At 52.0% G+C, this 276,821-nt stretch overlaps 9 protein-coding genes and 1 non-coding gene across 18 annotated transcripts in view; 9 read left to right on the top strand and 1 right to left on the bottom strand.

The window, feature by feature from the left end:
• The first annotated feature begins 45,360 nt into the window (after positions 1 to 45,360).
• On the top strand, positions 45,361 to 56,145 carry STEAP1 (STEAP family member 1). The gene is made up of 5 exons (XM_068156918.1): positions 45,361 to 45,493; positions 49,311 to 49,415; positions 50,335 to 50,832; positions 51,382 to 51,546; positions 51,970 to 56,145. Exons 2-5 carry the CDS (start codon positions 49,323 to 49,325, stop codon positions 52,225 to 52,227), a joined length of 1,014 nt encoding a protein of 337 aa, XP_068013019.1. The 5' UTR covers positions 45,361 to 45,493; positions 49,311 to 49,322; the 3' UTR covers positions 52,228 to 56,145.
• Positions 56,146 to 57,117: 972 nt separating this feature from the next.
• STEAP2 (STEAP2 metalloreductase) lies at positions 57,118 to 67,378 on the top strand. 2 transcript variants are annotated; one of them, XM_068156916.1, is made up of 6 exons: positions 57,118 to 57,202; positions 57,530 to 57,649; positions 58,492 to 59,016; positions 62,254 to 62,781; positions 63,601 to 63,765; positions 64,566 to 67,378. In XM_068156916.1, exons 3-6 carry the CDS (start codon positions 58,525 to 58,527, stop codon positions 64,848 to 64,850), a joined length of 1,470 nt encoding a protein of 489 aa, XP_068013017.1. In that variant the 5' UTR covers positions 57,118 to 57,202; positions 57,530 to 57,649; positions 58,492 to 58,524; the 3' UTR covers positions 64,851 to 67,378. The 2 variants fall into 2 exon arrangements, with proteins under 2 accessions (XP_068013017.1, XP_068013018.1); XM_068156917.1 differs by lacking the exon at positions 57,530 to 57,649 and having other exon boundaries at positions 57,151 to 57,202.
• Positions 67,379 to 70,168: 2,790 nt separating this feature from the next.
• CFAP69 (cilia and flagella associated protein 69) lies at positions 70,169 to 91,576 on the top strand. 3 transcript variants are annotated; one of them, XM_068156816.1, is made up of 23 exons: positions 70,169 to 70,422; positions 71,338 to 71,400; positions 72,510 to 72,575; positions 73,027 to 73,136; positions 75,025 to 75,101; positions 75,688 to 75,786; positions 76,278 to 76,427; positions 76,545 to 76,719; positions 77,286 to 77,409; positions 78,293 to 78,341; positions 78,447 to 78,568; positions 79,204 to 79,420; positions 79,525 to 79,689; positions 80,193 to 80,311; positions 80,550 to 80,668; positions 84,709 to 84,790; positions 85,762 to 85,954; positions 86,542 to 86,679; positions 86,986 to 87,062; positions 88,116 to 88,310; positions 88,847 to 88,933; positions 89,775 to 89,876; positions 91,263 to 91,576. In XM_068156816.1, exons 1-23 carry the CDS (start codon positions 70,306 to 70,308, stop codon positions 91,404 to 91,406), a joined length of 2,790 nt encoding a protein of 929 aa, XP_068012917.1. In that variant the 5' UTR covers positions 70,169 to 70,305; the 3' UTR covers positions 91,407 to 91,576. The 3 variants fall into 3 exon arrangements, with proteins under 3 accessions (XP_068012917.1, XP_068012918.1, XP_068012919.1); XM_068156817.1 differs by lacking the exons at positions 70,169 to 70,422; positions 72,510 to 72,575; positions 73,027 to 73,136 and having other exon boundaries at positions 71,363 to 71,400; XM_068156818.1 differs by lacking the exons at positions 70,169 to 70,422; positions 71,338 to 71,400; positions 73,027 to 73,136 and having other exon boundaries at positions 72,530 to 72,548.
• A 1,160-nt stretch (positions 91,577 to 92,736) lies between these two features.
• FAM237B (family with sequence similarity 237 member B) lies at positions 92,737 to 96,028 on the bottom strand. Its single transcript, XM_068156815.1, has 3 exons — positions 95,910 to 96,028; positions 93,992 to 94,388; positions 92,737 to 92,972 (listed from the first exon to the last, which is right to left on the bottom strand). The coding sequence occupies exons 2-3, from the start codon at positions 94,371 to 94,373 to the stop codon at positions 92,947 to 92,949; spliced, it is 408 nt and encodes a 135-aa protein (XP_068012916.1). The 5' UTR covers positions 94,374 to 94,388; positions 95,910 to 96,028; the 3' UTR covers positions 92,737 to 92,946.
• A 2,960-nt stretch (positions 96,029 to 98,988) lies between these two features.
• On the top strand, positions 98,989 to 110,226 carry GTPBP10 (GTP binding protein 10). The gene is made up of 10 exons (XM_068156913.1): positions 98,989 to 99,200; positions 100,365 to 100,558; positions 100,632 to 100,723; positions 101,532 to 101,676; positions 103,878 to 103,951; positions 104,967 to 105,019; positions 106,050 to 106,157; positions 106,826 to 106,903; positions 108,241 to 108,364; positions 109,026 to 110,226. The coding sequence occupies exons 1-10, from the start codon at positions 99,168 to 99,170 to the stop codon at positions 109,241 to 109,243; spliced, it is 1,119 nt and encodes a 372-aa protein (XP_068013014.1). The 5' UTR covers positions 98,989 to 99,167; the 3' UTR covers positions 109,244 to 110,226.
• A 1,037-nt stretch (positions 110,227 to 111,263) lies between these two features.
• Positions 111,264 to 115,698, top strand: CLDN12 (claudin 12). Its single transcript, XM_068156914.1, has 2 exons — positions 111,264 to 111,363; positions 112,075 to 115,698. The coding sequence occupies exon 2, from the start codon at positions 112,097 to 112,099 to the stop codon at positions 112,832 to 112,834; it is 738 nt and encodes a 245-aa protein (XP_068013015.1). The 5' UTR covers positions 111,264 to 111,363; positions 112,075 to 112,096; the 3' UTR covers positions 112,835 to 115,698.
• Positions 115,699 to 117,315: 1,617 nt separating this feature from the next.
• LOC137450417 (pituitary tumor-transforming gene 1 protein-interacting protein-like) lies at positions 117,316 to 128,511 on the top strand. Its single transcript, XM_068156915.1, has 7 exons — positions 117,316 to 117,454; positions 118,004 to 118,056; positions 119,518 to 119,626; positions 120,882 to 120,990; positions 123,153 to 123,221; positions 123,429 to 123,475; positions 126,422 to 128,511. Exons 1-7 carry the CDS (start codon positions 117,358 to 117,360, stop codon positions 126,469 to 126,471), a joined length of 534 nt encoding a protein of 177 aa, XP_068013016.1. The 5' UTR covers positions 117,316 to 117,357; the 3' UTR covers positions 126,472 to 128,511.
• An 11,117-nt stretch (positions 128,512 to 139,628) lies between these two features.
• CDK14 (cyclin dependent kinase 14) lies at positions 139,629 to 255,999 on the top strand. 6 transcript variants are annotated; one of them, XM_068156909.1, is made up of 16 exons: positions 139,996 to 140,019; positions 145,553 to 145,584; positions 162,849 to 163,031; positions 177,334 to 177,579; positions 182,033 to 182,127; positions 183,387 to 183,466; positions 186,823 to 186,917; positions 189,007 to 189,069; positions 192,824 to 192,947; positions 199,185 to 199,305; positions 204,324 to 204,417; positions 207,177 to 207,240; positions 212,010 to 212,058; positions 223,348 to 223,487; positions 227,915 to 228,053; positions 255,143 to 255,999. In XM_068156909.1, the coding sequence occupies exons 3-15, from the start codon at positions 162,954 to 162,956 to the stop codon at positions 228,028 to 228,030; spliced, it is 1,365 nt and encodes a 454-aa protein (XP_068013010.1). In that variant the 5' UTR covers positions 139,996 to 140,019; positions 145,553 to 145,584; positions 162,849 to 162,953; the 3' UTR covers positions 228,031 to 228,053; positions 255,143 to 255,999. The 6 variants fall into 6 exon arrangements, with proteins under 6 accessions (XP_068013009.1, XP_068013008.1, XP_068013007.1 ...); XM_068156908.1 differs by lacking the exon at positions 162,849 to 163,031 and having other exon boundaries at positions 139,629 to 140,019; positions 177,334 to 177,552; XM_068156907.1 differs by lacking the exons at positions 162,849 to 163,031; positions 255,143 to 255,999 and adding an exon at positions 249,412 to 250,439 and having other exon boundaries at positions 139,630 to 140,019.
• LOC137450491 (small nucleolar RNA SNORA17) lies at positions 191,713 to 191,825 on the top strand. The gene has a single exon (XR_010989591.1). It is a non-coding gene; the product is annotated as a small nucleolar RNA SNORA17 (small nucleolar RNA).
• A 19,796-nt stretch (positions 256,000 to 275,795) lies between the features above and the next one.
• Positions 275,796 to 276,821, top strand: part of FZD1 (frizzled class receptor 1) — a 3,846-nt gene continuing 2,820 nt past the window's right edge. The window contains exon 1 of the mRNA XM_068156905.1: positions 275,796 to 276,821. This exon is cut by the window's right edge and continues 2,820 nt beyond it. Coding sequence (XP_068013006.1) covers positions 276,129 to 276,821 — 693 coding nt within the window. The 5' untranslated portion in view covers positions 275,796 to 276,128.

Below are 276,821 nucleotides of genomic sequence, written 5' to 3'. Positions count from 1 at the left end.
ACATGCACAGACCCTCCTCCTACAGAGCTCTTTGCAAACCGGGCCAGCCTGGATCCATGGGCCAAGCCCAACTCCATGTGATTCAGCAAGGGCAGGTGCTGAAAACAGCTATCTGATCAGCTAGGTGGGCTGCTGCTCTCCTATTGTAACTACTAGGAAAGCTGTGAAATGCAGCCAGCTCCTGCAGAGGGCTGGCTTCTAGTGCCAGTGCCACCATGCAAAGACCATGGCGAGCAGCAAGCTCTACCTGTCACAAAGTGGGAGATGCATGCAGTCTGCATGGGGTCGTCAGCCAATGGACCAAGCCCAATTCTGTGAGATTCAATAAGGCCAAGGGCTGGTCCTGCACTTGGCTCACAACAACCCCATGAAGGCTCCAGGCTGGGGGCAGAGGGGCTGGCCAGTGCCCAGCAGAGAAAGACCTGGGGGTGCTGGGTGACAGCAGCTGGAGATGAGCCAGGGTGTGCCCAGGTGGCCAAGAAGGCCACCAGCATCCTGGCCTGGATTGGCAATGGTGTGGCCAGCAGGAGCAGGGCAGGGATTTCCCCCCTGGACCCAACACTGGGGATGTCACACCTGGAATATTTGGTTGAGTTTTGGGCCCCTCACTCCTAGGAAGGACATTGAGGGGCTGGAGCAGATCCAGAGAAGGGGAGCAAAGGTGAGGATAGGTCTGGAGAACAGGGCTGGTGAGGAGCAGCAGTGTGGAGAAGAGGAGGCTGAGGGGAGACCTCATTGCTCCCTGAGAGGAGGCTGGAGCCAGGTGGGGTTTGGGCTCTTCTCCCTAGGAACAAGTGACAGGAGAAAAGGAAATGGCCTCAAGTTGTCTCCAAGTTGCTGACAATATCTGACTTTCAAAGGATAAGGAATGACAGGGAGTAGTGAATCTGAGTTGCTCTTTAAGACACAGACACCCAACAGCACCTTAGTCTGGGAAGTGGCCAAAGTTCAGGCAGCAGCATCCTGCCTTTAAGTCCGCTTTCAGAGGAAGCTTGAGCCATCGATCTGTGGGTCAACAGTACTGATGGCTTTTACAACACCTAGACAAAAACAAGATGCCAACAGGAGCTGCTGGGATCTCATCTGTCTTGTTTTACAAGCACAAAAGAAAATGAAGAAAGGAAAGCAAGGGCACATAGAGAATTCCAAAGACTTCTCTTGTTAAAGCAGAGGGAGACATCAATGTCATCTCTCTCCTTTTTTCACTGCTGTGATTTTCCAGCTGTTTCCCCTGGCTGAACTCAGGTATCAATCTGTAACTCAAGCTCTGAAGGTTGACTGAAGGGTGCTCTGAACCCCTTCAGGCTCTGGCCATCAATAGATCTTTGCTCAGGCTGCTCAAATTGATATTAAGACCGAAGCTGGGGGAGGAAGGCACTCAGTGTGTAGGGTCACCTCAACAGATTTATTGGGTGGGGGGAGAAATAATTCCTATTTTATGGCATTTCAGTCATAGAATCTTGGAATGGTTTCAGTAGTTGGAAGACACCTCTGAGATCATCCAGTCCAACCATCAACCCAACACCACCATGGCCACATGTTTCTGGAACATCTCCATTGATGGGGACTCCACCACCTTCCCAGGCAGCCTGTTCCAAAGCCTTGGGGTTTTTTTTCCCCCAAATCTGAATGGAAAAGTTTCAATTTAGAGATCTGTGGGAGATGCAAATTCCCTCAGTCCTTCCTCCTAGAATCATTTCAGAAAAGGATCAGAGCACTTTCATTCCAAGCTGTCAGAATGTTGTGAAGTGAGATATAGGTGATGCTTAAGAGTTTAGAATGGAAAAGAGAAACAGAAAGAGACTGAAACATCAGCAAAACAAAACACTTGAAGGCTGTTTTCACTGAGAATTGTTAAAATGAAAAAGCTTCTTTCTGCAGAGATATTGCTCTTGGGAGAAAATTCTTCCTACTGAGGAGTTTTTGATCTAATTCTACCTGGAGGTGAGGAGGAAGTTCTTCACCGTGAGAGTGGTGAAGCCCTGGAATGGGTTGTCCAGGGAGGTGGTTGGGGCCCCGTCCCTGGAGGTGCTTAAGTCCAGGCTGGATGAGGCTCTGGCCAGCCTGATCTAGTGTGGGGTGTCCCTGCCCATAGCAGGGGGGTTGGAACTAGATGATCCTTGTGGTCCCTTCCAATCCCGACTGATACTATGATACAAGTCCTGCAGTGAACCCAATCTACCATTGGTCAGAGCTGGAAACTAAGAAGAGAACACAGAATGCCAGAATGGTTTGGTTTGGAAGGGACCTGAAATATCACCCAGTTCCAACCCCCTGCCATGGGCAGGGACACCTCCCACCAGCCCAGCTTGCCCAAGGCCTCATCCAATCTGGCCTTGAACACCTCCTCCCTTGAACACAACCTCCCTGAGTTGTGGGAATTCTCATCCCCTGGGCAATCCTGGTTCTGTAACACATTCCATGCACACAGCATTTCTGACCTGGGCATCTCAAAATGTTTAGCACAGAATCATAGAAGGATGGAGGTTGGGAGAGACCTTGGGAGATCAGCCAGTCCAACCCCCCTGCCAGAGCGGGATCACCCAGGGCAGGTCACACAGGAGGACATCTAGATGGGGCTTGAAAGTCTCCAGAGAAGGAGACTCCACAACCTCTCTGGGCAGCCTGCTCCAGGCCTCCAGCACCCTCACACCAAAGAAGTTTCTCCTCCTGTTGAGGTGGAGCTTCCTGGGTTTCTTTGTGTCCATTGCCCCTTGTCCTATCACAGGACACCACTGAACAGAGCCTGGCCCCTTCTGCTTGCCCCTCACCCCTCAGATATTTACAGACATTGATCAGATCCCCTCTGATCCCCTCCTTAAGTTCAAGTGAAACCTCTTCTCACCTATCAGGTGATGGAATGAGAGGAAATGGCCTGAAATTGTGCCAGGGGAGGGTTAGGTTGGCCATAAGAAACAATTTCTGTCCTGCAAGAGTGGTCAGGGATTGGAACAGGCTGCCCAGGGAGGTGGTGGAGTCCCCATCCCTAGAGGTGTTCAAGAAATGTGTGGCCATGGCACTTGGGCCCATGGTTTAGTGGCCATGGTGGTGTTGGGCTGCTGGTTGGACTGAATGACCCTAGAGGGCTTTTCCAAACAAAGCTACTCCATGATTATTACTGCTATTATGGTAGTTTATTTCAATTATTAGTGTTTGTGTCTCAGTCCATGAGGCATCTTCAGTGTCAGTTGTTAGGCTTTGATGCCTTCCACCAGAAATAAAAGTAGTTCCTGCATGGATCCATTGGTGCTGGCTGGAGCCTGGGAACCAATCTCTCCAAAAAAAGAGCTGCTTGAAACCAAGACTGAAGAGATCTTTCCCTTGAATTTGGAGTGGTGCTCAGCCTCTCTTGGATAGTGTAGTTGGAGTGAGGCACTAGGAAGAAGTGGGAGGAGGAATGGTTGGTGAGAAAGGAGGCAGGCAGGATGGCAATAGCCCCTTGCAGGGCAGAGGCTGCATCAGCAGGGCCTTTACAGATTTCCCCAAGGAAGAAGCTAACAAATGGCTTGGGCAGGAGTGGGCCACTGAAAGGCAGATCAAAGGGTGATGGATCACAGCCAGTGGGGTTGGTTCTGTGATGGATTCAGGCTTTACATCACCCTGGTTTACTCTACAAAGCTGACTTTTCTATTTTGTTTTCCTTTTTTTCTCTCTGTAAAGAAGCTGAAGATTTGAGATTCTCTGCTCAGCATTTCCCCAGTCCTGACAGTGTGGAAGGTTAGAACATCCCAAAAAAACAGCCAACTTCAATTCAAGGAAAGATGAAGGTTGCAGCACCAGTCAAAGAAGCCAAAGTGAGGAGAATTCCAAATGCTGCTTCTTTGTCCTTCCTGAACTGATTCTCCCCAAAGCACAGGGAGGGAATGGATTCCATGGCACACTCACACACCCCACAGGCCCTGTGCCTCACACTACACTGAGCAAAACCCTGCTCAGCAAGGAGCAGGTGCTGAAGCACCTGGAGAAAACAACACAGAATGGGAATGGCTTGGAAGTGGCACAGAGCCCTCAAGTGCCATGGCCACAGTTTTTGAGCACCTCCAGGGAAGGTGACTCCACCACCGCCCTGGGCAGCCTGTTCCAATCTCTGACCACTCTTGCAGCACAGAAATTTTTCATCATCTCCAACCTAATCTCCCCCTGGTGCAAGTTAAGGCCATTTCCTCTCCTATCGCTTTTTCCTAGGGAGAAGATCCCAACCCCCACCCGGCTCCAGCCTCCTTTCAGGGAGCTGTAGAGAGCAATCAGGTTTCCCCTCACCCTCCTCTTCTCCAGGCTGAACACCCCCAGGTCTCTCAGCTGCTCCTCACCAGCCCTGTTCTCCAGACCCTTCTCTGGATCTGCTCCAACCCCTCAATGTCCTTCCTAGTGAGGGGCCCAAAACTCAACCAAATATTCCAGGTGTGACATCCCCAGTGTTGGGTTCGGGGAGAAAATCCCTGCCCTGCTCCTGCTGGCCACACCATTGCTGACCCAGGCCAGGATGCTGGTGACCTTCTTGGCCACCTGGGCATACCCTGGCTCATCTCCAGCTGCTGTCACCCAGCACCCCCAGGTCTTTCTCTGCTGGGCACTTTCCAGCCACTCTGCCCCCAGCCTGGAGCCTTCATAGGGTTGTTGTGAACCAAGTGCAGGACCAGCCCTTGGCCTTATTGAATCTCACCCCATTGGCCTCAGCCCATGGATGCAGCCTGGCCAGGTCCCTCTGCAGAGGCTTCCTGCCCTCCATCAGACCAACACTGCCTGCAGCTTGGTGCCATCTGTACACTGACTGAGGGTGCTTTCCCTCAGAAGGCATCGCTGGAGCAGAGTACAGAGCTCTCTGCCTGGCATATTCAGTGACTGGTCTCTCAATTTATTGGCATTCCCAGCCATAAAGCTCAGCCTGAACTTCCTAATGGCACATTTTATGTGACAAGGGTGACAATTACAATCTATGGTTACCGCAGATACCCTTTGGTCCGGGGACAGAAGCTGGGATTAATTACAACCCCTTGCCATTTGTCTGACTTAACTTGGCAGGCAACTGAGCTCTGAACCATCTTCAGCTGGACTTCTACAGTCCCCATTTTTTAATCTTCTGGAACAAAGGTCATTAGAAGAGAGAAAAATGAGAGGCTGGCTTTGTTCTGACTCGTTTCAAGACCTGCCAAACCTCTGCCACATGTCAGTGGCACAGGCAGTGCCACTGGAGTCACATTAATAGAATCACAGAATGGGTTGGGTTGGAAGGGACCTTTGAGATGATCCAGTTCCACCCCCATGCCATGGCCAGGGTCACCTCCTACTGGACCAGGTTGCTCAAGGCCTCATCCAACTTGACCTTGAACACCTCCAGAGAAGGACAAAATTCTTTTACAGTATGGGTGGTTTAGAAAGAAATTCTTCAGAGTGAGGGTAATGAGACTCTGGCACAGGCTGCCCAGGGAGGCTGTGGCTGCCTCCTCCCTGGGGTATTGAAGGCCAGGCTGGATGAGGCCTTGAGCAGCTGAGTCTAGTTGAGATGTGTCCCTGCCCATGGTGGAGAGCTTGGAGGAGATGAGCTCTGAGGACCCTTCCAACCTGAGCCATTCTGTGACTATGCAACTTGTTCTTGGCTGTGCATGCTGTGACTGCAAGCCTGGCCCCTGTGCAGGGCTGGCTGGATCAGCTTCATCCTTCTTGTTGGCAAAATGCTGACAGATTTGTCTGCGCCTTGCCAGGAGGATGTAGCCTGAAAAAGGTCCCTCAACAGTCATCTCCAAAAGCTGTTTGAAGTTCCTTGTGAATGTAGGGTGCTGGTAGGAGGATACGTGGGTGGAGTGTCACTGAGCCCAGGAAAAGTCTAGCCAGAGTCTTTGGACTCTGCTGCTGCTGCAAATAAAGACATGTTTAGACCTTCAGGCTGCTCTTTAGGCTCATTAATGAGAAATCTGGTTACATGTTTTGCTGTTGGGCAGGGACACCTCCCACCAGCCCAGCTTGCTCAAGGCCTCATCCAACCTGGCCTTCAACACCTCTAGGGAGGGGGCATCCACAACCTCCCTGGGCAACCTGTTCCAGTGTCTCCCCACCCTCACTGTCAAGAACTTCTTCCTCATCTCCAGCCTCAATCTCCCCTCTTCCAGCTCAAAGCCATTGCCCCTCATTCTGTCACTACAAGCCTTTGTCAAAGGTCCCTCTCCAGCTCTACCCTAGCCCTCTTCAGGTACTGGAAGGCTGCTCTAAGGTCTCCCTGGAGCCTTCTCTTCTCCAGACCAAACAACCCCAACTCTCCCAGCCACAGACCCTCTAAACAGTCCCTCCCCAGCCCTCCTGTAGGTCCCCTCCAGTTACTCAGAGCTATAAAATGAGCCCCACCCTCTGTGCCTCCCCACCCTTAGAAATGATTTAATTAAGTGGCTGCTAAACTGGAATATTTGATCATTTGCATTCTCTTCAGATAAGAATTCTCCTGTCTGGGCTGAGCTGTCTCAGCCACAGATGCCTTAGCACAGATTAGAACCCCAATAAACAGGGCTGGGAGAGCAGCAAAGTCCCTTTGTGAATGGGGTCTCAGAGCCTGCTGCACAGCCCACAGGAGGCCTTGGCTCCACAGCCAGAGCCTCTTCCCATGTTCTTGCATCAGGTGTGGGTCCACAATGAATGCAGCACAGGCTGCCCAGGGAGGTGACAGAGTCCCCATCCCATCCCTCGTGTTCAGATGAACTGATGTTTCAGTCTGTGCTCCTTGCCCCTTGTCCTGTCCCTGGGCACCACTGAACAAAGCCTGCTCCCATCCTCCTGCCACCCACCCTTGAAGTATTGATCAGCATTGATGAGATCCCCCCTCAGGCTGCTCTTCTCCAGGCTAAACAGCCCCAGGGCTCCCAGCCTGTCCCCATCACAGAGATACTCCAGGTCCCTCAGCAGCTTTGCTCATTTCCAAGTGCAGCAAAACCCTGCCAGACTCTTGTCTGAGCTGAAGATGGTTTGATGCTGGTGATACTCCCCCAGTCTCAGCCTTTCCTCATCACTGTGGTGGAGGCAGAAGGAGAAGCATGCTGCTGAAGCAGCTGCTCCTTCTCCCCCATGAATGAACGCTCCATCCTGCCTGATGGATTTCTCTTCTCCCCCAAGTGCAATAAATATTGATGTCAGCCCTGCTGCCAAGCAGCACCCTCAGCAACATACAGTGACTAAATTAAGACACCTTCCTTGGCAGCAATGGAAACTAATAATGCAGCTGCCACCTGCAAGCCTTGGAGAACATTTCCCTCCCAATTACCATAAGAGGTTCAGCTGCAGCTCTAAGAATGATAGAACACAAGTGCAAGCTGTGGGACCAGAGGTGAATGAGACAGCCCTCCATCTCAGATGGAGAACAGGGCTGGTGAGGAGCAGCTGAGGGACCTGGGGGTGTTTAGTGTGGTGAAGAGGAGGCTGAGGGGAGACCTCATTGCTCTCTACAGCTCCCTGAGAGGAAGCTGGCGCCAGGTGGGGGTTGGTCTCTTTTCCCTAGGATCAGATGGTAGATGAGAGGTAATGGCCTGAAATTGTGTCAGGGGAGGGTTAGTTAGGTTGGACAAGAGAAGAAACTTTTTGACAGAAAAGGTTCTCAAAGCCTCCTGCTGGGGAGGGCATCTCCTGCCTCTCCACATCCTGCAGCAAGCACAGCCTGAGCTAAGTGGAACTTTGGCTTTCCCTCCCAGTTTCCTAATATGCAACCTGGAGCCAAGGGAGAGAGGTTTGATTTCCTTCAGAAAAAAAAAAGGATAATTCAAGAGTTTCCTCTTCCTAACACAGACCCAATGTGATTGCTCCATAAATCCTGCTACTCTAATTCCTGCTTAAAGCCAATGGGATTCACAGGGAATTGAAGCAAACCCAGCGAGCCTTGGTGCCTGTCTCAATTGGCTGCACTAGGACTGAAATTGCCTTTTAAAGCATTATGGACCTGGGCTGGGTGGTTGTTGGGGGTTTGTTGTTGTTGGTTAATTGGTTTTGTTTGGTTTGGTTTGTTAGTTTTGTTTTGTTTTGGAGACTTTGATTTCAGCTCCCCTCACAAAGATCTGTTTGCAGTGACTGCTGAATGCTCTGAGAACACAGAAACATCAGGAAGGGAAGCCCAGGGGTGTGCACCACTCCCACTCCACTGCTTTGACACTGATCCTGGACACCTGAACTGTCGTCCTGCTTTGAGTTACAGCACAGCCTGCAGAAAAGAAAGCTCTGGGGAGACCCAGTGGCCTTCCAGTACCCAGAGGGTCTACAGGAGAGCTGGGGAGGGACTTCTGACAAGGTCTGGGACTGACAGAATGAGGGGCAATAGTTTTGACCTGGAAGAGGGGAGACTGAGAGTGGGGATGAGGAAGAAATTCTTGACAGGGAGGGTGGGGAGACACTGGAACAGCTTGCCCAGTTCTAGGTATCTGATTCATCGCAGCTCAACTTCCAGGTCAAGTCTCTTTCCAGTGGTGTCCTGTGACAGGACAAGGAGCAATGGACACAAACTGGAACCCAGAAAGCTCCACCTCAACAGGAGGAGAAAATTCTTGTGTTTGAGGGTGCTGGAGCCCTGGAGCAGGCTGCCCACAGAGGTTGTGGAGTCTTCTTCTCAGGAGACTTTCAAGCCCCATCTGGATGTGTTCCTGTGTGACGTGCCCTGTGTGATCCTGCTCTGGCAGGGAGGTTGGACTGGATGATCTCTGGAGGTCCCTTCCAACCCCACCATCCTGTGATCCCCACACTGCCCCATGCAAGAGCAATCACCATTGGGAATTGCTTTTCCCCCTAATGGAGTTCTGCCAGTGGATGCCAGCTCTCACCTCTGTGTCCTCGCTGTCACTGCTGGTTCACAAAGGGTTAGAAGACTGCCAGCGTTTCAGAACCTGTGAGCAGCTCTGTGTCACTCTCTCAATGGGACAACAGCAAATCCCTAGCTCCCATTTTTTTATGTGACTTTGGGAATGTTATGGATTCTCCTTTTATGGATTCTCCTTACCACCGGTCAAAACTGCTTCAAGGAGCTGTCCCTGTACTTGGATCAAACTACAGCCTCCTGCAGGAGGAATTGATTTTTCTGGGAAGAAAATCTTCTTTCCCCAGAATGCCTTCGTGCTCCCTTTCCAGACTGTCATTACAAATATTTCACACTCCACACATCCCCTGCTAAGGATGATAGATTCTGTAATTACAGAGAAAATCAGTAAAATGGGAGGGGGGGGGAGGCAGGGAGGGAGAATCTCCAAAATGAAGTTCTTAGTCAAACAACTGTTTTAAAAGATGGTATTGGACAGTTTTGCTGTTCTTACAACTCAGAGCAGAATCACAGAGTAGTGGCAGTTAGAAGACACCTCCAGAGATCATCCAGTCCAACCCCCCTGCCAGAGCAGGGTCACCCAGGGCAGGTCACACAGGAACACCTCCAGATGAAAGTCTCCAGAGAAGGAGATTCCACCACCTCTCTGAGCAGCCTGCTCCAGGCCTCCAGCACCCTCACACCAAAGAAGTTTCTCTTCATGTTGAGGTGGAGCTTCCTGGGTTTCAGTTTGCATCCACTGCCCCTTGTCCTATCACAGGGAGCCTGGCCCCTTCTGCTTGTCCCCTATCCCTCAGATATTTACAGAAACTGACTAGATCCCCTCTGGGACCACTCCTCTCCAGGCTCAACAGCCCCAGGGCTCTCAGCCTTTCCTCCTCACAGAGATGTTCCAGTCCCTTCAGCACTCTCATAGCCTCCCTGTGACACTCCCCAGTCTGACCAAATGGTCATCTTTCGTCCCCCTTTTGCTGCCTCTGGTGTGACAGATGGCGCAAGCATGCTGGCAGCTAGCTGTTGGATCAACGGAAGGGACAAGAGGGCTGAGCTTCCAGGCTGGTGATGACTGAGATGCAACATACCCTGCCACCAATGGACAGCTTAGCAACGATGGCAGGAGCCTCAAAGGGAAAGTATTCAAGATTCAGTGTGCTTTTCCAGGGCTGTCTCAGCAAAACTGTTCCTGCACCTGCAGCTTTGGGGGAAAGGGGAAAAAATACTACACACTTCTGAAAACACCTCTGGGCCAGGAAGCTGGTGGAGGGTCTGGAGAACAGGGCTGGTGAGGAGCAGCTGAGGGACCAGAATCAGGTGATAGAAGGAGAGGAAATGGCCTGAAATTGTGCCAGGGGAAGGTTTGGTTGGAGAAAAGGAAAAATTTCTTGGCTATGAAAGTGGTCAGGGATTGGAACAGGCTGCCCAGGGAGGTGGTGGAGTCACCATCCCTGGAGGTGTTTCCAAGAGGCAGAGATGTGGTGCTGAAGGCCATGCTTTAGCCCCAGCCTTGGCAGAGTTAAGAGAATGGTTGGGCTGGGTGAGCTTAAAGGGCTTTGCCAACCCAAACCATGCCATGATTCAATAATTAACGAGGCATTTTGCAGTTAAAAAGAGCAAACGAAATGGCAGAGACTAGGACTGGGGGAAGGGAAGGAACAAGAGCCATCAGCAGCAACAGCCAAGCCATGAAAGAGCTGTGGCATGTTCTCATCCAGGCTGTGTGCAAGCTCCTGAGCCCTGCTGCTAAAGCTCTCTTTGGTGACAATGCAAAGGCAGCCAACAATGCCTGGCAGCAGCTAGAATCCATAACCAGACCTGGAGCAACAATTCCAGTTTTTCAGGAGACTGTAGCTCTCTGAACAGTGCTCTTCCATGCCTGAGGATGATGAGTGAAAGGCAACAAGAATGAACTGACATCTTCATTTTAAAAATGCTGCAGATGGCAAAAGCTATCAAAGAGGTTTTCCATGGAGAAGCTCCATCACTTCATTCCAAAATGAAATGGATCATTTCCCCAGACCTGAGCATGTGCACACAGACATAAGGAGAGCCAAAATCCGTCCTAAGAAGGGGATTTGAGCTGGAACTTCATCTCCCTGCTTTGGGAGCTGCAAGCCCTGGCATCCTTGATGAGACAGCTGGCATGGTGTGCTGTGGCTGTGGATGCTCCAGTCTCAGAGCCTGCAGACCAGAGAGGTTTCTCTTTGTGTTTCCAGGGAGATCTTTTTGCAGGGGACATGCTGACTAAGAGCTGGAATATTCCCACTAAAGGAATTCTTTCACATGCCTGACAGCTTCAGCTTTAGCCTTCCCTCCACAGCTCCTCTGGACAACCTGTCCCAGTGCCTCACCACCCTCATGGGCAAGAATTGTTTCCTCATCATTCATCTCAATCCAACTTCTTCCAGTCTGAAGCCATGACCCCTCATCCAGACCTTTGTCAAAAGTCCCTCCCCAGCTCTCCTGGAGCCCCTTCAGGTACTGGAAGGCTGCTCTAAGGTTTCCCTGCAGGCTTCTCTTTTCCAGGCTGAACAACCCTAACTCTCTCAGCCTGTCCCCATAGCAGAGGTGTCTCAGTCCTCAGATTCCCTTGGTGGCCTTCCCTGACCCCACTCTGTCAGGTCCATGTCCTTCTTGTGTTTGGGGACTCCAGCTGGGCACAGCAGTCCATGTGTGGTCTCAGCAGAGTAGAGAGGAGCAGAAGGGCAGAATCCCCTCCCTGCCCCTGCTGCCCACACTGCTGGGGATCAGCCCAGCACAGGGTTGGTTTCTGGGCTGCCAGCTAATGTTGTTGGCTCGTGGTGAGCTACTTCTTTATGTTGAGCTTCTTCATTTATGGCCATGCTGGTCTGATGGCCAGGGTGGTCTTAGGTTGACGGACTCCATGATCTTGGAGGTCTTTTCCAATCCAAACATTTCTGTGATTAACATGCCAGTGTTATTATAAATACTCAGCTGCCTGATGGTTTTCACACCTCAAGGAACATGCAATGAAGTCTTGCAGACAGAAATGAGAAGACAACTCTCTAAAGCCAAATGATTCTACAGCCAAAGACAGCTGTGGTCCTGCACTCTCCTCTCCACACACATCCATCCTGCTCCTCTTGATAGTTAACCATGACCTGCTGCCTCTGTGCATAAAGATTAAAACCTGAATTAAAACATTTCCCAGGGACTTCAATTACCCTCTATGGATTTTCTGCCACAGGACTTGACCCACTCCCCAGCAAGAAAATCCTTACAGTGAAAATAATAATAATACCACTAATTTCAAGGTGGGCCAGAGCTGCCCTGTTTGGTCCCCGAGACCATCCAGGAACATAATGACTCCATTCATTTTGCCCTCAGATTAATGGAGCAAGCTCATGCCTGATAAGAAGCACTTTAATTCCCTCTGATGTTTCCATCCTGCATTCCTTTGTGGCAGAGCTCATTTGCAATAATGCAGAAGTAATTGTGGGAAGCAGAAAGGGAATCCTGTAGCCTGCAGGATGTTATTAACCTGCAGAAGTGCTGAGGCACATGTAAAAATCAAATGTGCTGGCACCAGCATCCTCCTGAGCTGTCTGAAGAAGAAAACTGGGGAGTAAAACTGTATCTCACTGCTGTGCAAGTTAAGGCACCTCGTGGTAGGGACACCTCCCTCGGGCCTGGGAAGCCCAGAACTGGACCCAGTACTCCAGGTGTGGTCTCATGAGGGTAGAGTATAGGGGCAGGAGAACCTCCTTCAGCCACACTCTTCTGAATGTCCCCCAGCACACTACTGACAGTCTTGGCCACAAGGGTCCATTGGTAGGTCATGGAGAACTTCTTGTGCCCCAGCACTCCTCCCCATGTGACCCTACACTCACCCTGGGTGAAGTTCAGGAGGCTTCCCTCTGCCCAGCTCCACAAGCCTGCCAAGGTCCTGCTGAACTGCAGCACAGCCTGCAGGGTGTTCTCTGTCCTTGCAGCTCTGCCTTTGGTGCTGCTGGAAAGTCCTGATGCTGCCTACTTCAATCCCAGAGCAGATATTCCCAACATCACACCAACAACCATCGAGCAAGGTTGGCCCTCGAGTGCTCTCCTCAGTGAGGTGACACACAGAATACAATCAGCTGCATCTGATCAGGCAGGTGTCTGCTGTGGACTTCGCTGGCAGCCGGCACCTCTAGATCCAAAAAGACTTTGATCTGGGTTATCAGAGGACCATGGTAATGAGGGCACTCACTGAGCTCTACCTTGTTACTTCAGGTACATTTCACTCCCCAGAACCTTGAAGCAATTAAGCACAAGTTCAGCACTCCTACGTAATTAGCTAATTGCTGTCTCGGGGTCTCACGTTCAACTCTTCATTTCATGTTACTTCACCAGCTCTACTCCTACACATTGCAAGGTCTGTTTATTCTCCATCCTAAGACACAAATGGTTGGATTCATAGACTCGAGCACCTCTGCTACCGGGACAGGCTGAGACAGCTGGGGCTGTTGAGCTTGGAGAAGAGAAGCCTCCAGGGAGAACTTAGAGCAGCCCTCCAGCACCTGAAGGAGCTACAGGAGAGTTGTGGAGGGACTTTTGACAAGGGCTTGCACTGACAGGATGAGGGGTGATGGGTTTGAGCTGGAAGAGGGGAGATTGAAACTGGAGATGAGGAAGAAATTCTTGACAGTGAGGTTGGGGAGACTCTGGCACAGGTTGCCCAGGGAGGCTGTGGATGCCCCCTTCCTGCAGGTGTTCAAGGCCAGGTCGGATGAGGCCTTGAGCAAGCTGGGCTGGTGGGAGGTGTCCCTGTCCATGGCAGGGGGTTGAGACTGGGTGATCTTTGAGGTCCCTTCCAATCATTCTGTGATTCTAGCATTAAAAACAAGTTTAGGTTGCACTCCAGGCAGGGGATCAATAACCCCTGAATGTGCAGAGAAGACATCTCACTAAGGTGGATTTCTGTGCAGCCAGCCTCTCAGTTCCTTCCCTCTCCAGTCAGCCTTGTGATAAGGTGGCAGAGCCATAAATTATAGATAGGATTAAATGTGCTGTATATTATCAAAGAGATGTTTTATTGTTCAGGGTGACTGCTGCAAAACAAATCTCAGCTTCATAAAGCTCACTTTGAAATTGATTTACTGACCTCATTTCCAAAGTTGCATGAAAAAAAAAGCCCTATCTGCTTATCATCTGCACAGAGTAGCTCTAAGAACAGCATCTGCATGGGGGGCACAGCCAATAGTAAAGCCCAATAAAAGGAGAGGACTGGAAAAATTACAAAGCACTACAGGAAATGAGCTTAACCCTTCCACTCCCCAGTTCACAGTCAAAACCTTGCAGTGAAGTCATCAGCCCAGCAAATTATTCCAAGCAGAGGACTGCAGAAGCTCCTTGCTTCTTGCTCAGAGAAGGGCTGTGAACAGTTGGAGTGCTGGGTGAAGCTTTGGGGACTTGAGTCTAGGGAGGACATTGAGGAGCTGCAGTAAGTCCAGAGAAGGGCAAGGAACCTGGGGAAGGGTCTGGAGAACAGGGCTAGTCAGAAGCAACTGAGGGACCTGGGGATGTTTAGCCTGGAGAAGAGGAGGCTGAACAGAGACCTCATTGCCCTCTACAGCTCCCTGAGAGGAGGCTGGAGCCAGGTAGGGGTTGGGGTCTTTTTCCTTGGGAAAAAGTGACAGGAGAAGAGGAAATGACCCCAAGTTGCAGTAGGGGAGATTTAGGTTGGATATGAGAGCCTTCAAAATGAAAGAGGGTAGTTTCAGATTAGATGGAAAGAAGTTTTGCCCATGAAGATGGTGAGGCACTGGAACGGGTTGCCCGGAGAGATTGTGAAGGTTCCAAACCTGGTAGTGTTCAAGGCTAGGTTGGCTGAGGCCTTGAGCAAGCTGGTCTGGGTCCCTGACAAGGCAGGGAGTTCAAACTAGATGATCTTTAAGGTCCCTTCCAACCCAAACCATTCTATGATGCTGCAGCACAGGCCCATTCCCAAACCCTCACCCTAACCATGGTTTAGTTGATTAGGTGGTGTTGGATGACGGGTTGGATGTGATGATCTCAAAGGTCTCTTCCAACCTGGTCTATCCTATTCTGTTCTATCCTATTCTATTCTATTCTATTCTATTCTATTCTATTCTATTCTATTCTATACCATTCCATTCCATTCCATTCCATTCCATTCCATTCCATTCCATTCCATTCCATTCCATTCCATTCCATTCCATTATATTCCATTCTAACCAGGACTTTCACCTCCTGCTCAGTTTCTGCTCTCCTGGCAGGCAGGAGCAAGCAGTTTCTGCTGCAGGTAGAGGTACCTCTAAGCACTGGGAGAAATGGTTTTGAAAGCCTCCCTCACAGAAAAGCCAGACTAGCACTGGCCACAACAGTGGGCAAAGAGCAGGTCAGAAAATAAAGGTAGCATGATGTGAGTCTGGCTGGAAGCAGCTGGGAATGGCCTTCAGCCCATGTCTGGAAAACAGCTTCAGCTGAATGCAGTGGAGAACAGCAGCTATTTCTGAGCCCCTGACTCACTCTGCTTTGACATTCCATTTGATGGCAACTTTTATGCTGATTTTGAAATGGCATTTCTCATTCCACAGCTGCCTTTGGAAGGGAAGGTTAACAAACACCACAGATGACATCTCCAAAGATGCAGCTCTTGGAGATGTTTGCACTAATCAAACTTCAACCTCCCTTCATTATTTTTTTATCCTGCTACCAAAACAAGAAGTCTATTACATGATCAGCTTTAAATTAAAGGTTTAGCAAGCCAAAGGCTGTGGAGGTCTTTGAATGGTCACCTCAGAAGATTGCTGCAAAAGCATAGCTTTTGGCTACTAAAAATAATAGTAGTAACAATAATAAAAACATAATCATTAAAGGAACCCTGCCCTTCATTAATCATAAGAGAGTCCTGTCCTTCATCCTTCTTTTCATCTTTCCCAGGGAGGTGGTGGAGTCACCATCCCTGGATGTGTTCAAGAGGGATTGGACGTGGCACTTGGTGCCATGGTCTAGTCATGAGGTCTTGGGTGATAGGTTGGCCTTGATGATCTTTGAGGTCTCTTCCAACCTTGGTGATAGTGTGATACTGTGATCTTTCCCTTCCCTCCAGTCCCAGTAACTTTTCTCCTTTTTCCCAGATTCATTTCACAGAGTCACAGAATTGTTTGGGTTGGATAAGTCCTCTAAGATCATCCAGTCCAACCATCAACCCAACACCACCGTGGCCATCAAACCATGTCCCAAGTGCCATGGGAACACCTCCAGGGACGGGGACTCCACCACATCCCTGAGGTTGTCCAACCCAAACCATTCCATGGTTACAGGAGAGGTCATTACTGCTGTCTCCAGAAGGAAAAAAGAAAGAGACAGGAAACAAGCAAGACTTGGCTGGGCTGAGGAGTTGATTCTCTTAAATTAGTTCATGCAGCTGATGACTTTTGAGGCCTACTGAAACCCATGTGTTGCATCCATCTGAGAACAAAACTCACCCACCCAATATTCCTCGGGGAGCCAGAGGACAGTGACTTGGTGGCAAAACCACTGACCTCTTCTCCTCCACTTCAAGAAAAAACAGGTGTCTGACCCAAGAAGAAGCCATTTTCTCCCTCTGTGGAACAGTCACCAGAGCACAATGTAATGGCATGGCCTTCTGGAAGAGGAACCAACACACAACGTCATCCTGAAAGGGCCTTTCTGAAGGAAAAGTTCAGTTGGTTCAAGGTGGCCAAGAACATGAAAAATGGGTTTACTTGAAAAATAGAAACAATAACTCATTTTCCCCCAGCAAAAAATATGATTTTCATCTCCCCCACCCACCCACCCACCACCCTGTCTCAGTCAGGAGCAGAAAAGCAAACATGTTTTTTGTAGGTCTACGTAAATCTAAGTATTTCAGTTGTCAAACTGAACCGAGCTACTGTTTCCCAGCTCCGGTGTACAAACCACATTCATCCACAGAATAAAGTCCCCAGGTGCTGCTCTGGCAGAGCTGTTTTCCTCCTGATGCAAGGGGAAGAAAACAAAATCATTCAGAATCCTTCCAGGTAATTGAATATTTAGAATCACAGAATTATTTAAGTTGGAGAAGACCTTTAAGCTCATCAAGGCCAACCTTAAACCTACTTCAGCAGAGGCATGTCTGAGAAAATATCCATTTATCTGTGAAGATAAATACATGCTTGGGCATGGAATTGGAATGCTCAGTCTACTAGACAAATACTGCTTTGTTGGAGCTTCATTTCACAGAACCCCAGAATGGCTCAGGTCTGAAGGGACCTCCTAGGTCATCTCCTCCAACCTCCCCACCACGGGCAGGGACACCTCTCAACTAGACTTAGCTGCTCAAGGCCTCATCCAGCCTGGCCTTCAACACCCCCAGGGAGGAGGCATGCCCTCTGCTGCAGTCAATCAAGTATTGCCAACAACAGGGTATCTGGAGGCTCACAGGACATAGTACAGGATCAGTAGAGATCCTAGGCTATTAGTACTAATAATGAGGTTATTAGTTTGTATTTCATGTGACAAACAGTGTGCTGTGATTTATTTCTTCCTTTGCTTACAGGAAATATTGCTCTGCACTCCAAGCACACTGTCAACACAAAACCCACTCAGCATCCACCACCAAATGCAGCATTTGACAAGCAGAAGACAGATCTGCTTTAGTGGGGATTTCAATTACATATTTCATGGAGAAACCCACCTTCAGCAGCTTCATTTTCCCAGTCCTTCTTATAAATCAGCCCCTTGATGGAAATAACTCAGAAGGTACCTGGCACAGCATGGACACAAATCTTCTCAGCTGTTAGAAACCAGGATGGTTCACAGCTGAGGATCACAGAATGGTTTGGGTTGGCAAAGCCTTTTCAGCTCACCCAGCCCAATCATTCTCTATCTCTGCCATGGCTGGAGCTACACCATGGCCCTCAGCACCACACCTCTGCCTCTGGGAAACACCCCCAGGGAGGGGGCATCCACAACCTGTCTCAGTGTATCCCCATTCTCACTGTCAAGAATTCCTTCCTCATCTGCAGTTTAGATCTTGAAGACCATAAGATCCAACCATTCTCTTGCTCTACCAAGTAGCTCCTGAATCACACCTGAGTTAGGTGACTGAAACAGTTCAACTGAGACAATTTAAAGCTTATCAGATTATGCTGTGTGGAATTCTGTCCCACCTCAGTGCTCCGCTTGTTGCTTCCTCTCAGCAGAATCAGAGAGCTGGAGAAGCCATGCCAGTCACTCAACTGGTGTGAGTGCCAGCAGCTCAGTCAGTGCATGAAGAGATAACAGGAAACAGACAGCATAAGGTGGTTTGGGTTGGAGAAGCCCTTTCAGATCATCCAGTCCAACCACTCTCTAACTCCACCAAGGCTGGGGCTAACCCATGGCATCAGCACCATATCTCTGCCTCTGGGAAACACCTCCAGGGAAGGGCATCCAGCCATCTTCCTGGGCAGCCTGTGCCAGGCTGTGAGAACCCTTTCAGCCAAGAAGTTTCTTCTCGCAGCCAATCTAAACCTCCCCTTGTGCAATTTGAGGCCTTTTCCTCTCATCTTGTCACTTGTTCCTAGGAAGAAAAGCCCAACCCTCACCTGGCTCCAGCCTCCTTTCAGGGAGCTGGAGAGCAATGAGGTCTCCCCTCAGCCTCCTCTTCTCTACACTAAACACCCCAAGGTCCCTCAGCTGCTCCTCACCAGCCCTGTTCTCCAGACCCTTCCCCAGCTTCCTTGCCCTTCTCAGATGATGTCCTTGTGAAGGTCAGTTAAATATGTGAGCAACCCACCTAAGCAAGGAGCCTGCCAGCAGGCATGTTAAAAATCGGTCACCTAAATAATATCAATTTCCTACTCCTGCTGTCTCCTGGCTATGGTTCATGCACTGCTGTTGAGAGCAGATGACATCAGCTATGAGACTCATCTCTGCTAAGCTGCCTTCTACCCTTCAGCAACGTGGCTTCTGCAACCTGCCTTCATCCATGGCACCATGGAATAGTGGGGGTTGGAAGGAACCTTTGGAAATCAAGTCAAACCACCCCTGTAGAAGCAGGTTTCCCTAGATCAGGTCACACAGGAACACATCCAGATGGGGTGTGAAAGTCTCCAGAGAAGGAGCCTCCACAACCTCTCTGGGCTGCCTGCTCCAGGGCTCCAGCACCCTCACACCAAACAAGTTTCTTCTTAAGTCCAAGTGAAACCTCCTGGGTTCTAATTCACTTGAAGCAACCTCCTGCGAATATTGAATCCTCAGCAGGCCACAACAGGAGGTTATTCCTAAGACAGACCAAACTTCATACAGGCAATACTCTGAGATATACAGCATTCCCATTCCCCTGCAAGGAGTAGGAAGCTGAGTAGCAAAAATGTGTTAAAGCTGCAGTAAGGGATTTGAGTCAGGTGGGTGTGATCTACAGTTCAATTGATCTTCATAAATTCAAATGCTTAAACCTTTTGAATTTAATTCTGTTGCTTCCCTGCCTTCCATGCATCACTTAATTGCTTTGTGGAGAAAAATAATCAATGAGAAAAAAATAATTAGATGTGGTGACTAATAAAACTGTAATGCCATAAAGATTGATTAACGCTGGGGAGACATGCCAGCCTGAAAGCAACAGATCTGGAGAACGAGGCTTCAGTGGGATGGAAACTGCCACTGCCCTCAGGGTCTGGGTTAGCAGGGTCTCAAATACCCACAGCTTCAGCTGAAGCCAGTGAGATACACAACTGTTCAACCCTCCAGAGATGTGGCACAAACAATCATGAGCACTGCAAAAGCCCTCCAAGGTTATCCAGTCCCACCAGCAACCCAACACCACCATGGCCATCAAACCATGACCTCCAGGGATGGGGACTCCACCACCTCCCTGGGCAGCCTGTTCCAATCCCTGACCACTCCTGCAGCAACAGAATTTTTCCTCATCTCCAGTTGAACCCTCCCCTGGGGAAACTTGAGGACATCTCCTCTCCTCCTGTCACTTGTTCCTACAGAGAAGAGACTAACCCCTACCTCACCCCAGCCTCCTCTCAGGGAGCTGTGGAGAGCAATAAGAGTCTCCCCTCAGCCTCCTATTCTTCACTTGTTCCTAGGGAGAAGAGACCCTACACACTGTCCTTGGCTAAGGCTGAAAATAGTCTTTTTGCAGTGAGGAGAGACAATGCCAGGCTGCCCTCACCAAGGAAAGGGCTGGCACTGAGACTGGTGCAGGAGGAAAGCTCCACAGAAAAGATTTAGCAGGACCACAAGTGAAAGGAGTCCAAGAAAAGGCTCTCTAAGAATGAGGCAAAAGCCATCACTGAGGGAGAGAGAGAGAATGTCTCAGGCTTTAGGAGCTTTTTGCTGCCAAGGGCCAGGTGAATGCCCTCTGCCCTCTCCTTCCTCCCAGAGAGTCACCTAAGGAAAGGCTGCCATGAAAAGGTTACACAGAGCCATGGTGATGTCTCTCTGCTGTTATATTTAGCTTTCTTGAAGTACCTTCAGATATAGAAAATACTTAGTACAATAAAATGAGTCCTGATGGACCACAGTTGAGAGGCTGAAAGCCTTGCCAAGGGCAGAAGGAAAATGAGCTTCCTCTTTTTGTGATCTGTTAGCCTGTGGGACAACTGGGGTCAGTTTTGGGGCCCTTCCTCCAAGAAGCACATTGAGGGGCTGGAGCAGGTCCAGAGAAGGGCAATGAAGCTGGGGATGAGTCTGGAGAACAGGGCTGGTGAGGAGCAGCTGAGGAAACAATTCCTTCTCTGCCTCTGCTGGCCACAGAGATAAAAAAAGGCATTAAACCAAATACCAAGAAGAAACCAACTTCTAATTCCTTCCCTTTCCCAAACCCTTACGAATTTTTTTACAACAAATCCAATTTCAGGAGTATTAAACAGCTCCCTGGCACTTACAGGCAGCCTTTGTTTGGCCTTTCATATCCCAATTGCTTTCATTCACAGTTTAATTTGCTAGGAGAAGAGTCCTGACAGAGCTTTAGTGAAGCAAAAAGCCACTCCTGCCCTAACTCATGGCATTACTGCAGCCCAGTGTAAACACAAAGCACCTCCAGAATGCTTGGGGCGCGGGGGGTGGGGAGACGGGGGACAAAAGTTTCATTAGCAAGATAATCCACTGCAGGATGCTCAAGCTTGAGGTAGCTTTTCACTGCACCACGGCTCAAAAGAGGACTTGATTTTAAGCCCTGGAGCAGACCGCATTTTTGCAGGGTGTTTCCTTTCTTGCTTCATTTAGGAAGCCATTCAAACACTCATCTGCCAGCTGTGCTGGCTTCGGCTGGGCAGAACGGGTGGCTTGTATCCTCCTGACATGATTTCTGCAGGTGGAACAAAAATGGGTCTTCACAGGGACTACAGAGGAGAGGGAAATAGCCACAGGATGAGAGTGAGTGGATTTAGGCTTGAAGGGGGCAGATGGAGACTGGAGATTAGGGAGACAGTCTTTCTAGTGAGGGTGGTGATAGAAGGGGCAATGGTTTGAAACTGGCACAGGGAAGGTTTAGATTGGACATTAGGAGAAAACTCTGCATAATGAGGGTGGGGAGACACTGGAACAGGTTGCCCAGGGAGGTTGTGGATGTGACTTGCAGTGCTGGAGGTATTCCAGGCCAATTTGGACAAGGCCTTGAGCAAGCTGGGTTGGTGAGAGTTGTCCCTGCACCTGGATGAGCTTATAGTTTCATAGTTTCATAGTTTCATTCAGGGTTGGAAGAGACCACAAGGATCATCTAGTTCCAACCCCCCTGCCATGGGCAGGGACACCCCACACTAGATCAGGCTGGCCAGAGCCTCATCCAGCCTGCTCTTAAACACCCCCAGGGACGGGGCCTCGATCACCTCCCTGGACAACCCATTCCAGGGTTTCACCACTCTCATGGTGAAGAACTTCCTCCTCACATCTAGCCTGAATCTCCCCACCTCCAGCTTCATTCCATTCCCCCTAGTCCTATCACTACCAGAGATCCTGAGAAGTCCTTCCCCAGCCTTCCTGTAGGCCCCTTTCAGATACTGGAAGGTGACAATTAGGTCACCTCGGAGCCTTCTCTTCTCCAGACTGAACAGCCCCAACTCCCTCAGTCTGTCCTCATAGGAGAGGTGCTCCAGCCCTCTGATCATCCTTGTGGCCCTTCTCTGGACACGTTCCAGCACCTCCACATCCCTCTTGTAATAGGGGCTCCAGAACTGGACACAGTACTCCAGCTTGAAGGTCCCTTCCAACTCAGGCCATTCTAGGATTCTGTGAAGTCTTTGGCTAGGTCTGTTCTCCATCCTCAACCTCCAAGGTCGTTTCAAGAACTCCTGATAGCAGCTGAAGAACCTGACGGGCTATGCCTGATGTCTCAAGCTACATTTTATGCTGACACACTGTTGCCAAGTGCAAAGTGTTCAATTCACCAGGATTCTGCCTGTTCCCTCTGTTCCCTCTGCCAGAGATGACAGCAGCAGGCATCCCAGCCAAGCACAAATGTAGTATTTTTCTTTCCATACAAATTTCAGCAACACTGCTGCACACAGTTCTGAGCCTGGCTCAAAACAGAAATCCCCTATCTACAGGATACCAAAACCCCTCCAACCAGTTCAGCTCCATCTGTATTAGCAAGCAATTGAACCCCAGGGCCTGGGGTGTTGATGGACAGCAGCTGAAGATGAGCCATGGTGTGCCCAGGTGCCAAAGAAGGCCACCAGTATCCTGACCTGGATCAGCAGTGGTGTGGCCAGCAGGAGCAGGGCAGGGATTGTCCTCCTGCACTCAGCACTGGGGAGGCCACACCTGGAGTGCTGGGCTCAGTTTTGGGGTCCTCACTCCAGGAAGGACATTGAAGGGCTGGAGCTGGACCAGAAAAGGGCAAGGAAGCTGGGAAAGGGTCTGGAGTACAGGGATGGTGAGGAGCAGCTGTGGGACCTGGGGGTGTTTAGTGTGGAGAAAAGGAGGCTGAGGGGAGACCTCATTGCTCTCTACAGCTTCCTGAGAGGAGGCTGGAGCCAGGTAGGGGTTAGGCTCTTTTCCCTAGGAACAAGTGACAGAAGGAGAGATGTTCTCAAGATACCCTAGGGGAGGTTTAGGTTGGAGATGAGGAAAAATGTCTGTGCTGCCAGAGTGGTCAGAGATTGGCACAGGCTGCCCAGGGAAATGGTGGAGTCCCCATCCCCGGAGGTGTTCCAGAAATGTGTGGTCATGGCACTTAGGGACATGGTTCCCAGGCTATGGTGGTGTTGGGTTCCTGGTTGGACTGGATGATCTTAGAGGGCTTTTTCAACCCAAACAACTCTGTGATTCTATGGATTGGTTCTCTGAAGTGATATAGCTGGCGGGGACCAGACCTCCTCCCTGCTCATGTTCCATGGTTCTTTTTCCATCAGCTTGTGTTGTGCTCTCACAGATTGGATGCCAACTTGCCACTGCAGAGCTCCTGGAGTGCATCTTCCAGTTAAGTTCCACACAAAGGAAATCCAGATCAGGTGCTCTGAGTGTGCTGCACCATGCTAGGCAGAGCTAGGCAGAGCACAGTATGAGAGGACAATTAAGACGTTCACTGAATTCAGTGATGTTCCACAGCTACTAATCCCTCCTTCAAAGCTAAAAGTTCCTGGAGTTCTTCTCTATATGTAGTTCAGAGGTCTGGTCCTCAGCCTAACAGGCTACACTGAATCCCACTTGTCTTCTTACCACATGAGGGTGGCACCTCAGGACACTGCCTTTCTTCCTATCACCTGATAATAGGAAGAAGAGACCAACCCCCACCTGGCTCCAGCCTTCTTCAGAATGGGTGAGTGGACTTCAGAAGTGGTATGATACAATTTACTGTTCCTAGATGAGAGCTGAACCACACAGACAACATCATGAGACACGTTCTTTGGAGAGGCTGAAGTCCTTCTCTCCCCACCACCACTCCCCGTGAAGCTCAGTCCCATGATAGTGCATCTCTGTGTCCCTCACCACTGACTTCTGGCAGCTGACAGAAGGAATCTGCAGCAGGTGGAGTCTCTGTGCATAATTTGACCTTGGCCATTTTGCTGAGCCATCAGTGACTCTGTCAGAAGCTCTGCAATGAGGCCACGTCTCTGACTGTAGCTCTCTTCACATAGATCATCTAAAGGCCATCAGGTAGAGGTATTTATTTCGGCTCTTTCACACAGGGGCAGACCAGAGTCAGTGACCTGGGGACGAAGGACTCCATATGTCAATATCATGCTTCCTAGGAGATGCTGTAGCTCAAGCTGCTGAAATACCTAGACACAATGTCTGCAGAGAGCCACTGAAGGCGCTTCATTGGAACAGCAGTGACACAGCTCTGGCTTAGACACACAGGTCACCTCTGCTCATAAAGCCACAACTGTGATCTCAGAATCATAGAATCATTAAGGTTGGGAAACACCTTAAGCCTGGAGGTGTTTAAGAAAAGACTGGATAAGGCATTTAGTGCCATGGTCTACTTCATTAGTTAGGGTTGGGTGAATGGTTGGACTTGATGATATTGGAAGTCTCTTCCAACTTGTTTGATTCTGTGATCTTCTGTGACACTGCAGCCAGGCTCCCGCAGTCCATCTCCCTCTGACACTGCAGCCAGGCTCCCGCAGTCCATCTCCCTCTCACACTGCAGCCAGGCTCCCGCAGTCCATCTCCCTCTGACACTGCAGCCAGGCTCCCGCAGTCCATCTCCCTCTCACACTGCAGCCAGGCTCCCGCAGTCCATCTCCCTCTGACTCTGCAGCCTGGCTCCCGCAGTCCATCTCCCTCTGACTCTGCAGCCTGGGTCCCGCAGTCCATCTCCCTCTGACACTGCAGCCAGGCTCCCACAGTCCATCTCCCTCTGGCACTGCAGCCAGGCTCCCGCAGTCCATCTCCCTCTCACACTGCAGCCTGGCTCCCGCAGTCCATCTCCCTCTCACACTGCAGCCAGGCTCCCGCAGTCCATCTCCCTCTCACACTGCAGCCAGGCTCCCGCAGTCCATCTCCCTCTCACACTGCAGCCAGGCTCCCACAGTCCATCACCCTCTCACACTGCAGCCAGGCTCCCACAGTCCATCTCCCTCTGGCACTGCAGCCAGGCTCCCGCAGTCCATCTCCCTCTCACACTGCAGCCTGGCTCCCGCAGTCCATCTCCCTCTCACACTGCAGCCAGGCTCCCGCAGTCCATCTCCCTCTGACACTGCAGCCAGGTTCCCACAGTCCATCTCCCTCTCACACTGCAGCCTGGCTCCCGCAGTCCATCTCCCTCTCACACTCCCTCAGCCTTTCGACCTCCTCTTCCAGCTCACCCACCAGGCCGAGCAGCTCCTTTCCCCGCCCAGGGCAGCACAGGGCTGTCTCTGCGGCCGCCAGCACACTCGCTGCAGCCAGGCCCCGCAGCCCTACCTGTTTGCGTGGGGCCGAGCGCCGACAGCTCCTGCCCGGCTGCAGCCATCGCCGCTGCTGCCGCGTGCCTGACCACGCGCAGTGCCGCCTGCCTGACCCCGCGCAGTGCCGCGTGCCTGGCCCCGCGCAGTGCCGCGGCTCTCCCGCGCGGCTCTCCCGCGCGGCTCTCCCGCGCGGCTCTCCCGCGCGGCTCTCCCGCGCGGCTCTCCCGCGCGGCTCTCCCGCGCGGCTCTCCCGCGCGGCTCTCCCGCGCGGCTCTCCCGCGCGGCTCTCCCGCGCGGCTCTCCCGCGCGGCTCTCCCGCGCGGCTCCCCCTCCGCCTCGCGCGGTGCGCGGGCCCGCAGCCGCACGCGGCCTCAGGCGGCTGCGGAGCCCGCGGGGGCTGCGGCTGCGCCTCCCTGTCCGGGACAGCCGCGGGCAGGTCGGGTTCCGGAGGCTGCTCTCTTCTCCCAGGGAAATGCAAACACTTCTGGTGCTACCTTGTGCCTTCACACCAGGGGGAGGTCCACCCCAAGGCCTTCTCAAAAGCAGGCGTGTGCAGAAGAGCAACTTTTCTCCCCTGACTTTAAAAGAATAAAAGCCTGGGCTGGCGTGAGTTGTCGTTTTTCCTTTTAGAGGAGACCACTCCAGCTCTGGGACCGGAGATGGTTGGAAACCCTCCTTGCTTGACTCCAGAGGACTGTCAAACACAACAGGTCGGGAGTGCAAGCTGGCTGATGGGCTTCAGTCCATGGCCATGGCCCTGAATTTTCTACCGCGACTCCAGGGGCAATGTCACTGTCACACGGAGCAATCCCAGACAGTCTGCAGGATCCGAGACACAGAATGGTGGGGGTTCAAGGGACCCCTGGAGATCACTGAGACCAACCCCCCTGCCAGAACAGGGTCACCCAGGGCAGGTCACACAGGAACACATCCAGACAGGTTTGAAAGTCTCATGACAAAGAGACTCCACAACCTCCCTGGGCAGCCTGCCCCAGGGCTCCAGCACCCTCACACCAAAGAAGCTTCTCCTTAAGCCCAAGTGAAACCTCCTGGGTTCCTTCTAATCACCAGTACAACATTTTCCCAAATGCTTTCCTTATTGCATTTTTTTGTTGTTGGATTATCTCTTCAGATAACATTTTCCTGTATTTTCCACTAGGATCCTGATGTTACCACAAAAAACTTGGAGTTGCTAGGACTGGAGACATGAAATAGAATCATAGACTCAAAGATTCACGGAATGGTTTGGGTTGGAAGGGACCTTCAAGATCATCCAGGACCAATCCCCCTGCCATGGGCAGGGACACCTCCCACCAGCCCAACTTGCTCAAGGCCCCATCCAGCCTGGCCCTGAACACCTCCAGGGAGGGGGCACCCACAACCTCCCTGGGCAGCCTGTTCCAGTGTCTCCCCACCCTTGCTATCGAGAACGTAACCTTGTAGCCTCAGTTGAGTTAGAAGGCTCTCCAGGGCTTTCTTTTGCTACACAATTCCAGTTCTCAAGAGCTATCCCAGCTCACTTCAGTGTTTGTATCTGTTGTCTCAAACAATGGATGACTTCTGACGTGCTCAGATATGTCCCCAGCAGCAGCATTTCCCAGCTTATCAACTCACTCCCACCTCAGGGCAGCATCTGCTACTGTACCTGTAGGTGCAGAAGTTGCACACAGATTTTCTCCACTCCAAGAAGTTTCCATCATATGCATCTCAAATGTCTCTAGATAACAACAGTACTGTCACCACCACTGACATCACCAGCTTGTGACAGGTGATTCCTTTGAAGAACTCCTCTTCAGACAGGCACACAGAATCCTCACCATTTGTCAGAGACATGAAGCACATGGCAGAGCAGCTGCTGCAGCCTGGATGCCAGAGCAGGGCTTGTCTTTCTGTTTGTATTTATGGTGAAAACACAGCAAAGAAGAATAGGAGGCATTTGCTCACTTCCTGAGAAGATAACTGAGGGGGTTCCACGGAAGTAAAGAAATTATTGAACAAGACAGATCTTAGCTGTACAACTCCCTGGGGCCAGGACCAGGTTGGTCTCTTCTCCTTAAGAACAAGTGATAGGAGGAGAGGAAATGGCCTCCACCAGGGGAGGTTTAGGTTGGAGATGAAAAATTTCTTTGCTGCCAGAGTGGTCAGGGATTGGCACAGGCTGCCCAGAGAGGTGGTAGAGTCCCCCTCCCTGGAGGTGTTCCAGAAACGTGTGACCATGGCACTTGGGGCTCTGGTTTAGTGGCCATGGGGGTGCTAGGTTGATGGTTGGACTCAATGTTTTTAAAGGCCTGGAGATGTTCCAGTCCCCAAATTACCTCTGTCCATTTCCAAGTGCAATAAAGCACTCACAGACTCTTCTGTGAGCTGAACATACTTTGATGTTGGTGATAGTCACCCACCAAACCCTACAGAGAACACTGACAAAAATCCCCAATGGATAACAGCACGGAGCCTTCCAAGAATGGCCTGGGCTGGGTCCAGCTGTCTCCTGTGATTATGGCAACTCTTCTCAAATTTCATGTAATAAACTTAATTTTGAACCAATATGACACAAGCTGATCTAATTTCCTCTTGGCAAAGGAGAAGAAAGATGAGGCAGTATTGACAAAGCCAGCATGTAGAGATAGGTGAGTCCGGAGCAGCACATCAATCTCATCCTGTCAGAACAGAGTCATCTGCATGGTGGGCACAACTGCATCCAATGAATAAAAGATTGCTTTTGAACACCATGAAAAATGAGGCCAAAGTGGAGAAGGCAGGAATTTTGCATAACTAAATGAATGTACTTCCGTAAATGCTCCTCAGGGACTCTGTTACACAGTGGGGGGGGAAAAAAGTACTGCTAGAGGATTTATTATGAAAAGAATCAAATTAGGGTGGTTTTTTTGATATGCAGGAGGAGAAGCGGAAGCAAACAGCATGCAGGAGCTGTTCAGGTCCTGTTCCCACCAGAACATAAGAAATTCAGTCAATGTCTAGGAGAAGATAGATGCTCAGCAGTTGTAAATCAACACAGCTTCCATTGGCATCAGAGCAAGGCATTGATTGTCTCTACCTGAGCACCTGCCCCCCAGCTCTCTGTTCGGAGCAGGAAGTTCTGCAATGTTCAGAAATGTTTAAGAGTGATGTTCACCTTGGACCTCACTACCCCTCTGGACTGCAAGAATGGCCACACACTGGAATAGGCTGCCCAGGGAGGTGGTAGAGTCACCATCCCTGGAGGTGTTCAAGAAATGTGTGGCCATAGCACCTGAGGACCATGGTGGTCCTAGGTCAATGGTTGGACTGGATGATCTTAGAGGGCTTTTCCAACCCAAAAAATTCTGTGATTCTATCACTCTGCTTCTACAAACTGGACATGTTGGAACTGTTGGAGTAGGTCCAGAGGAGGCCAAGAAGATGATCAGAGGGCTGGAGTACCTCTACTGTGGGGACAGGCTGAGAGAGTTGGGGCTGTTCAGCTTGCAGAAGAGAAGGCTCCAGGGAGAACTTGGAGCAGCCTTCCAGTACCTGAAGGAGCTATAGGAGAGCTGGGGAGGGACTTTTGAAAAGGGCTGGGAGTGACAGGCAAGGGGCAATGGCTTTGAGCTGGAAGAGGGGAGATTGAGAGTGGAGATGAGAAAGAAATTCTTGACAGTGAGGGTGGGAGACTCTGGAACAGGGAGGTTGTGGATGCCTCCTCCCTGGAGATATTCAAGGCCAGGTTGGATGAGGCCTTGGGCAAGCTGGGCTGCTGGGAGGTGTCCCTGCCTGTGGCAGGGAGCTGGAACTGGATGATCTTTGAAGTCCTTTCCAACTCAACCCATTCTATGACTCTGTGATGTCAAGCAGATACTCAGCAGCTCCTCTTTCCTGAGAAGATTGCTCACAGTGACAGCAACACTCCAGACAAAGCAGTTCAAAATCAAAAGGTGAGGCTGCTCTGATGGAAGAGCTGAAGGAGTCACATAAAAGCATGTGTCCAAAATGAGACAAAAGGCCTCTACAGCAGCCAGCACAAAGGTGCAAACTGAAGCTTCATTGCTGCAGAGTGATTGATGCCCTCCTTTAAGAGAAGCTGGGAAAGCTCAGACTGCAGAAGAAAGGCAGCTCCACTTCTATATCCCCAGTGAGCTTTTAGCCTAAGCTCCCTGCACTCCCCATTGGCCCAAGCTTTTGACTTCAGTGCTTCTCTTCCCCAGCTCTCCCAGCCTGTCCCCATAGGGGAGGTTCTCCAGCCCTCTGATCACCTTGGTGGCCTCCTCTGGACCCTCTCCAACAGTTCCATGTCCTGCTTGTGTCAGAGTCACCTGGACTGGAGGCAGTGCTGCAGCTGGGGTCTCAGCAGAGCAGAGGTTGGAATCACCTCCCTGTCCTGCTGCTCTCGCTGCTTGGATGCAGCCCAGCACAGGGTTCCAGAGGAAGCTGCAACCCATCGCTCACCACTGTATGGTGGGACAGCCCCTGCCTGCTGCAGGTGTGTTTCTCTCCCAGAGGAAGGATGCCTCTTCCATCACCCTGGCAGGATATTTATTTGTTTCGAGACAGCAATGATATTTTAAAATAAGGGAAGAATCGATTCTGCCTCTAATAAAAAAGTATTAAGGAAGAACAGACTCAATGGAACAATCATTAACAATCTTCCCTGTACGTCTGTCTTCCTCTCTAATACAGCAGAATTCCTTCCACACCAAGGTCACTCCAATCTCACTGATCTCTACATCTCCATGAGAGGAAATCTGAGCCAGGTGGGTGTTGGTCTCTTCTCCCTAGGATCAGGTGACAGAAGGAGAGGGAATGTCCTGAAACTGTGCCAGGGGAGGGTTATGTTGGAGATGAGGAACAATTTCTTTGCCACAAGAGTGGTCAGGGATTGGAATAGGCTTTCCAGAGAGGTGGTGGAGTCCCTGTCCCAGGAGGTGTTCCAGAAACATGTGGCCATGGCACCTGGGGACATGATTCGGTGGTCATGGTGGTGTTGGGTTGATGGTTGGACTCAACGACCTTAGAGGCCTTTTCCAACCCAAACAATTCTGTGATTCTGTTAATTACAGAAGAATTGCATCACAGAATGGTTTTGGATGAAAAAGCCCTTCAAGATCACCCAGTCCAACCATTCTCTAACTCTGCCAAGGCTGGGGCTAAACCAGGTCCCTCAGTACCACATGTCTGCCTCTTTTAAACTCCTCCAGGGCTGGTTACTCCATCACTTTCACAGACAGCCTATGCTGGGCTTTGAGAATCCTTTCAGTCAAGAATATTCTTCTCATGTTCAACCTAAATGTCCCCTGGTGAAACTTGAGGCCATTTCCTCTCATCATTTGACACCAAGAGACCAACTCCCACCCAGCCCCAGCCTCCTTTCAGGGAGCTGTAGAGAGCCAGAAGGTCTGTCCTCAGACTCCTCTTCTTCAGACTAACCAACCCCAGGTCTCTCAGCTGCTCCTCACCAGCCCTGTTCTCCAGACCCTTACAAGACTAAAACACTTTGCAGGGTAACTCCTCTGGGTGCAGTCCTGGTGTCCCAGCAGCCCAGGTGCCAGCAGTGAGCATCCTGAGCTCTCCTGGTTCTTTGCCACAAGCGAGGGCAGACAAATGCAGCTCTCCGTTCTGTTTTCTCCTTGCCTGTTGTGTTTTTTATCTGCAGAGCCTCTCACCGCAGGCTTGCCCCGAGCAGCAAGCCCGGAGCTGGCTGTTCATTCCCTCTGAAGTGACAAATGACCGATTCATCACAGGGCTGCTTGGAGAACCAGCAATCAATAGAGGCACTGGCGGATGGCTGAAATGGGCCATTCTGGCTCTTATCAGCGATAACACAACCGCGCTGCTATCACAGCCTGAGCTGGCCACCTCCTCTGTGGCAGAGGACACTGGCCTTCATCAGCGTCAGCAAACAAATCAATTGGTCACTTAAGGAGGCGTCTGCAGAGTGCTCATCCTGTCTCTTGATCCAAACGGATTGCAACCATTTTTCTGTTAAGTTCCCCATAAAAAGGATTTGCTGGAGATGTGCAACTGGGATAAAACCACAGAAGCCATTTACTGAAATAGCCCAGAAATGGTTTCATGCTGCAGTGATGGCAACAAAACCCAGATTTAAACACTTCCTCCTGACAACAAAGGAAAAACTTCCCCTCCAAAGCCAGGCAGAAAGGGAATATTTTCCTTTTTTAAGATTTCCCACTTGTCTAAAGGTGAAAAAAAAGATTTACCTGAGGGGCTGGAGATCTGCAAATGACAGCAGAACTATTGAAGCTGGTTTGAAAAGTGAAGTGATAGCAAATACCTTAAAATAAAAATATCCTCAACTTAGCAAACCTGACACAGGAGAAAGATGAAAATAGAGAGAAAAATATTGAAGCAATCATAGAATCATGGAGTGGTTGGGATTGGAAAAGCCCTTCAAGACCACACAGCCCAACCATTCTCTAACTCTGCCAAGGCTGGGGCTAAGCCATGGCCCTCAGCACCACCTTTCTGCCTCTGGGAAACACCTCCAGGGATGGGCATTCAGCCACCTCCCCAGGCAGCCTGTGCCAGGCTGTGAGAACCCTTTCAGTCAAGAAGTTTCTTCTCATGTCCAACTTAAACCTCCCCTGTTGTGACTTGAGGCCATTTCCTCTCATTCCAATATCTGATCCTAGACAGAGGAGAGCCAAACCCCCACCTGGCTCCAGCGTCCTCTCAGGGAGCTGTAGAGATCAACAAGGTCTCCCCTCAGCCTTCTCTTCTCCAGAGTAAACACCCCCAGGTGCCTCAGCTGCTCCTCACCAGCCCTGTTCTCCAGATCCTTCCCCAGCTTTCTTGCCCTTCTCTGGACCATATCCAGCCCCTCAGTGTCCTACTTGGGACCCAAAACTGAGCACAGGGCTCAAAGTGTGGCCTCCACAATGCTGAGTGCCCGGGTACAATCCCTGCCGTGCTCCTGCTGGTCACACCATTGCTGATCCAGGCCAGGATGCTATATCAAGAGCCAAAATCCAGTATCTGAATGCCTCTACAAGAAAGATGGGGAAGGATTTGTGACAAGGGCTTGCAGTGACAGGACAAGAATCAGTGGCTTTGAGCTGGAAGAGGGGAGATTGAGACTGGAGATGAGGAAGAAATTCTTGAAAGTGAGGGTGGGGAGACACTGGAACAGGTTGCCCAGGGAGGTTGTGGATGCCCCCTCCCTGGAGGTGTTCAAGGCCATGTTGGATGAGGCCTTGAGTGACCTGGGCTAGTGCAAAGTGTCCCTGCCTATGGAACTAGATGGTCTTTGATGTCCCTTCCAACCCAAGCCATTCTGTGGTTCTCTGAAGTCTCCAGCACAATGAAATAAGCAGAGCATGTCTCCAAACCGAGGCCAGGTGAGGGCAAACATTTCCAGTGCCCATTTCTTTAGGAGAACATAAAGAGACCTGGATCAATAAATCACTGCAGAGATTATTGTGCAGAAACTAAGGGTCAGCACAGGTCATTCCCAGTAAAGTAGGCAGAGTTTGTTAATTTAATCCATGAGATTTGGCAAGGGAACCAAACAGGAATTTAATCAGGAGCAGAAGGTGGAAAACAGCTCTGACAATGGAATCCTCATTGTGCCAGACAGCAAACAGCATGAGGGAAGGGAGAAAAACAAAGGGCAGAACAAAAGAGTCCCTTTTCATCTTGTTCATCAGTTTTTTCAATCAGCTAATAAATGATTGGAAAAAGTTGTCTCTGGCAAACAAAACTATCACAGACATGAGCAGCAGGTCAATAGTTCATCAGTTTATGATGACATTCAAGTTTTCTTCACTTGTTCCTTCACTCAAGCTCCTCAGAGGGCAGGTTGAGACTGGAGATGAGGAAAAGTGAGGGTGGGGAGACACTGGAACAGGTTGCCCAGGGAGTTCCTGGATGCCCCCTCCCTGGAGGTGTTCAAGGCCAGGCTGGATGTGGCCTTGAGCAAGTTGGGCTGGTGGGAGGTGTCCCTGCCCATATCAGGGGGTTGGGGCTGGATGATCTTGAAGGTCCCTTCCAACCCAAACCATTCTGTGAATCTCTGCATTCTCTCATTCAAAGCTGCCTTCTTGCTGTAACAATAAACCCCAAGAGGCTCATTTACTCTTTTAGTTGTTCTCCAGTTCACTGAAAGATAAAAATCTCAAAGACTTTCACCTGCATTTTCCTGTAGTTTGGAAGAATTGCCCAGGGTGGGAAGCTGATATCTGAGGCTCTTCAGCATGGTATCTGATGGTGCTTTCTTTGGAGTTCAGATTATTTATTTTGGATATTAGGAAAATATTTGCAGTTAAAATTGAGGGATGCTTTTTAGAATGCATTTGCTGTTTACCATCCAGTTTAGAATGTAGGGCTGCTAAGGGACCTGGGGTTGTTGAGTCTGGAGAAGCAGCAGCTGAGGGGAGACCTCATTACCCTCTACAGCTCCTGAAAAGAGGCTGGAGCCAAGTAGGGCTCCCTAGGAGCAAGTGATAGGAGGAGAAGAAATGGCCTCAAGTTGCACCAGGGGAGGTTTAGGCTGGAGATGAGGAAAGATTTCTTTGATGGAAGAGTGGTCAGGGATTGGAAGAGGTTGCCCAGGGAAGTGGTGGTGTCCCCATCCCTAGAGGTGTTCCAGAAATGTGTGCCCATGGCACCTAGGGCCATGGTGTAGTGGCCGTGGTGGTGTTGGACTGAGGGTTCAACTCGTTCTCAAAGGTCCCATAACAATGTACCCACATCTAAATGTTTTTCTTCCCCACAGATTTATTTTCTACTCATCTTGTAAGAGGATAAACCCTGCCCTTAATCAGCAGCAATACAGGTAAGCTGATGCAGTGCAACAGTTCCTGTCTGCCACTGGAATCAGCCCTAATCCTGCTGCTTGGCAAAGGGAATTCACAGAAAGGGAATTTCCACTCTAAATTAAAACCCATCCTTTGCAGAAGTCCCTCAACTGATCCTGAAGACCCAGAGATGTTCTGGTAATCTGCACAGAGTTCAGGTGCACAGGACTGAAATTAAAGAGGTCTCCAAAGAGAAGTTGTGGTGGGTTGAAGTTTCCCCCCAACATCAACCTAAAACCACTACAGAAGTCCTTTTTCTCCTCATGATGTGAATGGGCAATGCCATTGTCTTGGACAGCGAGTAAACTCTGGCTGCAGAAACTGGACCTGCCTTTAATCACATATCAGTGGATTTTAGAAGGTCAGAAGTCTTCTAAAAGTGGTGGTGGAATCATGGAATGGGTTGGGAGGGACCTTGAGTTTATCTCCTCCAACTTCCCCACCAAGGGCAGGGACACCTCTCAGCTAGACTCAGCTGCTCAAGGCCTCATCCAACTTGGCCTTCAACACCTCCAGGGAGGAGGCAGCCACAACTTCCCTGGGCAGCCTGCTCCAAGATCTCACCACTCTCCTACTGAAGAACTTCTTCCTCAGACCCAGTCTAACCCTGCTCTGCCTCAGCTTCAAACCATTCCCCCTTGTCCTGTCTCTAGACTCCCTCTGCAGCCTTTCTGTGGGATCCCTTTAGGTATGCTTCAATTTGTCCATGAACTGACATGAGAATGGAACTGGATGGTCTGTAAGATCCCTTCCAACCCAACCCATTCTGAATCTCTTTCCACAGTGTTGTGTTCCACTCCTGCTGGGGCTGCGCTGTCATTAACATCCCTGCTGGAGTGTTCCTTGCTATCCTGTCCACTGCCTGTCAACAAACCCAGTTATTATTTAGTAAACATTTGTAACCTTCCTCTGCTTCTATGTTTGTTGGTTTTGGAGTTTTTAAGCAAACCAAACAAGCTGTGTCAACACGAGGGAAAAAAGTCAGATGAGAAGAGAGGAAAACATTCTCTCTGTGTCTGGCTGCCTGTTCATCAAACAAAGCAGTCCCTCTGCAGTGCTCAGTAGGACACAGCTGTTCACATTCAACAGCTTCATCAGTGACCTGGATGAGGGGCTGGATGGGCCCTCACCCAGTTTGCTGAGGGTACCCAACTGGGAGCAGTGGCTGAGACACCATCAGGCTGTGCTGCCATCCAGGGAGACCTGGCCAGGCTGGAGAGCTGGGCAAAGGGGAACCTCTTGAGGTGGGGTGTCAAGGGTGGAGGGCAAGCAGAGGGGGCCAGGCTCTTTTCAGTGGTGTCCTGTGATAGGACAAGGGGCAAGGGAACCCATACTGGAACCCAGGAGATTCCGTCTCAACAGGAGGAGAAACTTCTTTGGTGTGAGAGTGCTGGAGGCCTGGAGCAGGCTGCCCAGAGAGGTTGTGGAGTCTCCTTCTCTGGAGACTTTCAAGCTCCATCTGGATGTGTTCCTGTGTGACCTGTCCTGGGTGACCCTGTCCTGGAAGGGGGGTTGGATTGGATGATTTCCACAGGTCCCTTCAATCCCCCACCTTTAAGTGACTCTGTGACACACACTAATCCAAATAACTACACAAAGCAGTTAAAGTCAGAAGGAAAGTAAGCCTGGAGAGGTCCTTAAAGCTCATCTAGTTCCCTCAGCTGCTCCCCAGACCTGTCCTCCAGCTTCCAACCAGGCTGGCAAATAGTAAATGCATTTAAAACCCCATACCTGACTTTGAACAGCAAAACTGTTTCTCCTTAGGTGCTCAAGAAACAACAATCAGCCATGACCTCCTGGTGACAAAGCTAGGACTCACAAATCACTCCATCTGCTGGGTGATTCCCTCCAATCCTGGATGACTTCTCTCATATTCTGTATTCCTGTCCCTTTTTAATGCAAATGAAACATTCAGACCTTGATCAGGGTCCTTTCAAAGCAAATGAAATATTCAGGGACTGCTTTTGATATTGAAAGCACTTCCTGGAAGCCTGACTCCCTCTCTCCTTTCTCCATTTCCACTTGTAGAAGACCTTTCTAGTGCCATTCTGACAGATGCTTTCTTCCACAGAAGGCACCAGGCAAAGGTTTTAACGCTTTCTTGACTTTGCCAGCCTTGCTATGTACGCCTCAGAACCAGCATAAATTACACAGCAGTTTGGTTCAGATGGCGATTCCTGGGGTGTTGCAGCTGTTCTGTGGAGTCCAATCAGGGCACATTAGAATTAATGACCACAGAATGATTGAACTGTTGTTGTTGGCAAAGCCCTTTAAGCTCACCCAGCCCAACCATTCTCTAACTCTGCCAAGGTTGGGGCTAAACCATGGCCCTCAGCATTAGGTCTCTGCCTTTTCAAAATGCCTCCAGGGATGGGCATTCAGCCACCGCCCTGGGCAGCCTGTGCCAGGCTTTGAGAACCCTTTTGGGCAAGAAGTTTCTTCTAATCTCCAATTTAAACCTCCTCTGGTGCAACTTGAGACCACTTCCTCTCCCTGGAGCCTTCTCTTCCTCAGGCTGAACAGCCTGTCCCCATAGCTTTGCCCATTTTCATGTCCATCTTTCAATAGGCTGCCTTTGGTTCTTGCCCCAGAGGCATGCCCAGCATTCCCTCCAGCCTACCTACCCAAAGGAAGGATCAGTTCCCCCTCCAAGGTCCCATCTGTGGTGGGTTTACTGCTAGATCTTGGCTATTAAGCCTTTTGCATGGGCTAATTGTGTTGCCTCTTCCATAACCCTCCATGTGCAGAGCCAGAAGCAGGAAGCCTGCCTCACCTCCTCAGCTGGCAGAGCACGTTCTCAGCCATGCCACTTCCCAAAGCACAGACAGCAAACCAATCACGCAGACAGATTCCTTCTCTGAGGAACACCTCCTACTCTGCCTGCATCCCAAGTACCTTCCAGACAGGCAACCTCTGGGGGCTTTTTCCTGCTCTTTTCTGGTTTTCTGTGCACAACAAGCCAGGAGGAGATTGCCAGAAACGGGACAAGCAGATGTGGCACTTTAGGGCATGGTGCAGTGGCTTATGGAGGGCTTGGGGAGGTGTTCAGTCTTCATAAGAGGAGGCTGAGGGGAAACCTCATTGCCCTCTACAAGGAGGTTGGAGCCAGGTGGAGTTTGGTCTCTTCTCCCTAGGAACAAGGGATAGGAGGAGAGGAGATGGCCTCCCCCTTGTACCAGAGGAGGTTTAGGTAGGAGATGAGAAGAAACTTCTTGACTGTAAGGGTTCTCACAGCCTGGCACAGGCTGCCCAGGGAGGTGGCTGAATGCCCATCCCTGTGTTTCCAAGAAATGTGTGGCCATGGCACTTGGGGTCATGGTGGTGTTGGGTGAATGGTTGGACTGGATGATCTCACTGATTCTGCGGCTGTATGAACATTGCCCTACCAATGAGCACATCTCTGGAGATACACTGAACCTTGTGAGACAGAAGCTACCCTTCAGCACAGGCTCAGCAAACACGTTGAGAACCTCTTTGCATTGGGACCATTCTGTGATTTCTAGGACTCTACAAAAACCTCTTCTTCAGGTGCCAAATTCACTGCAGAAATCCCAGATCTTCAGAGCTGCTGCATGCCAAACCACCCCACAACGCAGGGAGTTCTCTATTTCTTTGTAGTTTTCACTACACCTTTCCTAGTGCAGCCATTAATTTCAAATTGATTTCCTTATCCAAAAATGTGCTCTAATTGCACAAAAGGCTCCCCAGGGACAGGAACCATTAGTGGCATTCAGCCTGCTTTAGCCTCAAACCAGCAGATGTCAACAGGCTTGCAGTTTCCAGACACACAAATCAATGACATCATCTTCAAAGTAAAGAGACCTGAGGATCACAGAATGGTTTGGTTGGCAAAGCCCCTCAAGATCACCCAGCCCAACCATTCTCTAACTCTGCAAAGGCTGGGGGTAACCAATGGCCCTCAACACCATATCTCTGCCTCTTAGAAATACCTCCAGGCCCAGGGATTCAGCCACCTCCCTGGCAGCCTGTTCCTTCACAGCCATGCAGCCAGACATTCTGTAAAAGGAGGCTGGATTTGTTGAGGTCTGTTCCTGAGCAAGCCACCCGAGCTGCTGCTTAGAAATCACAGAATGGGTTGGGTTGGCAAAGCCCTTTCAGATTACCCAGTCCAACTCTTCTCTACTTCCACCAAGGCGGGGGCCAAGCCATGTTCCTCAGCAGCACATCCCTGCCACTTTAAGCATCTCCAGCTTGGTTGACATTAGTCTAAGAGCCATCAAGAGCTTGGGGTTTATTTTGAGCCCTGTGCCTTTGATCAGAACACATCACTTCCCACTTAGAACTTGTCTGCTGCTTTCATTTTGTTCCTTGCCATCACCTCCCGTGGTGTAAGAAGCAAAAGGTTTTCAATGAGAAGAAAGGTGAAGGCTGCTTTATGCTCTCCCCATGAAGCCTCATACCAAGGGTATGAGAAGCAGTGGAAGAAATTGGACAAAAGTGCTCAGGAAATGTTTAAAGCCCCATTAGATGTTAATAAAATTGTGATGTTTGGGAAATGAAATAGAAAGGCTGCTGTGGGCAAGGAGGGCTCCAGCTAAGATAAGCTCTGCATAAAAGCACCTTCTTAGCATTAAATGTTTGCAGTTGGCTGCTCTAAATCATCCTTTCTTTACCCCCACTCCATGCTGTTTTCTTGGTTACAACATTAGTGGCTGCTGCTAGTTTTAGCTTTGTCCTGTGATAATGGATAAAAGCTGCTGGGAAACCACTGGGAACGTGCTGGGAGCTGAAGGTGCATCTCTGCTGCTCCTAGGGCTGCCCACACTTGCTGCATGGGTCTGTTTGATGGTGTAACAAGCATGGCTACAGGTGACCATAGAATCATGGTATCATTAAGATTGGAAAAGCCCTCTAAGATCATCCAGTCCGACCTCCTACCCAACACCTCCATGGCAACTAAACCATGGCCCCAAGTGCCATGGCCACATGTTTCTTGTACCCCTCTGGGGCTGGTGACTCCAACAGCTCCCTGGGCAGCCTGTGCCAGTGCCCCACCACTTTCAGTAAAGAAATTCTTCCTAATATCTCCTCTAAACCTGCCTGTCAGAGCGTGAGGCCATTGAGGCAAAGCTTTTGAGTTGTTCCCTCGTGGTTCAGAGGAGATTTGGAAGGAGCATGAAAAGCTCCCATGTCCCACTAACCTGTGCTTCCTTCAGGCTCCTTTGGGATGTTCAGAATTGCTGCCAGGGAACAGGACTGGCCCTGGGAAGAGGGCAGAGTAGAGCATCCCTGCAGCCAGACCATTCCTGCTCTGTCAGCATTCACTGGATACCTTGAGAGACAAATAAAGAGCATGAGGTGAGGAGTGGGACCCGAAGAGAGATGTGGCTTGGACACAAAGGAAGAAGCTAAGTCATCAGTTCTTGGTGTAACCAGAGTTAGAGACAAAATACACAATCCACAGATTATCCATATGCAGTTTATTGTCTGGGGTAGAGTCACAGAGCCAAGGATTATATAATGGAATCATGGAGTCATAGAGTCATGGAATCATAGAATTATAGAATTATGGAATCATAGAACTGTCAAGGTTGGAAGAGACCTTTTAGATCATCACATCCTGGATGAGATACTTTTGACAAAGGCATGGGGTGACAGGACAGAATCACAGAACATCTTTGGTTGGAAGACATCTTCAAGATCATCTAGTCCAACCTTTGACCCAGCACTGCAAGACCACCATGGCTTCAGACAGGAAGAAGTTCAACATGAGGAAGCAATTCTTGCCCATGAGTGTGGGGAGGAACTGGAACAGGTTGCCCAGAGAAGCTGTGGAGGCTCCAAGCCTGGCAGTGTTGAAAGGCCAGGTTGATGGGGGTCTTGAGCAAGCTGGGCTGGTGGGAGGTGTCCCTATCTATGGCAGGGGGTTAGAACTGGGTGATCTTGAAGGTCCCTTCCAAACCACCCCAGTCTGGGATTCTATGATTTAGTTAGGACAAGTTAACAACTATTTGCAATTGCTATCAAAACTGCCCAGACACTGCAAACTGACCTCATTTGAGGAATTTATAGCTGGGGGTCCTCAAAAGAAGGAGAAACCCAAAGCACAGAATCCCTGCAGCATCTTCATTCAATATAATCACAACTTTTGTACATCCAGAGAGACACGTGGCTCCACACATTCAGTATATCTCCTGCCAGTGTCCTTCCCTGCTTGACTTGAGTCATGGTGAGAAAAAAACATGAATTCTTCAATAAATTGACTGAAAGCTGAGGAAAAGAGGAACAGCATCTCCAATGCCCAGTGTGGGATTAAAGGATTGCTCCCAGCAGAGTCAAGATTGATTTTCTCATCCTCAATGTCAAGCTAATTTGTTTCAAATTTTAATGGGATTGACCTACACCAAATACCCACCAGCCAGGAAAACCTTCTAAGAATGTAGCATCTCCAAGCCCTGCACTAGGGGGACCCAATTCCAGCTTGAAGTTTTTGGTATAAACTAGGAAATGTCTTCTGAGGTGGTTCCAGCTTTGGGGGGGTTGAACTGGGACCTGATTAACAGAATATGAGCTGGATGAGGGAACTGACTGCATCCTGAGTAAGCTTGCAGATGGCACCAAGCTGCAGGCAGTGTTGGTCTGCTGGAGGGCAGGAAGGCTCTGCAGAGGGACCTGGCCAGGCTGCATCCATGGACTGAGGGGATGAGATTCAGCAAGGCCAAGGGTTGGGTCCTGCACTTAGAATAGAATAAACCAGGTTGGAAGAGACCTTCAAGATCATCGCGTCCAACCTATCATCCAACACCACCCAACCAACTAACCCATGCAACCAAGCACCCTGTCAAGTCTCCTCCTGAACACCTCCAGCAATGGCGACTCCACCACCTCCCCGGGCAGCCCATTCCAAGGGCCAATCACTCTCTCTGTGTAGAACTTCCTCCTGACCTCCAGCCTGAACCTCTCCTGGTGCAGCCTGAGACTGTGTCCTCTTGTTCTGGTGCTGGGTCACAACAACTCCATGAAGGCTCTAGCCAGGGGGCAGAGCGGCTGGCAAGTGCCCAGCAGAGAAAGACCTGGGGGTGCTGGGTGACAGCAGCTGAGGATGAGCCAGGGTGTGCACAGGTGGCAAAGAAGGCCACCAGCATCCTGGCCTGGGTCAGCAATGGTGTGCAACTAGCAGGAGCAGGGCAGGGATTGTCCTCCTGCACTCAGCAGTGGGGAGGCCACACCTGGAGTGCTGGATTCAGTTTTGGGTCCCTCACTCCAAGAAGGGCATTGAGGGAGTGGGGCAGGTCCAGAGAAGGGCAAGGAGGCTGGGGAAGGGTCTGGAGAACAGGGCTGGTGAGGAGCAGCTGAGGGACTTGGGGGTGTTTAGTCTGGAGGAGGCTGAGGTGCGGCCTCATTGATCTTTACAGCTCCCTGAAAGGAGGCTGGAGCCATCCCTGGAGGTGTTCAAGAAAGGTGGCCATGGCACTTGGGGATATGGTTTGATGGGCATGGTGATGTTGGGCTGATGGTTGGACTCAGTGATCTTAGAGGGCTTTTCCCCTCCAGGCAGTTCCATGACTCTGTGCCTCTCAAGCCTCAGGTGCATTCAGCCTTCCATGCAAACCTTCCACGATTCTAGTGCTGCTTTTTCCTGTGCCTTCACTGCCACCCTTTGGTCAAACTCCTTCCTTGCTGCTTGTCTCTTTTTTATTTGGGGTTTTTATTGGGTTTTATTAGTTTTGTTTGTTTTCTTTCCTTTCAAAGCAAGACCCAAAGAGCAAAACAAAGCCCCAGACCACAAACTCAGAAGCACGCCCAGAGTCCCAGAACGTGCAAGGTGGTACAAATGCAATTCAAATGCTGGCACAGGCTGCCCAGGGAGGTTGTGGATGCCCCCTCCCTGGAAGTGTTCAAGGCCAGGCTGGATGGGGCCTTGAGCAAGCTGGGCTGGTGGGAGGTGTCCCTGCCCATGGCATTGGGTTGGGACTTGATGATCTTGAAGGTCCCTTCCAAGCCAACCCATTCTGTGGTTTTCCAGAGCTGAACAATGCTCTGGTAAGCCTGTCTTATCCTGGCTGTGTTTTAGTCCTTCATGCTAAACAGAGCATGTGTGTGATGTTGACAAATATGTGAGGACATGGCAGGAGTCATCTTCTGGAGACAAAACACTCTTGCATTATTGGCAGCCTGACAGCCCTTTCTTCTGAAGAGTATTTTCACTGGGAGGAGTCTGTGGTCAGGGCAGTTCATTTGCAGCTGCAGCTGCTCTAGAGAGCTTTGGGAACAGCTTGCCAAATGGTTGGAGAAGTGGTGCAGCCTTCCAGTAACTCCCAGGCCTGCATATCATCATACCAGCCCTTACTTGTGCTAAGTGTAACTACTGTGGTCTGGAAGGTGACACTAGGGTGCCCTTGGGTGACTCAGAAATGATGCGGCACAGGGGAAGTGGTGTGGAAGGGTGGAAACCATTCCCTGTAATTTAAACAAGGTCAGAAGGGTTTGGTTCAGCTTTTGAAACAATGGTTGGGTTTCCAGGATGGTGCTGGAGGGGGTCAGCAAGTAGTTACTGAGGTCCTGAGGGACTTGAGAGGCTGAGAGCCCTGGGATTGTTGAGCCTGGAGAGAAGCAGCCTGAGAGGGGATCTGATCGATGCCTGTAAATAACTCAGAGGTAGGGGACAAGAAGGGGCCAGGCTCTTTTCAGAGGTGTCCTGTGACAGGACCAGAGGCAATGGACACACACAGGAACTCAGGAAGTTCCACCCCTCAGCATGAGGAGAAACTTCTCTTCTGTGAGGGTTCTGGAGGCCTGGAGCAGGCTGCCCAGAAAGGTTGTGGAGCTCCTTCTCTGGAGACTTTCAAGCCCCATCTGGATGTGTTCCTGTGTGACCTACCCTGGGTGATCTCCAGAGGTCCCTTCCAACTCCTACCATTCTATGATTCTATGGATCACAGCAGATGCTCCCTGAGGAGAAGCATGGAGAAACTGGGCTTGTTTGATCTGGTGAGGAGCAGACTAAGGGGTGGTGCAGTAGCAACCCTCTAACACTTGTAGGGGGGTCATGGAAGGTGAGGAAGCTCAGCTCCTGCTGGTATTGCCAGAGAACATAGGAGGAGTCAGGGATCACAAACTGCCATTTGTAGGTTCTTTTTGGGTATTAGAAAAAAAACTCTTTCCTGTGAGGACAGTGCAAACCAGAGGGTGTGTGGAATCCAGGAAAAGGCATGGAATAACAGGATCAGGGGAGGTGGTTGAATCCCCATCCCTGGAGGTGTTTCCAACAGGCAGAGATGTGCCTCTGAGGGCCATGGCTTAGCCCCAGCCTTGACAGAGATAGAGAATGGTTGAGCTGGATGATGAGGCTGAACAACCCCAACTCTCTCAGCCTGTCCCCACAGCAGAGGTGCTCCAGCCCTTGGATCATCTTTGTGGCCTCCTCTGGACCCCCTCCATCAGGTCCATGTACTTCTTGCATCCCTTGCAGGAAAGTAACTGAGCAAAGCAGAAATGCACTGGTAAAGGCAGTTCAAAATAAACCCAAGAAGTTAAGGTTCTGTTCCAACAAAAGAGAGAGAATTCTTCTTTTCTTCCCTCTAAGGCAAGCTCTTTTCTGCCAGATGCAGTGTTCAGCTGGAGTCCACATCCACTGCACATCTACTGAGAAGAAGAAAAAAACCTAACATATTCCCAGGGTAGAAAGAGATGGAACATGGCATCATTTCTAGGAAGACATCCTGATGAAGACACAATGAGCTCTGAATGAACACAAACAGCTGTGGGACAGACTGGCCACGACTGCTGCAATGTCAGCAAGTCAGGAAATGTTGAAATACCCAGTAAAGAATTCAAGATACCCACTGAAAGAAGTCAAAATACCCACTGAAAGGAGAGCTTCCCAAGGTAATGACAGCTAACACAATTGTGACCCAGATTTCAGGAGACAGCTGCCTTTTCAGAAATGCCACCACAGAAAGATGTTAGATGATGGCAAAAAAAAAAAAATAGTAATTGTAAAGTGAGAGCAGCTCAGGTGAGAAGCAAGATTTAATACAGCGTTGGGTCGTGCTGGGAGAGGGACAGGTTTGGAAGAAGCAGCAGGGAACGGAGAATAAACTGGAAGGCAAGGAGAAGGTTTTACCTTCATCAGCAATCTGGACAAGACCCATAGCACCCTCAGTCAGTTTGCAGATGGCACCAAGCTGCAGGCAGTGTTGGTCTGCTGGAGGGCAGGAAGGCTCTGCAGAGGGACCTGGCCAGGCTGCATCCGTGGACTGAGTCCAGTGGGATGAGAGTCAACAAGGCCAAGGGCTGGGTCCTGCACATGGCTCACAACAACCCCATGAAGGCTCCAGCCTGGGGGCAGAGGGGCTGGCAAGTGCCCAGCAGAGAAAGACCTGGGGGTGCTGGGTGACAGCAGCTGAGGATGAGCCAGGGTGTGCACAGGTGGCAAAGAAGGCCACCAGCATCCTGGCCTGGATCAGCAATGATGTGGCCAGCAGGAGCAGGGCAGGGATTGTCCTCCTGCACTCAGCAGTGGGGAGGCCACACCTGGAGTGCTGGATTCAGTTTTGGGTCCCTTACTCCAAGAAGGACCTTGAAAGGCTAGGCCAGGACCAGAGAAGGGCAAGGAAGCTGGGGAAGGGGCTGGAGAACAGGGCTGGTGAGGAGCAGCTGAGGGACCTGGGGGTGTTTCCTAACATCTGGAGAAGAGGAAGCTGAGGTGAGACCTCATTGCTCTCTACAGCTCCCTGGGAGGAGGCTGGAGCCAGTTGGGGGTTGGGACCTTCTTCCTACTACCAGGTGATAGGAGGAGAGGAAATGGCCTGAAATTGTACGAGGGGAGGTTTAGTTTGGACATGAGAAGAAACTTCTTGACTGAACAGGTTCTCACAGCCTGGCACAGGCTGCCTGGGGAGGTGGCTGAATGCCCATCCCTGGAGGTGTTTCAAAGAGGCAGAGATGTGGTGCTGAGGGCCATGGCTTAGCCCCAGCCTTGGCAGAGTTAGGGAATGGTTGTGCTGGGTGGTGGCTCTGCCATCAAAAGCCATTCTGTGATTCTACAGCACCTACATCCCGTAGTCCATAGGTGCGATGTGAACACATACACCACGAGCAGCACCAGAGCTGCATGTCGCTGGTGGGGTCAGGACACCCCTGCAGTGCACCCCGCTGCGCTCCCTGGCAGAGGCTGGGGCAGGGGCGCTGCTGGCGGCCGAGGGGAGCCGGGGGGGCCTCGCAGCTCGGCGCCTGCTGCTCCTCCTGCTCCTCCTGCTCCGTGGCAGGGCGGGGAGGCCGCAGGTGGCAGCCGCCCTTTGTCCGGCCGAGGCTCCAGCGGCCCCACGGCCGGGAGCTGCGTGGGGCGGCCGGGCGGGCGATGCTGGACGGAGACCCCGAGGCCACGGCCCGTGCGGTGCCCGGGACGGGGAAGGGGACCCCGGTTCAGCCGCTGCCGCCGCGGAGGGGCGCGGGATGGGCGCGGAAGGCGGAGCCGCGAGGGGAGGTGGAGGCTGCGGGTAGAAACCCTGCGCCGCTCCCCTCCTCTGAGGCCGGCTGAGCCCTGCGGGAAACCGAGCCCGCCTTCTTCCAGAGGGTAGGGCACCGGCTGCGCCCCACTGACGGAGCCGGGCCGGGCCCCGCCGCCTCCCGGCCTCCAGTGGCAGCGCGGGCAGCGCGGACGGCGGCCCGAGGTAGGTGACCCCCCGGGCTGCGGCCGGCGTGGGGCGTGGGGCGCGGGGCTCCGGCTGCCCCGCGGCCGCTGTCGGGAGCGAAGCGCACCGGCGCGCAGCGGGCTCGGCGTCCCAGCGCCTCGCGGCTGAGGGGCGTCAGGCTGGCGCCCACCCGGCCCCGCTGCGCTCCGCCTGGGGCTCTGGGGCTGCCCCGGGCGGACTTTGACCGAGCAGAAAAGCCCTGTCCTGCTCCCACCCCTGCCTCCTCTCGCTCGCAGCTCGCCTGGGGAAGTTCCGCACTGGTGTCCCCAGAGCTTTCAGCGCCCTGCAGCAGGCGCTTTAAAACCAGGCGGCTGTGGCGGAGACTTCAGGCTGTTACTGTCCGATGTGGCTCGGGGACCTGGGGGTGTTTAGTCTGGAGAAAAGGAGGTTGAGAGGAGACCTCATTGCTCTCTACAGCTCACTGCAAGGAGGCTGGAGCCACGTGGGGATTGGTTTCTCCCTAGGAACAAGTGACAGGAGGAGAGGAAATGGCCTCAAGCTGCACCAGGGGACGTTTAGGTTGGACATGAGAAGAAACTTCTTAACTGAAAGGGTTCTCACAGCCTGGCACAGGCTGCCCAGGGAGGTGGCTGAATTCCCATCCCTGGAGGTGTTCCAGAAACGTGTGGCCATGGCACTTGGGACCATGGATTAGTGGCCATGGTGGTGGTGCATTGATGGTTGGAGTCGATCTTAGAAGGCTTTTCCAACCCAGATAGTTCTGTGATTCTATGAAAGGGACTTAGTCACTGTCCTGTGCCTCTCCCGTCACCTCATCATTATTATCACAGCCTGTTTGTTTTGTCCATTGTTCTTTTGTGGTGGAGCCAGATCTGGAGCCCTTCACTCCAGAAGAGCTCCTGTTGACCTTGGAGGATGTTTTCATGGGAAAGTATCAGCCTGCACAGTGCAGATCGATCCCTGTGGGTTCAGCGCTGCACTGGGCGTGTTTGCTGCCTACAAAACACAGCAGCGTTGGAAACTTGGCTTTCTGCAGCTGGACCTCTTCCATTTTTGTCCCCAGCTGCCTCCCAGAGCACATGGGGTGTGAACTGAGGTCGAATGTTACTACAACTCTTTTCTTTAGTAACACTTGTGGCTTAGATAAAATTAAAGCCAGGTTCGGATGACACCTTGAGCAGCCTGGTCCAGTGGGAGGTGTCCCTGACAATGTCAGGGGGTTGGAACTGGATGATCTTTCAGGTCATTCCAACCCAGCCCATTCTGTGATTCTCTGGGAATGGGATGTGCGGCAAGAACTGTTTATGATCGACACTAACCTTGAGCTAGGAGCTACTCCTGGACTCTTCATTTCAGTTTTCTAACTCAAGAGTGATGGCACTGTGAGAATCAGGTGCATCAAGGCTTTCCACAAAGAATGTCCCAGTCTAATACATGCTTCTAGCTCCCAGGGCAGTGTGGTAGTCAGAAGAAGCAAGTGGCTGGGATCACTGGAGGTGTTTAAGAAGAGACTGGATGGGACACTTGGTGCCATGGTTTAGTTGATTAGATGGTGTTGGGTGATAGGTTGGACTTGATGATCTCAAAGGTCTTTTCCAACCTGGTTCATTCTATTCTGGTCTGGTCTGGTCTAGTCTAGTCTAGTCTATCACTGTGTGAGCTGCTGCAGATTGGTGATGCTCGTAGTTGAAAGTTCAGCAGAGACCAGCAGAGGAAAAAGAATGACAAAGTAGCAAAGATCCAAGCCACAGGCTGCTCTGAACAATTGTGAGAAATCAGTCTGGAATTCACATCATTTCTTTTCCACATCTAGCTGTGAAAATGCCTCTCCTGCTGTGTGTGACAGGGTGATGCCCATGGGAAGAATCCTTCCTGCAGGGTCTGAGAGTCATGGAATTCTTTTGGTTGGAAAAGCCTTCTAAGATCAACTCCAACCATCAATGCAACACCACCATGGCCACTAAACCATGGCCCCAAGTGCCACGGCCACACATTTCTTGGATACCTCCAGGGATGGGGACTGCACCACCTCCCTGGGCAGCCTGTGCCAGGCTTTGAGAACCCTTTCAGTCAAGAAGTTTCTTCTCATCTCCAACCTAAACCTCTGCGGGTACAACTTGAGGCCATCTCCTCTCCTCCTATCCCTTGTTCCTGGGCAGAAGAGGCCAACCCCCACTTGGCTCCTGCCTCCTTTCAGGGAGCTGTAGAGAGCAATGAGCCAACATGGATTTAGGAAGGGCAGGTCCTGCCTCTCCAACCTGATCTCCTTCTATGATCAGGCGACCCATCTGGTGGACGTGGGGAGGCCTGTGGATATGGTCTACCTGGACTTCAGCAAGGCCTTTGACACCGTTCCCCACAGCAGGCTGCTGGCTAAGCTGTCAGCTTGTGGCTTGGACAGCAGCACTCTGTGCTGGGTTAGGAACTGGCTGGAGGGCTGAGCCCAGAGAGTGGTGGTGAATGGTGCCACATCCAGCTGGCACCCAGTCACCAGTGGCATCCCCCAGGGATCAGTGCTGGGCCCCAGCCTCTTTAACATCTTCATTGATGATCTGGATGAGGGGGTTGAGTCAGTCATCAGCAAATTTGCAGATGACACCAAGTTAGGGGCAGATGTTAGTCAGTTAGAGGGTAGAAAGGCTCTGCAGAGGGACCTCAACTGACTGGACAGATGGGCAGAGTCCAATGGGATGGCATTCAACAAGTCCAAGTGCCGAGTGCTGCACTTTGGCCACGGCAACCCCATGCAGAGCTACAGGCTGGGGTCAGAGTGGCTGGAGAGCTGCCAAACAGAGAGGGACCTGGGGGTGCTGATTGACAGCTGCCTAAACATGAGCCAGCAGTGTGCCCAGGTGGCCAAGAAGGCCAATGGCATCCTGGCCTGCGTTAGGAATAGTGTGGCCAGCAGGAGCAGGGAAGTCATTGTGCCCCTGTACTCTGCATTGGTTAGGCCACACCTTGAGTACTGTGTCCAGTTCTGGGCCCCTCAGTTTAAGAAGGACATCGAGACACTTGAACGTGTCCAGAGAAGGGCAACAAGGCTGGGGAGAGGCCTTGAACACAAGCCCTATGAGGAGAGGCTGAGGGAGCTGGGACTGCTTAGCCTGGAGAAGAGGAGGCTCAGGGGTGACCTCATTGCCCTCTACAACTACCTGAAAGGTGGTTGTAGCCAGGAAGGGGTTGGTCTCTTCTCCCAGGCAACCACCACCAGAACAAGGGGACACAGTCTCAAGCTGCGCCAGGGAAGGTTTATACTCAAGGTGAGGAGAAAGTTCTTCCCTGAGGGAGTCGTTCGTCATTGGAATGTGCTGCCCAGGGAGGTGGTGGAGTCACTGTCCCTGGAGGCGTTCAAGAGGGGATTGGACGTGGCACTTGGTGCCATGGTTTAGTCATGAGGTCTGAGGTGTCAGGTTGGACTCAATGATCTTTGAGGTCTCTTCCAACCTTAGTGATACTGTGATACTGTGATACGGTGATGAGGTCTCCTCTCAACCTCCTTTTCTCCAGACTAAACACCCCCAGGTCCCTGAGCCACAAACTTTATTGGTGCAATTTACAACCTTCACCTGAATGAATGAATTCCTTCTAGGGGTGACATGAGCACTGAGCTTAATTATTTGTCATAAGTGCTGCTGTTGTGTTGATTCATCTCCTCTTTTGGTCTCAAAAAGCCCCAGCTGAGCTTTCCTCCAAGGACAGGTTTCCCTTTCCCTAGGTTACCGTAACTCCAGCAAATGGCAGAGGAGAGGGGAGAAAACATTTTGAGGGAGAACAGGGTTCAAACCGCCAGAAGGGCATTTCCAAACTTGTTTCCCATCCTGTGTTCGTTTTGCAGGCAGTTTGCACAATGGAGGAGAGGGAAGGTGAGAGTCCTGGCATTGATCAGAATGCAGGCCAGAGCATCACGCCAAGCAGAAACACAGGAAACCTCAGCAGCTGGGTAATGTCCCTGGGAAAAAGCAGCTCTTGTGTCCCACACAACTGGATCCTGTCCAGAATCACTGGGTTCCTATCACACTGGTGTGTCACCAGTTCTGCTAAAGGCTTGTCACAATATTGACATGGAGAGATAAAAAGATCAAGAGCATCTCATTGAGTTCAGCCACAGCCCATACTCAAAACCACAGAGCCTGGGCCAGCTGAAACTGCAGCAGCTGAGGCACTGGGTGCATTTGACCAGAGGAGCAAAGCTCTGGAGCAATCTCTTGGGATTTATATTAGAAAATTTATTTTTTGAGAAGTCTTCACATCAAGGGAGGGGATTCTGCCCCTCTGCTCTGCTGAGACCCCATCTGCAGTGCTGGGGCCAGCTCTGGGACCCTCAACAGCTGGTGCTGTAAGAGGCTGTGCAATGTTTCATTTCAGGGCATCCATCTTCCCTTGTGGGCAAAACATCCTGGAACTCAAATCTGTGTCACCACAGATGATGAATGATGAGTGAGGAATCTGCTGAAAGTGCCTGCTCAGCTCCTGGCTGTGCTGTTTGAATCACAGAGTCAGTAAGGTTGGAAGAGACCTTGAAGGTCATCCAGTCCAACCATCAACTCACCACCACCATGGCCACTAAACCATGGCCCCAAGTGCTAGTGGCACATGTTTCTGGAACACCTGCAGTGCTGGGGACTCCACCACCTCCCTGGACAGCCTGTGCCAATCCCTGACCACTGTTGCAGTGGAGGAATTGTTCCTGATCTCCAACTCAACCCTCCCCTGGCACACTCAAGCCCATTCCCAAGCTCCAGTGTGTATCTTTTGTGTCTGCTTTGGATGCAGTCTGGTGTAGATGCCAGCATGGCAACTAAACAGTGTCCATTGTTTAATCCTGAACTGACCTGCTGTATCCTCTCTGTCCCTTGCAGGCTGTGGACATCCAAGCCATCAGTCCACCAGAAGCAGTCCATCAAGCACAGCCTTTTGGTGAGTTTGAACTGTCTCCAGAGCAGAAGTGGCAGCAGGCTCTGTTCCCCAGGTGGCACTTGCCTCTGAAGATAGCTGCTGTGCTGTCAGCAGTCACCTTTGTGTACACTGCCCTCAGAGATGTCCTGTATCCTTTTCTGAGCAGGAAGGAAAATGCCTGCTATAAAATTCCAATCCTTGTGGTCAACAAAGTGCTGCCTGTGGTTTCCATCACCCTTTTGGCACTGGTGTATTTGCCAGGACTGCTGGCTGCTGCCTTCCAGCTGTACTTTGGCACCAAGTACAAGAGGTTCCCACAGTGGCTGGAGAGATGGATGTTCTCAAGGAAGCAGTTTGGACTTCTCAGTTTCCTCCTGGCTGCCATGCATGCCTGCTACAGCCTGTGCTACCCCATGAGGAGGTCTTACAGATACAAGCTGCTGAACTGGGCCTTCCAGCAGGTACTGTGGGTGCACATCTGCCAACCTTTCTCTCTTCTGAAACCCCCACTTTGGGCACTCACAGATTGCATCAGCCTTGAAGGGGTCCTGGAAGGGCGTCTTGTCCAATCTCCCTGCAGTCAGCCAGGACACCTCCAACTAGAGCAGGTTGCTAAGGGCCACATCAAGTTTGACCTTGAATGGCTCCTGGGACAGGACCTCAACCCCTTGACACAGGAAGGGCATGGACCTGATGGAGTAGATCCAGAGGAGCATCATGAAAATGATTAGGGGACTGGAGCAGCTCTGCTATGGGGACAGGCTGAGGGGACTGGGCTTGTTTAGCCCAGAGAAGAGAAGGGTCCAGGCAGACCTTAGAGCAGAGGTGTTTCCCAGAGGCAGAGATGTGGTGCTGAGGGCCATGGCTTAGCCCCAGTCTTGGCAGAGTTAGAGAAAGGTTAAAGGGCTTTGCCAACCCAAACCATTCCATGACTCAGGTGACCTCAGCTGTATTTCACACAGCAGCTCCATGTCCAAGCTTCCATTCCAAATCTTGTGTTGTTTTGGCAGGTGAAACAGAAGAAGGAAAATGCCTGGATTGAAGATGACGTTTGGAGGATGGAGATCTATGTGTCTGTGGGAATTCTGGGCCTTGCTTTGCTAGCCGTGCTGGCAATCACATCAATCCCATCTGTTAGTCACTCCCTGACCTGGAGAGAGTTCCACTGTATCCAGGTAGCTATCGGTGTCACGACTGATGTCACGAGGCCTTTGTAGGGTTATGTGTCAGCAGCTAAGGCCAGCAGGGCTTGGGAACATCAGGCACAGAGGAATTAGTGAGTCCAGTCTAGCAGCTTCTTCCATATTCTGTTAATTGCTTTGCAAGAAATGTTCATTTCTTGTTTTGTCAGGAGAAAAGGCTGTCAGGTTCAGCTGGCATGTGGCCATGGCACTTGGGGCCATGGTTAGTGGCCATGGTGGTGTTGGGTGGTTGGTTGGACTGGATGATCTCAGAGGGCTTTTCCAACCCAAACAATTCTATGACTCTATGACCCTGTTGAGGCCCTTCCTGATTTCCATATTTACTCAACAGAGTCCCCCTTGTGCCAAGCTGGATCCCAGTCCCTAGCTCATTGTGCTTTATTTCTCTCTTTCCAGGGCAAGATGGGATACTTAGCTCTGCTGCTGTGCACCCTGCATGCCCTGGTGTTTGCTTGGAACAAGTGGGTTGATGTTAACCAGTTCATCTTGTACACACCACCCTCCTTCATGGTAGCAGTGTTCCTTCCTCTGGTCGTCCTGCTGGGCAAATGCACACTGCTCTTGCCATGCTTTAGGAAGAGGATCAAACAGATCAGGTGCGGCTGGGAAGCTGACACACCCTCCAATCAAACCAGCATCACCTCCAGACTGTAGGTCTCACAAGGACGTTCCTGTCTGTAGATGTCCACCTGCTCAGGCTATGAGATGTTCACTCACAAGCTCCATTTTCCTGTGTTCTGTAGATGTTTCTTGCTCTCTTCTCATTTCTCCTGCAGGAGGATGGGGTTCTTGATGCTGTTTGGACCTTGGCTACACCAAAACATGAAAAAAAGAAAAGGTTCTACCCTTTATTGAGTGTGCTGGGCTTTGGTTGCTTCTTCCTTCTGACTCACTGGAGTCAGAAGTTTCCTGGAGAAGAGGAGGCTCAGGGGAGACTTTATTGCTGTCTACAACTACCTGAAGGGAGGTTGTAGCCAGGTGGGGGTTGGTCTCTTCTCCCAGGCAACCAGCACCAGAACAAGAGGACACAGTCTCAAGCTGCACCAGGGGAGGTTTAGGTTGGATGTCAGGAAGAAGTTCTTCACAGAAAGAGTTAATAGTCATTGGAATGTGCTGCCCAGGGAGGTGGTGGAGTCACCATCACTGGAAGTGTTTAAGAGGAGACTGGATGAGACACTTGGTGCCATGGTTTAGTTGATTAGATGGTGTTGGGTGATAGGTTGAACTTGATGATCTCAGAGGTCTTTTCCAACCTGGTTAATTCTATTCTATTCCTATTCTATTCTATTCTATTCTATTCTATTCTATTCTATTCTATTCTATTCTATTCTATTCTATTCTATTCTATTCTATTCTATTCTATTCTATTCTATTCTATCCTATAGTCTATCCTATACTTCTTCTCAAACCCAGAGGCTCCATTGACTCAGTCCTGATTCTTTCCTAATCAAAGGCGGCCATAAATTCTTGCTCTGAACAACCACAGAAAGGAAAGAAACAATTCCAGCACAGCCCCCAGAAATGCTGTATGCTTCCCACAGCCACATCTGTTCCTGGCTGAACTCTCAGTGTTCTGGTGGACAACAATCAGAGTAGTTCTCATCCCTGCTGCCTGCATCCCATCGGTCACCCTGAGGACTCGGCACCTTGGCACATGAGCCAGACACAAATTGTATTCCCATCAAGGCTTGAGCTGAGACAACTGGGCAAGGAGAACTGCAAGGAGACCCCTCCCTGGAGGTGTTCAAGGCCAGACTGGATAAGGCCTTGAGCAACCTGCTCTAGTGGAAGTGTCCCTGCCCATGGTAGGTTGGAACTGGTTGATCTTTTGAGGTTTCTTCCAAGCCAACCCATTTTGTAACTGTCTGAACTGAGAAGGTAAAGCTCTGCTGAGGCTTGGGCACAGACTGGGAAAAGAGATTCCTGTCCATCTTTGCAGGGCTAGGTGTGTCTCTGTTTGCTTAATGCTTTAAAGCATTTCCCATTCCTTATTCCATGACCACATTCTTTTGTTTGCTGCTGCTGGCCAGTTTCCACGCTTCTGAACCAAACCTGCAGAGCTTTGACTCACACAAGCTGTTGCAGTGGCATAACTGGTGCCAGCTAAATGGCTGTAACTCTTGGGCCAGCACCACTGTGGGACTGGAAGACAAACATTAGAAGTTGATGTTTGACTCTTGACATGGATTTGGTGACATTTTGGTGTAAGATGGCCTCTGAATCCATGTGACTTACACAAAAGCTCAACCCAAGTACTTCAAGCATTTACCGTCAGCAGTGCCTGCCCTGGCTGCTCATCTGCTCTCTCAGATCCCCAAGTGTTCCCAGCTCTGAAGTTAATCCAAGCAGGGAATTGGATCTACTTGAAATGCAGGGAAAAGAGTGATTCAGACAGATCCAGGCACTGCTCTGACTCACCTGGCAGTCATGCCCAGTGCCAGCAGGCAGAATGGGAAGAGGAATGGCACAAAGGGGCATCCTTACTTAGAGCAGCTGAAACTGCATGTTTCCAAGTGCTCCTGAAATTCACAGCTGAAGTTACTGCAGGAGCAAGAATGTTTTCTTGCTTCACTGATGTGTTGTATTCTTAGTTTGCCATGAATCACAAGGCAAAAATGGGTTCTAGGAGTTGTCACTGAAAAATATGCAGAGCCAAGGGACCACAACTTCTGCAGCCATGTGGGGGTTGGTCTCTTCTCCCAGGCAACCAGCACCAGAACAAGAGGACACAGTCTCAAGCCGCACCAGGGGAGGGTTAGGTTGGATGCTAGGAAGAAGTTCTTCACAGAAAGAGTTAATGCCCATTGGAATGGGCTGCCCAGGGAGGTGGTGGAGTCACCATCACTGGAGGTGTTTAAGACTGGATGAGGCACTTGGTGCCATGGTTTAGTTGATTAGATGGTGTTGGGTTGGACTTGATGATCTTGACATTTTTTTCTAACATGGTTTATTCTATTCTGACACTTCTTGGAAGGAATCACAGAATGGGTTGGGTGGGAAGGGACTTTTGAGATCATCCAGTTTCAGCCCCCTGCCATGGGCAGGGACACCTCCCACCAGCCCAGCTTGCTCAAAGCCTCATCCAGCCTGGCCTTCAACACTTTCACAGAGGGGACATCTGCAGCCTCCCTGAGCAACCTGTTCCAGCGTCTCCCCACCCTCACAATCAAGAATTTCATCCTCAAAGCCATTGCCCCTTGTTCTGTCACTACAAGCCTTTGTAAAAAGGGCTCAGATCTCCCCTTCTTTTCTGCTACATCCTGTCAAGGGTTAATGCCATGGTTTCTAGAACTATCCATTGATAACAGAATCCAACTGACTGGAAAAGCCCTTTAAGCTCATCCAGTCCAACCATTCTCTATCTCTGCCAAGACTGGGGCTAAACCATGGCCCTCAGCACCACTGTCTGCCTCTTTAAACACCTCCAGGGATGGAGATTCAATCACCTCCCTGGAGAAGGTTAGATATGGATCCATGAAATGCGGTGTTAACCAAACTAGGACAAATTTCTATATGACTTTCTTAAAGTGGCATGAAGGGATCATTAAAAAGAACAAAACAACAAGATGAAAGGGTTTGGAACAAAGCTGCTGAAGGGTCTGCAGAACAGGGCTGGTGAGGAGCAGCTGAGGGACCTGGGGGTGTTTAGCCTGGAAAAGCAGAAGCAAGGGGAGACCTCATTGTTCTCTACAGCTCCCTGAAGGAGGTACAAGGTATCTCCTTCCCAAGAGGAATTGCAGTCCAAGGGTGATTCATTCAAAACCCAGCACCCTCACAAAAATAAGAGACCCAAACCAAGGAAAAGCCCAAAGTGACCAAAAGTGCAGGGATTCAGGCTTACAGCTGTATTTCTAAGGCAACCCAAGCACAGAATGGGTGAGAATGGTTTCATCTTTTATGATCCAGCATTGTTTAATTTCATTCACCAGAAAGAGGCTCCAGCTGTGTGAAGGGCTACATGGAGGTGTACAGGCTCAGTCAAAGGCCACAATCTGTTATAAAAGCAGAGTCTTTTCTCTCAGCAGGTGTTTCTCCTTCAGCCCAGTCCAGGGCAGCAATGTTATTTCTTCCTTTAAGGGATAGAATATAACAAAGGAATTTCCAGTTGGCCAATGGAAACAGATATTCTGGTTCTTCCTCTTGGCAAGGGGGAAGCAAAGCCCTGGGGATTTCCCTGTGGAAAAGGAGTGCAAACAAACACATAAAAATTTGCTTCCTATCAGGGCAACAAACCCAAATACAATAGTTTCTGACGTGGCTGATTTCATAACTTAGAAGAAAAATAGAGAATTTCCCAGCAAGGAACATTCAGCCCAGCTAATCTTTTTTTCCGATGGCAGCCTTCAATTACTCTAAAAATACAACTTGGACCTCTTGCTCCTTATTTATAGGGGTTAAATGGATCTGAGAGATGTGGCAAAGTGAAACCCAGGATTTTGGTTTGGGTTTTTTTTATAGAAACAAATTGTGGGTTTGCTCTTCATTCCTGATTTGTTTTTAAATTAATCAGTGTTTACTGGATGAGTTTGTAATAAAGATAAAACTCACTAACTAAGCAAATAATACACATAAATGAAGTCTCTTCCTGTCCTGCCCTCGTTGGATTTCATCAGTTGGAGATCATAGAACCGTGGAACTGTTTTGGTTGGAAAAGCCCTTTAAGATCATGGACCCAATGCCACCATGACCATGTCCCCAAGTGCCATGGCCAGACCTTTTTTGAACACCTCCAGGGATGGGGACTCCACCACCTCCCTGGATAGCCTGTTCCAATCCCTGACCACTCTTGCAGCAAAGAGTTGTTTCCTCATCTCCAACCTAAACCTCTTCCCTTCCTTCCCTCTTTGATTTCATCGCTTTGTCACTAACTGTCCAATATAACTATGGCCTGGGTCAGCAATGGTGTGGCCAGCAGGAGCAGGGCAGGGATTGTCCTCCGGCACTCAACAGTGGGGAGGCCACATCCGGTGTCCCGAGTTCAGTTTTGGGTCCTTCACTCCAAGAAGGACACTGAGGGGCTGGAGGAAGTCCAGAGAAGGGCAAGGAAGCTGGGGAAGGGTCTGGAGAACAGGGCTGGTGAGGAGCAGCTGAGGGAGCTGGCAGTGTTCAGTCTGGAGAAGAGGAAGCAGAGCAGAGACCTCATTGCTCTCTACAGCTCTCTGAAAGGAGACTGGAGCCAGGTGGGGGTTGGTTTCTCCCTGGTAACAAGTAAGAGGAGAAGAAGAAATGGCCTCACGTTGCAGCAGGGGACTTTTAGGGTAGACATAAGAAGAAACTTCTTGACTGAAAGGGTTCTCACAGCCTGGCACAGGCTGCCTGGGGGGGTGGCTGAATGCCCATCCCTGAAGCTGTTTCCCAGAGACAGAGTTGTGGTCCTGAGGGCCATGGGTTAGCCCTAGTCTTGTCAGAGTCAGAGAATGTGCGATCTTTAAGGACTTCCCCACCCAGAACCACTTCCACGTCTCCGCAGGCCGCCGACCCCCGGCGCAGACCGGCTGGCAGGGGCGGGTCGCAGCGGCAGCCGAGGCGCCGCCTTCCCGCCCTCCCTCCCCTCCGTCCCTGCCGCCACTGCGAGCCGGGCTCTGTGCGGAGGAGCGGTGGTCGTGGTGCTCCTGGCAGCCGGGACGAGGTGAGCCGCGGCGGGGCCGGGAGAGGCCCCATCCCTGCTGGGCTGCTCCTCTGCCGGCCGCGCTCGGCTTTCCCCCGCCGCCCATCGCTGCAGGGCCGGCCTCCGGCACGGCTGCCCCTCTCCGGGGCTGGCCTGGCGGTGCCGGGAGCAGCGGGGCTGGGGGCGGCCCGGCCGCGGTCACCGCGAGGGGCGCGGAGGTGCCTGGCGCAGCTTCAGCCCCGGAGCGGCCGGGCCTCGGCCGCGCTGCGCTGCGCTGCCCCGGCGGGACGCGGAGGCGGGCGGGCCCTGGGGGCTGCCGTGCTATCGGGGGCGGTGTTGTCGTTGCAGCTGGAGATGCCGGCCAGGAGCTGGGCCCCGCCGATCTGCCCTGCGCTGCGGACCCGCATCGGCTGCCCGCTCCGGGGGCACCGGCCCGCTGCTGCCGCCCGGCCGCGCCGCCCGCACCCCGTGAGTTCCCCCCGCGCCTCGGCACTCATTCGGCCTGCCCGGCTCCCCTTCCAGCTCCCTTCTCCTCTAGCACTTATTTTGCCACCAGCCGCTTTTCCCATCCGTGTCGTCTCCTGGCGGGCAGCTCCGTAGTGTTTTCTTAGCTTATCTCAGGGCAAATGTCCCGCTTGTGTCACTTCGGCTGGCTTTTATAGCCACGAAGCAGATACCTGGTTAAAGGAGCTTGGCTTTGGTGCAGGCTGTGCCTGAACAACTCACCTGAGCTGCTTCTTAGAGGATCACAGAACGGTTTTGATTGGAGAAGCCCTTTAAGCTCATCCAGTCTAACCATTCTGTAGCTCTACCGCAGCTGGGGCTAAGCCATGGCGCTCAGCACCACATCTCTGCCTCTTGGAAACACCTCCAGGGATGGACATTCGGCTACCTCCCTGGGCAGCCTGTGCCAGGCTTTGAGAATCCTTTCAGTCAAGAAGCTTCTTCTCATGTCCAACCTAAACCTCCCCTGGTGCAACTTGAGGCCATTTCCTCTCCTCCTGTCACTTGTTCCCAGGAAGAAACCAACCCCCACCTGGCTCCAGCCTCCTGTTTAGAGAGCTGCAGAGAGCCAGGTGGTCTCCCCTCCATTACTTCTGTAACTGTTAGGGAAGTGCTGGCAGTGTTTGGTGTTTCTCCTTGCAGCAGTGTCACACAAGACTGAGCAGCAGATACTTTAATAAGAAAAAATTACAGCGTGAGACTTGGACCCACAGATTTCTCTCCCAGAAGTGTTGATGGATTCTGAAGTCTTGTGCAATTGTATGCTGCTGCATTTTGCCGTGTGTTTTTCTTTTCTTTTTCCCTAGGAGAAGTCATTGTGAGTTTGGTCTCCTCAAAGCATGGAATCCATCTCCATGATCCGAAGCCCCAAGCACCTCAACGAGACTTTCCTCCCAAACGTTGCCAATGGCATCAAGGACGGCAGTAAGGCCCCAATAGGCATCATTGGAAGTGGAGACTTTGCCAAGTCATTGACTATTAGGCTGATCAGATGTGGCTTCCACGTGGTGGTGGGAAGCAGGAACCCCAAGCTTGCTGCTGAGTTCTTTCCCCACGTGGTGGATGTGACTCACCATGAAGATGCAGTAGCTAAAGCTAACATCATTTTTGTAGCCATACACAGAGAACATTATGCCTCCCTGTGGGACCTCAAACATTTGCTTGCTGGTAAAATCCTAATTGATGTCAGCAATAACACCAGGGTTGACCAATACCCAGACTCCAACGCAGAGTATCTGGCATCGCTTTTCCCAGATTCCCAGATTGTCAAAGGATTCAACGTGGTTTCAGCTTGGTCACTACAGCTGGGGCCAAAGGATGCCAGCAGACAGGTAAATATTACAATTCTATTAATTTGCTGTGTTGGGAAGGTGTAGATGACAGGAACTGACTGTCAGCAGCCACAGCTCATGGGATTCATTGTGCCTCCTCCTGCCTTTAAGTGATAAGATTTAGCAGTCAGTGAAAGTGTCAGAGTCCAGTTGATCCCCCTGGGGAAGGTTGTCCACATTGTCCCCTGGGATGCCAGTTCATAGAATCATAGAATCCAAGAATGTGTTTGGGCTAGAAGTGACCTTAAAGATCATCCAGTCCCAACCCCCTGCCATGGGCAGGGACTCCTTCCACCAGCCCAGCTTGCTCAAGGCCTCATCCAACCTGGCCTTCAACACCTCCAGGGAGGGGGCATCCCCAACCTCCCTGGGCAACCTGTTCCAGTGTCCCCACACCCTCACTGTCAAGAATTTCTTTCCCATCTCCCCTCTCCCAGCTCAAAGGCAATGTCCCTTGTCCTGTCACTGCAAGCCCTTGTCAGAAGTCCCTCCCCAGCTCTACTGGAAGGCCACCAGAAACTATCTCCGGAGCCTTCTCTTCTCCAAGCTGAACAGCCTCAGCTCTCTCAGACTGTCCCCATAGGGGAGGTTCTCCAGCCCTCTAATCACTGTGGTGGCCTCCTCTGGGTGTTCTCTCACAGTTCCATGTCCTTCTGGTGTTGGAGGCTCCAGAGCTGCCCCAGCACCCCAGGTGGGTCTCAGCAGAGCAGAGGGGCAGAATCCTCTCCCTGCCCCTGTTGACCACACTGCTTTGGATGCAGCCCAGCACAGGGTTGGTTTCTGGGCTGCCAGCTCACATTGCTGGCTCATGGGGAGCTGCTCCTCACCCAGCACCCCCTAGTCCTCCTCAGCTCTGCTCTCCAGCCATTCTCCACCCAGCCTGGGTTTGTGCTTGGCATTGCCTTGAGCCAGGTGCAGGACCTTGCACTTGGTCTTGTTGAACTTCATGAGGTTGCCTGGGGCCCACCTCTCCAGCCTGTCCAAGTCCCTCTGGATGGATCCCTTCCCTTATCTTGAAGACAGCAGAAGAAATGTGGACAGTGGCTCCACTAGAGATCTGACCTTTAGATGACAGCAGGCAGAAGAGCTGATTCTTAATGTCTCCTGTAGGAGACAGCTATTTTTGGTCCTCATGCTCCAGATGAGGACAGAGGCAGGTTTTCCCAGGATGTTTTAGCTGCAGGCTTGTTTTCCATGAGGTCACCTGCAGAAAGAGATGCACAGAAAGCTGAGGGCCTGATCCCAGATGGTTTAAAAGTTAATTGTTTTCAAGATAACAGCAGAGGGAGAGAAATTCTCCAGCTTTTAGAGAGCCCCAAAATGAGAACTGCTTGGAAAGCAGAAGGAGGCACACATGTCTGAGTGCTCACCCGCTTCATCCAGCACTGCCTGGGAACATCATGTTCAAATCCCTTCGCACTGTGCTCCCCAGGTCCATCCTGCAGACAAAAGGCAGCTGGATGTTTGTCACACTATTCTGAAGTGCTGCCAAGGATTTCAGCCCTTCAGAGCCCAGGACATCCTGGATCTGTGACCTCTGGGAAATGGATGAAAAATCACAGAATGGTTTAGATTGGCATAGCCCTTAAAGATCACACAGCCCAACAATTCTCTGACTCTGCCAAGGCTGGGGCTGACCCATGGTCCCAAGCACCACATCTCTCCCTCTTGGAAACACCTCCAGGATGGGGATTCAGCCACCTCCCTGGGCAGCCTGTGCCAGGCTTAGAGAACCTGTTCAGTCAAGAAGTTTCTTCCCATCTCCAACCTAAACCTCCCCTAGTACAAGTCGTGGCTATTTCTCCTCCTCCTGTCACTTGTTCCTAGGGAGAAGAGGCCAACCCCCACCTGGCTCCAGCCTCCTCTCCGGGAGCTGTAGAGAGCAATGAGGTCTCACCTCAGCTTCCTCTTCTCCAGACTGAACACCACCAGTTCTCTCAGCTGCTCCTCACCAGCCCTCTTCTCCAGACCCTTCCCCAGCTTCCTTGCCCTTCTCTGGACCTGCTCCAGCCCCTCAATGTCCTTCTTGGAGTGAAGGACCCAAAACTGACCCAGCACTCCAGGTGTGGCCTCCCCACTGCTGAGTGCAAGACAACAATCCCTGCCCTGCTCCTGCTAGTTGCACACCATTGCTGACCCAGGCCAGGATGCTGGTGGCCTTCTTGGCCACCTGGGCACACCCTGGCTCATCTCCAGCTGCTGTCACCCAGCACCCCCAGGTCTTTCTCTGCTGGACACTTTCCAGCCCCTCTGCCCCCAGGCTGGAGCCTTCATGGGGTTGTTGTGAGCCATGTGCAGGACGCAGCCCTTGGCCTTGTTGACTCTCATCCCATTGGTCTCAGCCCATGGATGCAGCCTGGCCAGGTCCCTCTGCAGAGCCTTCCTGCCCTCCAGCAGACCAGCAGTGCCTGCAGCTTGGTGTCATCTGCAAACTGACTGAGGGAGCCTCAATCCCCTCCCCCAGCTCATTGATAAAGATTAAAGAGAATAAAACAGCTGCTGTGACTCCTGGACACCACACTCAGTTTCCCAGCACTTTAGTAGTCTAATGGTAGTGCAGCTGCCACAGCATTAGCATGGGTTTTAAAATCACCTTAATTTGTGCTGTTTTTATGCCCTTGCAGAACATCCCTGAGCCATCAGCAGTGTGCTGCTGTCAGAGCAGATCATGTTTGCTCTGGTGCAGACAATGAGCAGCACTGGGCACTCTAGCCCCCTGTCAGGTTTGAAGGAAGCAGAAAGTGCTTTGCAGCAGTGAATTCTGTATAATAAAGTGGCCATTGAGTCACAGACTGGTTTGGGCTAGAAGGGACTTCAGGGTCATCCAGTTCCAACACCCTGCTATGGGCAGAGGCACCTCCCACTGGACCAGGTTGATCATGCCCTCATCCTACCTGGCCTGTCCAGGTCACACTGGATGGCAGCACAGCCTGAGAGGTTGTCAGCCACCCCTCCCCATTTGGCACCATCAGCAAACTGGCTGAAGGTCCACTCTGTCCTCTGGGTCCTCTGCTGCCAAACCAGTATGCCTGTCTTCCCTTGGGCTGCACCTGGGTGTGCTTCCATCCTCACCTGGGTGATATGAGCTGGGATTAGAGTCTACACTTCTCACAGCATAGCTGTTTGTTTAACCTGGACACAGGCTTAAAGTTTCAGGTGGGTTTTGGTGTGTTGGGTTTATTTTTAGCCTTGGATCTCTTCCTCTGAGCACAGACAAGCTCCTTGGTTTCCCCACAGGTCTATGTCTGCAGTAACCACGTCCAGGCTCGCCAGCAGGTCATCGAGCTTGCCCGGCAGCTCGGCTTCTTCCCTATCGACCTGGGGCCATTGTCATCCTCCAGGGAGATTGAAAACGTTCCTCTGCGACTCTTCACACTGTGGAAGGGGCCTGTGCTGATTGCAATTAGCCTGGCAACCTTCTTCTTCATCTATTCCTTCGTCAGAGACGTGATCCACCCCTACCTGAGGAATCAGCAGAGCGACTTCTACAAGATCCCCATTGAGATCGTCAACAAGACGCTGCCTGTCGTGGCCATCACCTTGCTGTCCCTGGTGTACCTGGCAGGGCTCCTCGCAGCTGCTTACCAGCTGCACTCTGGCACCAAGTACAGGAGGTTCCCCCCGTGGCTGGACAGCTGGCTGCAGTGCCGCAAGCAGCTGGGGCTGCTCAGCTTTTTCTTCGCAGCAGTGCACGTGGTGTACAGCCTCTGCCTGCCCATGCGGCGCTCCGAGCGCTACCTGCTCCTCAACATGGCCTACCAGCAGGTGAGCTGCAGCTCTGCAGGGGCACAGGGCCTGCAGTACTCAAACACCTGGGGTGCTGGGTGACAGCAGCTGAAGATGAGCCAGGGTGTGCCCAGGTGGCCAAGAAGGCCACCAGCATCCTGGCCTGGATCAGCAGTGGTGTGGCCAGCAGGAGCAGGGCAGGGATTGTCCTCCTGCACTCAGCACTGGGGAGGCCACACCTTGAGTTCTGGGCTCAGTTTTGGGCCCTCACTCCAGAGGATCAGGTCCAGAGAAGGGCAAGGAAGCTGGGGAAGGGTCTGGAGAACAGGGCTGGTGAGGAGCAGCTGAGGGACCTGGGGGTGTTTAGTGTGGAGAAGAGGAGGCTGAGGGGAGACTTCATTGCTCCCTACAGCTCCCTGGGAGGAGGCTGGAGCCAGGTGAGGGTTGGGCTCTTCTCCCTAGGAGCAAGTGATAGGAGATGAAATGGCCTCAAGTTGCCCCAGGGGAGGTTTAAGTTGGAGATGAGAAGAAACTTCCTGACTGAAAGGGTTCTCACAGCCTGGCACAGGCTGCCTGGGGAAGTGTCTGAATGCCCATCCCTGGAGGTGTTTCCCAGAGACAGAGTTGTGCTGAGGGCCATGGCTTAGTCCCAGCCTTGGTGGAGTTAGAGAATGGTTGTGCTGTGTGATCTTGAAGGGCTTTGCCAATCCAAACCATTCTGTGAGTCTATGAAGCCTAACATTTCTGACCCTTTTCTATACCTCTCCCCTGGCTGTACATTTTACTTCTCAAATTAACTTCTGTTGGTGTTTTCAGTTTTCTTGTAGACCAAAGTCCTTGCTCCCTCTGTTTCCCCAGGTTCATGCAAACGTTGAGAACTCCTGGAACGAGGAGGAGGTGTGGCGCATCGAGATGTACATCTCCTTTGGGATCATGAGCCTGGGGCTGCTCTCCCTGCTGGCTGTCACCTCCATCCCTTCAGTCAGCACTGCCTTGAACTGGAGGGAGTTCAGCTTCATTCAGGTGTGTTGCTGTTTAAAGAAGGGAGCTTTGTTCTGGTCCTTGACCATGATGATGAGCAGAAGCACTTTGTGACATGATAGAGACTGTTTGCTCCTGTCTTTGCTAAGTTAATAACAAGATAGCCTCACTCAGCAGCTCCATTATCATGAGGAAACAAAATCCTGGAATGGGTTGGCTTGGGTTGGAAGGGACCTTCAAGATCATCCAGTTCCAACCTCCTACCATGGGCAGGAACACTTCCCACCAGCCCAGCTTGCTCAAGGCCCCATCCAACCTGGCCTTCAACACCCCCAGGGAGGGGGCATCCACAGTCTCCCTGGGCAACCTCTTCCAGTGTCTCCCCACCCTCACCTCATCTCCAGTCTCAATATAGTGTTAGAAATTTGCATTTTACACTCCTTGGTCTTAAATGAAAATCTTCAGAGGGCTGCAGCACTTCTGCTATGGGGCTTGGAGAGCTGGAGTTGTTCAACCTGGAGAAGAGAAGGCTTCAGGGAGACCTTAGAGCAGCCTGCCAGTACCTGAAGGGGGCTGCAGGAGAGCTGGGGAGGGACTTTTGACAAAGGCCTGGAGTGACAGGATGAGGGGTGGTGGCTTTGAGTGGGAAGAAGCTGGACTGAGACGAGCCATGGGAGAGCAATTCTTGCCCATAAGGTCCCATAAGGGATGTTGAAGGTCCCTTCCAACTCAAACCAGTGTGGGATTCTGTGTCTAATAGAAATGTTAGAGTGATGGGTTAGAGATGCTGGCTGAAGGACCAAGCCTTATTGTCTCTTCTCTTCTCCCTGTTTTTCCCCAAGTCCACCCTGGGATACGTGGCTCTGCTGATCAGTACTTTCCACGTCCTGATTTACGGCTGGAAAAGAGCTTTTGAAGAAGACTATTACAGATTTTATACTCCTCCCAATTTTGTCCTTGCCCTTGTTCTGCCTTCCATGGTAGTGCTAGGGAAGATTGTCCTGCTGCTGCCCTGTGTCAGCAGGAAGCTGAGGAGAATTCGACGAGGATGGGAGAAAGGCCATGTCCTAGAAGAAGTGAGTGGGTCTTTGCCACATCCCTCCCCAGAGAGGATAACTGTCATGTGATGGGAGGCTCACACTGCTTAGCAGGTGTTTGTTGGTGAGGTTTTTTTGGCCATAAACTTATATTTTTAGGAGTTTAGTTAAAGTCAAGTCACTGTGAGTCCATATAGCAAAGCTCTTAACCAAACTATGAGAAACTTCACTGCAAAACTAGTTTTGTTTGGAGTGACAGAGTGCAGATGGTGAGGGAATCAGATTTTTTTAATGCTCCTTTGCACAGTTCTGTCCCAAAAGTCTTTGATCATAACCCTGCTGTCCAAACAGTTCTTTGTTATAGAACAAACATGTCTGAGTGCTGATTCTTAGTGCCCCGTTCTCTGGGGCATTTGAGCCATGGCTAGGCCAAACCCTTGGCAGAGTTAGAGAATGGTTGGTCTGGGTGATCTGAAAGGGCTTTTCCAACCCAAAGCCATTCTTGGCACCTCCCTGGGGGTGTTCAAGGCCTGGCTGAATGAGGCCTTGAGCAGCTTGGTGTAGTGGAAAGTGTCCCTGCCAATGGCAGGTGGTTGGAACTGGATATCTTGAAAGTCCCTTCCAACCCAACCCATTCTGTGATTTGTGAAAGCCACCCTTGCAGGCTGATGAGTTGAGAACCCAGACTAATGGAGTTCATAATTTAGGAAATAATCAGGCTGGGAAACAAATTAATTTGTAATGATGAATTCCATCATTCCAGGGATGCAGTGCAATGGGTGTTGGTTCACAGCCAGCTGAAGATGAGCCAGGGTGTGCTCAAGTGGCCAGGAAGGCCACCAGCATCCTGGCCTGGATCAGCAGTGGTGTGGCCAGCAGGAGCAGGGCAGGGATTGTCCTCCTGCACTCTAAGCACTCGGGAGGCCACACCTTGGGCACCAGGTTGGGGTTTGGGTCCCTTATTAGAAGAAGGACATTGAGGGGCTGGAGCAGGTCCAGAGAAGGGCAAGGAAGCTGGGGAAGGGTCTGGAGAGCCTCTGCTCTGTTGGGCAGCATCTCCAGACTCATCTTCTGCATGGCTCCAGACCAGAGCTGCAGTTATTAAACGTTCACTCCTCAGCACCTGTCCTCAGTCCTTCCTCTCTTTTTCTGCCAATCCAAGCTTCTATTTTTCTAGGAAGGGTTTTTCTAGAAAGGTTTTACTTTTACACCAAGAATGGCTGGAAGATGCCTGAAGTTCTTGGAAAATTAAACTTTTATTCTTCTACTTCCAAAGGAATTTCTCTCCACAGCCTGACATCTGCATTTCCTGTGGGACTCAGGTTCACCATGAGCTAGCACTGCTCTGGCAGGTTCTGCTCTCCAGCACAGTGAGCCAGACTCAGCTCATGCCTTCAGGCTGACTTAGTTTGCAGTGAGTCGGGATCTGTTTGCTCCTCAGCTTCTTTGCTTGTATGAAATTCTATTTTTATCCTCTCTATTTGCACTGGTTGGATCTCTGACCTCCTTAGCTGAGCCTTCACTTCTCATCAAAACAGTGGGGCCACTGTTGGCCTCCTCTCCCAAGTAATTAACGAGAAAATGGCCTCAGGTTGCACCAGGGGAGGTTTAGGCTGGGCATGAGAAGAAACTTCTTGACTGAAAGGGTTCTCACAGCCTGGCACAGGCTGCCCAGGGAGGTGGCTGAATGCCCATCCCTGGAGGTGTTTCCAAGAGGCAGAGATGTGGTGCTGAGAGCCTTGGTTTAACCCCAGCCTTGACAGAGTTAGAGAATGGTTGGGCTGGGTGATCTGAAAGGGCTTCTCCAGCCAAACCATTCTGTGATTCCATGATTCTGTAGTTCTATACTATGCATATGTTTAGTCAGAGAAGGGATCCTAATTCATCTGGTCAGACTCATTGATTTCTGTAGACCTTCCATTAGGACTTGTCCTCAAGAAATGACCTGAAGCTGGCAGTAGAGTTTTGGTTGCCTAAATATAGCCAACTCTAACCCTTTCAACCTTGTGGTCACTGTAGGAGAATGAAAACCTATTTTGAGGTATAAGCTGCATTAAAACTATTTCTGTGTGGCTCTCTCTGAGTTGCTCACTGCTGACCAATGGAATAAAGTTCAATTCTCTCCATGACTGCTCAGTATAAAGCTTGACATGCACCCCAGACTGTACCTGTCCTGGTAGGATGTGGAGCCCTGTGTGTGCTTAGCAACAGGCTGCTTGTTTGCTGTGGCTGCTAAGGTGTTTATTCTCTACAAGATGTCCAGTGCAGTTCTCCTGCAGCTTCCAGAGGTGTCTGTAATTGTGCTGCAGTTCTGTTCACTGTGCCAACCTTGTACCAGTGAATTTAGCACCTGTGGTCTGGAGCTCTATAGAGGTTGGTCACTTTGTCATTGTTTTACAAGCTCTTTGCACATCTAGCTCGGGGCAATGGCTCCTGTGAGCTGATGCCATCCTTAACCTTCTGTGCCAGCAGTGTCCATGGTGTGATGTGCCAAGAACATCTCTGGTTGGATGTGGCATTAATTGCCTATAAAACAATGTGTCTGTGTCTGTCTGTCCTTAGCTGTAGACACTGCCAGCTGGGACTGTGGGAAATCAGCAGTTAATAAAACTAATCATCTGGGGAACAGCTTGTCCAGAGAAGTTGTGGAGGCTCCAAGTCTGGGGCAGAGCAACTCCAGAGGGGATCTGATCAATGCTCAACAAGAGCTAAAGGGTGGGGGGCAAGAGGATGGGGCTGGGCTCTTGTCAGTGCTGCCCAGTGACAGGACAAGGGGCAATGGGCACAAACTGGAACCCAGGAGGTGTCACTTGAACTTAAGGAGAAACTTGTTTGGTGTGAGGGTGCTGGAGCCCTGGAGCAGGCTGCCCAGGGGGGTGGTGGAGTTTCCTCATTGTGATCCTGGGCAACCTGCACTAAGTGAGCCTGCTTTAGCAGAGGGGTAGGCCTGGAGGAACTCCAGAGGCCCCTTCCAACCCCACCATGCTGGGGTTCTGGGATTCATTAACATTTTCTGGGGCAGTTGGATTCTTTGCAAAGGTTGGCCAGCAGGTATTGCCCCCAGGCAGTTCTGTCCCATACCCTTCAGTCAGGTCCTGACCATGAGATGAGAACTCAGAGATTACTCAGGGACTTTCAGCACTTTTTCAGTCCACTATTTATGCAACAAACACCAAGTGTGGCTAAATGCAGACTGCTGGGCACACCTCTGTTTGCCCAGCGGAGAGACTCTTCCTGTTTGGTTGTGTCTGTGGAAAGCATTGCTGTTTACAGGGGAAAAACACAGCAGGCACTTGGCCAGCCAACCTCTGGAGTACAGGGCTTCTCCAAAAAGGCTTCTGCCAGTGGAAGAGGAAAGAGGAGAACATGAGAGGTGAAATCTGGCATGTCAGTGAAGCTGACAGGATTCATGTTGCTTTCACATGACACCCCCCACCCCCCCCCCCCCACACACACATTCACAAAGGGAATTTAGGTATTTTTCAGATAAAAAGGACAAGGACATGGAACTGTTAGAGCAGGCCCAGGGGAGGACTAGTGTGGAGTAGTGCAACTAGCAGGAACAGGGCAGGAATTGTCCCCATGCACTCAGCACTGGTGAGGCCACATCTTGAGTCCTGGGCTCAGTTTTGGGCCCTCCAATGACGTTGAGGGGCTGGAGCAGGTCCAGATAAGGGCAAGGAAGCTGGGGAAGGGTCTGGAGAACAGGGCTGGTGAGGAGCAGCTGAGGGACCTGGGGGTGTTTAGTGTGGAGAAAAGGAGGCTGAGAGGAGACCTCATTGCTCTCTACAGCTCCCTGAGAGGAGGTTGGAGCCAGGTGGGGGTTGGTGTCTTCTCCCTAGGAATGAGAGACAGGAGGATAGGAAATGGCCAGGGGAGGTTTAGGTTGGACATAGCCTTGGTAGAGTTAGAGAATGGTTGGGCTGGATGAGCTAGGGCTTTGCCAACCCAAACCATTCCGTAACTCCATGGTAAGGAAGGGACTCCAGCCTGGCTGCCTCAAATGTTACTACCAAAGGAAGAGGCAGATGTGATACAAATCCCCTGTAAAGCCTGTTTGGGGCAGAAAGCTGTTCGGTAAATATTTTCAGAGCTGGCTGCAGGTCTCTGAGGATGGACCTTTGCCATTTACCAAGAGCAGCAAAATCCTTGCAGTCAACCCTGTACAGTGCAGCTTTCATCCCAGCTTTTAAAGGCTTGGTTATGAAAAAGGTGCAGGGGGAGCTTTGCAGTCTGCTCTTTGGAACAGCAGCCAGCACAGGGCACATGACTGTAGCTTATCATTTATAGACAAGTTGCTCAGTTTTGGTGAGGTCCCTGTGCCTTTGTCATTTGAAACACAATGACAGAACTGAGATCCCCTGGAGCTGCAGTAAAAGAGGTCTGGCATCAAGGTACCCTCAGAACGTTTGTCAATGACACCAAGGTGAGTGGTGTGGTCAGCAGGCTGCAGGGATGTCATCCAGATGGACCTCATGAAGTTCAACAGGACCGAGGGCAAGGGGCTGCACCTGGCTCAAGGCAAGGCCAAACACAATCCCAGGCTGTGTGGAGAATGGCTGGAGAGCAGAGGTGAGGAGAAGGACTTGGGGGTGCTGGGTGAGGAGCAGCTCCCTGTGAGCCAGCAATGTGAGCTGGCAGCCCAGAAACCAACCCTGTGCTGGGCTGCATCCAAAGCAGTGTGGGCAGCAGGGGCAGGGAGGGGATTCTGCCCCTCTGCTCTGCTCTGCTGAGACCCCACCTGGGGTGCTGGGGCCAGCTCTGGAGCCCCCAGCACAAGAAGGACATTGAACTGAGAGAGGGGTCCGGAGGAGGCCACCAAGATGTCCCGAGGGCTGGAGCCAGGATGCTGTGGGGACTTCTCGGCCGCCTGGCTCGCATGGTGCACCCTGATTCTGCGTGTGGAATTTGCCACTCGCCGAAGTTTCGGCTCCGTTAGTGCCTGCCCGCGGCGGAGGGCACAGCGCGGGGCCGTGCCGGCTGCGGCGGGGCCACCAGGAGCCCGTGGCGCTGCGGGCAGCGCGGAGCCGGGGCGGGCAGGGCGGAGCCGGGGCGGGCAGGGCGGAGCCGGGGCGGGCAGCGCGGAGCCGGGGCGGGCAGGGCGGAGCCGGGGCGGGCAGCGCGGAGCCGGGGCGGGCAGGGCGGAGCCGAGGCGGTCAGGGCGGAGCCGGGGCGGGCAGCGCGGAGCCGGGGCGGGCAGGGCGGAGCCGAGGCGGTCAGGGCGGAGCCGGGGCGGGCAGCGCGGAGCCGGGGCGGGCAGGGCGGAGCCGAGGCGGGCAGCGCGGAGCCGGGGCGGGCAGGGCGGAGCCGGGGCGGGCAGGGCGGAGCCGGGGCGGGCAGCGCGGAGCCGGGGCGGGCAGGGCGGAGCCGAGGCGGGCAGCGCGGAGCCGGGGCGGGCAGGGCGGAGCCGAGGCGGGCAGCGCGGAGCCGGGGCGGGCAGGGGGAGCGGCCCCGGCGGCGGGAGGCGGCTCCGCCCCGCTCCCCTGGCAACGGAGCCGATCCGGGCAGCGCTGTCGCTGCGCTGCTGCTGCGGGCCGCCTGCGCCATGTCCTCCCTGGCCGTGGCCAAGGCCCCCGCCCCACGGGCAGCCTCTCGCTCCCCGGCCGCCGGCCTCTCGCATAGGAAGGCCGAGGACAGCAGCGCGGAGCTCGCAGCCGCCCAGGTGAGATCCCCGCGGCCAGGAGGGCACCACCGGGTCGGAAGGTGCTGCCCGTGGCCCAGCCCTGGCCCTGCCACCTCGGTCTGAGCCCAGCATGGTGGGGTTGGAAGGGACCTCTGGAGATCATCCAGCTCAAGCCCCGGCCAAAGCAGGGTCGCCAAGAGTAAATCCCACGGCAGTATGTCCACTCGGGTCTCGAAAGTCTCATGGCGAGGAGAATCCACAACCCCTCTGGGCAGCCTGCTCCAGGGCTTCAGCACCCTCACACCAAACAAGTTTCTCCTGAAGCTCAAGTGACACCTCCTGGGTTCCAGTCTGTGCCCTCTGCACTTTGTCCTGTCACTGGGCACCACTGGCAGGAGCCCAGCCCCATCCTCTTGCCCCTCACCCTTTAGCTCTTGCTGAGCCTTAATCAGATCCCCTCTGGGATTGCTCTGCTTCAGGCTCCTCAGCATCTTTGTGGCTCCACTGTATCCTCTCAAGCAGTTCCCTGTCCCTCTTGAACAGGGGTGCCCAGAACTGAACTTGGTACTCCAGATGTGGCCTTGCCAGAGCAGAGTAGGTAGAGGGGGAGGAGAACCTCCCTTGACCTGCTGGCCACACTCTCCTCAATCCCCACAATCTCTGAGTTGTGCTCCACACTCAGCCTAAATTTACCCATCCCTAGGTAGATTTAAAATCATAGAATCACATAACTGTTTTGGGTAGAAAAGCCCTCTCAGATCCAGTCCAACCATCCAACCATCCAGTCCAACCATCAGCCCAACACCACCATGGCCACTGCACTACGTCCCCAGGTGCCATGGCCACACGTTTTTTCTGTGCTGGATGAAAGCAATACTCACTACTTCAAGGTTTAAGCACTTTCAGAGCACAGTCTGAAGCACCCCTCCCCAGCTCAAGGTGTGGCTTTTGCAGGACACACAGGCAAGGCCGGTGGATCTGAGTCGTCTCATCAAACTGCTGGAAGGGCCAGACTCAGTAAGTAGGGCTGATGCCTCCTTACCTCCTTGTGCTATCACCTCTCTGTTTATAACCCAGGTTTTCCCCAAGACAGTTAAAAGAAGACAAAAGGCTGGGCTTTCAGAAACCAGGCCTGCAATAATTCTAGCTTCTTTGGGAGGTTTAGTGCTGACACCTCCAGAAACAAATCCAGGCATAGTTACTGGAGGTATGTCAGGAATTTGTGTCACTGCCCAAGTTAACTGCTAACAGGTCTGCAGGGAGGGGGTTTTAGGAGAAGGAGAAATACACAAAGTTCAGAGTTGAGCAAATACAACTGCCTAGAAACACAGGAGAGTGTAAGCTCAGGCATGGAGTGATAGGGCTTGGAAGGCACATGCAGAGATCATCCAGTCCACCCCCCCTGCCAAGGCAGGGTCGCCTAGAGAAGGTCACACAGGAACACATCCACCTTTCTGGGCAGCCTGGATGCAAGGTGCAGCAGAGGAGGTTCCACGTGAACATAAGGAAAAACTTTATTGCTGTGAGGGTGCCAGAACCCTGGAGCAGGCTGCCCAGAGAGGTGGTGGAGTCTCCATCTCTGGAGACATTTCAAACCCACCTGGATTCCTGTGTTCCTGTGTGACCTTCTCTAGGTGACCCTGCCTTGGCAGCAGGGGTTGGACTGTATAATCTCTGGAAGTCTCTTCCAGCCCCTGCCATGCTGTGGCTTTGTGTGAGCTCTGCAGAGCACTGATGCTCCCTGGCATGCCCTCACTTTGCTGTTGGCAGTCTGGAAGGTGCAGCCCATTCTATAGAGCTCCATTTGTGTGCATCTGAGGCCATGTGTGGGGTTGGTTGGGTTTTCTTAGCTGACTTTTACTCCCACACATTTGAAGGAGACAGAGCCTATGCACTTGGACACAAAGCAGGGGTTTTAAAAGCCTGTGCAGTTGCAAGAGCAGACTCCACACTGAGAAATGAGATTTAATCAAGAGCTAATCCTGCTGCAAAGCACCTTCAGAGTTCTGTTGTGTCTTGTGATTTTTGTAATGAGGTTTTCACTTCCATGGAGACTTTAAAGAGGATAAACAGAATCATCTCATGTTCCTGCAATTAAAACCTGCTTTTTTGTTCTTTCACTGTAGATAGACTTGGGAAAAGAGCAGATGAAAGCTCTGAAGAAGGTAGTCAAGCATTTTGGAGCTGGGCTTGTATCCTTTCTGCCACTGCAGGGTTGTTGAAGGCATGGTGGTTTGTGGCTCAGAACTTTCTGGTTGCTCGGTAGAGAAGGGTGTTGGGCTTCTACACGATGTTCTCATCACTGGCCTTCTTGTGCACACACAGCCAAGGCTGGGAGCTTAGCAAGCGTCTTGGATGCTAGCTTTATTTGCTACAAGACATAGCAGAGGGATCTGTGAGTTCAGCTGATAAGCAGCCTGTATGAGATCTGCAAGGTTTACTCCTCTAAATGGAAGGCTGCCCCAAAGCCCCTGAGCTTTGCCCCTACTCTGCCCTGAGCTTTTTTCCCACAGCTAGCTGGGAAAGCATTGCTCTTGTCCTGGCTCGGTTGTGTCTTTGCAGCGTGCTGAATGCAGCTCTCAGCTCTTCCTTCTGATTCATAGCTGTGCAATCAATCTGGTTTCCTTCACTGGAAAGTAAAAGCCACTCAAGGATCTGGCCCAAGTCATGGACATTCTGAACCTGTGTGCAGAGAAAGTGAATGAGCAAGCAGCTTTCACTGAGCCTTTGGTTCAGCTTATCAAATTATGTGGGTAAGTTCCTCAGCTCTTCTAGAGGTTCAAACCCTGCTTACCAGCACAGAACCCTAGAACTGTTTGGGTTGGAAAAGGCCTCAAAGAACATCGAGTCCAGCCCTCAGCGCAGCACCCATGGCTGACATGTTGATGTTTCCTCAGGCAGCTGGCAAACCTGTCCAAGCATCTGTCTGCAAGGCAGCTGTTAAATCACCTTCCCTCTTCACGAGCTCTCTTTCCCTGAGGCCAGTTTCTGCTGGCAGGAAGGAGGAGCCCTCTGCAGCAGTTCAGTGTCTGTGGAGCTTCCTATTGCCTCAGTGAAAGCTGTGTGAGAATTGTCCTCAGCTTGCTTGGAGGCAGCATTCCCAAAGGTGTCTTCTTGCCTGCAGAAGTTGTGCTGGGACTGCTTGCCTCAAAAGATTGAGCAGCCAGGTCCTGCTGAGGTTGTGTTTTACTGTTCCAAACAAGCTCTCTGAGTAAGCTTAATAACCTGAGGTGACACCAGGGCACTTTCATACTTGAAGGTAAGCTTGAGGAAATGAGAAACCATCTTACAGAAGGTAAAGAACCACAACAGCTGGAGGGTTTGGGGTTTATAATTGCTTTAAAAACACATTGCATGAACTTTTGGGTGTTTTCATTGTTGTACTGTACTTGAAATTAAGTGCAGATACAAGTTGGGTCTTATCCACAGCTGTCAGCAGCCTTATCCTCAGTGACCGAATGAAGTGACCAGTGGAATGTTTGTTACTACAGCTACTGGTACATTTAATTACAGCTGGAGAGAATAAAGGAGAGAATCAAAGAGTCACAGGAGAGTTTTGGTTAGAAAAGCCTTTTAAGATCACCAGGTCCAACCATTCTCTAGCTCTACCAAGGATAACAGACAGAATACAAGTGGCAGGGTAAACCAGATAATCCAGCAGGTTGTTACACAGCTTCCTCTCAGCTGCTGGATGCAAGAGAGACAGAGCTGAGCTGTTGAGTATGAGAGAGAGACAGAAGTTCTCAGCTCTTGGGTGTAGAAACTAGTCTGTCTCTCTTGGTTGCAGCAGCAATTTCCTGCTCTCGTTTACTGCCACGCAGTGGGAGCAGGAGCAAATGCATCCCCGAGTTCCGTTGTGCTGGTGCAAGAGCCGGGACAAAGCTAAGAGAGGGCGTTTAAAGTCCATAGAACGTTGTGAGGAGGACTTCTCCCTCCCAGCAGCTCAGCAGTCATGGTGGTTTCTGCAGGAAATGTCTGTTGGAATATTGCAGCCCTCGGGTTGGCTTTAATTTGTGTGCTCTGGAAATCTCCCCCATACCTTGTCCACTACTTCACATGGCAAAGAGCTGCCTTGTTCTGTGCTGAAGCAGCTTGGTGCAGCAAGGATTTGCTCAGCTCCAGTCCCAGGTACAGCTGTGATACAGATTCCTGGCCTAAAGCAGCAGAGAAGCCGACTCAGGATTGCTTAGACCTCACAGGCCCTAAGTACAAGGAAAAAGATGGACAGCAGGCTGGGAGCCTGCACAGATTCTCTGTCAGCCTGTCCCAGTGCCTCACCACCCTCATGGGCAAGAATTGCTTCTTCATGGCTCATCTCAATGCAGCTTCTTCCAGTCTGAAGCCATCACCCCTTGTCCTGTCACTCCAGGCCTTTGTCAGAATTGCCCAAGCATAGCTGCCAGGTGGTGGCCCTGGGATGAGCACTGCAAATGATGTGTTTGTCTTGGGAAAAGTGTCTTGAGGCACCAGGGAAGAAGAGCAAAGCCACTGAGCTTTCCTGGTGACGTGACTACAGAATCACAGTCACAGAACAGTGGGGGTTGCAGGGACCTCTGGAGGTCCTGCAGTCCAGCTCTCATGCAGAGTGTCCACCTGCAGTGTTTGAAGCATTGCTGTGATGATTTTAAATCTCATTTGCAGGTTGCCCTTCCTAAAGAGGAAATTCTCTGATGAGATGAGCTACTCTGAGACAGCTTCCAAATGCATTGCCCAGCTGGGTGAGTGCAAACCTGTGTGCCACTGTGCGATGCTAAAATGAACAGGAGCGTCGGCACCAGCTCCCGTTCTTGCTGCCTCCTTAGCAAATGGCAGTCATTCCTTCCATTATCCATCTGCTCCTCTCTGCTTTTTAGTGTTAGAAACCATTCTTTGCTGTGCAGCTGACCTGGCAGAAGCAGCTGTCTGCCAGTGTCAGAAGCCATGGGGGATAACTTTATCCCTACAGCTAAGAGCTGAGCCTGTCTCCAGCTTGCTTAGTTTCATTTTGCTCTGAGAAGTTGATGTATTTCTCTGAACACTGCAGGTGGGGTAAGGACAGCACTCATCCTTCCTGCTCTTTCACAGTAGCTGGGAGAAGCTTGAGTAGGGCAGATTGAGACTGGAGATGAGGAAGAAATTCTTGACAGTGAGGGTGGGGAGACACTGGAACAGGTTGCCCAGGGAGGCTGTGGATGTCCCCTCCCTGGAGGTGTTCAAGGCCAGGTCGGATGAGGCCTTGAGCAAGCTGGGCTGGTGGGAGGTGTCTCTGCCTATGGCAAGGGGCTGGAGCTTTGTCAATGCCATTTTCTTTTCTGTCTCTGACAGGTTATTTGATGAGGGTGCCAAGCTCTCAAGTGAGAATAGAAATCTGTAAGTGTATTGTTAGCTTTTATGACATGGAGCCACAAAGGAAGCTACAATCAGGTACAACACAACTCTGTTCCACTATCACAGGGAATCAAGTGGTTTGTGATCCCAGCTCCTTTGGAATGGGTTTTAATTAGCTAGGGGATAATTGTTCTTTATAACTGTTCAGAGGATCATAGAATCAGAGAGTCAGAATGTTCACAGAGTCCTAGATTGCATTGGGTTGGAAGGGACCCTCCAAGGTCACCTCTGCAGTCAGCAGAGACACCTCCAACTAGATCAGGCTGCCCAGGGACACATCAAGTCTGCCCTTGAATGTCTCTGGGGATAGGGCCTCCCCTCCCCTCCCCTCCAGTCTCTTGGCTATGCTGCAGGGACTCTCAATGCTGAGCTCTCAAAAAAGCAGGGTTTTGTTGATTTCTTTCAGTGGCTTTTAGTTGAAATTTGGTTTCAGTTGGATTCAGGACTAAGGAGGCAGTGAGCTCTCCAAGCTGAATCTGTGAGTTGTGAATGTTTGCTATGTTCTCACTGAAGCTGTTTCTGTTCAGGTTACCAGCCAACAAGTCCAAACTACAAAATTCAGATGGCTGAGCTTGGAGGATTAGCAGAAACTCTGGTTTTGTCACTAGCACTGGTAGAAAATCAGCTTCTGGAGAAGCTGTGGGTACTTAAAGCTCTGCAGCACCTCTCCAGATCTGGTTAGTACAAACTCTTGTTCCAACAACCTCATTATCTTGCAGTGTTTGTACTCTGAACAGGCCTAAACCAATTAGAGCCCTGCAGGGCATGAATTACTCAGGTTTTCCTCCTTTCAGGAGTAAATTGCAGCCTGATGCTGAAGGCCCAAGCAGCCAGCAGGCTGTGTTTGTATCTGGGTGATGCTGACCCCTCAGGACAGCTGCTGTTCCGCTCCTCAGACATCCTCTGGAGTCTCTTAGAGAACGCCTCCAAAGAAGTTGTTCATCAGCTCAGCAGCTTGGAATGTGTCCAGTAAGTACAGAGAAGCATTTTCTACATGGATATTGTCGTCTGGAGACAGCCCTAGCATTGGTTTGATGCAGCATTTTGTCTGAAATTCAGACAGAGCCAGGGGAGGGAGGCCTCTCATTCAGTTCTCAGTGTGAACATCTCTGTGCAGAACAGAAGCACTGCTGGATCAGGGCAGAGCCAAGCATCATTCAGACTCCTCAGGCATCTGTTTCTGTTTCAGTGAGTCAGATACCGCTGTGGGATGTGGCTGGGAAGTGCCCAGAAGAGAAAGACCTAGGGCTGCTGGATGACAGCAGCTGGAGATGAGCCAGGGTGTGCCCAGGTGGCCAAGAAGGCCATCAGCATCCTGGCCTGGATCAGCAGTGGTGTGGCCAGCAGGAGCAGGGCAGGGATTGTCCTCCTGCACTCAGCACTGGATTTGTGCATCTCATTTTCATCATGAAGTTTTTTCTCCCCATTTAAACCCTAAGGATTTGAAAAGCATGAAGCTAAATGAGGATTTGCATACCTAAAAGTGTCTTTAACTAGAGCATGGATAGGTGAAATGCATTGCATTCTCTTCTCAGTGTCCTGAAGGAAGTGTTCATAGAGCTCCTCCTGCGCGGGTTCCGACGGTCTGACCGACAGCTACGGAACGACCTCTTGGTGCTGGCCTCCTTCCTGGCTGCAAACCCTGCAGCACCCATGCTGGTAAGTGCTTGTGCCTCCATACCACACACCAAGAGCCCTGAGGGCTGATGCATGCTCTACTCTGTTCGTCACTCACAGGGCAGGGATTGTCCCCTGGGACTCAGCACTGGGGAGGCCATGCCTTGAGTGCTGGTTTCAGTTGTGGGCCAAGAGAGACAGTGAGGGGCTGGAGCAGGTCCAGAAAAGGGCAAGGAAGCTGGGGAGGGGTCTGGAGAACAGGGCTGGTGAGGAGCAGCTGAGGGACCTGGGGGTGTTTAGTGTGGAGAAGAGAAGGCTGAGGGGAGACCTCATTGCTCTCTACAGTCCCCTGAGAGGAGGCTGGAGCCAGCTGGGGATTTGTGTCATTTTCCAAAGGCCTGCAGGGACAGGATGAGGGGCAATGGTTTGAAATGAGAGCAGAGCAGATTTAGATAGGATATGAGGAACAGGTTTTGCACCCTGAAGGTGCTGGACCACTGCAACAGGTTGCCCAGGGAGGTGGTTGAGATCCATCCCTGGAGATCTTCAAGGTCAGACTGGACAAGGCTCTGAGGAAGCTGCTCTAGTGGAGGATGTCCCTGCTGACTGCAGGAGGGTTGGACTGGATGACCTTTGGAGGTCACTTCCTACCCAAACCATTCCAGGATTCTATGATTCCAGCAGTGAATTCCTGTTCTTGTGATTTCTCCAGGCAGGTTCAGACTTACATTGCATGAGACAAAGGTTTCACTGCTCAGTGTCCAAAAGCTTGATCTCTTCTTTGATAAAATTCTCTTTACTCTGCCATGGGTACATCAAACTCTGTTTGGGAGGGGAAAAAAAGCAAACCTAAAATGAAATCCTGTGCCTTAATCTCACTGGAATTCAGTTTAATTAATGTATGGTTTTTTTCAATGTCTGGTAGGAAAGTGGATTTGCAGAGCTGTTAGTAGTGCTTGCAACATTTACTGAAGGTAAGAGAGTTCCTGCTTTGAAGGTAGGAGAATTCCTACCCCATAATTACACCACTTTGCTTTAATTCAGAATGGTTGGTGACTTATCTGTCATTTCCTTCCTAGTTAAAATTCCAAATCCCTTGCTGAAAGGTCTTAAATTGACCAACTCTCCTGAGGACTTTGAGATGAAGAGGTTACTGTTCAATGTCATAGGAGTCTTATCGAGGAACCCTTGTGCTGCACAGGTGAGTTGGAACAGAACAGAAGATAGGATAAGGTCCAAAGGACCACATGAGTGTTGTGATAATCTGCTGAACACCTGGCACAGTGCAGGGGACTGAAATCAGAGATTCATAGAACCACAGGATGGTTTGGATTGGAAAAGACCCCAAAGGTCATCTAGTTCCAACCTCCCACCATGGGCAGGGACACCTCCCACCAGCCCAGCTTACTCAAGGCCTCATCCAGCCTGGCCTTGAACACCTCCAGGGAGGGACGTCCACAACCTCCCTGGGCAATCTGTTCCAGTGCCTCACCAAATCAGCTGTTCTCCTCCAAACCTAGAGTTCCTGCAGAGCTTGAGACCAAGTCCTGCTGCTTGGAAGCAGCTACAGTCTGTGTTTTACAAGTTAGAAGCAAGGACCATGGCAGGCAAATCAGCAATGTAGTGCTGAAATACACCTGGAGAACACCAAAAGCTCAACACACCACACTCTGTGGGTACTGCAGAATGCAATCAGAGTTCATCTGCACTTGCAGAGCTGACAACATCCTTCCTCATAACAAATCATCTTCCTGGTGCAGGACAGCTGAAGATGAGTCACTGCTGTAGATTTCCTGGTGAAACCTGCAGGCTGCCTCTCTTGCTCTTTCCCTGCAGCTTCTCAGTGACAATGATGTGATGCCAGCCTTGCTTTCTTATGTCAAACCAAACCAGAAGCCTGGATTTTATGACTGGTCTGCTGCCCAGTATGAAGAACTACAGCTTCATGCAATGGCTGTTTTAGCTTCTGTGGCTCCCTTGTTGGTAGAGAAATACCTGTCCTGCCAGGCAAACACTCTGCTCCTGCTCTTCCTGGAGTGGTGTGTGAGCCAAGGTCAGTAGATGCTCATGGCTTCATTGATTCAGTGCACCTAGAATGCTTTGGGAAGAGAACCCCCTGTCAAAACGTCAGAAGTCCTCCTTGTGATTGCTCCACAGATGCTTTCTCTGGCCAAGGGAACAGCTTCCATGCGACAGGAGGCCGTGGCAGCAAGCTGGCCCAGATGCGCTACAGCCTGCGTGTGCTGCGCTCTGTGGTGTCCCTCTACGATGGGGCTGTCAGCCTCAGCCTGTGTGACCAGGGAGCAATCAGCCAGCTGCTGGGTAAGGCACAGCTTGCACTGCTCTGCTCCAGGGAGTGCAGTTCTGGGTGCTGTGCTTTGAGTGTGCAGCTCCTTCTACTGCTGAGACACTGAAGACCCTCAGTGAACCCAAGATGCCTTTGATTTGGGGTTGGATTTTGTTCAGCACAGAGAACTGAATGAACGAAGCAAAGCAGACAGCTGTGGAAGTGAAATCTGTCCCTTCTCCCTTCATGGCATAGAGTCATGGAGTCATTCTGGTTGGCAAAGCTCTTCAAGCTCATCCAGCCCAACCATTCTCTAACTCTACTAACGCTGGGGCTAAGCCATGGCCCTCAGCACCACATCTCTGCCTCCTGGAAACACCTCCCGGGATGGGCATTCAGCCACCTCTCTGGGCAGCCTGTGCCAGGCTGTCAGAACCCTTTCAGTCAAGAATTTTGTTCTCATCTCCAACCTCCCCCCACCTGGTGCAACCTGAGGCCTTTGAGGACATTCACTTCTGTAAAATCTGTTCATTTCCAGACATCCTAAAGTATGCTGCAGACAAATCTAAGGAGCAGGAAGATGCTATCCTGCTGGAGATCCAAGCTGATCTGTTGTTTCTTCTGTCTGCTCTCTGTGAAAGTGACCTCCACAGAAAGGTATTTGTCTTGTGACCTCCCACTGTGCATGCAGCCTCCAAACATGGTGTACTTTCACTGAGAGGATGCTGATTCATTATCCCAAACTTCTCTGTGATCACCAAGAGTGTCCCCTGCTGTTACAAGTGGGCCACTTTTACTGCAATACAAATATTTGATGTTTTGCTTTGCACTCTTAGCTGTAGCCCTCAGTAAACGTTATTGTAGAGTCATGCTGCTTTGATGAACATTTCCACAGGAACTCTTCAGCCATGAAGGAGTGGATCTCCTCATCTCATTCCTGCAGATGGATCCTAAGAAGATACCCAGCGGACTGGGCCACAACCGCCTCCTCTTCACTGCGCTCGACTGCTTGTGGTCAGTGAGGTGCTCTAGAGTCATTCAGAAGTGTTTGTGAACTGCTTGTGCTGGGCTAGAAATGTTTTAGAGGCTGCTGTCTGCAAATAGCAGCAGAGAAGAGGATACCAGCAGCTGATCTGTTTTAAAGCAGAGTTTGTAAATGCATTGAAAGCCAGATTTTGTTTGTCTGGAGAAAAGGATCCCTCCAGCTCTTGTGTCTGACCATGAGTGAGGAGGTGACGGAAGGAAGCAATAGAGTAGACTAGACTAGAATAGAATAGAATGAACCAGGTTGGAAAAGACCTTTGAGATCATCAAATCCAACCTATCACCCAACACCATCTAATCAACTAAACCATGGCACCAAGTGCCTCATCCAGTCTCCTCTTAAACACTTCCAGTGATGGTGACTCCACCACCTCCCTGGGCAGCACATTCCAATGACCAATAACGCTTCTGTGAAGAACTTCTTCCTAACATCCAACCTAAACCTCCCCTGGCACAGCTTGAGACTGTGTCCTCTTGTTCTGGTGCTGGTTGCCTGGGAGAAGAGACCAACCCCCACCTGGCTACAGCCTCCCTTCAGGTAGCTGTAGAGCGCAATAAGGTCTCCCCTGAGCCTCCTCTTCTCCAGGCTAAGCAACCCCAGCTCCCTCAGCCTCTCCTCCTAGGGCTTGTGCTCCAAACCTCTCCCCAGCTTTATTGCCCTTCTCTGGACATGTTCCAGCATCTCAACATCTTTCCTAAATTGAGGGGCCCAGAACTGGACACAGGACTCAAGGTATGGCCTGACCAGTGCTGAATTATCTCCTTTGTCCTGCTGGCCACACTATTCCTGATCCAGGCCAGGATGCCATTGGCCTTCTTGGCCACCTGGGCACACTGCTGGCTCATGTTCAGCCTACTATCAACCATTACCCCCAGGTCCCTCTCTGCCTGGCTGCTCTCCAGCCACTCTGACCCCAGCCTATAGCACTGCATGGGGTTGTTGTGGCCCTGCACTTAGCCTTCTTAGAGCTGAGTCAGGTGGCTCAGTTGGTAGCGCATCAGACCCTTTATGGGAAGGTTATGAGTTCAAGCCTGCAGCGGGCAGTAGTGTCCTCCCTACTCTAGTCATGAGGTCTGTGGTGACAGGTTGGACTCGATGATCTTTGAGGTCCCTTCCAACCTTAGGAATACTGAATAGATATGCCTGTGCTTTTTTAACACTGGAAGAGGTTCTCCAGGGAGGTGGTGGAGGCCCCATCTCTGGAGACATTCAAGGTCAGGCTTGATGGGGCTGAGACAGCTGATCTAGTTGGAGATGTCCCTGTTTCCTGCAGGGGGGTTGGACTAGATGACCTCTAGAGGTCCCTTCCAGCCAGCGCATTCTATGATTCTGAGTGTGGTCATCCATTGCTGTTTCTCATCCCATTGGCCTCTGCCCACCCATCCAACCTGTCAAGGTTGCTCTGCAGAGCCCCTCCAACAGATCGACACCTGCTCCTAACTTGGTGTCATCTACAAATTTACTGATGATGGGCTCAGTCCCCTTATCCAGATCATCAATAAAGACATTGAACAGGATGGGGCCCAGCACTGATCCCTGGGGCACACCGCTAGTGCCTGGCTGCCAGCTGGATGTGGCACCATTCACCACCACTCTCTGGGCTCGGCCCTCCAGCCAGTTCCTAACCCAGCACAGAGTGCTGCTGTCCAAGCCACAAGCTGACAGCTTGGCCAGGAGTTTGCTGTGGGGCATGGTGTCAAAGGCCTTGCTGAGGTCCAGGTAGACCACATCCACAGCCTTCCCCACATCCACCAGGCAGTCACCTGACCATAGCAGGAGATCAGGTCAGTGAGGCAGGACCTGCCCTTCCTGAATCCATGCTGGCTGGGCCTGATCCCTTGGCCATCCTGTAAGTGCTGTGTGATTGCACTCAAGATGACCTGTTCCATGATCTTGCCTGGCACTGAGGTCAGGCTGACAGGCCTGGAATTCCCTGGCTCATCCAACCGGCCCTTCTTGTGGATGGGCACCACGTTGGCCGGCTTCCAGTCCTCTGGGACCTCGCCAGTGAGCCAGGACTGGTGATAAATGATGGGAATGTGGCTTGGCCAGCTCATCTGACAGCTCTCTCAGCACCCTAGGATGGATCCCATCTGGTCCCATGGACTTGTGGGGATCCAAGTGTCTCAGCAGGTCCATTACTGCTTCCTCCTGGATTACAGGGGGACTATACTGCTCCCTGCCTCCATCTGCCAGTTCAGGAGGCCACTTGTCCTTCCTGAAGACAACCTGTTCCACTATTGAAGATTGAAGCAAAGAAGGTGTTAAGCACCTCTGCCTTTTCCTCATCTTTAGTTACAATATTCCCCTCCATGTCCACCAAGGAGTGGAGGTTGTCCTTGCCTCTCCTCTTGCCATTAATGTATTTGTAGAAGGATTTTTGTTGTCCTTCACAGCAGAGGCCAGTCTAAGCTCCAAATGCCTCTCTAATTTTTTTTCCTGCATGACCTAGCAACATCCTTAATCTCTTCCTAGGATATCTCCCTTTTTTTTCCAAAGGTGATATGCCCTCTTTTTCCCCCTTAATTCCTTTAGAAGCTCCTTGCCCATCCAGTCAGGCTGTCTCCCTTGTCAGCTCATCTCCCAGCACATGGGCACAGCCTGTTCCTGTGCCTTCAAGAGTTCTTTCTTGAAGTAGGTTCAGCCTTCCTGAACTCCTTTGTTTTTAAGGGCTGTTTCCCAGGGAACTTTCTGAGTTAGTTCCTTAAATAAGCTGAAGTCTGCCCTTTGGAAGTCCAGAGTGGAGGTTTTGTTGATGCCCCTCCTGGTTTCACCATATATTGAAAACTCAATTATCTCATGGTCACTGGAGCCCAGACAGCCTCCAACCACCACATCTCCCACCAGCCCTTCTCTGTTTGTAAACAGCAGGTCGAGCAGGGCTGCACCCCTGGTAGACTCACCTAACAGCTGGGATAAGAAGCTGTCCTACACACACTCTAGGAACCTTCTAGCCTGCCTCTTCTCTGCAGTGTTAAAGTCCCAGCAGATGTCTGGCAGGTTAAAGTCACCCACAAGAACAAGGGCAAGTATCTTGAGGCAGCCTCCAGATGCTTAAAGAATTATGAATCAACCTCTTCTTCCTGGTTGGGTGGTCTATAACAGACTCCAGCCAGGGTGTCAGCCTTGTTGGCCTTCCCCCTAATTCTTACCCATAGGGACTCAACCTGATCATCCTTAATCTCTACTTCCATGACATCCAGAGCCTCCCTGATGTACAGGGCCACCCCTCCACCCCTTCTCCCTTGCCTGTCTCTCCTGAAGAGCCTGTAGCCATTGATGACAGCGCTCCAGTTGTGCAAATCATCCTGCCATGTTTCTGTGATGGCAGCTCCATCATAACTTTCCTCTTGTACCAAGGCTCCCAGCTCCTCTTGTTTGTTGCCCATGCTTTGTGCATTAGTGTACATGCACTTCAGCTGGGCTGCTGGTTTCACCCCTGACTCCAGCTTACCACCCTCAGGCTCCATCGGTTCATCTCTGGCTGTGTTTAACCCCCTCCCCCTTCAAGCCTGGTTTAAAGCCCTTTCAACAAGGCCTGCCAGCTCGTGTGCCAGGATCTTCCTCCCCCTCTGAGACAGATGTACCCCATGATTTCCTGTTCCTCTCAGCATTCCTACCTGCAGCTAAGGGGATTGATGAAAAAATTGCCTGTGCCCTCAACTACTTTTCCCAGTGCCTTGAAGTCCCTTTTGCTTGTTTTTAGACTTCTGCTATCAACTTCATCACTTCCCACCTGCATAACAAGCAAGGGATAGTAATCAGAGGGCTGTACTACATTAGGCAGTCTTCTGGTAACATCTCTGCCCCAGGCAGGCAGCAGACTACTAATTAAGGAGCCTTTAGGTCCACAGTGTAAATGAGAGGCACTGAAGCAGGATTTTCCTGCTGCCTGGAGGTATGCAGCACACCAAATAACATTTCTGTAGTGAATGGAATAAAGGAGGTGCTTGTGGAGTGCCCTGAAGCATCAGGTTGTGTCTACACAGTGCAATGGTTTCTGTTGAAGGTCTTGTGTGCTTGGCTGCTCCATTGCAGAGGATTCTTTCCTACAGAGACAAGGCATTGGCCTGCTCCTGGACTTGCTGGCAGTGAGTACTCTGATTGCTCTTGTTCTGGGTGAAACAGGGATAAAACCATCAGAAAAGGCAGTGTGCCTGGGCCAGCATCTCCTCAGTCTGCTCCAGTACCAACAAAAAGAGCTGTGTGTGCACAGCAGGGAGCCACACACCAGGGAGCCACACAGCAGGGACAGAGCAGGTTCTCCACGGGGCAGGGATTCTCCAGGGAGCAGGTTCTACACAGGGCAGGTTCTCCATGGGGCAGGGCTTCTCCATGGGGCAGGGCTTCTCCATGGGGCAGGTTCTCCGTGGAGCAAGTTCTCCATGGGGCAGGATTTCTCCATGGGGCAGGTTCTCCATGGGGCAGGTTCTCCACAGAGCAGGTTCTCCATGGGGCAGGATTTCTCCATGGGGCAGGTTCTCCATGGGGCAGGTTCTCCACAGAGCAGGTTCTCCATGGGGCAGGTTCTCCATGGGGCAGGGCTTCTCCATGGAGCTCTGTTTTAAAGGAAATATTAGAGGGAGCTGGAAATTTATCTCAATCATCTTGTGAAAAGCAGCACTCAGAGTGTGCTCTTGTTGTGGGTGACATGGGGGCTGTTTTGTCTGGAGAAAGGCAGCCTGGGGGGTGGATCTCATCAGTGCTGATCAATACTTCAAGGGTGGTTGGCAGGAGGATGGGAGCAGGCTTTGTTCAGTGGTGTCCAGGGACAGGACAAGGAGCAAGGGGCACAGACTGGAACATTAGAAGCTCATCTGAACATGAGGAGGAACTTCTGTGGTTTAAGGGTGCTGGAGCCCTGGGGCAAGCTGCTCAGTGAGGTGGTGGAGTCTCCATCTCTGGAGCCATTCCAGACCCAGGTGTGACCTTGTCTAGGTGTTCTTGGATGATCTCCAGAGGGCCCTTCCAGCCCTTTCTATGTCACTGAAAAGCCTGCAGTAACTTGATTGCATACTACCCACTTTCTCCTGTCTGTTGGTTTTCTTTTCCCCTTCACCAGTTAAAGCAGAAGAACCTCTGCAATATCATCCTTGGCATCTTGGTTGAGTTTTGTGACAACCCCAAAACTACTTCACACATCAGCATGTGGCAAGGGGAGAAAGAGCAAACAGCAGTCAGCCTTCTCCTAGAGCTCTGGAGGCAGGAGGAGCTGGAGCTGGGGGTCAGCAGGGATCAATGGGGAAGGATTGTTGGTAAGTTTTGTGATGCCTGTGAGGTTGGGAGCAGCTCCTGGATAAAGGACAGCAAAGGCAGGGTTTGCTTTGTCCCCTCTGAATCCTGCTGACAATAAATGACAGTGTCTACAGAGTGAGGATGGAGTTCAAACCCCAAACACCACCTAGCAGTTTTGTTTAGAGTCTGACCACTCTGTGGCATTTTCTGCACCAGCTGGGAATGGACCAGGTGATGTACAGCAGCATGAGCAGAATCTTGAGGAGCTTTTCCAGTGCTGGACAGCTCAGCCACTCCAGTTCTTGCACAGTACTCTGCTGGCTTGTAAGGAGATGTGAGGAGGGTGCTCTCTTCTCAAATCATGAGTCCTGCTAATTAACATCTCCTGCTTTCAGAGTCCTAGCCAAGCTATCAAAACTATGTGCATGGTGTCCATAAATTAATGTGGAGCTGGAGAAGGCATCCCAGAGCAGAATGAGTCCATAGCAGCCTGCTGAAGATCCTCCCTCTGCATTACCCAGGCAGCGTTTCCCCTGAGTTAACAGCTCTGGGGGCACACAAACCTCTTAACTCTTTTGCTCTGCTTTCTGTCTTTTGAAATGATTAGACATGAAGCAACCCATGGCTGGCAGCTTCCAGAAACAGCAAGAGGTCATTCCCCTGCCTGCCAACTGTCCCAGCTTTGCCATCATGGAAATGTCAGAAAACACTCGGGCCAAGCTCTACTGCTTGTTCTGCAAGCTAGGTAGGACAAGAGAGTGGCCTCTCTGTCATGGCAGTCACCTTGGTCACTAGCTGTCAACACAGTCACTAGGAAAGGCCAAAGGAACCATGGAGATGCATTACAGAATCCTAGAATGGGTTGGGTTGGAAGGGACCAGTTCAAGCCCAACCAATTCTGTGGCTCTATGAGAGGAGTCTGCCTGGGCTGAGTGTGGTGAAGGTGTTGCACGTGGTTGTGTGCCAGAGAAGGTGGTGCCTGTCTTTCATGATGTTGTATTAAGACTCCTTTATGCTGCTGTCAGTGCTGCCCTAATCCATGTTCTTTCAGGTTTTGAAGACTTGCCTGTCTTACCTGCTGAAGATAGTGTCACCCTTGCCATCATACAGCACTACCTGGACTTCAAAGTGAGTGCTGGGGAAGAAAATCTGCCTGCTGCAGCTGCTCTGCAAAGCCAGGGAGCTGGGGCTGAGGAGACAAAAAACAACCAACCCTTTAAGAGCACAGGGCACCTCTAGTTTCACAGGGAAAAAGAACCAGTAGTTAGAATTCTACAATGATTTGAGTTGGAAGGGACCTTTAAGGTCATCTGGTTCCAACCACTCTGCCATGGTGGGAGCAGCTGAGGGACCTGTGGCTGTCTAGTCTGGAGAAGAGGAAGCTGAGGGGAGACCTCATTGCTCTCTACAGCTCCCTGGGAGGAGGCTGGAGCCAGGTGGGGGTTGGGCTCTTCTCCCTAGGAACAAGGGACAGGACAAGAGGAAATGGCCTCAAGTTGCACCAGGGGAGGTTTAGGTTGGAGATGAGAAGAAACTTCTTGACTGAAAGGGTTCTCACAGCCTGGCACAGGCTGCCCAGGGAGGTGGCTGAATGCCCATCCCTGGAGGTGTTTCCCAGAGGCAGAGATGTGGTGCTGAGGGTCAGGGGTTAGCCCCAGCCTTGGCAGAGTTAGAGAATGGTTGGGCTGGATGAGCTTAAAGGGCTTTTCCAACCCAGATCATTCCATGAGTCCATGTGCCCTCAGAAAACAAGAGCAGGCTAACAAGCCTTGCAGGACCCATCCTGCTCCAAAGATTAGCTTATGCCAATTTTCTGCTTAGAATCAAAGCTTGTGAGAACCTGAAGCGTTCAGGAACCACCCAGACTCAACCCTCAGTTGATGTTTGTGATGTCTGTGTCCCATGCTGCACTTTTTTCTGATGAAGGGCACAGTTTGGGAGTTGTAAGCAGCAGCCAGCAGACACAACACTGCCCTCTTCTAACGTGCAGCTCTGAAGCCATCTGAGTTCCGCAGTTACCAGCACCCTGTTACTCATCTGTGGAGCCAAGCTCGGTCCTGAGGAGTCTTAGGAAGGGTTATCATGAAAGAGTTTGGCATGTTTGCTCCATCATGGTTTGAATGTCTGGAGCTGAAAAAATAAGGCAAATAGCAAAAGCTGTGGTTTGTGTTTCACACTCAGGTTGCAGAAGTTTGGAGTGAACTGTGTGAAGAACTGAAAGAAGAATTCAAACTTGTTAGGTTGGATAAGGAAGCCTTGACCGTTATCTCAGAGAGATCAGAAGCCATTGGGAGAATGGTTGCTGCTGTGCAGGCTGAAGTGCTTGAGAACCAACAGCGCCAAGAGATCCAAGAAGAGGAACGAACATATGCAAGAGTGAGACAAGGGGGTGCCAGAGCTCATGGAGGCTTTTCTTTGTGTGTTAATTTAGCACAGAATCACAGAGTTGTTTGGGTTGGAAAAGCCCTCTGAGATCATCCAGTCCAACCACCAACCCAACACCACCATGGCCACTAGACTATGTCCCCAGGTGCCACGGCCACAGGGCTGTAAGGCTGAGAATGTCCTGGCTGTGCACTGCTTGAGGGTATTCTGATGTCCCAGTAGTGAAATAGAAAGTTCAGTGTCCCTTTGCCAGCTCTCAGAGAGCAGCATGGAGCAGTGGAGCAGCCAGCAGCAGGGATGCATCAGCAGTGCTGTGAGGAGAAGTGACTCCTATGGGCCTGTGAAGTTAGCCTTAGCATCATGGAACTGTAGAATCATTTTGGTTGGAGCAGTCCTTCAGGAGCATGGAGTCCAACCATTCTCTACCTCTGCTCTGATCACACCATTCAAACAGCAGGAGCACAGAGCTCAGGGAAGCTCACGAGAGGAGGACAGCACCACAACTTGCACATCTCCTTCCCTTACAGATCAAGGCCACTCACAAGCAGAGAGAGATGGTGACCAAGTCCTGGGAGAGCTTCTTGGCTCGCACATCAAACTATGAGGCACTGAAGGTAGGAGGCCACAGATGGAGCACTGCACTTTTGGCAGCTGCAAAGCTCCAGACGTGACTCCTGTTGAATCAGGGGATACTCAGTAGCAAGTAGAGTGAATTCCATGTTGACACTGGTGCAGCAGAATGATGTGGCCATCCAGAGGAGGCCACCTGATCTGCGGGCTGGAGCACCTCTGCCGTGGAGACAGGCAGAGAGAGTTGGGGCTGTTTGGCCTGGAGAAGGCTGCAGGAAGACCTTAAAGCAGCATTCTAGCATTTGAAGGAGGCTACAGGAGAGCTGGGGAGGGACAAAGGCCTGGAGTGATAGGACAAGGGGTGATGGCTTGAAACTGGAAGGAACTGGATTGAGACGAGCCATGAGGAAGCAATTCTTACTCATGAGGTTGGTGAGACACTGGGACAGGTTGCCCAGAGAAGTTGTGGAGGTTCCAAGCCTGGCAGTGTTCAAGGCCAGGCTGGATGAGGCCTTGACCAAGCTGGTCAAGCCACTAAACTATGTCCCCAGGTGCCATGGCCACATGTTTCTTGAACACCTCCAGGGGTGGGTATTCCACCACCTCCCTGGGCAGCCTGTGCCAATCCCTGACCACTCTTGCAGCAAAGAAATTTTTCCTCATCTCCAACCTAACCCTCCCCTGGCACAATTTCAGGTCATTTCCCCTCATTCTGTCACTTCATCCTAGGGAGAAGAAACCAACACCCACCTGGCTCCCTTCAGAGCCAGAGTCCAGTCACAGCCCAGCAGAGCTGTCAACTCACTACAGATAGTCTCTAACAAGGTAACTGACACAATTCAGTTGGATTAAAATAGTTTTTCCCTTTTATCTGACCCTTTTCAGAAAACAAAAAGGCTTCAGGAAAAGTCAGTAGAGGCTCCCAGACAGAAATCCAAGCCTCAGACAGAAGCAGCCAATTCTGCTGGGAAGAGCCTGGGCACCACAGTAAGTAACCCCCAGTGATGGTTGGGGGTTGGGTTTCATCCTCTGTAGGTAGGTTTGGGGCTCACTCTGGCTGATGGTGTACTGCTGCTCTCTCTGCCTTTAGCAGGTAACAACCAACCAACCTGTGTCCCCTGCAGAGTATCACTTCCCCTTCCAACAGAGAATCACAGAATGGGTTGGGTTGGCAGAGCCCTCTGAGCTCACCCAGCCCAACCATTCTCTAACTCTACCAAGGCTGGGGCTAAGCCATAGCCCTCAGCACCACATCTCTGCCTCTTGGAAACACCTCCAGGGATGGGCATTCAGCCACCTCCCTGGGCAGCCTGTGCCAGGCTGTCAGAACCCTTTCAGTCAAGAAGTTTCTTCTCTTGTCCAACCTAAACCTCCCCTGGTGCAGCTTGAGGCCATTTCCTCTCCTCCTGCCACTTGTTCCTAGGGAGAAGAGACCAAGCTCCACTTGGCTCCAGGCTCCAGCTCCTTAGGGAGCTGTAGAGAGCAATGAGGTCTCCCCTCAGCCTCCTCTTCTCCACACTAAACACCCCCAGGTCCCTCAGCTGCTCCTCACCAGCCCTGTTCTTCAGACCCTTCCCCAGCTTTCCACACCTGTAGACAAAAGCAAGAAAGAGCGGAGCCCTTTTTTGCCCAATGGTGTTTAGAAGGCAAACACCTCAGCAGCAGCAGGTCACATCTCATGGGCACACTGCCAGGAGCAGTGACAAAGGACAGCTGGGATGGCAGTTGTGCCCGTGGAGCCAACTTCCTACCTCCTCCCTGCCAAAGATAACATTCAGCTCTGATGGCTGTTGCAAACCAGCCGAGGTCAGGCATCAAAGAGGTGAGCTGCAAGCCCTGGAGGAGCTGCAGGGGTGGGTTGGTAGGTCATGGTTAGCAGCCAGAGAGGTCACTCAGGGAGCTTTATTCAAGGAGCTGAAGCTATTTAGTGCTCAGAGCAGTTATGGGACCACACAGTGTCCCTGCCAGCCTTGGGGCTGTCCTGGAGCAGCAGGGACAGGCAGGTGCATTCTGAGAGGAGCAGGCTCTGGTCCCTCCCTTTTTCTTTGAAGCCTTAATGAGGAGTGGAATTCTGAGCACAGGGCCTGTGGCTGAGCACACAAACCCAGTCCACCTTGCCATAAAGGCCTGATTTCTCTTTCCTCTGGTGGTGAGATCAGACATGGGACCAGGAGAGCAGAGCACTGCTGAAGAACCCTCCCTGTCCTTCCTTTTGCATGGTTGGGAATAGTTTGTGACTGGAGTATAGAGTTGGAGTGGAGCTGGGAAGCTTGGCCTGCATCTCCAGCAGCTGGCTCACCCTCCTGGTGGAGCTCTCAGCTGGCTCTCAGTGCCAGCACCAGTCCCAAGCAGTGCATCTGTTGTGTTTTTCAGCCTGGAGCTGGTCGCTTGGTAGCTGCTGGAAGCACACCAGGGTTGACTGGAGGGGCACTGCCTGCTGGAGACCTTGCTCTTGGGAAGCCCTCTGCTGCTGAAGGAGCCTTAAAAAAGATCAAAAGAGTCAAAAGGTTGGGCTGAGTCAGGAGAGGGGCAGCAGCTGTGGAGTAGTGTCCAGAGAGAGCCTCTGCTGTGGTGGTGAACCTTAGACAGGATGAGAGCTGTCTGCTCTGCCTTGATGAGGTTCACACCGCACTCTGAGCTCGTGTGAAGATGGGGGTGACATCAATAAAGTGCCCACAGAGGATGGCACTGGCTGCCCTGAGTCTGATCATTCTGTGTGGTAGTGTCACCTTACCCTGATCCACCTTCAGCAGGCCCAGGCTAGGTCTCCATCTGTGGCTGACACCTTCCACACATGACAGTGTCAGCATCTCTTCCTTGGCTTGTGGCTTGGGTGTGTGGGCACTGCACTGGCTGCAGAATTCGCTGATGGCTGGGCCCAAAGGGTGGTGGAGAGTGGCATTAACCCCAGTTGGTGGCTGGGCATCAGTGGTGTTCCCAGGGCTCAGTGCTGTGGCAGTTCTCTTTAGTGCCCTGAGGCTCCTTCAGCCAGTTTGCAGCTGACACCAAGCTGGAGGCCCCCAACCCAGTCTGTGTTTTGTATGAGACAGGCATTCTGGGGGGTGGATTTCCAGCTGGTTGTGAAGGTTTCTGCCCTGCTTCTGTCCAAGGGCTGTGCCCTACAGCAATTAAGCCCAGGTTAATACTTGTAAAAGCCTGGAACAGAGCAGGGACCGCACCAGTTGAGAGCACTCAGCCACCCTCAGTGCTGCCAGCAGCTCTGGGGCTCTATGCTCAGGAGAAGTGGATTAGCTGGGTGCTGAATCATGCTGGGAGCAGTAAGCAAGCCAGTCTCTGCTCTTTCAAACCCCTTGATTCATGGATTTATAGAATAGAATGGGTTGGAAGGACCTCAAAGATCATTCAGTTCCAACCCCCTGCCATGGGCAGGGACACCTCCCACCAGCCCAGCTTGCTCAAGGCCTCATCCAACCTGGCCTTGAACACCTCCAGGGAGGGGGCATCCCCAACCTCCCTGGGCAACCTGTTCCAGTGTCTCCCCACCCTCACTGTCAAGAATTTCTTCCTCATCTCCAGTTTCAATCTCCCCTCTTCAGCTCAAAGCCATTGCCCTCACGCTAGCACTGCAGGTCTTTGTCCCCAGCTGTCTTGTAGGCCCCATGCTGGGCACTGTGGTCAAGCCAGTCTCTTGCTCTCTCAAACCCCTTGGTGCATGGGGGTCCTCTCTGTCTGCTAGGGCAGGGCTATAGCACCCTATGCCCCTACAGGAATGTGGAAGGCAGGAGCAGTCTGGAAGTGTCCAGCCCTGCCCTGCATGCAGGAGTCTGTGGGTTTGCAGGTGACATTGCCAGACAACAACATGACCACTGCTCAGACCTTGCTGGTAGAAAAATATTTTAATTAATCCATGCCTTGCCCAAGCAGTGCTAAAACACCAGGTGAGGAGGTGACCAGGGCTTCATCTGCAGAGAAGAAAGGCTGGAGCACACCAGTGGCTTTGGCTTTGCCTGAGCCTCTGCAGCATGTGCTGTACTTTTGTGCTGCTGCAGCTGGCTGCTGCCTTGCTGAGCTATCTTCCTTTTCTCTCCCCTTGGGCCTAAAACGGGTTGGTGAAAGCAGAGCCTGCAAGATGAGGAGAGAGAGGTGGTTATTTCCCAAGCAGCATGGTTAGGAATACTAGGGGTAAATGACAATCATGGAGTGGTTTGGGTTGGAAAAGGCCTTTAAGCTCATCCAGTTTAACCATTCTCTGACTCTGCCAAGGCTGGGGCTAAAGCCATGGCCCTCAGCACCACATCTCTGCCTCTTGGAAACACCTCCAGGGATGGGCATTCAGCCACCTCCCTGGGCAGCCTGTGCCAGGCTGTGAGAACCCTTTCAGTCAAGAAGTTTCTTCCCATTTCCAACCTAAACCTCCCCTGGGGCAACCCGAGGCCATTTCCTCTCCTCCTGTCACTTGTTCCTAGGGAGAAGAGAGAAAGCCCTGCCTGGCTCCAGCCTCCTCTCAGGGAGTTGTGGAGAGCCAGAAGGTCTCTCTGTGTTCATTCTGGAAACCTGAACCATCTCACTGGGGCCTCAGAAAGGGTCAGTTTCTGAGGAGGAAGAGAGCCAGCAGGTCTAGGAGGTCAGGTTAATGAGATGTAAAGCACATCTGCTCCATGATCTCAGTTTGGACTCATCCCAGACCACGCTGGCCAGAATTTGTCACTGTTGGATGACTCATGGTGGCCACCAGGCCACTATGATGTGTCAGGAATCTGAATGGGAAGAGCAGAAGCCAAGCAGCCATGAATTTGAGCTTTCCCTGTCCCAGAGAGATGGAGTTGAGACTGAAGTTCAATTTGGTGTCCCTCAGATGCTCACAGTGATAAGCAGAGGGTGTAGCACCCATGTCCACACACACACAGCCACCCCTGGCAGCTTTTACCCTTTCTTCAATAAAGCTGCAGTACCCCAACTGCTTTTGACTCCTACAGCAGGGAAGCTGCTCCCACTGCAAGAGGCAAACCCTTCTGACCTCAAGTGGAGACAGAAGCCTGGTAGTTCCTAGACCGAGCTGTCTGAACAAGCAAGGAGGAGGATGGAGCAGAGGTTCAGGGCAATGTGAGGACCTAGCAGACTACAGCAGCTGCTGTGGTTACCTTCCAGACTTCTGTGTGAGTATGGGGAAGAATATCTGGGAGCCATTAATTGTCTTCTGCCCATTCCATGGGACCTTGAGAGCACACAGTCTACGTACATGTCCCAGAAGTTCTGGGCTAAGTCATTGAAGAGTTCGTTGTGCTTGGGCTTGGGGGATTCCTTCAGGAACATCATGAAGTCCCAGAGATCCACCACTGTGTCTGCCACCTTGAGTTTCTTCATCTCCACCAGCCCCTGTGATGACACCTCCCAGCACTGATGGTCAATCTGCCCCAGGCTGGCTGGGATTTCTTTTGGGTAGTCTAGGTTGGCACAGACCCCAGTCAGCAACAGCACACAGCCCAGCTGGAGACACCACCTCCATTTCCATATGATCTCCATGCTCCAGGAGGATACCTGCAAGGAAGCATGTCAGATGAGAGTGGTTCTGCCAGCAGCTCTGAAGGACACCCCAAGTAAACCAGGAGGGTGAGCACAGGTGGGTCTGCAGCTGTGGCAAGAGTAGAAGAAGGTATCTCCTTTCCTCTCTTCACTCTGGAGCAGATGACCTCTAAGGTGCCTTCCAACCCAAGCCATTGTATGATGATTATGGCTTAGAACAGCTAAGCTTTGGCCACAATTCTTTCTAGTACACATGCAGAGCACTGAAACTGTCTGGACAGCTGGAGATGGAAAGAGCAGGTAGAGAATGCTTGGACTTGATGATCTGAAAGCTCTTTTCCAACCAAAATGGTTTCATGATGTTGTGATTCCATGGAAGAGCAGTAATGCTGGGGGCATGATGAGGACCTCAGCATCAAGTGCCATGGAAAATGAAACATGAAGTGGAAAGCCAGCCAAAAAAGGACAAGAGAGCACAGGAAGCATCCTGAAGATAAAGATGGCAGTCAGGACTCCCAGGCAGTGCCCCTCGTTTTGGTGCCCCCTGCCAAGCACTCCCATGCTGAACCCCAGATTCCAACCCCTGTGCCAGCTGGGCATGGGAAATGCAGCTGCAAAACACTGTCAGTGTGTGTGATGCAGGGTAATGCTTTGGCAGCTGTGCAGAGTTCACCAGGACCCTGGCCAGAACTGCAGCAGTGCTCCCCCACCCAGAGGATCTTCAGAATCGCAGAATGGGTTGGGCTGGAAGAGACCTCCAAGATTATCCAGTTCCAATCCCTCTGTCCCTAGAGGCACCTTCCACTTTAGGCACTAGCAGTATGAAAGGTTAGCCTAGGATGTCTTCAGAGTGTTACCACACTGATGTCCACTCTGCAGTTCCAAGAGAGCCCAGAGCTAACCAACACATAGTGACCTGTGCAGAAGAAGAGAGTTGAGGTGACATCATGGAGTTCACAGCTGTCCCAAGCTGGGTGAGGAAACAAGCCCTGTGAGCAGAGAGTTCTGGGTTGCTTTGGGGTTCATCAGCACCAGCTGGGGTCCCTGAACTCCTGTGTTCCTTAAGCTCACCTTCAGGACTCCAGGGACCAGCACAGATACTCCCCAGGCTGGCCCCTGGGCAGGCAGCAGGAGCAGCCTGCCTCAGCAGCCTGCCTGCAGTGAAGTTCTGGGCTCCAGCAGACAAGCAGGGAGGGAAATGCTCCTCTCCTCTCTGCCGCTTCACTGGGCACCAGCGTTCACAGCACTTAGCTACAAAGGAGAGCAGCAGCCAGGAAGCCAACAGTTGGAGCTGTTTGGACTTCACAGAGCCACAGCAGCGTTTCAGTTGGAAAAGACTTTCAAGATCAGGAGTCCAACCACTCTCCAGCTTGCATGTTTTACTCCAGCTGAAAACTAAAGTTTAAAGGTCCATTTGAAGAGCAGAGCAGAGACCACAACAATCCTCCCAGAGACTTTGACCTCCTGCCATTCAGTACAAGACAGATGACTTTCACCAAAGAATAACTAAAGAGCCACAGGAGAAGTTCTACTTACAGTGTTTCTGTGAGGAGATGGGAAAGCAGGAGCCTTGAAACAACAGTGGTCAGCCACGTGGAGAGAAAGCAATCCCTGAGAGGGCTGCAAGCTCCTGGCAGCTGCTGGATGCACAGGGATGACTCTGCCACTGGCACAGCAGCAGCAGCAAGGAGTCAGGTCAGTGGGAAAGGCAGGAGGGAGCTGTGGCAGCCCCACCTCTTTCTGCAGCATCAGCTGAGCCTGGGCTAGGGTCTCACCTGGAGACTGAGCTTGAGGGGGGGGGGGTGATTGGAGAGGGAAGGAGAGAGGCAGGGTGATGTGAGAGGGAGGAAAATACAGTGGAGAGAAAAGCCTTTGCTAGTCAGTAACAGGAAGGCTCTCAAGCCATAAACCTGGGTTAATATCTGCAGTCCTGCCTGCACACTGGAGCAGAGAGTCACAGCATCCATAGGACCATAGAATCACAGAATGACAGGATTGCTCCGTTTGGAAAGACCTCTAAGATCACTAAGCCCAGCCAGGACTGGACCCAGCACAGAGAACATTTCAGAGCACTGGGAGCTGGAGGTACAGCCCCTGACTGGCAGGCACAGCAGGCTCCACTTGTGTGGAAGCTCCACAGTTTCTCCCTGTTTTTCCAAAACCTCCATAATGTGCCAGAGAAGAATTCAATGCTGTTTTATTGGTGATGGAATCACATGGAATGGTTTGAGTTGGCAGAGCCCTCTGAGCTCACCCAGCCCAACCCTTCTCTAACTCTGCCAAGGCTGGAGCTAAGCCCTGGCCCTCAGCATCACATCTCTGCCTCTGGGAAACCCCTCCAGGGATGGGCATTCAGCCACCTCCCTGGGCAGCCTGTGCCAGGCTGTCAGAACCCTTTTCCTGCCCTGTTCCCTTTGTGCTGGACAGTTTGAATTCAGTGCTGCTGAAGATGTGACTCCTCACATCTTATCTTTTCTGTATGAGATGGTCAGAGTCAGGGCTGGGCTGGCCACTAGATGAGTGCTAGAGGAACCCCTCTGCTTCCCAAAGGGAAGAGAAAGGGAAGAAGAGAGAGAGAGACTGATGGGGTGGGAAAGAAACTGAGCTGTCTGCTTCTCCCTGCAGGTGCCACCTCTGACTTCCTGCCCACCAAGGTGGCACACAAGATGTGGTAGTGCCCTTGGTCTTCAGCCCAGCCGTTGGCAGGAACTCTGCCCATCAGCTTCTCCCTGCTGGCAGCAGCACCTGGCTGTGCAAACCTGCCCTGAGCTGCAGAAGGTGCCTTGCTGAGCAGAGCCTGAGTTGGGCAGTGCCAGCAGTGGGTAGAACCAGCTCTGCTCCAGCTCAGAGCAGGACAAATGCTCATGCCATGGGCTTCTCTCAAGTCACAGCAGCACAGCCTGCCTTGGGTATAGGTGAGGAGGTCTGAGCCCTGCCTGCTCTGCAGATCAGACTGAGAAGCTCTTCCTGGAGTATGAACCATCAGTCTGGACAAAATGTTCTGTTTGTCCTCTGAATCAGCAGGGAAACACAGAACAAGCAAGGCCCTCCTGAGTGCCAGGACAGAGCTCCCTGCCACCGCAGAAGGCTCTGCTCTCCCAGCCCCTCGTGCATTGCTCAGGCCCCACGTTCCAGGCAGGTGTGTTCTGTGCTCCCACCACTTCCAGGGAAGAGCTGTTTGGGAGCTGGATTCTGTAATGCCCAGAGGCATTCTTCTAATTCCCTGATGCAGTCCTTAATGAGTGGTGCAGCTCTGCTGTTCCTCTGGCAAATGAAAAGGGCTCCCTCCCTGTTGTTTACTCTGCTGATGTATTTATAGACAGCACAGCTGGCTGCCTGGGGCTGTTCCGAGGTAAACAAGCTGAGCCACCCCAAAAGATGTTTGTGCCAAGGCTCTTGAGCTGCCTGCTGATGCACAAAGCCCCCTTGGCCCCTCTGTACTCAGGCCTGAGCTCAGCTTCAGAGCAGTTAATTAGACAATTAATTAGTCACTGTATCACTGGATCCCAGACTGCCTTGGGTTGGAAAGGACCACAAAGATCATCCAGGTCCAACCCCCTGCCATGGACAGGGACACCTTCCAGCAGCCCAGCTTCCTCAAGGCTTCATCCAATTTGGCCTTGAACATTGCCAAGCTTGGAGCCTCCACAGCTTCTCTGGGCAACTTCTTACAGTGCCTCACCACCCTCCTGGGCAAGAATTGCTTCCTTATGGCTCATCTCAATCCAGCTTCTTCTAGTGTGAAGCCATTGCCCCTCATCCTGTCACTTCAGGACTTTGTCAACAGTCCTTCCCCAGCTCTCCTGGAGCCCCTTCAGGTACTGGAAGGGTGCTCTAAAGTCACCCTGGAGCCTTCTCTTCTCCATGCTGAACAGCCCCAACTCTCTCAGACTGTCCCCATAGGAGAGGTTCTCCAGCCCTTGGGTCACCTTGGTGGCCACCTCTGGCCCTGCTCTAACAGCTCATTGTCCTTCTTGTGTTGGGGGCTCCAGAGCTGGCCCCAGCATTGCAGGTGGGGTCTGAGCAGAGGGAGAGGACCCAAATGAGATGTCACCAGGGCCTTAACCAGTGATACAAATACCTCCCTACTTTGAATGATATCTTGTGAGGTAGTGTGTGCTTCTAATGCTGTCATTACCAGATGTCACCTGTATGCTGCTGCTGATTTTATTACAAAGCACCAACTGAGATCATCCTAAACCAAACCCTTTAAGCTGGCATTTTCCCTTTCAGCCTTATTCATGGCTTTAAAGGGTCTTGCTGCATGGGAAAGCCAGCAACAGATGCTGCATGTGCCCAGCACACAGAGCAAGCTGATGGAGACTGCTGCCAGAGTGGTCAGGGATTGGCACAGGCTGCCCAGACAGATGGTGCAGTCCCCATCCCTGGAGGTGTTCCGGAAGCGTGTGGCCATGGCACCCGGGGACATGGTGTGGTGGCCAGGGTTAGACTGGATGATCTTAGAGGGCTTTTCCACCCGAAACAACTCTACGGTTCTATGAGCTCTCAAGAGCAACTCCGGCAGGCCGCAGCGGGGCGAGGCCTGGAGCCGTCGCCAGCTCCGGGGCGGCCGGGCCGCGCTTGCGCGCTGTGGCCACACGGGGGCGCCCCGCCCCGCCCCGCCTGGCATGGCATGGCGGCCCCCGGCAGCGCCGCGCTTCGGCTACCGCTTCCGTGCCCTGCGCCTTCGCTCCGACGGTAGCCAGCGCCTGGGGACCGAACCACCCCGGCGCCTTCCTCCCCGGACACCCTCTGAGGCCCGGGCGCTGCGCTCCAGGGCCCGCGGCCGGCGGCATGGTGCGGTGCGGCGGGGCCGTGCTGCGGAAGGTCAGTACCTGGCCCGGGCGGGCATGGGCCCCGTGTGCCTGCGGCCCCACGCGGCAAGGGCTGGCGCGGGCGGGGTGGGAAGGGCTGGCACGGGCGGGGCTGCGTGCCGCCGCGCCGGGCACCCCCGCGCCGCCCGGGCACCCCCGCGCCACCCGGGCACTGTCGCCGGGAGCCGGCCTCGCAGCAGGGCTGGGCGCGCAGGGCCGGGGACACGGTGCCGGGCAGCGTGCGGTGAGGCGCCGCGGCAGACGGACGCGTGGATCCCGGGGTGCTGGAGCCCGGGGCATGGGCAGGGCCCTGCCCACTCATCTGCCTGGGATTGGGCTGTGAGATAGAACCACGGAATGGTTGGGTTGGAAAAGCACTTTAAGCTCACCCAGCCCAACCCTTCTCTAACCCTGCCATGGCTGGGGCTAAGCCATGTCCCTCAGCACCACATCTCTGCCTCTGGGAAACCCCTCCAGGGATGGGCATTCAGCCACCTCCCTGGGCAGCCTGTGCCAGGCTTTCAGTCAAGAACTTTTTTCTGATGTCTCCCATATAAACCTGCCCTGGGGTAACCTGAGGCCATTTCCTCTCCTCCTGGCCCTTGTTCTTAGGGAGAAGAGGCTAACCACCTGGCCTCCAGTCTGTAGCCCTAGGTCCCTCAGCTGCTGCTTCCCAGCCCTTTTCTCCAGACCCTTCCCCATCTTCCTTGCCCTTCTCTGGACCTGCTCCAGCCCCTCAGTATCCTTCTTGGAGTGAGGGCCCAAAACTGAACCCAGCACTCCAGGTGTGGCCTCCCCACTGCTGAGTGCAGGAGGATAATCCCTGCCCTGCTCCTGCTGGCCACACCATTGCTGATCCAGGCCAGGATGCTGGTGGCCTTCTTGGCCCCCTGGGCACAGCATGGCTCATCTCCAGCTGCTGTGACCAAGCACCCCAGGTCTTTCTCTGCTGGGCAGTTTCCAGCCACATTTTCCCCAGCCTGGAGCCTTGGAGGGGGTGTCCCTGCTGGGGCATACACATCAAACATTTGCCCTACTGAGTATCTCAGGAGTGCCGGGTGTCTGCGTCTGAAGGTTGGTTACTGCCCTGGAGCAAACAGGTCTGCCCAAGCCTTGTTTAGGCAGGCTGTGTGTAAGGCTCCGGAGCGCAGTTACGACAGGAGAGTTGTTGTGTCAGTACGGCAGCTTCGTGGACAGCCTGCGGCTCTACGTCCGAGGAGGAACAGGGGGCATGGGCTACCCTCGCCTGGGGGGAGAAGGAGGCAGAGGTGGTGATGTCTGGCTCATCGCTCAGGAGAGAGCTACCCTGAGGAGCATAAGGGACAGATACCCTCACAAGAGGTTTGTGGCTGGCACAGGAGCCAACAGCAGGTAAGGGTCTTGCTCCTCTCTCCATCCCGTCCACCGACACTCTTGTTACTGAGCCTGGTTCAATTTCTCCCAGTGTCAGAGCGCTGAAAGGTGAAAAAGGAAAGGACTGTGAGGTTCACGTGCCCCTGGGAGTCTCACTGCTCTCTGATGATGGCAAGCAGATTGGTAAGGACTTTTGGATTGTTTGATCTATCTAGTTGATGCTGCTGGGTTTCTTGATGGCATCTGGCAAGCTTCTAACACCATTGGGATATTTTAATGTTAGATGTCTCACAAAGTGTGTGTTGTGTCCCTTTGTTTGGACAAAGAGTTGACAGAAAGCGAGGTGGAGAAATAGCTGGAAAAGGAAGGAGTTCTTCTAGAAATGGGCAGTGGTGATCTTGTGACAGTGTGCAGCAGAGGGAAAACAAAACTGCCCTTGCACAGGAGTGGTCAGGATGGCAGCTAGGCTGCTCCTCCATGGAATCATCAATGGCCTCAGATAAATTAGGTGTCCGTATGCTCAGGGAAGCATGCCTGGAATGCTGCCTGGTTATGACAGCTCAACAGGTAAAATCCCTTCTGAGCAGCAGCATCTCAGGTCATCTGCAGTAGTTGCTGCTTTCTACTGGTTCTCAGTGTCCAAAGGTGTCCTTGCGCTCTAACCCTAAGGGGGATGCTGTGGCCTGCATCTTGAACAAAATCATCTGGCCCATATGTCCAGCAGAGCTGCGGTGTTAGAGAGTTCAGAACAACCACCCTGGCCATACCCTGGCTGTCTGTACCCAGCACTCCTCTTGCAGTGACTGACCAAGTGACAGAGGGCTGTGGTTGCTCTCATTTGTCTCCAGAGGAGAAGAGCTGTGACCTGAGGGCACAGGTTTTGCAAGAGAGCTTGCAGGAGATTCTCTCTTCATTTGAGACAGGTTTCAGTGGGAAACCCCAGCTGAGCTGTGCAGGGAACTCCCTTTTATCACTGCTTGTTTGTTTTCAGGAGAGCTTAATGCAGCAGGGGAGAGATTCTTGGCAGCTCGTGGAGGTCTTGGAGGCTCTCTGGCCACAAACTTTGTGCCCTGCAAAGGGCAGAGGAGAATTGTTTGTCTGGATTTGAAGCTCATAGCAGATGTTGGCCTGGTCGGGTGAGTACTGCAGTGTCAGCTGACACTGGAAAGCAAAGCAGCAGGCTTCACATGGGGTTTCAAAGCAATGTGGGTTTGGAGGGTGAGCATTGCACTGCCACCAACCTCCTGTCTTGCACATCAGCTGGAGTGTAACATTGTGAAAGCTGGGAAGTGCTGGGTATGGTGTTGTGAGGCAGCTTGTGATGCATCAGCAGAACGTCCCAGCACAAGGACATGGAACTGCTAGAGCAGGGCCAGAGGAGGCTACCAAGATGATCTGAGGGCTGGAGCAGCTCTGCTATGGGGACAGGCTGAGAGAGTAGGGATTCTTCAGCCTGGAGAAGAAAAGGCTGCAGGGACACCTCAGAACAGCCTTCCAGCATTTGAAGGTTACTCCAAGAGAGCTATAAACATTAATGCCCTCTGGGGCTGCTCTTCTTCAGGCTCAGCAGCCCCAGGTGTCTTGGCCTTTCCTTCTCACACATGTTCCAGGCCCTTCAGCAGCTTCATAGCCTCTGTTGGACTCTCTCCAATGGTTCCCTGTCCCACTTGAACTGGGGAGCCCAGAACTGAACCCAGCACTCAAGGTGAGGCCTCACCAGGGCAGAGTAGAGGGGGAGGAGAACCTCTCTTGACCTGCTGGCCACACTCTTCTCAGTGCACTCCAGGATACCATTGGCCTTCTTGGCCATGAGGACACATTGCTGTCCTGTGGAGAGCTTAATGTCCACCAGGACTCCAAGGTCCTTCTCCAGTGGTTTTCTTTATACCAGATTTGTCTCAAGTTGCATAATGGCAGGGGGTTGGAACCAGATGATCCTCAGTGTCCCTTCCAACCCAAACCATCATCTGAGTCTGATCCATGGATGTTCAGGTGGCCATCAGAAGTTACAGGACAGAGAATTTTGGTCTTCATGTGGGGTGTTTATGTGGCACTGCTGCTGCTTTCATCTTGAGCCTGGCTGCTACTTTAGCTGATGGCTGCCTCTGGAGTGGACACAAAGTCTCAGTAGCAGCGAGGATCAATCATTCATTAAGGAGCATGCTATTTTCTTGTGGAGAGCATCAAACAGCCTCTGATAGCTTGTGCTGGACTTTGATCTCTTTGTGTCCTCAGTAGATCTGCAAGTGGTTTGCTGTCAGAGCAGGTGACAAAGCCCCCAGAGCTGAGAGAGGCCCATCAGGGCTGGGTACAGGCTGTGATGTGCAGGTTGAATTTAAATTTCAAAGCCCAGCTTGTACCTCAGCAGAAAAAAAGCACCCACTTGAGGAGATGACCAGAGTAACCTTCCAGAGTGTCTTCAAGGCCAGAATGCATTAAAGCTGCCCTGAAGAGCTCTGTTGTTGTCACAGGAGTCCTTGTGGCTCATCCTTGTTTAAGATACCCCCAAATATACTCCCTTTGTAAGCCCCTTAATGCGGTGCTGGGTTTGTTTTTCATTAGCTGGTAGAAGTTGTCCCCATTAACAGGTCATGATTCACTGGGAAGGGGGAGCCTGTGGCTTTCTGGGTGCCATGTCCCTTTGTGTCTGTCACCAACAGTCAGCTGCACAGCTTGCTTTGATCCCTGCTGCACGGCAGCGATCTGCTGGTGTCACAAAAACCACTTGTGAATTGGGCTGGAACACAAGGCTGCTGGGAGTAAGGGCTGGGATTGTAGAACCATAGAGTGGGTTGGGTTGGAAGGGACTTGAAAGCTCATCCAGTTCCAACCCTCTGCCATAGGCAGGGACACCTCCCCCTAGACCAGGCTGCTCAAGACCCCATCCATCCTGGCCTTGAGCATCTCGCTGCTCTGCTGAGTCCCCACGTGGAGTCCTGTGTCCAGCTGTGGAGTCCTTAACACCAGAATGACATGGAACTGTTGGAGCAGGTCCAAAGGAGGCCACCAAGATGATCAGAGGGCTGGAGCAGCTCTGCTGTGGGGACACAGTGGGAGAGTTGGGGCTGTTCAGCCTGGAGAAGGTTCCAGGAAGACCTTAGAGCAGCCTGCTAGGGCTTGAAGGGGGCTACAGTAGAGCTGGGGAGGGACTTGTGACAAGGGCTTGCAGTGACAGGATGAGGGGAGATGGCTCCAAACTGGAAGAAGCTGAATTGAGATGAGCCACAAGGAAGCAAAACCAAAGTCAAATCACCAAACAGAATCCATTCTAGCTGCAAGCAGGAGCAGAGCAATCGCCTCTGTCTGTTCCCTTTGTGAATCCTGCCTTTCTTCCTAGGTTTCCCAATGCAGGAAAGTCATCCCTGCTGAGCACGATGTCTCATGCCAAGCCTCAGGTCGCCAGCTACCCATGTAAGTGCATCCTGGCTCTGGGAGCAGCTCCACTTCCCAGGAGCAAGGAGGCTGTCTCTGGCCTGCTGTGTGATGAGCAGGGGATCACCATGTAGCCAGCCACAACTCACACAGATTGTTAAGCACAAGATGTGGTTCAGTGTCCACTTCCTTCAGTCCCTCAGCTGTTGGGTACAGGCCCACAGGGTACTTCAGACTGCTGCTGCAGGCTCTGCTTCACCCTTCTCTTGGCCCCAGCCCCTTGTGTTGCAGCTGGGACTCTCTGCAGTGTGGTGTCCTCAGTCTGTTGCCTACACCCCAGCCAGTGCTTTGCAGAGAGCTCCCTGTGCTTTGGAAACAGCTCCCACCCTGCAGCAGAGAGACTGGGGTGGAACTGTCCATTGAAAATCACCAGGCTGGGCCACTTTCTGTCAGGAAATGAGGATCAGCCAACCTGCTCCTGCTTTGAGTGCAGAGCATGGGGACAGGTACTGAGAGCTGTTGGCCTTTGTGCACCTCTCCTGGTCCTCTACAGCCTTTTTCCATACTCTGGATAATCCTTTTACTGTCTGAAACTTCTCTAGCTCCTCTGTTCACCCAGCTTCCTGGCCTGGATCAGCAGTGGTGTGGCCAGCAGGAGCATGGCAGGGATTGTCCCCCTGGACTCAGTACTCAGCAAGCTGTGGTGAGGCCACACCTTGAGTGCTGGGTTCAGGTTTGGGGCCCTCACTCCAAGAAGACATTGAGGTCTTTTCCAACCAAAACTATTCCATGATTCTGTACGCTTTTCTTGGGCTGATGGGAAGAGAAGTGCACAGAGTGCCATGATTTGGTGAACCCTTGGTTCTTTGAGTAGCCTCATTTTGTTCTCTCATTTTGCTTTTCTGTATTCCTTTTCCATTAATTCTTAGAATCCCATTGCCCTGTTTCTCCCCTGCACATTTGTTTCACTGAAGCTGAAGTGAGAGAGCCTGTCCTGCAGCAGGAGCACTGATTGCAGTGTGGCTAACAGTGTGCTTTTCCTTCCCTTGCACAGTTACAACAGTGCAGCCTGAGCTGGGCAAGCTGATGTATGCAGACTACAAGCAGGTGGGTGTGGAAGTTCCTGCTGGCTGGCTGTGCAGGTCTGGTGCAAGGGCTTTTTGTGCTGCTTCATAGAATTCCAGAAAGAAAAAAGGACTTTGTGGGTTTTTTTCCACACTGTACCTGCTGCAGACATAGCAAATAAGGTTGCATGGAGCCAAGGAAAGCTGTGGAGAAAGAGTTGTGTTCATGAAGTCACCAGAGGAGAACTTCTAGCCAAGCGCAGCAGTGTGGCATTGAGCTGTCTTCAAAGCACCTCAAGAAATGGGTTCTCATCTGCTCTTGTCTCCCCCCTCTGGTTCTAGTCATAGAATCACAGAATCATTTTGGTGGGAAAGACCTCTAAGATCATCAAGTCCAACCATGAGCCCAGCACTGCTAAGTCACCACTAAATCCTGTCCCTCAGCACCACATCTACACAAATCTTGAAACCCTTCCAGGAATGGGGACTCCACCAGTGTCCTGGGCAGCCTGGGCCAGGCCTAGACAGCCCTTTTGGGGAAAGGAATGTTCCTCATGTCCAGCTTGAACCTCCCATGGTGCAAGTTGAGAACTCCTGTCAGTTGTTCAAGAGGGACAGGGAACAACTGGAGAGAATACAGTGGAGGCTGCAAAGGTGCTGAGAGCCCTGGGGCTGTTGAACCTGGAGAAGAGAAGCCCCAGAGGGGATCTGATCAATGCACAGCAAGAGCTAAAGGGTAGGGGGCAGGAGGATGGGGCTGGGCTCTTGTCAGTGGTGCCCAGTGACAGGACAAGGGGCAGTGGGCACAGACTGGAACCCAGGAGGTTCCATCTGAACTTCTTTGGTGTGAGGGCGCTGGAGGCCTGGAGCAGGCTGCCCAGAGAGCTTGTGGAGCTTCCTTGTCTGGAGAGCTTGCAAATGCCCCTGGCCCTTGTGGTCCTGTGCAAGCTGCTGTGGGTGCCCTGCTTTAGCAGGGGGGTGGACTGGATGCTCTCCAGAGCTCCCTTCCAGCCCCAGCATGCTGGGATTGTGTGGCTGGTTTCTCATCCCTGTTTCCTGTTGGTTTGTCCCAGATTCTGGTGGCTGATCTGCCAGGCCTGATCGAAGGCGCGCACGCAAACAAAGGGATGGGCCACAAGTTCCTGAAGCATGTTGAGAGAACCAAGCAGCTGCTCTTGGTGGTAAGTGCAGCAGAGGTGGGGCATGCTGGAAGCAGAGGCAGTGCAGGACATGCAGGCAGGGTTTGTAAATTGGGTGTCTGTAGTAACTAGAGCTGTAACCCTGTGACCGGCATGGCATGCTCCAACAGCTGGTGTCAAATTCAACCCTTAAACAGAGTTTGTCATCAGCCTCTCATTAGTTTAGAGCAGGGAAGCAGTTAAAGCAGGAGCTGGTGGGGTTTTCATGCTTCTGTTCTGTGAGAACCCCTTAAGAAAGATGTTTGAATATCAGAGCTTTGAGAAACAAGCAGTTTGTGCTGCCAGGGTCTCTGGTGTTCCTCTGGTGTGTAGCTGTCCTCTGTCTCTTGCCCAGGAGTGAGGGACATGTACATTGGTGTTCTACTGCAAAGCAGCTGATGGACAATACCTTCACAGATTGGTTTGGTTGGAGTTGCAAGAGATCTTCAAGATCACCCAGTTCCAACCCCCTGCCATGGGCAGGGACACCTCCCACCAGCCCAGCTTGTTCAAGGCCTCATCCAACCTGGCCTTGAACACCTCCAGGGAGGGGACATCCACAGCCTCCCTGGGCAGCCTGTTCCAGTGTCTCCCCACCCTCACTGTCAAAGAGTTTCTTTCACAGATGCTATGCCACTGCCACAAAGCTTCCTTCTGTGTCACCTTTTCAGGTTGATGTCTCTGGATTTCAGCTGTCTATCAGTACTCCCTTCAGGACAGCCTTTGAAGCTGTTCTGCTGCTGACAAAGGTAACTTCTCATCCTCACAGCTGAGAGGTGGAGTTGTGTGGAGCCAAGGAGGAGGCTCAGTAAGAACTCTTACAAGTTGGTGTGTTACAATCTAAGAATGCTTGACAAGCTTAGGGTTCACAGATTCATCAAATAGTTTGGGTTGGGAGGGACCTTGAAGATCATGTAGTTCCAAACCCCTGCCATGGGCAGGGACACTTCCCACTAGAGCAGATTTTATGGGTCAGAATTGAGCAGCATTTTTACCCTGAAATATGTGTGTTTGAGTCAAAAAAGCAGTGGCTCAACATCATCCTGGAGCAGCTGAGTGACTCTCAGGCATGAAGCAGTCAGACAACTGAGGAGAAGTAAAACTGAAGCAGCACTGATCATGATGTCATAGAATCATAGAATTGTTTGGGTTGAAAAAGCCCTCTGAGGTCATCCAGTCCAAGCAGCAACCTAACACCACCATAGCCACTAAACCATGGCCCCAAGTGCCATGGCCACACGGTTCTGGAACACCTCCAGGCATCATGATTTCACCACCTCCCTGGGCAGCCTGTGCCAATCCCTGACCACTCTTATGGAAAAGACAGTTTTCCTGGTTTTCCAACCTAACCCTCCCCTGGTGCAACCTGAGGCCATTTCCTCTTGTTCTGTCTCCTGTTCATAGGGAGGAGAGCCCAACCCCCACCTGGCTCCAGCCTCCCTTCAGGGAACTGTGGAGAGCAATGAGGTCTTCCCTAAGCTTCCTTTTCTCCACACTAAACACCCCTGGGTTCCTCAGCTGCTCCTCACCCCGTGTTCTGCAGACCCTTCCCCAGCTTTCTTGCCCTTCTCTGGACCTTCTACAGCCACTCAAAGTTGTTCTTGGAGTGAGGGACCCAAAACTGAACCCAGCACTCCAGGTGTGGCCTCCCCAGTTCTGACTGCAGCAGGACAACCCCTGCTGGCCACTCCATTGCTGATCTAGGCCAGGGTGCTGGTGGCCTTCATGGCCACCTGGGCACACCCTGGCTCATCTCCAGCTGCTCTCACCCAGGTCTTTCTCTGCTGGGCACTTTCCAGGCCCTCTGCCCCCAGCTTGGAACCTTCAAGGTGTTGTTGTGAGCAAAGTGCAGGACCCAGCCCTTGGGCTTGACTCTCATCCCACTGGCCTCAGCCCATGGATGCAGCCTGGCCAGGTCCCTCTGCAGAGCCTTCCTGCTCTCCATCAGACCAACACTGCCTGCAGCTTGGTGTCATCTGCAAACTGACTGAGGGAGCCTCAATCCCCTCCCCCAGGTGGTTAATGAAGACCCTGAAGAGAAGTTGTTAACCCTCAGGTCCTTAAGGCACATTTTGTTCTCTTTCAGGAGCTGGAGCTGTACAAGGAGGAGCTTCTAAGGAAGCCTGCACTTCTCGCCATTAATAAAATGGATTTGCCTGGTGCCAGGGAGAATCTGAGTGAACTTCTGAAGCAGCTGCAGCACCCTCACGGTGAGTCAGCTTCTCACAGGCACCTCTGGCAGCAGGGAGCTCTGGAGATGCTTAAATCTGAAGGTGGTTGTTAAATGTTTTATTTGAACCTGCGCTTCCTGCATTTAGAGCTCGGGGGGGTACGTTTGCAGTGCTGGCATCACTTGTGGGAAGTATTTTAATAGGCATAGCCCAGAAGATCCTGCCCAGCTGTGATCTGGGAGAGCCAATTGCCAGTCAGCTAACAGGAACTCCATGAAGTTCTCCTCGTGGACGCTGATGTGTACAGTGTGTCATGGCTCTTTGCCAAAGCACAGCCCTAGGCTTCAGTTTTGCTCTTACATTGGAGGGAATTTCTTCTTACCTGAAGAGTGAAGAGCCAGGGGGGCTTGAATCCACCCCCCATATTCTACAGCTTGGGACTTTTTGGTACCCATTTCAGAGGAAGGGCACAGAATCTGTTCCTGAGAGCCTGAGCCTGGTGTCAGTGCTGTGTTAGTACTTCTCTTCTTAGACTGTAGCTGTTTTCAAGATGAGTTATGAACAAGTTCTCCTCTGTTAGCTGCAGGTTTACATTCATTGCTGTCACTTCTGAACCTTTCTGGGTGGATTTGTTGGGCTCTGCAGTGACCCAGCACTGAGTGCTTGTGCTGACTCTTTGGTACACTTGGTTTTTTCTCAGACTTCTCACACCTACTGGAGGAAGAAATGATTCCTGCAAAACCTCTGGAATTCAAGAATATAATTCCTATATCCACCTACACTGGAGAAGGCATTGAGGAGCTAAAAGCCTGTATCAGGAGTTCCATAGACGAGGAAGCAGAGAAAGAGAATGAGGAATATCGGAAGAAGCAGCTGCAGCTCCTCCAGTCCTCAGCAGGGCAGGGGGACAGAAGGTAGCAGTGCTGCTGGCTGGACCCACCACAGCTTCCTGATCTCAGTATGGACAGAGAGCTACAGGCTGGGGCAGCTTGGAGGGGCCTTCAAGATAGCCAGTGCCAGCCCCCTGCCACCATCAGGAGCACCTCCCCCTGGGCCAGCTTGTTGAAGGTCCTGTTCAGCCTAGCCTTGAACACCTCCAGGGAAGGGGCATGCACAACTTCCCTGGACATGAACCCTTTGCTGTGCAGCCCTGCCATTTAATTTTTGCTCCCTCTACCACCAGTGCCTGTCTCTGCTAAGCTCTGTTGTGTTGATGTCTCTCAGCACTTGGGTCCAGTACAGTGGGGAAAAGAGCAGATGTTTCTCTTTGATGTTGGCAACTAACTCAGCAGTTGAAAGACCAGAACATGCCCAGCACAAAGCGCTGCTCATGACTGGTACCTCCTGGAATGTTTTGGTGGGTTTTTTTTTCCCAGGTGAGGTGAATGGAAGGAAAATGTCCTTCACAGGTAGGGAAGGGGCAAGTTCAACCACTGCATCTTCTGCCACGGGCATCAGAAGCACAGCAGAGACAGCAGCTCCTTTTGGGGGAACAGGCTGGCTGTTTTCCACATTTCTGGGAACAGTTCATGTTCCAGCTCTTGTGTTTTAAGGAAGCAGATCGACACTTTTCCTTGCTAAATTAGGAGTCTTTTGTACAGGACATTTCTGTTCCAAAGCTATTAAACTGATTTCAAAGCAAAAGGATACTGAATACATCAAAGGCTTCTCAGTTTGGGCTGGTTTTGTGTTATAAGTGTGCTTCTCAAACCTTGCCTCTCCAGATGCTTTAAAAGCAGCCACTGGAAAAAAAAGGTCTGCAAGGTCCTCATCATCCAATTCTTCTGTCATTAGTGTTGGATCTTGTTCTGAATTTCCTCATTCCTCTTCTTTTTTTTCTCATTCTGATTTTCCTCCAAGTTTCCTGCCTTTGGGGCTTAAGTGTTTTCATCAAAGCTAAGTTTGGGCCATCAGCACTTTTTGATGCTCCGTTTATTTCATAGTTGAAAAATAATTGTTTGGGGTTTTTTGGTCAGACTTCAGGAACACTAATCTTAATCTGATATGGGATGGGGGGGGGGAAGTTTGAAACGAGACAGCATGTCTTCATTTCAGCTGTGTGAAGTTATATGAGCTTCAGTGATGAATGGAAAAATGACCGAACCACAGAGTGATGGGGTTGGAAGGGACCTCTGGAGATCCTCCAGCCCAACATCCCTGCCAAGACAGGGTCACCTAGAGCAGGTCACACAGGAACATGTCCAGGTGGGTTTTGAAAGTCTCCAGAGATGGAGACTCTACCTTTCTGGGCAGCCTCCTCCATGTTCTGCCACCCTTAAATTCAATAAGCTCCTCCTCGAGTTCAGATGGAACTTCTGATGATCAGGTTTGTGCCCAAAATGAGTAACGCTGAACAGGCTTCAGAGATGTAACTTGCAGGAGTGAGCTGCCCTCTGTGCTTGGGAATTGTTGGACGATTGGCAAAGTTGCTTCGCAATGATAAGAAAAGCCTTAGAGCCCTGGGCTTGGGAGGGGACAAATGGCCTGTGGATGACTGGAATGGCCTTGGATGCTCTTGCTAGTTACGCTGTGAATACCCGGGAACAGCAGCATCGCATTGTCCAGAGGAAAGGCGTTAACTGCAGGGGTGGGGAGCGGGAGGCGGTGTCACACCTGAGGAGCACCGAAGGCTCTCAAAGGTAACGGAAAGCATCGGGACAGGGGAGTGGTGGATTTCTGCCTTCCCGTGAGACGTGGGGAGGGGCAAGGTCACTCCCTGGCTTTGGTACTGTTTGGTACATAAGACGCAGCTCAGGTCCTGGAAGGTGCCTTAGCTTCGGGACGCTATCGCCCTGGGAGCATGCAAACTGCTCGGGCTCTTCCGTGCGGGCAGCGGCTGCGGCCCGGCCCCGCCCCGCCGTGGAGCCCCGCCCCGCCGGGGCCGCTGGGAGTTGTGGTGCGGGCTGGGGGCCGCACTGCGGCGGCGCGGAACGTTCGGGCCAGGACCCCGCGGGGCTGCCGCGGCCTCCCGGGAGAGCGGCGTCAGGCGGAGCGGCCACGGCCGTGCTGCTGTCCGAGCCCCCGCGACCTGACGGAAGGTGAGCAGCGGGCCGGGCCGGGGACGCGGCTCCGGGACTGGGCTCCGGTTCTGCTGCAGAGGCGCACGGCGGGAGGGGGCCCTGAGGCCGCCGGTGGTGGCTGCGCTAGGCCGCGGTAGGTGGTGGGTGGGTCGGTGGTTTCTGCGGCCCTTCCCCCAGGCCTGGGACTGCGAGGGGTCTGTGCGCTTTGGCCGGGGGAACGAGCCCGGCCGGCGGGTATCGGCGTCGGGAGCGGCACGGCTGGCGGCTTCCCAGCGCCCTGGGGAGGCGGCGGTGCTGGCCTCGGCCTGGGCTGGCTGTGGCAGCGCGGGCGGGACGGCAATGAGCCGTGCTGCAGGGCTCCCTGCAGCCTCCGGCGGCATCGGACAGGCCTGTCACTGCTGGCCGCGCTCTGCAGCGCCCGAGAGGAGGTGCAGGTAGCGGTTTGGGCTCTTCTCTCTAGGAACGAGAGGAAAGGAAATGGCCTCGAGATGTCCCCGGGCAGGTTTAGACTGGAGATGAGCGGAAACTTCTTGACGGAAAAGGTTCTCAGAGCCTGGCCGAGGCTGCGCGGGGCGGTGTCTGAATGCCCATCCCTGGAGGTGTTTCCAGGAGGCAGAGATGCGGTGCTGAGGGCCACGGCTTAGCCCCAGCCTTGGCAGAGGCAGAGCGCGGTCGGGCTGGCTCTGTGAGCTTTCCCCTCTTATTTTTTTCGACGCTTTCTAATTGCAGGCAGCAGCTGCAGGGGGCCGGGATGGGCTGCCGGGAGGTTCACGCAGCCACGGTGCTGGCCTTCCTGAGCGGCACGGCGTCGGTGGCCGGGCTGCTGGCGGCGGTGCTGCTGCCCAACTGGCGGCAGATGCGGCTGTGCACCTTCAACCGGAACGAGCGGAACCTGACGGTGTTCACGGGGCTGTGGATCAAGTGCGCGCGCTTCGACGGCAGCCGCGACTGCGTCATCTACGACCCGCAGTGGTACAGAGCCGTGGACCAGCTGGACCTGCGCGTCCTGCAGTTCGCCCTGCCCCTCAGCATGGCCACCGCCGCCGCCGCCCTGCTGCTCTGCCTGGTGGGCATGTGCCACACGGCCTTCGTGTCCAGCGTGCCCGACGTCAAGCTGGCCAGGTGCCTGGTCAACAGCGCGGGCTGTCACCTGGTGGCCGGCCTGCTCTTCCTGCTGGCCTGCGCCATCTGCCTCACCCCCTCCGTCTGGGTCATCTTCTACAACAGCTACCTGAACAGGAAGTACGAGCCCATCTTCAGCTTTGACATCTCCGTCTTCATAGCCATCGCCAGTGCTGGAGGGCTCTTCTTCACCTCGGTGCTGCTCTTCCTCTGGTACTGTGCCTGCAAGAGCCTCCCCTCTCCCTTCTGGCAGCCCCTCTACTCACACCCCCCGGGCATGCACAGCTACGCCCCCCAGCCCTACTCTGCCCGCTCCCGCCTGTCCCCAATGGAGATTGACATCCCGGTGGTCTCACACGCCTCCTAAGGGACAGCAGGGCTTTGGCAGCCAAGTTGTGCTCGTTCGAGGGGTGACAGCTGCAGCCTGGATTCTCTCTGCTGCCTTGTGCTCAGCCTAACCATTTGGAAGGTTCCAGTTCCCCCAGGTGCACAGCACTGGAGACCTGAGTTTACTAACAGCAGCATCACAGCGTGGTGGGGTTGGATGGGGCCTCTGGAGACCATTGAGTCCAGCCCCCCTGCCAAGGCAGGGTCACCCAGAGAAGGTCACACAGGAATACATCCAGGTGGGTTTGGAACATCTCCAGAGATGGAGACTCCACCACCTCTCTGGGCAGCCTGCTCCGGGGCTCCAGCACCCTTACATTACAGAAGTTCCTCCTTGTGTTTAGATGGAACTTCTGTCCCTTTTCGTGCCTGTTACCTGTTGTCCTGTCATTGGGTGCTGCTGAACAAAGCCTGGTCCGTTGCTGTTCTCTGTTACTCCCTGACTCACCTTTGCTGTGTTTAAGCTCACCCCAGAGGAAGCCGTTACAGATGCTGGGGCAGCTGCTCATTCTGCTCCTTGGACCCCAGCAGGAGCTCTGCTGTTTGAGAAGCTGTCAGGCACTGATTCCTTGGCAGGAGCTGTGTGGGGGACCTCTGCACCCACGTGTGATCCAGGTGTGGGCCGTGGAAGTGGGTGCAGGGGGCTGACCAAGCTCCTGCCTCACTTTGGGCTGTGGTGTCTGGGAAGGGCATCTGGCAGAGCAGCTCTGTAGCACTCCTCTTTGTTCTCTGCACAAAGCCACCTGCTGAGCCACTTCTGTACCAGAGCTGGTGTCAAATCGCCCTTGGACTTGCCAGCAGAAGAAACAAAAGTGATGTAACTAGTAATGTTCTCCTGGAGCAGCTCTGGTGAATACCTGGAGCTGGACACTTCTGTGACATTTGTTTCTAGTCTGGGTTTTAATAAGTTAGCAAACTCACTACCGCTGTTCCGTGACTGAAAATCCACTTCTGCTTCAAAAGCCTCCTTAGAAATTGGACTGGTTTGTTTGGAGACCATCTTAAAGGTGGATTCTCAAGCAGGCTTGAGGGTGCCCCTCAGCTGTGCAGAGAGATGGCACTACCAACTGGATCAGTAAAACTATGGAGAATGGTGAAGGCTGGGACAGATTCTTCTGGAATGCCACACAGGCTCCACAGCATCTCTCCAGGGGCTGTAGCCCTTCAGGAGAGGTTTTTAATTCCAGAGTTAGTTTATTTTTCAAATGTACATAGGAATAGCAGTGATCTTGTGGATTCTTCAGAGCTGGTCTTTATGGCTGTTTATGTTTGTGGAGTTGCTGATTAAGGCTTAACCTGGTCAGTCACCTTCTGCAACACCTTTCAGGTTGAGTTTCACAATCCTGTTGCTTCCACCTCACAACTGGAGAACATTTCCCCTCCTTATTTTCTCTTAAGATGAGGCTTTGAATAACTTGTGAGCTTCACCTTTTACCATAGAATCACAGACTGGTTTGGCTTGGAAGAGACCTTAACAATCATCTGTAGGCAGGGACACCTCCTGCTAGACCAGCTTGCTGAAGGCTTCATCCAACCTGGCTTGATGACGGTAGACAAGTTGTCACTTTGGTTCACTCAGATCATGGCTTGTACAGAATCAGGACACTACCATGACACAGCAGCCAGTTTCTTTCTTCAGAATTCAGCTTTGCTGTGTAATCACTCTGTTTTCACCCCAGCCTCAGACACTTGCTGTTTCAGTTGCCTTTGTCAGCTCAAAGCCAAGGGGCTGCTGGTTCATGATGTTATAGAGTCATAGAATTGTTTGGGTTGGAAAAGCTGCCTGAGATCATCAAGTTAACCATCAACCCAACACCACCATGGCTCCAAGTGCCATGGTCACCTGTTTGTGGAACACCTTCAGGGATGCACCTCCCTGGGCAGCCTGCTCTCCATCCCAAACCTCCTGTGGTACAGTCGTGTCAGCTTGCTTTCCCACCACCCAGTGTCTTGTCTTCCTGGTGCCTTGCTGAGGCTGTGAGTTGGCCAGTGCACAGTTGTAGGCAGTGTCTGGTGTGCCTTATGAGCCTGAACCTACAAAGCATTTTGGACTTTTTGGAGGGATGCTGGACACATCTTTCAGTGACTGCAAAAAGAGCTGAACCTTCAGCATCTCCAGGGCATGAGAGGCAGCCTGGCAAGCTGATGTTCTCTACTAGAGTGGTTTGTTCTGGACATTGAAAGTGGAGATGTCTCCAACAGGTCTTGGAGGTTTATGCACTCCTCTTTCAGTCAGTATTTGCTGCTGCCCAAGCTGATGACTTCTTGCTTTGAGAATTGTGTCTTTCCAAAAGTCTGGGATGGATCTGAGTCAGGAGAAGTGGAGATCCCCAAGTTAGTGGATACCAGCAGAGAGTTAAGGTCATCTTTGTCCAAAGGACTGTTGGATCATGCTGCCTCTGTGGCTGAGTGTCATCCAGCAGTGCTGGCAAGGAGAGTTTCTACTGGGTCTGAAGTGAGGAGGACTGGAAGTGCTGCTCTCTGCTTCTCCACAGAAAGAAGTGACCAATCTGTGACACTTGAGCCAAGGTTCCCATTGTGCTGAGGCTCCTCCTGCTGAGGTCCTCATCATGCCCAGCAGCAGAGCTGGGGTGGGACAGGACTCCCTGGATCTGAGCAGAAGAACCTGGCTGGGAAAAGCCACTGTGCAGCAGTTAGCTGTTCCTTCCTGAGCACGTTTGGTGCAGGGAGTTGAATTTGTGGCTGCTGCAGTCCGAGGCTGGGTGCTGTGGGGTCACAGGGATCTGTTTTATTTGCAAGCAATTGCTGTGCAGCTTCTCCAGTGGTGGTGGTGGTTTTCTGTGCAGCAGAAGGTGGACATTTCTAATAAAACATTCTCCTGCAGAGAGTTTATTCTGATGAATGCTGTGGGCAGCTGCTAGAACATGAACAACTTTGGTGATCACCAGAGGGTTTCAGCTGCCTTAAAGCACTGTGCAGGCCCTGTTCTAACTCCCGGGGTTTGTACGAGTCCTGCTTAAAACAATCCTGGGCTGGACAGCTGCCAAAGGCAGGTTTTCTTCTCAGGAAGATTCTTCTGAAGTAATTTATGTAGCTGCCTTCTGAGTCAAACCCAAAGGCTGCAGGGCTGGTTTGTGCCGCAGCATTCACACCCAAGCAGCTCTGAGGCAGGTTTCATCCCATGAAGCTGGTTTTATCTGATGTACCTACCAAGGCCTTGCTGAGTTCTTTCCCTGTTTCAAACCACAGAGTCTCTGTGATGTCTCTGACTCTCCCTGTGAGCAGTGAATCCAGTCCAAACAGCTCTCTTCTGCCCCGTGCTGAAGAGCCCCTACAGGAGCCCTAAGCAGATCACTGCTGAAAGCCTGGCGGAATGGCAGCTCTCAGGTGACTTCTCAAGTGAGACACAGGTGTAAGCTGCTGCTATCAGCAGTATCCAAGGCTCTCATAACTCCTTGGCTAATTAAGGTGTCTGTGTGGACTGGAGCTGGCAGCCTGTAATGAATGGTGAACTGGGTAACCCCACAGCAGCTGACAGAAGAGCTTCTGGAAGCCCCACCAGCACCTCAGGACTTGCTAAGCTTCACTGCCAGAAACCTGAGGTGGTGTGGCTGCCTGTGTGCTACTAAGCTTTGCAGCTCTGGCTTGGCTGTGAGGATGAGTCTGAGTCTGCAGTCCTGGGGGTCAACAGCATCTGGCCAGAGTTGCAGATGACAAGTCAGATCTGAAAGTGCACTACACAATCCCAAGAAAGGAGTGAAAGGTCATAGACCCCTAGACAGACCAACACCTGCCTTGATCCAACCTCCTTGCCTGTGGTCTGTTTAGCAAGGTGGACATACAGCCCTCTTCTGAGGCTGTTCTTGCTGTTTCTCAAGGCCTATGGTCTTCTGGTGAACAGGTCCAGAGCAGGGGAAGGAAGCTGGGAAAGGGTCTGGAGAACAGGGCTGGTGAGGACCAGCTGAGACACCTGGGGGTGTTTAGTGTGGAGAAGAGGAGGCTGAGGGGAGACCTCATTGCTCTCTACAGCTCCCTGAAAGCAGGCTGGAGCCAGGTGAGGCTTGGACTCTTCTCCCTGGGAACAAGTGATAAGTGGAGAGGAAATGGCCTGAAATTGTACCAGGGGAGGTTTTAGGTTGGACATGAGAAGAAGAAACTTCTTGACCAAAAGGGTTCTCACAGCCTGGCACAGGCTGCCCAGGGAGGTGGCTGAGTGCCCATCCCTGGAGGTGTTTCCCAGAGGCAGAGATGTGGAGCTGAGGGCCATGGTTTAGCCCCAGCCGTGGCGGAGCTAGAGAAGGGTTGGGCTGTGTGATCTCAGAGTGCTTTGCTAGACAAAACGTCTCCATGATGCATTCCTTCCCTTGACCGAGGGAGGTGGGGAGCGCCCTTCGGACTCCGGCGGGGCGGGGCCTTTATCGCCCCAGCCGCGCCCTCGCCCCGCCCTCCCTCTCCGGGAGCTGCCGGCGCCTGCGCCGCCTCCCCGTGGCGCCTGCGCGGGGTCGGGTGCGGGTGGGAGCGCGGCCGCGGTTCGGAGCGGTGATGGCGCCGTGGGGGCAGCTGTGGCCGCTGTGGCTGCAGGGCTTGGCGCTCGTATGCGGCCAGCTCACCACCACGGCTCCGCCAGCACCGGCGCGGGGTAAGCGGGGGCGCGGAGGGGCTCGCCCGTGGCTGCGGGACGCGGCGGTGCTGGCCGCGCTGCTCCTCGCTGGGGGGCCGCGCTGCGGGGCCCGCGTCGGGAGGCACGGGCGGTGCTCCGCGCTGCCCCCGGGGCATGGAGAGCTGCTGGAGCTCGGGGGCCGCTCGGTGCTCGTCCCCGCCTCGGTGCCGGCTGGTTCCGTGTGATGGGAGCGCGGCGGCCCGGGTGGCTTCCGGCTCGGCCGCCCGCCCAGCGCACCGTGCGGCGGGACGGGCAGCCTGCCCGGGGGGCTGGCCACTCGGGCAAGGGTGATGGTAACAAGGCTGTTCTCTAGTTGAGAGGTGTCCCTGCCCGTGGTGGGGAGGTTTGAGCAGATGATCTCTGAGGTCCCTTCCACCCTGAGCCATGCTATGAAGCACTGAGCTTTCCTGGCTTCAAGCAGAACGGTTGCTTGTGTCTAGAAGCAGAAAGAAAAACCGAAATACTGAGTGCTTGGTGTAAGTGAGGAGAAGCCATCATCCTCTGTGTTTTCTGTTTGTTTTCTTCCAGCCTGCTCAGACCTCTCCCGGAGTTCCTGTGATGAATGTCTGCAGAACGTTTCAGTAAGATACTGAGCACCCCCTTTGGTCTGAGAGTTTGGTGACTGTTGGTGATTTGGGTTCCAGCTCAGGTGAAGGCAGGTCCTTGGAGTTGGCTTGGCTGTTTGGGGTGGGCTTGGCGTTGTTCTTAATGTTGAGTACAGTCAAGCTACCCTGCCAAAGAGAATGTTTGCATTCTTACTGAGGTGGTAGCTGTGCTGCTTGCTCTTTGCCAGGCTGGGTGCCAGTGTGCTTTCACTTGTCAGGGTTGCTTCATGATTTGGTCACTCAGGATGTTTCTCTGCTGTGTCCAGGGGGGTGGACAGTGCAGAATCCAAGGCTCAGGTGTCAGCCTGTGCTCAGTGCTTTCACAGCATACCTCAGAGGGTTGGTGCTCTGCTGGTTTGGACTCTTCCTCACTATCCAGGTAGCACTTAGTCAAGTTACCTTCCTGTACCAGGAATGTATAAAGTGAGTTTCTGTGGCTTGAAATGCCAGATGCTTGCCTGCTGCTGAGAAGCATGGGAGGTGAAGGTATCACAGTACATTAGAGGTTGGAAGGGACCTCAAGAGTTCATTGAGCCCAACCTCCCTGCCAAAGCAGGATCACTTAGGGTAGTCTGCAAAGGAATGCATCCAGGTGGGTTGTGGGACTCCACAACCTCTCTGAGTAGCCTGTTCCAGTGCTCTGTCACCCTCACTGTAAAGAAATTTGTCCTCATGAGGTGAAACCTATGTTCAAGCTTGAACCTGTTCCTTGTCTTATTCGTGCACACCAGACAAACTCAGGATGTCTTTATCTGGAGATGGCCCTGGGGTGGGCTGCAGCAGGGCTTTGCTCATGTCATAGAATCACAAGTTTGGTTGTGATTGGATAAGACAAGCCTCAGACAGCCCAGCTTTCTTACTTCTCAAAGACCCCTACTGACATTTTGTGTAACTTCTCTAACTCTGAGGCTCATAAAACACCACTTTGCAGTGAAGGTAGGACTTGATACAGTCTCACTTTTAGCCTGCAGAGGAGAAGGCTGCAGGAAGACCTTAGAGCAGCCTGCCAGGATTGTGGGAGAGGGACTTGATAAAGGCATGGAGGGCTGATGGCTTCTAACTGAAAGAAGGTGGATGCAGATGAGCCCTGAGGAAGCCATTCTTGCTCATGAGGGTGGGGAGGCACTGGGACAGGTTGCCCAGAGAAGCTGTTGAGGCTCCAAGCCTGGCTGTGTTCAAGGTCAGGTTAGCTGAAGCCTTGCGCAAGCTGGGCTGGGTGTCCCTGCCCATGGCAGGGGGGTGGAACTAGATGATCTTTAAGCTCCCTTCCACCCCCCACCATGCTGTGATTCTGTGATTTTTGGGCTGACCTTTGTAGGTTTTACCCCACAAAGCACTTCCAGCAGACCTGCACTTGAGCAGCCTGTGGAGGGGAGTGCTGAGCTGCAGCCCGTTTGTGAAGATGAATAACTTGGGGTCTCTCATTTCTTTGCACAGTGCCTGTGGTGTGACACCAACAAGACATGTGTGGATTACCCTGTGAGGCATGTCCTGCCCCCAGCCTCGCTCTGCTCACTCCCCAAGGCTCGGTGGGGAGTCTGCTGGTGTAGGTACTCCTTTGGTTCTGGCTCTAGAAGGCTGTTCATCAGTATGATTGAAGTGAGGCTGCTCCTCTCTGGACCTGTTTCCTGATCAGTTATTTGGCAGGGTGGGTGGAGAAGGTGGTGGTTATGACTTGGCACCATGATCTTTAGCTTGTGAGCTCAGCAGCAGTCCGTAAGGGTTCTTTGTGAGCTGATCTCTACAGCATTTCCTGTGCAGCAGCGTTCTGTTGCTGCTGAAGCCTACGCTGGGAGCCGGTGGTGTTGGAATGTTCCCAGCAGTTCTTTGTGTCTAGTAAGGATTTACCTGCTGCTTAGCCCATGCTTCTGAGAGCAGAGGAACAAGGTCATTGCCTGCTGCCAAAAGGGGACATTCTAACCTTTGGCAGTTCTTAAAATGTTGGGTGAGCCCAGGGTTCAGTTCAAGAACATTCCAGGGGCAACAGTGAACCAACACCACGGGAACTATTACAGAGCTGCTGGAGCGAGTCCAGAGGAGGCCACCAAGGTGATCAGAGGGCTGGAGCACCTCCCCTATGGGGACAGGGTGAGAGGGTTGGGGTTGTTCGGCCTGGAGAAGGCAAGGCTCCAGGGGACCTTAGAGCAGCCTTCCAGGATTGGAAGGGGGCCTTGGGGAAGGCCAGAGCGGGACTTTTGGCAGAGGCAAGAGAACAGTTTGCATTGGAAGGGACCTGCAAGATCCTTGGTGTAGATCCTTGCCTCCCACTAGCCCAGGTTGCTCAAGGCCCCACCCAACCTGCCCTTTGAACAATGCTAAGCTTGGAGCCTCCACAGCTTCTCTGGGCAACCTGGCCCAGTGCCACCCCACCCTCCTGGGCAAGAGTTGCTTCCTAGTATCTACTGTAAATCTCCCCTTTTCCAGTTTCAAACTGTTGCTCCTCATGACACTCCCTGATCAGAGCCCTTCCCCTTTGCTGTAGGCCCCCTTTAAGCCCTGGAAGGACTCCCCAGAGCCTCTGTGCCGTGAGAAATGTTCCAGGGTTCACTGGAACGGTTTGATGCAGTGCAAAGATTAAGTTTCCTTCATGCCTGTTCAGAGCAGCTTCTGCACAGCAGCCAAGCCTCCATGGGGTGTGCTGGGTTTTGGCTGGGGTGGTTGCACAGGATGGGTTTTGAGTGGATTTTGTGCATAAAAGGATTAAAAACCTTGGGATTTGTTTGGGGAAAGAGGGGAAGAGTTCTCAGCCAGACAAATGCTGATGCTGAAGTCTGCCCAGTTAACATATTTCTGTTTTGCAGTGAACGTTGAGGCTTTGATCATTGCCATAGCTGTAGTAGCTGGGCTGCTTCTGGTGTCCACAGCAGCCTTCTGCTGTTACTGCTGCTACTGCAGGAGATGTGCCAAGAGGTAAATCATTGCATTTAGTTCCTTTGCCAACCTTGGGTGCTGCTCTTCCCTAATACTGACAGTTTTTACTCTTCAGTACACTTAAGAATCCTTTAATTCAGAAGCAGTTTTGGTCACTTTGCTTTGGGAGAGACAACCACAACCAAAGAGGAGTTCAGTAAGAGGCAGTGAGACGCTGGCCGTGATGCTGGAGGGGCAGTGGTGTTCTGAGGGGTAGCATCACAAATGCAGGAGCACAAGAGCTTCAAGCACACATTTTGCAATTCCTCACAGACTGTGCATGAAGCGGCCACATCCTCGCTTCTCGTGGCCACAGAACAAAGAATTTCTTTGAAGGCAAGCTCGTGGTGCAGCAGAAAGGGCCCAGGTGGGGAACAAGGAACTGAGCAGCAGTGTCCTGCAGCACTTGGTGTCCATGCCCCAGCCTTGGCCCTAGGCCCTGCCAGCAGCCAGCCAGTATCTCATTGATGGGTTGTCTTTGCCAGTTCCACAAAATAACCTCAATGCAAGGTGATGGTTTTTGCTCCGGGATACTTGAAGTGACTTATTTCCAAGTGCAGTAATGCTGCAGATCCAGAATGTTCTTTACATCTTGGAGGACCTGTAACCTTTCTCCACTGTCTTCTCTAACTGGCTGATATCTTTCAAGGGATGGAAATGGTTGAGTAGCTAAACAAGGTGAATGGTGCTGCAGTGTGAAGTCATCACTGCTCAGTCCCTTCTGGAGCACCCAGGAGGCCTTGTTGATCGGTGCTGCTTCCTTCTGCCTGGAGCTCTGATGTTCAGCCAGTCTGGTTCCCTTTCTCCACACTAAACACCCCCAGGTCCCTCAGCTGCCCCTCACCAGCCCTGTTCTCCAGACCCTTCCCCAGCTTCCTTGCCCTTCTCTGGACCTGCCCAGCATCTCAAGGTTCTTCTTTGAGTGAGGGCCCTGAAACTGAACCCAGCACTCAAGGTGTGGCCTTCCCAGTGCTGAGTGCAGGAGAACAATCCCTGCCCTGCTCCTGCTGGCCACACCATTGCTGATCCAGGCCAGGATGCTGTTGGCCTTCTTGGCCCCCAGGGCACACCCTGGCTCATCTCCAGCTGCTATCACCCAGCACCCCCAGGTCTTTCTCTGGAGAAGAGGCTATAGAGTCTCTCTACAGCTCCCTGAAAGGAGGCTGCAGCCAGGTAGGGGTTGGGCTCTTCTCCCTAGGAAGAAGTGATGGGGAGAGGAAATGGCCTCAAGCTGCCCCAGGGGAGGTTTAGGTTGGAGATGAGAAGAAACTTGTAGACTGAAAGGGTTCTCACAGCCTGGCACAGGCTGCCCAGGGAGGTGGCTGAGTGCCCATCCCTGGAGGTGTTTCCCAGAGGCAGAGATGTGATGCTGAGGGCCATGGTTTAGCCCCAGCCTTGTCAGAGTTAGAGAATGGTTGAGCTTAAATTATAAGCTTAAAGGGCTTTGGCAACCAAACCATTCTGAGCAGATGGCAAACCAGTTTGGATGTCCAGTTGTGTCTGGGCTGTGTCAAGCCATCCTCCATGCTGTCATCAGCCACTGGATGTCAGCCTTGCTTAATTTCTCTGTGCTTGTGGTGGTGCTACAGCTCTTCACTGCTGCTAGTGGCTGTCTTTGTGTTGGCACTATTCACATCAGGCGTCTTCCACAGCTTCCCTGGCCAACCTCTCCCACTGCCTCACCACCCTCATGGGCAGGAATTGCATCCTTTTGGCTTGTCTCAGCCCAGCTCCTGCCATTCTGAAGCCATCACCCCTCATCCTCTCCCTGCATCGTATACAAGTGCTGCTGCTCTTTCTCCTGGGCAGGACACTGAGCTCAGGTCAGACTCAGCATCCAGCAGAGCTGTCTCAGATGTACTGTCTGGGCTCAGAGTCACACAGCTACTGCTCTCAGGTGGATCCTTGTCATTCCAGGACAGGGAAGGGGGGCAGCTGCCATGGCATTTCCTGCTGGTTGCTATCCTGTGGGCATCCTGAGATCAGACAGGGCTGGTTGGTGGGAAGATAAATTGTTCAGCCACCAAGGACTTACAAAGCATCAGTCTGCATCCAGGGGGCAACAGCCCCTTCTTCCTGAAACCCAGTGGGTGCCCAAGCAGGGTTTGTCTGGCAGGGGATTGCTTTCTCCCCTAATGCTTTGCTTCTCCCTTGTTCTGCAGCAGCCCAGAGGATGATGAGGAGCGGCTCGTTCGGAAGAGAGAGGAGCGCAGGCTGCAGGCTCTTCAGAGGTGAGTCCTGGCAGCTGGAGATGGAGCTTCTGGAGCTGTGGGGAGTCCTGGCCTCCAAAGAGCACCCAGGAAGACCTTATCCCGCTGAGAAATGTGACTTTTGTCATCCTAACCCCACACTAAGGGAAATGCTGCGGTCTGGGAGCCGGGGCTTAGGGCTGGGAAGGAGCGGAGTGTTCTCCTCATGCCTCTCCTTCTGTCCTGCAGGAAGCACGAGAGGAAGGCGAAGCACGATGAAATACGGAAGAAGTACGGTACGTGGCGCCTGTGGTGGTGCTCAGGGTCCAAACCCAGGCCCTTTGCCTGGCTTAGGAAAATGCACAGCAGGCCCTGGCAGCTGTGAGAAAGGGAAGTGATGGAGCCCCTTGCTGCTGGTGCTTGAGCACCTGAGCTCGGGGAGTTACTGAATCACTTGGGCTGGAAAAGACACCTCTAAGCTCAGCCAGTCCAATCCTTCCCAAACCCTGCCAAGGCTGGGGCTAAGCCATGGCCCTCAGCACCACATCTCTGCCTCTGGGAAACACCTCCAGGGATGGGCATTCAGCCACCTCCCTGGGCAGCCTGTGCCAGGCTGTGTGAACCCACCTGGTTGGATTGAATGATCTTAAAGGTCTTCTCCAAGCAAAGCTGCTCTGTGATTCACTAAGACAAAGCCTTGCTGTACCCCTAGACCTCCTCTCTTCACTCCCTGCCTAGTCCGTGTGCCTGCACACTGGCCGATTCCTCAGCTGCTGCTATGACCTGTAGAGCCCTCTGCAGAGAGCCCTCTGAGTTGTGAGCAGCAGGACTGAGTGGCAGGCTGACAGTGGCTTTGTTAACCTGACTCTGGAGATGAAGATGAGCAGGCCTGAATTTTCCATGCTGGGTTGGCTTTCAGGGAATGGCTTTTCCCATCTCACCCAGAGCTTTCCTCACCCCATTGAGATGGTAATGCCACGTTTATCATGCATGGCAGGTGTCACTCTAGCCACAGCCCTTGGGTAGCTGGCAGCAGAGGGGAGCTATAGCAAGCAGGCACACACACTTGGAAAGGTTCCTTTGTGGCAGCATGTGACAGTTTTGTCCCCTGCTCACACACATGAATGCCACATGATTGCACAAATTATATGTTGGCTGTGAGGACACGGGAAAGCAGAGCTCTGCAGTTGTGTGCTCTACAAAGGAGGAAGGGTTTAATTGCTGCTGCATTTGCTGCTATTGTATCCTCAGAGCAGCAGCAGTGAGGAGCTGCTTTGTGATTTGTTTCTTTCAGTGGAGGATTCCTGCTCGTTTCTCAAACATCCCTGCCTGGCGTGGTTTTGAGCTCTCACACCACTGCAGCTCTGCAGAGCTTTGATCAGCTAATGCAGAAATTGTAATCCTACCTCCTGTCTTCCATGAGACATTCAGTTCTGCATTCATGCCTTTGCCACAGGAAATGTTTCAATGTTTCTTACCTTCAGGACAGAGACTTTGGCTTCACCTCCTTTCATGTGCTGCATGCAAAGCAGGGAAGCCTTTTGTTGCTACTTGTCTAACAGTTGTTAATCTGAGGGTTAAAAAGGCAGAGGAGAGGAGGAATAAGGGGTTAAAAAGGCAGAGGAGAGGAGGAATAAGGGGTTAAAGGGCAGAGGAGAGGAGGAACAAGGGGTTAAAAAGGCAGAGGGGAGGAGGAACAAGGGGTTAAAAAGGCAGAGAGGAGGAGGAACAAGGGGTTAAAGGGCAGAGGAGAGTAGGAACAAGGGGTTAAAAGGGCAGAGGAGAGGAGGAACAAGGGGTTAAAAGGGCAGAGGGGAGGAGGAACAAGGGGTAAAAGGGCAGAGGGGAGGAAGAACAAGGGGTTAAAGGGCAGAGGAGAGGAGGAACAAGGGGTTAAAAGGGCAGAGGAGAGGAGGAACAAGGGGTTAAAAGGCAGAGGGGAGGAGGAACAAGGGGTTAAAAGGCAGAGGGGAGGAGGAACAAGGGGTTAAAAGGCAGAGGGGAGGAGGAACAAGGGGTTAAAAGGCAGAGGGGAGGAGGAACAAGGGGTTAAAAGGCAGAGGGGAGGAGGAACAAGGGGTTAAAAAGGCAGAGGAGTAATAAAGGTTGTTTTGCCTTTTTTGTTTCCACCATGTACAGTCTCCTGCAAATATCCCACTTGTTAATTCTATTTAGGGGCTGGTGTGTGGTGAGAGCCAGATCTCCATGAGAAGCTGCACAGTTAGCATAGGGGAGAAAAAATAGATAGTCCTGGGCTGCACACAAAGCAGTGTGGGCAACAGGGGCAGGGAGGGGATTCTGCCCCTCTCCTCTGCTGAGAGCACACCTGGGGTGCTGGGGCCAGCTCTGGAGTCCCCAGCACAAGAAGGACATGGAACTGTAAGAGCAGGGTCAGAGGAGGCCAGCAAGGTGATCAGAGGGCTGGAGAACCTCCCCTATGGGGACAGTCTGAGAGAGCTGAGGCTGTTCACCTTGGAGAAGAGTAGGCTGCAGGGAGACCTTAGAGCAGCCTGCCAGTACCTGAAGGGGCCCCAGGAGAGCTGGGGAGGGACTTTGGAAAAAGGCTGGGAGTGACAGGATGAGGGGTGATAGCTTCAGACTGGAAGCAGCTGGATTGAGATGAGCCATGAGGAAGCAATTCTTGCCCAGGAGGGTGGTGAGGCACTGGGACAGGTTGCCCAGGGGAGCTGTGGAGGCTCCAAGCCTGGCAGTGTTCAAGGCCAGGTTGAATGAAGCCTTGATCAGCCTGGGCTAGTGAAAGGAGCAGGGGATTGGAACTGGGTAGTCTTGAAGGTCCCTTCCAAAGCAGTCTGTGATTCTGTGACAAGAGGCATTGCATGATTTAGCAACTTGAGGTGTGGTCTCAGCAGAGGAGGGGGGCAGAATCCCCTCCCTGCCCCTGCTGCCCACAGTGCTTTGGATGCAGCCCAGCACAGGGTTGGTTTCTGGGCTGCCAGCTCAGGTTGCTGGCTCATGGCGAGCTGCTCCTCACCCAGCAGCCAGGAGTCCTCCTCAGCTCTGCTCTCCAGCCATTCTCCACCCAGCCTGGGTTTGTGCTTGGCATTGCCCTGCCCCAGGTGCAGCCCCTTGCAGGAGTGCTCAGGAACACTCCCACTTTACCCTTTCAGCTCCTCTGGAGAGTTGGGTAATGGAGCAGCTATTGGTGTATGGAGTCCCCAGTGCAGTGAGCACAGCAGCAGCTGCAGGCTGTTGTGTAACAGAGGTTTGGTTTCATTTTGCAGGTCTGCTGCAGGACTCTGACAACCCCTACAGCAGATTTGAGAACGAGTAGAGCTGAGCACCTTCTACCAGAGCTGTCCCTTCAGAATGCAGCAGGATGGTTTGTGTCCTCGTGCCCCTTGGGCTCTTTTCTCCACAAAGCTGTGGGGCTTTCCCTGAATTGTAAGACCAGGAGTGGAAAAAGCCTCCATGCAATCCATATTTCCATCTTATTCTACCTATCTACAGCTAGGTTTTGTATCAGTGCTTTGCTTGTTGAGACCTTCGCTGATTTTCACGGTGACAATGAAGTGTGGAATACTCTTTCCTCCTCTAAAAGCTATTTTATTACTTAATGTAGAGGTTAATGCTCAAAAACATGTTTGTGAATTCAGTCTTAACTGCTGCTGAAGTGGTTCCCACCTTCCTCACTAGGGAAAACAATGTTCTTTCCTCCTGCATTTTTTCCCTGTAACAATTAGAGGCGGGAGGGCAGCACAGCAGCAATAGCTCATGTTGGCATGGATGAGGAAATTCAGCAGCCACCCTCTCAGCTGACAATGGACTGGAGATTTATCCCTCTCTCAGAGCAGATCTTCACCAGAGTCATGCTTGAGGACTGACAGAGATGTCTTTGACTAATCTGAACTGTGAATAGTTGGATGCATCACTGATGGAAAAAGTGACTGATTTCAGTTAACACTGGGAGAAAGTCACCCTTGAACTGAGCAGAATCCTGTGTGCCTCACCTTCAGAAGGAGCAAGAGGGCCTGGCAACACTTCCTGCTCCAAGCTTTGTCTAGAATCAACCAAAACACTGCTGAGATTCTGCACATTGCCAGGGCTGACCCTGGCCAGCAGCTCAGCACCACCCAGAGCTGATCCTCCACCTCCAGTGGGTAGAGGGAGGGAAGGGGAACAGCAGAAGTGAGAAGATTCTTGGGCTGAGATCCCCTCTCTCTGGGAACAGACCTCTGCCCACCCTGCCTGATGAATGGACTGGAATATTAGGTCACTTTGGTCACTGCCAGCTGTTCCAACTCTGTCACCTCCCAGCTTCTTGCCCTGCTCCTGGCCTAGGGGAACAGCTCCGTGCTGTGCAAGCACTCCTCAGCACAAGCCTAAAGCACTCTGAGCACTGCTGCAGCCCCAGCCCAAAGCACAGCACCATGCAGGCTGCTCTGAAGAGAAGTGCCTGTACCCTAGTCTGCCCAGGGCAGGACAGAAGCAGTGTTTGTATGGCCTGTGGCTGCTCTGCCAAGCTCCCCAGAACATGCCTGGGGTCCTGTCTCTTCACAGAGCTGTTCTATGGAGCTTACCAGGATGAGGCAGCGAGCAGAGAGCTCCCCTTCCCCACTGCCCCAGTCTAGTGCAACTTCCCATATCACAGAATCCCAGCATGGTGGGGCTGGAGAGGAGCTCTGGAGATCATCCAGTCTGCCCCACCCTGCTAAAGCAGGGCACCCACAGCAGCTTGCACAGGATCACAATGCTCAGGGGCTTTGGAAGCTCTCCAGAGAAGCTCTCTGGGCAGTCTGCTCCAGGGCTCCAGCACCCCCCCCACCAGATTTCAGATGGAGCCTCCTGGGTTCCAGTCTGTGCCCATTGCCCCTTGTCCTGTCACTGGGCACCACTGACAAGAGCCCAGCCCCATCCTCTTGCCTCCAACCCTTTAGCTCTTACTGAGCATCGATCAGATCCCCTGTGGGGCTGCTCTTCTCCAGGCTCAACAGCCCCAGGGCTCTCAGCACTTGCTCTTCACAGATATGCTTCAGACCCCTTGGCATACTGCTGGCCCTCCTTTAGACTCTCCAGTGGTTCCCAGTCCTTGAACAGGGCAGCCCAGAACTGGACCCAAGACTCTAGGTGTGGGCTCGGCAGGTCAGGCTAGTGGGGGAGAAGAACCTCCCTCAGCTTGCAGGCCTCACTCTTCTTGATACACCCCAGGAGAACATTGGCCTTGGCCATGAGGGTGCAGTGCTGGCTGATGGTGAACTTGTGTTTCTCTGCCTCTCCAGAGCTGCAATAGGCTCCTGTGCTGTCAGCCATGAAATGTGCAGTGTTGAAGATGTACTTCTGACCAGCATTCCCACAATAAACTCCTGTAACCATGGCTTTGCTTCTGCTCCCTGCTGTGGCTCCGTGGGCTTTGAAACTGGCTTGCTGTAGGAGGGGTCAGGCTTGAGCTTGGGAGCACAGAAAGGATGCATCCTGGCTTCTGCTCTTCCCACAGAAGGAAAACCCTCAGCAGCCTGTTGCTGTGGGAGGAGGGCAGTAAGGTGAGTTTTGTCACTGCAGTGCCACAGAATGTGCCCAGGCCTTGCTGTCACTTCATCACTGCTCCTGGGACAGCGCACTGCCATTCTTTCACTGCTCCTAGCTCTGTAAGTAGAACCTCAGAAAGGTTTGGGTTGGAAGAGACCTCTGAGATCAAGTCCAACCCTCAACCCAACACCACCTTGGCCACTAAACCATGGCCCCAAGTGCTGTGGCCCCAAGTTTCTGGAACACCTCCAGGGATGGGGACTCTGCCACCTCCCTGGGCAGCCTGTGCCTGTGCCTGATCACTCCTGCAGCAAAGAAGTTTTTCCTCATCTCCAACCTAAGCCTTTACAGTTTCTGAGCAATTCCCATCAAGCTGTTCCCTAGGTTGTGGCTCTGTTCCAGTCAGTGAAATGCTTTGTTCATGACACAGTTGTATTTAATGCAGCAGTGGGCCAGTTTTTCCCTCCCCCCCCCCCCTTTTTTTTTGTTTCTGAAGCCATATTTAGCATTTTATGAGCAGGCTCTGTGGTGAATTTCCTGTTTCTTCATCACTGGGACCAGAGAAGGGCAAAGAAACTGGGGAAGAGTCTGGAGAACAAGGCTGGTGAGGAGCAGCTGAGGGACCTGGGAGTGTGTAGTTTGGAGAGGAGGAGGCTGAGGGGAGACCTCATTGCTCTCTACAGCTCCCTGAGAGGAGGCTGCAGCCAGGTGGGGGTTGGGCTCTTCTTAGGAACAGAGGAAGGGAAACAGCTGCAACTTGCACCAGGGGAGGTTTAGGTTGGAGATGAGAAGAAACTTCTTGACTGAAAGGGTTCTCACAGCCTGGCACAGGCTGCCCAGGGAGGTGGCTGACTGCCCATCCCTGGAGATGTTCCCCAGAGGCAGAGATGTGGTGCTTAGCCACAGCCTTGGCAGAGTCAGGGAAGGGTTGGGCTGGATGAGCTCAAAAGGCTTTTTCAGCTGAAATGTTTCTTTTTGTTTTCACCCTGTCAGTGGGATGGAAAATGTCCCCATTTCTATATTTTAGTTGCAGGCTTCTCCCCTTCCCTGTCTGCCTTCTCTTTTTACAGCAATGCTGGGGTTGGTTTACCCATAGCAAGGCTGCTGCTTGTGTTTCAGTGTAGACCAGTGTGGACCTGGTGCTCAGGGACGTGGTGTAGTGGTGACCTTGCAGTTGTGGGTTGGACTGGATGATCTTGAAGGTCTCTTCCAAAGAGACTCTGTGGCTTCACAGCCAGAAGGAGCTGCAGGGAGTGAGAGAAGCAGCAGTGAAGGGGTCAGCAAAGGTGGTGTAGTTTGCACATCGTTGAGGTTTGTCACTGAAGAGAAGAGCACAGAAGGTGCAGCTACCTTGCGTGGCCATACCCAGCATTCCCAGGTAGATCCCACGCTGTGGCACTGACCAGGTTCATTGTTTACAGGAGGAGTGTCTGATAATCCTCAACTCTCCTGACCTATCCCACACAGCTTCCAAAGAAACTTGGGAGGTGTCCTAAGGGAGCTTCCCCAGGGCAGGAAGGGAAGCCTAGAGCCAGAGAAAGCTGCCAGTGGGTTTGAACAGCCTGACAGGTGCCTGAGCCCTCATCCTGGAGCATCAGGATGCCTTGGGAATCACATGGAGAGACCCTTGCTGACCCAACAGCTGCTGCCAAAGGAGAACAAGGAACAGAGGGCAGAGCTCTGAGCTGTCACTTCCAGTCAGGTGCTTGTGTGGCAGATGAATGGGTGCTGGAGGGAGCAAAGTCACTTTGAGTCCTGTGGAGGCTGAGTGTTTGTGTATGAAGAGGATGAAGCTAGATGCAGGATGAAGATAAAGTCATTTGCAGCCATTCCAGGCAGGGGTGGCTTTTTCCTCTTCTTTTTGCCCTTTTGTTTTTCACTCTGCCCTTCAGGCTGAGCTGTGGAGCAGCAGCACAGCAAAAGGATTAGGGAAGCTTTAATGACCCCAGGCTGGGGTGGATTTGCACGGTGCTGTTTTTGTCACAGCTCCTGAGCTAACTGCATCTCTGACCTGCAGCTCCAGGGCAACCTTGCTTCTACCCTGCTGTTCACCTGCCTTGTAATAGAATCAGGCTCTTGCTGTTCTTCAACCTGCCCCAGTTGCTTATTGCCCCTGCATCACTTCTGGGGGCAGCTTTGGGGCCCTCACTACAGGGAAGAAATTGAGGAGCTGGAGCAGGTTCAGAAAAGGGCAAGGAAGCTGGGGAAGGGTCTGGAGAACAGAGCAGGTGAGGAGCAGCTGAGGGGCCCGGGGGTGTTTACTCTGTAGAGGAGTAGGCTAAGGGGAGACCTCATTGCTTTCTACAGCTCCCTGGAAGGAGGCTAGAGTCAGGGGGGAGTTAGGCTCTTAGGCTCTTCTCCCTAGGATCAGGTGATAGAAGGAGAGGAAATGGCCTCTGGTTGCACCAGGGGAAGTTTAGGTTGGAGAAGAGGAAAATTTTCTTTGCTGCAAGAGTGGTCAGGGATTGGCACAGGCTGCCCAGGGAGGTGGTGGAGTCCCCATCCCTGCAGGTGTTCCAGAAGCATGTGGCCATGGCACTTGGGGCCATGGTGGTGTTGGGTGGCTGGTTGGACTGGATGATCTGTTTTGTGAAGAGCTCCAGGGATGGTGACTGCAGCATTTTGAAGGAGAGCCAGATGCTGGTTATCCTGAGCTGCCCAAGCTGGTGACAGAACTGGCAGTAAGATGGTTGGATGCCCTAGCACAGGGTGCAAGCAGGAGATGGTACAAAGCCCTCTGGCTACAGACATCTGGAGTCTCCCTTTCTGAGTGGATGGATTTTGACCAGCTGCACCTTGTTGCTGTGGGCTGCAGGACACTGCACCAGCTGTGTCTGATTCTTAGCTCCATTTAAGGCTTGGAGTGACAGGAGGAGGGGTGAGGGCTTCAAACTGGAAGCAGATGGATCGAGATGAGCCATGAGGGAGCAATCCTTGCCCATGAGGGTGGTGAGGCACTGGGACAGGTTGCCCAGAGAAGCTGTGGAGACTCCAAGACAGGAGCTGTTCAAGGCCAGGGTGGCTGGGGCCTTGAGCAAGCTGGGCTGGTAGGAGGGTTTGGAACTGGGTGATCTTGAAGGTCCCTTCCAACCTAACCCATTCCATGGTTCCCGTTGCATACTTGCAGTGGTTGCTGTCTTTCTGTAAGTGTCAGGGAACCCCTGATCACCCAGTTTGGAGGTGCAAGGAGGTTGTAAAAATCCCCACTGCAGCAGCAAAGGAGCTCTGCAAACCAAGCTTTTGGTAGAAGGGAGCAGACCCGACAGCAGCAGAGGGTACTGCTCCGTGAGGCTTATTCCATGCAGATAGTGTGGTGCTTCCCAGATGGAACTTCAAAGGGCTGTGCCCCCTTGATTAATGTAATGACTTGTGTGGAGAAATTATTAGCACATAATGAGTGAATTAAAAATGCTATCTCTAGAGGAGGTAATCAGCCTGCTGCTCGAGGGGGGTGGAAAGGAAGACACAGAACTGCACGAATTTAGGCCATCACTTCTTGTCACGTGCAGATGGCATAAACCAGAGAGGTGCTGTGTTTGGCAAGGCTTTCAAGATCTCCCAGCCTAACCATTCTCTAGCTCTGCCAAGGCTGGGGCTAACCCATGGCCCTCAGCAGCACATCTCTGCCTCTTGGAAACATCTCCAGGGATGGGCATTCAGCCAAGCCCTTGCAGATCCCTTGTTGAAGAGCATTTACAGGCCAAGTGCAGGCAGAGTGAGACTGCAATCTCCTCACTTTTCTTTGGAAGGAAACAGCAACTCATGCACTGCTGGATTTGGCACCCTGAAGGCTGTGTTCCTCCCCTCGGAGAACAGAGCAAGAGTTTAGAAACTGTTGGACTCTGTGATCTAATGGTGCTGAGCTGCTGGCCTGGGTCAGCCCCGTGAAGGCTCCGGGGTGAGGGCAGAGTGGCTGGAAAGTGCCCAGCAGAGAAAGACCTGGGGGTGCTGGGTGACAGCAGCTGAGGATGAGCCAGGGTGTGAACAGGTGGCCAAGAAGGCCACCAGCATCCTGGCCTGGGTCAGCAATGGTGTGGCCAGCAGGAGCAGGGCAGGGATTGTCCTCCTGCACTCAGCACAGGAGGCTGCACCTCATATACTGGGTTACTTGCAGAAGACCACAGAATTCCAGACTGGTTTGGGTTGGAAGGGACCTTCAAGATCATCCAGTTTTGACCCCCTGCTGTGGGCAGGACACCTTGCATTGGAGCAGGTCTATGACACCAGCTGTGGTTGTTTACTTCATCTGAGAACTGCTCAGCTGGACAGAAGACTGGATGCAGCCTGAGCTGTTTGTGGTTACTGGGAGCAATGTTCTTGTTGACATCAACCACAGCCCATGAACCTCAGCAGCTGAATTCTGTCACCTTGGGCTCACACTGCCCCTCAGAAAACCCAGCTAGGACACTGCCTATTGCTTTCCAAGGCCAACTAGTCGCCAGACCTCAAGGTTGAAAAGGTAAATGTGATGCTCTGGAACCATCCTGCTTCTGGTAAACAAAGGGCACATTAGATACCAGCAGCCAGAGGTGAACTTGGTCATCCTGTGCGGTACCTGGAGCTGCAGAAGCTGCATGCAGTAAGTAGGAAGGGGAGAGCCCAGAGGCACAGATCACTACTGAGGAGCAATTCACTGTGATGCAGCTGAGGACATCTTTCTGTTCCCTGAAGAACCAAAGTCCTTCACCTCCTCATCTGTTTTATTCTGAGGGATGTCCAGAATACTCCTCCTCCTCTGCTCCTGATGATCTTTTTCCCTACCACCAAGGAGCTTTTTGTGAGTACAGCATAGAATGGTTTGGGTTGGAAGAGACCTCGAAGACCATCCAGTTCCAAGCCCCTGCCACAGGCAGGGACACCTCCCACTAGCCCAAGTTGCCCAAGGCCCCACCCAAGCTGGCCTTGAAGAGCTCCAGGGAGGGGGCAGCATGGATTACTCTGAGTTCCTGGCTTTCTGGGTTTCCTGCTCTTGTTCTCAGCAGAGATTCAGAACTAGAATGTGACATTTCCCTGCCACATAAGGATCTTCTCCAGCCAAGCAGCTGCCCATGACCCTGAGGAGCTAGGAGAGAAGGTGAGTCTAAAAGCATAGAGCTTCTGCTTCATTTCCTTGGGGTGGAGGAGGGAGGGTTTAGTGTCACCTCCTGAGGGATGCCTGGGAGCACAACATGCCAATATGAGACTCCTGGTTTGTGACCTGATGGAGCTGGAATGAACAGGGCCTGTCCTGAGGGCTGTGGGAGCACAGCCTCCTGGGCTTTTACCTGAAAGAAATTTTCTTTAGTGGGGATGCTGCCAAGTGAAGCTTTTGCCTGGAAATATTATCTTTGAGATAATTTCTCTTGGGAGTCTCTCCTCAGGGGCCTTTTTTCCCTGGATACACCACAGAAATAACTGCATGGAGCACTGGTTGTAAATCCCAGTCCAGGAGGTTGGAACTGGGTGATCTTGAAGGTCCCTTCCAGTGCCAACCAGTCTATGATCCCAAGCCTGTCCTCACCAGCTGTCAGCACAGGGGTTGTGACACTGCACCTAAATCTGCAATATTCACAGCCAGCATCCCCTGGGATCTGCAGGTTTGTCTTTGCAGAATCACAGAGTCACAGAATCAGTTTGGCTGGGAAAAGCCTCTAAGATCACCCAACCCAACCATTCTCTGGGGCTAAACCATGGTCCTCAGCACCACATCTCTGCCTCTGGGAAACACCTCCAGGAATGGGAATTCCTGGGGCACCTGCAGGGAGACCCTTGCTCATGAGAGGTTTCTCCTGGCTGTGCAGGCTCAGTGTTGTTTTCCCAGGCTGAGCTGGGGCTGTGTCTGCAGAGCTGTGAGCTGCAGAAATGGTGTTCCAGTTGTGCTGCTGGCTGAAGGCTGTGCTGCAAGGAGGCATCTGATGTTCCACAGAGCAGCCTTCATTCAATATTGATGACACAGTGACATGATTCACACATGCGTTGGGAGTGCAGCTAAATGGATCAGCCTCAGCCCTCCTGCTATTTCATTTTGCATCATTTTCATCATGAGAGCATTTGTGGAACATTTGAGTGACTTCAGAACACCAGGATCTGGTATCAGAAGCGTTGAGGTCATTGCATTTGAAATCACATTTTCCCTTTTATTAGCTTTTTATCAAGATGGCACAAGAAAATGATCTCCTTAAAAGGTTTTTCCACCTGTTTCCCAGGAACAACATTCAGCAGAAGCTGGACTGAGATGAGCCATAAGGAAGCAATTCTTTCCCAGGAGAGCGGGGTAGCACTGGGACAGGTTGCCCAGAGGAGCTGTGGAGGCTCCAAGGCTGGAAGTGTTCCAGGTTGGCTGAGGCCTGGAGCAAGCTGGGCTAGTGGGAGGTGTCCCTGCCCTTGACAGGGGGGTGAAACTGGATGGTTTTTAAGGTCCCTTCCAACCCAAACCATTCTAGGATTCTATGATCATAAAAGTCTCTTCCAACAAAACCAAATCTGGTCTCTTATTCTTACAGGGCTCTGAAGACTGTGAAGGCAAAATGCTGTGGTCCAGCTGCAGCCATTTCAGCCCTGACATGATGGTGAGAACCAAACAGAAAGGAAGCAGCCCCACATGTTGCTACAGGAGGTGATCACTGGAGGTGGTCACTTGTGCTGGAGATGTTGAACCATGGATGGTGGTTCAGGAGGTCACCTCTAGACAGCAAGTGGCCATAAGGAGCCAGGAAAACCAAGGTCTTCCCGTCACACCTTTGGAGCCATGTGTGTGAGCCCAAACTCATCCTTCCCTACCCCATAGAGCAGGGCAACAGCAGCCAGGCTGGAGAGGCAACACCTGAGCCTATTTGCCCCCTGCTTCTTCACAGGGAATGGCAACAGGGAGGATGTCCACAGGTTCAGAAAGGCTGAGATTGAATAAAACCCAGCAATGGGGCCAGAGAGAAGGCCCCAGCTCAGAGCCTGGGGGCCCAGCTCACGATGTCCGTTGCCACTCCTGCTGCAGTTTCCTGTGTCACTCCTGCCTTCTGCTAGCACAGCTTGAAGGTCACGTCCCCAGGGGCCTGGCACCATTTGTGTCAGCACAGCCTGGTTTGCTCGTGGGTAAGTCACCTCAGGCTGAGTGTTGCTGGAGGAGCAGTGAGGCTGTGGGGGAAGGGGAGGGGGGGACTGTTAGGTGGCTCCCGATCCATCTCCATCAGCGTCAGGGCAGCACAGCCTGCTGCGCTAGCAAGCAGCACAGCTCCCACGGGCTGCTCAGGGACAGCTTCTCAAGGTGAGCAGCCTGGCCTGCAGCCAGGGAGGGTGATGAAGATCTGTTTCATCCCAGCACCAGAAGGCCTAGCAAGGCTGTGTTCTCTCCAGAGAACTCAGGCTGGTTTGTTCCCCCAGGAGAAGCTTGCTGTTCTCCTTGGGCAAGCCGTTTGAAGTGGGGCTTACTCTGTCCCCCAGCACTGCAAACTAACAGCACTGTCTGCCTCATGCTCAGGCGATGGGGAGGGAAGGGGAGAGTCCAGTCCCTGAAGGGGCTGCAGGAGAGCTGGGGAGGGACTTTTCACAAGGGCTGGAAGTGACAGGCAAGGAGCAATGGCTTTGAACTGGAAGAGAGGTGATTGAGATTGGAGATGAGGAAGAAATTCTTTGCAGTGAGGGTGGGGAGACACTGGAACAGGTTGCCCAGGGAGGTTGTGGATGCCCCCTCCCTGGAGGTGTTCAAGGCCAGCTTGGATGAAGCCTTGAGCAAGCTGGGCTGGTGGGAGGTGTCCCTGTCTATGGCAAGGGGTTAGAACTGGTCCCTTCCAACCCAACCCATTCTGTAGTTCTAGGGATCTTCCAGGTCCTTTCCAACCACAGTGATTCTGTAACACTCACTGCTGCTTTTTGTGCCACTAAAGTTGCTGAAACCTCAACACTTGACCCAGGAATGCAACACCAGTATCCTGCCTTCCAAGAGCTCACCTGGATGTCTTCCTGTGTGACCTGCTCTAGGTGACCCTGCCTTGGCAAGGGGGTTGGACTCAATGATCTCCAGAGGTCTCTTCCAACCCCACCATTCTGCGTGATTGACCCAGCTCTGCCAAGTCCATCAAAGGCTGAACATGCTCTAACTTTGCAGAGGCTTGTGGAAGAAGGCAGCAAGCAGCAAACATGATTTAGCTTTTTTATTATTGTTTATGTTAATTGTCTGCTGCCACAAATGACAGAGCTGAGCACACAGCCTGAGCTGAAGGCTTGCCCTGACGAGGGAGCAAAATCCCCTCATTAGAGTGGCTGCTCTCTCTGTGGTTTGCTAATTGCACCTCCCTGCTTTCCTGAGGTGGGTGATGGAAGTGCAGAAAAGAAAAATAACAACCACTAGCCTGTGAGCTCCATCAAAGCTCCAGAAGGGATTTCAAGTCCTTCATTCGGTGCATTGGCAACACCAGTGTCCTTGGAAACAGGAGATGCTTGGGTAGGAGAAAGAAAAAAGGACCTGATCAGAAAGATGTCTGTCTGGGCTGGGTGTGAAGGGACACTTAGAGCTCATCCCCTCCAACTGCCCTGCAGTCAGCAGGGACATCTGCAGCTAGGGCAGGTTGCTCAGAGCCCCAAACAGCCTGACCTGCAGTGGTTTCAGGGACAGGGTAGCTACCATACCTCTGGGCAACCTGTGCCAGGCTCTCCCCACCCTCAGTGCAAAACAAACTCTTCCTTGTATCTAGTCTAAGCAAAGGTTCCCAGTCCTCAACTCCAGTTCAGCTCCTGGACAGGAATATTTGATTGATGGTCATGGCATCTTCCTCTCCATGCAGAGCAGGATGGGTCACCAATGCCAGATTCAAACAAGGATGAAACCATCACCTGCTGTTACAGACTCAGTTCTGTTTCTTGCATGGACTGAATCCAACATCCTCAAGTGCTTGTGTCCTCACGCCTCTGCTCCCTTCTCTGCTTCTTCTAAACTTGATTTCTCCTGCATTGCTATCTACAACCTTTCCATTTCCACCCTCTCTCAATTTCATTCCATAACAGAGAATCAGAATCATTCAGGCTGGAGATTAGGAGGAAATTCTTTGCAGTGAGGGTGGAGAGACACTGGAACAGGTTGCCCAGGGAGGTTGTGAATGGCCCCTCCCTGGAGGTGTTGAAGGCCAGGTTGGATGAGGCCTTGAGCAAGCTGGGCTGGTGGGAGGTGTCCCTGCCCATGGCAGGGGGTTGGAGTTGGATGATCATGAAGGTTCCTTCCAACCCAACCCATTCTATGAATCTATGATTTTGGGTGGAAAAGACCTTTAAGATCACTGAGTCAAACCACTATGACACAGCCAGCATGGGAAGTGCCACTTTAGCCCCTGTTTCAAAGATGCTGCCAGGGTCAGCAGGACTCACACTTCTGGAAGCCTTTTTATTGAGCTGTAGATTCAGGGGCTGTTTCACCAGGGGCATCATAGCACGAAGGTCCCATCTCAGAGCTGCAGGACCCACCTCACCTCAACACTTACCCAGACAAATGTGCTTCTACAGTGGATTTAACAGCTCTAGTTTGGACGCTGTCTGATCCCAGCAGATTGTGTTAGGCAGCCTCATGAAAGCCCAAGTTCCTCTCAACTGGAGAAGATTCATTAAAGGATGATTTGAGACATGCAGAGCAGGGGCTGACAGGGTTGTTCCCCACAAGGACCTCCTTTATGGCTCAGACCAGACACGGCCATCTGTCCTGATGGGGTGAACTGATTCTCAGTCAGGCTGGTTCAGTGGAGCTAACAAGATCAACAGCTCCCAGCACTCGGGAAGGAGCAGGCTGAGGCATTGCATTGTCTGCCTGTGCCTTGGGAGCTGAGTAGAGAGGAGCCCAGGTTTCCATGTGAAGAGCAGGGGTAGACTTGGGGCAAGGTGCCTTTCTCTTATTGGGATAGCGTTCCACCCAAAAGTTAGGCCAGGACGTTGTCTTCTGCCAGCACCAGCCCTATATCACCTGCACTGGCCTTTGGAAGCCATCACCCAAGGGAGAGCTGAGGGCTCCCTTGGACAGGAGCAGACCTCCTCCAGCCCTCAGTGAGCCCCCTGCCACCAGACATGGTGACACCTGCCAGCTTGGCGACAATGAAATGCACCCCTAGGAGACTGCTGCACAAGCTTGGGGTGGACATGGTTCCCATGCCAAACATTTTCTGTGCTGCCTTCTTTCTCCTTCTGATGGCTTCTGGTGGGGGCCTTGAGTGCTGGGTTCAGTTTTGGGGCCCTCACTCCAAGAAGGACATTGAGGGGCTGGAACAGGTCCAAAGAGGGGCAACAGAGCTGGGGAAGGGTCTGGAGAACAGGGCTGGGGTGGAGTAGCTGAGGGAGCTGGGGGTGTTTAGTGTGGAGAAGAGAAGGCTGAGGGGAGACCTCATTGCTCTCTACAGCTCCCTGAGAGGAGGCTGGAGCCAGGTAGGAATTGGACTCTTCTCCCTGGGAACAAGTTATAGGTGGAGAGGAAATGGCCTGAAATTGTACCAGGGGAGGTTTAGGCTGGAGATGAGAAGAAACTTCTTGACTGAAAGGGTTCTCAAAGGAAAGGGTTCTGAGAGCCTGGCACAGGCTGCCCAGGGAGGTGGCTGAGTGCCCATCCGTGGCGGTGTTTCCCAGAGGCAGAGATGCGGTGCTGAGGGCCATGGCTTAGCCCCAGCCTTGGCAGAGTTAGAGAAGGGTCTGGCTGGGTGATCCGAAAGGGCTCTTCCACCCCAACCGCTCCAATGATTCGGTGATTCTCCGCCTGCCACATCGCCCCGCTCGGCAGACAACGGAACACAGCGGCGGCCGCTGCCCTCCGCCCGCCGCCGCTCCCCGCCGCCGCCGCTGCCTCTCCCTGCCGCCCCAGCCCGGCACCCGCCGGTGCCACCGCCCGGGGGAGGGCTGAGGAAGGGCCGAGGGAGGCCGGGGGCGGCGGGGGCTCGGCTGCGGCCCGCTCAGGCTCCTCCTCCGCCTTTCTCTCCTCGGTCCCTCCCCTCGCCGGCGCCCGCAGCCCCTCGCCGGACTTTTCCCTTCCCCGCTCCGTGTCCCCTCGGCGCCGCGCTTCCCCCTTTCCCTCCCCGCCGCGTCTGGCCCTGCCGGGGCTGCTCGGGGAAGGGGAAGGGGGGGGTAGGCGGGACGGGGCCATGAGGCGGGCGGTGGCCACCGGCCCAGCGGCAGCCGCCGCCGCGCCGTAGGGCTCCTTCCCCGGGCAGGAGCCGGGCTGCGCCCCGGGGCGAGCCCCGGAGCCGGGGTCAGGGTGGGCGTGGGGGCATCTCCCGCCCCACGGAGCCGAGGGAGCGCGGGTGGCCGTTTGCCCCCCGCACCCCTATGTGTGCCATGATCGACTCGCAGTCCGCCGAGAAGATCAGCAGGATGAAAAAGTTAAGGAGAACTTTATCGGAGAGCTTCGGCCGGATCGGTGAGTGCCGCTGCCCCGCTCCCCGGGGACGGGTCCCGGCCGCCGCGGGTGGGGGGTGGCCGGGCTGCCAGGCTGGGGACACCCTCACCGAGCCCAGCCCTGAGAAAAGCTGCTTGGAGAAGAAAGCTCGGGAACGAGCTTTTTTAGGGGGGAAGAAAGATGATTCCCAGCAGTGCTGTGTGATGGAGGCAGCCCAAAATAGGCTAGAAAAACCCAAACTGCATCCCGGAGTTGGCCAGCCTGCCCCCATCGCCACGGAGAAAGCCTGGCAAGAAGTCAAAGCTTATTTTCTTTTTGTGCTGCTGCTCTGCTAACGAATTTGTTTTGTTGGGGCTGCCGTTGTGTTAAGTTGAGATGCTGGAGCGGGCGGCCCGGCGGTTTGGGAGGGCAGACAAAAGGAGTCTGTCTGTCATTGCTGCGAGCTCTCTTCCTTCTTTCACTGCCAGAAAGCAGCCTGGGCTGGCGTGACCTGGAGGCTGCTGCTGAGCTCGTTATCTCCTGGCATCGCTGCATCGCCTGCCTTTGGCACTCCTTTATTTTGCGGCGGAATTTGTCACCGAGAACAATGCCTGAGAGTTCTCTGCTCAGCCCTCTGCTCTCGTCCGCTCAGCCCTCCATGCTCCTTGCCCTTTGCTTGCGGTAAATTCTCACTTTAGAGCCTTCATGCCCACTGACAGCATCCACACGCAGGGACAGAAGGTACCGTGGAGGAAGTGTGAGGTCCCCAGGCTGGACAAGCAGCTGGAGGTAGAGCCACAAAGCTGGGATGGATATCCCCAGAGGTGTTCCAGGAATGCGTGGCCATGGCACTTGGGGACATGGTTTAGTTGCCATGGTGGTGTTGGGTTGCTGGATGGACTGGGTGATCTTAGAGGGCTTTTCCAACCCAAACAATTCTGTGATTCTATGACATTGTGACTCTGTGATGCTATGAATCCATGACCAGCCTTGCAGACCCTCTGCGATGGCCCTTCCGTAGCCCTCACCCATCAGTTGTCCCACTGGGATGTTTTTCCTTCTAGGCAGTCTGACTGGCAGATGTGGGTCAACTGGAGGAGCTGCTTTGTCCCGGTGAGGGCCTGAGGTGACTGTGCTGCAGTTGTGAGCTGTGGTGTTACATCCCCCCTCCATAGCCCTGCCAAAGAGATGTGCAGAGTGCTTGGGCTGGGTGGTTGGTTCCATGCTGGGTATGCACTCAGTGACTGCTTTTAGCTCTGAAAGATTGCAAACATCATGTGCTGGATGGCATCTTGAGACTGGGCATCTTTTTATTGTCCTACTGCAAGATGAAAAAGACTCAGAAAAACCTCCTTCCTACTTAAAAGGCCCAATATATTGGGCAACCTCTTTGTAAACCATGGGGAGATGCCAGATTTCATCTGTGAAGGGGCTGTCAAGCCATGGTTATAAATCTCTCTGCCTCCATAAATAGGTGAAAGCTGTCAGCAGTCTGAAAGCTGTAAAATGCATTGAAAATTCTTCATGAAGCTTAAACTTGTAAAATGCATTGAAATGTCTTTGATTAGAAGTGAAAAAAGGAGGCTGGAGTCAGGTGGGGGTTGGCCTTCCTAGTCTCAGGTGATAGAAGGAGAGGTAATGGCCTGACATTGTGCCAGGGGAGGGTTAGGTTGGAGATGAGGAAAACATTTCTTTGCTGCAAGAGTGGTCAGGGATTGGAACAGGCTGCCCAGGGAAGTGATGGAATCACCATCCCTGGAGGTGTTCCAGAACCTTGGGGCCATGGTGGTGTTGGGCTGATGGCTGGCCTGGATCTTAAAGGTCTTTTCTAAGCAAACCAATTCCTCATCACTCTTAAACTTATGAAGTGCATTGAAATGTGTTTGATTAAGAGGAAAGAGAAGCAGTCAGGTGGATCAGGTGTCTGGTGTCTGCATGGACACAGGGGAGCTTGTCAACCAGGAAAACATCTGGAGTGAGGATGCTGCTTTGTTGTGCCAGGAACAGTCCCCTTGCTTCATCTCTGGGAGCAGGTCCACTCTGGCTGGTAATTTCTGCATTAGCTCAGGTTGCTCAAGGCCTCATTCAACCTGGCCTTGAAAACCTCCAAGGAGAGGAGGTTCAGAATCTGAGAGCTGTACAGAACTGTTTTCACTGATGGCTTTCTGGCAGCCTGCCCATTTTTATAGAGACCTCAGATCAGTGGAAAAGTTGTGATGTCCTTGCTTCCAAGGTGTTGTCCATGTGAGCATACTGCATGGCAACCACCTTGTAGAGCCTGAGCTGCCTCACTGTTTATTTGAGCATTTAAACCTTTGCTAGGCTTGGTTCTTAGTTTTAGGCTAGGATAATTCTGTGATTAAAATGAATAATGAGTCATTTTATAAGTGATCCTCAGTTCCTCAGTTTGCAGTTAGGTAGAGTTCTTGGCCTTGCATTTGTTAACGTTCCTACAGCACCAGAATCATCACAGACTGGCCTGGGTTGGAAGGCACCTGCAAGACCACCCAGGTCCAACCCCCTGCCATGGGCAGGGACACCTCCCACTAGCCCAGCATGCTCAAGGCCTCATCCAGCCTGGCCTTGAACACTTCCAGCCTTGGAGGCTCTGTAGTTTCTTTGGGCAACCTGTCCCAGTGCCTCACTACCCTCCTGGGCAAGAATTGCTTCCTCATGCCTCATCTTAGTCATATTTGAGATCTCTTCAACTCCCACCATGGATCCTCTGTCATGCAAACTCTTTAACCAGAAACTGACACCAGGGTAGCAGAAAGGAAGGAGACATGGAAAGAAGGAAGGAAGACACAAAGCTGGGATGCAAGCAGTCTGCAGCCCTTCTGAGCATGGCTGGGTTTTGCTTGCAGCTCCTCACTAACACAGAGGTTATCTGCAGGGATCTCTGGTGCACACTCACATAGCTCACATACCTGAGCTAATGAGAAGCTCCTTTGTAAACAGTTAATTTTCTTTAACCTCAGCAAAGCTTTTCTTTTAGTCAGTTAAAAAGAAAAGGGAGGGGGAAAAAACCCAAGTTTCTACTCTAATTTCATGTCTAAAATGTGCCTTGATTTCATCTCTTCTGTGTAGTGAATTGGTTGGGTAGAGTTGTTATGGAGCAGAATCTGATTAGGTGAGTGGCCACAACTTTCCTATTCTTAGTTTCTGGAGAATTTAAACCTCTCCTTTGACTAATAAACATAGAGGTTAAAGCAACAACAAGATCAAATCCCATCCTGTGTTTGCAGATTCTCTTACCTTGTGGATTTGGTTTGGTTCTCTGTTGGTTGACTGTTGCCAGCATATTTTAGTTACCTGGAATGCTTGTGTTTTGAGAAGGGAGAAAAGGTGGCCAGCATGACCTGGGTGTGTCAGAGGTTAATTTGTGGCTTGTCTGTTCTGAAGGGGAAACAAAAAGGTTAGAAACGTGTTCTTCACTGTTCTACAAGCTGGGTCCTTTCCCCTTTTCCTTTTCCCCCTTTTCCTTTTCCCCCTTTTCCTTTTCCCCCCTTTTCCTTTTCCCCCTTTTCCTTTTCCCCCTTTTCCTTTTCCCCCTTTTCCTTTTCCCCCTTTTCCTTTTCCCCCCTTTTCCTTTTCCCCCTTTTCCTTTTCCCCCTTTTCCTTTTCCCCCTTTTCCTTTTCCCCCTTTTCCCCCTTTTCCTTTTCCCCCTTTTCCTTTTCCCCCCTTTTCCTTTTCCCCCTTTTCCTTTTCCCCCTTTTCCTTTTCCCCCTTTTCCTTTTCCCCCTTTTCCTTTTCCCCCTTTTCCTTTTCCCCCTTTTCCTTTTCCCCCTTTTCCTTTTCCCCCTTTTCCTTTTCCCCCTTTTCCTTTTCCCCCTTTTCCTTTTCCCCCTTTTCCTTTTCCCCCTTTTCCTTTTCCCCCTTTTCCTTTTCCCCCTTTTCCTTTTCCCCCTTTTCCTTTTCCCCCTTTTCCTTTTCCCCCTTTTCCTTTTCCCCCTTTTCCTTTTCCCCCTTTTCCTTTTCCCCCTTTTCCTTTTCCCCCTTTTCCTTTTCCCCCTTTTCCTTTTCCCCCCTTTTCCTTTTCCCCCTTTTCCTTTTCCCCCTTTTCCTTTTCCCCCTTTTCCTTTTCCCCCTTTTCCTTTTCCCCCTTTTCCTTTTCCCCCTTTTCCTTTTCCCCCCTTTTCCTTTTCCCCCTTTTCCTTTTCCCCCTTTTCCTTTTCCCCCTTTTCCTTTTCCCCCTTTTCCTTTTCCCCCTTTTCCTTTTCCCCCTTTTCCTTTTCCCCCTTTTCCTTTTCCCCCCTTCTCATGGGTCTTCTGGTTGCTTGGGGTTGACAGCTTGCAAATGTCTTGTCCAGCCTTCAAGAACATACAAAAGCACTTCATGATGAGGATGGACAATGTGTGCCTCAGAGCTCCTCAGCAAAAGCCCAGGCGTGGGTTTTTCTCTCTTCTGTTACTGAGCATGAAGTCAGATGAGTAATTATAGAGAAGAGATTTTCAGAGATCTGAGGGCAGATGTGGTTCATGTCACAAAAAAATGGGAGTTTGAGAGCCAAAGGGGGCTGGGCCATCCCTGCTTTCCTGTACAAGGAGAACTTTGCCTGGAAAGGAAAAAATTTCAAGTCAGTCTTTGCTGCAACTTCAGCACTATTCCTGTCTTTATTTTCTTTCTTTCCTGGTTCCTGATTTCTGCACTGTGCTCCTCTGCCTTGCTTGTTGATGAGTTTCTGTTTTGTGGTGTGGGAGAAATCTGCTTGAAAACAGGGGGAGAAGGAGGGGGGACAAAACCAGCATCGAATCGCAGAACCATTTCAGCGAGCTGTAGAGAGCAATGAGGTCTCCCCTCAGCCTCCTCTTCTGCAGTCCAACCCTGCCACGTCCCTCAGCTGCTCCTCACCAGCCCTGTTCTCCAGACCCTTCCCCAGCTTCCTTGCCCTTCTCTAGACCTGCTCCAGCCCCTCAATGTCCTTCTTGGAGTGAGGGACCCAAAACTTAACCAAGGACTCCAGCTGTGGCCTCCCCAGTGCTGAGTGCAGAAGGACAATCCCTGCCCTGCTCCTGCTGGCCACACCATTGCTGATGCAGGCCAGGGTGCTGGTGGCCTTCTTGGCCACCTGGGCACACCCTGGCTCATCTCCAGCTGCTGTCACCCAGCACCCCCAGGTCTTTCTGTGCTGGGCACTTTCCAGCCACTCTGCCCCCAGTCTGGAGGATTTTACAACCCCTACTATTGCATAAGGGTTTTGTACTTCACAAAGTGGACAGGTGCTTTGTTGGTTGTACCTTTCCCTGCTGAAATTCACTCAGCTTCTCCATGAGCTACTTTCTTCACACTCCCTAGGACTGAGACCAAAGCCCCTAACCTCCCCAACTCTTATTGTCTCTAACCTGGGAGAAGGATATTTTCACATGATGTCAGTTGGCTTTCTGAGCACCTCTGCAGTCCTCCACTCTGCTACAGACTCACATTTTGGGTGTCCAGTTGTCATTCCTGCCAGCCTGCTCTTTGCTGTGATAGCAGGATGCTGCTGCTCTCCTGTGCTGCTCTCTGGTGGTTCTTACCTTGTGCTCCTTGAAATGCAGCTGGATAACCATTTCTTTTCTTCTTTTCTTTTAAAGCCTTGAAGAAAGAAGAGAGCAGCTTTGATGAGGTAGGTTCCATATCTTTATACCTTACTTAGTCCAGGAGAAACCCCTAGACAGCTGTGTTCCAGCATCCCCTGCTTGAACATCTCCTCATGTCCCAGGTCACTATCAGGTGGATTTGGTGGCTGAAGAGTCTGAGTGGAATGCTTTGGGGTTTGGGTGTAATGCAGGAAAACTGAAATGGTGTTTGTGAATGGGTCATTCAGAAGTGTTCTATCAGACAGATGCTGCATGCAGAGAAAATGCTTTCTAGGACTTGATCCACAGTAACTGTACACCTGTGCTGGAAGAGTGAAAGGACATCAGCCTGGAGACACCACCTCATGGAAAGTGCTGCTGCCTTGTCTTCTTCCTGGCTATGTCAACAGAGAGAGATCACAGGGGTGGGATGGGGCCTCCAGAGATCATGGAGTCCAATCCCCTGCCAAGGCAGGGTCACCTAGAGCAGGCCACGCAGGAACACATCCAGGTGGGTTTGGAAACTCTCCAGAGATGGAGACTCCACCACCTCTCTGGGCAGCCTGCTCCAGGGCTCCAGCACCCTTAAATCACAGAAATTCCTCCTCCTGTTCAGATGAACTTCTGATGTTCCAGTCTGTGCCCATTGCCCCTTGTCCTGTCCCTGGGCACCACTGAACAGAGCCTGGCCCCATCCTCCTGCCAACCACCCTTGAAGTATTGATCAGCACTGATGAGATCCCCCCTCAGGCTGCTCTTCACCAGACTAAACTTCTCCAGGGCTCTCAGCCATTCACCCTCACAGAGATGCTCCAGGCCCCTCAGTAGCTTTGTAGTCCTTGCTGCTTATGATAGAAACCCCCAAACCCCAGCCCCACAGCAGTAGCAGCTGTTCTGGTGAAGCTGCTGCTGAATTGTTCAGTACAGCAGTTTGGGGTTCATTTGTCACGGATGCTGCTCATGAGCTCTGCTTGCTTTCACCCATGATAGACTTTGAGAGGCCCAGGTCGGGGCAAGGTGTCCTGCAGAGCAAGTTTATGCAGGAAGAGCTCTTGAAGTGATGAGTTGTCATGTTGTAGTCAATGCTGGCCTTGTTCTTCCCTCTGCCACCATGGATGGAAGCAGGTGGTAGCATTTCCCTCACTGCGAGACAGACATTGAGTGGCTGGAGCAGGTCCAGAGAAGGGCAATGAAGCTGGGGAAGGGTCTGGAGAACAGGGCTGGTGAGGAGCAGCTGAGGGAACTGGGGGTGTTTAGTGTGGAGGAGGCTGAGGGGAGACCTCATTGCTCTCTACAGCTCCCTGAGAGGAGGCTGGAGCCAGGTGAGGGTTCCTTCTCCTTAGGAACAAGTGTCAGCAGGAGAGCAGATGGCCCCAGGTTGCCCCAGGGGAGGTTTAGGTTAGAAATGAGAAGAAACTTCTTGACTGAAAGTGTTCTTGAAGCCTGGCACAGTCTTCTCCAGACTAAACACCCCCAGGTCCCTCAGATGGTCCTCCCCAGTCCTGATCTGCAGACCCTTCCCCAGCTTCCTTGCCCTTCTCTGGATCTGCTTTAGCCCCTTGTCCTCCTTGGAGTGAGGGCCCCAAAGCTGACCCCAGAAGTGAGGCACAGGCCATGAGTTTCTCTGCAGCCTGCAGATCCTGCCTTTACACGTGGATTTGTGTTTGAGCAGGAGACAGCTTAAGCAGAATTTTGTTTCAATTCATGAGGTTTTGTGGCAAACCCTTTGTTCAGAGATGGCTTTAATGGGACCTGACAGCTTGTTGATGGGAGCTGCAGTACAGGCAGCGTGAGATGGCTTTGTGGGAAGGGTGCACAGACGACTTCTCTTTCCTCTGCTGTGAGGAGGGAAGAGCTGGTTGTGACATTGGCATCAAGTGGTTCTGCAGTTTCAGGTGACACTTGTGAGAAGAAAGAGAAGAGTGGTGAGATTTCACCTTGTCTCACCACCCTCATGGTGCAGAACCTCCTCCTGATGTCCAATCTAAACCTGCCCTGCTCCAGTTTCAAACCACTGCCCCTCGTCCTATCCCCACAGGCTCCTCTGGACAGTCCCTCCCCAGCTCTCCTGTAGGTCTCCTTCAGGTATTGCAATGCAGCTCTAAGGTCCCCTGCAGCCTTTTTCCTTCTCCCCAGCCACACAACTACCAAACAGGTGACTATTTAGTTCTCCGTCTGAAAGACTCTGATAGAAAATGAGTTCTCTCTGCTCTTCAGCTTTCCTGAGCAGTTCTGCACGTGTCCTGCCTCCTCTGCTGTGTCACAACATCTCTGACAACCCTGTATTTACAGCTCCCATCCCATAATCAAGGTTCTGAGCCAATTCACATCTCTTGCTGTTTCTTCAGAGGGGATAAGAGAAAGTGCTTGCAGGCTGTGCCTGGTTTGTCTCAGCAGGATGGGTTTGATGTGCAGAGAGTGTCAGTGTGAGCAGCTCAGCACATGAGGAAATTGCCACTGTCTTGCACCTCCTCCTGCAATTTGTTGGTTTTCCCTCTCAGCAAAGCTTTCTGCTTAGGTGCTGCCTGAGTCACAGCACTGCCAGGCCTCCTTTTGTTCTTTCAGCTACTGAGATCCTCCTCACTCCAGATTCTTTAAATATTGTGGGTTATTTAACTGTGAAATGTTGACAGCAACTGGAGAAGAGAACAAATGCTGCTGAAAACTGGAGGATGAATCATGGAATGATAGAATTGTTTGGGTTGGATAAGCCCTCTAAGATCATCCAGCCCAACAATGCTGGAGGCAAGGCCACCAAGAGAGCAGGCAGTGCATTGTCACCAGTTCAGGTAGCAGCTGGAATTATTTGTGTGTGCGCTTTCCTGGGACAGCTGCTTAGCCTGAAGTGAGTTTCTTGGTAGGGCCATACCATTGTAGAATCATTTGGGTTGGAAAAGGCCTCTAAGATTGTGCCAAACCATCAGCCTAAGACTACCATGGCCATTAAACCATAGAATCACAGAATTGTTTGTGTTGGAAAAGTCCTCTAAGAGCATCCAGCCCAACCATCAACCCAACACCACCATGGCCACTATGCTGTGGCCCCAAGTGCCATGGATCCAGGTGTTTTTCAGTGTTGAGAAATCCAAGTAATGTTCCTAGTTCAGGAAGCTGTCCCTGCTGCCCAGGACAAGCAGTGGCTTACAGTAGTTCTGCTGCTGCCATGTGCTCAGCAGGGCTTTGCTCTGTCTGTGAGCTTCTTAGTCTGATGGTTCACAGATACAAAAAGTTGTTCTCCATACATACACAGAGCTCTTGGAGTGATTCCAAAGGCCACAAAGATGATCCAAGGGCTGGAGCACCTCTGCTGTGAGGACAGGCTGAGGGAGCTGGGGTTGTTCAGCCTGGAGAAGAGAAGGCTCCAGGGAACCTTAGAGCTGCCTGCCAGGACCTGAAGGGATCCTACCGGAAGGCTACAGAGGGACTTTTCCTGAGGGTGTTAAGGGGGAATGGTTTGAAGCTGAGGCAGACCAGACTTAGACTGGATCTGAGGAAGAAGCTCTTCAGTATGAGGGTGGTGAGACCCTGGCACAGGCTGCCCAGGAAGGCACTCTTTCAGTGACAGTAAAACAAATTTGTTGTCACCAGTAGCCTCTAATTCACCCCCGCTGCACTCAGCATTGTTGTGGGGATTTTTCTCTTCCTTTTCCTCCACCGAATCGCAGCATTCAGACTCGGGCAGAGCTGTGGCCATGGTGATCCTGAAACTCTACCTGAGGCTGGCTTCCTGCTGCTCTGGAGCTTGCTTTCTGATTTCTGGCTTGAAAATCCAAGTGAAGGAATTTGTTGGAGGGAGGTCACTTGCTGTGGTTCATGAGGTCAGATACGCCCTGCAGCTGGGAGATCTGGAAGGCTCTGCTCTCCCAAGCATGCTGCAAAAAGCAGTGCAGCGGCTGGGACATGTGGTTTGGGTCATAGTCCTTTGCCTCCCTCCCTTCTCTCCTTTTGCCTCCCTCCCTTCTCTCCTTTTGCCTCCCTCCCTTCTCTCCTTTTGCCTCCCTCCCTTCTCTCCTTTTGCCTCCCTCCCTCCTCTCCTTTTTGCCTCCCTCCCTCCTCTCCTTTTACCTCCCTCCCTTCACTCCTTTTGCCTCCCGCCCTCCTCTCCTTTTTGCCTCCCGCCCTCCTCTCCTTTTTGCCTCCCGCCCTCCTCTCCTTTTTGCCTCCCGCCCTCCTCTCCTTTTTGCCTCCCGCCCTCCTCTCCTTTTTGCCTCCCGCCCTCCTCTCCTTTTTGCCTCCCGCCCTCCTCTCCTTTTTGCCTCCCGCCCTCCTCTCCTTTTTGCCTCCCGCCCTCCTCTCCTTTTTGCCTCCCGCCCTCCTCTCCTTTTTGCCTCCCTCCCAGCTGAAGCACTTTCCCTCACTGCATTCGAGGAGCAGCTCAGAGAAGATGCTGTATGTCAGGGAGAGCTTCCCCAGGGTCCCCTTGTTTTTCTCTCCATCAGCAGGCTGGGACTTTCTGCCAGAGAGCCCAGCAGTTCCCATGCTAGCTTCTGGCATTCCTTTGGATTTTGGTGGCTGTTAGTCTGCTTTTCTTTGGAAGCCAGCCACACACACATTCCCCTGCTCCCCCAAGGGACTGCTTTGTCCAGCCTCTTCTGTGTCTTTTGGAGTTAGTTGTCCTCTTACTGCTGGTCAGAAAACGTTTCTGGGTTCTTTTCAGCTGTTTGGTTTCTTCTTAGTCATTATTTTGTTTCTTTTTAGTAGTTTTTGTTTGTGTCTTTCTCTTGAGTTGGAATTTTTGTTTGTGTGTTGGATTTTTGGTTGTTTTCCCTTTGTTTTGTTTCTTTTCAGTCTTTTTTTTTTTGTTTTGTTTCATTTTAGTAATTTAATTTTCTCTGGTGTGGTGACAGAACCTGCACCACAGCCCCAGTACAGTGCCAGCAGCTGTGGTGAATTCAGGCACAGATGAAATCTCCTCTTGTCTTTGTTTAACCTGGTTTGTGCCTGCTTTCATTCCTGGCAGGGCTCAGGGTAGCTCTCTGTGTTCACCGTTGCTCTTCCTTCTCTTCCTTTTGTTCTCCAGATGGTTTTATTTCCTTGTCTCTGGGATGCAGGGATGCTGCTGAAGTCCCTGCCAATTGTTGAGGCAGCAGCTGGAGGCAGGAGAGCACACCTGCAGTGGCAGCCCAGGTCCTGAGTGCAGAAAGCATGGGGAGAAGGGAGCTGGTGGGGCTGATGGTGTTGGCAGACCCTGGCAGAGGTGATAGATGGTGTGGCTTGGTGGCTTTCAGTTATTAATTGGTCTTCTAAACAGCCAGACTTGGAAATCACAGACTGGGTTGGGTTGGAAGGGACCTTAGAGGTCATCCAGTTCAAACCCTCTGCCATGGGCAGGGACACCTCCCATTAGCCCAGCTTGCTCAAGGCCTCTTCCAACCTGGCCTTGAACACCTCCTGTCCTGGAGCCACCACAGCTTCTCTGGGCAGCCTGTCCCAGTGCCTCACCGCCCTCCTGGGCAAGAATTGCTTCCTTATGACTTATCTCAACCCAGCTTCTTCCAGTCTGAAGATGTCACCCCTCGTCCTGTCACTCCAGGCCTTTGCCACAAGTCCCTCTCCAGCTCTCCTGGAGGCCCCCTTCAAAAGGCTGTGTCTGGAAATGCTCTGCAAGCTCCTGCTGCAGTTTTGCAATACAAGTGCTCAGAAAGGTTCTGTGTTCATCTCCTATGTGCAGAGAATGATTCCCGGTGCAGTTGTCCAATCCATGATGACATGCCTTGGCTTCTTTGGGTGTTGGAATTCTGTCATGACTGCAGGTTTGCTCATTTTGGAGGGGAATAAAAGTCCCTAAAACGGAAAGAGAGGAAGAAAAAGCTGTGATTTCTCTTGGCTCCTCCTGCACAGAGGGACCTAGACAGACACAGGATGTTTGTTACAGGCACTGCTGCTGCCCTTGGAGAGGCACAGAATTCCAGAGCACAGCATCTGGAGCAGGGCTGGAGCTTTTTCCTGCAGTCAGTTGTGAGTGCTGTGGCTGAGGGGAATGTGCTGTGCCTGGCCATCATCAGGGCTTGACAGCAGCTCAGAGAAGGTGGTGGGCTGTGCCTAAACTGCTTGACCTTCAGAAGGTCTGCTGGAGCTGCTCAGGGCTGTCCACATTAGTAAGGAGACAGTGGGATTGTCTTTGGAAGTAAGTTTGGAGGAACTGCCTGAAAGGAGGCTGCAGCCAGGTGGGGGTTGGTCTCTTCTCCCTAGGTACGAAGGATAGAAGGAGAGGAAATGGCCTCACATTGCACCAGGGGAGGTTTAGGTTGGCGATGAGAAGAAACTTCTTGACTGAAAGGGTTCTCAAACCCTGGCACAGGGAGGTGGCTGAATCCCCATCCCTGGAGGTGTTTAAAGAGGCAGAGATGTGGTGCTGAGGGCCATGGTTTAGCCCCAGCCTTGGCAGAGTTTCACGTGGTGATCTTGAAGGGCTTTTCCAACCAAAACAATTCCATGTCTCTCTGATTCCAACTGAGCAGCTCTGAGTTAAAGTAAGCCTGTATATTTTTTACATCTCAAGAAGAGGTCTTCTCAGTGGTATGGAGAGACTGCTGAGCCATGCATTTCATGTTGACATTGAGACGACGAGTTCAAACTAGGAGCTCTAACCAAATGATGATAGTCAATAAAGTGCTGTTTCAAAGCAAAAAAGCACTGAAGTTGCTGCTATGGAAAAAGTTCTGGCACGTCTGGAAGTCTGGCAGGCTGTCAGGACTGCCTGCCTTCTGTTAGAAGGGCAAACAAGGGCAAATGTGGTTGTCTTGTCTTTTGTCAGAGGACAGACACGGGCTTGGAGATGTTCAGGGTGAAGATGTTCTGCACTGAGTCTGCTTCTTGGCTGCCTTCTGAGTGTCAGCCGTGGGTCTTAGGCAGAAGCTGGATGGAGTTTCTGTGAGTCACATCCTCTCTGTTTCACCACAGAACCACATAACCTGCACTCAAGGCCTGTCAAGAGTGGTTTGAGCCACTCCAGAGACATCAACATCCAGAGTGAATCTCATGCTGTCCACCACAGCCGTAGCTGCATACCAGAGAAGGAAGAAATGTTTTGCACTGGGGCTGTTGAGACGCTGGCCCGTGCTGCCCAGAGAGGTGAGAGCTGTCCCAAGGTCAGGTTGTCTGGGCCTCTGAGCAACCTGATGTAGCTGAAAGGGCCTCTGCCTCGTGCAGGGTGGTTGCACTGGATGGCTTTTAACAGTCCCTTCCAGGCCAAAGCAGCCTGATTTCTGTGATCAGGTATTTTCCTCCATGGTTGCACAGAGTTTACCCTTCAAGGTGTAACCTTCTCCCTATGACCTTGCCCTTGTGTGGCGCTGCCCCCTGAGTGCTCTTGCTGTGGAGCAGCCCTGCTTTGTCACAGCAGCACAGCAGACTGCTTTGGCTTGGAAGGGACCTCAAAGCTCCAGCCTGCATCCTACAAACTCCTCTCTGAAGCTCTATCCTGAGCACTAAACTTCTTCAGCAGGAGAGTTTGAAGGATTGAGCTCATTATCCTCCAAACTGGTACCCTTAGGCTCCTACTCGCTCAGATTCAGGGAGGCTTCAGAACTGGGCCCTAATTAGTTGTGCAGTAAACTACAATTCCTACCAATTTGTGTTTTTAAGAGAGGGGGCTAAATGATGCTGACTCTCACTGCACAGGCTGGGACAAGAAAAAGATGCATTCATAAACCACAGGTCTCTAATTAATGAATGACCCCCTGGAGAGGGCTTGCTCCCAAACTCAGCCATCTGCAAAATGCTAAGCGAAAAATGAATCCCAAATTGCATGAGAAAAGATCAGCTGTGGGTTGGTGACCTGTAGGGATGGAAACAGATCACTTCTTGGGTTTGGGCTTTGTGTCTAGTTAAGGACGAGACCAACAACAAAAGGTGAGGTGTGGGTGGGGTGTGCTTTGGCTTTGCTGAGCGATGAGCTCTGTGCTGTGCCGCTTGAAAATGGCACCAGGCTCCCACTGGAGTGAGGGTGAGCTCCACACCCATGGCATGCTCTGGGTTGACTTGGGAAAGGGCTTTCAGTACTGATTGGATTTGTATTGCTTAGGAAGGTCTAGGCAGGGCTTAAATCATATCTGTGATAACAATACTAAATCATGTTTATAATAATATTGGAGATAGAAGAGTGTAGAGGGGCAACCAAGCTGGGGAGGGTTTGGAGAACAGGGCTGCTGAGGAGCAGCTGAGGGACCTGGGGGAGTTTGGTGTGGAGAGGAAGAGCCTGAGGGGAAGCCTCATTGCTCTTTACAGGTCCCTGAGAGGAGGCTGGAACCAGGTGCGGGTTGGGCTCTTCTCCCTAGGAACAGGAGATAGAACAAGAGGACATGGCCTGAAATTGTGCCAGGGGAGGTTTAGGTTGGAGATGAGGAAAAAATTCTCTGCTTCAGGAGTGGTCAGGGATTGGCACAGGCTGCCCAGGGAGGTGGTGGAGTCCCCATCCCTGGAGCTGTTCCGGAAACTTGGGGCCGTGGCCATGGTGGTGTTGGGTAGGAGGCTGAATCCAATGATCTTAGAGGGCTTTCCCAACCTTTATGATTCTGTGATTTATTATTTCCCCCCCAAAAGATTTGGGAGAGTGAAGCCTGTCTGGGCAACAGAGCAGATGCTGGAGGAGGGGACAAATGGAAGCCATCTGGAGGTGACTCTCAGTGGAAGGGTTTGTGGACTCTGAGCAGAAACCATAGAGCTGACCTCTGGAGTGCCAGAGCCAGCATGGCAGGCTGAGGGGTCTCCTCCAGTGTTGGCATTCTGATGGTTTGGTTTATTGCTCATGGAAATCACAGTGACAGCCTTTTCTAGGGATGGCTTTGTGTAACAGGACAACTGCTGTCAGGGCTCCAGCCTAGCTTGTATTGGGTCATCTGCTGCAGCTCAAGAGTTCTCTGACTCAAAGCCTGCTGTGAAGGAAGAGAAGAAAAGAATTACTGTTGCTGCTCTGAGCTGTCTCTTAGAAGTCCACCTAGTCTCTAGGGCTGCTGGCAAATCCATTGTAGGATAGCCTGGAGCCAAGAGAGGAGAAGAAAGAGAAGGAAAACTGGAGCAGAGTGAAGGCATCTGGGTGTTTGCAAGGGAGGGGAAGCTGGCTTGGTGCTCACACAGGATGCAAAGTCTGGCTGCAGTCTCTGGGCTCTGACAAACTGCACAGCAATGCTAATGAAAAGCAAGTGGTGGGGGATCAAGCTGTCTGCTCTGTCTTCTGCATGGTTCCTGAGCTGCTGGCACTGCCTGGCAGCCTAACTCTTCTCCTGCAGCTTCTGGTGACATTTAGTTCCATTCCCATTCTACTCAGGACGCTCTCACCCTCCAATGTGGGATTCTCCTGTGCAGGGTTTCCAGATGAGGCCACAGGGACTTGTTGCTCCCATTTGTTTTTTCCCCATTTCCCATCTCTGGGGGCTATTTTCTTGGGCTTTGTATGACACCAGGGAGGAGCTGGGCATGAAGGCTGCTTTGCTGTGCAGCTGTAGTGAGCTTTGAGCTGGGAAATGAAATATTTTCTCTCCCTTTGAAGAACTGAGGTTTCAGATGCTGTTCTTGGTCTGTACCAGGACCAAAACCCTCCTCTAACTTAGTCCTTTAAAGATCCAGCCCACTGGGAAGAAGCTGGTGGTGTTTCATCGTGCAGGTCATGAAGCCCAGCTGAGTTTTGTGATCACAGAATCACACAATTGTTTCAGTTGGAGAAGACCTCTGATACTGAGCAGGAAAGGACTTGGTGGTGCTGGTGGAGGAGGAGCTTGACAAGAGCCAGTCGTGGGTACTTGCAGCCCAGCAGGCCAAGGGCAGCCTGGGCTGCATCCAAAGCAGTGTGGCCAGAGATGGAGAGAGGGGATCTTGCCCCTCTGCTCTGCTCTGGAGAGACCTCACCTGCAGTGCTGTGCCCTGATATGGAGACCCCCAACACAGGGAGGACATGGACCTGATGGAGAAGGGTCCAGAGGAGGCCATGAAAATGATCAGAGGGTTGGAGAGCCTCTTCTGTGGGGACAGGGTGAAAGAATTCAAAAAAGGCTTCAGAGAGACCTTAGAGCTGCATTTCAATATCTGAAGGGGACCTCCAGAAAGGCTGGGGAGGGGCTGTTTAGAAGGGCCTGTGGGGATAGGACAAGGGGCAGTGGTTTGAAACTGGAGCAGGGGAGATTTAGGTTGGACATGAGGAGGAAGTGCTGCACAGTGAGGGTGGGGAGACACTGGAACAGGCTGCCCAGAGAGGTGTTTGAAACCCTGTCCTTGGAGACCTTCAAAGTCAGACTTGAGGTGGCCCTGGGCAGCCTGCTGTAGTTGGAGGTGTCCCTGTTGCTGCAGAGGAGTCAGAACTAGATGATCTTTCAGATCCCTCCTAACCCCCCCTGCAGGACTCTGGGCTGTGTTGGCCCCCTTCTTCCCCTGGTGCTCGCTGTCTGGGTTTCAGACCCGTTGGTGCAAGAGACTTCAATTATCTCTCCTGCAGCTCTAATGGTAGCTGCAAGCTCCTGCCCACAATGGCTCGGAGGGCATTGTGAATAGCAAGTCACCTTTTGTACCATCCCTGCCTCACTTTGTGCCATCACTGCCATTTCCTCCTCTCTTTGTGTTGGCTTTCACGCTTCAGAGCTCTGCCTCTCTCGCAGCAGCTTCTCTTGCAGCGATTTTCTGATCAAGTGGGGTTATGATTGTTATTTTCAGTCCTTGGCGTGAGGGGCTTTTGTTTGCAGTGCTCTGGTCAGGGGTCTGGCAGCCCTGCCTTGCATTTCACCATCACTTCATAAGGGTATAATGAAGCAGCTCCTGTAGGAAGGTGGCATCCCAAAAGCTCCTCAGGAAGGAAAGAATCATGCAGGTCAGAAGGGACCCCAGGAGGTTGTTTTGTCTGCTCTCCCAAAGGTACAACATAAAAGTGGATTGGACCTTTCAGATTTCACTGGCACCTAGGAAGCTTGGCCCAGATGAGGCTTGGGGTTCCTTCCAAGCTGGCATTCAGGGATTCTGTGCCAAGAATAGAGGATATTTTTGATGCTTTTACAGACAAAACCCACCTGAAATCTCCACTCCTTGCAGCAGCTATGAAGTTTGACAGCAGTCACAGCTGTCAGGATTCCTTTCTTTGGTGACATTTGCTGGGTGCAGCTGACTCTCCTTGCTGGGAGAGGTCTGAAGAGAAGGTCTCAGGAGGCTGGAAGCATTGGGAAGCAGCATCCTAGCTCCCTCTCACTTGTGCTGCAAAGCCACATTGTGCAGGCCCTCTGTAGCTGTTTACAGAGCAGAGACAGCTGCCCCATTGATGCCTTGGGCATGGGGCTGTCTCATGGCTGTGCTCTGGGGCTGTTTTCCTGCTGGGTTCTCAGCTGCTGAATGGCTTCCATTCAAGAGAGAATAATGAGGGAACATGGAGTCTTGCACACACCCTTTGGTCTGCAGACTGTGGTAAAGGGGAGAAGGAACTGTCTCGTGTAGGAGCATCTGCCAGAGGCACAGAGGAATACAAGGAGGGGAATGGAAGGGAATGCACCCCTTCTTTCATCAGAGTGATTCTGGGGACAGCCACAGATGTCTGCAGATAGCCAGTGAAGGGTCAGGATCCTGTCCAGCTGGACTAGGGGATTAGTGATGGTTAGAGCAGCAGAGAGCAGCTCCAGAAGTCATTTGGAGAGATGGACTGGCTCCAGTTCAGTCAGCTGCAACAGGGGGAGGCAAAGGAATGGCAGTGGAACCTAGAGCTGATCCAGTCTGCTGAAGTACCATTTGTTTCTTCAAAGGAAGTCTTTCAGATGAAATGAAGTGGAATTTTATTGCCCCAAGGTAAAACAGGAAGAGGAGAGGAAGTCAGAAGTGGTTCTGTGAGTGCACATAAGGAAAAATGTGTTTGGAAATTATTAAATCCTTCAGAAATGTCACTTGGTCTTGGGCTGGGGATTTGATCTGAAGCTGTGAGTGTGACATGACAGCATCAGTGCTGCAGAGCTGGACACAATGCTCCTTCTGACCTAGTGTAGTGGGGTGCCCAAGCTGTGGGACCTGCCTCAGCAACCAGAGAGAGCTAGCCAGAGAAGCCTCCTGTTGAACACCAAACCCTCCTATTGCTGCTTCAGAAGAGTTTCCAGTCCCTGGGGCCACACCTGGAGTATTGGAGGGGCTGGAAGGGACCTCTGGAGATCACTGAGTCCAAGCCCCCTGCCAGAGCAGGGTCACCCAGAGAAGGTCACACAGGAACACATCCAAGTGGGTTTGGAAACTCTCCAGAGATGGAGACTCCACCACCTCTCTGGGCAGCCTGCTCCAGGGCTCCAGCACCCTTAAATCACAGAAGTTCCTCCTCATGTTCAGATGAACTTCTGTTGGTCCAGTCTGTGCCCCTTACCCCTTGTCCTGTCCCTGGGCACCACTGAACAAAGCCTGGTCCCATCCTCCTGCCACCCACCCTTGAAGTATTGATCATCATTGATGAGATCCCTCCTCAGGCTGCTCTTCTTCAGGCTAAACAGCCCCAGGACTCCCAGCCTGTCCCCATGACAGAGGTGCTCCAGGCCCCTCAGCAGCTTTCTATCCCTGTTCTGGAGAAGCCTCCATGGCTTTGGTCATCACTGTGCAAGGAAAATTCCCCCCAGGGATGGGCTTTCTCCTACAGGAACTGCAAATTACACACCCAAGGAGTGCCAGCTGCTATTGTTCCTATCTGCTCTTCCTCTGCCTCCCCTCTCCCTGCTCAATTAACACAAGGAGAGTCAAGCCCTGTCGAGCCTTTCTGTTAATTATGGGCTTTGTGCAACAAAGCTTCAGAAATGAGAGCAGAAGCTGGAGGGGGGAAGAGGGAAGAGCAGGACAGCCAGATGTGCAGAGAGAGAGGGGGAAATGAAAGGCATTGTGAAAGGGAGGATTTGTGTGGGGATGGAAGGGTGCAAAGACAGAAACAGAACAAGATTTGTTGAATCCTAGAATGGTTTGGGTTGGAAGGGACCTTCAGGGTCATCCAGTTCCAACCCCTGCCATGGGCAGGGACACCTCCCACCAGCCCAGCTTGCTCAAGGCCTCATCCATCCTGGCCTTGAACACCTCCAGGGAGAGAGCATGTACAATCTCCCTGGGCAACCTGTTCCAGTGTCTCCCCACCCTCACTATCAAGAATTTCTTCCTCATCTCCAGTCTCAATCTCCCCTCTTCCAGCTCAAAGCCATTGGCCCTTGTCCTGGCACTGCAAGAACTTGTCGAAAGTCTCTGCACCCTGGAGGTGTTTCCAAGAGGCACGGATGTGCTGAGGGCCATGGTTTAGCCCCAGGATTGGCAAAGTTAGAGGATGGTTGGGCTTGGGCTGAAAGATCAAACCAATTTTGTGGTTCTTTGGAGTGTGGAGCTGCAGGCTGTGTGCTTGGTCTTGGTCGTCCTGGGCCAGGCTTCAATCAGCTGCTGAGTTTGTGGAGCCTGGTGCCTGGTCTCTGTGGACACTGGCACTGAGAAGTGACCCTGAGTGTGTGTGGGCAGAAGCTGTGTCTGCTCTGAGGCTGTTGGAGTGCATTTGTTAATTTATTCATCCTGTGTCACATTAGAGCAGCTTTGGAGGTTCATCTTGGTCTCTTGGGAGAAATTCCCTCATAAAGAGAAATGAATAAATAATGGGAATTCATTGAATCATCTTCTCAGTTACAGAAAAGGAAAAAAAAAAGACAGACTTTGATAGGAGGAGAGGCAATGGCCTCAAGTTGTGCCAGGGGAGGGTTAAGTTGGTGATGAGGAAAAATTTCTTTGCTGCCAGAGTGCTCAGGCTTTGGCACAGGCTGCCCAGGGAGGTGGTGGAGACCCCATCCCTGGAGGTGTTCCCATTAAATGTGTGGCCATGGCACTTGGGGCCATGGTTTAGTGGCCATGGTGGTGTTGGGTTGCTGGTTGAACTGGATGATCTTGGGGGGCTTTTCCAACCCAAACTATTCCATGATTCTATGCAAATGCTTGGGGTGGTGATAAATCACTTTAAAGACAAGTGAGGGAAAAATGACTTTGTTGATGCCGTTATGTCAGCCTGCAAAGGATCATGATTTAAACTAGCTTTAACTGGAAACAAGCTTAGGAAGTTGAACTGGGCAGGGTGGGAAGGAATATTTCTCTGCATGAAGTTTGAAGTCAAAGCTGCTGACCCTCTCAGATGCTGAATCATCTTCTAGCAGTAACAGTTCTGCAGAGGTAAAAATTCCACCCAATGTTTTCTTAATGCAGTAATGAGTTTACTCAGGGACTGGGAGCTAGCTGGGAGCTGAGCATCAGGATGCTGTGCTCTCCTCTTCAGAGGATCTGCAAAAAGGAGCCTGGAGCCATGGCACGTACCCGTTCTCCAAGCAGACAGCAAATAGCAGTGAGAAACCTTGGTTTATAGCTGCAGACACCAAAGACAAAATGGAGTTTTAAATGTGTTTGCTTGGGTAGCACTTAAAATGGATCTATTTAGCCAAAAAAATTTACATCATAGAACCATAGAATGGTTTGGGTTGGAAAGGACCTGAAAGCTCATCCAGTTCCCACCCCCTGCCATGAGCAGGGACACCTCCCACCAGCCCAGCTTGCTCAGGGCTTCATCCAACCTGGCCTTGAACACCTGCAGGGAGGGGGCATCCACAACCTCCCTGGGCAACCTTTATTCTTGAAGACAATAAATGGTGTCACTAGTGGCCCGTAGAAACTCTGAGAGAGCTGCTGGGGTTAAATCTGAACTCTGCTGAAAATAAAGATGTGGTTGGGGCCCCACAGCTCCCCAGCTAATGTGTGTGAGAAAGGTCCCTGAGCTCACTTGTTAGAGCAGACAGTGAAGAATCCAGGGTCAGCTGCATTCATCCAGAGCCTCCATGGACTTACTGCAGAACGTTTTCCCTCTTATGACCTTTTCTGCTTCCTAGGTTACCCTGCCTGTTCTTTGTTTAAACACAAGAAACACTCCATAAATCATAGAGTGTTAGGGGTTGGAAGGGACCTCCAGAGGTCATCAGATCCAAGCCCCCCTGCCAGAGCAGGATCACCCAGGGCAGGCCACACGGGAACACATCCAGGTTGGCTTTGAAAGTCTCCAGAGGAGGAGACTGCACAAGCTCTCTGGGCAGTCTGTTCCAGGGCTCCAGCTCCCTCACACCAAAGAAGTTTATCCTCATGAATCAAAACAACTGAAAACCAACCTAAAACACCCCTGAGAACCGAGTCTGCTGCGCAGGTTATGGAGATTGGGCTGCTCAGCCAAGTGGTGACTGCTGCAGCTGGGAGGGATGTGACACCAAGCCTGGAATCATGTTCAGTCACTTTCCCATTTGCCTCCTCAAACCTCGTTAGACCTTGCAGAGCTGAGTCCTGTGTCAGTGCTGGGCCACTGGTGCTGTTTCTTGGGAGCTAACTGCAGCAGAAATCCATTTGGAGCTGGATTTGCTTGTGTGGTGTTCAGAGCTTTGTATATGTGGTTGCTACTTACCAATGCCCAGCTGAGTTACGGATACTGGAAACAAGCAGTGGGGATGTTCTGGTGAGGGCTCTGTGATGGGGACAGGTTGAGAGAATTGGGTCATCTTGGTCTGGAGAAGAGCAGCCTGAGGAGGGATCTCATCAATGCTGGTCAATACTTCAAGGGTGGGTGGCAGGAGGATGGGACCAGGCTTTGTTCAGTGGTGCCCAGGGACAGGACAAGGGGCAAGGGGCACAGACTGGAACATCAGAAGTTCATCTGAACAGGAGGAGGAACTTCTGTAATTTAAGGGTGCTGGAGCCCTGGAGCAGGCTGCCCAGAGAGGTGGTGGAGTCTCCATCTCTGGAGAGTTTCCAGAGCTACCTGGTCATGTTCCTGCGTGGCCTGCTCTAGGTGAGCCTGCCTTGGCAGGGGCTCAGTCTCCAGAGGCCCCTACCATTCTGTGATTGTGTGAGGATGTTGTGAGGAAGGGTGTTGTTCCTCTGAGGGCATACAGGAAAAAGCCTTTTGTGTTCCTGGTGTGGTTAATACAGTGGCTAGGAGTCGAGGCTGCAAATGGAAACTGGAATGAGTTGTTGTTATTGGGATTGTGGGGAGAGCTGGAGAGGGACTTTGGACAAAGGCCTGGAGTGATAGGACGAGGGATGGTGTTTTCACACTGGAAGAAGCTGCATTGAGATGAGCCATGATGAAGCAATTCTTGCCCAGGAGGGTGGTGAGACACTGGGACAGGTTGCCCAGAGAAGCTGTGGAGGCTCCAAGGCGGGAAGTGTTGAAGAGCAGCTTGGCTGGGGCCTTGAGCAGGCTGCCAAGTTTGAGATGAAGCAGCACTGACCTTGTGCCACCTGGGGTGTGGTGACCAAGCATTTCCATGATGGGATTACTTTGCCCCTGCAGATGAATGAATCACAGCACATTTCCCTCTGCAGTCTGTGCTGTAGCTGTGGTGCGATAGAATCCTGGAGCTTCTTGAGTGTTGCAAGTCTTCCATGGGCAGTGCTGCTTTGTCAGCAGTTGTAGATTGCATTGGGGCAGTGGTTTCAAACTGGAGCAGGTCAGATTTAGGTTGGATATTGGGAGGAAGTTCTGGACAGTGAGGGTGGTGAGACACTGGCTCAGGTTGCTCTGAGATGTGGTGGAAGCCCCAATCCTGGAGACATTCAAGATTAGACTTGATGTGGCCCTGGGCAGCCTGATCTAGACCTTTGAGGATTCCTTCCAACCCAATGTAATCTATGACTCTGTGGCTTATTAAGCATCATAATTTCTTTTTAAAAGGGCATTTAAGGAGCATATCTTCATGATAGAAGCACATCTCCAGAGGTAACAGTGAGGGAAATGGCTTGAAAGGAAGATGTGGATGGCAGGAGCAAGGATGGCATCCTTGTGGTGTTGTCACCATGTCTTAAACCTGATTTCAGCTCATGTAAAGCCAAGGCAAGAGTTTAACAGGCAAAGTTTAAAACCTTAAGGTTGTTCTGCTGAGTGAAAGGCCTTAAAGTGACATCAAAGGAAATGCTCTCATTGGAGTTTGCCAGCCTGAGGGCAGAGTACACTCTGTCTCCAGTTTTGCTAAGGGAATAGATCAGATTTGCCAGGACTCCCCCAGAGCACAGCTGCAGTCAAACACCTTTCCTCTTCTGCTGGCAGAGAGTGCCCCGATGCCTTTGGCAGGTTATTAAATACCTGAGCCTTCATTTCCCCCCTGAGGGAGCAGGAAAGGTTTGGCTGCCTCAGTGAGTGCTTTAGGTACCTTTCTTAACACATCTTGAGGATCTGCAGAGGTTGCAGGACTAGGAAGTGAAGGTAGCCTTGGAAACAGAAAGCGAACTCACACAAGTTAGTCCTTGTTGCTTTGCTCTAGAACACAAAGAGGCTTTGTCCTGGCCAATGTGTTTCTTGGATGGGTTCTGGTTTTTTTAGGCTTTTGATCAAAAACAATGAAGTGAAGCTCTGCTGAGACTGGAGTTTGGAACCTGCTTGTGAAGGAGCCCTTTTAGTTCTGCTGTGTGAAGTGAAGGGGCCTTCATGGGACTGGCTAAGGAAAAGTCTCTCTTTCTGCTGGAGAACAGCTGGCTTGGCTCTGCTCTGGAGATGCTCTGTATGGTAAGGCCATACAATCATCAGGATTAGAAAAGCCCTCCAAGATCATCAGATTCAATCAGCAACCTAACACCACCATGGCCACTTCACCATGTCCCAAAGTGCTATAGCCCCATGTTCCTGGAACACCTCTAGGGATGGGGACTCCACCACCTCCCTGGGCAGCCTGTGCCAATCCCTGACCATTCTTGTAGCAAAGAATTTTTTCCTCATCTCTACCCTATCCTCTGCCTCCCCTGGTGTAACTTGAGGTCATTTCCTCTCCTCCTGTCCCTAGTCTCTTCACCACATTTTGCAGTGCAGAGGCACAGGTCCCCATCCTACCTTTGCCCACCTTGGAGGGCTCTGGTTTCACTGTTTTCCTTTAAGCACAAGGGCTGCAGTCATCATTTTTTCATCTTACTGTGCTGTTTGGCCTCTTGCCAAGCTCACATTGTCATCTTGGGCTGCTAAGGAAGGCTTTGCAGGCTCTGGAGCATGCCAGGTGTGTAATAGTGGTTCAGGGAATGCTGCTGGCCCTTCAGATGGAAACAGTGGTGGGTAGAGTTGGGCTCATGGCATTCTGGGGTTGTTTGAGGGGGGCTGGGGTGGGTTTGTTGTTTATTTATTGTGCTCTCTGTGTATATGTGTTAATGGTTCTGTTATGGGTACCTCCTTCATCCATGCTTGGACTTTGCTAAAGCAGACCCATGTTGGTGGGTTTTAAACTTTGTCTAGGCCAGTGATGTCCCCCAAGGGTCAGGACTGGCTGCAGCCCCATTCAATCTACCCCTCAGTGATCTGTGTGAAGGGACAGAGTGGAGCCTCAGCCAGTTTGCTGATGGTGCCAAACTGGGAGCAGTGGCTGACACCCCCCAGGCTGTGCTGCCATCAGTGTGAGCTGGCCAGGCTGGAGAGCTGGCTGGGGACAAATCTAATGAGGTTCAACAAGGGCAAGGGTAGGGTCCTGCAGCTGGGGAAGAAGAACCCCATGGACCAGCACAGGCTGGGAGCTGAGATGCTGGAGAGCAGCTCTGGGGAAAAAGGACCTGGCAGTGCTGGTGGGCAACAGGGTGCCATAGGCCAGCAGTGAGCTCTTGGGGCCATGAAGGCCAATGGTCTCCAGGGGTGCATGAAAAAAGGTTCACCTTCCCCTCTACTCTGCCCTGGTGAGGCCTCATCTGGAATATTCTGTCCAGTTTGAGCTCCCTGGTTCAAGACAAAGAGGTTACCACGGGAGAGAGTCCTGTGCAGGGACACAAAGCTGCTGAGGGGCCTGGAGCATCTCTGTGAAGAGCAAAGGCTGAGGGTCCTGGGGCTGCTGAGCCTGGAGAAGAGCAGCCCCAGAGGGGATCTGATCAATGCTCAGCAAGAGCTGAAGGGTGGGGGGCAGGAGGATGGGGCTGGGCTCTGTGCCCAGTGACAGGACAAGGGGCAATGGGCACAACTGGAACCTGGGAGGTTTCACTGCAGCTTAAGGAGAAACTTGTTTGGTGTGAGGGTGCTGGAGGCCTGGAGCAGGCTGCCCAGTGAGGTTATGGAGTCTCTTCTCTGGAGACTTTCAAAACCTGCCTGGTTGTGTTCCTGTGCAACCTGCTGTGGGTGCCCCAGCAGCTGCCCCTTTCCCAGGTGCTTTCTATTTCTTGCCTAGGATGTGCTGGGGAAATAGATAAACTGCTCAGCATGCATTAGAGCTTGATCACCTTCTGGCCTGAAGTGCCCTCAATGAGCACTGCCAGGTGAATGCAGCCCTTTGGTCTGAATTACTGCCAGAACACAGGACAAGAGAAGCAGGCTGCAAGGTGCTGGTGACCCTGCCTCTAAAGGGCTTGATGGTTCAAGCCCCACACTTTGTATTCATCCAAAGAGCAGGTAGATGTTTGTGCAGTACCTGCAGTTCTGGTGTTTGTTGACTCAGCATGGCAGCAGGTTGAGCTTTGATGTGCTTTGTTGGTGTACATCACTCTGGGCCACTTCAGTTACTGAATAACAAAGGTTTGGGTGACTGCAGGGAAACTCTTGTCCGTTCGGTTGTGCAGCCTTGTAGACTAACAGAGTTGGAAGGAATGGAGGTGGTTTTCACAGCTGCTTCTCATGTCTGATCATGAGAACCATAGGTAATGGATCAGGTATGACCTGAGGGTTTCTGTCTGGTTTTGTCAGTAATTTCTTTAATCATGGAATGATTAAGGTTACCACAGCCCTTTTAGCTCATCCAGCCCACCCATTCTCTAACTCTGCCAAGGCTGGGGCTAAGCCATGGCCCTCAGCACATCTCTGCCTCTTAGAAACACCTCCAGGGATGGACATTCAGCCACCTCCCTGGGCAGCCTGTGCCAGGCTGTGAGAACCCTTTCAGTCAAGAAGTTTCTTCTCATGCCCAACCTAAACCTCCCCTGGTGCAGCTTGAGGCCATTTCCTCTCCTTCTGTCGCTTGTTCCCGGTGACTCAAGTGTCTAATGGAGGTATAGAGGCAGCTGGACAGTGCTGGTGAGATGAAGTCTTCCATTTGTCTGTTGGTCCTCCAGGTTCAGTGCAAGAGTTGTCAGCAGGTGGTTGCTCCACCATTCTCAGAACACAGATTCACCATCTCCATCGTGTGGCAAACACAGCAGATAGCAAAAGTCCCAAAGACTCAGAGGAACAGACCACAGTGAAGCAGAGCAGAACAGTCAGGGATTTTGCAAAGTGGGGACTGTAAATACAGACTCATGGAATGGTGGGGCTTGGAAGGAACCTCTGGAGATCATCCAGTCCAAGGCCCCTGCCACAGCAGAGTCACCCAGGATAGATCACACAGGAACCCATCCAGGTGGGGCTGGAAGGGACCTCTGGAGAGCATCCAGTCCAACTCTTCTGCTAAAGCAGGGCACCCACAGCAGTTTGCCCAGGATCACAATGGCCAGGTGGGAGTGGGAGCCCTCCAGAGAAGGAGACTCCCCAACCTCTCTGGGCAGTCTGCTCCAGGGCTCCAGCACCCTCACACCAAAGAAGTTTCTCCTCATGTCAAGATGGAACCTCCTGGATTCCAGTTTGTGTCCATTGCCCCTTGAACGTGCAGCTTATTCCTGCTTTTTCCCTGACTGTGCAGGTTGGTTTGGGCTGATATCTTTTTCTAACCACAATATCCTATATTTTGGTCCATAAATCTTCTAGTTAGAAAACCTGAGACATTTTTTCTTCTTTCCCCACTGCAATGTAGAAAGACATCAGGGGGAATAAAAAAACCCAAGCAAACAGCAAAGCCTTTCATGTGTGCACCTCAAAGGGAAAGCAGAGGGGAGCTGAAACCCAGCGCCTTCAAATCAGAGTTTCTGCCCATGACATCTTTGCACTTGAGGAAGAGCTGAAGCTGAGCTCACCTTTTTGTGTTCAGGTTTGATTCATTTACAGAAGGCTTTGTTCTTCCAGCTCCAGTGCTGTGGATGACTTTGAGCTGGAGTCCCTGGCTGGGCAGCTGGAGCGATGGCTGGCACTCACAAATGAAGGGTTTGCAGGGATTCTTCCCTGGGGGGTTTGCCAGCCAGAGGGATCTTGACAGGCCTGAGAAGAGGGCCAGTGCCAGCTGCATGAGGTTCAACAAGTCACAGTGCAAGGTCCTGCAGCTGGGTTGGGCCAGGAGATGTTTCCAAGAGGCAGAGATGTGGTGCTGAGGGCCATTGGCTTGGCACCAGCTATGGCAGAGTTAGAGAAGGTTGGGCTGGATGAGCTCAAAAGGCTTTGCCAACCAAAACAATTCTATGATGATCTCCTGGCAGGGGTCACTGGAGCTTCCTGGGGTGTTTCCCCTGCTCCTTCACTGCCCCTCCTCAGCAGGTAACAGTGGAACTCAGCTGGCCTGTGTTAGTTCTCTACTGAAGCTTTCACTTGTGCATGTTACTGATACCATCCCTAGTGCAGCCTTTCAGGGCTTCCCCAAGCCCAGAACGTTTCTGGGGAGCCAGGAGGCATCTGAAGCACAGACCAGCAGGGGCTGCTGCAGGAGCAGGAGATGGAGGAGCTTCACTGCCTCCCTTCTGGAGAAGCCCTCCCTGAGGGTTTGTTCCTTACTACCCTCTTTTCCCTCCTACTGCACCCAAGCCTGCTTGGGCTTAGCAGTGAGTTCCCAGCACGGAGCAGGTGGCTGTTGCTTACTGCCAGCTCCTCCTGTTTAGTGTGTCCATAAATCAATGGCTGTACTCATCCTTGCTAGGCTCATTCACTTCAGAGCTCACGTGTGGGTACATTTGAGCTGCTGTTTCCTATGTCTGGAGGAGTGGTGGGTGGCACCCCTAGCGCTGGTTTCCAGATGCCCCTAGATTGCTTCAGTGTCATTTGTCTCTGAAGAGCTGATTTCCCTCAGTTCTGGGGTGCAGTTGAATTGGGAATGATTGCTTGCATCCTTTTGGTGGAACGTTGAAGGCTTTTTCCCTTAACTGCCCTCCAGTGAGCAGCAGCTCTTTGGGCTGGGGCTGGCGTTGAGGCAGTTACAGATCGGTGCCTTCTCCAGAGGCTGCTGTAAGTCGCCCTGCCTAGCACATGCATGGTTACTTGGGCTGCAATGCTGCAGCAGAGCCTGGGTACTCTGCCTCCCTGGGAACTCCACAGGCAAGTCCATCCTGTGTTTTACCTAAAAACCCTTTTCAGAAAGAGCATGGTGTTGCTGATGCAATTGGGGCAGGGGAGCGTTGTGCCCTCGCTGCTCATCCGCACCTTTGGCGTTTGGCTCCGCCGGGCTTCCTGTCTGCAGGGATTTCTTTGTTTTCTGCTTTAGATTTCCCCCTTTCCTAGCTGTAGTACAGCCGTGCCATTCCAGCTTGCTAGTGCAGAAAAGATGTTGTGAATTCAGCTGCTGAATGAGCCTGGCCTGGCTGCAAACACCCAGCACTGCTGGAGAGATGGCCAAGAGTTGCAGGTGAATCCAACCTGATCTGGGGGCAACGGCAGAACGGTAAGATGGGGCTGCTTGCCATCTCTGCCTTAATTAGGGGCTGGTGTTTCCCCATGCAGCCTGAAGCTTGGTTATCACATGCTTCCAACTTGAGCAGGATCCATTCTGTGCATGTCAGGGTGGGTTTTCTGGGCAATACTGAGACTCCAGGCGGAGGGAGGAGGTGGGAAGCTGGGAACGCCGCCACATGAGACCTCTCGGCAGCCACCCTGGTGAGGCTCCCCGGCAGCGGTATGTAAATAGCAGGGAGAAGGTAGGGGAAAGGCTTCAAAACGATGCTTGTCTGGGTGTGCTTTGGTGTTTGTCTCTCCAGCAGCCTTGTTTATGATTGTTTTGGATTTCCTGCTGCATGAAGAGGGTCGTGTGGGCAATTTTTCCCGATGCACGCTCGGCTGAACGCCCTCTGGGACGAGTGAGTGAAGGACGTGATCAGCCACTTTCTCATCCCTGCTAACAAGTCTGGCTCTGAATACATGTCTTTATCAGCTGCAGATTTGCTTGCTGGTAGAAGACAGAATTAATCAGATCCTTTATCAAGCCATGCTGTGACCATAGGTGTGCAGAAGGGCTTTTTTTGCCTTGTTAGTCTCGGCGATTGTTCCCGTTTCTCTTGCATGCTTGCTTTATTTCATACGACCCAAAGCCAGGGAGTCGTTTTAAGTAGCCGTTCTTGGACAAGATGACCTTTGAGGGTCCCCTCCAACCCGGTGCAGTCTGTGAATTCTTGAATGCTTATGCAGGCATTTAGGCACTGACAGAGCTTTGGAGTGGAATATTTCAATGTATGAAAGCTTAGGAGCAGCAGCGTGTTCAGGGAGAGAGCAGAGGCAAAACCAGCAGCTGGCATGAGGCCAAGGCAGAATTGTGTGGAAGAATTAAGGATTATTTTGGGCAACTCAAAAGAACTGGAATTATTTGGTAACCAAAAAAAATAAAATATACCTATAAAAAAAAAAATTGTTTGGTGTGTCTCCCTCCCCTCCCCCCCCCCAAAATATTAGCATTATTTTTGGTGCTAGCTAGCTTGTTTCAGTTGTAGATCAAGCCATAGATTGAGCTCAGCAGAAAATCCAATGACAAGCACAGAAAGCTACTCACCCAAAAATACTATTTGGCCATATGTTTTAGCATGTAAAAGGAAGCGGAGTGTGGTAGGGAACAGAACAGAAATCTACTGGCCAAAGAAGTCAATAAATATTCCACCATATGTTTTAGTATTTAAAAGCAAGTGAGTGCGGTGGTGAGCAGAGCAGAAATCCACCGACCAGATAGGTAAATAAATAAATATATTTCACCACACCTTTCAGCGTGTAAAGGGAGCTGAGTGTGGCAGTAGTGGCTGAGTGCTGGGCTATGGGTTTTGCTGCTGTTATGAAAGGGTAAAAGCCAAGGGTTTTATTTCTGGAGCAGCGTTTTCATGCAGTGTGTGAATTTTACTCCCAAGAAGAGCTGAGTTGTGTCTCCGTGTGGGATCAAATAACTCTTTTGACAGGGATTCATGTTTGCTTTTTCTGTACTTGCCAATTAAGGGGTTTTTCTTCTGTCTCACTGAATATGATTAAAGAGGCAGAATTCAGCCCTGTCTCGATTATTTTCTGAAGATTTCATTATTCTTGTGCTGGAGCTCCTTAGCTCAAACCCCCACGTCTTGTGGCTGTGACAGTGTCTGTCACACCGCTGCCTGTGCGGACTCCAGCCTGCAGCGTGAGCGGAACGAGCTGCTGCACGCCCTGCACAAACTCAATGTGCCTGGCTCTGCCTCACAGGACACTTGATTGTTTTATTTTGCATGAAGAATACCCTTGAATGCTTCTATCACAGTAGTTACTGCAACTGCAGACATCTTTGCAGGGAAGTTTGCCTTTGCTTGTATGCAAAATGCGTGGCACCTGTTTAGCGAACCGCAACCCATCAGTGCATTTGCCCTGCTTTAAGGCACAGAAATAATTCAGCCACCTGTCTGTTGTGCAGGATGTGAAAGCCCAGACAGCCTTAGGCATGGGTTCATTTGTGGGTTTTCTTAGTGGTGTGTTTTTTTTAATGCACATACAGATGTGAAAGTTGTCGCTTCTGTCAGCTTCTTCCTCCAAGTGTTGGTTTTTGTTCCTCCCCAAATGTAAACCCATCAGGTCTGTTTGCTCTGAGCCTGCTGTCTCTGGAGTTCAACCATTTTTGGTTTTCTAAGCCTAGCAAATCAATAATGGTAAATAACTCCCTATGGTAACATTCAGTTAAAGACAGATCCCACATTAACAGGGGGGGAAATAACTTCAGATGTGGAAAAATGTCACCAAAAGTTAGGAATGCAGATGGGAATGTAAGAAATGTATAGTTTGGTAGAGTTAATAGATATTAACTGCAGTTATATTTAACTCTATATTCCCTACATATCCATATTTAACTTTATAGTTTGAGTGACATTTCACTCTAGGATTGTTAGTTATTTCCTGCCTTTTCCCCCATTTCCTGCCTTTTCCCCCATTTCCTGCCTTTTCCCCCATTTCCTGCCTTTTCCCCCATTTCTTGCCTATTTTCCCCATCTGCATTCCTAACTTTTGGCCACAGTGCTGAGTCCTCTGTAAAGGTTACAAGCTTGTCTGTGTGGGTCAGTTTTGTAGTGGGGCTGAGGTCCATCAAACAGGAGATAAGAGCTCACCTGAGGACTGCATGTTTGTCATGCTCTCCTTTGTGTCTTCTCCCTGATTCCAGACAGAAAAGACTTCCAAAAGGGAATAGAATAGAATAGGATAGAATAGAATAGAATAGACCAGGTTGGAAAAGACCTTTGAGATCATCAAGTCCAATCTATCACCCAACATCATCTAATCAACTAAACCATGGCACCAAGTGCCTCATCCAGTCCCCTCTTAACCACCTCCAGTGAAGGTGACTCCACCACCTCCCTGGGCAGCTGAGCAAGTTAAAACTCATCAATGTTAAACTTAAGTGCATAGAGGTTGGTCAGCTTTGAAGTTCTGTAGCAAAAGTGATCCCTGAAGCCAAACCCACAGAGTCTTATTGGTTTCCCCTCATGCTGTCAGCTCAGGTGGGCTGTTTGAAAAGTTGACCTCCAAGCAGTTATCTGTTTCAGGCAGGAAGCTTTTGTTTTTCCAAGTGACCCCACAGCCAGGAAAAGGGAGGGTCCCATTAGAAGGACCTCAGTACCAGGATACCCAGTGCATCCCAAGGGCTGGCTGGTGGGCACTGTGAGCATAAGTCACACCAGCTCTGCACATCTCCAGCGATTGGAGGGGAGACGCTTGCAGAGCCTTGCACGGTGCTGGCTCTGCTGAGCTTTGCCTTGTGCAGATTTCAGGGTGCTGGCCTGGCTTGCCCTGCCTGAGCAGGTACAAATGGCCTCAAGGTGCACCAGGGGAGGCTGGGACTGGATAGTAGGGAAAGAAATTTGACTTAAAGGGTTCTCAACACCAGGCACAGGCTGCATCCCCACCCCTGGAGTTGTTTCCAAGAGGCAGAGATGTGGTGCTGAGGGCCATGGGTTAGCCCCAGCCTTGGCAGAGTTAGACTGGATGAAGTGAAGGGGCTTTTCCAACCAAGCCATTCTATGATTCTACTGGCAGTTGGACTCAGTGATCTGGGGCTGGACTTGATCTTCAGAGGTCACTCCAACCCCTACCATTCTGTGATTATCAGCAGGAATTTTCTGGGAGAAGGGCTTGTGTGAATGCTTGGTCTGGGCCAGGTGAGCTTCAGGCTGTTGTATTTGGTGACTTCTCTCAAAATGTGACAGCGAATGTGTCCCTTAAAGCCCACAGGAGCAGGTGCAGACAGCTCTTGGGTGTATTACTTCCCTTTGAATTCCCAGCAAGGCAGAAATACTTAGTCACCATCTCTGGAGGCGTTCAAGAAATGTGTGGCCGTGGCACTTGGGCACATGGTTTAATGGCCATGCTGGTGTTGGGTGGAAGGTTGGACTCGATGATCTTGGAGGTCTCTTCCAATCCAAACGATTCTGTGGTTCCATGTTGCAGAAGCAGGCAGTTCTATCTGGTACCTGTCATAGCCTGTGGTGTGCTAGCCAGAACTGGTGTGAAGGGTGTGGGGGGAGCTTTTTGGTTTCTTTTCCTACCACTGTTAGAATCCGTGGCTAGGATGTGGGTGAATACAGCAGAGCTTGCTGGTTCATCCTGCTGACTAGGAGATCAGTTGCAGCATCTGATGGAAAAAGCTCATGGAATCATTAAGGTTGGAAAAGCCCTCTAAGATCATCGAGTCTGTTGACCCAACACCCCCATGACCATTAAACCATGGCCCAAACTGCCACGCCTGCATAGTTATGAATATCTCCTACATGAGTATGTCCTGTCCCACTTTATTCCATTTTGGTGGCAGTGCAAAGGAAGCTTGCAGTGAAGGTGTGAGATGTGCCTGCCAGGCCTCAACCAGAGACAGCTGGGTTGGTATGGAGCAACTGGGGGCACTGCTAAGAATTGGCTGAAGAAATGCTCTGTAATGTCATGGAGTCAGGCTGCCCAGGGAGGCTGTGGATGTCCCCTCCCTGGAGGTGTTCAAAGCCAGGTTGGATAAGGCCTTGAGCAACCTGCTCTGGTGGGAGGTGTCCCTGCTCATGGCAGGGGGTTGGGGTTGGATGATCTTGAAGGCCCCTTCCAATCCAATCCATTCTGTGATTCTTTACCCCTTTTTGCTGTGAAAGTCACTGTGCTCTGCAGGCCTGAGAGCAGCTGCTAGAGATCCCTTTAAGGCTTTCCATTTAGGCTCTGTAGAATGCTGCAACCAGGCCAGGCACCTGAGAGGGGAAAAAAAAGAAAGAAAGAACAAGTTAAAAAAAGAAGTCAGGTGTCTGTGAGATCCAAACAGGGGTGAGGACTCTCTTCATTGAATTGTTTGTGGAGCTGGACTTGGCCTCATCTGAACCCTCCAACTTCCATGAAAGAAAGCAGTGGCAAAAAGGTCACGGATGGCTGCTGCTGAGGTTTCTGGAAGGCTGAGCTGAAATCTAGGTTATTGAGAGCTCTGAGGAGCCCAAGAGAAGCATACCAGAGCTGAGGCTCTCTGTCTGTCTATACCTTTCTCCTGTGCTGATTTGAGAGAAGAGATTCTGTCAGATGCAGTGGTTTGGAAGTTAAAGTGTGAGGGAGCAGAGCTGGTCTTTCCCTGTGACACTGATCTGCCTTGCAGGCTACATTTCTCAAGCTGTAGGGTTGTTGACCTCAAGGAGGAAGCAGCTCAGAGCAGGGCAGATATCCTTCTTGGGACTGGAATGAAACTTTGAAAGGCATTAGCAGAATAACATAAAAAGTTCTCATTGCTCATCCTTCCTCTAGCTTTTGGTAAAGATAGTGAAAAAGGAGCTTTGGAAGAGAAGGAAGGAAAGGATAAAAGATGCAGGAAAGAGGGAAGAGAGTGAAGTATTTGCTTTCATTTACTGAAGGAATTGGTCTGTATGAAGAAGAGCCAAAGTAGTTTGCCTAGAATTATTGAATGATTTCTTGGGAAGCCTTTCTGAAGAGTCTGCTGAAGAAGCTGTGAGAGCCCCATGGCTCTGTAAAGGCCAGAACTTGGTGCTTCAATGCAGTGAAGGCTGGTGGGAGACCTGGCACAACCTGGCTGTCAGACCTCTCTCCACCTGCAGCTGCAGGTATTCTGCAGAGGTGATTTTGCATCCTGGCCCTTCCTCTTGCCTTTTTGTGAGAAAAGTGCTCTTCAGCATAACAGGTGAAGGTTGTCCTTGAGTTCTTCCACTCTTCAATCTGAGACAAACTCTGGTTCATTGTACGTCTAAATGAAGTTTCTATCTCATGTTCTGTTGCTTTCTCCTGACTTCAGACTCACCAATAAAAGTTAACTTACTGGCTGCATAGTTAACCTTAAGTCCTAGAGAATCAGAGGATTGTTTGTAGTGGGAAAGCTCTCCAAGATCATCCAGTCCAACCAGCAACCCATCACCACCATGGTCACTAAACCATGGCCCCAAATGCCATAGCCACACGTTTCTGGAACACCTCCAGGGATGGGGACTCCACCACCTCCTGCTGTCAGTTGTCTGACCAGAGCTGACCCACTGCAGTGTTTTTGTTGCAGTCTGTGCTTGCAGGAGAAAAATTCTTGGGTTTATTTTTTGTCACAAGTACTTGAATGTACCTGTGAAGAAATCAAGAGGCTTACTAGGAGTAGGCAGAGGAGCCAGGAGGACCGAGGTGAAGCCTGTTTCACACATGGGATTGTTTACCTCTTCCTCTCTTACAGCCCTTGCTGGCAGCCTCAGGATTTCGCAGGAGTTGGCATTTTGCTGTCAAGTCTCTCAAGATTTCTCACAGTTGAGTGTGGCAGTGGGAAGCCTCTCTGCAGTTCTGGCTGTCCCTTTGGTAGCTTCACCACCCAGGGGACTGCTGGATACAGTCCTGTAGGACTTCAGGACCAAGTAGATGATGGAGAGACTGGAACTTCTCTGCTGTGGAGAAAGGCTGAGAGTCCTTGGGCTGTTGAGCCTGGACAAGAGAGGGCTGAAAGGGGATCTGATCAATGTCTATAAATACCTGAGGGGTGAGGGGCAAGAATAAGGGGCCAGGCTCTGTTCAGTGGTGTCCTGTGATAGGACAAGGGACAATGGACACAAACTGGAACCCACGAGGTTCCACCTCAACATGAGGAGAAACTTTGATGTGAGGGTGCTGGTGACCTGGAGCAGGCTGCCCAGAGAGGTTGTGGAGTCTCCTTCTCTGGAGACTTTTCCAGCTCCATCTGGATGTGTTCCTGTGTGACTTGTCCTGAGTGACCCTGCTCTGGCAGGAGGGTTGGACTGGATGATCTCTGGAGGTTCCTTCCAACCCCTACCATTCCATGCTTCTGTGATCATGTTCCTATCAAAACCACAGAGTGTGCCCTTCTGGGAAGCAGTCTGCATTGCCTTGCACATGAAGCCATCTGTTGGAGCAGGAGGCTGGAATGGGAAAGGGTCTGAAAATATTTTTTGCTTTATTTTTAAGTTCTGCTCATATGGTTAGAGAGGAGGACAGACAGCAGACAGCAATGAGTAACTAGAAGAGTAGAGAAGCCACCTGTCACGATTCCATGGCAGAGTGTTTATCTTCAGACACTTTCTCCACCACTCTGCTGGTTACCAAGGAGTCACTGGCTCGTGTCTGGCACTGGAAGCCTCCTCTCCCACTCCAACACCTCTGCTGATCCTGCCCCTCTGCCACAGACTCACAGTATGGTGGGGGTTGGAAGGCACCTCTGGAGACCACCTAGTGCAACCCCCTGCTAACACAGGTCCACCTAGAGCAGGCTGCACAGGAATGTGTCTTAGATCATAGGAAGTGCTGGGTGGGAGTGGAGCTCTGGAGGTCATCTACTCCAGATGCCCTGCAGGGACATCCTCAGCTAGATCTGGGGATCTGGGGTTGTTTAGTCCTCAGAAGAGGCTGAGAGGAGACCTCATCTCCCCCTGCGACTACCTTAAAGGCGGTTGGAGTGAGGTGCTGGTCCATGTTGCATCAGGAAAAGTTCAGATTGGATACCAGGAACAATTTCTTCCCAGCAAGAGTTGTCAGTCACTGTCCCAGGCTGCCCAGGGAGGTGGTGCAGGTCTGCTGGGGATGGGAGTGGTGGGAGAGGAGAGTTGTACAAGTACTGCCCATAATCATAGGGTTGGGTTGGAGGGGATCTTCTGGATCATTCGGTTCCAACCCCCTGCCATGGGCAGGGACATCTTCCACCAGCCCAGCTTGCTCAAGGCCTCATCCAACCTGGCATTCAAGACCTCCAGGGAGGGGGCATCCACAACCTCCCTGGGCAACCTGTTCCAGTGTCTCCCCACCCTCACTGTCAAGAATTTCTTCCTCATCTCCAGTTTGTCTCCCCTCTTCCAGCTCAGAGCCATCACCCCTCATCCTGTCACTCCCAGCCCTTGTCAGAAGTCCCTCCCCGGCTCTCCTGCAGCCCGTTCAGGTACTGGAAGGCTTCTCCAAGTTCTCCCTGGAACCTTCTCTTCTCCAGGCTGAACAGCCCCAACTCTCTCAGCCTGTTCCCATAGAGGAGGTTCTCCAGCCTCTGATAATTTTTGTGGCCTCTTCTGGACCCTCTCCAGAAGCTCCATCCCCTTCTTGTGCTGAGTTCTCCAGAACTGGAGGCAGTGCTGCAGCTGGGGTCTCAGCAGAGCAGAGGGGCAGAATCCCCTCCCTGTGCTGCTGCTCTCCCTGCTTTGGATGCAGCCCAGCACACAGCTGCCTGCTGGGCTGTTAGTGACCATTGCTGGCTCATGGGGACTTTGTCACCAGCTGACACCCCTAGGGCCTTCTCCTCCAGCCTGCTCTCCAGCCACTCCCTGCCCAGCCTGGATTTGTGCTTGGCATTTCCCTGACCCAGGTGCAGGACCTTGTACTTGGCTTAATAAAACTTTGAACTTGGCCCAGTTCAAAACTTCATTTTCTTCTGATTCAGGTTTTTGAAGTAGTTTTTTGATTTGGGTGATCTGAGCTCTGCTGCTCCAGGCCTGCTGAGTTGCCTTGCTGTGAGTGACTTCTGCCTGCCTTGCAGCTCAGCACAGCCTCTCATCTGCTCACTGGGCTCAGTGTTGCAGACACACAGAGTGGAGGGTAGAGCTTCCAGTTCAGCACCGATCCCATCTGCCACTCCAGCGACCTTTCCTTGTTTGCCTGCTGCCATCTGACACAGGCAGCTGGTTCGACATCAGCTGAGACTCAGAGCTGAAGCAGCCATTTGTGGGGAGTGCCTTTGAGGTGGGCTGTGGGAGATGTCTGAGGCAGTTTGTGTTGGGTGCTTGGGTTTGGAGGGGGTTTGGTTAGGGGCAGGGGGGCTGTCAAAAGCTTCCAGAAGCTCTCCTGGCTTCAGGTTGGACCCACCTCTGGCCAAGGACAAGTCCATCAGTGTCTTTGTGATAACCCATTTCAGAGAGGGAAAACCTCTTCTGCAGGTCCTTCTGTGTTGGGAGTTCTTTCTTTGGAGAAATGTAGGATGAGAGAGTGGCAGCCATGTGGACACTCAGGTCCATGAGGGAGGAGGGGCTCTGGCATGCCAGAGTGGTTATTCCTCCTCAGCTTGTGGTGAGACAGCAGGCTGAGCCTGGAGATCCCCAGGACAGCCCCTGGAGATCAGTGGTGGAGCAGAATCCCACCTCTGGCCCGTGCAGGATGCCACACTGGATCAGGGGACAAGTAATGGACACTTTCCAGTAGTTCCATGTCCCTCTTGAACTGGGGAGCCCAGAACTGGACACAATAGTCCAGATGTGGCCTCACCAGGGGCAGGAGAACCTCCCTTGCCCTGCTGGCCACACTTCTCTTGCTTCAGCCTTAGTGGCCTTTCGCAGCTGACGCAGTTGCCTGGTCCCTGGGGCGGCCTGGGCTCTGAGCCCGCTGGGCTCGGCGGTCACGGCGGGTTTTGTCCTTGCAGATATGTGTCACAAAGATGTCCACACGGAACTGCCAGGGCATGGACTCGGTGATCAAACCTCTGGACACGATTCCTGAAGATAAGAAGGTGCGGGTGCAGAGGACGCAGAGCAGCTTCGACCCCTTTGAGAAGCCAGCCAACCAGGTGAAGAGGGTGCACTCGGAGAACAACGCCTGCATCACCGCCAGGAGCGGCTCAGCGGGCAAGGAGTCGCCCAAGGTGCGCCGGCACTCCAGCCCCAGCTCCGTAAGTCCTCGCTCCGGCGGCGCGGGCCCCGCGCCAGGCAGGTGTGTCCTCGCTGACCCTCCCAGACAGAGCCGGGAGCTGGCAGCTGAGTCAAGGGCTCAGACACGCAGAACTGGTGCGGTGGAAGGCACCTTGGAGATCACCAGGTCCAATCACTTGCCCAGGGCAAACAGTCCCACCGCTGCTGCTCAGCCGCCACCACTAACACGTGTGCCTCAGCACCACGTCCAGGTGGCTTTTGAACACCTCCAGGGATGGGGACTCCACCACTGCCCTGGGCAGACTGAGCCCGTGCCTGAGCACCCTTGCTGGGAAGAAATTGTTCCTGATACCCAGCCTGAACTTCCCCTGGTGCAACTTGAGGCCATTTCCTCTGTCAACCTGATACTAGGAGGAGCCCAATCCCCACCTGGCTTCAGCCTCCTTTTAGGGAGCTGTAGAGAGCAGTGAAGTCTCCCCTCAGCCTCCTCTCCTCCAGACTAAACACCTCCATGTCCCTCAGCTGCTCCTCACCAGCCCTGTTCTCCAGACCCTTCACTGAGTTACTTGATTCTTTTCCTCATTTTCCTTACAAACAGTTCCCATCAAGGTGGGTTTCTCCCGAGCCTACATTATTCCCAGTCTCAGGTGAGTGCAGGAGCACAGGCAGTGACCAGCTTCAGCAGCCCAGCAGGCAGGAACCCAGAGGAGGTGTTTATTTTTTCTGGGTAAGGAGGTACTGCCCCTTGTAGCAAGGCTGGGAAGAGTGAGCCAAAGTGTGGAGTGCAGCAATAGAAACAGTGAGGATTACAGAGTGGTGGGACACAGCTGAGGTAAAGGAGAGAGAAATCACAGAAGGGTTTGGGTTGGGAGGGACCCTCAAGATCATCCAGTTACAACCCCCCACCCTGGGCTGGGACACCCCTACCAGAGCAGCTTTCTCAAGGTCTCATCCAACCTGGCCTTGAACCTGGCCTCCAGGTTTGGAGCCTCCACAACTTCTCTGGGCAACCTGTCCTAGTGCCTCACCACTTTATAACTGCTTCTTAATGTCTGCTTAATGGCTCATCTCAGTCCAACTTTTTCCAGTCTGAAGCTATCACCCCTCATCCTGTCACTCCCAGCCCTTGTCTAAAGTCCTTCTCCAGCACTCCTGGAGGGCCCCTTCCAATCCTGGAAGGCTGCTATTAGGTCTACCTGAGCCTTCTCTTCTCCAGGCTGAACAACCCCAGCCTGTCCCCATAGCAGAGGTGCTCCACCCTCTGATCCTCTTGGTGGCCTCCTCTGAGAAGACAAAGGTCTGCCCAGGTCATTTCAAGTAGCCATTTCATTGATAGGGACTGCAGGAATCATGGAACTCTTTCAGGTGGAAGAGACCTTTAAGGTCCTGGAAGACCTGAGGAGGGGCATCAGGTTTGACCCAAGCTCTTGCACTCCAGCTCTGTGCTGTACTCTGCCAGGTGGATGCCCCTCTGTGTCCAGAGGCATCCAAAGCTGTGTAGCAGAGGCAGCTTTAATGGAAAATTACCCTGAGCAGCACCTGCTTGATGGCACAGAGGCTGTGTGGGTTCTGTTCTCATGCATTTTTCATAGCTGTGGAACAGCTTGGGAATGTCACACTTCACCACCCCCCTCCCAGAGCCTACATTCAAAAAGGATTTTTTTTTCTCTCTTTTTTGTTTTTTAACTGAAGGATATTAAACTTCAATATCAAACTGTCCTCAGGGGGGAAATATTGTGTGCAGAGGAGCACTGAGAGTGATTGCAAATCAAAACTGAAGCTCTGCTTTGTTACAGAGCTCCAAAGAAAGAGATTCCCTGCTAGAAAAACTTGAGAGCAGAAGGTAGGCCAAGAGAATTAACTGAGATGCAATCACAGAGCCAGAGATCCTCCTCACCAGCCCTGTTCTCCAGACCCTTCCCCAGCTTCTTTGCCCTTCTCTGGACCTGCTCCAGCCCCTCAATATCCTTCTTGGAGTGAGAGCTCCAAACCTGAACCCAGTACTCCAGGTGTGGCCTCCCCAGTGCTGAGGGCAGAAGGACAATCCCTGCACTGCTCCTGCTGGCCACACCATTGCTGATCCAGGCCAGGATGCTGGTGGCCTCCCCAAAAGGAGGTTTTAGTGAGGTGGGTGTTGGTCTCTTTTCTGTAGCAGCAAGTGATAGGCTAAGAGGAAAAAGCCTCAGATTGCACCAGGAGAAGATTAGGATGGACATTAGGAAAAATTTCTTCCCCCAAAGGGCTGTCAAGACCCGTCCCAGGCTGCCCAGGGCAGTGGTGGAATCCCCATCCCTGGAGGGGTGTCAGAGCCATGGTAGATGTGGAGCTGAGGAGCATGGGTTAGTGCTGAGCTGGCAGTGCTGTGTTAATGGTTGGACTTGATGATCTTAAAAGGATTCCATGGCTCTGTTCTGTGGTTTCTGGTTTTCTTTTATCCAGCATGAGCAGGCCCTGCAGAACAGACCTGGGCTACTATGAGGGTGGCAGGGCAGCCTTGTGCTGCAGAGCTGAGCCCTGGGCACTGCAGGGGGCTGCGCCTGAGGACAAGACATTGGCAAGCATCACCTCTTTTGTAAGATCAGGAGGGAGCTCTGCCCATGTGAGCTGTTGGTGTTTGGCCATTCTCAGGGAGAGGATGCAGCAGCTTCCAAGCCATGACCTTCAATCTGTGCTGCTGGCAGTGGGAGTACAGGGGAGCAAGCTGGAGCTTGCAGTAGGAATTCCTGCTGGTGATTTACTGGGGCTGACGGATTAAAGACATCCTGTTTCCCATCAGGATCATGGGGTACTACAAGTTGTTGTGACCTTTATATTCTCATTTCTAGCAGCAGAAAATGAAAGTCAGTCTCAGTGCAGACGAGAAAGGCTGTGGAGCACCTGCAGAAGTCTGTGGCCTCTCCCCTCCTCACTGTGAGGAAGCCCACAGTGAGCTCCCAGCTGTTAACTGGGGCAGCAGTTCCACCCCTTGGGTGCTCTCTGCAGACTGGGGAGCACTTGGTGAGCCCCTTCAGCAGATGGCAGCCAATGAACTAGTTCAGCACTGCTTGTTTTCCATAGCTGTATCATGGTGTTAGTCCAGCATTGGATACTTCAAGGAGAAGGCTGCTTCAGTTGGTGGCTCCATCCCCTCTGGCAGTGACATCTCCAATCAAACTGGAATCAACCAAAGTACAGCCCCTGTGTTCCTCAGCAGGCAGAACTTGGGCTTTCAGCACAGACTCGGAGCTGGGAATATTGCTGCCTCATCTGTGCTGGAGTGCTCCAAACCATGGAAAAGGAACGAGATCTGAGGGGTTCTAGACAACAAATTTACAGGACTTTGTTAATATTCAGGAGCTGGATAGCAAAATCACAGACTCAGAGGGTGGCCTGGGCTGGAAAGGACCTCAAAGATCATCCAGTTCCAATCCCCTGCCATGGACAGGGACACCTCCCACCAGCCCAGCTTGCTCAAGGCCTCATCCAACCTGGCCTAGAACACTGCCAGGCTGGGAGCCTCCACAGCTTCTCTGGGCAGCTTGTCCCAGTGCCTCACCACCCTCCTGAGCAAGAATTGCTTCCTCATGGCTCATCTCAATCCAGCTTCTTCCAGTCTGAAGCCATTGCCCCTCATCCTGTTGCTCCAGACCTTTGTCAGAAGTCCCTCCCCAGCTCTCCTGGAGCCCCTTCAGGTACTGGCAGGCTGCTCTAAGTTCTCCCTGCAGCCTTCTCTTCTCCAGGCTGAACAGCCCCAACTTTCTCAGCTTGTCCCCACAGCAGAGGTGCTCCAGCCCTCTGATCCAAGCTCTTGCTTGTGGCCTTCTCTGAACCTGCTCTACCAGTTCCATGTCCTTCTTGTGTTGGGGGCTCTAGAGCTGGACACAAGGCTCCCTAGAGAGTGACTTTTGACAAAGGCTTGGAGTGACAGGGCTGGGGGCAATGGCTTCAGACTGGAAGAAGCTGGATTGAGATGAGCCATGAGGAAGCAATACTTGCCCATGAGGGTGGGGAGGCACTGTGGCTTGACCAGTGTCTGATTGATGGTTTGTGTGCTGGGACATCAGTTTCTTAGGGCAGTGATTTTGGGTGGGTTTTAGCCTAAAAATAAATCAATAAGAGGAAACTGCTCCTTCCACCTGGCTCAGATCTTGTAACCAAGATCAGATGGTTCTGTTGTTAATCATCTTTTTTTGTGAGATGAAGTGATACATTGGAAAACTGAATCAGAAACATGTCCCTGATGAAGAACAAAACCCTTCTGACAGCTGCAGTGGGGTATGTTTGGGGCTGACACCAAGAAGCACGACCTGGGCTGTCGGGTGATGCTTTCTTTCCTGAGCTCTGCCCCTCCCTTGTTTTGGGGCTCACTTTTAGCTGCTGGAAGCATGCAGGTCTGTGAGTGTTGGTGACACTGGTTGCTTGGTCCCTAAAGGCTGAATCCAGTCAGTTAACGTGGTGGGTGCTGCAAGGTCATCTTCTTTGTGTTTTGTGTAGCCTACAAGCCCCAAGTTTGGGAAAGCAGACTCCTATGAAAAGCTGGAGAAGCTGGGGGAAGGGTCCTATGCCACGGTCTACAAAGGGAAGAGCAAGTAAGTGCTGGGTCTTCTCCTGGGGGTCTGTCTGGGAGTGAAGAGAAGCAGGAAGCACTGGCTGGTATTGCTGCATGTTGGAGAGGAGGAGGAAGTTCTTGACAGTGAGGGTGGGCAGACACTGGAATGGCTTACCCAGGGAGCATATGGATGCCCCTTCCCTGCAGGTGTTCAAGGCCAGGTTGGATGAGGCCTTGAGCAAGCTGGGCTGGTGGGAGGTGTCCCTGCCTGTGGCAGGGGAGTTGGAACTGGGTGATCTTGAAGGTCCCTTCCAACCAAAACTGGTTTGGGATCCTGTGGTACTTGGGGCCATGGTTTAGTGGCCATGGTGGTGTTGGGTTGCTGGTTGGACTGGGTGATCTCAGAGGGCTTTCCCAACCCAAATATTTCTATGATTTTATCATTTATGTAGGGAAATTTGGCATGATGGAAGTGAAAGCAGCCAAACAGATCACCAGCCAGAGTGACCTGCTGTGAAGCTTGGTCCCTTGAAGCACAAAACATTTTTAATCTTTTAAATGAGAGTCATTCCTAAAGCCAACCTGGGCCACATAGGCAGGAATGTGCCTCAGGAACAGTCCTGCCCCAGTGGGAAACAGCCAGAATGACCTGAGAAGAATTTGCCATCTCCCACAGCTTTTTGAGGGTGATCATTGTGGGGGCTGCTGAGGTGGGGAGGAGTCAGTCAGCATGGCCATGGCTGCACTGCATGAAAAGCATCGGGTTTTGCTTTGACCAATGTGATCAGATCAAGGGCAGAGACTTTAAGCCATTTTACAACGTGGTGCCTCTTAACTGGGTTTCAGTTTAGTGCTGTGATAGAGAGGAGGCAGAAGATTGGACTCCCAGAAAAACTGAGATTGTTTCTTGGTTTGCATCTGAGAGTCAAAACATGAAGCTGGCATTCTGGAAGCTCCAGAGAGTTTCTTGCAGTGCTCTGAATGGATCACTGGCACTGACAAGAGATACTGAAGCAGGACATGATGGGAAACAAGGAGAAATAGATTCACAGAGTGCATCAGGTTCCAAGGGACCCTCCAAGGTCATCTTGTCCAAACCCCCTGCAGACAGCAGGGCCACCCTTGCTGCCCAGGATCACACCAAGTCTGAGCTGGAATGTCTCCAGGGCCTCAACCACATCCCTGGGCAGCCTCTTGCAGTGTTTTCCCCCTCCCACTGCAAGGAGCTAAAGTGCTGTTTCTGCTTCCATTTGTGGTGTTTTATGAATTCCTCCTTCCCCTCCCCTCTTTCCTTTGCAGGGTAAATGGAAAGCTGGTGGCACTGAAGGTGATTAGATTGCAGGAAGAGGAAGGAACCCCATTTACTGCTATCAGGGAAGGTAAGCCCCCCTTAGCACGATGGCACGTGGGGTTTGTAAGCTCATGTCTTGTTTCTGCACTGTGCTGTGGGGAGCAGCTGGAGGATTCCAGTTCTGTGGCTGTGCTCTCGTGAGGAGGAAACTTTCATGCTTCACAAACAAAGCCTTTGGCATGGGACATCCTGGTAAAGAGTGCAGCTCTGCCTCTGCCTTGGTCCTGGGAGACTTCCTCTGCAAATGTGTACTTGAGAGCATGTCCAGATCCAGCCTGGCCTGGTCAGGAGAGCTGGGCATAGAGCAGCCTCCGGGAATTCATCAAGGGCAAGTGGAGGGTCCTGCAGCTGGGGAGGAACTGCTGGGGAGCTGCAGCAGTACAGCTGAGGGGTGACCTGCTGGAGAGCAGCTCTGTGGAGAAGGACCTTGGGGTGTAGGGGTGTTGGGGTGTCAGCAGGGGCCAGCAATGTGTCCTCATGGCCAAAAAGGCCAATGGTGACCTGGGGGCATTCAGAAGAGTGGGGCTAGCAGGTTGAGGGAAGTGTTCCTGCCCCTGTGCTCTGCCCTCGTGAGGCCACAGCCACAGTACTGAATCCAGTTCTGGGCTCCTGAGTTCAAGAGGGACAGGGACTTGCTGGAGAGGGACAGCAAAGGACTACAAAGTGAGGGACCTGGAACATCCTGGTGAGTGCCACAGTCTGAGAGCCCTGGGGCTGTTTAGCCTGGACAAGAATAGCCTGAGGAGGGATCTTATCAATGCCTCAAGGGTGGGTGGCAGGAGGATGGGAGCAGGCTTTGTTCAGCAGTGCCCAGGGACAGGACAAGGGGTAAGGGGCACAGACTGGAACATCAGAAGTTCATCTGAACAGGAGGAGGAACTTCTGTAATTTAAGGATGCTGGAGCCCTGGAGCAGGCTGCCCAGAGAGGTGGTGGAGTCTCCATCTCTGGAGCCATTCCAGACCCACCTGGATGTGTTCCTGTGTGACCTGCCCTGGGTGACTCTACTCTGGCAGGGGGTTGGACTGGGTGATCTCCAGAGGTCACTTCCAATCCCAGCACTCTGTGATTCCATGATCCTTTCTCAGAAGGGTGTAAGGTGCTGTGTGCTGTTTTCTTGGGGAGGTTGGGTTAATACTGGGGGTTTTGTGGGATTTTGTGAGTTAATGAAGCTGGGATCACAAATAATGAGAATACATCCTGTGGGGAGAAATGGGAAGTGTGTGGTCAGTGTAGTCTCCCTTAGGCAGTCCAGTTTCAGTGAATTGCATTCTGTGATATGCAGGCTGCAGGAGAGCAAACCTGCTTCCCTGTAGGGAATGAATTCAGGTGTGTGAAGGGGAAGTGGCAGAGTGCAGGGCTGGGGACTGCAGGGCTGAGGAGGAAATTTCTGCATGTTTGTTGATGGGTCTGTGCTGGAACACAGAATGTCCTGATCTGCTGAGATTCAGCAAGGCCAAAGGCTGGGTCCTGCACTTGGGCCACAACAACCCCATGAAGGCTCCAGGCTTGGGGCAGAGTGGCTGGAAACTGCCCAGCAGAAAAGGCCCTGGGGTTGCTGGGTGGCAGCAGCTGGAGTGTGATGTGCCCAGGTGGCCATGAAGGCCAGCAGCATCCTGGCCTGGATTAGCAGTGGTGTGGCCAGCAGGAGCAGGGCAGGGATTGTCCTCCTGCACTCAGCACTGGAGACACCACACCTGGAGTGCTGGGTTCAGTTTTGGGGCCCTCACTCCAAGAAGGACCTGGAGGGGCTGGAGTAGGTCCAGAGAAGGGCAAGGAAGCTGGGGAAGGGTCTGGAGAGCAGGGCTGGTGAGGAGTAGCTGAGGGACCTGGGGGTGTTTGGTGTGGAGAAGAGGAGGCTGAGGGGAGACCTCATTGCTCTCTACAGCTCCCTGAGAGGAGGCTGGAGCCCGGTGGAGGTTGGGTTCTTCTCCCTAGGATCAGGTGATAAGAGGAGAGGAAGTAGCCCCAAGTTGTACCAGGGAGGGTTTAGAATGGAGGTGGGGGAAAATTTCTTTGCTACCAGAGTGGTCAGGGATTGGCACAGGCTGCCCAGGGAGGTGGTGGAGTCCCCATCCCTGGAGGTGTTCAATAAAGGTGTGGCCATGGCACCTGTGGCTATGCTTTAGTGGCTGTGGTGGTGTTGGGTGGCTGGTTGGACTGGATGATCATAGAGGGCTTTTCCCACCCAAACAATTCCATGATTCTCTGTGAGGCTTGGGCTGTGCTGTGAGCCCTGCAGGGAGCAGAGCACTGGTTTGCTGATGCTGCTCAGGTTGTGGGTAAGAGCTGGCTGCAGTCCATCTGTCTTGGCTTGCTGCTGCAGTGAGCAAAGTTTCGAGCCCAGCTCCTCTGGGAGCAGCAAAAGAGCTCCTTGACCAGCACCAGCAATGAGGCAGCTTGGCAGGAGCTCCTGAGAGATGAGAGCATCCCCTTGTCGAGGGGAAGTGTCTGATTGAGTGTTCAGGCAAACACAAAGGGTTTGCTTTAGCTATGCTAATGCTAAATGGGGCAGTGCTGAGCGTTGGGGCTTTCAGCAGCTCAGGTCGTGAACTTGTGTACAAATCCCAGCAGTGCCGTCAGGGCTGGCATTCACTGCTGGAGAACGGCAGCAGCCCTCTGCCCCGCTTGGTGCGCTGCTGGAGGCTGCTGTCAGGGGCCCTGCGAGAACAGGTGGCACAGCAAGCTCCTGCCCCTGCAAGCCTCTGCAATATTTTGCCCAAAGTGGTGTAAAGAACCTTTATGTGTTGCTGTGCCTCCTCCAAACACTTAGGGAAAAGGAATTCCAAGGGCTGCCATCTGCTTGTTGGCATTTCATACCCAGGGTAAAAAAGCGAAGCAGAGTGGCAGCAGTTCTGAAGCTGCAGGATTTGTCTTCAGAGACACTCAGCGAGTCCTAGCACCTCGGTCCCACTGCTGTGAGCTCTTGCACTGCCTTTTCAACAACATTTTAGTCTTTTTACCTTAAAAGAAGGCAACTTCATGTGAAAGCTGAGGGTGATGCTCACAGAGCACATCACTATTGTTCTCTTAAGGACCAGTGGGGGAGATCACAGAACCACAGAGTGGTGGGGTTGGAAGGGACCTCTGGAGTGCATCCAGTCCAATCCCCTGCCAGCACAGAGTCACCCAGGGCAGGTCACACTGGAGCATGTTCAGATGAGGCTTGAATGTCTCCAGAGGAGGAGACCTCTCTGGGCAGTCTGCTCCAGCACCCTTAAGCCAGGGCTGAATAGGTTCAGATCTCAAAAAAGTCATCCAAGTCACTGGAAAAAGAAAGAAAAAGAGGCAATAGGTGTAAAACCCTTGGGTCAGTGTAAAACCCTTGGGTCAGTGTAAAACATTTGGATCCTTCTGAAGATGACCTCTGTGGTTTGCTTTCCAGCTTCTCTTCTGAAAGGACTGAAGCATGCCAACATTGTGCTGCTCCATGACATCATCCACACCAAGGAGACCCTGACACTCGTGTTTGAATACGTGGTGAGTAAAGTACCTGTTGTTCTGGGTGTGGTCTAGAGGGTGCTGAATCTGCTGGACAAGCTTCCCATGCCATGGATGACCAGTGGTCAGGCCAGAATTACCCTTGGCTTCCTCCAGGAGAATGGAGGATGTAAGAGGCGATGCTTTGTAGTGAAGTGGGCTACAAGTGGAGGGCTGGGGTAGACCAGATTCAGGGGTGGGGAAGTGGCTGCTGGGGCTCTTGTAATGTTCAGCTGACTTTTCAGAGTGGTTCCATACTCTGCTTTGTGGCTGTAGGTTGTTCATTACCAGTCTTTCAGTCAAGAAGTTTTTCCTGATCTCCAGCCTAAACCTCTCCTGGTTCAACCCCAGGCTGTACTGCATCCAGTAATATGAATGTGCAGAGGCAACACTTAGAATCACAGAATCACAGGATCACCAAGGTTGGAAGAGACCTTGGATCTTTGGATCATCAAGTCTAACCTGTCACCACAGACCTCATGACTAAACCATGGCACCAAGTGCCACATCCAATCCCCTCTTGAACACCTCCAGGGATGGTGACTCCACCACCTCCCTGGGCAGCACATTCCAGTGGCTAACAACTCTCTCAGTGAAGAACTTTAGAGTTCCCCATTGCAGTCTCCAAAGCTGGGCTGGGGGACTGAACCACCTCTGTCACTGACCTTACTGAGGTCTAGATCTGTGATGTCTCCTCTGGTTCTTTTTTAACACTTGTGCCTGTGCTGGCTCAGTAATCTGAGTGTCTGGGACCAGCAGTATTCCTGTAATAGTAATTCCATTGGGGAATGCCTGAGACCTAACAAACCTAAAAGGGTTTGGGTTCAACTGACTTAATGGGGCTGACATCATGGAGCTGGTGCACTGTTGCCATTAATCACTGCTGCCCATTTCCCACACTGAGGGAGCTGTCCTGATTAAATTAGTGCTGGCCCCTTAGTGATCCAGGGGCTGCCAAAAATGGAAGCTTTGGGTCACGCTGGGCTGGCGACGATTCCATTGGGAAATGAGTGCTGATGGAACAGCTGAGGTGGTCAGAGGGGCTGCTTTCAGCACTGACCCTGAAAGAGGACAATGCAATTTAACTTCATGCAGCACCTTTCTTTGCAAGAGTGCATCCCAGTGATAGGTTAAAAGCTGAGAGCAGGAGAGCCTCAGGAAGCAGCCCTGGCAGTGACTGAACTCTCTGGACACCTGGAATTAGAGCATGAGTGTGGGGAGTCTGTCAGCTGGGAACATGACACAGCTTTGGACTTGAATCTTGGAGCTGGGGGGGCAGCAGCAATAAAAGGCAGTCTTTAAAAACTGTCTGACAGATGAAGATCAGGAAAAGTTCATTGTCCACAGAAACATCTTGGTGTGACTGTGGCAGTGCTGAGCTGAAAACAGTGCAGCATAGAGAGGAGCTGGTCAGGACACTGGGGATTTTCTGTTGTTTTTTAATTCTCCATTTATTTCTCTCTCTGAGAGCCTTGGGGCTGTTGAGCCTGGAGAAGAGCAGCCCCAGAGAGGAGCTGATCAATGCTCAGCAAGAGCTGAAGGTTGAGGGGCAAGAGGATGGGGCTGGGCTCTTGTCAGTGGTGCCCAGTGACAGGACAAGGGGCAATGGACACAAACTGGAACCTAGGAGGTTTCGCTTGAACTTAAGGAGAAACATCTTTGGTGTGAAGGTGCTGGAGCTCTGGAGCAGGCTGCCCAGTGAGGCTGTGGAGTTTCCTTCTCTGGAGAGCTTCCAAACCCCACCTGGATGTGTTCCTGTGTGACCTTCTGTAGGTGATCCTGCCGTGGCAGGGGTTTGGACTCAGTGATCTCCCGAGGTCCCTTCCTACCCCCTACCATTCTGTGATGCTGTGATTCTGTCACAAATTTACCACATGCAGGATGTTAGGACAACAATGAAGAATTGCCATGTGGTGATGTTCAGAGCAGTCAGCCTCCAGGGGTGCCAAACCCCACGTGTGTGTGCTGTCTGTGGCTGAAGAGTCTCCCCATTTGCCATGTTCCCTGCCCGCTCCTCAGCAGGGTGTTTCTTGCTGCAGTCACACAGATATTAATGCTTTTTTTTGCTCTCCATCTGACTCTCTTGCAGCACACTGATTTGTGTCAGTACATGGACAAACACCCTGGAGGGCTTCACCCAGAGAATGTGAAGGTAAGAGCCCAGAAGAGCAGGCACTAGAGCAGCAGTAGCTGCTGCGTGTGGCGCGTCACCTCAGGTGGTCCATAGCTGAAGGGAGGGTGCTTGGCACAGCAGCCATGGGTTACAAGAGTGTTTCAGGACATTCTTCATGTAAGCATCTCCCAGAGTCTGCCTCCCTTCCTGGAAGGAATGTCTTCCTTGCAGACTGGAGAGCTGGAAGAAATTCTTGGTGGTGAGAGTGGGGAGGCCCTGGCACAGGCTGCCCAGGGAGGTTGTGGATGCCCTTTCCCTGGAGGTGTTTCAGACACACGTGGCCACGGGGCTTGGGAACATGATTTAGTGGCCATGGTGGTGTTGGGTTGATGGCTGGACTGGATGACCTTAGAGGGCTTTTCCAACCCAAACAATTCCAGGGTTCTATGATTCAGTATCAGATCTTTCCTGATCTCTCAGCTCCCTGATTATGATGAAGCATTTCCAGAGCTGATCTCACTTGTAAAGCCTATTTTTCCCCCGCTCTGAGGTATCTGCTGAGAATCATCCCAGAGGATGGAGGAGGGAGTTTATTAGCAGGATGTAATGGAAAGACAGATTGGGAGAGACCTGATCCAGTTACTTCCTGGGAAGCCAGCCAAGTGATTTGAACATCAGAGGGGAGCCAGTCAGAGCTGCAGAGTGTGCAGAGATCCCCCTGATGCTGTCTGTTACACTTGTCTTGCACTTTGGCACCAGTCTCAGTGCTCCACCTTGGAAGAATTTCAGTCATCACTCCTCACACTGGGAGCTTTACTCCAGTCTTTAATTTCCTGAAATTGAGAAGCTCATGCAAAAAAAAAAAAAAGAAAAAGCAATCTCTCCTTGCTGGAAATGTCAGGAAGCTTTTGTGTTCAAGAAAGGACAATGTTTGCAAAAGAGCACTGAATTAGGGGGTTGGGCAGTAACTGATGGTTGTTGTACACCAGTGGCTGTGGAATGCAGACTGGGTAATTTCTGTGGCATTTCACTGGACCTGCTGGCTTCCACAACTCCCTGGAAGGAGGCTGGAATGAAGTGGGGGTTGGTCTCTTCTACCAACTAACAAATGATAGAAAGGGAGTTGCTTCAGGTTGCACCAGGCGAGGGTTAGGTTGGAGGTGAGGAAAAATTTCTTTGCTGCAAGAGCGGTCAGGGATTGGCACAGGCTGCCCAGGGAGGTGGTGGAGTCCTCATCCCTGGAGGTGTTCCAGAAATGTGTGGCCGTGGTGCTTGGGGCCGTGGTTTGGCAGTCACGGTGGTGTTGGGCTGGATGATCTTGGAAGGCTTTTCCAACCTTGGTGACTGAGATTCTATGAAATATCCTGGTGACAGAAATGTGCTTAGGCACCTGCAGTGTCTGTATCAGAAGGACCTTGGACAGAAGCAGTTGTGTCTCTCCAGGGATTCTGCCTAACCATTGTACACAACCTGGGGAGCTGCCAAGTCTGGAGAGCTACCATTTGTTGCTAACTCTGAGTGTGCTGTGTACGGTCTGAGAATTACAGAGGAAAGATGAGGCCATCAGCTCACAAGTCCCTGTTTGTAGGCAGAGCCTCATCTTCTCTATGGTTTTCAGGGCATCTTTCTGGTTTCCCCAGACTGAAGGCAATCACTGAATCCTGAAAATGTGGCCCCACAGGAGGCTGTGTTTCTGCTGGAGGCTACAGCTGCTGTCTTGCCCCTTCTTGGAGCTATGAGCTGCTCCCTATGGCTGCACACCTTGGTGTGTACCACAGCACAGAGGAGTGCAGGACTTGCTGCTTCTCTCCTTGTGTTGTTCCTCTTGGTCTGACCTACTGCGATCTGTTCTGGCTTGCTTTCCTGCAGCTGTTGGTGCCTTTAGAGATAGCTCATGCTTCCTGACCTAGCAGGTGAAACATCTGGATTGCTTCCTGCAGCAGGAACTCTACTGCTTCTGCTGGGTCATGGCAGCAGCTGACCTCAGCAGTGATTTGTTTTTATAATGATGATGTTCATGCAGTTGTGTTCCTGTCTGCCTGGTGCAGGGCTCCTTCCAGTGGCCTTTTGCCTTGTCTTCTTGGTTTCCTGACCCTTTGTTTGCAGCTGCCCAGAAAGAGTTTTGTGAAGTCATGTTCCTATTCTAAGGTGGTTTTTAGTCCATTTCAGCATGGCCTGTGAAGAGGCAGCTGTCCTTAACTGCCTTTAAACTCTCCAGTATCACCTTTAATTTAACTGCCTCTGTTACCTGTCTTGTTACATACCCAGGAATGGAAGCAAATCCGTATCTTTTGCATCTGAGTCCATTTTCTGGGGCTCCTGTCACTGGAGGATCCAGTAGCTGCGAGCACAGGCTTGCATCTGTCGTGCCTGTGTTGCTTGTTTGCCTTTCTGCCTCAGCAATGAATCTGTGCAGGGAAGCCAATTTGCTCTTTAATTAGTGCTGCTGCACGGAAATAGCTGCAGCCCTTGGGGAAAGCATCCTCGCTTAGGTTTTGTCCTGCCTTTTCCCTCTGCTTGCAGTGTTGGAGGTAAACAGTGATTTGTGTGAGCAGCTGACTGCAAAAGCCACCTCTGACAAACCAGGAGGACCCTTGCTTCTGAGCCCTGCTCCTCAGTCTGAATGACAGCAGGGCTGTCACCCAGACAGGAACTGTCTCTTGTCCCTTGATTCCTCTCCAAATCTTCCCTTCAGGCAGCACAGAAGGCTGCTGTGTCTGCTGTGACCAGAGGGAGAAGGAGCTTCCAGTCTGTTCTTATTCACAGAGTCACAGAATGGTTTGGGGTGGAAAAGCCCAAACAAGTTATGCCTTAAGTTAGGTTGGAGATGGGGAAAAATTTCTCTGCTGCAAGAGTGGTCAGGGGTTGGCACAGGCTGCCCAGGGAGGTGGTGGAGTCCCCATCCCTGGAGGTGTTCCAGAAATGTGTGGCTTGTGGCACTTGGGGCCATGGTTTGGTGGGCATGCCCCTCTCTGGACCTGCTCCAGCCCCCCAATGTCCTTGGAGTGATGATTTGTACAGCCCAGTTGAGAGTACAAAGTTACATGGTGGGGGCTTAGTTAGGTTCCTCTTGAAATTTTTCCTGGTTTGAAGGGAAAAATCCAACTTTGAACAACAAAAATCCTGCTTCAAGTTAAAAAAATCCTCCTTGGATGGAGTGAAATACTTCTTTGAAGGAATCAAATGCTGTTTTAAAGGGAAAAAAATCCTACTTTGTAGGAATAAGTCCTACTTTGAAGGAATAAGTTCCTATTTTGAGGGCAAAAATCCTATTGTGAAGGAAAAAATCCTACTTTGAGGGGAAAAAAATTCTACTTTGAAAGAATAAAATCCTGCATTGAAAGAAAAGCCCCTCCCCTCCTTCCCTCTTGCTGTGGCTCCCTGGCATTACTGTTCTGCCATTAATTTCCTCTTTGTTTTAGCTGCAGTGTCCCCTCCCCCATGCTGCTGTTCCCTGTAATTAGAGGTGACACACAGCTGTCCCCAGGCCACCTCCTCATCTCCAGGGCCACGTGGGTGACTGCAACATACTGAGGGCTGGGCAGGAAGGGAGCCTGCTGCAGACACCTTGGGTTGGTGCTGTTCTGTGTGGGGCAGGGCTCGCAGGCTGGGCTGGGAGCCCTCCCAGCACAAGGGGTTTGGGTGGAAATCTGCTTGTGTTGAGTGTGGGTGGGATGGAGGAGAGTTTGGGAGCATTCCCGGTACCCAGCCTGCATGGGGTGGAGCAAATGAGCTGTGGCTGTGTGCACTGAGCATTAACAGAGGTGCCTGCTGTCTGTCCCCTCTCTTGCAGCTGCTGCTGTTCCAGCTGCTGCGTGGCCTCTCCTACATCCACCAGCGCTACATCCTGCACAGGGACCTGAAACCACAGAACCTCCTCATCAGCGACACGGGAGAGCTGAAGCTGGCAGACTTTGGTAGGCAAGCAGGCAGTTACCAGGCTCTGCTGTTCCTGGAGGGGTGTCAGGCAGATGGGTCCAGTCGTTTCCCGTCCCACCCTCCAGCTCTGACCCAGCCCTGTGCCTCAGGCACACCTCCATGGAGATAGTCCTGTCTCCTGAGGCAAGGCAGTGATGGTGGCCAACACAATGCTTGATGAAAAGGTAGCAGGTGGAAGGCAAAGCTACTGCAGTTCTGCCAAGGAGGGGAACCCTCAAAGAGTTTCATTTCATTGGCTGTGGGACCACCAAATTAGAATGGCAGGATCACAGAATGGGTTGGGGGAGACCTTCATGATCACCCAGATCCAACCCCCTGCCATGGCCAGGGACACCTCCCACTAGCCCAGCTTGCCACAGGCCTCATTCAGCCTGACCTTGAACACCTCAGGATGACCAGGGAATCCACAACCTCCCTGAGTAGCATGTTCTGGTGCCTCACAGTCTCAAGCTGCACCAGGGGAGGTTTAGGCTGGGTGTTAGGAAGAAGTTCTTCACAGAAAGAGTGATTGGCCATTGGAATGGGCTGCCCAGGGAGGTGGTGGAGTCACCATCACTGGAGGTGTTTAGGAAGAGACTTGATGGGGTGCTTGGTGCCAAGGTTTAGTTGACTAGATGGTGTTGGGTGAGAGGTTGGACTTGATGATCTCAAAGGTCTTTTCCAACCTGGTCCATTCCATTCCATTCCATTCCATTCCATTCCATTCCATTCCATTCCATTCCATTCCATTCCATTCCATTCCATTCCATTCCATTCCATTCCATTCCATTCATTGTCCAGACCTGCATTCACAGGGCTTGTCAGAGGAAAGGGAAGTAGTCCTGCTCTGCTCACTGGGAGGTGGCTGTAGGAATGTAAAGTTCAAAAAAGGCCAAAAGGCTGAGATTTCAGTAGTGGAGTCCCCATCCATGGAGGGGTTCCAGACATGTGTGGCCATGGCTTTTGGGGCCATGGTTTAGTGGCCATGGTGGTGTTGGGTTGATGGTTGGACTGGGTGATCTTAGAGGGCTTTTCATGGTATCATAGTATCAGTCAGGGTTGGAAGGGACCACAAGGATCATCTAGTTCCAACCCCCCTGCCATGGTCAGGGACACCCCACACTAGATCAGGCCAGCCAGAGCCTCATCCAGCCTGGTCTTAAATACCTCCAGGGATGACCCAAACAGTTCTGTGACCTTTCTGCAGTGGTTTTAGGCACTGTGGAACTTTCTCTCCTTCCTGTGGGTCAGCTTCTCAGCTTCTTCTTCTGACAGGACTTGTGAAGCAAGCTGAAAACTTGGCTTCTGTAAACTGCCTTTGATTTTCAGGACTGCTGCCCACCATGGGCTCCACATTTCAGGCAGCAGCAGTAATGAGGGAGCCTTATGTGCTAATTGGCCATTTCACTGTTAATGTAGGCATGGATTTTTTTTTTTTTTGGTATTTTAATTTGCATTGCTGCAATTAACAGCTCAGTGTGGGTTTGCTGTGCTGGAGAGCAGCACTGGAGGTGGACAGAGGTGGCAAGAGCAGGGTTGGGACTGTAAGGCACTTGGAGAAATGGTGTCAGAAATAATCATTGGCTGCTTTCCATACATTTTCTGTTGGTGCTTTTCAGCGCTTGGAAGGTGCCAGAAGCCTTCTAAAGCTGTGCTTGTCTTAGTCTCTGGAAGAGGAGACTAAGGGAGACCTCATCTCCCTCTACAACTACCTCAAAGGAGGTTGGAGCCAGGTAGGGGTTGGTCTCTTCTCACCTCACCAAGTGACAGGAGAAGAGGAAGCAGCCTCAAATTGTTCCAGGGGAGGAACCCTTCCTGGAATGGGTTCTTGGGCATGGTCACAGGCTGCCCAGGTTGTTGGTGGGGTCACCATCCCTGGAGGTGTGTAAAAGCTGCATGCTGAGGGACATGGTTTAGTGGCAGTGGCTGAGCAGCAGTGGTGGGGTTGTGAGCTCTGGGTGAGCTGTTGGACTCTATGATCTCTGAGGTCTCTGCCAGCCTTCACAGTTCTGTGATTCTATGCTGCTTAAAAAAAACAGAAAGGCATTTCCCTGTGAGCTGTCATCTGCTTGAGCCCTCAGGCCCTGAGGGGAGATGAAATATCTCCATATTTTATTGTTGTAAAGCTGGGGTTTCTTTCTTGGCTCCATGACCTCATAAAATTGCAAAACCAGATGGGCTCCATTTCTCTTCTGAGAACCAGGATGAAAAATGAGGAGGGATGAGGTTAAATTCTGAGGGGCCATGACCCCTTTCATTGGAGCCCAGCCCTGTGCTCTGTGTGGTGCAGGCTGTTTCAGCACTGGGTTACCACAGCCCTTCTCCCACCTTCCCAGCACACCAGGCTCCTCTGAAGGAAGGTGTGAAATGCAGCTCTGATTCTCTTCATGTCTTTCCTCCCAGCAATGCCTAATTTGCAGGGAGGTGCTTGGAAGGGGAGTCTCTCTGGGCTGTGCAGTTGATCAGTGATGTGAGGAGCAGACTGGAGCTGAGAGCAAGGCTTGTTTTGCTTTCATAATGCACTCAAGGCAGAGCAGAACCCACCCAGAAATCTTCTGTCAGAGGCACACTGTCTGCTGGCACACCCCCAGAGCAAAGGCCTCCTAGCCTCCCGGGACCAGACCTTCAGCTGATGGCTCAGGAGCTTACAAAGTATCAGCAGCAGGACTGAAGTTGTTCACTGGGCTGCAGGTTTATTTAATCTGCTGGCTGTGGGACATCAAATCCTCTTCAGCAGGCTGTAGTGAATGGTAGTTCTTGAATAAACAAAGTGAGAAAAGGCTGCTGATGCCTGAGGTGGACTCCAGGAGTGGCTGTGGGCCTCTGTTTCTCCTAGAGCAGGGCTCCCAGCACGGATCCTCCATCACGGGGAGTGTTTTTGTTCAGGTGCTGCCTGCTTTGCTTTCCTCCTCTTTGTGCTGGAGCTGCCAGGAAATGAAACAGTGGTGGGAAGGCTCAGCAGGCAAATGAAAAGGGAGAGCAGAGAGCCTTTGTCAAATTAAAAATGGATGAGCTGTGAAAAATGGCTTTCTTCAGGAGAGAGAGTAAGGGAGCCCACGTCTGGAGTAATGGATGCTATCAGTAGTCATTGATCTCCAGCCCTGCCGTTGTTTCTCAGAGGAAATTAAAGTGTATTAGGATTTCTCCTAAGGAAATGAAGTGCCAGAATGATCCCCCAGCCTGTGCTGGGAATTTGGCTGCCATGGATTTGTTTATTGCTCCCTTGTACATGTCACAGAGCCATCAGATCCTGGGGGGTGGAAGAGCCCTTTCAGATCACCCAGTCCAACCGCTCTCTAACTGCCAAGGCTGGGGTTAAGCCATGGCCCTCAGCACCACGTCTCTGCTTCTTGGAAGCAAGGAGGAAATTCTTTACCATGAGGGTGGTGGAACATTGGAACAGGTTGCCCAGGGAGGTGGTGGAAGCTTTATCCCTGGAGACATTCAAGGTCAGGCACGATGGGGCTCCGGGCAACCTGATCTAGTTGGGGATGTCCCTGCTGAGTGCAGGGTTTGGGCTAGATGACCTTTGGAGGTCCCTTCCTGTTCTGAGGTTCCCTCCGTGTATTGAACACAGGGCATGGCAGGGAGTCCTGAGCTGCTGCTGAGTGGATGAGTTAGAACCAAGCCATGGTTCATGGCTGCTGCTGTGCAAGCCTTGCAGGCTGTGATGCATCCAGCACCTTCTTTGTTCAGTGTGGACAGTGATGGCCAGAGCATGAAGTGCTGGAGAGCATTCCCTAGTGCTTGTTCTCCCCAGAACTGCACACAGCCTCCCAGCAGCTCTGACACAGCTTCAGTTCCACTGGCTGGGCTCTCTGCTTGGCTGCAGCAGGAGGACAGCTGTTGGCCTTTAGTCTTTGGGAAGGCACAGGAACTGGAGGGGAGGTGGCTGGTGGTAGGAAGCCCCTCCTCCACCTTCCCAGGCTGGAAAAGTGCTCAGGCAGCAAGATGTAAGCATTGTGTGCTCACCTGGGCATCTCTGCATGGACCTTTAGGCTTTTCTGCACACTGGCCATTCAGGGGTTGAAGTTTGGATGATCCCTCCTGAGCTCTGCCTGTTCCAGACGGGGCTGTCACTCTTCCCGTGGTGTAGCCATGGAAACAGACAGGGAGCCCTTCACGAAAGTGATGGAACATGCTGGGCTAATTACTCCAGCCCTTCAGTTCTCTGTCACTTGAAGGATATGGTTAAATGAATTTTGCATGAGTAAGCACATCTGGATGGGGAAAGGGTGGCAAATAGGGAGCAAATTTTCTTGCAGAAGGATATTTGACAAAACCCACCCTGGTAGCTGTCATCTAGAGGCACCTGGAGCATCCAAACAAGAGCTGCAGGAGCTTAGTAGTGCTCCATGTGTGGCTATCCAAAGCATTCTTGCTAAACTCTTCAAATCATCGCTCCAAGAAGGACATTGAGTGGCTGGAGCAGGTCCAGAGGAGGGCAAGGAAGCTGGGGAAGGGGCTGGAGAACAGGGCTGGTGAGGAGCAGCTGAGGGAGCTGGGGGATGTTTAGCCTAGAAAAGAAGAGGCTGGGGGGGGGACCTCATGGCTCTCTACAGCTCCCTGAGAGGAGGCTGGAGGCAGGTAGGGGTTGGGCTCTTCTCCCTAGGAACAGGACATAGAGCAAGAGGACAGGGCCTGAAATTGTGCCAGGGGAGGTTTAGGTTGGAGATGAGGAAAAATTTCTTTGCTGCAAGAGTGGTCAGGGATTGGCACAGGCTGCCCAGGGAGGTGGCAGCATCACTATCCCTGGAGGTGCTCCAGAAATGTGTAACCATGGCACCTGGGGACATGATTTGAATGGCCATGGTGGTGGTGGGTGGCTGGTTGGACTGGATGATCTTAGAGGGCTTTTCCCACCCAAACAATTCCATGATTCTCTGTTTCAGTGCTTTTTAAAAGTGGTGCTAATGTTTCTGTACCAGTAAGTCACCACCATCCCTGGAGGTACTCCAAAAATGTGTGGCCATGGCACTTGGGGCTGTGGTTTAGTGGACATGGTGGTGTTGGGTTGACTTGTGGAACCCCTGGTCTTAGAGGGCTTCTCCAGCCTCAGTGGTTCTATGGCTCTGCTTTAGTGATGCCAGTGTTTGGGTAGCTCTTTGTTCAGGCAGCCCAGAAGACCAGGCCAGCAGCATGCTCTCCTGATTCTCATGACTCCTGCAAGTCCAGTGTTCCCAGTGAGGGAGAGGAGGGTAACAGGCCAGGGACTGTGACTGTTTGGAAAATATGTTTGCAGGGCTGTGATGGGAACAGTAACCACAGCCCTGAAATATTCTTCCATTCCCAGAAGGAGCCAGGCTGCTGTAGAACTGTTGGAAGAGTGTGGTCTCTGCTGCTGCTAGCATGTGAGGGGCGCTCCCAGAACCTTTCCAGTTTGACATGGGATAGCTCATGGTTGGACAGCAAACTGGATTCCTGACAAGCTGAAACCAAAATGGATGTCAGCAGGGTATCTCCAATGGATCCAAGGTTTCATGGAATCATGGAATGGTTGGGTTGGAAAAGCCCTTCAGGATCACCCAGTCACAGTATCACAGTATAAAACTAAGGTTGGAAAAGACCTCGAGGATCATCAAGTCCAACCTATCACCACAGACCCCATGACTAGACCATGGCACCAAGTGCCACGTCCAATCTCCCCTTGAACACCTCCAGGGATGGTGACTCCACCACCTCCCTGGGCAGCACATTCCAATGATGAACAACTTGCTCGGTGAAGAACTGTCTCCTCACCTCGAGTCTAAACCTCCCCTGGCACAGCTTGAGACTGTGTCCAACCATTCTCTGGCCCTGCCAAGGCTGGGGCTAAGCCATGGCCCTCAACAGCACATCTCTGTCTCTTCAAACACCTCCAGGGATGGGCATTCAGCCACCTCCCTGGCAGCCTGTGTCTATGCACCAGAACAAGAGGACACAGTCTCAAGCTGTGCCAGGGAAGGTTTAGGCTGGATGTTAGGAAGAAGTTCTTCATAGAAAGAGTTAATAGTCATTGGGATGTGCTGCCCAGGGAGATGGTGGAGTCACCATCACTGGAGGTGTTTAGGAAGAGACTGGATGCAGCACTTGGTGCCATGGTTTAGTTGATTAGATGGTGTTGGGTGATAGCTTGGACTTGATGATCTCAAAGGTCTCTTCCAACCTGGTCTGGTCTGGTCTGGTCTATTCTATTCTATTCTATTCTATTCTATTCTATGCTTGGGCTCCACCAATTCTCCGTCTCTATCCCACAGGTCTCGCAAGAGCTAAGTCCGTGCCCAGCCACACCTATTCCAATGAAGTGGTGACCCTGTGGTACAGGCCTCCAGATGTCCTTCTGGGATCCACAGAGTATTCCACCTGCCTTGACATGTGGTAAGTGTAGGACCCTTGCAAGAGACTCCTTGTAGCAGCTTGGGCTCTGAGTTGTTTTGTTTGTTTGTTTTCCCGTGTTAAATAGGGGGGGGGGGGGGTTGTGAAGGGTCTGGGGAACAGGGCTGGTGCAAAAGGTATGGAATTTGGGAAACTGCATGGCCCTGGAACGTGCCAGGAGAGGTTTAGGTTGGACACAGAGCTGGTGAGGAGTAGCTGAGGTGCCTGGGGGTGTGTAGTCAGGAGAAGAGAAGGCTGAGGGGAGAACTCATTGCTCTCTACAGCTCCCTGAGAGGAGGCTGGAGCCAGGTAGGGATTGGGCTGTTCTGCCTAGGATCAGGAGATAGAACAAGAGGAAGTGGCCTGAAATTGTGCCAGGGGAGGGTTAGGTTGGAGATGAGGAAAAAATTCTTTGCTGCAAGAGTGGTCAGGGACTGGAACAGGATACCCAAAGTTTCACTTGAACTTAAGGAGAAACTTGTTTGGTGTGAGGGTGCTGGAGCCCTAGAGCAGGCTGCCCAGAGAGGTTGTGGAGTCTCCTTGTCTGGAGAGATTCCAAACCCTCCTGGACAAAGCACTCCTGGGCAGCCTACTGTAGATGAACCTGCATTAACAGGAGGGTTGGACTGGATGATCTCCAGAGGTCTCTTCCCACCCCTTCCATTCCATGATTCTGTGACTGCCAGCACTGGTAGTTTGCTTGCAGGAGCTGTAGCTGCAGGTCACTTCTGCTTCTCTGGCACACCAGGCAGTGGGCTCTGCTGCAGACTGGGGCTTTGCTTACATACCAGCTGCAGGCAGCTAGGCCATAATTACACTGAAACCATTTGGGGGCTTCCCAGAGCAGGAAGAAGTGAGGCGTGGAGAACACAGGCTCCCATCAGCCCCCCAGGTAATTCAGTCACTTGGCAGCCAAAGGCTGTTTGCAGCATCAGCATTTGGCTGCAGCTGGCATCGTGTCCTCCTGGCAGGCAGTCTGAGCTCTGACGTGTCCTTAGCCATGGTCTGAACCACGACAGTACCAGGAGCCACCTCAATAAGATTCAAATAATGTGGAGGCAGAAGCAGCAGCTGCTCCTTCCAGCTAGGAAAACAGCAGACAGAGACTTGGCTGCTTTGCTATAGCCATGATCAATGGCATTCCATGGTGGTTCCCAAGGGGAGGAAGGTGGGGTCCTGCTGAGCTGCATCTCAGAATGGTTTGGGTTGGCAAAGCCTTTTCAGCTCATCCAGCCCAAACAACTCTACGAAGGCTGAGGCTGAACCATGGCCCTCAGCACCACATCTCTGCCTCTGGGTAACACCTCCAGGGATGGGCATTCAGCCACCTCCTTGGGCAGCCTGTGCCAGGCTCTGAGAACCCTTTCAGTCAAGAAGTTTCTTCTCATGCCCAGTCTAAACCTCCCCTGTGGCACCCAGAGGCCATTTCCTGTTCTGTCCCTCCTTCCTAGGGAGAAGAGCCCAACCCCCACCTGGCTCCAGCCTTCTTTCAGGGAGCTGTAGAGAGCAATGAGGTCTGCCCTCAGCCTTCTCTTCTCCACACTAAACACCCCCAGGTCCCTCAGCTGCTCCTCACCAGACCTGTGTCCAACCTAAACCTCTCCTGGCATATGCCAGGGCCTTGCAGTTTCCCAAATTCCACACCTTTTGCAGTTCCAGTCCTCTCAGTTGTACCCAACCCCCCCAGCCCTCCAAAGCCAGCTCCCTGGGAAGGATTCCAAGTGTTCAGCCCTGGGCAGTGGTGGGAGCAGGTGGCTGAGGCTCAGCCTGGTTTTCCACTCCATTTGCTGGCGGAGGGCATTAGGGGAGTAACTCAAAGCTAACCCCCCCGTGCAGCTTTGCCTTCTCCTGCCTTCCTTCAACAAACAGCCCCTGGCAGTGACAGTGATGAAGATGTAGGAGCAGTGGTGGTGGCAGGCTGGTGGTGCAGAGCAGTGGCTTTGTGGTGTGCTGCTGACAGCTTCTGATCCAGCATTGCTCTCTGAAGACATTCTCCTAACCAAAAGTGCACCACAGAGCTCTGAGAACCTTTGACCTTTTTCTTCCTCTTTTTCCCTCTTGGTGAGGGCTTGCTAGTGACTAGGAAAGTGGCTTTGCATTGCCTCTGGTGGAGCTGCTCCCAGTCTCTGAGTTTTACACTCCCTGGAAAGGCCAGGCAAGGAAAAGAGCTTCAAGGGATGAGAGGTTTTGGAATGACTAAACCCCATGGACAGGTAATAGAGAAGCACAGGGAAGAAACCCAACCCCCCCAGGTGCACCTGTTGTGTTTATTCCTGACAGGAACAATAGCTGCTAGGAAATGAAGTCATTCCCCAGGGTATGAAAGCTCTTTCCATCAGGATTCTGGGAATGCACCTGGGCTGCTCACATGAGGAGGTCACCAGGGATGTCTGACTGTGGAGTGCAGCTGGCTTTCACTCTTTGCTAGCAGCTGCTGGTTTATTATTTTAACATTATCATTATTTGTTTGCATTTGCTGTTGGTTTGCTTTTTACAAATCCCTTCTTTCACAGAATTCTCTCCCGAATGCAAGCCATGACCTGTCAGTAGAGATTATAGTGCAAGAACCTTCTCTAGATGGTGCCTGCCCAAGACATCACCCAAGCTTGGCTGCTTCTCACTATTCAGTCAGAGGCAGGCTGGGGAGTCCCTTTCTCACCTCAAGGATCTGTGTTACCCAGAGGCACAAAGCCCAGCCCAGCATTCAGCAAGCTCATTCTAAGGCAGTGCCCCCTGAGCTGCAAACCCTCCACAATAAGAATGGGCATTTTCCTCAGGCATTCAGCTGCCTTTGCCAGGCCTGCTGCCAGCTGCAGTGCAGGATTAACTCTCTCAGCTGTGCTGTCAGCTCCTGCTCTGTGGAAGGCTGTGTGGTGACAGCCAGGGTGCCAGGAAAGGAGGACAATGGAAGAGCAACATTGGATGGTATGGCCACATATGGTCTTGTCATGGAGACATCAATAGGGTTAGTCACACTCTTTGTCCTCAGAGGGTAAGCCACCAGTGGGACATGCAATGGCTGTCACTTCTGCTTCACAAGGTTCTAACTGCCACTGGGCAGCTCTCTGAGCAACGTGGCAGCATCTGACTGACTTCTTCAAATCCAGGAGGTCCTTCAAGGGGGCAGAAAAAAATGAATTGACATTGAGGGGCTGGAGCAGGCCCAGAGAAGGGCAGCAAAGCTGATGAAGGGCCTGCAGAACAGAAGCTTTTTGACTGAAAGGGTTCTCACAGCCTGGCACAGGCTGTCCAGGGAAGCAGCTGAATGCCCATCCCTGGAGGTGTTTCCAGGAGGCAGAGATGTGGTGCTGAGGGCCATGGCTTAGCCCCAGCCTTGGCAGAGTTAGAGAACAGATGAGCTGAAAGAGCTTTTCCAAGCCAAAGCACTCCTTGGTTCTATGGACTGCAGCACGGAGAATGGACTCTCCAAAGCTGAGAGAAGTTTCTGTGCTTCTGTAAGTGGAATCTCAATAACCTGTGGACTTCCTGCATCCAAGAGGCACAGCACAGGAGCAGCCTGCATTTGCCTCTTTTCTGCATGAAGAAAATCGATGAGTTTCTTGTTCCCTCAGCAAAAAGGCTTTGAAGAGGGGCTGCCCCCCTTGGCTAGCCACAGCCTGCAGAATTCCTTGTACATTTTAACCTGGACAGTTGCCTTTGATGGAAGTTGCCTGTGCAGGCCCCTATGGATGGTCTGCAGCAAATCACACACAAACCCTTTCAAAGCAATGCTCTGAGTCTCTGAAAACCAGAAGCTGTGACACCAGACAGAAGCTTCATCTTCAGGTGGCCAGCAGGCCTCCAGCTCAGAGGCTGTTTGTGTTCCTCTGCTCAGTCATTTTACTAACCTTTGGTTTCTGTGTGAGTTGTTTGGTTAACTCCAGTGCTCTTGCCCTCTCCTCCCAGTTCCTGACTCAGTTCGTGACTGGGTAACCCAGAGGCCAAGACAGTGCTTTCCCAACAGGAATGTTTCCTCCAGCAGCACTGCTTGCAGCTCCTTCTTGGTATTTGGGTTGGCTGCTGCTTGTGCCAGACCTGCAGAAATGGACAGTTTGCTAAATGGATGATGGACAACAACAGAACTTTTCTGTTGCCTGCAGAGCATTTCTGTGCTGAGGTTTCTCTGCAGGACATCCCTTCAGTGATGCCCTGCTTGCAGCAGATGTCTGCTTTCTGCCTTCAGAGCCAGGGCTCAAAGCTGCTCTTCTTTAGTCTAAATTCAGCTGGTTTAGTTCTCATCTGGAAGAAATGGCTGCTGACTGAGAGCTTCACTTTTTGCCTTGCCTGTTTGTAGGAGTGTGACTAAGACAAATGGTGCCTCTCTGTGCCTAATGAAGCTCTAACCAGGCTAGATGATGAATGGCACTTCAGCCACTTCAGCTCAGCTGCTAACCAGCAGAAGCAGATGGAACAGAAATTTTGACCTCTCTTGCATAAACACCTGAGCTACTCTCAAATGTGACCAGAATCACAGAATTGTTCTGGGGCCAGGCTGGATGAGGCCTTGAGCAACCTGCTGTAGTGTGAGGTGTCCCTGCCCATGGCAGGGGGTTGGAACCGGATGGTCTTTAGGGTCCCTCACAACCCAAACCATTCTGTGACTCTGTGTTTATTGTCTTGGAAGGATTTCTGTGAGTGCTTAGACTTCTCCAAGGTGAAGAGAGGCTGAGGGGGGACCTCACTGCTCTCTACAGCTCCCTGAAAGGAGGCTGGAGTCAGCTGAGTGTTGGGTGCTTGTGCCTAGCAGCAAGTGACAGGAGGAGAGGAAATGGCCTCAATTTGTCCCAGGGGAGGTTTAGGTTGGCCATGAGAAGAAACTTCTGGACTGAAAGGGTTTTCACAGCCTGGCAGAGGCTGCCCAGGGAGGTGGCTGATTGCCCATCCCTGAAGGTGTTTCCAAGAGGCAGAGATGTCTGTGATGCTGTGAGAGGTTATCCAAAGCCTGGTGATGGCTGCAGAAGCCTTGTTGCTGGCCATGAAATGCTAAGGTTGGATGTTCTCTCCCTTCTGTTTCCCTCTAGGGGCGTGGGTTGTATCTTTGTAGAGATGATCCAAGGGGTTGCTGCTTTCCCAGGAATGAAAGACATCCAAGATCAACTTGAAAGGATATTTCTGGTGAGTTCTTTCTTGCTGGTGTAATGTGCCTGAGACAACAGAGGAATGGCTGATCCATGTCCACTTGTTTCTTCGTGTCAGAAATGATGCAGCCAAGGATCAGGAGCTTTTGCCTTTGGGTGTTTTAGGTTGTCAGCAGCTGCAGATAGTGAGAACAGTGTTGAAATAAGAGGGGATCATTTATTGATGCTGCTTCTTCACACACCTTCAAATACAAATCTGGACTGGGTGGTTTTATGGCCTGTTGTAAATCAGAGGTAATTCATTAAGCTCTCTAATGGAGGCCTCTAGTTCCCCTTAGCTAAATAGCTTCAGTCAGTGCCTTCCTGAATTGCTCCAAGCATCATTAAGGGTCTAAGTTATCTACTCAGAAGTTACCAAGCAAAAGGATTCTTCCTGTCTGGGTTTCTGTTGGAACAGGAGGGTTGAACCCATCCCTTCTGCAGTGAGCCATATGAAGCATGATGGTAACAGCTCTGCAGGCCAGAATGGATCAGGGTCTTGCACCACATGACTGAAACAATCAACCCCTCAGTCAGCAGTTGGGGAGCTGGGAACCAAACAGGTCCCCCAAGGAGAGACTTTGCATAGAACCAGAGAAGGGTTTGGGTTGGAAGTGACCTCCACAGTCCAACCCCCTGCCAGAGCAGGGTCACCCAGGGAAGGTCACAGGAACACATCCAGATGGGGCTTGAAAGTCTCCAGAGAAGGAGACTCCACCACCTCTCAGGGCAGCCTACTCCAGAGCTCCAGCACCCTTAAATTATAGGAGTTCCTTCTGTTCAGATGAACTTCTGATGGTCCAGTTTGTGACCCTGACCCCTTGTCCTTGTCCCCTCACTTTACATCACAGATGGTTAAGCTCAGATATGCAGAAGGCTGTGGCTGATTTTCCTGCATTTATAACATTCCATGGAGAATCTTCCTTTCTGATTTGCTCAGAGGGGTTGCAGAGCTGCAGACCAGACCTCTCCGTTCAAACTGAGGAAGCAAGAATCTCTTCTTTAATCCAGGGGCTCCCTCTCCTGGTGCATGAGGAGCTGGGCACCGGGAGCTTGGTGCCTGCAGCAGGTGACTGAGCAAATGGATCGAATGCCACCGTGTTGGTGGTATTTCCTGAAGTGTCTCTAATGCAAGAGCTGTGCTGTCCCAGACAGCAGCTGTGATGTCACATCCCAGGGGGTTGTGGGGGTTCAGAGTACAGGGACAAGTTTCTCTTATTCACAGACTTCCCAGAACTGTAAGGAGGGTCCTGCAAGCTGCCTTTGCAAATCACCCTGGTGAATTTGCATATGGAATCACAGCCTCCCAGCATGGTGGGGCTGGAAGAGACCTCTGGAGAGCATCCAGTCTGACTCTCCTGCTAAAGCAGGGCACCCAAGGTGGTTTGCCCAGGTTCATAATGGCCAGGTGAGGATGGGAGCTCTCCAGAGAAGGAGACTCCACAACCTCACTGGGCAGCCTGCTCCAGGCCTCCAGCACCCTCACACCAACCAAGTTTCTCTTTGAACTGCAGTGAAACCTCCTGGGTTCCAGTCTGTGCCCATTGCCCCTTGTCCTGTCACTGGGCACCACTGACAAGAGCCCAGCCCCATCCTCTTGCCCCTCACCCTTTAGCTCTTGCTGAGCATTGATCAGATCCCCTCTGGGGCTGCTCTGTCCCAGGCTCAGCAGCCCCAGGGCTCTCAGCCTTTGCTCCTCAGAGAGATGCTCCAGGCCCCTCAGCAGCACCAGGACCCTCCCAGCTGGACTCTCTCCAGCAGTTGCCTGTCCTTGAGCTGGGGAGCCCAGCACTGCACACACTGCTGGAAGAAGGGGGACAGCTGGGAGAATTTGCTTTGCTGCTGGATGTTGGTCTGGCACAGACAGAAGGGGGGCAGTTGGCGTGAACAGAAAGCAAGCACAGTGCAAGAGTCAGATCTGTATCTGCTCAGAATGTGCTGGGTTTGTGGGTGCTGCATCCACTTCAAATGATAACTCTGCCGTACCTTCTTGCTCGTGCTGTGCTCTTGGTCCTCACTGCCCTCTACAGCTCCCTGAAAGGAGGCTGCAGCCAGGTGGGGGTTGGTCTTTCCTTCCTATGATCAGGTGATAGAAGGAAAGGAAATGGCCTGAAATTGTGCCAGGGGAGGGTTAGGTTGGAGATGAGGAAAAATTTCTTTGCTTCAAGAGTGGTCAGGGATTGGCACAGGCTGCCTAGGGAAGTGGTGGAGTCCCCATCCCTGGAGGTGTTCCAGAAAGGTGTGGCCATGGCACCTGGGGCTATGGTTTAGTGGCCATGGTGGTGCTGGGTGGCTGGTTGGACTGGATGATCTTTTCCAACCCAAACCACTCTATCATTCTCTGATCTGCTTCACCATCTGTGCAAGTCTTCTACCATGGCATCTGTTAAATATCATCTCCAAGTTTATAGTGAGTTAGAGGACTTCTGAGCTCAACTTGCAGTCTCTGCTATAGCAGCCCCCTGAGGTGTGCAGGGGCTTGGCTCTTGCAGCAGAGAGCAGCTTTGAGGTGTTGGTTCAGCAGCAGCCTCACAAGACCACAGCTGTTCGCTGACCCCCGTGGTACCCTGAACCCATGGCCATTGTTGGACCACTTGGCCCCTCCTGCTCCCCCCTTTCCCAGTAATGGTTCCTGTGGTGAGTCCAGGTTGTTTGGCACAGCTTGCACCCCATGGGGAGTGCTGGCTTTTCAGTCTTCTCCATCACAGCAAGCTCTGGGGTTTCAGTCTGGGCTTTTCCTTCTCTTTTTGTGCACAGGTACTTGGAACACCAAATGAAGACACGTGGCCTGGAGTCCACTCCTTACCCCACTTCAAACCAGGTGAGTTCCAAGTTCTCTTCCTGGAAAGAGGCAAGATAGAATGTAGGGCAAGGGGCAATGGTTTGAAACTAGAGCAGGGGAGATTGAGACTGGAGATGAAGAAGAAATTCTTGACAGTGAGGGTGGGGAGACACTGGAACAGGTTGCCCAGGGAGGTTGTGGATGCTTCATCTCTGGAAGTGTTTAAGACCAGGCTGAATGAGGCTTTGAGCAATCTGGTCTAGTGGAAGGTGTCCCTGCAGGGGGTTGGGACTAGATGATCTTTAAGGGCCTTTCCAATTCTGGCCATTCTATGAGTCTGTGATTTTATGCTAATGGTCTGGGAAGGATTTCCATGTGTGCTTCTACAAGGTGAAGAGAGGCTGAGGGGAGACCTTCTGACTCTACAGCTTCCTGACAGGAGACTGGAGCCATGTGGGGGTTGGGCTCTACCCCCTAGGAAGAAGTGACAGGAGAAGAGGAAATGGCCTCAGGCTGCCCCAGGGAGGTGGCTGAATGCCCATCCCTGGAGGTGTTTAAAGAGACAGGGATGTGATGCTGAGGGCCATGGTAAAGGTAGAGAATGCTTGGGCTGGGTGATCTTGAAGGGCTTTTCCAATCAGAAATATTCCTTCCTAGGGGCTAGCTAAACTACCTGGGCTGTAGATGGTTGGACTGGATGATCTTAGAGGTCTCCAACCTTAGTGATGCCATGCTATCAAGTTTCTGTGGTTTTCCCACTGCAGGGTGTCTGAGGCCACCAGCTCCAGCATGGCAAGACACAGTGCCCAAAGCACAAAGCCCTTTTTCTGTCTGCTGGTGGTTGTGCTCAGGGTGGGGTTTTTCTTTACTTTCACTTTGCTTTCTTTTGTGCTTTCTCCTCTTGAGTACAAAATGAGCCCTGATGTGGGTTCTGTGCCTTTCATTGGTGGTGCTGAGTCCTCAGCAGTAGAACACCTCAAACTTTGAGGAATACTGAAGGAGGCTGAAGAGCAGAGAAAAGGCTTTGTGAGAGCTGAAGTTTGCACTGGGCCATCTGCTAGAACCTTTTCAGTGTCTTGGAGTTGTCAAGCCCTGACAGGATGGAGAGCTGGGCCAGTGCCTACCTCCTCAAGTTCAACAAAGCCAAGAGCAAGGTGCAGTGGATGAGTAGAACTTTTTTTTCCAGCTGGTTCAGTTTTTCACTGCAATACTAAAATAGCAGAGAATTCTCCCCACATCAGGGGTTCATGGGGCTTACAGGCTTCTGGGGCTCTCATTCTGGGTGTTGATTAAGAGACAAACTCTCACAGCAACAGGCTTCTGACAGAGGTTCCAAGACCTGTAAGGAGAGGGAGAAGACCAGGAGGTGCCAGTGAAAGGCTCCTTGAGCTTGCTCTGCTCTGCCTTCCTGTGTGAGACAGGAACCTTTTCAACAGCAGATGGCAGCCAAGAAATTTCATTTCCTTATTGGACTTCCAAGTGTGTTAAGGGATTTGGGTTTATTGCCACAGAAGACCAGGAAATAACCTGGCAGGAGGCACTTCATTCAGTCTGGGCTTTTTGTACAAGTATTGGGTTGGATTTGCTTTATTTTCTCCATCCCATATTATGGAGTTTGGTGCCCACAGAGGTGGTCGAGTTCCCAGCCCTGGAGGTGTTCCAGAAACTTGTGGCCATGGCACTTGGGGCCGTGGTTTAGTGGTCCTGGTGGTGCTGTGTTGATGATTGGACTGGATGAGCTTGGAGAGCTTCTCTACCCTTAATGATTCTGTGATAGTTATACAAACAGAGGAAGAGGGCAGGATGGACAGGAGAAGTTCTTTACTGTGAGGGTGGGGAGACACTGGAACTGGTTGCCCAGGGAAGTTGTGGATGCCTCATCCCTGGAAGTGTTCCAGACCAGGCTGGATGAGGCCTTGAGCAACCTGCTCTGGTGGGAGGTGTCCCTGCCCATGGCAGGGGGGTGGAACTGGATGATCTTGAAGGTCCTTTCCAACCCAAACCATTCTATAAACTGAGAGCACTGAGGATACCAACAGCCAGTTGGACAAGGCTTTGGTGCTGGAAACTGAGTTGTGCAAGCAGGAAAACAAGTACTAGGCTTAAAGAGCTGCTGTGGTCTGAAACCCTAGGCACAGGACATGCAGCTGGGAAGCCTCCTGACAGCAGAGACTTTGGTTTTGTTTCCTGTTGGCTGCTTTCATGCTGTGATTTGGTAGAGCTGTGGAGAGCTCACCATAGCTAACCGGAGAGCAAGGCTTCAGCCTCTGCTCTGCCGGTGGCTAAGGCTCTGATCACTGTGGACAGCAATGGTCTCTGACTGCTTGGCATGCAGCAACACTGCTGAAAGGTGCTCCTGAGGCCAGCTGCAGCTGGCTTCACATGAGCTAGAGCTGAAGCTGACTGAGCTGAACATGAGCTGAACATCCTGAAATTCTGACTGTGTAATGGCCATGTTGGGTTGTCCTAAGGGGAGGAGAGGAAATGGCCTCAGGCTGGGCCAGGGCAGGTTTAGGTTGGCCATGAGAAGAAACATCTTGTCTGAAAGGGTTCTCACAGCCTGGCACAGGCTGCCCAGGAAGGTGGCTGAATGCCCATCCCTGGAGGTGTTTCCAAGAGGCAGAGCTCTGGTGCTGAGTAATCAAAGGTCTCAAACAGGTAGATAAAATGCAAGTGGCTTTCTGGCTCTTTCAGTGGCAAACCAAATGGTGACCATTTTGTATTCCTGGTGGAATAATTTCAGTTGGAAAAGACTGAACCCAGCACTCCAGGTGTGGCCTCCCCACTGCTGGGTGCAGGGGGACAATCCCTGCCCTGCTCCTGCTAGTTGCACACCATTGCTGATCCAGGCCACCTGTGCACACCCTGGCTCACCTCCAGCTGCTGTCACCCAGCACCCCCAGGTCTTTCTCTGCTGGGCACTTTCCAGCCACTGCCCCCAGCCTGGAGCCTTCATGGGGTTGTTGTGAGCCAAGTGCAGGACCCAGCCCTTGGCATTGTTGAATCTCATCCTATTGGCGTCTGCCCATGGATCCAGCCTGGCCAGGTCCCTCTGCAGAGCCTTCCTGCCCTCTAGCAGACCAGCACTGCCTGCAGCTTGGTGCCATCTGTGGTATCTTTAGAAGTGAATCCTTACTAAAGCAGCAGCTGAGGCTCAGGCAGCACACTGCAGGCTCAGTCACTCCAGACTTTAATTTAAATGTAAAGAAGAGCTATTGACAGGCACCAGGCATTAGGCTTCTCAAAATATTAATTATGGTGATGTTTAAATATTTGCATTTCAGCTAATCACACTTGGTTTCAGATGGAGAGCAGCAGTAATCAAGGAATGCACATTAGCTGCTGTGTTTTGATTAGCAGCACACAGAAATGCCTTGAAGTCAGACTGCATTTTAAGTGCTTTGCTTTAGACTGGGAGCTGATTATCAATAGTGCTAAAAAAGGAGCTGAAAAGTCACAAGTCTGCTCTGCTTCTCCTTCCTCATCAGGCTTTCCTTGCCTCTGGGAGGTGCTTCCAAGGCAAAGGTGGCAAAGGTGTAGCAGTGGATGTGATTCCCTGGCTGATAGCGGAGAACCCCCCTCTTGTTTTGTGTAACTTGAAATGCAGCAGCTTGTTTGCTCTCCTTCTCCAACTCCTTCCCAGGGCTGCTAATCAGCTCACCAGTGAATTCTGCTGCAATTTGCCTCTGTTTGAAGCTGCCCTTGATGCAGGGCTGTCAGATGGAGCCTGTTTGTCAGGCAGCTGATGGTGCTGGCAGTGCAGAGCCCAGAGCTGTGTGAGCTCGAGTGAGGGTGCAGGGAGCAGAGCTGGGGTGCAGAGGCTGTCTAAAGGCAGAAAGTAGAAAGCAACAGAACTGCTGCTGTTTGTAGCAGTGCTTGCAAACACTGAGTGCTGAGTGAGCTGGCTGGCACAGGGCTTGCTTGTCCCCTAGGCCTTCAGGCTGAGGACAGCTGGGAGCAGCTGTTTTAAGAACATCTCTTTCTTGGTCCTTTACACATCAGGTTTATTAAATCAAGCAACTCTCTCTTTTCCCTCTGCTCCTTTCTGTTTCCATTTTGTACTCATTATCATAGAACCAGAGAACTGTTTGGGTTGGAAAAGCCCTCCAAGATCATCCAGTCCAACCAGCCACCCAGCACCACCATGGCCACACGTTTCTGGCACACCTCCAGGCGTGGGGACTCCACCACCTCCCTGGGCAGCCTGTGCCAATCCCTGATCACTCTGGCAGAAAAGAAATTTTTTTCTCATCTCCAACCTAAGCCTCCCCTGGCACAATTTCAGGTCATTTCCTCTCCTTCTATTACCTGATACAGGGAAGAGACCAACCTCCACCTTACTGCAATCTCCTTTCATGAGATATAGAGAGGGAGAAGGTCTCCCTTCAGCCTCCTCTTCTCCAGCCAACATTTCTCTCTGGGTTGGTTGATGCTGCTGTTTTTGAGGCACAGTCCTAAAACCTTTCTGGGCAGATGTGGCACTGAGTGAGCTGTGCTGCAAGGCCTGAAGCTAAGAGCAGCCCCACTGCAGTTTGCTGTTGGGAGAACATTTGTGTGGCTGCATCATGGTGGTTTGGGTTTTGGTTGGTTTGTTTAACAAGCTGGGGTCTTCTTTGGGTTTGGGTGGTTTGATGTGGGGGGTTTCTCCCTGCTGGTGTGGCAGTTGCTCCTGTGCTGTTTTCTTTTTGCTGTCTTGGGACTTGAGCTGCAGTGCTTGCACAGAAATCCTGAAAACTGATAAATAAATTTGAGGAAGAAAGCCCTAGGCTTAATGCAAATAACTGAATGTGCTTCTTCTGTTCTTCCAGAGCACTTCACACACTACAGCCCGAAAAGTCTTAGACAAGCATGGAACAAGTAAGTCCTCTGGGGTTCTTTCCTTTAGTTACTCTTTGGACTCTTCAAGGATGTGACTTATGCCAAGCTGAAGTGATCCTAGTTAACTTGACCCGGCTCTGTCCTTCTGAAGGACAGCACAAATGTGCAACTTCTTTCCTGCTTCTGCCAGGAGCAGGCAAACCTAGAAAGACTTCTTTCATAAGAGCTTCTCTTAGACATTAAAAAGCTCTGGAGTCAGCCTGGGATGTGATCAGAACTTGGGTTAATGACCAAGTGGCAGAGACTGAGGGCAGGTTTGAAGGCTTCTGGGGGTTGGTGCTTTAGTAAAGTGGAAATGTCATGCAGTGTTCAGTACCACAGGATGGCAGGGGTTGGAAGGGACCTCTGGAGATCATCAAGTCCAGCCCCCTGCCTGAGCAGGGTCACCTAGAGAAGGTCACACAGGAACACATCCAGGTGAGTTTGGAATGTCTTCAGAGATGGAGACTCTACGACCTCTCTGGGCAGCCTGCTCCAGGGCTCCAGCACCCTTAAATCACAGAAGTTCCTCCTCATGTTCAGATGAGCTTCTGATGTTCCAGTCTGTGCCCATTGCCCCTTGTCCTGTCCCTGGGCACCACTGAACAGAGCCTGGCCCCATCCTCCTGCCGCCCACCCTTGAGGCTTTGATCAGCACTGATGAGATCCCTCCTCAGGCTGCTCTTGTCCAGGCTAAACAGCCCCAGGGCTCTCAGCCTGTCCCTATCACAGAGATGCTCCAGGCCTCTCAGCAGCTTTATGCCCATTTTCCCCAAATGGGAGCCACAGTGGCAAGCACCTCAGGAACTGGGCTGGCATTTAGGAGTGCTCAGCAGCTGCTGTTGGGTTAAGTGATACCATCCACGGCTCTTTGTCACTTTTGTGACAATGATCTTACAGGTCTCACAGATCTTACTCTTCTGTGACTCCATGACTGCCACTCATGAGAATCTGTGTTTGTCTCCCTAAACTAATACCAGTTTTGGCTAGAAAATTGAATTGCTTCCTTTCTGCCATTTTTGAGCTGGGACACTTCTTGCAGCTGCTGTGTGCTTTCCTATCACAGAGGACAGATAACCAAGGATTTCTGCTTTCTCATGCAGTTGTGTGGGGTTTGAGTTAGTGATGCAGAACACAGGGCTGGCATTGCAGCAGCCTTAGTGAAAACAGGGATTTGGTGCAAAACTGGAAGTTATTTCCTAGCCATCATCTTTTATAATTCAGTTCAGTGATGTCTTTAAATAGCTTGGAAAGGTTGAAGCTTTTGTTTGAGGATTTGAGAGCCATGCTGGCTGCAGGCAGATCCCCATGTAGATTATGTGCAATGCCTGCTTGACCTGAGTGGCAGAATGGGAAGAGGGGAAGGCAATAATCCTGGCTGCTGGGTGGAACTGGAGAGGTTAGGCTCTGCCTCTGCAGCAGCACACTGTCAGCATAGGGCTGCTGCACCTGCCAGTGCTGGAGGGCACAGAAGCAAAGTGGTTCCAGAGGGAGCTGACCTTTTGCTTTCAGGCACTGAGTCAATCCCATATCCTAAAGGCAATCATTCTGCCTTAAAATCATTGTAACTCTGTGGTATTGTGCTGAACAACAGGCTGTGCTGAAAATCTAGGGGAAAAAACCACCAGAAATGCTGGTGATGGGGTTGGAACTTGTAGCAATTTCAATGAAGGAAATGAAGATTTCCCTTAAAATTACTTAATTAACTCTCTGAAGCTGAACAAACTGTGCTGCAAGTCTAGGGGAAAGAATCCACCAAAAACGATGGTGATGGTGGGGACAGAAATGAAGGGTTTGCTTAAAATGATTACCACTCTCTGGTCTGAAGCTCAAGACACTGTGGTGAGGCCCTAGGGAAAGGCCCCCCCCAGCCTGCTGGTGATGGGGCTTTGTGTGTTGTTTCTTTATGAAGGACATGAAGGTTCTCCTGGCAGATAGGTTCTGTCATCCTAAAAGACATCAATAAAGCAGTCAAGTTCTCTGTTAAACTGAAGTGAAGCTGCAGATGACCTCTTGCAATCTTGTTTCTCTGCATTGGCAGCTCTGTGGGTACCACAATGTAAATGCCAGGATGTGCAAAACTCACCCCAAAACCTGCATCCCTTTAAATGCTGTGAAGTACAGCATGGTGCATGGCCACTGCCCGCTGCCTCAGCTGAATTCCCATCTCTGAGATCTGCTTTCCACACAGACACCTTTGCTGTTCAATTATTCACATGCCATGATAATTGCTGTAAGGGAGCTGATGTGCTGCTGGAGCATATTTGATCAGAAATTCAATGGAAGCAGCCACAGCTTTGTGATGTTTGTCCAGCTAAACCCTTCAGTGAATCAGATGACAGAGATGCCAGCTGTGTTTGCTTTGTGATCGCTGCTGCTGCACATACAAATGAATAAAAGCTTGAATTTGGAGGGGGGGTGCTGGGTTTATCAACTTAGAATGTTACTGCAGGGAATTTAAATGGGGGGGGGGGAGGAAACCCCCAACAACAAAACAACAAAAAGCAAACAAACAAAAGAAACAAACCAGAAACCCAATTTTTTTCTGTCTCCTGTCCCCTCCCATAAATATCTTGGTTGCTTTTTCGTTCCTATTGTCTAGGAATCCAGAACAGCTTTAAAATGTTGGTGCTGTTTGAGTCCAAACTTACAAAACCCAAGGAACTCTGGTGAGAGCAGATGAAATTCATGCTTCCCTCTCTGCTGCCACTGCATGTTAAGCACAGACCATCAGTTTTTGCCTTGACTTCTTGGTTAGATTCTGGAGCAGCCACAAAGCTCTGGCTTTTGGTCTGTTCTCTTGGTGTGCCTCAAACTGATCTCTCCACCCTGACATGAAGCAGGGTGGAGAGGGGTGATTTAAGCAGAACCTTCTATATTCCTTTTATTTGTTCATATTTGATCACTGCAGTGCCCTTGAGTCAAGCTTTCTTCTGCAGTCATGGGGGCAGGAATCCTTCCTGAGATGTTGACGGGCAGTGTTTGGTGAATCTCATTTTGCTGTCAGCTCCAGCCTCTGTCTACAATGCTGCACTAAAGCAGAGCCAGGAACTACTTTCTGGCCCCCAGGCCATGTGGCAGACCCTTGGCCACAGCTGCATGAAGGAACACTGTAGATCCACAGCTCCTGTGGGCTTGCTGCAGGTGCAGCTGTTCCTTTGCAGAGGGTTCAGGGTTACTTTTTCATCCAGCATCTCCAGACTAGCAGAAGAGCCACGTGGCAGACCAGGGCAGTGGTGTTTGCTAGAGTAAGACTGAAGGTAATTCAAGCTCTGCTGGTGGGAGCCTGGTACCTGCCACACTTTGGGAATGGTGCCTGGCATGCATTGCCCCAGATCTGTGTCTAGGAGTGGTTTTGGAGAATGCTGGTTGCCATGGGCTAAAATAGTCAATGCAGAGGGCATGGTGGGCACCTTAGATTGTTAGCTGAGCAGTCAGGCTCTCTGCTGAGCCCTGCTTAGTGCCAGGGGGGTTGGAACCGGATGATCTTGAAGGTCCCTTCCAAGCCAAGCCAGTCTGTGATTCTACAGAACTAGCTGCAGCTCCCTGACCATCAGGTGGTTGGTCAGGTCACATCCAGCACCACCCCCCTGCCATGGGCCTCCCACCAGCCCAGCTCACCCAAGGCCTCATTCAACCTGGCACTGAGCACCTCCAGCCTTGGAGCCCTCATTGCTTCTCTGGACACCCTGTCCCAGTGCCTCACCACCCTCCTGGGTAAGAATTGCTTCCTCATGGCTCAGCTCAGTCCAGCCTCTTCCAGTCTGAAGCCATCACCCTTCAAGCCCTTCAAAATCCACAGGCATAATGATCCACATTAAAGGATCTCTGACTGCCTGGATGTGGATCCACTGCCCATGGGCTCTCATTAGAACCATCTCTGTCTCCTCCTCCCAGTGTTTACAGGTCCTGCATCATGTCTCTGCTATGTCTGAGGAGTGTGGCTCCATGCAGCCCTGGATGCTTCTTTGTATGTAATTGCTTCCTCGGGGGGTTCTCAGTCAGGAGACCCCAGCACAGAAAGTTAACTGCAGACGTGTGCCTGGGGCCTGTCCTCCTGAGCTTTCTGGGCTGGGGGCCTTCTCTCAGCCTCCAGATCTCCACCACCTTCAGTGAGCTGCACAAATGAATCCAGAGCACTCCTCTTGCTGCTGTGACCATATAAAGCTGTTCTGTGACCTGAGAGGAGATCAGACCATTGAAGTTGTGGGCAGCTGTGGGTGCTCCCAAGGGCTTGGTGGATCTGAGGCCCCAGCAGGTCAGGTCTGGGGGTTACTGTGAGAATTGCTCTCACAGGGAGAGAACTACTTTGAGAACTGGTCACTAACAGCAAGGTGCCCTGCTCAGGGCACTGCCTCTCTGCTGCAGCCTGGCAGCAAACACCTGGGAGGCCTGAGCAAACAGCCCAGTTCTTACATTGCAGTGAAAGAAGAGTTCTTGAACCCAAGAGGATAAAATGTCAGACAGGAGGGCTTGAGAACAAGTCTTAAGAGGATTGCTGAGGGACCTCCTTCAGTGATGGATTCAGCTTTGGGGCTCTTACTCCAAGAAGGACATAGAGGACTGGAGTGCTGGGTTCAGTTTTGGGCCCTCACTCCAAGATGGACATCGAGGGGCTGGAGCAGGTCCAGAGAAGGGCAAGGAAGCTGGGGAAGGGTCTGGAGAACAGAGCTGGTGAGGAGCAGCTGAGGGACCTGGGGCTGTTTAGTTGGGAGAAGAGGAGACTGATGGGAGACCTCATTGCTCTCTACAGCTCCCTAAAAGGAGGCTGCAGCCAGGTAGGGGTTAGGCTCTTCTCCCTAGGATCGGGTGACAGAAGGAGAGGAAATGGCCTGAAATTGTGCCAGGGTAGGGTTAGGTTGGAGATGAGGAAAAATTCTTTGCTGCAAGAGTGGTCAGGGATTGGCACAGGCTGCCCAGGGAGGTGGTGGAGTCCCCATCCCTGGAGCTGTTCCAGAAACATGTGGCCATGGCACCTGGGGACATGGTTTGATGGCCATGGTGGTGTTGGGTGGCTGGTTGGACTGGATGATCTTAGAGGGCTTTTCCCACCCACACAATTCCATGATTCTCTGTTTCAGTGCTTTCTAAGGTGGTGCTAATGTTTCTGTACCAGTAATCCATTGCCTTTGTTTGCTAATGCCCACAGACAGCTCAGCTTTTCCTTCTGCAGTCATTTCCTAAGGGAAATCAGGGGGGATCTGTTGCTGCAGCCACCTGGCAAATTTGAAATTCAGAGTTGGGTTGGTGTTTTGGTTTTGTTTTGCTTTTTTCTTTGAAGCATTTTTTTGCTTGGATGTCTTCAGAAAGAAACAATCCAGGTTGTTGTGGGGGGAGGAGGAAAATCAGAGAGCTGTGACTGCTCTGTGTGCCAAAGGTTTCTTTCTGCTGTTTCTAGGGGGGGGGGGGGGGGGGGGGGGGGCGGTGTTTGGCTTTTGTCCAGGCAGTGAGGAAATAAATATGTGAGGAAAGAATGCTGTGGAATGTTAACTCCACTGCTGCATTCTCCTCCTTTTCTCATGCCCCCAGATTGAGTGCAGCTGATATAAATTCACCGTGCCCTGCTGTAAGAAGCATAGCAGGAAGGCATTCTTCCCCTCACAGCCAGGCTGTAAAAGGTGATTTTCTTTCACTCCCTTTGCTTTAAGCCTGTAAAAAGCATTAAGTGAAAAATCTGATCTATTTGTTAGGGCATTTTGTGCATTACCAACTTATATTTTCAGTTCTCCCTGAAAGGTTTATAGGGAACATAAACCTTGAAGAGTTCTTGTTCAGGATTAGAGACCTCTCTTCTCCATTTCCTGGTGCAATAATGGCTCAGAAGGTGGTGGTGGGGATGTTCCTCAGTATTTTTAGCTCTGTTTCTATTCCAAGGGTATTTTGTTCAGCTTGCTAAGGTGCATGAAGAATGCCCTGAAAAACCACTGTCCCTGATCAGATGACTTACAGACAGTAAAGAATTTCAAAACAATTATAGACCCACAGAATATGTTGGGCTGGAAGGGACCTCAAAGATCATCCAGTTCCAACCCCCTGCCATGAAAGGAGGCTGGAGCCAGGTGGGGGTTGGTCTCTTTGTCCTAGGAACAAGTGAAAGGAGGAGAGGAAATGACCTCAAGTTGTACCAGGGAAGGTTTAGGTTGGGCATGAGAAGAAACTTCTTGACTGAAAGGGTTCTCACAGCCTGGCACAGGCTGCCCAGGGAGGTGGCTGGATGCCCATCCCTGGAGGTGTTTCCCAGAGGCAGAGATGTGGTGCTGAGGGCCATGGCTCAGCCCCAGCCTTGGCAGAGTTAGAGAATGGTTGGGCTGGGTGATCTTGAAGGGCTTTGCCAGACAGTGATTCTTCTGTTCATGTCAAGTGTGGTGTTGCCTTCCAAAACTTGAGGTTGCAGAAGATGACACAGAATGAAGGAGCAGAGCTGAGGTTTCCAAAGGGCATTGGGTGCCCTCCTGCTTTGGATAGATTAGTGAATAGAATAGAATAGAATAGAATAGAATAGAATAGAATAGAATAGAATAGAATAGAATAGAATAGAATAATGCTGGGCTGCAGGAGCTGTGCCCTCCCATGGCAAACTGCACAGCAAAGGGTTTGCTTTGGGAGGATTCACCTGCTGCTGGGGGCATCCAGGCAGCATTTGTCTTACTGATTCATGTGGATAGGAGCTGCCTTCTGCAGTGCCTTGGAAAGCAAGTCACCCCAGCTTCAGGAGTTCACTGCACACACCCAAAACTTTTCTACTTTTTTTTCCCTCAAGAGCTTAAAACCAAACTTCAGTGATCTGAAGTCATGTTCTGCTTGACCAAATACTCCTTCCTCTGCAGCAGAAAGACCTTTAAGCCTGTTTCTGAAATTGAACCACATTCTTGTGATCTGGTGAGGTTTCCAGCCCCTCATGGTCAGACTCCTGGATGTCTGAAGGGAGGCAGGTCCATGTGGTGTCTATTTCTCCTGAGCTCAGGCTGCACAGGGCAGTTGGGGCTGACCTGAACACCACTGTGCTGCACAGATGCCAGAGTGCAGGCAGGCAGCAATGCTGCCAGGGTTCCCCCATCCATATCTGTGCATTACTGAGTGCCTGCTGCAGAGGCTGGTCTGGGTGCTGCAGGTCTGGCTGCTGTTAGGGCTAATCATTATTCCCCAGTGCTTAGGGTGGCAGCAAGCCAAGCGTGAACCTTTGGCCTGGCCATAGCATGCACGCCAAGGGCCTGTGTGGCCCTACTGCTGGGGACAAAACCTGCCATTATGCTGGGGACACAAAGCCATATTGTACCAGATTCCATCCTGTCACAGACTGAGGGAGGAGCTTTCAGAAATCAAATCTGGCTTTTTTTGGTCTTTGGCCCTTTTTGTTAACTGCTCTCTAGTAGACATTTAACCACTGAACCCCATCAGAAAATTCAGCTTTTGTTCCTGCCCCAGCCTTCCCTGGGGCAAACCATTCAGGCTTTAAGGATAATGTTGGCCAAAAAACCAGGAAAGAAACAGGGCCAAACGTTCTGACATCCCAGAGCAGTGAGGGTGCCCACCACGTGGCTTTCCCCAAGCAGTCCTGCTGCAGAAGATGTAATTTAGACACATCTTCATGCAGTGCATTCTCCAGGAGTGCAGGAACAGCTATCTGAAACAATGCAGCCATGCATTCCATGGAGGCTGACAGCCTCAGCACCCCACATTCATCTGTCTCCTGCAGTGGCCATGGGTTCCAGGAGTGACCTTTGCAGAAGTCATGAGGGTTTGGAGAAGGGTTTGATTCCTTGCTGTGCAAAGCTCCCTTAACAAAGGTAGAATGTAGGTCTTCAAAGAGACAGCTGAGCCCAGCTAAAGGTGATGACCTGAGCCCTGAGTTCCTTGGATGATGACCTCTGGCCTGTATTACACAGGAGGTGAGACTTGCTGGTTGTGGTCCCTTCTGAGCTGAAAATCTGTAAATGCTTGGGAATAAACACAGATAATGGGATATCTGGAATCTTCAAAGCACTGCAGGAACAACTAACACCACTCCCAGCACTACTCAAGATATTATCTGGGCAGGAAAACATAATAATTAAATCAGATTGGAATATTTCTGCAGACTGGGCAATGAATTTGGTCTTTTTTTTTTTTTTCTCTTTAGAATCCTTTTGATTAGAGAAGCCCTTTCAGCTCACCCAGTCCAGCCATTCCATGAGCTGGCTGGAGGGCTGAGCCCAGAGAGTGGTGGTGAATGGTGCCACATCCAGCTGGCAGCCAGTCACTAGTGGTGTGCCCCAGGGATCAGTGCTGGGCCCTGTGCTCTTTAACATCTTTATTGATGATCTGGATGAGGGCATTGAGTCCATCATCAGTAAATTTGCTGATGACACCAAGCTGGGGGCAGGAGTTGATCTGCTGGAGGGTAGAGAGGCTCTGCAGAGGGACCTCGACAGGCTGGACAGATGGGCAGAATCCAATGGCATGAGATTGAGCACATCCAAGTGCCGGGTTCTGCACATCGGCCACAACAACCCCATGCAGTGCTACAGGCTGGGGTCAGAGTGGCTGGAGAGCAGCCAGGCAGAGAGGGACCTGGGGGTACTGGTTGATGGTAGGCTGAACACGAGCCTGCAGTGTGCCCAGGCAGCCAGGAAGGCCAATGGCATCCTGGCCTGCATCAGGAACAGTGTGGCCAGCAGGAGCAGGGAGGTCATTCTGCCCCTGTACACTGCACTGGTTAGGCCACACCTCGAGTACTGTGTCCAGTTCTGGGCCCCTCAGTTTAGGAAGGAGGTTGACTTGCTGGAATGTGTCCAGAGAAGAGCAACAAAGGTGGGGAGGGGCTTGGAACACAAGCCCTATGAGGAGGGGCTGAGGGAGCTGGGGTTGCTTAGCCTGGTGAGGAGGAGTCTCAGGAGAGATCTTACTGCTCTCTACAACTACCTGAAGGGAGGTTGTAGACAGGCAGATGTTGTTCTCTTCTCCCAGGCAGCCAGTACCAGAACAAGAGGACACAGTCTCAAGCTGTGCCAGGGGAGGTTTAGGTTGGATGTTAGGAAGAAGTTCTATACAGAGAGAGTGATTGCCCATTGGAATGTGCTGCCCGGGGAGGTGGTGGAGTCACCATCACTGGAGGTGTTCAGGAGGAGACTTGATGGGGTGCTTGGTGCCATGGGTTAGTTGTTTAGGTGGGTTGGATTGGTTGATGGGTTGGACACGATGATCTTGAAGGTCTCTTCCAACCTGGTTTGGTCTATTCTATTCTATTCTATTCTATTCTATTCTATTCTATTCTCTAACTCTACAAGGCTGGGGCTAAGCCATGGCTCTCTGCTCCACAGTTATTCATTAGTTCTCAAAGCAGTTCTAATCTTGATTCAGGCACAACTCTTTCCTCAGCTGCTGTGGTTATGTTGCAGCCCCAGGTATCTTTGTTGCATTCCTATCCCATTCAGGTAGAATTTTTTGATTATTTGCTTCTTTGGCTTCTTGACTGATTTTCTGGTCTGGTCCATTCCATTCCATTCCACTCCATTCCATTCCATTCCATTCTTGATTGAGGAGGGATGTCCTTACCCAAAGCAGGGGGTTGGAACTCGGTGATCTTTAAGGTCCCTTCCAGCCCAAACCATTCTGGGATCTCGTTAACAGGTATCTTCTTTGTCTCTAAGCTGGGAGGACTCAGTGATCCTGAGGGGTCCCTTCCAACCCCTACCACTCTGATTGTCTGCTTCTGTGACCTTGGTTTCCTAAACTGTTCCTACTCAAAATGTTCTCAGTTTATATTAATTAGTCTGATTTTCTGGCTAAAATAGAATCTTAATGTGCCAGTGTCCTGGTTTGAGGCCAGGCAGATCCTCTCTTGCCCTGAGAAGGGCAAAAGAATGGCACTCATCACACAGATGGATTGCAGAAGTGATGGAGAGTTTAAATGGAAAAGCAGTAAGTGTTTTACAGAGACTACAAAGCAGTGACAAAAGAATCCCAAAGCATACAGAGGCCCTTACATCACACCCAAAGCCTCACAACACTTCCCTTCTCCCCACCTGAGGGTATACCCAAAACCCCCAGGGCTCTTTCTTCCCCCCCCACTGCCAGGCTAGTCTGAGGCTGGCCAGGTCGAGACTGTCCCTCCCCTGTTCTCCTCCTGGCATTAGGCCTAGCCAGGTCTAAGAGGCCTTGAGAGGCTCCCCCATCGTTGCCTGATAGGGAGCATCTCCCATGGGAGCAGAGTGGGAAGAAAGAGGAAGAGAAAGACTTTGCAGCTGGATTTATAGGGCGCAGGATATTATGAGTATGAAATACACCATTTCCTGTGTCCACCTACTTACTGGGTTAGACCCTTGGGACACCAGAGGTGTAACTTATGTGGCAGTCCAGGAAGCACCCAGCCTAAACTGCCACAGCCAGGTACATCCTGTCACTCCATGCCTCTGTCCAAAGTCCCTCTCCAGCTCTCCTATAGCACCCTTCAATCCTGGAAGGTGGCTCTCAGGTTGGTTGGAAAACACCTTAGAGAGCATGGAGTCCAACTGGACCCACTTACATCTTGCTGCTGACTGCATTACTCTCTTCCCTCACATCTTGCTGGTTTTACTCTACATTTTCCTACAACATTCCCAAGCAGGTGGTGACAGGAAAGTAAGGAGTTCCCTCACACTGCCCTTGTAGCTCTGGAGAGAGGCTTCCCAGGCAGCATCAGGGGGGCACTGCCATAACACCTGACAACAGGGGGAGGACGAAAACAGGAGGAGCCTGCACCTCCCAACAGACAAAGGTCTTTATGCAACAGGGTGCATGAGTTGTCTGTTAGAGCATTACTGGAGGTTAAAATTCAGTTCTTCACAAAGTTGTGTGAATCCTGCTGTTGTTTTAAGCTTGGCTCTTAGATGGTAACAGACATTTTTGGTGGCTTTCACTGTAGAGCATACAGGACAAGGGGGGATGGCTTCAGACTGGGAGAAGCTGGATTGAGATGAGACATTAGGAGGAAATTCTCCACTACAAGGCTGGTGAGGCACTGGAGCAGGTTGCCAAGAGACATTGTGCCCAGTTGGAGCCCAGAGGCTCTGAGCCTGGCGGTGTTCAAGGTCAGGTTGGTTGAGCAATCTGTTCTAGTGGAACTAGATGATCGTTAGGGTCCCTTCCAATCCAAACCATCCTGTGGTTCTAGGGATCTATGAAGATCTTTCCTGGTAGTGGCTCCCAAAAAGCTTCTGCCCTGTGTCCTGGCTGACAGGACTCAGTGTGTGAGGTGTGCTGGCTGCATATGGGATCAGCAAGCAGAGCAGTGAGCTTGCTTCTCAGGACACCCTCTGGTTTGTGTTTCAGGCTCAGCTACGTGGCTCACGCAGAAGACCTCGCCTCCAAACTGCTCCAGTGCTTCCCAAAGAACAGGCTGTCAGCACAGGCAGCCCTGAGCCATGAGTACTTCAGTGACCTGCCCCCACGGCTATGGGAGCTGACTGACAGTGAGTATGGACCCCCCAGCCTGCTTCATGGCTGCTTCCCCAGGCACACAGGTGTGGATGCTGACCCTCACCTGCAGCCAGCTTCAGGGATGTCCACAGCCACACACACAAGCTATGAGGCTGGAAATGACAGAGGGCAAAATGGGTTCTTTTTTGTTCTTCTGCCTTTTTTCTCTTTGCTATCTCTGCTCTGCAGTTTGCAGCCAGCTATCTGTGTTTGATTATGTGTGCAGCCAAGAGAATTATCTGAATTGTCATAAGGCGAGGGGAAAAACCCACGATTTCCATATTGAGTGCTTTTTCTCCACTGTGTAAGGTACAGCAGCTCTTAACTAGCTGCAGCAAGCAGGAGGAAAAAGCCAGCCCTGTTTGATTGCCAGAATCTGTGGCTGCTGGAGCAGTAACCTTTAAGCAAGGAGTCGGCCTTGGGGAGCCTGAGAAGCACAAAGCAGGCAATCAGTTAATTTGCTGAGCTGCTGTGCAGGAAGAGCTGAGGTTGGTACCTCAGGATGCTTGCAGACAGCTTTGCATTTCCTTTATTAATCAAAATGCCTTCCAGGTGACTTGGCAAACATGCTCCCATCACCACATATGCTGTCAGGCTTCTCCTTAAGGCTGGTCAATCATTTCTAGCACACATGTCCAATCTTTTTCAGTGTTAAAAGCACACTGCTGTTTGTACTGGGGGTGGGGGAAATATCATCATGCATGATATGTTTGATTCAGAGAAGGTTCTGCTGTTCAAAACAGCTTCCACAGGGGAATAGCCACCAGCACTTGGCTTTCACTCTGTGTGGGGAGGGGAAACATGCTTAGGTTCGAAGGGTGAATGTTAGCATTGGAGTGCTGGGTCCAGCCCTGGTGCTCCCAGCACAAGGAGGACATGGAACTGCTAGAGCAGGTCCAGAGGAGGCCACCAAGAGGATCAGAGGGCTGGAGAACCTCCCCTATGGGGACAGGCTGAGAGAGGGCTGTTCAGCCTGGAGAAGGCTCCAAGGAGACCTTAGAGCAGCCTTCCAGTAGCTGAACAGGCTGCAGAAGAGCTGGCGAGGGACTTTGACAAGGGCTGGGAGTGACAGGACAAGGGGCAATGGCTTTGAGCTGGAAGAGGGGAGATTGAGGCTGGAGATGAGGAAGAAATTCTTGACAGTGGGGGTGGGGAGACACTGGAACAGGTTGCCCAGGGAGGTTGTGAATGCCCCCTCCATGGAGGTGTTCGAGGGCAGGCTGGAAGAGGCCTTTAGCAAGTTCGGCTGGTGGGAGGTGTCCCTGCCCATGGCAGGGAGTTGGGACTGGATGATCTTTCAGGTCCCTTCCAACCAACCCATTCTGGGATTCTGTGATTTTCTGCCTTGGAGCAGACATCCATTAGCAGAAGATCTAAATCCAGTACTCAGGCAAGGAGTTCAGGCCTGCAGCAGTGGCCCCTGTGTGTACCTGTGACTGGAAACTTGACTTGCAACAAGCAAGCTCCCTTTCTGGTTATTCATCAACAACAGCTTTTGGTCACATCAGTGTCAGCATGAAAACTTTTATCTTCCAGATAAAAAGGCTTTTTCATCCTCATCAGCAGTAGTCATATTTCGAGCTGGTGCTGTGGCCTGGCTGTCCAACTCCTGTTCCTACCAGTACCGTGCTATGCCTCTCCCATTTGTAGTATATGAACATCTAGAGAGGTGGTAGCACCCCATCCTGCAAAGATTCAAGGTCAGGCTGGACAGGGCTGTGAACAGCCTGGTCTAGTTTAAGGAGCAGGGGCTCATTGCACTTGCCTGAAAGGGCTCTCAAAGCCTGGCACAGGCTGCCCAAGGAGGTGGCTGAATCCCCATCCCTGGAGGTGTTTCCCAAAGGCAGAGATGTGGTGCTGAGAGAATAGAATAGAATAGAATAGAATAGAATAGAATAGAATAGAATAGAATAGAATAGAATAGAATTAACCAGGTTAGAAAAGACCTCTGAGATCATCAAGTCCAAGCTATCACCCAACACCATCTTATCAACTAAACCATGGCACCAAGTGCCTCATCCAGTCTCTTCCCAAACACCTTCAGTGATGGTGACTCCACCACCCCCCTGGGCAGCACATTCCAATGGCCAAGCTCTCTTTCTGTGAAGAACTTCTTCCTAACATCCAGCCTAAACCTCCCCTGGCACAGCTTGAGACTGTGTCCTCTTGTTCTGGTGCTGGTTGCCTGGGAGAAGAGACCAACCCCCACCTGGCTACAACCTCCCTTCAGGTAGTTGTAGACAGCAATAAGGTCTCCCCTGAGCCTCCTCTTCTTCAGGCTAAGCAACCCCAGCTCCCTCAGCCTCTCCTCCTAGGGCTTGTACTCGAACCCCCTCCCCACCTTTGTTGCCCTTCTCTGGACAGAGCCTTGGCAGAGCTAGAGAATGGTTGGACTGGATGACATTCCAACCCAAACCATTGTTTCTGGGATTGAGTTCAAACTAGCAGCATTACTTCTGTCCATCCCCAGCCCTGTCACAGTCCATGTCCTGCCCTTGCAAACAGATCCCCGCTCTCCTCTCCTGCCATGCTGTCCCACCACTCAGTTTGCTGGCTGTGGGACTCTATAAGCTGAAGATCCAAAGGATGCTGTGCTGCCTTTGGAAGTCTTCCTGGGCTGAAAGAGATTGATTCCTCTGGGATGAAGGAAGCATCCAGAGTGCCACTGCATTCATCCCTTTCCCACTGAAGGGAAAACAAAACCTCACCACGCAGCGGTGACAGCTCAATCCTGCTGCCTGGGATTTAGTCTAGCCAGGATTTCCAGTTCTGCATCCTGCAGCAGCACTTTTTCTGTTAATGTGGACTTATTACCCACTTGCCACTTAGTTTATCAGGCAGTGGTTAAATCCAGCTCTATCAGTGAAGCAAATGCCTGCACATTATCACTCTGCAGCAGGCTGCCAACAGAGACAGCCTTGTCCTAGTCATTAACAAGCACAATGTATGCAGAACACCAGAGGGGAATTAAAACCACAAAAAATACCTCAGGGTGGTATTTTTAATATGAGAATTTAATTTGTAATTTCACAGATTAAGAATTTTGGCTGCATTAATCCTTTTATCAGCTCACAGCAGGTTATTTGCAGCAGCACAACCATAAGGTGATATCCATTGGCAGCAACACGTCTTTGCATAACACCGAACATCAGGAGCAGGGGAACCTTTTGAAGGGGGCAGAATACAGATGGAAAATCGTTAGATTTTTAAAGCAAGCTTCTGCTGAATGCCTCCAGTCACATTTCTGAGTTCCAGAAGGACTGTTTCTGTGCCTGGCAGATAATCATTATGGAGCACAAGCCCAGATGCAAGGCAGGACAATGCCAGTCCTGAACACCACAGGCGGCTCTGTTTGGTGAGGCTGGGATCCCCCTGCAAGCATCCTCACCAAACAAAGAAGTCTTCTGCTCTGCAGGGTGGGGAGATGTTCCCTGTGTGCTGCAGCTACCAGCTTCTGTGAGCCTGCTTCTCTGGGTTAATGTTTCACCTTGGGAAACCCTTTGCTGTTGTAGTTCATTAAATGCAGGGACAGGCACGGGGAGAGCAGAGCAGATGTGTGAACACAGACAGATCCTGTGGCCTCCTCACTACTACACAACATGGCACAGCTCTGCAGTCAGTAGTATTGACCATGGCAGATATATCATAGGGTGGAAAAGCCCGCTGAGATCATCCAGTCCAACCATCAACCCAACACCACCATGGCCCCAAGAGCCATGGCCACAGGTTTCTGGAATACCTCTAGGGATGGGGACTCCACCACCTCCCTGGGCAGCCTGTTCCAATTCCTGACCACTCTTGCAGCAAAGATGTGTTTTCTCATCTCCAACCTAACCCTCCCTGGCACAGTTTCAGGACATTTCCTCTCCTTCTATCACCTGAATCTAGAAAGCAGACCTCAACCTCCACCTGGCTCCAGCCTCCTCTCAGGGAGCTGTAGAGAGCAATGAGGTCTCCCCTCAGCCTTCTCTTCTCCACACTAAACACCCCCAGGTCCCTCAGCTGCTCCTCACCAGCCCTGTTCTCCAGACCCTTCCCCAGCTTCCTTGCCCTTCTCTGGACCTGCTCCAGCCACTCAATGATCTCCTTGGAGTGAGGGACCCAAAACTGACCCCAGCACTCCAGGTGTGGCCTCACCAGTGCTGAGTGCAGGGGGACAATCCCTGCCCTGCTCCTGCTGGCCACACCATTGCTGATCCAGGCCAGGATGCTGGTGGCCTTCTTGGCCACCTGGGCACACCCTGGCTCATGTTCACCTGTTCCTGTATTTGGCCATATCTGTTATCCTGTTGTTTTTAAATCAGAGCTTTTGTAGGACAAACTCCATCTCTGCAGGTCCATTAAGCAATCATGTTTGCTGTGGGGCATTTGCAGGTAAAACCTCAGTGTCTGAACTGCCTTTTTATTTATTTGCTTCCAGTGTCTTCTATTTTTACTGTCCCGAATGTGAGGCTGCAGCCAGAGTCTGGGGAAAGCATGAGAGTCTTTGGGAAGACCAACAGTCATGGCAAAGGTGTCTCCAACAGCAAGCACTGAGCTGTGCTCGCAGGAGAGTGCAGGTAAGGCCCTGCTGCAAGCTGTCTGTGGAAGTCCTCCTCAATTCCGTGCTCCTCAAAGCAACAGGAGACAATCTTCAGCTGAGCCTTTCCCACACTGCTGATGTTGCTGGTGGATTTGCACCACAGTGCTCAGTGTGAGCCTTGTGGGCAGGGTCAGTGGCACTGGCAGGTTGTGCTGGTGCCAGCAGATTAAAAGCTGCCTTCAGTTTGGTCTGGTGTTTTTTCCCCTGTTCAGATGTGGAGACAGCCTCTCAGCTCTGGTGTTAACTTCTGGGGCAGGGACAAGAACTGATTCATGTAGTAGGTTTGGAAATTGTGGTACCAGAAGGATGTTTTGATGGAGACAGTCTCTTGTGTTCAGGTCTGAGCTCCCCAGTTCAAGAGGGACAGGGATATACTGGAGAGTGTCTGAGGGAGGCTATGAGGATGCTGAAGGGCCTGGAACATCTGTGTGAGGAGGGAAGGCTGAGAGCTCTGGGGCTGCCTGAAGAAGAGCAGCCCCAGAGGGGATCTGATTAATTTCTATATCTGAGGGGTAGGGGGCAAGAAGAAGGGGCCAGGCTCTGTTCAGTGGTGTCCTGTGATAGGACAAGGGGCAATGGACACCACTGAAAAGAGCCTGGCCCCTTCCACCCTAACATGAGGAGAAACTTCTTTGGTGTGAGAGTGCTGGAGCCCTGGAGCAGGCTGCCTGGAGAGGTGGTGGAGTTGTCTTCTCTGGAGACTTTCCAACCCCAGCTGGACATTGTGATCCTGGGCAATCTGCCCTAGGTCACCCTGCTTTAGCAGGGGAGGTGGACTGGATGATCTCCAGAGGTCCCTTCCAATTCCACTGTTCTGGGATTCTGTCACAGAAAGGGAGGACTTTGTATTTATAGTCACACACTTGTTCTTGTAGGACAAGTATTTCTGATCTGCATGGCCAGCAGGCCTTGGTGACTTCCTTTGCAGTGATGTCCTTCGTGTTACTCTATGTGAAGTTAGCAGCAACAAACTTACTGGCATGATTCTTTCTTACACATTGACTTTGTGTTTGTGGCCAGATCAGCTGCAGAGCCTGCAGAAGAGAAAAAGCAGCACTGCGGCTGGCCCAGAGAACTTTTCTCAAGGACAGGATCCTGTTTTCTTGTCTGGTGCCTATCTCCAGTTCATTTCTGATGCATGGCAACTGGCCTTCAGCACTGGGCAGAGCCATGTGGAGTGTGGAAGGGTTTAACTGGACAATGGCTCCTGCAGCAGGGAGAGCTGGGTGCTGTTTGAGCACTGCTTGTCTGGCTTTGCACTCTGCCTGCTGGGGAGTAGAGGAGCTGGAGCTGGGATCCTCTGTGCCAGCAGAGTCCCGTGCTGTGTGTGCACTGAGGCTGCCAAACCTTTCCCACCAGACGCTCTTGGTGGGCTGCTGATGCTGAAGAGTGCCTGGCCATGAAAGGCTGTTTGAGCTGCAGTGGGCTGCTAGCCTGGGATGACATCCGAATGAGCAGAGGACAATGTGTGAGTGACAATGACCGGGAGGGAGGCAGGAGCGGGGCCCGGTGCTCCCCATTCTCCCGGGGACACTCACCTCTCCCTCAGGATTATTTTCTCACGTGACTCCTGGGTTAGGCTTTGTCTCAGAGGAAAAGTGGAGCCACTGAAGGGGAGAAACTGAGGTTTTCCAGACAAAGCAGAGGCTTCCAGCTCTGACACACGGCCTGTAACCCAGAGAGACAGCTGGGCTAATGAGAGGCCTCGTTTGCAGCGCTGGGGATGAGCAGAGCGTTCTCCTTGCAGCCAGTCTGTGCACACACAAAATAACAATATCCATCTGAGTAGTGCCCATTCCAGAGGCATCCTCCTGGGAAGCTGCTTGCTGCTATTTTGAGCCTGAAGTTTGCATTGCCAGAGTCTCTACCAAACAAAGAAACTGAACTGGCTCTGGAGGCAACACCCACTGGAGAATGTGCACTGAATGCTCCCAGATTCCTGCCTAAAAATGCAGCAGTGGTTCACAGCTCGGCCCAGAAAAACACACTCAGTTTCCTGCCCCACAAACAGGGTGCATGGGGGGGTCCCACACGCTCCTGCCTCTAAACTGCCCCAGAAAGTCTGAGGAGGAAAAAGCCTCCAAAATTCAGGAAGGAAAAAAAAATTGCCCCAAAAAGGTCTGAGGGGGAAAAGCTTCCAAAAATTCAGGAACCCCCCCATTAAATTCTCCAATAAAGTATTAACTTCTCCAATAAAATAGCTTAGCTTAGATGGATACCCCTGAGGAAAAGCACAACAAAACAAAACCAAAGAAACAAACAAAACCCCCGGGCTCTTTGGGTGTTCAAAGGAGCAGAAACAAACCTGTCTCTCTCCATCCTTTTGTGCCCCTGTGGTAACCCACCCTGTGCTATCTTGGCCAATCTCTGCACTGGGACTCAGTGAGCAGGGGGCTCCCTCCCTGCTGTTGGCACCTGCCAGCAGCTAGCAGGAGCTGTTCACTCTGTACCAGCTCCTCTGGCACCATCTTATGACATGAATTTATAGCAAATACACAGACAATTGTGCATTTTCATGTCTGGCATCTATACTGCAGCCAGACATAGTGGCACTGGGGGAGAAGCTTTTTTACTCAAGTTTGCTCCCTGAAATTTTTCATGATGGGTTGGACTTGATGATCTCAAAGGTCTTTTCCAACCTGGTTAATTCTCCTAACCTCTCCTCTCCAAACCTCTCCGAACCTCTCTGAACCTCTCCTCTCCAAACCTCTCCAAACCTCTCCTCTCCAAACCTCTCCGAACCTCTCCTCTCCGAACCTCTCCAAACCTCTCCTCTCCACTCCGAACCTCTCCTCTCTTCGCCCTCTCCCTCTCCCTCTCCCTCTCCCTCTCCCTCTCCCTCTCCCTCTCCCTCTCCCTCTCCCTCTCCCTCTCCCTCTCCCTCTCCCTCTCCCTCTCCCTCTCCCTCTCCCTCTCCCTCTCCCTCTCCCTCTCCCTCTCCCTCTCCCTCTCCCTCTCCCTCTCCCTCTCCCTCTCCCTTTCTTGGTCACAACCTCTTTTACCTGAAGTTTTTCTCCCCTGGTTTGTTACTGTACAATTGTTTTTGCTCCCTTTCCTGCTGAAAACCACAACAACTTTTTATTTAAAAGTTTGGGGTTTTTTTCCCTTAAATGCTTTTTATTTATGCTTTCTCCCTGAATTTTTTCTTGTGCAATTGCTTTTGTTCCCTTGGGTGTTGAGTTTTCCCCCTGAATTTTGCCTTTCCCTATTGCTTTCTGCTCCCTTTCTTGTCCCTTGTGCATTGCACATGGATTAAAAATGGAGTTAGCTGGCAGTCCACCTGCCTAAGTTGGATTACGAGCAGCACTGGTTATTTGGAGGTAAAGAAAGAGCTGCAGAGGGAGCCTGTCCCTGTCTGCTCCAGCATCCAGCAGCAAGTCATCTGTCACAGCACAAGCCGAAGAAAATCCCAACCACTGAGTCACTGCCACGGCTCTGCCTGCTCCCAGCCCGGAGCCACATCCAGCCTCTGCAGACACTTGGAAATACAGAGGTGTGAAATGCTGCCAGCATTTAAATTAGGTTAAAAAAATGTTATTTATGGCTCGCATCAACAACAACAACACAGCCCAACCACCCCCACGTTCATAACCGTCCCTAGGTGCAGCCGAGCACTTAACGAGCTTGCAGCTCCTAATTAATTCGGCGGAAGGCGTTTGGGCAGGGCGCAGCGATGAGGTATGCATATTGATGGTGGCAAGGAGGGGAAAGAAAGGACTCATCTGTTTGCTGTTTATCTGGTGACATTAGCTGGTGCTCCTCGGAAAATGGCACATCTCGGGGGCACTGCTCCCCCGGCGAGCTGGGGTGGGGAGCAATCAGCAATCACAGCACCGAGCGATCCGCTCTGTCCTGGCCTCATTTTCCCAGCAGGTTTGCGGTGCCGCAGCTGCCGGGGAGGCTGGGAGCGCTCTCATTAGGTAGCTGCTCCATCACCCGCTCCCTGCCTTTCCCTCTTACTCCCCCATTTTCTCTTTCTGTTGCCCCCCCCTTCCTGCTTTGGGAGTGACTGTGAAGATCATTTGGTGGCTTGATTGGCAGGTCAGGATTCAGTCGGAGGAGCAGGTCAGAGGCTGGTTAGCGGGAGCTGTCGGGAAAATGCCAGCAGCATTCCAAATGGGAAGTGTCACGACTTCCAGGCAGGGGGTGCCACCTGGAACAGAGAGCCCCCAGCTCATTAGCAGCATACAGGATGCAAGGCGCAGTGGAGGGAGCAGAGGAGGAGAGCTAATCCCCAGTGGGGACAATGGCTGTGGAGTGGAATTGATTTCATGTCTCATTTGTTTAGCACTGGAGGGGACGGACGCGGCCCTGCTGCCTGTGCGCGGGAGCCGCGCCGGCGATGAGGCCGCTTTGCATAATCTCCAGGTTGAGCTCTGCCTTTAAAGAATGCCAACTTCTTTCTTCCCCCAGCTGTGGAAATGATCAGGTCATGTTGTATTAATTAAACCTGACACACTTGCAAATGGTTTATCTGGGCACTGTCAGCAGTCCCCGGGACAGCAGCGGAGGGCAGCCGCGCGTGATGAGTGCGGGGCAGGGGCTTGTGTCTGGATGCAGAAGGCTCGGTGCAGGGTTGGGGTTTTTGTGCAAGCTGCTGTTGTAAAATCCACCTTTCTGTTGTCCATAAAATTACACCAGAGCTCATTTGCAATGCTGAGTCAGCTGCCTCACATCGGAGCACAGTTTGGGTTGCATGATGCAATTTCATTTCCAGGAAAAAAAACTAGACAGCGTGGATTTACAAATAAAGAGAGGTTCAGTGGCTAAAACCTAATCTGAACCGAAGGCTGCAGGCTCTGCTGCCTGCCATGGGCTCACAAGGAATGCTTCTATAGAACAGCAGCATTGCAAAAGCCTTTTGTCTTCTCCCAGACATCTTGGAGTGCTAGAATTACAGCAACTCTTCATAGCAGAGTATTGTTAAGGTTAGAGAAGACCTCTAAGGTAACCAAGTCAAACCATCTTCATCCCGAGCTGTTTAGCTAGCCCCTGGGAATCAGTGGAATCATGGAATGGTTTGGGTTGGAAAAGTCCTTTAAGCTCATCCAGTCCAACCATTCTCTGATTCTGCCAAGGCTGGGGCTAAGCCATGGCTCTCAGCACCACATCTCTGCCTCTTGGAAACACCTCCAGGGATGGGCATTCAGCCACCTTCCTGGGCAGCCTGTGCCAGGCTTTGAGAGCCCTTCCAGTCAAGAAGTTTCTTCTCAGGTCCAACCTAAACCTCCCCTGGGGTAATCTGAGGCCATTTCCTCTCCTCCTGTCACTTGTTCTTAGGGAGAAGAGACCAAGCCCCACCTGCCTCCAGACAGGAGCTGTAGAGAGCAATGAGGTCTCCCCTCAGCCTCCTCTTCTCTACACTAAACACCCCCAGGTCCCTCAGCTGCTCGTCACCAGCCCTGTTCTCCAGACCCTTACCCTTCTCTGGACCAACGCTAGCCCCTCAATGCTCTCCTTGGAGTGAGGGCCCAAAACTGACCCCAGCACTCCAGGTGTGGCCTCCCCCGTGCTGAGTGCAGGGGGACAATTCCTGCCCTGCTCCTGCTGGCCACACCATTGCTGATAGGGGGTTGAAGAGTGTTCCAGAGCAGGAGCTGGGCTCACTGCAGGGCTCACTGTAGCGCTCACAGCTTGTGTGTAGCAAAATTATCAGAGAACCACAGAATGGGTTGGGTTGGAAGGGACCCTGAAGGTCCAGTCCCAACCCCCTGCCATGGGCAGGGACACCTCCCACTGGACCAGGTTGCTCCAGGCCCCATCCAGCCTGGCCTTGGAACCCTTCCAGGGAGGAGACAGTGTTTGTGGTCTGCATCTTCTGCTGCTTGTAAGGCCCTGGGGCTGCCATCCCCAGGCAGCACTCAGCCTTTGTCAGTAGCACTCCACAGCCCCTGCCCCTGCTCTGCCTTTGGGTTGTTTTTTCTGCTGTGAGAAGCGTGTCAGAGCCCGGGGGGGGCCCAAGCCCCCTCCTTTGTTGGGAGCTTGTCGAGCCCTGCGCTCTGCTGCTTTCCCACCAGGAAGGTCAGGCCGCCCTGGGGCCACTCCATTCTTCGAGCTGCTCCCTCCTGTCTGTCCGTGTGTCTGACAGATTGAAACAGTTGTCTGTGTCACTGCTCCCACTGCTGCCTCCATGCCTCACTGTCCATCAAAGGACTGCAATCTGTGCCACTGGAAGGCGGAACAACATTCATCAGTGGAAAAGCAACTCTGCTGTTTCTCATTTAGAGAAGTGTTGGGGCTGCTTTGCTGAAATCTAGTGGATTTTGTGCAAAACATCTTTGTGAGTTGGCTTGGGAAAGGAAAAAGATGTGGAAGAATGGATAAGACAGCTAGGAAGGGACAAATGGCTGGGGCAGATTGGGTGAATCCCAGCTAGGAAGGGACAAAAGGCTGTGGAAGGAAAGACAGAAAATGGCTGGGGCAGATTGGGTGAATCCCAGCTGGGAAGGGCAGCAAGAGCTGGCTGTGGTAAGTCAGAGCTCAGCTCTCCCCTTTCTGAGACCTTGCTTTCCATTGAGGGCAATAAAATGAGCCATTCAAGGAGCTGGGGTGCAACAGCAGAGCTCTCTTTGTTCCCTCCTATTCCAGTTTAATGTATTTTGATCTGAGGTGTGTACAAAAAGCCTGAAGAAATGGGTGCTGTGCTGAGCCTTCGGTGCTCTCCAGATAATTGAACTAATTAAATCTTTACCAACATTAACACAAGCCCAGCATTCCTTGGACACTGGTTTAATTACTGCCTGAACACGGCCAGCTTCAGCTCAGCAGCTGAAAAGCAGAGTGCTGTGGAATGGGCATGGAGTTTATTGTCCCTTCATCTTTTGATAACGTTTAATTAAAGCTGCCTCTCTGCATTGTGGGCTGAGTGAATGTGCTGCTTTGCTGCCTGAAAGCCAAACCATTCACTTCAGCCATGGTTCAATAATCAAAGCCTGGGCCAAGGTTTGGGCTGTATTGTAGCTGTGCAGATATAATTGCTGCGGTCCTCTCCGAAGGCTTGCTCTGTCTCAGTGCATTTTCTTTTATTTCCTTTTATTATTTTATTTTATTTGGAAAGAACATGAGAGCATCCAGTTTCTGAGTCACTGCTTTCATGTGCCTCAGGCAGGGCAGGTTTGTAAACAGGGAGTGAGCTGCTGAGCAGGGAATCTGAAAGAAAAGAGGTTTTATGTATAATGGGGACACCACAAAATCCCTTCAAAAACAAAAGGGAATCCTCAGCTTTTGAGAGTAATCTACACTCCAATAATGGATCTGATTCTCTTATAGAAAGTTAGCACACAGTGGGGGTGACCTCTGGAGATCATCCAGTCCAACCCCCCTGCCAGAGCAGGGTCACCCAGGGCAGGTCACACATTGGACTCAATGATCTCAGGGGTCTTTGCCAACCAAACCAATTCTGTGATTTTACAGAATCACAGAATTAACCAGGTTGGAAAAGACTTCTGAGATCATCAAGTCCAAGCTATCACCCAACACCATCTAATCAACTAAACCATGGCACCAAGTGCCGCATCCAGTCTCTTTCTAAACACCTCCAGTGATGGTGACTCTACCACCTCCCTGGGCAGCACATTCCAAAGGCCAATCTTTCTTTCTGTGAAGAACTTCTTCCTAACATCCAGCCTAAACCTCCCCTGGCACAGCTTGAGACTGTGTCCTCTTGTTCTGGTGCTGGTTGCCTGGGAGAAGAGACCAACCCCCACCTGGCTACAACCTCCCTTCAGGTAGTTGTAGAGAGCAATGAGGTCTCCCCTGAGCCTCCTCTTCTCCAGGCTAAGCAACCCCAGCTCCCTCAGCCTCTCCTCATAGGGCTGTGCTCCAAACCCCTCCCCAGCTTTGTTGCCCTTCTCTGGACACATTCCAGCAACTCAACATCTTTCTTGAATTGAGGGGCCCAGAACTGCACACAGTTTTATGATATATTATCAGCTACTCTGGGTATATTAGATACCAATAGAGCATAGCATTGAAGAATGGGGTGGGATGGAAGGGCTCCTCTGGGTTTTATGCAGTCTTGCAGCATCCCAAGGAAATAAAGTCCTGCTCAGTGGAGACCCAAACCTCAAAGCCCTGCATGAGTAAATTAAATCTCTTCTGTGCTCTGGGGACTTCTTCATCAAGAGTTTTGTGTTTCAGGGGATTTCATAACTTTGGCTTGAGGTAAACAAATATTCAAATCCCAATTAGAGCAGAAGAGAGGAAATGTGCCAGGTTCAGTTATGAGTGGAGTCAGCAGCCAACAAGTTGGTATCTTCACCATGAAGTTCTGTTCCTGGGATGTGGGAGCCTGGAAAGTGGGTGACCCCACTTAGAGTGAGAGTGGTGAGACACTGGAACAGGCTGCCAAAGGAGGTGGTGGAGTCACCATCCCTGGAGGTACTCCAGAAATGTGTGGCCATGGCACATGGGGCTGTGGTTTCGTGGCCATGGTGGTGTTGGGCTGAGGGCTGGACTGGATGATCTTAGAGGGCATTTTGTGGTAGGACAAGGGGCAATGAACACAAACCAGAACACAGGAAGTTCCACCTCAACATGAGGAGAAACTTCTTTGCTGTGAGGGTGCTGGAGGCCTGCAGCAGGCTGCCCAGAGAGGGTGTGGAGTCTCCTTCCCTGGAGACTTTCAAGCTCCATCTGTGACCTGCCTTGGGTGACCCTGCTCTGGCAGGGGGTTGGACTCAGAGGTCCCTTCCAACCCCCACCATTCTGTGATTCTACTCAGCATTGGTTTTGCCTTTGCTGCATATAATGGAGCTTAGATTTTCACTGAGGCAGTGCAGGGATTTAATCAAGTCACTGCCACTGCCTGCTTTAATGAGGCTATAGAAGTCAGCTCAGGGGCCAGCTGTGCAGCACAGAGGAGAGCAGATCCCTTGGGTGAGAAAGGTGAGTTCTGGTTCTTCTCACATGTGACTGCAGGACAGGCAGGAAAAGCTGCACTGAAGTCAGCAAGGCTGCAGCAGTTTAAACATACCTGGAGGTGAGAATAGAGTCCAGCCCAGGGTGCTTCAAGGCTGAATCAGGGATCAGAGAAAACAGGGCAGCAGGAGGCTGCAGAGGGCAGCTGGCCCTTCCTGCCTTCCCCAGGCAGGAGCAGCTGTGGTTGTGTCACTGATAGACATTTGACTAACCTAATGACAGCAATGCCACCTCCTCTTGGCAGTCTGCTCCAGAGCTCTGCTCTCCTTTACTCTTGACACCAAGGAAGGTTTCCAGCCTTGGCTGCTCCTGCTGCACCTCAGGTCCATGGTCACTGCTCCTCCTTGGCACAGGCATGGAGGACAGCTGAGTCTGGAAAAGCCACTTCAAGCACACCAGCACTGCAGTTTGTGGATGACAATGGGACTGGTTTGGCTCTTGCAGTCTTGGTGAACTCCTTTGGCTGTTTGGAGGAGAGAGGGTTTGGAATTTAGGGGAGCAAGACAGATTGAGAGTGGAAGTTACAAAGGAGGTGGCACATTCCCACCCAGCTGACTGTCTTGGGACAAGTCCTCCAGCACAAGACACCATCCTGGACACCATCCTGTGCAACCTGCCCTGGCAATGGGGTTGGACTGGATGATCTCTAGAGGTCTCTTCCAACACCCCCCTTGCTGTGATCTGTGAACAATGTCATTTCAGCCAAATATTTGATTGTACACAAAATCCAACAAGGGGTTTAAAGTGCAGCTGTGGGCTTCACTGCTGTGAGCAGCTTCATGGCTGAGGCTGTCACCTTGCCATCATATAGAGGGTAGAGCTGGCCTGGTCCAGGTGGTGGCAGTCTGCAGGTGACCACCTTTGCACTGCCTTTGAATCATTGGCTGCATTGGGCTGGAAGAGCCTCTTGACTCTAACTCGAGCCAAGCTGCAGAGAATCACAGTGTGCCAGCTTGGCAGGGACCCAGGGGTCATCTGCTCCAGCCTTTCTAGGGGATGGTGCAGTGCAAATGAGCTTCCCTCACAAGATGATTCCCATGTCCAAGGGGGAATCATTTCCTTCTGGAGTCCAGTGGGCATCTCCCCATCAGTAATTTGTCCCCCATGCCCCCTTTTCTTCTCCATGGGACTCCTCTTCAGCATGGTTCAGGAGAATGAGTGGTCCAATGTCATCTACTGAGCCAAAACCTTGTTGGAAATGGGTGGGAGTAAGCACTGGTGGTGTAGAGCTGGCTGGCCTTGATTCTGGGTTGGCTTGACACTGGCTTAGCCCCATCCCTCTAGCTAATCCTCCTTCCTGCTAATTAATGCAAGGAAGATGTCACCTAGCAAATGGAGCAGTTCAGACCTGTCACTCCTACGGCCTGCTTGATGGAAAATTGGGTCCTTTTTTAATTACTCTTGAAAGGAATAGCAAGCCTCTGGAATGTCAAAGGGATTGTTCTACCAAGCTGCATCGGAGCAGGCTGTGGAGTTGGCTTTGTGTCCACACTCAAGCAGCAATATTTGCCACCAGGGTTTCTTCATTTTTAGTTTTAAAATGCATGTTTTTTTGCAGGCTGCACCTCCTCATGCTGAAAGTGAGCTGCCAGCTTGGCAGAGAATCCTCTGCCATGCTGCTCCGCGTGCTTTCTGGTTTCCTCTGGTTGACCCTGGTTTGGCAAATCCATAATGAAAACCTCAGTGGAGTGACTCGGGGTGGGGGTGGCAGCCTGGTGATTTCACTCTCAGTTGTTGGCTAACAGGGCTCTGGAGATTTTATTTAGCTACAAAGAAAGATAAAGTACCAGAGAAGAATTGAGTCGGTGCCAGCTGCCAGGGTGACAGAGCGAGCGGCTTAGAGGGCTGAGGGGCTTCAGGCGTGCAGGGATTGTCCCTGCCCAGCAGGTAAGGCACAGACCCTGTTGTCTGCAGGCTGCTGCCTGACCCCAGCCATTCATAAATCCCCCAAATTACAACATTCCCTGCTTATCAACAAATGGAGCAGACACTCAGCTCTGCCATTAACCCTTTGCATGTCCCGGCCATGGTGCAGGCAGCTGGGCTGCAAGATGCCTTTCCTTGGCTCAGTCCCTCTCCTGGAAGGTCCTGGGCAGGGCTGGGCTGCTGCAGGCCCTCAGTCACTGCTGGCAGGCTGTGATCTGGGAATGCTTTTGGCATGCCCTAGATGCAGCCTAGAGGTGGCTTCTTCCTTCTTACAGCTCAAGCTGGAGTGTTTGTAACAGGGGACTGGGACATCTGTGTGAGGAGCAAAAGGCTGAGAGCCCTGGAGCTGTTGAGCCTGGAGAGGAGCAGCCCCAGAGGGGTTCTGATCAATGTCTGTTAATGTCTGGGAGGGGTGGGGGTGGGGGCAAGAAGGGGCCAAGCTCTTCTCAGTGGTGTCCTGTGATAGGACAAGGGACAATGGACACAAACTGGAACCCAGGAAGTTCCACTCTAACATGAGGAGAAACTTATTAGATGTGAGGGTTCTGGTGGCCTGGAGCAGGCTGCCCAGAGAGGTTGTGGAGTCTCCTTCTCTGGAGACTTTCAAGCTCCATCTGGTTGTGTTGCTGGGTGACCCTGCTGTGGCAGGAGGGTTGGACTGGATGATCTCTGGAGGTGCCTTCCAACCCCACCATTCTGTGGCTCTGATCCTGTGCCTAGCAGAAGCCCTTGTGACCACAGATGTTTCCATTTGTGTTGCACTCTTGTCACTTAAAGAACTGCTTAAAAACACTTGCCAGGAAAGATGTGCATCATTACTGATAATTTTTTCAGATCAAGTTCAATCCATGAAGGACTTCCCCTGTTGGAGCAAGCCCTGGTTAGCTGGGCAGGAGCACCAGGCAGTGTGTTCTTTCTGATGCTGTGTTGCAGAGCAGATTGTTAGCCTTTTCACGAACTGCTCTGTGCTGTTCTCCCCTGAAGTCTGCTCTGCCTGCCTGCCATTAGCAGTTGTTGTTCCAACGTGCATCTCACTGCAGATCTGCAAACCTGGCAGGTTTTGCCCCTATCTCTGTTACAAATTACTGCTTCATTTCCCATCTCTTCTGTTAGGGGCAGGGCTGACTTTTAGTGGTGTTCTCTCACATGCCACATTTCTCCAGCTCTGGATTCACTCAACTCCAAAGCCATTTCCCCCCAACAAAGCTTGCTGAATCTCCATCATTTTATTACTTTTGATTTACTTTCCTTATGCAGCTTCCCCCCTGATTTGCTGTTTTCCTCCTGCTGCCATAGAAGCCTTCTGTTTGAAAAAGCTCCTCCTTCTGGTGCAGAAGAAATGCAAAGGAAGGAAGTAATGTGAGATTTATGGAGTGAAAAGTGCACTGGGTTGGTTAAGAGGGGGCAAAAGTGTACTGGGTTCCTGTCAGCAGAGAAAGAAAAGCTTCTAGCACATAGTGAGGGTTTATTTTAGCCACACTCCAAAGGCTGGGAAATCTATGCAGCTCCTAGCAAACTGTACAGCTTGTAACCAGAGGTACTCAGCTTCCTGTTCAGTCAGGATCATCATCATCATACAGAATGCTTAGGAAACTCTCAGCTGCTGCCACTCTGCCATTAAGATGAAGAGTAAATTGCTTTGATGTTTGGGTTGCTTGGTTTGGGGTGAGAGTAAAAGTTGGTCCCATTTGTTGTCAGTGAGAGTTGGTCCCTTCTTTTTCTTTGCCTCAGCCCTGCCCCTCATTCCCACCAGGTGTCTTTATGGGATGCTTAAAATGATGGAGCTGAGAGCAAGACTCTGGACAGAAGCTGAGTTTCCAGAGGAGTCCCAAGGGCTATTCCACCTTCAAATCCTCCTGGTTTATGCAGGATAAAACCTGTCCTGTGCCAAATTCTCCTCAGTCCTCCTTAGCCTCTGGCTTTGCCAGTTTAGAAAGCGAGCTGGGCAGTGTCCACCTCGACTGCTTGTCCATCTACACATCCTGTAAGGACTCATTCTGCATGTGCTGTGTTGTGCTTCACAGAGACCCTGCAGGCTCCTATGGAAAAACTACCACAGGAGCTAGCTGTGAGGGACAGGCTGGGATGGGGGCTTTCTACACCTCATTCAGCATTGCTCCTGGGGTCTGGCGCTGCCCCCAAGAACCTGAGAGAGCCTAAAGCTCTCCTGTCACCCTTTCAGAGGCAAGCCCTAGGGGTAAGAGCAAGCAGATCCAACCTTGCAGTAAGAGGAACGTTTGTTGTCCATCTCCTGTGGCCAGCTCTGCTGACCCTGCTGTCATGAGCAGAGGAGAAGGCATCTTTGGAGAGAAAGCCTTTGCCAACCAGCTCTGCAGTGCATGGCAGAGCTCTGCTCTTGTTGGACTCAGAGGGCGTCAAACCCACAGTGTGGGACTTCTGCCAAAATCTATCCTTTGGGAGCAAAGGAGGCAGAGAGGAGACCTTATTGCTCTCTACAGCTCCCTGAGAGAAGGCTGCAGTGAGGTGGGTGCCTTGGTCTCTTCTTCCTAGGAACAAGGGACAGAAGAAAAGGAAATGGCCTCAAGTTGCACCAAGGGAGGTTTAGGTTGGACAGGAGAAGAAACTTCTTGACTGAAAGGGTTCTCAGAGCCTGGCACAGGCTGCCCAGGGAGGTGGCTGAGTGCCCATCCCTGGAGGTGTTTCCCAGAGGCAGAGATGTGGTGCTGAAAGCCATGGCTTAGCCCCAGCCTTGGCAGAGTTAAAGAATGGCTGATCTGGGTGATCTTGAAGGGCTTTCCCACCCTGAATGATTTGCTGGTTCTCTGATTCTATAGATGTCCTCTGCTGGTATTCCAAGGAGCTGTGCTTCATGGGATCACCTTTTTCAGAGCCTTGGAGGCAGCTGGGGTGATGTGTAGGAGGTGAGGAGAAGCAATGGGTGTGCAGCTATGTGGACCAACCAGCCATTCTTCATTTCCCATGGAGTGGAAAGCAGAAGGAGGAGACAACTCCAGAAGAGTTTGGTCCTCAGCCGTGCCAGGCTCTGTGTCACAGGCGGTGACAGGAGACTTGTATCTCATTGGGTTACACAGAGCTGTGCTCAGGCCTCACTCATTTGGCTCAGTTAGGAGGTGGTTTTCAGCACATCCTAAGGTGGTGCAGGAGCTCAAGACAAGAAGGAAGGTAAGAAATTGTCTTGGATAAATCTTTAACCTAAACACAGGAAACATAGACAGAATCAGGGACTTGCTTGGGTTGGAAAAGGCCTCCAAGATCATCAGGTCCAACCATCACCTGGGGCCACCATGGCCACTAAACCACATCCCAGAGTGCCATGTCCACAGGTTTCTGGAACACCTCCATAGAAATATCTGTTGCAGCAAACACATCTCATTTCCAAAAGACCAAGCAGACAAAACCTGCCTGGGCAGAACCTGACTGCGAAGGTTCAGGATGCAAAGGCGCAGGCCAGGACTGCCAACAGCCATGGTGGTCATGCTGCTGCTCCATGGCCTTCCCTCTTCCAGGAAAATGCTGCCATGCACTGCTTAACCTGTGAACAGTTCACTTAACAGTCACCAAGCATGGAATGTTGGCACTGGAAACAACCAGCTCCAGGCTTCTGGTTTGAGTTACGGTTCCAAGATCACCCAAGGGCTGGAGCACCTCCCCTATGGGGAGTTAGGGCTGTTCAGCCTGGAGAAGGCTGCAAAGAGACCTCAGAGCAGCCTTCCAGTACCTGAGTGGGCTGCAGGAGAGCTGGGGAGGGACTTTTGACAAGGGCTGGGAGTGACAGGATGAGTGGTGATGGCTTTGAGGTGGAAGAGGGGAGATTGAGGCTGGAGATGAGGAAGAAATTCTTGACAGTGAGGGTGGGGAGACTCTGGCACAGGTTGCCCAGGGAGGTTGCGGGTGCCCACTCCCTGCAGGTGCTCAAGGCCAGGTTGGGTGAGGCCTTGAGCAAGCTGGGCTGGTGGGAGGTGTCTCTGCCCATGGCAGGGGGTTGGGACTGGATGATCTTTGAGGTACCTTCCAACCCAACCCTCTCCATGATTCCCTATGTGCATCTCTTTACAATTTAGTAGCATTTATTTGGAAACTAAAGTGTAGCAGTTCAGGGCTGATGTGGAGCTTCTCAATCAGCAATTCTGCCTCTGGTTTTAGGAAAGAAATCAAGGGAGCTTTCTGCAAGGCAGCAAGGTGCCAGGCAGTGAAACCACCATGAGCCAATTGCCAGCTGCCTGCTGGAAGCTGCTGCCTGCCCTGCTCCTCTAGTGTGGGATAACAATTACAGCTGGAGTGATGTCACAAGCAGAACATCATCATCACAGGCAGGACCTTTTTGTGGAAGGGTTCTGAGTCTTCCAGCTTTGTAGCCTAAAATGGAAGCCTTGCAGAGGGCTGTGCTGTGAATCACTGCCCTGGCCACTCATTAAGTGAGCATGTTGTTAATTACATGTCTGGGATGTAATTATCCTGCTTATTGCTGATCGTGGCCTGCTGCTGTGCCATTGATCATCTGCTTGGCTGGCCTAGCCAAGGGGAAACTCCTGCACCCCACAGAACAGCTGCTGTGTGCCCCACCACAGGAGGAAGCTCCTATCCCAGTGGAAGCTGGGAATTCGGGTCCACAGACATGGGGATGCCTCCAGGGGTCACTTTTCAGCTCCCACTGTGCTCTACCAGCTGTAGGGAGCTGGTCTGTAACCTGAGTAATGTGAGGGGAAGGAGCTGATGGGATAATGAGAGGGACTGTGCTGTGGTTTTGCAGTAAGGGATGTGGGAGAGGGGATTTCAAAGGGGAAAGGGGGACAGAAGTGCTCAGAATTCTGGTGTGGAAGGCTTTTTGAAGCAGCAGCTTTGATGGACCACTGTGCTCTCCATAAATACAATGCAGGGGAGGTTCAGGTTGGGCATCAGGAGGAAGTTCTGCACAGTGAGGGTGGTGAGACACTGGGACAGGCTGCCCAGAGAGGTGGTGGAGGCCCCATCCCTCGAGACATTCAAGAGCAGACTTGATGTGTCCCTGGGCAGCCTGCTCTAGTTGGAGGTGTCCCTGCTGAGTGCAGGGGGGCTGTACAAGCTGACCTTTGAGGGTCCCTTCCACCCCAATGCAATCTTCTGACCCTTACTGTGCAAGTGCTGGTATTCATGGTAAGGGGAATGGGAAGTACAGGAATTTACCTCCCTTCAGGGTGGTGACTTCTCTTTCTTGACAACCTCCCAGCGTTCAGCAGGGTGAGCAGTTCTCCCCAGCAGTGGTCCCCATGGCAGATGCTCCATGGAAGCAGATTAAGCAACAGATCTCCAGAATTTTCAGAGGTGCTTGGAAGGTTGCAGAGTCCTGTGGGGTCAGGTGTTTGGGAGGCTTTAGTCTCAGCCTAGCACTCAGACTGTTTCAGCAGCTCCTGCTGCACAACCCTGCGGTTTGCAGTTGAGAGGCTTGCTCAGGATTGGTTCTGTGCACCTGGGGGTTGTGTTCTCTGCTCTGAAAGTGAGAACCAGGCAGTGTGAAACTGCAGGAAAAGGTTCCAGTGTCATCAGCTTGTTAGCCCTGCAGACAGATGTGGTTTGCTAAAGCTCCTTGTCTGGGGAACTGTACCAGCATTCAGTGTGCACAAGATCCCTACAAACAGGAGAGACTATCTGCTGTCTGCTCATCTCCTGTCTTCCATGTTGCAGCACAATAAACCCTGTAGCCCTGCCCGTTCCCTCTTCCCTCGTGCAAGTTGTCACTGCAGCTGCTTTCTTCTGCTGGTCAGGGAGCAGAGTTTTGTTCCTCACCTTCATGGTGAGCATTGCAAACACCCAGAGTCTGTGCAGTGTCTGCAACAGGGTATGGGAGCTGGGGGTGGTCAGTCCGGAGAAGAGGAGGCTGAGGGGAGACCTCATTGCTCTGTACAGCTCCCTGAGAGGAGGCTGCAGCCAGATGGGGGTTGGGCTCTTCTCCCTAGGGACAAGTGACAGAAGGAGAGGAAATGGCCTCAATTGCACTGGGCAGGTTCAGTCTGGATATTAGGAACAATTTCTTCCCAGCAAGGGTTCTCAGGCACTGAACAGGTTGCCCAGGAAGGTGTTGGAGTCACCATTCCTGGAGGGGTTTAAAAGAAGTTTGGATGAGGAGCTTAGGGACATGGCCTAAGGGTTGTGTACAGAGAGATGTTAGGTTATGGTTGGCCTGGATGGTCTTAAGGTCTTTTCCAGCCAGGTGATTCTGTGATTCTATAACCATGACTAGAGTACCCTGTAAGTGTCCTCTAAAGCAGGCAGGTTTGGAGGTGATTTGTGTCCTACCTGCAAGTTAGACCTTCATGTTTGCCACCTTCCTGTCCTAATGCTGGAGTTACCTTCAGGGGGTAAAGTTGCTGATTTCTTCATTTCCTTTATAAAAGGATAAATTCACTACATTTCCCAGCTTCCCTTTGTTGGGGGCTGGAAAATCCACCTTGGGAGGAGAGGCCTAGACCCTAAACAGCCTGGAGATGAAGAAACTTGAGGATCTCATCGATGCTGATCAATAGCTACAGGGTGAGGGGCAAGAGGGTGGGGCTGGGCTCTGTTCAGTGGTGCCCAGTGGCAGCACAAGGGGCAATGGGCACAGACTGGAACCCAGGAGGTGTCACTCAAACATAAGTAGAAACTTGTTTGGTGTGCAGGTGCTGGAGGCCTGGAGCAGGCTGCCCAGAGAGGTTGTGGAGTCTCCTTCTCTGGAGGCTTTCAAACCTCACCTGGACATGTTCCCGAGGGATTTACTTTGGGTGACTCTGCTCCAGCAGTGGGGTTGGACTGGATGATCTGCAGGGGTCCTTTCCAGCCCTACCATCCTGTGGTTCTGTGGTTCATAAGGAGACACTGAGCAGCACTTTGTAGGAACCTCTTGCCCTGTGTAGGCGAGGCCAGACACCATGGATGGCAGCATGCAGGGCTCGGGGCATGTCAGCGTCTGCCTGCTCTGAGCCATCTCTTCTGCTGGTCAGTGCCAATGGCTTTGATCTCGCTCGCGTCTAACCTGCAAAGGTCAGGAGATGCAGTTCTCTCAGCAGCATCTGCTCATGCAGCCAGCACACCTCCAGATCCTCCATGGGCTCAGCCAACATCTGTGGGACAGGACAGCAAGGAGTCCTGTTCTGAACTCCGCTCCACTCGTGTCCATCCTTTGAGCACAGAGGACAGTGCAGAGCCTTGTGCAGCCAGCCAGTCTGATGCCACTCTGCCAGCCACGCTGTCACCTTACACTGCAGGCCGCTGCAGCCCTGCCCCAGCTCCACACTGCAGGCTGTTGGCCGTGGTGGTGGAACCCTGGGAGCTGGCTGAGCAGCTGCAGTGACCCCTTGCCCTGCTCTGCTGCTGGCAGCTGCCTGCCATGTGGAGAGGAAAGCTCACAGCCTGAGCTGTGCCTCCTGAGGCAGAGAGCTCCAGACAGACAGGTCTGAGCATGCCGCTGCTTTGGAAACAAACTGCTGGAGCCCAGAACTTCTTTGTGTGGTGCTAAAAAAAGAAGAGTGGCTAAATATTGAAGGCCTCCTGCTTTGGTGACAAGTGGATGTGTGACAGTGGCTCCTTGGGAAAAAGGAGGAGAGCTTAGGATCAAAAATGAGAAGCATCCCCAGCCCTCATATCTGCATAAGGAATTAGTGAACCTGCCAGCACAGGTTGGACTGGCTAAAGAGGCTGATCAGGTTCCTCTGGTTTCTGTTGGAGAGCAGTGTCACAGCTCCCTGCAGTCAGACCAACAGCCAGGTACCAGAGGGGAAGGCTGAGTCCCTCTGCAGTGGCTTCTACCCACATGGGGTGCTCAGTGCCACCAGGAGCTTGGGGGTGGGGGCGAAAGAATTAACCTGGAACGGAAGCAAGAGATTTAAATGGAGCTAAAGACCAAAGTGAGATGTGATGTGGAGACAGAGATGCTAAACCTGAGATCATCAGAAAGGAAAGCCAGGCTGGCTCTGCACAGAGTGCCAAGAGTTCTCTCGCTGCTGGCGCTGTCCTGCTGAGCCCCCACCAGCCTTTGTCTGGCTGCCACAGCACTGCACCGCTCTCCTTCCCCTTCTGGGCAGAGGTCATAGTCGTGGTGCCCAGCTGTGCTGCCTCTGCTGAGCAGGTTAACTGCTTGAGGTCTTTCATCTAGACAAATGTTTTACCACTGCTTCCTGCTGCAGGATGACACTGAGCTGCTCCTCAGAGGTCAAACCCAGACGAGTCAGCAATGCTGTCATTGCCTCATCGCTGTATTTTCACGCCCTCACTCAGACCCATGGGAGTAAGGGGATCAGCGTTGTGAATGAACACAAATAGTGATGAAGTGGTCTTTTGGGGGCAAGATTTGCTTCTCCCAAGGAAGTGCTTGGGTATTGTCTTATTTTGAAGTGCCACTGTAAAGCTGGGTTGTCCCAGAAGTGCCATTTTACACCAAATTGTGACAGCTGCACACAACCTACCAGCCAGCTTGCACAGTGAGAGAGAGCACAGCTTCCAGCTCGCCTTTGGGCCGTGTGAGCTCAGCTCTGTCAGCAGCTCCCTTTGTGGTGGGGACTCTCAGGTGAGCTGGGCCCTGGGCTTTTCTTGGCCTTTGTCTTTCAGCTTCTCTCTGTGGTACTCAAGATGCCAAATAATGAGTGAGAAGATGCCCTGAGGCTTGCTCACCTGGCCAAGCCCTGGCAATGTCCAGGGGATAGGAGTGGAGCACCCCACACACAGGCAGAGAAGCACCTTAAATGAAACCAGATGTAAGCACCTGGAAAGATGCCATTGTAGGGCACCAAAGGTTTCAGGAGATAAGGTGGAATCATGGGAATATTAAGGTGGGAAAAGACCTCTAAGATAAACAACTCCCACTGTGAACCCAACAGGGACAGGCTGAGGGAGCTGGGGTTGTTCAGTCTGGAGGAGGCTGAGGGGCGACCTCATTGCTCTCTACAGCTCCCTGAGAGAAGGCTGCAGTGAGGTGGGTGCCTTGGTCTCTTCTTCCTAGGAACAAGTGACAGGAGAAAAGGAAATGGCCTCAAGTTGCACCAAGGGAGGTTTAGGTTGGACATGAGAAGAAACTTCTTGACTGAAAGGGTTCTCAGAGCCTGCCACAGGCTGCCCAGGGAGGTGGCTGAGTGCCCATCCCTGGAGGTGTTTCCCAGAGGCAGAGATGTGGTGCTGAGGGTCATGGCTTAGCCCCAGCCTTGGTGGAGTTATAGAAGGGTTGGGCTGGATGATCAAAACACTTCTATAATGCTGTGATTCTGTGACTGTCATTGGTTGGGGGATTGGCAGGTTTTTAAGTAGATCTTCAGTAGTACATTCAAAGAAGAGTTTGGAAGGTGGCTTCTGGATGGAATTATTGGGTGCCAGGTGTGTGTGAGGAGTCACTCCTGGTAAAGGTTGTTCTCTGGGCTGGCTTGACTCAGGACTGGTGGGACATTTTCAGGTGAACAGGACCTGTGTCAATCAGTGCTTAACTGAATGAGTGATGTCTTTTTATTGTCTGCTGTCTGCACTGGAGGTCAGATTCAATCTTCCAGGAAGGATATGAGTCCACATGCCTGGAGGTGTTCCAGAAAGGTGTGGCCATGGCACTGGGGGCCATGGTTTAGTGGCCATGGTGGTGTTGGGTTGATGGTTGGGCTGAGTGATCTTGGAGGGCTTTTCCAATCCAAACAATTCTCTGACCTGTGCCCATGAGCCCCCAGTGAGGGTACAGACAACTGGCATGTTTATTTTTGAGTTAGGAGACAGGGTTTAAAAGATGTTTGGATGAGGAACTCAGAGCCATGGTCTAAGAGTTGTGTACAGGGAGACCTTGGATTATGGTTGGACTTGATGGTCCTCAGGCCTTTTCCACCCATGTGATGTTGTGATTCTGTGACAGTTCTGTCCACATAGTTCCTGTGCTGGTTCTCACAAGGCAGTGTTCTGCTGTGGTACTAAAAAGTGATCTAGGAGTGGACTTGGTTGCTGTTGGAGTTCCCCTAGCATGTGCCAGCGGCTGCAGCCGGAGCACAGGTGAAAGTCTCAGGGTGCCTGCTCAGCAGCAGGCTCATTTTCTGCAGCACCATCTCCATGGCACCCTTCACTCGACTTCTGTCCTCTGACTGTTCAGATGTTCTACATTTAACCCCTTGATGCAGCCACTCTGCAGGAAGTGCTTGAGAAAGGCTGCTTTGCTGCGCCGAGGGATTCAGCAGACTTCCAGGGCTCTGCCTTTACCCGAGCCCTTCCCACAGCCCATTTATTTCTAACACACACTGCCCAGCTCAGATTTCTCTGCAGCCCAGAGCCCTGGACATAAATTTATGCAGTGACATGATGGAAACAATAAAAAACTGCTCTTATTACCCTGCTTTGAACAGCAGCTTCCAGAGCCCAGCTGATCCTCTCCAAGCAACCACCACCTCTGAGGTTCACATTGCAGAGCTCTGCTCCCCCACCCCCACCCCCCTTTTTTTTTGTGTGTGGACTTCTAAGGGGATTTAATCAACCTACAGGATGTGATTCAAAGCAAAAAATGTAATTAAGAAAAATCTCTCCTTTTTTTCCTGTAGGCAGAGAGCAGCTTGTTTTCATTAATTTCATGAAGAATGTTGTTTTTCTTGGCTGGAAGCTGAAGCTCACGGGACAAAAGAAGATTGATGGGGTGCTCCACAAAATCACCCAGGCCTTGTGCTGCAGCTCTGGTTTTGCAGTGCCCACCAGAGGCCCTGGAGCTGGAAGTTTCTCTGTGTCCCTCTCTATAAAGCTCTGTTTCCAGAAGGGGCTTTGCTGCAGAGATCAGCTCAGAGCTAAGCTCTCACAGACACGATGGTGGTGCCTGCATGGTGTGGGGAGCACTGAGATGCTCATGGCAGCAGCTTGGAGTCTGAGAGAGTTCTGGCATGGAAAAGTGAATCACAGAATGGCTTGGGTTGGAAAGGACCTCAAAGATCATCCACTTCCAACCCCCTGCCATGGGCAGGGACACCTCATGGTTCAGTGCTCAAGCCTCTGAGCTGTCACCTCAAGTGTTCCTGGCCACCGGGATTTTACTTACTCAACAGGAAACTAATTTAATTAGCTCAAGGAACAGCCCAGCACAGATGCCTGGATGAAAGTCGTTCCATTCCTGGCAGGGTGCTCGGCTCCTGACATCAGATGGAACAGCAGAGACCTTGGAGATCATCAGGTCCAACAGCTCACCAAGAGCTCACAATCCCACCACCCCTGCTGAGCCACCACCACTAAACTACGTCCTTCAGCACCTCATCCATGTGGCTTTTAAATACTTCCAGGGATGGGGACTCCACTACCTCCCTGGGCAGCCTGTTCCAATCCCTGACCACTCCTGCAGCAACCTAGCCCTCCCCTGGCACAATTTCAGGCCATTTCCTTGCCTTCTATCACTTGTTCCTAGGCAGAAGAACCAACCCCCATCTCAATCTCACCTCCTTTCAGGGAACTGTGGACTGCAATAAGGTCTCCCCTCAGCCTGCTCTTTTCTTCCTGGGTGTTTGATTTGAACCCCCTTTATTCCACTCTTCATAGCCCCCCCCAAATGGTGTTTGCAAGGACAGGAGCAGTCATCCATCCCTCTGCTTGGCAAAGTCTAGTGTTGGCTCTTTCAACGTCATCCTTCTGGCTGCTTTGTTTGCCTGCCCTTCCTGGCCAGGGCTGGGCTGCCTGAGAATATGGCAAGTGCTGGTGTTCTCCTTACCCACCATTAACCACTTGGCACTGCAGCTGCAGCCAGCTCTGCACAAGATCTGTGAAAGCAAAGAGCCCCCCTGCTTGCTGGCTTCACTGCAGGGAACATGCTCCCCTCCCATCTGCTGCCTTCATTATGATTTAAAAGCAAATCAGGAGGCAGAATGGGATTAGCAGTGTGGGTGGCACCAGTGGAAAACAAGCTCAGAGCTGGCAGTTCCCCTGCCAAGCTCATGTGAAATTGCTCATTTCGGCTGGCAGCTTCAGCTGGGCTTGGTGTAGTGACAACTGGGCCTGGAGGGTAGGAATCCATTTCCATCTTAGAGCAGCTTCTGCACTGGAACCCCAGCCTTGGTAGCTGTGTGCTTGTCTGTCTTGGGTTGCAGAGTGTCCTTCTGCTCTGCTCTGCCAGACTGGGCTCCTTAGCTGTTGTCTGGACTTGTCCCAGGTCCCCTTGGCAGCTCTGGCACAAATTGAGGCCATTTCCTGTTCTCCTATCACTTGTTGCCAGGGAGAAAAACCAAGCCCCACCTGGCTGCAGCCTCCTCTCAGGGAGCTGTAGAGAGCAATGAGGTCTCCCCTCGGCCTCCTCTTCTCCACACTAAGCATCCAAAGGTGCCTCAGCTGCTCCTCACCAGCCCTGTTCTCCAGACCCCTCCCCAGCTTCTGGCCCTGCTCCAGCCTCTCAGTGTCCTTTCAGTGGTGGCCCCAAGCCTGATCACAGTGTGTGAGGTGTGGCCTCCCCAGTGTCCCTGAAGTAATTGAGGTGCCCACCCAGATTTATTGGAACCAATCTCAGCCAAGGCCCTGGGCTGCTGCTCTGCCAGCTGCTTCCAAACAAGCTCCCTCGGCATGTTTGGGTTTTTCTGCAGCTGTAAAATTCCATTTTCTGCTCCATGATTGCTGTTTATTTTTTTAATCTGATTTATGTAAACAGCATTAGGTAGGGATGCAGTTTGTGGGGAAGGTGAGAGGGTCAAAATCCTGTTTAATTCTCTTGTACCCACTTGGGAAGCAGCCAAGCTAAAGGAATGCAGGGAAGGTAAGGTTCCAGTAACCACAGGCTCAGGATGGGGGCAGGGGAGTGGGAGGGTCTGTCTGTGCTGGGCACAGCCACTCTGCCCCTAGCCTGCAGCCTTCGTGTGGTGGTTGTGTGCCAAGATGCAAGGCCATGGCAGGGAACACCAGGGATAAACGTCTAAGCTCTCTGCAGCTACTTATCGGTTGGCCTGTGGGGTGGGAGGGACAAGAGGAAGCTGGTGGGGCAGGTCACCTGGCAGGGCAGGTCACCTGGCTTGCTTGTCTTTGGCAGTGTGGTTCAGACAGAAGAAATGAGTTGATGTTGGAGATGATAACCAGCCCCTCAGTGTCCTCCCTGGGGTGAAGGGCCCAAAACTCAGCCCAGTATTTGAGGTGTGGCCTCCCCAGAGCCCAGTCCAGGGGCATGATCCCTGAGGTTGTAGAGTGTGGCTGTTGGTCAGCTTGCAGAAGGACATTCTTGAAGGGAAATAGCTCTGATATTTTTCTGCCCTTAGTGTGCTCCCCCAATCCTCAGGTCTTGCTTTTGTTTTGTTGTTTTTAATAAGGTTTCTCTACCTTTGCTTACAAACTGTGTTGAGCTCAGTGTCACTGCTGGCTCTGTGGTGGCTTCACTGTGCCCAGAGCTCACTCACAGAAGGCTGCTGTGTTATCCTTGAGCAGCAAAAGACTCATGGCAGACTCAGTCCTGGTCATTTTTCATCTGAAGCCTCATTCAGATGGTAACTGGAGGAGACTTTGTGGACTTGGTTCCCAGTTGAAAAGGAAAAGAACCAACCACCTTCATCTGTGGGCTGCTAGGGTAGGAAAGAATTGAAGGAAACCGACCTGGGACTTAGCACAGACACTCAAAGGTGAGCCTGCAAACCAGCTTGTGAAACCAGACACCTCGGGTGTCACCGGGAGGGGCATGGGGACCGGAGTGCATCCCGGTGGAGATCAGGGCCAGTGCTGCTGGAGCTGCCCTAACAGAACAGCCTCTGGAGGAACTCACCCGTTCTGAAGAGCTCAGGGCCTGCAGAGCTGGGCTGAATGAGTGCTCTGCAGCTGGGCTGCTGCAGGGCTGAGTGCTGGCTCCAGGCTCTGCTGAAGCAGCCTCCCCACAGCACTGCTGGTGAATGCTCACAGAGCCCTGGGTGAGGGCTGGGGACTCTCAGTGTGCATGGAGCTGTAGCCGTCCAGGTCAGGTTTTCACATCCAGAGCTTGCAGCTGTCCCACACTTGCCTTTCTGATGGATTTTGTTGTGTTTCTGCAATCTGAACTATTGGTGGCTCCAGCTGAAACCAGGCACTTGTTTTGGGAGACAGACTGAAGGAGGAGGCTGGGGGAGAAAGCAGAGCCCTAGTTACAGAACAGAGGTCACAGGGGGATGAAGTCACTTGCCTCTGGCCACCTTCAGTGACAAAGCCAGTCTTGATTTCTGCCCTGTATCCATGGTGCCACAGACTTCTCACCTTTCAAAGGTTATGTCACTTTTTGACTCATAGACTGGTTAAAGATCATCCAGTCCCAACCCCCTGCCATGGGCAGGGACACCTCCCACTAGCCCAGCTTGAACAAAGCCACATCCAACCTGGCCTTGAACACCTCCAGGCTTGGAACCGCCACAACTTCTCTGGGCAACCTGTTCCAGTGCCTCACCATCCTCATGGGCAAGAATTGCTTCATCATGGCTCATCTCAATCCAGTTCTTCCAGTTTGAAGCCATCATCCCTTGTCCTGTCACTCCAGGCCATTGTCCAAAGTCCCTCCCTGGCTCTCCTGGAGCCTTCTCTTCTCCAGGCTGAACAGCTACAGGAGCGTGTCTGAGCTTCCACCTCATCCCAGCCCCATGCACACTCTCTGCATGTTTGTGCACTCCTGTCACAGGCACAGATCTGAAACAGGCCCTGGTGCATGCAGACAGGTATCTGCAGAAGAAAACGAGCAAGGGGAGGCTGGCCAGCCTTCATTTGTCTGCTCTAGTTAGCACTCAGAGGGCTTCCATTCCCCAGTTTGCTCCACAGAGCAAGGAAGTGCTCCTCACTTGTGCCTCCAAATCAGGAATGCAGGAGTGCAGCTGCAGAGATCATGCATTGTCCCCAGGGGCTGGGGCTGAGCAGATGAGGTGTCACTGGGGTGCTTGTGCAGGCAGAGCTCTCTCTAATGAGTCTCTTGAGCCTGGCTGGTGGCAGGGTAGGCTCTGAGCTCATCAGCTGCTCTGTGACAGCCCTGGCAGGCAGAGCTGGCTCCCACAGGTCACTCACCTGTGCTGTGGGAATGCTCATTTCCAGCTCCATCTCTTCCGGCACAGGATGCTGATGGCTGGTTTTGAGAACACTGAATCCCCTCAAAAACAGAAAACTAATGCAGAAAAGGCTGTCTGTGGCTGCCAGGGCATGTGGGGCAGAGGGGAGCTGCGTCAGGGCCATGGGTGATACACTTCATTAATATTTATAGCAGCCGGCTGCAGACAGCACTGGAAATGCCTGGGTGGCTTTGAAAAGGGGTCCACAAAAGTCACCTATGAGCACAGGACTGTGTCAGGGAGGGTGAGCAGGGGGAGAGTGTGGTGGAGGGAGAAGCAGGAGGGACTCATTGCTGATGGACAGCCTGTACTGGATAGAGCCTGCAGCAGGAATTGGTATGTTCACAGAACCACAGAACGGGTTGGATTGGAAGGGACCTTCAAGATCATCCAGTCCTAACCCACTGCCACAGGCAGGGACACCTCCCATCAGCACAGCTTGCTCAAGGCCTCATCCAGCCTGGCCTTGAACACCTCCAGGGTGTTCATCCACAGTGTTCATCCAGGGTGTTCATCCACAACCTCCCTGGGCAGCCTGTTCCAGTGTCTCCCCACCCTCACTGTCAAGAATTTCTTCCTCATCTCCAGTCTCAATCTCCCCTCTCCCAGCTCAAAGCCACTGCCCTCCTCCTAGCACTACCCAGTTCTTCTGTAGCCCCCTTCAGGTACTGGAGGCTGCTCCAAGGTCCATGCAGCCTTCTCTTCTCAAGGCTGAGTATGTTTCAATACAGCTCAACCTGGCTGTGCTTGCAGAAAAGTTCATCATGCCCTCCCCAGGGTACCCCACATAACTCTTGAGTAGCAAACCTGAGGCAACCTTTCCATAAACTAGTTGCAAGCATTGCCGTGAAGGTGTTCACTAAGGACTCCATGAGAAAGAGGGCAAAGAGTCCTGAAGCTGTGGCAGCACATGGCAAGGTTCCTGTGCACCCAGGGCTGTGCCCAGCTGGGGAAGGGCCAGCTCTCCCCTCCTGCCTGCCTGCAGTTTCCATGGAGAATGGCAGTGCTGGTGCCTCTGAAGAGGAGCACACGGGGCAGAAACGTGAACATGGATGAATGGGTCTCCTGTAGGCAGCCACCATCTGGACACTGGTGGTTTGAGTTCATTTACCTGAGGTCCCAGCTCCAGAGGTGCTTTGGAAGCCCTGGCCTTTGCTCTGAGCCAGCGGCTTCATAAGCAGCTGTGGACCAACTGTGTTGTTACCAAGTGGAGTGTCATTCTGAAGTGCCACCTGTGAGGCTGACTGTGACTTGTGTTGTTTCCTTACAGGAGGCATTCAGCAGTTTGGAGGAGGGAAACACCAAGCTAGCGAGGAGGCCACGAGCAGGGAGGCACCAGGGCCCGGTTCCTTTCTTTCTCCACGGCGAAGGTCATTCAAGGGACAACTGAAGCTGGCAAGACCCTGGGTTGTTTGGGTTTGGGTTTTTCCCCTGCAGTTTCTTTCCAACCTTGCACGTGTTTTGGATACCTTGTGAATTCAGAGACCTGTGTGAAGATGAAGCTGTTGCTTACTTGATCCATGGCATGGACTCTTGCAGTCTTTTGTGTTTCGGGGGTGTTTGGTTTGTTCTTCCCACCACGGCGCTGCATCTTCGTAAGGATTCGGAAGCTTCCACCAGCCATGTCTTAAACACGCTCAGACACCACGCTTGGTGTTCACACTTCTTCAGCAGCAACCAGAAAACCCCCAGCCAATGGTGGCAGAAAGGAGTTTGTGTTTTCTGTGAGGGCTGGGCACGTTCTGCAGTCAATGGGAAGAGGATTTCTGCCAGAGCGAGCCCGGCTTGTCCAGTCAGCTGGCAATGACAGCACCTCGCCCCCCTTCTGAAGCACTGTCAGGTTCTCTCCTCATCATCTCCTCTGAAGCTTCATGGCCATTTGCAGAACCTTGGCAATAACTGCCTGGGTACCTCTGTGAGTCTGGGTCCTTGCTCAGGCTGTGGAAAGCTGGAGCAAAGCCACGAGGGGACGTCGGCAGCTGACAGACAGACAAGGGGTTCTTTCTGGGGTCTTGTTCCCTTCAAGAAGATTTCTCTCTTTGATGGGTCCTGGCTAACATCTCTGTTTTTTCCTCACACTATTTAGCTTTCTGGAATGTTTTATTGAAAAAAAAAAAAAAAAGCAAACCTGAGGTGATGAAACTGTTTGGTTTAACTCAAAGCAGATCCTGAGGTACAGAAAACCTTCTGTTGAACCAGGCATTAAACTGAGCTGTGGGACTCTGCCACACACAAAGCCCCGGTGCAGAGCTTTCCTCATCCCAAGCTGCTTGCCTTCCACACCAAAGCACCTCCTGAGTTCCCTTCCACAGGGATTCTGAGCTGATGGGGAGGCACTGGGAGATGCTGCTGTGTCTCTGGGTTAATCATTCAAATGCAAGCTCTGCAGGACCCCTCGGTGGTGAGGTGGTAGAGAAGGAAGCCCCTGCTCCATTGTGGGTTGGGGGTGGGCTGCAAGTGCCCTGCTTGGTGTTCAGAGGGCAGCATGTGATGCAGAGCCCTGCCATGAGCTCCAGGCCTGCCTGGCCAGTCCCAGCTCCACAGAGGTGGGACCTCCTTGGCTACAATGCCATTTAACAAGCATGGGGAGGCTCTGGGGGAGGGTCTTCAGGCTCTAAAAGGAGGGGAAGAAGATTTGTGCCACTGTCATTTTAGTGAGCTCCAGCAGTGCAACAGCCACAGCCACCCAGTTAGGCAAATCCTGGTGTGGGCAAGGATCTGGGGCTCTGCTGGACCATGGCAACCTTGTCTTCTGATGGCTGTGCAAATACAGAGATCCTCCCCACTGACATCCTGCCAAGAGCCATCTGAAAGCCACCTTCAGTCACCATTCTGTTCAGAATGACAGTCACAGAATGGTGGGGTTGGAAGGGACCTCTGGAGGTCATCGAGTCCAGCCCCCCACCAAGGCAGGGTCACCCAGGAAGAGGTCCCAGTGGGGTTTGAATGATGGAGGCTCCACCAGCTCTCTGGGCAGGACCTTACTATAATTTTCCCCCCAGAGTTTATGAGGTGGGAGGGAAGAAAGTGACCAGTGACCTTTTGGGCCTGATCACAGCCCGAGAAGGGCCTTGCCGGTGGTTTGTTTGGGTTTCATGTCGGGTTTGTTTGGGTTCCTTTTGTAAGAGAAGTCTTTTTATACAGTATCTTTGCTACTTAAATCGTGTGCAGTTTGATGACTACAAATTAGCTATTTTTTAGAGAGAAAAAAAGAGAAAAACCACAACACCTGCTGCAAAAACCTGAAGGGTTTTCAGGAACTGTGCCACGGGCTCCAGTTAGGAAGTGGAAGTTCTGTAGAGGCTGCTGCTGCTTGGCAGCTTCACCTGGGAGGCAAGTGGTGGGGCTGAAGGTTTAACACACAGAGGAATTCCTCAGCCATTCCCACAAGCACTTTACTACCTGTAGTGACTCCTGGGCAGTGCTTGCTTAAGGCCTCTGTGTGTGCACACATCTGCACACCAGGTTATCTCCTCTGCTCCACTGCCACTGAAATCAGGTTGGCCCAAGTGCCCCCAAGGGAAGGGTAGAATGCTCTAGGTTCCTAATCAGCCCCTTGGGGCCATCTCAGCTGCTGCTCAGCAAGGGAGTGACCAGGGTCTCTTATTTATGCACCTGCTTCCCAAGCAGCCTGAAGTAACTTGAGTTTGCTGCTCTCCAGTGGGATCATCAGCCCTGGGGATTTCTCCAGGCTCAGCAAGCTGGTGTGAGCTGTTCTTCTGGAACATCACATCTACAGGGGAGCATGAGGGGGGGTGAGAAAGAGAAGCTCCTTGTCCAGGGACCCATGGTATAGCCTTATTGCCAGCAGAGCCCTTGGTTAGCCCAGCTGACATCTCCTGGCAGCTAGCTCACCTCTCCAGCGCCTTGCAGAAGTTTGGGGGTTCACCCCCACTCCTCTCAGTGTTGCAGAACTCTTGAAGCCCCATCAATGCTCTTGAGTCATCTCCAGCAAAGATCAGTAGTAGAACTGCCCTCTTTTTCTCTCATCCTTCCCCAAGCAGATCCCCACCAGAGTCTTCACAGGGACAAGCAGCAGCAGCATGGCTATTCCAGACACACAGTGGGTGCTGGGGACCTGATGATTTTGCTGTCAACAGTCAAAAGTTGGCTCAAGTGACCAGTGGTGCCTGGAGCATGGTCCTTGCGAGCCTGAGGGACTCGTGAAGAGCTGGTAGCTGGCAGCAGCAGAAGCTTCATTTTCCTACCGCTTGGTTGAGCCCCAGGAGATTCCCTGCTGACGATACCCAGAGGATGAGGCTTTGCTGTGAGAGGGCAGAGCAGCCCCAGGGCAGCAGGGGTAGCAGGCAGATCAAAGTGGGAGGACAAGTTCTGATGTTGGATGAGACCTGACATGAAGTGAGCAGGGAAAGGAGGATGGTGATAGAAATGGACTGCGTGATACAGAGAGGCATAGAATGGGCTGGAAGGAATCTCAAAATCATCCAGTTCCAGCCCCCTGCTATGGGCAGGGACACCTCCCACCAGCCCAGCTTGCTCAAGGCCTCATCCAACCTGGCCTTCAGCCTCCAGGGAGGGGTCATCCACAGCCTCCCTGGGCAACCTGTTCCAGTGTCTCCCCACCCTCACTGTCAAGAATTTCTTCCTCATCTCCAGCCTCAATCAGCTCGAGTCTGAATCCATTCCTTACACAATCAGGTTCACAGAGCTTGACTTTACAAGTCAGCCAGCTGGAGACAGCTTAAGTCCTCCTGGGTTTAGATCAGCCCTAATCCATACCCAGCAGGCTCCCCACCAGGCAGGACACTGCTTTAGTACCAACACTGCCTTCCTGTGTGGTGTCCTGGAGCACCTGGGTCCTTCCATTCTCATTGCTCATCAGCACCATGCTCTGAAGCAGGTAGATCAGCAGATGCAACACTGCACATCACCCTGCAGCAGACGGAAGCACAGGGAGCTTTGGTTTCTCTTTGGTGCCCAGAGCTCCTGCACTGCAGACTCCTGGGGCTAGGTAGGATTCCCTGCAGGCTGGTGGCTGTTCTGCACCCCTGTGTGCTCTGTGCCAGCACTCAGAACCCACTGGGTGGTCACTGCTCTGGTGTGTTCACAGCCAAAACATCATCCATGGCTGTCTGGGTTGGAATCTTTGTGAGAGAAAACATCTCAGGCTGGACACACTGGGGTGCAAAATGCAGGCACCCCCTGGAAACAGAATCACACAGCCACAGAATGGTAAAGTTATAAGGGGCTTCTGGACATCATCAAGTCCAACCCCCTGCCAAGGCAGGGTCACCCAGAGAAGGTCACACAGGAACACATCCAGGTGGGTGTGGAATGACTCCAGAGATGGAGACTCCACCACCTCTCTGGGCAGCCTGCTCCAGGGCTCCAGCACCCTTAAATCACAGAAGTTCCTCCTCATGTTCAGATGAACTTCTGATGTTCCAGTCTGTGCCCATTGCCCCTTGTCCTGTCCCTGGGCACCACTGAACAGAGCCTGGCCCCATCCTCCTGCCACCCATCCTTGAAGTATTGATCAGCAGTGAGGAGATCCCTGCTCTTCTCCAGACTAAACAGCCCCCAATCTCTCAGCCTGTCCCCCCCACAGAGGTGTCCCAGTTCCATGTCACTCTGCCAGAGGCATGTTGCATTGCTGACCATAACCCTCTCCCTGCCCCCACCAGGGTAGGGTGACTGCACCTTTCAAAGAGGCAAAAAATAAGCCATCCTAAAAGGCAAGGGTGCCCCAATAATCCCCATCTCCACCCAAAATCAACCCATGCTCCAGAGGTGCTGCAGCCCAAATCCCTGCTTGCCAGCTTCCACTTGGAGTGGAGCATCAGGGGAGGTCCTCTGTCTGCTGTTGTTGTTGGGTGTTTCCCAGGTCCAGGGGAGCTGGGCCGTGGCCATGGCGTTACTGTAATGAAGGCTCTGTGTCCATCCACGCTCCAGAGGAGCGGCACAGCCAGCAGTGCAGTGCAATAAATGTGGCATTCCCAGCTGTGGTGTGTCTGTGTCCCCAGCTCTGTCAGCTCTAACTCTCTTCTTGTCACACCAGATCAAATAAAGCCAAGCAGAACCTCTCCCCTCCTTCACAGAGCCATGGGCTGGCAGGGGCTGCAAGGGACCTTTGGAGATATCCAATTCCAACCCCTGCCATGGGCAGGGTCACCTCCACCAGCCCAGCTTGCTCAAGGCCTCATCCAAGCTGGCCTTGAACACCTCCAGGGAGGGGGCATCCACAACCTCCCTGGGGAACCTGTTCCAGTGTCTCCGCAACCTCACTGTCAAGAACTTCTTCCTCATCTCCAGTCTCAATCTGCCCTCCTCAAGCTTCAATCCTTGCCCATCCAACATGATCTTCAAAGGTCCCTTCCAAGCCAATGCAGTCTGTGATTCTAATTGCAAGCTCATTCTGAGTATGCTTCCTGCTGCCAAGTGCTGCACACACCTTCTTTAGATAAGAGACCACAAAGGCTCAGCAGACCTGGGGGTGATGGTGAGCAGCTGGCTGAAGCAGGGTCACCTGGAGCAGGTCACACAGGAACACATCCAGATGGGGCTTGAAAGTCTCCAGAGGAGACTCCACAACCCCTCTGGGCAGCCTGCTCCAGGCCTCCAGCACCCTCACACCAGACAAGTTTTTCCTTGAGCTCAAGTGAAACCTCCTGGGTTCCAGCTTGTGCCAGTTGCCCCTGTCACTGGCCACCGCTGGAAGAACCTAGAAGTCACTGCATGAATGACAATACTGGTGACCTGCCAGCTCTCAGCTGGGGCTGCTGGGCTTGCATCACACCAAAACACCCTGACTGGAGGGACATGTCTGGCAGGAGAAGGAGCCAGGAAGGCACAAGGAGCACCTCTGGGTCTGCTGGCCCTGCTGAGCACCACTGCAACTGCCCTGCCTGGGACAGAGCCTCCTGTGCTCACAGCTGGCACAGGCGGGCCACAGGCACAAGGCCTCACACAGGACATGGAGCAGGGTGGATGGGAAAGACAGGACCTGAAGGTGAAGTGTTATAGAAGGGTGGTCTCATGGAAAATGCAAGTTGTGCTGGAAGCCAACAGTGCCCAGGTGGCCAAGGTGGTAGAACACCAGAACAGGCTGCCCAGGGATGTGGAGGAGGTCTCATGCCTGGAGACAGCCAAAGTCAAACTTGGTTGTGTCCTGGGCAGCCTGCTCTAGTTGGAGGTGTCCCTGCTGACTGCAGGGGGGTTAGACAAGATGACCTTGGAAGGTCCCTTCCAACCCAGTGCAGTCTGTGACTGGGTAAGAGCAGATCACAGGAAGATGTTGCTGCCCAGGGCTGATTTACCAAGCTGACATTTCCACATTCATGGAGCCTTTGGTAGCTGGCTTGGGGTCATTTTCCCCTTGCTCTTCATCCCATGCCATCGCCTAGGCCTTGGCAGTCAGAGGCAGGCAGATGTACTGAGCAGATGGATGCTAAGGAAGTGGTTTTCCCAGTGACAGTAACCCTGACCAGCTCACCCAGCTTCTGTCCTGCCTTACGGGATCTGTTTGTGTGCTGCTTGTGGGTCACGGAGCAGAGACACCAAGATGGGAGCTGGCTGCCAGGCAGCAGGAGCAGCTTACTGGAAGTGGGGCAGAGGAGAAAACCCTGCTGGAATTCCCAGGGGTGTCATTACAGGGCTTGGCTTTGTTTGGCTCTGCACAGTAATCCAGGGGCATGCTCACAGCTGCTCTGAGCTGGGACTGTCCAGGCCTTAGGAGAGCTCAGGGCCTGATCTCAGTACATTTTCTGACAGAAGCTTTTGCATGCGTGAAAGAAACTAAGGATCTAAAGACAGCTCTGAGACAGAAACCCAGTAATGCAAAGCAGAGTGGGAAGAACAAATCTGTACAATAACCAGTCTGAAAAGCTCCCTCCTTAAGTGGGACTTAGTGCAGGACTTTATCATGGATGCCCAGCTGAAGATGAGCCAGGGCTGCCCAAGGCCACCAGCATCCTGGCCTGGATCAGCAGTGGTGTGGCCAGCGGGAGCAGGGCAGGGATTGTCCTCCTGCACTCAACAGTGGGGAAGCCACAGCTTGAGAGCTGGGCTCAGTTCTGGGGTCCTTACTCCAAGAAGGACATCGAGGGCTGGAGTAGGTCCAGAGAAGGGCAAGGAAGCTGGGGAAGGGTCTGGAGAACAGGGCTGGTGAGGAGCAGCTGAGGGACCTGGGGGTGTTTAGTCTGGAGAAGAGGAGGCTGAGGGGAGACCTCATTGCTCTCTACAGCTCCCTGAGAGGAGACTGGAGCCAGGTGGGGCTTGGGCTCTTCTCCCTGGTAACAAGAGACAGGACAAGAGGAAATGGCCTGAAATTATGCCAGGAAAGGTTGAGGTTGGACAAGAGAAGAAACTTCTTGACTGAATGGGTTCTCAAAGCCTGGCACAGGCTGCCCTGGGCTAAATGCCCATCCCTGGAGGTGTTTCCAAGAGGCAGAGATGTGGTGCTGAAGGCCATGGCAGAGTTAGAGAATGGTTGGGCTGGGTGATCTTACAGGGCTTTCCCAGCCCAAACCATTCTTTAAGTCTACCATTCTGTTGCTAGCACTTCAGAGCAGGGCCGTTAAGCAGCATTTGGGCCCGTGGATGGATGGGCTTCTGCACTCAGCCTGCTGGTGGAGGGCTTGTCTGGCTGTCAAAGAAGAGGGGAGATTCATCTCTTAATCAACTGCAGAGCATTCCTCAAAGGAAGCAGCTACACCACTCTTCAGGGAGGGGATCTAGGTAAGCATGTCCTGTGTGATCATTACATTGGGTTATCTTTGGAGTCTTCTCATCAACTACTCCATTTACAGCTCACTTGAAACTGGGATCAGTCTGCAGCAAATCTGAAGCCCTCTTCTTCAGGCACTGAGGAGCTGCATTCCTGGGTTTCTTTCACCAACATTGGCATACATAGTTGTCAGAGTTGGGGCTGTTCAGCCTGGAGAAGAGAAGGCTGCAGGGAGAACTTAGAGCAGCCTTCCAGTACCTGAAAGGGCTACAGGAGAGCTGGGAAGGGACTTTTGACAAAGGCTTGGAGTGACAGGATAAGAGGTGATGACTTGAAACTGGAAGCAGCTGGGTTGAGATGAGCCATGAGGAAGCAATTCTTGCCCAGGAGGGTGGTGAGGCTCTGGGACAGGTTGCCCAGAGCAGATATGGAGACTCCAAGCTTGGAAGTGTTGAAGGCCAGACTGGATGAGGCCTTGAGCAAGCTGTGCTGGTGGGAAGTGTCCCTGCCCAACCCAACCCATTCTAGGCTTCTGTGATGGGTGGACCTAGGAACTGCAAGCAGCCAAAGTTGAATCAGATGCGTAATGGAAAAGTGGGAACATTCTGTTCAATATCAAACCATTTTCCTAGGGCTGTATTGTGGCTGTCACAAAACAACCACAGCTATGAGCCTTTTCTCATGCAAAGGAACTTCTCACCATAGGAGAGACTCCTCCTTGTTTCCCAGTCTATTTCCAAACTAAACTTACTGTAAAGAGAGAGGTTTTTATAGAACCGTGGAATGGTTTGGGTTGGAAGGGACCTTGAAGATCATCCAGTTCCAACGCCCTGCCATGGGCAGGGACACCTCCCACCAGCACAGCTTGCTCAAGGCCTCATCCAGCCTGGCTGCAAACACCTCCAGGGAGGGGGCATCCACAGCCTCCCTGGGCAACCTGTTCCAGTGTCTCCCCACCCTCACCGTCACTGTCAAGAATTTCTTCCTCATCTCCAGGCAGTTTTGCAGCTGCCTCTGCCAGTTCTGCGGTGGACCGAGCTTGGCTCTGCTGCCTGCTGTATCAACACCAATTCCATCCCCATCCTATTATTTCTCTAATCAGGGGTTTGCCATGCCCGGGGAGATCCGAGGCAAGTGCTGTTTTCTATTATGCAAACCATTCCATTATGAGGCTATCTCCAAGCCAGTCTTACAGAGGAGCCCTGCCCAAAGCGATCACAAATGAGGAGAGGGAAAGCCCAGGACAAATCCTGCAGAATTTGCCCTCTCATTTAACATCCAGGCCACAGAGTTCACCCTCATTTGCCATCCATGCTTCCTCTGACACTCTGGAGCTGCACATACAGGACAGAAATAGGAACTGGCAGCTTTTGCCGAGTAGCCTCCTGGTAAGTGCTTATCAAAGGGGAAGAAAAGAAAGGGCTTGGGAAGCGCAGTCGCGTTTCAGTGCATCCTCCCCTTTCTTTTGCTGTCTCTGATAAACCCACACTTAGCAAAATCCACACTCAAGAAAATTTACCTTTTGAGCTCAAGTTGTTTCCAGTCAGAACAAAGTTAAAATGTGGCAGCCAAAGAAGCTGCTGTTTCTCAGAAATTCTCTTTCTCTTTCTGAGCCGAATCCCAAGGGGCAGGGCTGCACAGAGAGGCAGTTTGTTTTCCCAGTCCTTTGAGCACAAAGCTCTCACGGTTTCTAGGACAAGATGTTTTCTTAGACAATCTCAACATTGTCCCTTTGTATCGATGCTTTTGTCAGGAAGGTGAGCACACACGCCCCGTCTCATTGTCTGTGTTCCAGCTCCATTAGATGCCGTTTCAATTATTCAAATCGCAGTTGGCTCAGGAGCAGGCTCCTGTGCAGGCTGGTGTCTGAGCCTTGCCAAGCACATCCTGCAGCTCCCCTCTGATTCGGCTCTTCTGCCTCCTCACTGTGCAGATGCCTGCAGGTGTGCTAGGTCCACAGCACAGGGAAGCCACCCTGACTTCTTTGTTGGCTGTTTCTGACCCTTCCTGTAGCCAGGCAGCTGAAGTTTAGGGCTGTAGAAACTGTGAGCATTTTAATTATCAGCTGAAAGTGGTGAATCAGACAATCAGAGAATCACTGAATCACAGAACCATAATGCTAGGGGTTGGAAGGGAGCTCTGAAGATCTCTGACTCCAACTCCCCTGCTAAATTGGAATTGCTTCATCATGGCTCATCTCAATCCAGCTTCATCCAGTTTGAAGTCATCACCTCTTGTCCTGTCATCACCTCTTGTCCTGTCATTCCCAGCCCTTGTCTAAAGTCACTCCTCAGCTCTCCTGTAGCGCCTCCAGATACTGGCAGGCTGCTCTAAGGTTTCTCTGGAGCCTTCTCTTCTCCAGGCTGAACAGCCCCAACTCTCTCAGCCCATCCCCACAGGGGAGGTTCTGCAGCTCTCTGATTATCTTGGTGGCCTCCTCTGGCCCCTCTATCAGTTCCATGTCCTTCCTGTGTTTGGGGCTCCAGAGCTGGGCACAGGGCTCCCTGAAGAGCCAGTACTGCAGTGTGTGTTCAAATGTTTCTCCTTCTCTTGTATACAACAAGAGGAACTTCACCTGCAGCTGACAGCACACAAAGATGAGTTTTCCTTCTGTACACAGTTTGAATTTAAAAGAATAGTTTTCCACTTTTCCCACCTTTTTTCTTGGGCTCCACAGCCCAAAAGATGTGATCCTCCATGCAGGTGTTCAAGGCCAGGCTGGACAAAGCCTTGAGCAACCTGGTCTGGTGGGAGGTGCCCTGCTCATGGTAGGAGGGTGGGGCTGGGTGATCTTTAAGGTCCCTCCCAGCCCATGCTAGGATTCCACGATTGCAGGGTCTTTTGGAAACAAGGAGCCAAACCGTGGAAAGGGCTTTTGAGAAGAGCATTTTGCCCGAGGGGCATGACACCTGAACCTAGTAAAACCAGTATTTTGTAGAAGCACCCAGCAGCCTCCCCAGCAGATCCTCCCTGGCTGCACTCATGCACTATGGCACTGCTGGTCTGCCTCTTCACAAAATCTCTCCCCTGCCCCCTTCTTAAAGCAGGAAAGAAGCAAGGAACTCAGTCTCATACTTGTGCTAACAGCTTTGGACTCCAGGAACACAATCTGCCTTGCTGTCTGATCAAGATAAATTCCAGACATCATTTATTTTCCCCAAGTCTTGGTCTTTATTTCTCACAAGTGGATAATCACCCAATAAACATTTAAAAAGTGTCACCCTTCCAATTCCTCTTTGACACTGTTTGTGCCTGCCCATTGGTCATGTCTGGTGCTGCTCACAGCTGATGTTGTTCCTCATACCTTATGCTGTTCATATCTGACATTGCTCCTATCTGACATAGTTCAGAGACCCCCTGCAAATTCACAGCAGCAGCCATCTCTTTTACACTGCTCCCTGACCAGCTCTGTGCAGCCTGTGGACTGTCTGCCTCTGACCTCAGAATCACAGAATGCACTGAGCTGGAAGGGACCTAGTTGAAAGGCCATCCAGTCCAACCACTCTGCAGTAAGCAGAGACATCTTCAACCAGATCAAGTTGCTCAATGTCCTGTCCAACCTGACTCATAGAATCATTGAGGTGGGAAAAGCCCTCAAGTCCTCAAGATCATCAAGTCCAACTTTCCATCCAACACTTCCATAATCACCAGACCACATCTCAAAGTGCCCTACCTCTCTGGGCAGCCTGATCCAGTGCCTGCTCACTCTTTCAGTATAGAAATTCTTCCTAATATCCAAACCTGACCTGGAATGTTTGCAGGGATGGAGTATCTACCACCTCCCTGGGCCAGTGTCTCACCACCCACAGCGCCACAAAGTTCTTCCTTATATCTAGTCCAAATCTCCCCTCTTGGAGTTTAAAGCCCTTACCTGGAGATGTTCTCATCTGTGTTCTTTGTGGGGCTCCTTGTCCTCACCCTTTGTGATGGCACAGCCTTCAGTCTGTCTCCCTATGGGAGAAACTGGGACAAGAGGACATTGCTGCTGCCTCCTCCCAGACTCTGTGTGGAACAGCGAATTGCTTCCAGCTCTGTCTGCAAGAGACAGGGCACAAAACCTCCTTCAGATCCTGCCTCTGACAAGGGAATCTTTTTAACAGACTGGCACTGCCACACAATTCCATGTTATCTCCATGCCATGCTGGAGGAGAAGAGCAAGCTGGAGCTGAAGGTCAGAGCCTTCAAAGAGTGAAAAAACGTCTGCAGGTGCTTGATTTTTTCAACCGCCCAGGAGCGAGATGGACACAGCTGCAGCTCGTTGTCTTCAGCAAGCTCCCCACAAACCCAGCTGGCCTTTCTTTTACATTTTAGTCCGGGCCTCTATCTACTGCCCATAGCAAGGAGCATACCCCCACTCCTGGCCACTGATCTGAACTGCTTCTGCTGCCCTGGGGACCTGCTGGGCAGGCAGAGCAGCAGGGGGCAGGCAGAGCAGCAGGGGGCAGGCAGAGCACCCCAGGTGATAAAATGTCCGTTTCCATTCTGCTGGGTGGAAGCTCTCAAAGCTTTGATGTCCGAAGGCAGGAGCATTCCAGCAGAGAACACTTCACAGCTCATCCTCTCCCTAGCCAAGAGCAGATCTCTTCTATTAGCTCACAGGCTGCCTGACAACACAGCAGAACAAAACTGGAGCTGTCGCCACTGCAGATCTTGAGCAGCTTCCCTGAATGTTGCCATGAAGGCCAAAATTGGGAATTTACGAACTGCCTTTAGAGGGGTGCTCGGGGTACCGCAAATCAGGCTCTCAATGAAACTCATTTGACAACACAACTGTGCAGAAATCATCACCACCTTCCTGTGGAAAGCACAAGGGAGCAATCACCACCTGAAAGCTCCAACTGCTGCAAGTTGGAAGCAGGGAAGGGTAGGCAGGAGCTGGCAGACGACAGAGTCCAGCACTTCCACCATCACCTCTCCTGCACTAGAAGGCAAACACATTTTCTGCTGCTTAGTGGTGATAGAGAGATGGAAAGCACAGCTCTGAGCATGTGCTCACAGCCAGGAAACAAAGACATGGATGTGGAACTGGTAAAGCTGGTCCAGAGAAGGCCATGAAGATGATCCAAGGGCTGGAGCACCTCTGCTATTGAGACAGGCTGAGAGAGCTGGGGTTGTTCAGCCTGGAGAAGAGAAGGCTCCAGGGGGACCTTAGAGCAGATTTTCAGTATCAGAAGTGGGCTAAAGGAGAGCTGGGGATAAAACTACATCTCTCCATTTTTCTCTCCAGCTTTCCACACTCCCTGTGACCTTGCTAACACTTCACTTCTCCACTTTTAGCTTCCTGCATTTACAAATGGGGATGCTGAAGACAGATGCAAAACTGATCCAAGTTTATTGACCTCTGCAGCTTCCAGAGCTCTAATGGGTGGCAAAGGCACAGAGTTTGTCACTGTACCCTCAAGTGAGTCATTTTCCAGCTGGCCCCAGCATTGTGCTGCAGGTCTTCAGTGAGTGAAGCCTTGCCAGTCTGAAGAAACAACTGGCTGGACAAAATGGCTTTTCAAAGATGTGTGAAGAACTTGCTGCAGCTCCATCCCTCAGACCAATTTCTCCCAGGCTGAGCGGCTGGTATTGATCAGCTTCTGTCAGCAAGGCATCCACTTGATAATGCCATGAAAGGCACTTGGGAACTGCAGGCAGAGGCTGCACAGAGGGCAGCTGAACATTGGCACTTTTTTAATCCCCATGAAGACAAGCCTTTAAGCCCCAAGTCCCTGGTGGTGTGCATTTCAGAAGGGACACAGCCTAAAAAAGAAGAGAAATGGCAATGCCAGGTTAAGATCTGTCCTGTCCCCAGCACTCAGTGCTGCAGTGGCTCAGAATGAGGCTTGCTGTGATGTGGAGCATCTTCACCTCTGCTGCTGTTGATCACACTGTGTGGAAACACAGCTCTGTCACAGCTTGTTCATGGCTCAGACCATACTGATTTCCAGGGTTTGAAGGGGGCCTCCAGGGGAGTTGGAGAGGGACTCTGACAAGGGCTGGGAGTGACAGGACAAGGGGTAATGGTGTTAACTGGAAAGAGATGGATTTAGACAAGCTATGAGGAAGCAGTTCTTGCCCATGGGGGTGGGGAGGCACTGGAACAGGTTGCCCAGAGAAGCTGTGGAGTCTCCAAGCCTGGCAGTGTTCCAAGCCAGGTTGGATGAGGCCTTGGAGCAAGCTGGGCTAGGTGTCCATGACCATGGCAGGGCATTGGAACTGGATGATCTTGAAGGTCCCTTCCAAGACAAACCATCCTAAGATTCTACAGTCACCACCCAGCCTCAGAATGAATCTGTGTTTGGCATGAGACCAGCTGAAGGGAACGGCAGACCTGGGACACTAGGTGACATGGCTTGTCCTGCTGGTCTTCAGTGGTGGGAACCCTGTGCTGCTTTTGTCAGTGTCAGCAATACCCTAGGAAAGGACATGGAGCTGCAGTCACAGCCCTGCTGCTGGTGAGTGTGTGGCTTTCCACAGATGGAGTCCAAATCCAGTGAAAATGACACAATCCTGTTAGTCACTGTGGGAACAGAGGCAGCATCAAACCCAGAGCAAAGAGACCGGCACCAGTGCGCAGCAGCTTGAGGTTCTCAGAAGGGCACTGGAGGAGCAGAGGTTTGAATGCTCTGCAGTTGGTCTGCATGTTGTGATTGAGACACTGAGGTGCTGGAGTGGGTACAGAGAAGAGCAACAAAGCTGGAGAGGGGTTTAAAGGCCAGGTCTTATGGGGAGAGGCTGAGGGAGCTGGGCTTGTTTGCCCTGAAGAAGAAGAGGCTGAGGGGAAACCACATTGCTCTCTACAGCTTCCTGAAAGGAGGCTGGAGTGAGGCTGGTGTTTGTCTCTTCTCCCAAGTAACTACCACAACAGGACAAGAGGAAATGGCCTCAAGCTGTACCAGGCGAGGGTTAGGTTGGAGATGAGGAAAAATTTCTTTGCTGCAAGAGTGGTCAGGGATTGGAACAGGCTGCCTGGCCAGGTGAGGCCTTGAGCAACCTGCTCTAGTGAGAGGTGTCCCTGCCCATGGCAGGGCGTTGGAACTGGATGAGCTTTAAGGTCCCTTCCAACCCAATCCATTGTGATTCAAATGAGACAGGTCAGCTGCACACCTGGATGAAAATCTAGAAGGTACTGGCTATCCCTAGGACAATTCCTTTCATGGAGCCAGCCCACAGTTTCTGAAAGGAGTTTTGTTCAGCACATAGCTGCCCCTCCTACGTGAATCAGAGACCCACAGGTTGGCAAGGGCTGGAGGGGCCCACTGGAGATCATCAAGTCCCAGCCCAAGAAGAATGAAGTGCTTAGGAGCAGATCCAGTGCTGCATTCTTTGCAGTCTTGTTTGCCTGTTTACACTGGGTGAATGTTTAAAGCTGTCTTTCCGAAGTAAAGCAACCCCCCCAGGGATGACTTCTTGGATTGTTTCTCTGAAGTGAAAGTTGAGATTGTCCTTTAGCATGTCCCAAGCCACATTCCACAGAGACAGGCAGATGCAGGCTGGGGACGACTCCCTGCTCTTACCTGCTCCTGCTCACTCTCTCCATAACTTCCTCAGAGAATACCTGCACACCTCCAGGACACACACCAACCCCAGGCTCCTCCTCTCTGTCCCCACATCCCACACACATCCCTTTTCACGCTGTGTGTCTCACAACACTAATGCAGAAAACAGGATCCTCTGAGGCTCCTCCACAGCAGGGCCACAGGGACTCATTTCTTCCACTTGAAGCATGGCACAAGCAGTGAGGCCAGAAGTAAAACTCATCACGTCCCTCTGCCTTGCATCACAGCCTTGTGAAGCTTCCCTTGCAGCTGTGAAGTCAGCAGGGCTGTTCCTGGCAGCAAGGGCTCAGGTCCTGCCATCAGCCTCTCTGCTGGAGGAACGAGAGGCAGGCTGCTTCCAGGCTCTGTGTGGAACCGCAGAGGAACTCAAGAGAGGGAAACAAAACCAGAGTAAAAATGTTCCCATTCCTTGTGCTCTGCAATTGCCCTTTTAAGGGCTGTGTCTCTTCCTTGATCTCTGGAGCACTTCTGCAGCAGCAGCCAGGCTGCAGCCCCTCTTGCCCCAGTGGAGAAGGTTGTCAGGCAGAGTTCTCATTTGTGAGGGAGCCTCTGCATTTCTTCTGACAGGAGAAGAAAACCAACCCAAGCCCTCACACCCTGGGTCTGGAACACACAGCAGGGAGGAACGCATGCTGTGGGTGGTGGGAGGCAGGAATTCTTAGCAGTCCCGCATGAATGGCACCTAAGGGTCCCCTCCTCCCCCTTTACAGTCATGGTGCTGGGGGCTGGCAGCCACAGGTGCTGCTCAAAGCTCTGCTCCTAGCCCATGCTGAAAGAGTAGCAGTCTGGGCTGCAAGAGGAAATGACCACTGACCTAGTGTCCAGACCTGCACTTCCAGTCTAGTTCTTGTGTTCCCACCACCCCTAAATACAAACAAAACTGAGACTTTGACCTGGTAACCTGCATGGTCTGTAAGGACCCTTCCAACCCAAGCCCTTCTGTGAACCCATGGATCACAGACCTAACATGAGGACACTTTGGGACATGCTTTAATGGCCATGGTGGTCTTAGGTTGATGGTTGGACTTGATGATCTTGGAGGTAGTTTCCAACTAAACCCATTCTGTGATTCCATAATACAGCTCCCTACGACTCCCTGAAAGCAGGCTGGAGCCAGGTGGGGGTTGGTCTCTTCTCCCTGGGACCAGGAAATAGGGCAAGAGGAAATGACCTCAAGTTGACCCAGGGGAGGTTTAGGTTGGATTTTAGAGGAAACTTCTTGACTGAAAGGGTTCTCAAAGCCTTGCACAGGCTGCCCAGAGAGGTGGCCAAATCCCTTCCCCTGGAGGTGTTTCCAAGAGGCATAGATGTGGTGCTGTGGGCCATGGTTTAGCCCCAGCCTTGGTAGAGTTAGAGAATGGACTGGATAAGCTTAAAGGCCCTTTCCAACTGAAATGACTCTAGGAGCCTATGCTATGCATTAATAAAAACCAGATATAAAGGCATCTGGGATGAATTTGAGGATAAGATAACCTGGGCCATTTGATGGTAAGAGAATCTTACCAGGTATCTCATCAGATATCTATGAATAACAACTGCCTTTGCACCAAGGTGACCTTCTGAGCATTTGGCTGCACAGCCTTGAGACCCTTCCCTGCAGTTAGCAATTTGGCTGCTGCCTGTTCCATCACCTCGGGTTCACATTCAGCTCCTACTGATTTTCCTTGCAAATCACTCCATGTGTTTGCTATTTTTGTCAGCACAGGCATGCTTCCAAGAGTCTTCTGGGTGTTCCAAGAAACAGTCAATGTCCAAGGTAGGCTTTGAAATGTTAAGGATTTTGTTCTTCTGGAAGGACTAAACCTGTCAGCTGCTATGGTCCGTGGCCCTGGGGCAGGTGGCTTTGTCATGGGCACGTTGCAAAGTGAAAACTACCTCAGTAACCATGCAACTGTAAAAGCTGCTTGGGAGTCTTGTCCAGATACCTTCTCTCTAGAGTTCTGGTCTGCAGATCTCTGTGGCAGCCTCTGGGGTTAGACAATTTCCTTTGAGAAGTGTCTGCTATCTGGATTCAGGATTTTATCACTAGAAATATGTAGTCACTTTACCATGGCAGCGTAAGGTGGGACCTTATTTCATCTAGCAGTCTGAGCTGGATCACCCTGTGATGGCTTCTCCTTCCCCTCACTGCATTTACAGTCCTGGGACAGAGAGCCAAACGAGACCTACCAGAGCTGTGGACCTGCAGTGGTTCATCTGGACACCCAGAGGTCACTCCTAGAGACTTCATGGATTCCACACAGACATCACAGTTGTCTCTAACCTCTCTCATTACCCAGCTACCAAAAATCCTTTCTTTCCATCTTCTCCCCAATATTAACTGTGGAGCCTCTGCAGCTTCTCTGGGCAACCTGTCCCAGAGCCTCACCACCCTCATGGGCAAGAATTGCTTCCTCATGGCTCATCTCAATCCAGCTTCTTCCAATTTGAAGCCATCACCCCTTATCCTGTCACTCCATTAGGGGAGGCATCAACACACAGAACGACAGAATTGTTTGGGTTGGAAAAGCCCTCTAAGGTCATGGAGTCCAACTATCAACCTAAGACCACCATGTCCCAAAGTGCCATCTTACTTTTCTTGCTCAGGAATAATTTAACCTGCTCTGGCATTTTGGACCACAGAGAATAACACTTCTAATTATGAGTTTTGTGGTTTGGTGTGCTTAAAATGTAGGCCAAGTGGTTCTGGGAAGACTCTTTCCACACAGGGTTTTGTGTCATGCTGAAAATCATTAAACAGTTAAAGCCACCGACTCTTAGGAACTTCCCTGAATTTCCCAGCTCTTGGCTTTCATTCTTCCCACAACATCCCCTCCGTTCTCATTTCCACTTTGTCTTTCTGAGCTGCGCTCACTGATACATCCCTAAGGTATAAGCAATTATGCTCAAGTTGTATTTAGCTTTGGTAGTTACTTGGAGCAGCCTTCCAGAATTTGCAGAGGGCCTCCAGGATAGTTGGAGAGGGACTTCCATCAAAGGCACAGAGTGACAGGACAAGGGGTGATGGCTTGAGACTGGAAGGAGCTGGATTGAGATGAGCCATGAGGAAACAATTCTTGCCCATAAGGGTGGTGAGGCACTGGGACAGATTGCCCAGAGAAGCTGTGAAGGCTCCGAGCCTGGCAGTGTTCAAGGCCAGGCTGGCCTTGAGCAAGCTGGGCTGGTGGGAGGCGTCCCTGCCCATGGCAGGGGGTTGAAACGGGATGATCTTTAAGAGCCTTTCCAAGGCAGGTTGTTAAATGATTCTATGCTGACTACCACTTTCAAACCATAAAGATAGGTTTTTAACACAGAAATTTGTCTACTTTTCCTTCTCCATCAGTTGGACTGAACAAGGTTGTCAGCAACACTACAAACCTTGTCCTTGATATGTGGACCCTTCTTGTAGAACACCCTTCTGGCTTCTTGCACAAGGCAACTTACAGCCCTTCAGAGGGTTTTCAGCTTGAGAACCATTTCCCAAATGTTTCAAATGCACATGTGGACAGAACTGCAGTCAACTGATGATGGACTCAGGTATCCTTTCCTGGACAGTGTGATGAGGCCTCAAGCCTGAAGACCACAGGCAGAAAGCCTCGGACGCTTCCTGAGACATAGTTAGATATTGCACTCATTTTCTTGTGAGCCAGAGCACATCTGGTAGCTGCTGCTATGTAAGATCCAGTGCTCAGGTGTTTTAGAATGAGCAGGAAAATAATGCTGTCCCTTAGGGCTAACAGGAATCAGGGTGTGAGCTATGAAGGAATCAGTAATTCTGTGCAGACCTGGCGAGACAAGATCTGTAGCTTACAACTGTAAATTTGATAGGCTAGGAGCCAAACATTGCCAGCAGATGGAAGAAGATGTAATTTGTGCAGATCACTTTTGAACTGCAGTCCTCTGAGAGCTGACAAACTCCATGCACCTCAGCAAACGAGGCCACCAGCACCCGACAGATGTGAGGCTGTGCCATCCCTAAACAGGATCCCACTCCCGCAGTCCTTACACTGCACAGATCCTGCTGCTAATTAGTGGGAATGTGGGACAGCACTGCTGGGAGAAAGCAAGCGGCCTAAATAGCATGGTCCAAATGCTGTCTGCAGCTCTCCAAGAAGTATGGATACCTTTTTTTAACCCTTGCCACCTGTGACAGCTGGAAATAAGTGCTGGGCTCGGCTTATTCCTAATGGGTTTTTGCAGCTCATTAGAGGATAACATGGAAAGGATGGGAGCATGCCCCAGAGAAGGAAGACAGCTGACTGGAGAAGTTTCATGCCTGGTTCAGCTCTGAATGGCAGCATTAACTGCTGGACAAATATGAGGATGTTCATGTACATGACTTGGTTACCAAATGTGTGGATTCTCCTCCTCCTCTCCAGGAATATGGTTTGTTATTCTTACTGATTTCCAGAGAGTACAGCAAATCCCTCACTCAGCCTCCCTCATTTCCCAGACTACAGATTTTGGAAGAGGCACCAGGATCTGCAGAAATGGCCACTGTTGGTGGTCACTGCATTCACCCCCTCTGCAGAATATAGTATTTAAAGAACCTGAGGAGGTACTTCCCAGTCCCACTGTTGTTCCAAACCTGGGGTCTTTATTTGGTGTGCAAAAACCAGCTGACACAAAACGAGTCGGAATCACTAAGGTTGGAAAAGCCCTCTCAGGTTATCAAGTCCAAGGACACACAGAGGCAGGATTATTTGTTTGATCCCAGTTCTCAGAGTGAAGATTTTTGTTTCAATCCAATTCTGTACAAAAGAAAAAGGGGGCTAGGCGGCAGTTCCACATGCACCTCCACTCGGTGTCCAGTGTTATTTTGCACACCAGGTAAAGTATCCAGATCTGGGACAACGCCACAAGCACTGATTTTGAATTAAACTGGAATAGCTGCCCACTGGGCAAAGGGAAGAAAAGGAATAGGAAAGCCATGTGATGATGTTCCTATTTCGAGCTCCTGTAGACAGAAGAGGAAGAAGCACATCGAAACCCGCAGTAAGCCGAGGGCTGGCCGCTCGCACACCGCCGGTTGCCGGCGTGAGGTGCACACATCTCGCTCTCTACCTTCCAGCTGCCCCTAAATTAACACGGCAACACCATCTCCTGGATTTCTGCGCTCCAAAGATGCTTCCGGATTGCTGCCCACTGCCTGCAGCAGCCTCCTCACTACAGCCCAGCCCTCGCCCCCAGCCCGGGCACCCCCCGAGCCTGCCCTTTGCTATTTAGCGCATCTCAATCCCTCACCCCCTTGCCGCCCCCTCCGGCTTCTGAATGGAGCCCAAATGGAGCTGCCTTTTCGCCGGGGCAGACGCCGAGCCTGCCGAGCCTTGGAGCCCAGCTCCATGCCCTCAGCTATCGTCATCACCCGGGAATCCAACAAAACCACCCCCGGCACCGCCGGGCTTGGTTTGGCTCGGCCCTGTGGTGCAACCCCCACCATCCATCCGAGCCAGCCCGGCCTCCCCCAGCCCCTCCGCGGTGCCGACCGAAAAGACATCCCCCCACAAGCCGCTCTGATCACCCCCTCGGGGAACCGCACGAAGCCCCACAGCGCCGCCTCCTCCCCTTCCCCGGCGCCTCAGCCCTTTTGTGCCGGGCGCGGGGCAGCCCCGCTCCCCGCCCCGCGCCCGCCCCCGGCTGAGGGCGTTGGGAGCCGGTCCCTTTACGCAAGGAAAGTTCGGCGTCGGTTTCAAGGCTCCTCCCTGCCGGTGAAAGGCAGACTGCGGGGCGCCTGGAAACCGGTCAGAGGGAGCGCGGCGAGGCGAGGGGCGCGGGCTCGAGGGGCCGGCACAAATGGTCAGGCGGCGGCGACGGCGGCGGTGGCGGGGGTAGCGGCAGAGTCTCGGGAGGCGCGGCCGGGCGCTGCCGCTTGTGCGGGGCTAGAACTGCGCGGCCGCGGCCCCCCTCGAGTGGCGGCCGGGGTTGCTCCCCACCCCGTCCCTGCCCGCCGATCCCTTCATGAGTCGCAAGTTCGGGCCGGGAGGAGCAGCGGAGGAGACGGCGGCGGGGCGACGGGAGCCCGGCTGGGCAGGCGACACCGACTGAGCATGGCCGAGAGGCGCGGGCCGGCGACGAGCGGCTGCGGAGGCGAAGTTGGCGGCGGGCGGAGGGCGAGCGGCTGCAGCCGCTGTCGACGGCTGCTACCGCCGCTGCTGCTGCTGCTGTGGGCGGCGGCGCTGCCTGCCGGGGGCCAGCCTTCGGCTCCGAACGGGGAACGGGGAATCTCCATCCCGGACCACGGCTACTGCCAGCCCATCTCCATCCCGCTCTGCACCGACATCGCCTACAACCAGACCATCATGCCCAACCTGCTGGGCCACACCAACCAGGAGGACGCTGGGCTAGAAGTGCACCAGTTCTACCCGCTGGTGAAGGTGCAGTGCTCGGCCGAGCTCAAGTTCTTCCTCTGCTCCATGTACGCCCCGGTGTGCACGGTGCTGGAGCAGGCCCTGCCGCCCTGCCGCTCCCTCTGCGAGCGGGCTCGGCAAGGCTGCGAGGCCCTCATGAACAAGTTCGGTTTCCAGTGGCCCGACACGCTGCGCTGCGAGAAGTTCCCGGTGCACGGTGCCGGCGAGCTCTGCGTGGGGCAGAACGCCTCCGAGCGCGGCACCCCCACTCCCGCCCTGCGACCCGAGAGCTGGACTAGCAACCCCCACCGAGGGGGCAGCGGTGGCGGCGGCCCCGGGCCCGGCGAGCCCCGCGGGCGCTTCTCTTGCCCGCGGGCTCTGAAGGTGCCATCC

This window comes from Melanerpes formicivorus, unplaced genomic scaffold (genome assembly GCF_026170545.1).
Source record: "Melanerpes formicivorus ecotype bairdi unplaced genomic scaffold, bMelFor1.0.p_v2 SCAF_35, whole genome shotgun sequence".
NCBI lineage: Eukaryota > Metazoa > Chordata > Aves > Piciformes > Picidae > Melanerpes > Melanerpes formicivorus.
The sequence above is the reverse complement of the archived record's forward strand: the minus strand, read 5'-3'. Positions and strand labels throughout refer to the sequence as shown.

What these genes read in the sequence shown, in the direction of transcription:
- CFAP69 (XM_068156816.1), top strand. Translation starts at nt 70,306, where the DNA reads ATGTCCTCCCTGGCCGTGGCCAAGGCCCCCGCCCCACGGGCAGCCTCT. An exon ending in TGCTGGAAGGGCCAGACTCA is followed by an intron (nt 71,401 to 72,509) that starts GTAAGTAGGGCT and finishes CTTTCACTGTAG; the next exon opens with ATAGACTTGGGAAAAGAGCA. An exon ending in GCTTGCAACATTTACTGAAG is followed by an intron (nt 78,342 to 78,446) that starts GTAAGAGAGTTC and finishes TTTCCTTCCTAG; the next exon opens with TTAAAATTCCAAATCCCTTG.
- FAM237B (XM_068156815.1), bottom strand. Translation starts at nt 94,373, where the DNA reads ATGGAGATCATATGGAAATGGAGGTGGTGTCTCCAGCTGGGCTGTGTG. An exon ending in CTCACACAGAAGTCTGGAAG is followed by an intron (nt 92,973 to 93,991) that starts GTAACCACAGCA and finishes CTCATCTTGCAG; the next exon opens with GCTCTGCTTTCACCAACCCG.
- CDK14 (XM_068156906.1), top strand. Translation starts at nt 139,929, where the DNA reads ATGTGTGCCATGATCGACTCGCAGTCCGCCGAGAAGATCAGCAGGATG. An exon ending in GGCACTCCAGCCCCAGCTCC is followed by an intron (nt 177,580 to 182,032) that starts GTAAGTCCTCGC and finishes TGTTTTGTGTAG; the next exon opens with CCTACAAGCCCCAAGTTTGG. An exon ending in CACTCGTGTTTGAATACGTG is followed by an intron (nt 186,918 to 189,006) that starts GTGAGTAAAGTA and finishes ACTCTCTTGCAG; the next exon opens with CACACTGATTTGTGTCAGTA.
- CLDN12 (XM_068156914.1), top strand. Translation starts at nt 112,097, where the DNA reads ATGGGCTGCCGGGAGGTTCACGCAGCCACGGTGCTGGCCTTCCTGAGC.
- STEAP1 (XM_068156918.1), top strand. Translation starts at nt 49,323, where the DNA reads ATGGAGGAGAGGGAAGGTGAGAGTCCTGGCATTGATCAGAATGCAGGC. An exon ending in TGAACTGGGCCTTCCAGCAG is followed by an intron (nt 50,833 to 51,381) that starts GTACTGTGGGTG and finishes TTGTTTTGGCAG; the next exon opens with GTGAAACAGAAGAAGGAAAA. An exon ending in GAGAGTTCCACTGTATCCAG is followed by an intron (nt 51,547 to 51,969) that starts GTAGCTATCGGT and finishes CTCTCTTTCCAG; the next exon opens with GGCAAGATGGGATACTTAGC.
- GTPBP10 (XM_068156913.1), top strand. Translation starts at nt 99,168, where the DNA reads ATGGTGCGGTGCGGCGGGGCCGTGCTGCGGAAG. An exon ending in TGATGATGGCAAGCAGATTG is followed by an intron (nt 100,724 to 101,531) that starts GTAAGGACTTTT and finishes GTTTGTTTTCAG; the next exon opens with GAGAGCTTAATGCAGCAGGG. An exon ending in GCAGCTGCAGCACCCTCACG is followed by an intron (nt 108,365 to 109,025) that starts GTGAGTCAGCTT and finishes GTTTTTTCTCAG; the next exon opens with ACTTCTCACACCTACTGGAG.
- LOC137450417 (XM_068156915.1), top strand. Translation starts at nt 117,358, where the DNA reads ATGGCGCCGTGGGGGCAGCTGTGGCCGCTGTGGCTGCAGGGCTTGGCG. An exon ending in TGCAGGAGATGTGCCAAGAG is followed by an intron (nt 120,991 to 123,152) that starts GTAAATCATTGC and finishes CTTGTTCTGCAG; the next exon opens with CAGCCCAGAGGATGATGAGG. An exon ending in AGGCTGCAGGCTCTTCAGAG is followed by an intron (nt 123,222 to 123,428) that starts GTGAGTCCTGGC and finishes TCTGTCCTGCAG; the next exon opens with GAAGCACGAGAGGAAGGCGA.
- STEAP2 (XM_068156916.1), top strand. Translation starts at nt 58,525, where the DNA reads ATGGAATCCATCTCCATGATCCGAAGCCCCAAGCACCTCAACGAGACT. An exon ending in CAAAGGATGCCAGCAGACAG is followed by an intron (nt 59,017 to 62,253) that starts GTAAATATTACA and finishes GTTTCCCCACAG; the next exon opens with GTCTATGTCTGCAGTAACCA. An exon ending in TCAACATGGCCTACCAGCAG is followed by an intron (nt 62,782 to 63,600) that starts GTGAGCTGCAGC and finishes CTGTTTCCCCAG; the next exon opens with GTTCATGCAAACGTTGAGAA.